This window comes from Microtus oregoni, unplaced genomic scaffold (genome assembly GCF_018167655.1).
Source record: "Microtus oregoni isolate MIOR12 unplaced genomic scaffold, Mior012 000044F_ref0000062, whole genome shotgun sequence".
Lineage (NCBI taxonomy): Eukaryota > Metazoa > Chordata > Mammalia > Rodentia > Cricetidae > Microtus > Microtus oregoni.
In genome coordinates this window covers 15826955-16080441 of record NW_024543218.1, presented here as the reverse complement: position 1 = coordinate 16080441, position 253487 = coordinate 15826955, and the positions used below count along the sequence as shown (strand labels likewise).

Here is a 253487-nt window from a genome sequence, read left to right as displayed (position 1 = left end):
TGTGGCAACTCTTGGGACTCTTTTCCTCCTATTTGGGTGCCATGTACAACTTGGGTATGATAGTTTTTCCTTCATCTTAGTTTATTTTATTTTTCCATGCTAAGTTGTTATCTCTTAGAATTCTGTTCTTTCCTAATAAGAGACAGAAACAAAGTTGATGCAGAAAAGAGGGACTGGGAGGAGCAGAGGGAGCAAGAATAATCTGGGTATACTGTATGTGAAAATTATCTATCTTTAACAAAAGAAAAATTTCAATCACAGAATAAACAATGCATACTTATTTTTGAATGGCAAAAATATCTATTGACATTTTTCTAATTTTTCCATCAAAGATATAATACAGTGAGGCAATCTCAATGTAAGCTATAGGTCTGTTCAATAGCACACATATATACATATATTCATATATAAACACACATCCCCATGTAATTGAGATATGGGTCTGTTCAATAGCACACATATATACATATATTCATACATAAACATACATCCTCATGTGATTGAGGTCTGTTCAATAGCATACACGTATACATATATTCATACATAAACACACATCCCCATGTAATTGAGATATAGGTCTGTTCAATAGCAACACATATACATATATTCAAACATAAACACACATTCCCATATAATTGAGATATAGGTCTGTTCAATGGCACACATGTACACATATATTTACATATACACACCCATTCCGATGTGACTGAGCTATTGGTCTGCTCAATAGCATACATGTACATGTATATTCACACACATTCCGATGTGATTGATCCATGGGTCTGGTCAATAGTACACATGTACACATATATTCACATATTCACACACATGTGACTTTCTCTATAAAATTTACAGAGATTTTTCTGCAAGTTATATAAGCTTGGAATAAATGGAATATCCCTGCATTCTTTGGTACTCATAGTTGGAAGCAAGAGATTCTTAAGAACAAGGCCAGCTTGGACTAACAGTCAGATACTGTCTGTCTCAAAAGATTAAGTAAATAAAAGAAACATTTAAATAGCCATATTGGATAATACATACTTATTGTACTGGAAGGCAGAAGGTTTATGGAACATATTAAATTATTTTTCCTAGTGAAAGTAAGTGATATTCAGAGAAGTTATTTGTATATTGGGGTTTGTTCATACATTACATTTTATTCCACACAACCGTGGTGCTTGTTCATAAATTAATTTGTGCTTTATTCCATACAAAAACAGTATCGTTCATTCAAGAGTCAATTTTAAAACCAAATCTCCATTAAGCTCCTGTCTATAAGTTGTCTAAAATTCAATTCCATCTGCAAATGGGCTTAGAAAATGTAGAGTTTTGAGAATGGTAACTTGTATCTTGCTGCTTACACATACATGGAGGATTAGAATTGCAGACTGTCTCTGGAAAGTCATGGGTACAAATATTGACTGCTCCACGAGGATGAAGACAGCTGTCCTTTGAACCTGTGATCATTGTTTGAGCTTTGTCATGCTCTTTCTGGCTGGAGTTCATTGTAGAGTGTTCCCATCATATCAGTGGTTTGGAATGAAGTCCTGTGTTCTTGAGATACTGAGACCATTTTTCTGTGGCCTGCCTTTCTGGACTGAAATGCTATCCATTGTGCCTTTGTCACTCAGTGAACAAAATCACCTCTGCTCTTTATTGTTGTTGTTATTTATATTTTATGGGATGAACTATGTTAACGACCTAAGAATGAATTACCTTCATCTGCATTAATGAGATACAGTTAGGCTTTGCAGTTTTATTTTGTTTTGCTTTAGGTGGGACTCCAAAGTTACATAAATTTTAAATGCAAAACTTTGCTCTGAACATGATCTTACCTGTTATTATTTTTATGAAATGTTATTGATTCTTTGTATATTTCACATTATACATTTCCAATCACACTCCTCTCCCCATCCCCTCACTTCCACACTCGGCCCTTTTGACCTCCCTCCAGAAATCAAAACAAAATTTAAAAGTATAGTCAAAACCTTAAAAACAAGCAAACAAATCTCGGTGTGGAAGCTGTAGTGTGGCCCAATGAATCACAAAGTTTACCCCTTAGTCCATACATCTGTAGTAATTACGTTCAATTGTGATGAATCATTGGTCTGATCCGAGGCATCTGGCTTCTGCTACAATGCTGACACTGGGCCCTCACTGGGATTTCTTCTGGATATCCTGTTATTCCCCGGTGTCATGGAGATCCTATAGTTTGTATCTGCAAGTCTGGCCTCTCCTGTTATTATTTGTTAAATGCATTGGACTTCCATGCAGTATGAGGTTGATATTTTAATTTAGTATTGTCTATTTGGGTAGTATTTTCATTAAACTTCTTTCCCAACTCTTCTAAGACAATATTTAATACCTTCTGTTCCACAAGCTTATGAAGGAAAACTACAGACTAGTCAGGGAAAGTATAAATATTTTGAACAGTGGTTGAATTGGGTGAATTCTGAGATTCTAGCAGCCTCCAAATTCTCTGGGTACTTGCTAAAAATGCAGATGCCCAGGCTCTTTACCAATCCAAACTATTAGTATGATGTAGTACATGACTGACTCACACATGCCAAAGACTTGAAAAGTAAGGGTTGAAATCAGCTTGAACTGGATTACCTATAAGACTTTTCTTTCCTTGTGGCTGATATTAATTTGATTTATGATAAGAGGGACCTAAGGGATCAAAGCTGGATAAGCATATTGAGCTGAAAGGAAATCCATTAGAATTGAGACTATCTCTATAAATATTTCTCTGTTTGTCATTTGCTCTTTTCAGCTGGTAAAATGATCCTTGCAGGCAGAACTAAGGCTAATCTAGATGACAGAATGAAGGGTAAAATGGTACTAACTTTATATTCCCTGGGTTGGTTAGAATGTGTTATGTGATTTGTTCGACAATATGCATGACAAATAGTCATATTTACTGCCCATGAAATAAAGGGCAGACGAGGAGGAGACTAGAGGCCGTGTTCCATAGAAATTTGCTAAGACAGAAAGGGTGCACTTGGAAAAGAAAGCTGAAAGGATTCAGTATTTCCACACAGACCATACAGAAAATCCTAATAGCTAGCAGAGCTTTAATGTCAGCAAAATTTTAGCTGGATGCATAGTCACGGTGTGCCTACACTAGCTAGAATGGTGAGCAGGAAGAACAGAGAAACAAGGAGAAAAAAAATAACATGTTCAGTGATGTGACCTTGAATTTACACAGCAGAGTTCATATGTATCATGACTCTAGGTGCTTAGTTAAAGCTGCAGTTCTGTCCTAATCTTTCCTTCATTCTAAACAGCTGATGACTAACACATTTGTGGAGAACTAGGTCTGCAAACCTGGGGGATGAAAGAGGTATAGAAGGCAGTCAGTTCTACATATTCTCTCTTCTACTAAGTAAAGACGATAATTTAGTTTTTGGTGATTTCTCTGGAAGTCACAGAGTGGAATGAAAAACAGAGAGTCTTATAAATATTTTAGTATAGAGTAGGAAACACAATTCTGAAAACTTTCTTTTTGCTGGAATCTATTTGAAATTAATACATATTTCCTCCTAGATATCTCTGAAACACCTGAATAATTTTACAGTTTATAAGGTTGTGCAACTGTGTCTATATGAGCTAGCAATTTCATAATTTTCTTGCCTTCCCATGCTAGCTATTAACCTAGTCTAGGAAAGCACAAGGGGATTTGAGGCAAAACTAAATGATGTTAGAAATTTCTCATGTGGAAAACCTCTTATCAGAATACAAGAATACAAATCCTTGGGTCTGTTACCTAGCTTTTATGTTTCATTTAAAACATTAGGTGTATTAATAAGGAGAAGGGACAATAGTAGATGAAGATGTGGAAGGAAATAATTAGATTAAATATAAATGCAAATTTCTATCCTGTCCAGTCCCACGGCCATTCATTCTCAACAAAACACACATAGGCTTATTAGAATTATAAACTGTTTGGCCTGTTAGCTCATGCTTATTACTAACTAGCTCTTACAACTTAAATTAACCCATAATTCTTGGCTATGTTAGCCAAGTGGCTTGGTACCTTTTATCAGTGAGGCATTCTCATCTTGCTTCTTCTGTGTCTGGGTGATAACTACAGACTGCCTTTCCTCTTCCCAAAATTCTCCTTGTCTGGTCACCCCATCTATACTTACTGCCTGGCTACTGGCTAGTAAGTGTTTTATTAAATCAATAAAAGGGACAAATCTTTACAGGGCACAAGAACGTTATTCCACAGCACTTTCTTTTTTTTTTCTTTTCAAAATAAAAACTCTGAATCTAATATCCTTTGTTTATCTTTTTTCCTGACCATTATCCATAACAACTTGTAACCAACACTCTAAACAAAGACAAACATCCATAATTCATTTGGGGGGGGGGAATGTGGGTATAGTTTTCTAGATTACTTCCTTCTGAATGGGGGAACATTGATTTTAAAAAAAATCATAGGCATTTATTATCTTAATCTGCCTTAATAGTATGTCTTTATATTTTATTGACTATATGAGTCTTTAATTCCCTAAGAGATATGGCTAGGATTAAAGCAGCAGTTTTGGCAATTGGATCCACCACTCCTTAGCTTCCTGAGAACCTAGATTCATGGCAGAGATACTGGTGGGAGCCACATTTTTTACCACCACTCAGGGCAGTTTCTAGTTCCATGCTATCACCAAGAAGCATACCAGAGGCTGCTCATAAACATAAGTGTTTGGTGGCAGAGCCTCTTAAAAGAGCTGTGAGGTGTTAGGTACTAACACTGAGTCAGGAAGCCTCTCTCTCTCTCTCTCTTTATTTTTTTATCTGTAAATTCTTTTTTATTTATTTTATTGATTTTTGTTGAGCTCTACATTTTTCTCTCTGGAAGCCTCTCTTAAAGGAGATGTGCTTGCCTCTAGCAACCAGAACCCATCCAAGAAAATTTTACTACCAAGAAGCTGTGTTTCACTCTGTTCTTTTGCCTGTTAATTTGAGTTGTAAGAGCTAGCTAATAATAACATGTGAGATTTCAAATTCAAATTTTGTTGTAAATAGCCAGGAATATAACTAGCAAATGCACATGAGACCTAAAATATGCAGGATGTCTGTATGCCCGTGTGCTATAAAATAATCCTTTTGTACACTGTAAAGATGTGTCACTTGAATTGGTTTAGTAAACAATGATTGACCGGTCGCCAGACAGGAAGTATAGGCAGGGTGACAAAACTAAGAATAATGGGAAGGAGAAGGACAGAGTCAAAAGGAAGGAGTTGCCAGTCCAATGGAGGGGGAGCAGGAGATGAATATGCCATGTTAACAATGGTACTGCCATGTGGAGGAGCATAAATAAGGAATATGGGTTAACGTAAAATGTAAGAGCTAGTTAGTAATAAGTCGGAGCTATCGGCTGAGCATTTGTAATTCATAGAACATCAGTGTGTTTATTTGGGAGCTGGTGGTGGGACAGAAATTTCTCCTTACACACAGGTGTCATAGAAGTGCTACTACTGCCTCCTGCTGGAAGCATGCACATTACAAACAACACCAACTATATTTGGCCCTGGATTCTCTCCAGATATGGCTAGACCCAAGTTCTCTTTACTTCCACAGTAAATTTTGCCATACATTTTTTTAATATTTTATAATTACTTTCTCAAACCCAAATTCTAATTATATTATTTTAATTGTATTCTTTAATCAGAAGACAAATCCAATGGGATACACATGTGCGCACAGAGAAAGAGAGAGAGAGAGATTCAGTGAAAAGGAGAGCAGGGGGTGCCTATGCTCCTCCTCACATTTATAAACTGCTTCTCTCCACCCTACCAACTCATTGAATCTTTTATTTTGATTAATACATTGTTTTTATATTTCATTGGAGATAATCTTTTCTGAAACCTCTGACACTATACCTAATGGTATATCAGTAAGGTACCATTGGATCAAATTAATTTTCTACTCAATATTATGGCACATGCTGATATTTAAAGTAAATTTCTCTTTACTTAGAATAATAACCATGCAGAATTTTAAAAAAAAATTCAATAGTTTGAGCAAATTGTAAGTGTCACTTACAGGCAAAGATTTGAATGTTAAGTAAGATTTTGGAAAGGACTTTAGTTAGGTAAGAAAGATAATCAGAAGATGCTGAAATGTGTGCAGAGAGAAGGGAGTCACAGATACAGCAAGGTATGTACAGAAAATGAGAGAAAATCTTGGAGTCCTAAGATAGTGGCAATGTTTCGAAGGATTGTTGCAGGGTGCACAGAATGGTGTGCAGTTTGAACCATTAGCACCAGAAAGTGGAGCAAATATTTATAATCATTCATTTCACCCACTGGGACACCAAAGAAATAGTTATAAGCAAAATTTAATGTTCAGTGTATATTATGGGAGGTATGACTTTTATTTATTAAAAATACATTTGACTTAGTTTTGTATGCATGGTGAATGATATTTATCACCATTGAAAATCAGGGATGTCTTTCTTACAAAGAACCAGCCTGAACGTGTACATGATTTTATGTTGCCTAGGATGTAAAGGGGTCGCTAAGAAGTGTTAATATTTAAAATGTCAGTTGGTTTGTTCCTTTTTCTCAAGATTCCACTTGCACATCACTCATCCAAATCCAGTAGTTACTTTACAGTTTTCATTCACACTAGCTAGATGCCACATTTCTTGTCTCCAGAGCTACCACTTGGAAGATCACCACCAAATGCTCCTTAAAGTTCTTGCCATTCTTTGTGAAATTCTTTCTCTACTTCCTTTTCTACAATGAACTTCTCTATCATATCTTTTTCCTCATAACAGATGGAAACCACTGAAACAATGAATCCAAATAAATTTTTCCTCTTTTGAGTTTTCTATGTCTTATGGTTTGGCCAATAGCTAGAGAAGTAACTAGTATACAGGTATTATAACAGAGAGATTATCCAAGACTATTTAGGATGGCTAAGCAGAAGTTCCTAGTGTTCTTGCGCGCGCGCGCGCACACACACACACACACACATGCACACACACCAAACATAAATACATATGTGCATACATACATAAATACATAGAAAAGATGAACCAGAATTACATGAAACCGGAGATCAAACAGACTTAGGGAACATCCACATAGTATCCCATTCAGCTGTGTCAGACAATATGTTCCAAGCCCACAGAATGCTCTACAAAACATAAGGAATTTTACATATAACATTAGAATAATTTCTATATTTTATCTGGATACAAAGTAATAAACTAGAAACCAGTCACCACAGAACTACAGAATATAGCCAGACCAGTGGAGACTGATCAGTGAACCACTGAATGATCAGTGAGCCAATAGATCAGTCAACATGGGAATTAACTAAAACAAAAGTAAAAGCTTCCAACAGCAGCAAAGACAACCCTCCAGTTGAATGGAAGTAAAAGCATAGCTCATTAGTTAATGAAATGTAACAAAAGATGTTCAAAAAAGGACATCTATAGTTGTAAATCCCTACATTAAAAATCAGAAAGTTAAAACAAATGACCAGATGAAACAACTCACAGTTTTAGAAAAGCGAGAACAAGAAAAATCCTAAGTTAGCAGACATAGAAACAATATGAAACATAAAAGGGCAGAAAAAATATCAATAAAACAATCTTACTTTTAAAAGACTGGATAAGGGTAGTAGTGGTACATGCCTTTAATGCCAGCACTTGGGAGGCAGAGGGAGGTAGATCTCAGTGAATTTGAGACTACCATGATCTACACAGTGAGTTCCAATACAGGCAGGGCTACACAGAGAAACCCTTTCTGAAGAAAACAAGATGAAAAATGAGGAGGTGATGGAGGAAGAGGAGTAAGAGAAAGAAGTAGGAGGATGAAAGGGAAGAAGAAGAAGAAGAAGAAGGAGGAGGAGGAGGAGGAGGAGGAGGAGGAGGAGGAGAAGAAGAAGAAGAAGAAGAAGAAGAAGAAGAAGAAGAGAGAAGAAGAAGAAGAAGAAGAAGAAGAAGAAGAAGAAGAAGAAGAAGAAGAAGAAAAGATTAGGTAAGGTTGACAAGCAAGCAAACTAAGGAGAGTAAAGGAAGGGGGAAGGGGAGGAGGAATTGGTAGGGAGTAGAGACGTAAACAAAGGTTACATACCATTTTAAATATATATTTATATATTTAATATTTATATATTTAAATATTATCTAAATGGTGTAACAAATTTGAAATATAATATACTGGGTAGACATATGGGTTTGAAACTCAAACACAGGAATTTTAATTTTTGGATGTGAGTTGTCAATGTTCCACTAGGTGGCAGACAAAATCTAAAGTTAACTAGATGAGAAAGGCAATTGAGGAAAACAAGTTATTTTATCTTAAGAACAGGCCTCTGGTTTTGAGAAGTTATTTGCTTTATCTACATATAATCTATCATGAACAGAATATATGTATATGAACTTCATATAGAGGATTTTGTAAATACCTTTAAATTGATGTCATGGCATGCCTACATATGTAAACAGGAAGTTACTTGGTATACTGGATAAGGAATAAAATAAAACTTGGGTTTTTGTATAGTTCCCCCACACACACACTTCTATGTTTTTCTTTTCCTTTTTTTCTTTGACACAGAATCTTACTATATTACCCTGATTGACTTGGAACTCACTATGTTGACGAGTATGACCTCTCTAAGTTATAGCCATTTTTCTGCCTCTAGCTACCAAATGCTATGATTACAGACATGTAATCTTCCACCTTACATTAAATTTGATTTGTAATCCCTAAAAGTCTTTATCCAGCTAAGTTCCCCTGGTATCTTTTAATCATCTGGGAGAATACACAAGATTTTTGTCTTTTCTTAATAAATGGAGACAAATTGATGGATGATTTTCAGAAAGGTTTGCCTTGAGACAGGCAACCGAGTGTAGAAAATGGACTTTGCTGACTCCAGCAGCACAGCATACATTTATAAGAAGCTCCTTCCAGAGCAAGAACATCTGGAGTTCAAATGAAGATCACCTAGGCACCTTCATCCTATACACATGCGGGCGCTTCATCAGGAAAACCAAGCAACTAATGATGGTTGATTTTGGCTCGATTGGAAGCATCTAAGTGATTACGTAAGAACTTCTCTGGGTATGTCTGTGATCGTATTACCTAAGAGGATGAGATAAGGTGGGGCGTATTTACTTAGTGTAAATGGCATCATCCCATAAGCTCTGGGAGAAAGTCTAGTTTCTGCATCCAGTCCACCCACTGCCCTGGCCACTCTGCCGGAGCATCTACAGACTAAATATTTGAAACTGTGTTGTTTCTGTCGTGCATTTGGTCACAGCCTAAGAAAGCTGAACAACCTAGTGTTTTTATGTGAGACGTCCCAAAATTGAGAGTGATAATGACAGGTCCTGCAAAACACAGTGGTCATGTTTTGATAGACAGCTTTTTGCCTACACAGTTCTAGACAAGTGGCTGAAGATTGGCTCCATAGATGGAACAACATGAAGGTCAGAGGATATATACATCAGGAACCCTGCTCCCTGGGGAATGGGACCAGAACTCCTCAGAAGTTCAGAGAAGATGGGAGTGTTGTCTGCTTTGTGCACCAACGAAAGCTTCCGCTTCTGCAATGCATTACACAGAAGCAAACACATAACCAGGGAGAGAGAGGATAAAATGCCAGCCTAAAAAGAGACTCTTCCTGATACTTGGGCACAATGGGAATCAAGCAGAAGATGGAGTGGGTGACACACGGAACACAGCACCCATGCTCTCTGTAATTCGGTGATTCTGCCATCCTCGCTCTGTTTCTTATTAGATGAGCTTCCTTGAACCTCGTCCCCAATAAGCCCCATGCAAACATATGCAGATGGTTTCCCACAGGATACATGCAGTGACTAAAAGATGTACATATTTCCTCCTATGTCCATCGGGAAGGGATCCTTGCTCTCCTTTCTGTATGACTTGGCTTCTATGACTAATTTCTAACTAATGACATGTGATGGAAATGATGATGTTTATCCCCAGCCAGATACTGTACTGTGGTTTTGTCTTTCTGTTGTAACACGCCATTCTGGTCTATGAAAACCTCATGAGATCAGCTCGGCTACACTGTGTAAAAGACAACAGAGAGAGGGAAATAAGTGTAGATTCCTGCCTCTGCCATTCTTCAGCTAAGTGGTGAGCTCTTCATCTTCCTCAACATGCAAGTGAAAGGGGCCTTTTCTGAAGGCTCTGGTCTCGACCAGCATCCAGAGACACGAAGTTGTGAGCACACCTGGATGAACATAATCAAATGTCACAGACAGTCATGCTTGAACCACTGCATTTATTCACTGTTCTGAAGGCTGGAAGTCTGAGATCAAGGCATCAGCATAGTCACAGTCTGCTGAGGACTAATTCCTGAATCATAAGAATCGACCTACTCGTGATAGCTTTACATGACAGAGAGTAAGCTAGGAACCCCTGGCATTTCTTCTCATCAACAGAACTAAATCCACCAGGCCAGCTTCCCATCCTTACAATTTCTTATTATCCTAATTCCCTCCCCAAGGCCCCATCTCTTTGCGCCATCATATATGTAAGGTTTCAACTCAAGAACTAGGAACACAGTAGGATAGCTGACCAACCTGTGCACAGCTACTTTATGTCACTAGACACAAGGGTTGTGATAAATAAGAAATGGCTGTTCAGCTTTCTGTTAACTTCTGCAGAAATGAATTTTCCTACTTCCCTACCTCATTTCTTCCAGACAGATGAAAGGCAGACATTACTTCTGTATTATACTTTTCAAGCTTTAATTTTTGCTTTGATTAAACATTTATCACATAAAAATAATGGTTTATCAAAGAATGGATAAGGAAAATGTGGTACATCTACACAATGGAGTATAACTCAGTAGGGGGTGGGTGGGCAAGGACACCATGAAATTTGCAGGCAAACTAGAAAAATATTCATCCTGAGTGAGGTAACCCAGACCCAGAAGGACAAGATAAGTGGCTATTAGACGCAACGCAAAGGATAACCAGGCTTCAATCCTAAGACCCAGAAATGTTAGGTAACAAGGAGGACCCTAAGAGGAGTGCATGGATATCCCTTGAAAGAGGAAATGGATGAGAACTCCTGGGTTACCTGTTAAAGACAAGGGGATGGGGGAGGGGAACATGAAGAATCAGGATGGTTGAGTTGGAGGCAGGATGGAGGGGGAGAGCAATGAAAGATATATCTTGATAGAGGGCATCATTAAGGGATTAGGGAGAAACCTGGTACCAGGAAAACTCCCAGGAACCCACAAGGATGACCTCAGCTAAGACTCCTAGCAATATTGGAGAGGGTGCCTGAACTGGCCTTCCCCTATAATCAGACTGATGACCACCCTAACTGTCATTTCAGAGTATTTATCCAGTAACTGATGGAAGCAGATGCAGAGATCCACAGCCAAGACTGCACTGAGCTCCGGAAGACCAGTTGAAGACAAGGAGGAGGGGTCATATGAGCAGGAGGGGAGGGTCAAGATCATGATGGGAAAACCCGCTGAAACAGCTGACCTGAGATACTGGGAGCTCACTGATTCTGGGCTGACAGTGGGGGAAATTGCATAGGACCAAACTAGGCCCACTGAATATGGGTGATAGTTGTGTAGCTTGGTCTTTTGTGGGACTCCTGGCAGTGGGACCAGGACCTGTCCCTGACTCATGAGCTGGCTCTTTGGAGCCTATTCCCTGTGGTGGAATGCTTTGCCCAACCTTGATACAAGTGGAAGGAGCTTGGTCCTGCCTCAACTGGATATGTCATGTTTTGTTGATCTCCTTGGCAGGTCTTATCCCTTTAAAGATGGAGGACTAGTGATTGGAGTGAGTAAAAGGGAGGTGGTAAGAAGAAACTGGAAGAGAGGAGAGAAGGGAAACTGGTTGTTATGTGAAATAAATCAATAAAAAATTACAAGATCAATAAAAGAAATACTGGTTTATGGTCTCAGTATAAAATGATCTCTGAAGCATAACACTCTAGAAGTTAATTTTTAAAATTCTACTGAAACTATAAACATTTATATAGCTTCACATAGCTCATATAGCTTCCCAAAGAGCAGAGTTGTTAGCAAAAGACTTGTAGACATTTGTGGTAAAACTATACATTATACTAAATAAAAGTTTGCCCCTTGAATTTATCACCCCATGATTGTAAGTCAGCAAGAGACAGCACTATGACAGGAGAGAACACAAAGAAAATCTCATCAATGACTCTCCATTAATCTGAATGTTTCACAGACACGCTTGATTTGTATGTAATTATAGAAGAATTCAACAGAGCCACAGATGGTGATTAATACTGTAAATATTAAACAGAAGAAAGACTCCAAATGCACTCGATTAATAAAAGCATATTTATTGAGTATTTGCTGTGTCTGGATTCATCTCATTTGCTATAGAGGAAATAAGAGGCACATAATAATACTTTCTAGGAAGCAGAGTATCTTCACGCTGAACAGTGATGGCTTAGGCCCTTAACCCCAGCACTCAGGACACAGAGGCAAGTGGATCTTTGTGAGTTCAAGGCCAGCTTGATCTACAGTGAATTCCAGGATAGTCGGGGCTACAGGTAGAAATCCTGCCAAATAAATAAATAAATAAATAAATAAATAAATAAATAAATGTAGATAGATAGATAGATGATAGATAAATAGATAAATAGATGATAGATAGATATGATAGATAGATAGATAGATAGATAGATAGATAGATAGATAGATAGATAGATAGATAGATAGAAAATCTCTGGAGAGGCAATAAATAGCTTACCTATGGTAGGCCATAATGAAACAGAAAATAATCCACATAAATAGTTATTAAGGTTATTCTCTAAAACATTTTTTATGTATGATGGCTAAATCTAGATCTTATTATGCAATTTGAAATCTAAAGTGAATGCTATATAAATAATTTTTGCTGGAATTTTAGCTTCTCCTGCCATGAACAAAACGACAGCCATGTGAGATAGTAAGCTGTGGATTCTATGGAATCATATTGCATGCTTTCAACAAGATTCATTAACAAATACTTAAAACTGGACACTTGTGATTTAATAGTAATTATTAACCAAGCCAACCTGAAATGAAAAGATACTATTTTCATATTGTAATATAGCAATTTTATTCAAATAAGTATTCCCTCGTTTGAACAAAAGCATCATGTTATTAAACTTAATGGGAATTAACAGTGAACATTTATTTATTGATTTCCCTTTTTCAACTTTACCTTAAAAGACATTTATATAATATTGCTCCTTGGTGGTTTTAAAGGCTCCAAATTTTAACTTTATCATTGATCTATAGCAAAAATGCTATATTAAATTTGATTCTAGCCATCAAGTGAATTATGAGTGAGAATTATTTTTTTTCATTTTTACCTTGAGGCTGAACTTGGTAATTTTGTTTGATAAAAAATCTAAGTTTTTTTCTCTCAAATAAAAGCAAGTTAATATAACTGCAGAAGTAGAAAAAGACCTAGGAAGTGTGACAGGACAAATAATTAGTTTGGTATGTTTATACAACTGCATACCCTGTGTTTTTCCTTTCTTACCATTAAAAGTGAATGAATCTTTCACTTACCCTGTGGTAAGGATGATCAGTCCAAGTAGTGTTCATTTCTTGGGAGAGCAAACAAAGGAAGAGCACGTAGCAATATATTGTTACCTCCTGTGACAAAGGCAGGATGGAAACCTATGGGACCAAGCAATGGGAAAAGCCAAGAAGTACGAAAAACATAGTTATGGATGAAATCAAATCAGGGTCAGTTCTGGGAGGAATTAAAATCCTAGGAAGTTCACAGAGCACAGAGTGACGAAGTAGCCAAGTCAAGCTCTTATGCTGTAAAAGGCAAACTGGGGACTGAGTAGAGCTGGCTGGGCTGGCAGCAGGAAACGTGGGTTAACAGGGAAGGCTCCAAGCTGGAGGCTAATGGCTGCTGGACTTTCTGAGGGCAATATGGAGAAACAGGATTTTCAAAAAGAAATTGACATCATGGATAAGATTTTAGAAATATTCAACTGTAGATAAATGGATGATGTTTCAGTGAGTAATGTAAAACACCAGCAAGCTATGACAGTGAGATGGGAAACTGAGGAAAATTCGGTTAAAGAAATACCAAAAGAATTGAATTAAGATTTATAGAGATCTTTTTCAAAGTAGAACCTTGGGTAAATGTTTGGATAGACCAATATGCTAATTACTTACATAGCCATTTTGGAAGTAAAATAACTGGAAATGAATAATGTAGCTTGCCTTCGCTTGTCCTTTGAAGAGATGATATTTCTAAGGTGGTGGAGAATTTGTGAGAAGACGGGCGTGGAAAGGAGGGAAGTAGAGGGAAAAACAGCCATGTTCACATGACTCATTGGAGAGAGGTAATTAAAGCCATGGATTGGAATGACATTACCCAAGGCATGAGAATCAGTAAAATTATAATGTAGTCTAAACAGAAATCTGAGGAGCACTGACTTTAACGATGGGCTGGAAGAGGAAGTACTCTGACAGAGACCGAAAGGAATGCTAGATAGAATGGCCACGGAAGCCAAGGAAGAAAACAGTCCTTTAAAAAGGAGGCGTGGTGGTTATCTGCCTCCATCCTATGGGAGATCTTTTTATTTTAGTTTTTTACTTTTTGGTAAATATATATGCACACACTCATACATTATGTTTTCACCACACCTTCCCTCCCTCCTTTCCTCCCAGTCCCTACCCCACCACATCCCCTCTCCCCAAGATCCACTCCTCCTCCTTTCCCTTCAGAAATGGGCAGACCTCCCAGGGATTTCAACTCCGCATGTATATAATGGCTGTATAAGTTGGTGTCCCTGTTGTTCTACTAACAGTGGTAGCAGGGGTGTTTCTTACTATTTTGCCTACTCTGGGGATCCTTCCCTCCTACTGAGTTGCCTTGTCCAGCGTTAATATGCGAGGATGTGCCTAGATTGATTATAACTTGATATGACAAGTTTGGTTGGTAACGGCCTGTGACAATGGTGAGCAGGGGTGCTGGCCAAAAAAATGATTGAAGTACTAAGAGTAGAAGAGAAAATGTGTGTCATTCTTTCCAGAACCTAGATAAGTCTCATTATATAGGCTAGGAAAATGAACAGGCCTGTGGGATGACTCAGTGGGCAAATGTTCTGAGCAATTCAGTTTAATTTCTTGAACCCACACAGTGGAAGAAGGCAACCGAATCCTCCAAGTTGTCCTCCGACCTCCGCATGCCACATGCACTCAAATGCACACAAATAATACAATACGAATTTTCTTTAGCAAGTGCTGGCCCTCAAAAGCTTAAATGCAGGTACCTAGGATTGTGAGATATTGACATTTCCTCTATTGCTACTCTTCCAGCGCTGCCTAAGTGGCACATAGCACCAAAATCTCTTGACACGTTTTTCAGAAAGCGCATACAGTTCAGTTCCACATTAACGCTCATCCACCCTTTGCTTTTCTCCTCTTTCAAGATGAAAGACCAGCATTTTCTACTGTTTAAGGAATGGAAGTAGTAGAAAGAGCTTCACTTTTGGTACCAGACAGGAAAAATATAGGCTTGGAGAATGTCTCCAGTAATCGTTAGAAGCCATTTTCAAAATCTGACCTCATCTAATCCTGTTTACTATGGTATTTTACATTTTAGTACTCCGAAAGCCTCTTCCAGGAAAATAATTTAATTAGTTAGTTACTTTGTTTGTTTGTTAAATGATTTTCAAACTTGTTTTCCAGATAGTTTGACTGCATTTTTTTTTTTATCGTGCTGACATCAATAGGCATAACTGTCTCCATTAAGAGCTGCCCTGGCAGTGTATTCTACCCACATCTTTTCCTCTGCTAGATTTCGTAAAGACACTGCATTACTATAGTAACTTCACATATCACCAAAACTATTACCAAAAGCTATCACCAAAACTAAAACTCTGAAGTAAATCTGATTTGGATGGTATTATTTAGACTCAAATGCCTGCCAATGAAGGTTGTTTGAAATAATGGAAAAGATTACAAACAATAAACTTTATTCAAAACCCTCAGTCTGTTAGGAGATAACAGAATTCTGATACTCCGTAAAAAGGGCCAGGCGGTGGGGAAGGGGGAGATGAATAGAACTGGAGGTTTTTGTAGAATCTCAGTTTGCTCAGTAATCAAGTTTCAACTCGCTTATGGTAGCCAGCCCATGTGATTTTATCTATAACTAAGCTAGGATGAATGCTCCTTACACCACATGAAGTTGTTCTGGCGTGTCTAAGGTACTAAGATTGACGTATATTTATTATCTATTTTGCAAACATCAGAACAATCTGATCCAAAGTACTTGCATTCAAACCTACATCTCTTCCTAGCTTTGTGACACTGGGAAATAGATTAATCGTTTTGTCTTCAGTTTGTTCCTCTCTAACATGTTGATACTCATGGAATCTGATCCACTGGGGTAAGATTTATTGAGTTAACGTTTCAAAACCTTAGACTGGAACATAGCATATAAAACCACATACTCTGCCTCACACATAGTAGTATATTGTAAAATAGAGTGGAAACTCTTGTGGAGCTAGAGTTACTCTGATACCAAAGCCAGACAGACACCACAAGACCAATCGCATTGATGACCTTGAGGCCATGCGTTCCCAATAAAATGCTAAGAGCAAAATCGAACACATGTCGCATATCATATAACATGAACAATTTCATTTTCCTTGGATGCAAAAGCAAATCAGTCAACATGATATGCTACACTACCAGATAAACCTATATAATTGTATTTGACAAAATTTAACATTGTTTTTTAAGTAAAGACTTACAGAAAAAAAAATCTTCAAACACATAAAAGCCAGTTTTGAAAATCCCACAGTTAACATCATAGTCAAATGATGAAAAGCCTGAAAATATTCTTCCAAGACCTAGTAATGGCAAAGATGTCAATCTAACTACTTTGTCAAGATAGTTCTGGTAACCTCTGGAAAAAGAGAGACCATGTAAAAGATAAAAGGTATCCAAATCAGAAAAAAGTAAAATTATCCCAGTTAATATATTATACAGTCTCACATATCAAAAGCCTAAAGACCTCAGCATCTTGTTGGAACTAGTCAATGTATTCAATAAAGTTGAACATATAAATCAACAGAAAAAATCATCTACACTTCTTTCTTCTTAACCAAACTCATATAGGCTATTTATTTTATACACTGGTTTTTTAAAAAGTTAAAATATTTGCATATACTTGTGAATTACAGTGTGATATCTTGATATATATTCATTAAATCAAACTAAAGAATAGATAGATCAAGTTAATTAAAATATTTCTTCTAAGAGGATATTAACATCTGCACTCTCCTGTTCTTTCCCATACTATTATAAAAGATAAGACATACAAACATATAAAAGCTCTATCAACAGATAAACAAATAATATGGTATTCATCCACAATGGAATTTAATTCACCATAAATGAGAAGGTCATTTGCAATATCATAGAAAACCTGAAAGAACCTTGCCTTAAGTGAATAAGCCACCAAGTAATTTAACTCAGAATTGCAATCTTAAAAGTTCAGCACATAAAAGCAAAGAGAAGATTGATTTTTACTGTTGGCAAAGAACTGGGATAAACAGGAAGATTTTATTAAAATGTTTATCAGCATAGGTTGACTCATGTCAGCCAGTGAGGTACAGAATCATAATCATATTCAAGGTTAACATGTGTCAAATGGTCACTGAAGGTTCTTCAACAGACCTTCCTAAGGATAATTCACTTACTGAATAGCAACGTAATGTGTTACCAACCTTAAACATCCCATTTTTAATTAAAATAATTTTTAGATGATCTAAATCACTTTAGCACCTCAGTAAGCATCAGTTGCACACACACACACACACACACACACACACACACACACACACACACTACAGGTTGCTGAGTCGAAATTCTTGTGCCAGAGTTCTCTATGTATTATCACCTATGTTACTGGGCACACAGTAATTTAAAAGTGACATTTTACTGATTTCAGTTTTGTTCCCATGAGTAAAAGCCTACATAGCATTGAAGAATTAGAACCAGGGGACATTCTAACTGTATGCCAAAAAGAAGACAGAGTTCTGGGAAGCATTGTAACAACATGAGTGTACCATATGCACACAGTGGGATTTCTGGTCCGAGTTGTAATATTCGTGCTAACAGCAAACATTTCCAAATGCTGAAAGTGTGATAAATGCTGTTGCCATTCCTGTTATGAACTTATACTTATTATTACCAAGCAGCTCTGGCTCAGAGTTGAATTCTCCCTGACCTAACTGACCTCCTGTCTGTGCACACGTGACTCATCTTGATGCTTCTGGTCCCAAGGGATCGTTTGGCTCTGCTTACTCCAGCTATCCGTGGTGCATTCGGCACAGCACACAACTCATAAGGCACACCCACCTGAATCCTCTCTTCCTTGGCCTGAATGTGATTTGGATCCTGCCAACCTCTTCATCATCCTCTTGAGTCACTATTCCTTAGTGGCCTTGCATCAGGCGGAGTGACTTGGAGAATTACAAGTCCAGTCTAGAATTCCTGCATACTTCTTACTGCCAACAGGGATTAACATCTGTGCTGGACAGAAAACCATTCAGCTCTTCTGTACTAAGGAGTGCAGTAGGCTAGAGTGTCAGGGATGAAAGCCAATCACTTCCCAAATCCCCAAGCATTCTGTACACAGCCAGTGCTTAGGATGCCTCATTCCTGTCTCATTCTGTTGCACAAGGCCACACCCTGATTCTTCTTGACTTTAGCCATTGTTCAGTGATGGTCACACAAAATGAAACTCCAAGAACTAATGGGATTAAGAAGGAAGGTAAAGGTATTTTAAGGTGATAAAGAAGCTTTCTTACTTAGCAAGGCTTATTTTACTTTGGTCATGAGTAGAATTTACCTTGTTAAAGGCAGGCCTTTTCTTTTAGGCCACCAACCAGCTCCCAAATCATTCCATGGAGACTTACTAGTAGTTTTGAATGCTTGGCCCAGCTTAGGCACATTTCTGGCTAGCTCTTTTGACTTAAACCAATCTTTTTTTTTTAATCCACCTTTTGCCTCAGTGCTTATTACCTTTCTTACTTCTGTATATCTTACTTTCACTACTTCTCATGTCTGACAAACTGGTGGTTCCCTGGTGTCTTGCCCCAGGAGTGTTTTTTGCTCCTTCCCTCCTCTTTCTTATCTTGTTCTTCTTCATACTCGAGCCTAGATTCCTCCTCCCATTTATTCTCTCTTCCTGCCACCCCTGCCTGTCCTTTCCCTGCCTAGCTATTGGCCATTCAGCTTTTTATTAGACCAATCAGTTGCCTTAGTCAGGCAAGGTGAAACAAAGGCAACACATCTTTACATAGTTAATCAAATGTAGCGTCAGCAAATGTAACACACGTTTACATAATTAAAGTCATATTCTGCAGCATAAACAATTGTAACACATCTTTGCCCAGTGAAAATAATATTCCACAACAATTCCACTCAGGCTTGACTACTATTTCCAAAGACAACTAATGGTATTTATCAAAGAAAGAAGGAGAAAGGACATCGCATTGGCTTTTGAGGTACACTGGAAGGAGATCATAGAATGTAATGTTACTTTACTGCTAGATTCTTCTGCCATTAGTAAATATCAGTGTAGTATCCAGAAAATATTTCTCTAAGGATATTGCTGCTGACAGGCTCACGCAAGTCACATGCATGTATCAGCTCTGAAATTGCTGAACATTTAACTTTCGTTAGTATACATGTCTGTCAAGGATGATCTCACCCATATTATGTACTGATACCCTCATGGACTTAACTCAGAGGAATTTATGTTTTATTGACTTAATTTGGTTACATGTAAATCAAATGAACACTCCAATATCAGTTTCAACTCAGTTTCTTTATCCAGACTGAAAGCATAGTTAGCCTAGTTTTTCACCAGCCAACTGCTTGATATGATCAAGACCACATATAAATGGAAAAGTTGCAAGATAATTGCCTTATAAAAAGAACATTAAAAGCTGGTCTGATTTCCTAGTGACCAGATTTTCTCTTTATGTTTCTACACTTTGACAAAAACATTAAGGAAGTAAAAAAGTACGAGTTGAGAGGCTGGTGAAATCTCTTCTTCCAGTGACACAGCTGAGAATGACTCATTCTTGGAAGACACAGGAAGGAGAACAGTCTCCACTGTAGTGCTGTGCTCAGAGGGGAAGGGCTGGCCTAGGGAAGCCAGAAAGTGATGTGCCCAGAAGTCTTCAGTGCTGTGCTTGAGAAAATCCTGAGTCCTTTCTTCTGTGCGTGGAAGGGCTGTGAGATCTGAGAGAATCCTGAGTCCTTTCTTCCATGCGTGGAAGGGCTGTGAGACGGCAGAGAATCCTGAGTCCTTTCTTCTGTGCATGGAAGGGCTGTGAGACCTCAGAGAATCCTGAGTCCTTTCTTCTGTGCGTGGAAGGGCTGTGAGATCTCAGAGAATCCTGAGTCCTTTCTTCTGTGCGTGGAAGGGCTGTGAGATCTCAGAAAGGAGGAAGCAGGAGTGTGAGGACTGCAGAGTGTGGCAATACCAATACCGTGTTTAAACTATGTTGGCAAAGATTTTATATAATGCTGCACATTAAAATCCCAGACGTGGATATTAAGTGTTGATTTATAAATATGTATAAGCTAATATGTAATTAGTAAGAGAAAATCTAATTCAACTTTATAGTAAAATATTTGGGGAATAAACTTTACTTAGTTAATGAAGGTAACATGAGCCAATAGTGTTTCAAAGTAAATGCTATCTGATCATGGTTAAGGGATACATATGCATACACACTTAATACATGTACTATATATACATATATATGTATATATAAATAAATAGACAGAATAAGTTGAGAAATATCCATACAACAGTAATATTAAAAGATTAGAAATGGAGTAATACATCCACTCCTACAGCATACAGTGTCTGCTGAGTCTGCTGAGATTGTGATGATTGTTGTAGAACATTGGATATAAATGAAAACTGCTATAATGGATATTTAAATGGGTGTTTTGGAGAGTATACATATTAGATATCAAAAAAGACATTCGTGCAGTGGAGTGTTCTTATGTTATAGGATCATTTTGAACAATTGTGTGATGATTTAAAGGTCTTTGTGTGCATAGCAACTGAACAGAGACTGTTGATATTTTAAAGCAGCTCTGAGTAGTCTTCCTTCACCTCTTCGGTCTTCAAATAATTCCAACTCTCCTCTGACAACCTTGGGAAGCCCCTGCTCTCCTCCCCCCAGCCCTTTCTCCTTTTCCCTCTCTCTCAATAAGCTGGGTTGAAAACAGTAAATTAGGAGATTTTGTATTCCCTTGTTTTGGAAATAACTCAATGTGACAGCAAGTTGTGAGTCACTCTACTGAGATTTGCCTGAAACTGTGGGTGGTGGTTTTAGTGTCAAAATAAAATAAAATAAGAAACTCATTGATGAAGTCAAGGCGTACAGGTCAGATTTCTGAATTTTAAAATCACCACAAACAATTTATACTTCACTTGATAATATGAATTTTTACAAACTATTTCTTTTGAACAACAGGAACAGTTTTGATGGTCCTAGCCAGCAGACTTAACTGCCATGGGGACTAAGGGTGAGGGACCTTGTGGATAATGCTGGTCAAGATTGGGAGACTCAGAACTGTAGCTTTTATGAGAGACGATCTTTGAAAAGCTTGCCATTTGCCAGGTGCCTATCATTTCCCCAGGAGCCAAGATGGCTTCTGCAGTTTGAGGGCCAATGATTTTCCTTCCTTTCCACTTTCTAGAAAACCCGTTCTGCTTCCTCCCACTACCTTTCTTTTCTAGCGCCTCAGCAGGATCTCCTCAAAGAGTTCAGACTTTCTTTCAGAAAGCTAAAGACAGCAACGACTTCTCCAAGGCAATATACCTTTTAATCTAGCATTTCAAATAGCCCAGGTGACAGGGGATACCAAGATGCAGCGTATGCAAATCAAACTGCTCCCTGTTTGAACTAACATTACACCTGAATACTTCTGGAGCTACAAGAAACAAACAGTGTTATCCCATTTGCCAGAGCTGACTGTTCACATCCCATGATCCAGGTTAGTCAGTGGTGATGCTTGCTGATCCTGCTTAGTCTGATCCCCTGTTTTATCTTTCAGCCACTGGACCAGTACGAGCCATTTTCCTTTGTGTTGATGCCTTCTCATGGTGCTCCACAAGATGCTTCCCTCTGAGCTGTCCATCAGGGATCAGGCTTTTTTGCTAGAGAAACTTTCAACTCATACAGCACATTTCCCCTATCTGACATTTACTATTTGTTTTTTGGTTTATGGAAAGTTTGTGTGTGTGTGTGTGTGTGTGTGTGTGTGTGTGTTTGCTTGTTTGTTTCTGTTTTCTCATGAATCGTTTGCTCTCCTGCTTTACTTTTATTTTGAGACTCTATGATACTGAAAGAAGTCTACCATACATGTTAGTAATTTCATCACAGCTTCTTCAACATTGCAGCTACAAATGTTAATATTGAAATTATTTAAAACTAAAGATTAATAAAATATTTTATTTAAATGTGATTATTTCTTTAGTACACATGCATACCAACTGATCTCTCTCTCTCTCACTCACTGTGTGTGTTTGCATGTGTGTATTTGTGTGTGAGTTCTTACCTGTGTATGTCACTGAAGCAAAAACAAATAAACAATTTATATAAACCAAAAGGGAAGGGAAACAAAATAACAAAATCGCCTCATAATTTCCATACATTTTTCATGTCTCGGGAAGCTTCAGTGAAATTCCTGAATTGGCTCACTTAGCCATAAAATAGAACCTTTAAATTCTCTTCCCATTGAGGAAGGTGGTAAGTATGTATTTGAGCAGTATCCTTCTTTTTCTTCTCTTTTCCTGCCTAAACTAGTTAGCAATTAGTTGTCACATCTTCTACTAAAAACCGTTGGTTGTAAAGATGGAGACAGGAAAACAACCTCTATGTATTTTGCCTTGTAATGTCACATTACATCTTACTTATGTCAAAGTCACCTGATGTGACACTCACTTCCCCATAAATAACAAAACAGGTAGCAGGGGCCTCTTAAATGTCCAGAGGTAGTGTTTTTTTTTCCAGATTCATATTCTAGGCACTAAGTATTCTTTTCTGAAACTTAAGAGAAGTCAGAAGTTATACAGAAACTGATTATTCACTAGCCTTTTATTTTTTTTCTTGAAACCATCCTTATATATAAACTTCAGGACTAAAATTGAGAGAAGGCTCTTAAAAATAAGATTGGAAAAAGAGGAGCAAGAGAAAATTCAGAGAAAAGGAAAAGAACAACATAGAGTTAAAAAAGGAGAAGTAGATACAAAAGCAGAGCAGGAAGAGGTCACCAATGCCAAGAGGCGCAGCTGCACCTGCGCTGAGTCCTCTGCACAGTGGGAGGGTGTGGAAGCCCGGCAGACGTCAAATCCACGGGGGCACATCGCTCAATTCATAGACGTCAAATCCACGGGACCACTGTCGCTCAACCCACCTTAGTCTCAATTCTTCTTTTGGTAAAGGATAAAGCCCAGGCCGGTGATCACCAAAATTCCTTTTTACTGGGAACGCCATTAAAGGTCACATTCTAGCCCAGGTGGCAGCTGGGCAACCCCAGCAAATGTTTACATTCCAAACATTCCCCAGAAGCACCCCATGGAGCTTGAACAGACCTCTGAATTCGTCCTTTTAAGAAAAGGGGGGAAAGGAAAAAAATCTTAAATATGAACCGCTCTTTGGAATTTACTGAAGTTTTCTTTCATTCTTTTCTAAGAGGACTCTGTCTGAAGGAGCCAACTGGAAAATACTGGGCTCCCATTTTCCTGTGCCGTGGAGGCAGTACTGCATGCTGACTGTACAGACCAAGCCAGTGAGCCCTCTCTGACACTGAACGCCTAAATCACTCTCAGCGTGGAGGAGACACATGTGTTGGGATAGATCCCATTTAATTAGCCTGTTGTAGCTGAAGTCCAGAGTGAAGCAGGCTTAAGCCAACTCTTAACAAATAACCCAGAATTCAGCATCTGGAAAGAAGGCCATCCAAAACAAATGATATGATCCACACAGCACGCAGCTCTGGTGTGGCCATCTGACTCCCGAGCAGTGGCCTTCCCTGGTTGTGTAGGATGAACTTTTAACTCAGAAAACGACACTCTAGCAAGCAACAGCTGTACAGTCCTCTGCCAATGGAACTATAAAAACTCAAATAAAATGATTTGTGCTTGCAGAGGTATTAGCACTTCAGAAACGGCTATTCTTTCAGGCTGCGAAAATGAGAACGTTTGGAGCTCCTCGTCAGGAAATAAACTATAGCTTAGAAGGACAAGTAAGATTCTTGTTTTTCCTGCCCTGAAGCGACTGGATGTTTTTCACTGCTTGTTGTCTCTTACATCCCCACGTGGACCACCCCCACGAGTCGGAAAGGGATTCTTTCCTGCTGCCTCTCTAAGCTCTAAGCCCTTTCGGGTCTCCACTGATGGAATCGCAGACTCAATCTCATGACATTTTGTTGGCAGTCTCTTAATTACTTAATGTAGTCTCTGCTGATCATGACAATATGGATGCTCAAGGGGTGTTGTAAATAGCGCAGGAATGTGATGTGCTAGGCAATCTCTGTAAAAGCTCCTTCCCCTAAGTGGGAGGCACCGCCAATTCAGTTAGACAAAGAGTTTCAGCGAATGAAATGCATTATCTTAAAAGCTATTTGAATGATGGCATATGTTATGGATAAAGAGACCAAATTAAAAAAAAATAATTCTAGCACCACCCCCCCCCCACACACACACACCTATGTGCTAGGGTTATCTGGAAAGTGCTGTGCTTTTTTTTTTTTTTTTTTTTTTTTTTGGCAGTACATTTACTTTCCCAAACAAGAACAGGGAAGCACCCTTTGTCTACTCAGTCACTAAGCATAGTTGCAAGAGTTCATATCAAGGACTTATACTATGTCCTCAGAATAAATGAAGCTTCTCTAAACAGTAAGTGTGGACCCAGAATACTCTACAGAAGAGGATCAATTAAATTCATTTACATTATCTGGCAACTTTCTACAAGTTGTAAGAGGAAATAAAATAAATTCTCTTGTTATTCTGTATTCTTTGGTAGATTGAAGGTAACTTAGTTATTATTAATATTTTTATTTTCTCCTTATTTCTTTTTTTCTCCCTCTATTTTGCCCTTTTCCTCCTATTTGGTATAAAACCATTTTAAGGAAGCATTTTCTATTTTTTTTAGAAATTTTATTATTGTTAAAAATCCTTGTAGCACCTGAAAGTTATGTATATTTTTATAATGATTAGTCATTACATACATATATTCCCATGAGGGCTTATATGCATTTTCATTAGGAACTTTTTCAATTACAAATGTACCTATTTTTGTAGAACTGTTAAGATTCCAAGTTCTGAATTGAAATGCTATGCTATATGCCATATAAGATCCCACATATGTGCTTGTGAATATAATTTTATACATTTATGTGTATATATGTATACCTACATAATCTATCAATATATAGATATTGATATAACTTCAAAACTTGCAAAATAGGTCAAGGCTTTTATAAACGGAGATAGCTTGTTCATTTCCCAGTCACCGAGACGCGAATAATCACACAGAAACTATCCTTTGGCCTATGGCAGAGCAGAATATAGCCAGGCTGGAACAGATATAGAGCACACAAAGTCAGGAAGATACCATTTAGCTGCCATAGGTGAATAATGCCTTGTAGGAGCCCAAGAACCAAAAGGTAACAAATTAAAATCCTCGTGGTAAAATATAAAATAACATAAATGGGTTAATTTAAGATATAAGAGCTAGCTAGAAAGACACCTAAGCCATCGGCCAAACGGCATTGTAATTAATCTAGTTTCTGTGTGGTTATTGGGATCTGGTTGGTCGGGAAACAAAAGTGTGGTCTCCATTTATAGGTTTTATCATCAAAGGGGTTAGTGTTTTTCTGACTGATAGAGTTACTTTCAAAATCAGTTCAAAAGAATAATATACTCTACAGTAGAACTATTTCATACTGATTTTGTGATACAGGAAGGCCTGTGTCCTTGAGAATACTAAGGTATGTTCTCACCTGGAAACCAATTCAGTTTGTTAACAAGCATGGAGTAAAACTGTCAGAGAAATTAGGCTTTGGCCAGGAACAAACACACACACACACACACACACACACACACACACACACGCACGCACGCACGACATAGACAAATGTACTATGGATATTGATTTTTGAAAAGTTCAATTGTTTTTTAGACTCAAGTAGGTATGCTATTCTTTCTATGTATTCATCAGTTCATGAACTCTGAAATCGAGGGCTGCATCTCTTTAAAATTAAGGGAACTTGAACAATTCTCTTATGACACTTGTAAACCACAAGCCCTGCACCAGTTGAATTACACCGCTGGGTAGTTTCTTCAGTAGTAGTGATGAACAAGTTCCTCTTTGCTGACCCACTGCCATCTGTCATCCTGTATTCCACTTACAGTACCCTGTAAGAGCTACAGAGAACAGGCTTAACCCTGGCAAGGTCACTGCCCAGCCAGTGGGAGCTGACTGGGTCACTGAAAATATCCCAATTACTTCCAAATGGAGGTGCTGACAGACATTGTTAATGATCTTTGGCAACATCTTTCTTCTAGACTGCTAAGGTTAGTCTAAGTCCTTACTCCTTCTGACATCTTGGTGGTATCTGATACTTAAATGGACATTTAAAAGTAATCTGAATACAGTGCCTGAAGATGAAGTTGAAGAAATGATAAAAACCAGTGGCATCGTTAGCCAACCATTACTAGGAAAATGTTTTATTTGCTTATCTCAGGACAGATGTGAGCCTGCATCTCTGGATAACTGTTACTGAGGAAGTAGCTGTGATGGGAGGTACATGAGTTTGTACAGTTGTAAGTATAATCCAAAGGTGACACAGGAAGCAATTCTCTTTCATGGTCCTGAATTTTTCAATTTTGCTTTGCCTCTGCTGTCAAGTAGAGCATAGAAAACAGGATATTGCAGATAAACCTTACACATTTTCATTCTCAGAGAATTACAATTGCCTATGCTGGTCTTGGGCTGTTGACAGAACTGCCAGACATATTTAAAAAAAAAAAAACTTGTAAGAGCAAAGTCTCAAATGAACAGTGTTTGTGGTTCCTAACACCTGAATAATGCCATATATCAACACATACAAATACACACTGACACACACAAACACACACACAGACTCACACAGAACACACACAGACACCAAAACAAGAAATAAAAAATAAGACAGAAGGAAAGAGAAGAGAATGCATATAATTAAATCCACAAAAAAGATGCTGAAATATGCTCTGGAGAAGACAATCTAATTAGCAAGTGGTGCTTTGGAAACTGGATATTCACATACAGAATACTGGTACTCAGTTTCTACCTCTGTACAAAATATAGTCACTGGATGAATCAGTATAAATACTGAAGCTTTGAAATTAGGATAAATAATAATAATATACAGAATATATAATGTACTCAAAAAGTCAACTGCCCTAAACTTAAATTATCCTATCAGTAAATGGGTAAAATAAATGAGTAGGTTAATTTTTGAAAGACAGTGAAAATGGCCAAAAAGCTATTAAAAGATGCACAGCTTCTTTAGGAAACAAGAAAAAAAAATCAAGTTTGCACTGAAAGCCCACATCACTCCAGGTTGATTTGATCACCAATAATAATGATACTGCTAGTAGCAGTAGTAGTAGTAGTAACAATAATAATAATAATAATAATAATAATAATAATAATAATAATAAACTACAACAGCAAATGTTGGCCATGTATCATGAAGAGATTTACCTTTAAACACTGTTGATGTGAACATGGATGAGTTCCACCACTAAGGACACCAATATAGAAATTGTCTCTGTATGTGTCACTTGGGTTTTTGAGACAGAGTTTCTCTGTGTAGCCCTGCCTTTCCTGACCTCTCTCTGTAGACCAGGTTGGCCTTGAACTCACAGAGATCCACCTGCCTCCCAAGTGCTGGAATTCAAGGCACGCGTCACCACTGCCTGGCTTAGAAATTTCTAAAACAATCTACAATTAAGACTACCTTTTTAATCTAGTTGTAATACTTTGGGAATTATCCCTATAAGGATCAAAGTAGCACTACCGAGATGCATGCACATCCATGTTTAATGCTGCAGTAGGCATTGATAATGATTTTTGAAAAGTTCAATTGTTTTAAGGTCTTAGAACTTTTTATGACAATGTGACACATCTGCTTCCTGACAGCACCAATTACTTCAAGAGGATGATGGGCATCAAAGAGGCTCCTTATGGAGTTGGTTAGCCATTTGGGCAAGAAACTGCTCTTGCCTAGACTGCTTGATTATATGCTATATAAACTGTACATGCAGGACTCGGAAAAATGACACCTGAATTTGCCTAAGGTGAGATGATCTTTCAGTATTCCTGCTTCATAAAAGAGTCTGCTAGACATTCTGCAGGACACAGAAAAAAAGGACTGATAAACTGCCAATATAGGTAAAACTGTCTTTGAAATTCTTCCTTCATGAAAAAGTCTACAGGATAATATGGGCCTGTGGGCTAAATATTGGATGCTCCAATGGTACAGAAGAACTTTGGGTGACTGTCCAGGCAGTGAGATGGCTCTGTCAATTCTAGAGTTTTGGAAGTGGCTTACAATGCACTTTCTATTTACTTAGGTAATATTTTATCCTTCTGGAGCCTTTGATGGATTTAAAAAATAGATAGTTACAGTTTTCCTTAGTTATGATAAAAGATAAAGTAGACATAAATACTGTAACTGTAATTCTTGCTTGACACCTGTCTTGTTACATGTAATTCTACTATATTAAAGTTAAAACCTTTCTTATTGTTTAAACAGAAAAGGGGAGATGGTGTGGGAAGTCCTTATGTATTTGTGTTGCTTTTATTGGATCATGAATAAAGAATCTGTCTTGCCCAGTGATAGGATAGAGTATAGCTATAAAGAACCAAAGATTTTTAAAATAGTCCTATGACCTAATGTCTGAGGAAAAAAACCTGGAAGTGACTGAGACAGATAAATATAATAGAAACGTTGCTACAGACCTAAGTGTTGAAGATGATGAGACTATTGCCATTCGGTGTGTTTTGTAGTTTTCCTCAGTTATTTTTTTTTTCTTTCAGAGTGGTCTGACCCTCTGGTCAGCGAAATTAGCATTTCAGAAGTCAGTTGGTCACTGAACATCTCAGAGGATGGTCATCGGCCTGACAATCTCAGAGGATGGTGTTAGATGGGGAGAACCTTCTTCAGAGTTTCAGAACTTTTGCATGAAAATCTACCTTTCAACAAAACTCAGAGGTGATTTGCAGTTACACCCAACTTTCAGTAGCAAATCAGTTAAGATGAATGGGAGGGGAGGTGGTAGAGGAAGGGACAGGAAAGTGTAAAGGGATGTCAGGTAATGTCATCAGGTGTTTGGGACGCTGTCATCTCTGCAAAGATGAGAGACACTAGGACTCACATGGCTCTTTAAATGACTACTTTCAAATGACTTTTATCTACCAAGCAACTGTGATTGCTCATCTCCCTCTCGGCAGCAGAGTTAAAACTGCTGACGATGTTGACATGACTTAACTACTGTTGAGTAGTCTAGGGAAAGTTACTAATCTGACCTGAAGGCTAAGGCTCTTCACTTCTGCCCTAAGAAGATGTGCATCTGTGAAAGACATTCTTCTCCTGCCATTCTGGCTTGTTTCACACTAAAGTCCACAACTAGCTGAGCAAAGCCAAAGGAGACTGACAAAAAAAAAAAAAAAAAAAGAAAAGAAAACTCTGGCCTAGTTATTCAGGGCAACCAAACAGCTGCCAGGCCAGGAACCGGAATTCCAGGAATCCGAGCACTTTCTTAATTTGATGGTGACAGCCCAGAAGAATAACTGCTTGGTCGTGTGTGTATTTTTCTGCTACATAATGATGTCTCTGGGTCACTCGTGTATATGGAAAAGCACTACATGGAGACATTGATGCCCGGGCTTTGTAGCAGACTGTTTGGCCTCTTTCTACACCACTGCCTTACCATCTGCACATGGCTTACTCTTGAAAGGTCTGGGGACCACCTTGGTTTTCCCGCCTGCTCTCACACTTTCCACTGCAACGTATTCTGTTCCATGAGAACGACTTAACTAAAATCAAATTGTTCCCTGGCCCCGGATGTTTTATCCCATCTTGATAATGTATTTGCTTTGATTTTATGTTGTTTTTCAAAGAACTCTAAAGCCTTACATTATGTTTGCCTCAAAGCATTTCTCAAGTAAAATGTGTACAGATTTACGGATTTTCCAAATAAATGTATGAGTGTAAACTTCGTCTTATTTAATGGCTTCCTTGTGATAAAGTCATGTTCTGAAAAGTTTTAAGTTATTTTCTATATTAGCAGTACACATTCAAAGGTCAAACAATAAAATTATTATATACCACGGTTAACTTCTATAGATAGAAAAACCCAGAAGTCCTCATTTATACAAATCACACTGATACTTCCTGTCTTATCTCCAGCATTAAAGATTGGCAGAGTCTCAGGTAATGCATATAACAGTTCTGTATAATGAAATAGATCACCAATATTTAGCATATTCTCTTGTTAATACAGCTTCTTAATATCCTTAGGCTCCTTCACTTTTGAAAGCCAAATAGTAGCTCCATGCTAGGTTTGAGCTTGAGAACTAAACACGACCATGGGATAAACCACAACCTCAGTAATCAATCAGCTTTCTTATCTTTTCTTTCTTTTAAAACCCATTCTTCTAAAAATATTGTCAAAATTCTGCATATTTCAAGTGCATACAACAATTTCTCACTTAATCAAAATCTAACATTTGTCTTTTGTGATGATAGATAGATGATAGATAGATAGATAGATAGATAGATAGATAGATAGATAGGTATTTGAAGAATAGTTTCAGTGTGCCTGATGAATTGTTGAAAAAGTTAACTAGTTGTTATTAGCATCATTCCCACCATTGTGATTTCTGTATAATTTGGTCTTTTGGTCTTAAGGTCATTAAACCCCAGACAGCTTTTTTTGTGAGAGCCCAGGTCAGAGAAAGGTAGGATTTCTGCACAGAGGAGTTGCTGATGTGAGACCCAATGAGATAGCAAAGCTCAACATTCTGGAACATAGAAAAACCATTGACAGGCTTCCCAGGAATGTGGACAGAAGTCCATGTGTACTCTTGCTATGGTGTGTAGTTTAGTCAGCTGGGAAGGGATAGAGCACCCGGGCAATGCTGGTTTTATTTCCATGAAGTGTGTGCAAATGGGAGGCATTATTTACATGACTCTGGCTTGGACAATCAGGTGGTATTGTTGCCTGAGGCTGTGGAATATGGGGATTTTCACAGCGAAATAAGGTACAAATAGACCATAAGGCACCAACCACAGAGAAAGCATTTATCAAGCCATGAGGGATAGTGCATGAGGGGTTTTCAGACAAATTATCAAATAAAAAGTGGATGCCGTAGTAACTTTATTAAACGAATGTATTATGTGATGCCTAATCTTCATTGACTTGGCCTCGTTGATTCTGGATTCTCCAAATCTATAGTCTAGCCTGTGCAGCAATTTTTATTTGCCTCTCATCTATTTTTCTAAATAAGAGTCAAGGATTTCCTACACTTATGAACCTTTCTAAGAAAAAAATTCGCAAATACATATACTATAATATCATTCATGATGCCAGCTGATTTTTGGATTGGTGACAATGGAGGCTAACACCAAAAGACAGGCAGCAACATAATTGTGCTCTTTGTTCTTTCTCACACTTAGATTAATCTTCCTTGGGTTTTTTCATCTCAAAACCTCATAATTATTCTGATACAAAAAAGGAAACTAGATTTTTCTCCAGTTTTCCATCCTCAATGCCAACTTCTGGGGCGGTGCAAACATAGCAGGAGAGTCTCGAGACCATTTTTTCTAGAAATTGTTCTTTTTCATTAATGTGGCAAAGGTGAGTAGCATTCTGTGGAAGAGGTGAACTGAGAAATGGAAATCCAGGTTCCAAGCTTCAGTGCCAGCCTCTGATTCTTAATTAAAGGTTGTTGAAGTCCCAAACAAAGCACATTGCTCTTCCATAAAGAGATATGTTACACAGACTCTGTTGTATTAATGTCTTTTCACTTAGCTTGTTTTCAAATCCTGGAGTAAAATGCATCTTTTCCCTGTAAATAATATAAGGATTAAGGACTAGGGTATTGAGGCACAAGGCCTTACAGGGAGCTGATGCATTGGTCCTCCCTATGGTATCTTCAGCGAGTGTTTATTGTGGCTTCACCAGACCTGGGACTGCAATCCTTGAGGTTTAGGGCTGGTGTGCATGGGACACAGCTGGTCTTAGACGTTAACATCCATACAGCACTGTTGCTGCTTTAGTTCTCCACAGTGAAACCTAAGCTGTTTATTCCTCTGGAGACTATGCATAATAAATCTCCTGACAGTTCCTGCATATCGTATCCCAGTCCCACGATCATGGCTAGAACTCCCTTGACCCTTTTCTCATGGTGGTGTTTTCCCCAGAGCAACGTCCTAACTCTCATGGGATGCAGATTTCACCCCTGATCTCTGTTTCAAAGGCACATCACCGAAGGGATGTGAGAATCTTTTGTCTTTGTGTGGATGGAAGACAGCACTTGAATGCACCAGCTGTCTTAGTTCCTAGTTGGATGTCCTATTTTCTTTCCTTTTTTTTCCATATCAGAGGACCTCTAAACAGAGCCAGTTTTATATCCCATAGAGTAAAAACCCTGACTGTCACTTTCTTGACTTTTGAAATGTTAAGCATAAAAATAAGCAGCTTGATTTTGGTCACCTGATCCTGACGACTTGGCTGACTGACCTGTGGGATGTGTCTTAGCTATACTTTTTGTTTGTTTGTTTAAATTAGATCTCCTTGAATGGTCTCTAACCTAGAGCCTTACTAGTTTGTTCCTCTGTCTGGAATGCCCATTGATGTAGACAGGATCCCCACACCTTCCTTTAATTTCTTTCATGCACTTAGACCAACTTACGGAATACTTGCTTGAGTGTGAGCGTACTTTCTCCTGTGGACAGTTTCACACCAACAGTGCTATCCCTGCATTCTCTTCTATGACCTCCGTGTCTGATCACATGCTTTCTACCTAATGAGTGCTCCATAAACATTTGGTGAGAAAATTAACAAACAGTATTTTCAATAGCAGAGTCGGGAGAAAAAAGGCCAATATTTATATGATATTCTTTTCACATTAGGTATTGATTCCAGGAGACAGGATCTCCATTTCAGACTGAAGTTGAGGTAAAAGCCAGTGACTGGCTGTTTTGCTTTTTGGACCTCCAGGTTGAATCCCAATTTCTGACCCTGAGCTTTTATTAATTGTGCTTCATTTAGTGCCCAGGTCAGAGCTGGGATTGGAATTGCAGCTCTAGTACCCAAACCTAGACACCTGGGTTCCTGAGAAAAACTAGCGTTCCCAGTTTCCATATGCCCTAGCTTAGCTTCCATGTAATGGTGAAAAATACACAGAGAATCTGGATACTATATGCTGTTGTGTTGTCTTTGAATTATTTGACTGCTGAGGAAGGAACAACAGCTGCTAAGAGACATTTGATTATGAATGCTGCTGGGGTTAATCCAATTTATATATTTTGAAAATGCCTTGACTACAAAATTTAAATAAAAAGATATGTTACTTTGGAGAAGGTCTCATTGTTTTTGTTTCCACAGCAAATGAGAGTCCATGAATACATTCTGGGCTAAGAAAAGTAAAGTTTAATGGAGGAAAAACCCTTGAAAAAAATCTCCAGTGGGAACAGATTACCCAGATGATCCAAAGTTTCAGAGTACATTTGTTGCAGTTTCTTCTGAGTTCTACAACCAGGACAGCTTCAAGACTGCTGGCTGAAATAATCCAGCATTACAGAATACTCCAGTAAAGACTGGAACCATAATCCTAAATTTTCTTTGGGTCCCCATAAGATTATCAGTGCCCTCAATCAGCAGGAAGTAGCCTAGAAAACTACACCCACATCCCTCCCCCCAAATGCATTATGGATGTTTGTCTTTGTTTAATGTATTAGTTGCAAGTTGTTATGGATAATGATCAGGAAAAAAAGTTAAACAAAGGAAATTAAATTCAAGGTTCTTGTTTTGGAAAAATAAAATAAAACAAAAAGGCCAGGAGCTAGTGGCCAATCTCAGCACTCGGGAGGCAAAAGCAGGTAGATCTCTGTGAGTTCAAGGTCAGCCTGGTTTACAGAGTGAGTTGCAGGATGAGCTCCATAGCTACTGAGAAACCCTGCCTCGGAAAAAAAAAATAAAGGAAAAGAAAAGAGGGGATATAAATATAAGACAGAAAGGTAGATTATTGAATCTACTCTGAAATGAAAAAGAGAGGATGTAAGTATGATAAGATAAAAAGGTAGATTGTTGAATCTACTTTTTAAAGCAACTATTAGTTTTAAATGTTTTACATTGGTTTTACTTTTGTATATTGTATGCAAATTTGTATATTGATATAAGTTTGAGATTATTTTGTTAAAACATATTATACATATGTTTTTAATCTTGTTCAAAGTCTTGTACCTATACAACTCATTTAACAATGTAATGCAAATTTCCAGTCCTTGAAAAGTATTATTATTAACTGCTTAGGATAAGAAAGAAAAATAGGTTTGGAGTCAATCACCTAGTATAATCAACTTGTAGTCATATTAGGTATGTTTTCAAGGTCAAACAAAGATATAATTTAAATGGATAGGTCATCTTCAAACACTTTAGAGATCTACAGCATATGGCATTTAAGATGTGTTAATAACTTAGGTTATTCTTTTTTTTTTTTTAATGACAATGAGACATGTCTGCTCCTGGTAGCACCAATATACTTCAGGGAAGATAATGGGTATTGAAGAAACTCCACATGAAGTTTACTTTCTTTGTGGCAAAAGTAAGCCACTGGGAAAGAAAATGCCCCTGCCTCAACTGCTGACATTATGCTGTCCTAACTTGACAAGCAGGACACAAAATATCCTGCTTCACAGAAAAGTATGTTGAATATGTTAGGCCTGTAGGCTGAAGATAGTTGCTCCAACGTTTCAGAAAAACTTTAGATGACTGTTCGGCTGCCAGCTGTTTCTGTCATTATTCACATTTTTTTTAGAAGTTGCTTGCTTCCACTTCCTGCTTATTCAGTTAATATTATTTCCTTGTTGGGTCTCTGAGGGAGTTGAAAATTAGATAGCTATAATTATAGTTAGCACACATAAAAAAAAACAAGTTATGATAGAAAGTAAATTAGGTATAAAACTTTGTACCCAACAAGATAGGATAGATTGATGGAGGAAGGTTATTGGCTAATAAAGGAACTGCCTTGGCCCATTTTATTGGTTAGAATATAGGTGGGAGGAGTAAACAGAACAGAACACTGGGAGGAAGAGGAAGTGAGCTCAGACTCCACAGCTCTCCTCTCGGGAGCAGACGCCTGAGAGAGAGAGACGCCATGCCCCACTCCTGGGCAGACACAGGCCATGAAGCTCCGACCCAGGATGGACGTGGGCTAGAATCTTCCCGGTAAGACCAGTTCTCACAGATTATTAGAGATGGGTTGATCGGGATATCAGAATTAGCCAGTAAGGGCTAGAGCTTAAAGGGCCAAGCAGTGTTTAATGAATACAGTTTGTGTGTTGTTATTTCGGGGCATAAGCTAGCCGAGCAGGCGGCTGGGGTGCTGGGAACACAGCTCCGCTGCCCCTATTACTACAATAGATATGAAATATTTTCTCTGAATTTGTCAAATGCAAATGGACTATACCTTGTTGATGTATTTATTGCCTGTATATACTGTATATAGTCATTGAACTTATCATTTATAGTTCTTATATTAGCCTTCGTTTTTATTTAATTTTTAGACAAGGAGGGGAAATGTAGTGGCATTTCAAATGTATTTTAATAAATAAATATTACCTGAAGATCTGAGAGTAAAACAGTCCCACTGATCAGCCTTACAGACCAGATTATGGTAACACATCTTTAATCCCAGTAGCCATAATGACACATATGTTTAATCTCAGTAGCCACACTAGTTGCTGTAGAAACTGGGTTGTGCATGCCTTAAATGATGGTGGTATACACATTTAATCACAGCCCTAGATAAAATTATAAAATGGGAGGAATAGATCTCAGGCACACTGTCTTCTTCTGAGATTCCAAGAGGCAGGATCTCCGTTTCAGACTGAGGTCGAGGTAAGAGCCAGTGACTGACTGTTTTGCTTTTCGGATCTTCGGGTTGAACCCCAATTTCTGACCCTGAGCTTTTATTAATTGTGCTCCAAGTAATTACTACCTATTTTATGTGAATCATCTCAGTTAACCTTCACCACAGGGCCATGTGATTTGAGTTATAACTAAAGATTTGCATAGTCAGGAGTAGTGAGTTAGGAAGTCCAAATCTATGCATTTTTAGTTCCTCAAGCGTCTTGCTAATCAAATTACAAAGCCTTCCATATACAAAATCTTAGCAAATGAGCTTGCTTTCTAATGAATATTGTTAAAGATGGAAGATGCTTAAGGTTTATAACCACACATTTTGATTTCCACATTTTTAAAAGTCATTTAACTAGGGGCAAACTTCTAAACTCATTAGACACAACTAAACACATCAAATAGAAATCTGACATTTATAGAACAGACTAGTCATTGCTATTTCAGAACATCTTGAGAAGGAGATAGGCACTTATGCACAGCATGAACTCCACAAGGAAAATGTCATAGAAAATGCTCCCTAAAAGGACATTAGTAAGAAGACTTGAAATTCTTATGCGGCTGTAGTAAGATCTACATCATGGGATTTAGATTCATTACCTGGGTGAAGTCAGAGTGATTCTGCAGGAGACCCGGATGATCACAAGGACAAAAACTTCATGAGGCTATACAAGGGTAGACAGAACTGTGTGAAAGTCAAAATCCTTAATTGCTGGAGTTTGATTCCCGGAACCCACAGGTTGGCTAACAATCGTCTGCATGTAATTCCCATTCCATGGGATCCAATACCCTCTACCACACTGCTTGTTTGCCAGGGATTCACACGTTACACATATGCACATTCAGGAGAATCACCCATCCAAATACAATAATAACAAAATTAGATTTCAAAAACTCACTAATTTATTTAGAGGGGTGTGAAACTTTTCTAAGTGTAGAGGATGGAATAAAAAATTGAAACAGAGATGGAAATGTATTCTAGAATAGCTAATAAATTAAATCTGGCTTGACTGTGAATAGAAGTGTGTTATACATAGATCCATATATACATATAAGTCTATAAAGAAATCTCTAAGATTGTCTGAGGTTTGTGGGTCTTTCTGAAATTGTGTTTTCTGTGGTCATTTTTCCCTGTCCATGAAGCAAACGTTGGCATCACACCATGCCTATAACTGCCAGTTCCTATTGCTTCAGAACAAGTTACCTCATCAGTGGGCATTCTGTGGCCCAGTATCTGAGATGAGACTGGTTAATAAATGAGATTATAATTTATCTACAAAATAAATACAAAGAAAATTAGAAGATATTACTTGTCCGTCTCATTTCAAATTGTAGGGGTGAAGTTATGACAAGACCCCAGAAAGCAGAAGTCTTTTCATGTCATGAGCCATGGGGTCCCATGGACATTGAAAGCATCCCAAGAGGCAATGGTAATGACTTATTTTCATAACAATTCATCTAATGGCTGTGGCGCCTTGCAAAAGTAACTCATTTTGATCTCATAAACTCTTCAGAAGGCATTTTTGCATGGATAACTCAAAAGGGAGAAAAACACATGAAGAATAAAAACTTACCCTCTTTTTGTTCTTTGGGTGGAGAGGTAACCTTACATAGAATAAACAGTTTTAATGTGTTTATTATAATGTCATTCTTTAATAGCGCTTTATGAAAGGAACACTCAGGCATGGCAACATAATAGCCCTGAGAAAACCACAATTTTAACTCTTTGGAAAGTCAAATTTTATGAGGTGAATCGATAGATACATTAGAGTCACTAGAACGAAGACGACATTTGTTACATCATGAAGCTTGCTTGTCTGTCTCTCACTGTCCACATACTGAAGATAATATCGTTTGGAGCCATGAAAATAGGAAAGCACATCAGAGGTCACCTACGGGAACAACGTATTGGTGGTGAAATTCACCAGCTGGCATTCAGTGGGGATTGGTTTCGTTGTTACAGAGGTGTTTAGATTCTTGTGCAGAATTCTTGTCAGTTGAAAGAACGGTGGATAAACTCTTATAAAAAAATAATAAAATGTTTTTACAGTGATCTTCTACACTTTATTGTCAAGCATAGAGTTCAGCCTAACTCTGAATATCCAGTTAAATAAACACTACGGTTTACTTGGTCTGGTTATATCTTTGTCTAAACTTCAACTTTTTCACAGTCTTAAATACTTCGGACAACAAAGCTGGCTGCCTCTCCTGACATTAGCTATCTGAATGCGTCAAAACTGTTACCTGTTTCTCTGAATTTTTCACATAGATAAGAAGAATAAAAGATCAGAAGTATACTCAAGTTTTTAAAAGCACATTAAATTGTTTTTTTTTAAAAAAAAAAAAAAACAACCTATAATTTAAATGTGAGGAAGGTCCCAAGAAGTAATGAGGCCATCAAGGTAAAAAGCAAAATTATCTTTCTGAATGAGCTGTTGCAGCAAGTCTCTGTTTCTTGGCACTCAGGTTGATGCAGATAGATTCCCCAGGAGCAGACAGGACAAAGCTGCAGGGGTCCTGTCACTCTCTTGTGTCACAGAAGCCCATCTGTGGATTCTCCCTCTCATGTTTATAAAGGCCTCTCTGCTTGGCCTGGTACCAGCTCATCCTTTGATTGCAGACTTTCTACCTAGATGACTGACACTGAACTTGACCAAGAGTTCAAATGAAAGACTCCTTCCTATTCTAGAAAAACTAGGCATTGCCATAGCTTTTTGAACATGTGCACATATGATGTGTTTTGTCCTATGCAGAATATTGAGAGGCCTTATAGGGAATATTGAGGTAGAGAAAAATATAAAGACTTTCCCCAAACAAAATCACGAGCTTGAACTTAAACGTAGGTAGAGTGGATTTAAACCTTTACATTTCTAAACTATAACTGCTTAAAATATATCTTGTAGACATGATATATTATGAATAACTTACAGAGGCATGAATAAATGCAAAAAAAACTGAGGTTAAATGTATTAATTTGCATATGTTAATATATTTGTAGAAGGTGGATGTTAGTGGATGGATTCAAGGTCGGACTTAAAGGAAGGCTACCAGTATATATATATATATATATATATATATATATATATATATATATATATATATCTGGAATTCGTAAATTTGGAAATATTTAATGGTTTGTTTTTACAAAACCAGATAACTAAATCTTTAAATGATAATAGCAATTCAGTAGTTTCTATCACATTAACACATACAATGCTACAAAGAAAAGTGAAAGACATCCTCCAGGAAATTCAATGTTTTATTTTGCCAGACAAATGATTTCTTCGACATCTAATTCAATTTTCATGTGGTAACTACATCTAGTTTGCTTTCTCTACACATGGTGAACATTCACTGTAGTGACAGCTTCATCATGCTAAGTCTATTCACAAACCTACACTTTGGGGGAGAAAGTGCATTTCTAGGTCATTTTATATACAATACAAATGAAAAACATGCTAAATCAACAAATTGCCCAAGTACACAAAAAACCTACTAGTCACCCATATTCAACATGTATTAATTATGTTTTTGAGAAATACATTTATTTTACATTTGGCAGGGTTAGGTTGAATAGTAATTTCTATATCTTTAAAAGAAAAGAAACGGGTATTTAAAATGTAATTATGGTTTAAAAAACAGGAGGTATTAAATAGAACAAATAAGAGCATAGAATTAAACATCACCATCTAACCATGTGAAGCTACACGGCGCCAGGGCGCTGTGCTTTGGAAGTCATGTTACTTTAATTTTGTTCATACAATAGATTAATTGCAAACACAGAGGATGGTGTTAGTATTGCATGTAAACACAGTGCTATTTTTTGCATGTATAAGAAAAGAAAAAGTAAAATGTGAACATTTTAGGCACGCAAACCATTTACGTATAGGAACACTATAGATTATTGTAGCACAGTTTGGAACAACAGTTTAAAAACAGAATTGGATGACATTTATGCTCTCTAAACTGTTGTTTTTCACCACATTGAGGTGCCTCTTAGAACACCAAAATTTACCATGTCTTAACTAAACACATCTTTATCTTCTGATAATGAGTGCAATCCCTCCATCTCTCCCTTCCTTTTTCTTCCTCTCTGATCTTCCTTCTTTGTGTCTGTCTTTCCTTCTTGCTGGCCGGATTTTCCTCTTCCCTACCTTTCTTCCTTTCCTTGTGTTAGAGCCCAGGTTCTTGTGCATGCTAAACATGTAACCTACAACCTACCATCAACTTACACCCCTCCCTACACATGATTTCCTCCCCTGTGTTTTGTTCACAATACTCAAAAAAAAAAAAAAAAGCTGATCCCCTTTCATTACCTTCTTTATGAACTGTTAAAAAGAAATGTGTTTCAATAGTGTTTGGTATCATTTCTCTTTGTTTCTGGAAATTCAAACATGTATTTAAACCCGTATTAAAATTGATTTATCTTTGAAAAATCTAAGTTCTAGCATTAAAAGAAGTATGAGGAAATTTCCCATAATTTATCCATTTACTTTTTAAAGTGGAGAAAATAACTTTAGTGCAGTTTTCCCATAAAACAATCCAAACATTCTGATAGCTTCACTCTGCGTGGAGAAGTCGGGTGTTTTCACAATGTTGTCTTTCCTTGTTTTGCTTAATTTGCCAAGAAGACTAGGAAATTAAAATCAAGCAGTAAATCAGTTAAATAATGTAAGAGCATATACAAGTCTATAATAACTTAAATAACTTCCAAGAAACAAAGTGCTTTTGTTTGGAAGATGGTAACACAAGAGTAGAAATGGCGATGCCGCATTGATACTCCTCCCATCAAAGGCCTGGATGGCACAGGGTATTCATTTCATCTTCCTGAACCAAGAGAACAAAGACTGAGGGCAGATCTCAGCAGCTGGCACATATTACAATCTTAAACACAGGAACAAGCAAGAGTAGAACCCACTGGAAGGATATGAACTCATTGTGTTCTCTTTATGAGTCACTCTTGTTTTTAAGTAACATCTGGATGCTCTCTTCTCCGTCATTTGTCTAACCTACATGACTTTTGGGGATGGTTATTCTGTCGCATGCATTTATATGACATTTACTATGTGAAAATTGTGAACTGGAATTCTTTTTCATGTATAAAAAACACCGACAATTAACAAAGCTGAACCCCCAGGGAGGGGAAGTAACAGCACAGGGTAATTTATGGCCCTCGCTCAACCGAGGGTGTAACAGTTCTGCTTCTGTCGCTGCACTGATGTTGAAGAAAAGACACATAAAGATATAAATAAAAAATCTGGGATAAGTTAAATATTTCTATGCACCATGAGGACCATGACATGTCTAGTGCTAGTCTGTATCATACAAGAAGATGCATGCTCATTTCAGTTCACAGAGAACGCACTCGAGAGCGAGTCTCCTGCTTTTGTCGGTAATTTCTCATGGGGAAAGCTCGAGACTTTGCTCAGTAGTTGACCAGTGAAGACAGAGCATTTGTTTAGGAAAGCACAGCTCCACCGATGAATGTTTATGACTCCGGAAGCTGATTCCTTCTGTTCCTGCTTTTCCTGCTGTTGATGAGAGCCTTCAGCTTGCCATAGTCCCCCCTCATCTTCTGGGGTTCCTCTCCCAGATGCTGATGTTGCTGCCGGGTGTCTTTACAGTACTGGTTGATGAGCTGCATCTCCGAGTGGCTGAATGCCCCCAGGATGTCCTTTGGATGAAAGGGTAGAGCCCTCACAGAGCCCGCCCATGTCCATGGGGACCACTTGTCTGTCACCACGGCCACCATTTCTGAATCTAAAACTTTGAAGTTAATCTTGGCTATGGTCTGCTTGAAACCGTTCTCTGTGGCGATGCAGTGATACAGCCCTTGGTCTGAGTCCTGAACAGAGCGAATCAGCAGGCCTTGGGAAGTGGCTATGATGCGCTCATTGAGTTTAACCTAAGAGAGAAACACCATGAATGTCCCAAAGAGAAGACTACAATTTCTAAAACAGTATGCTTAGGAGATATAAAAAAGAGTTGACTTTCACAGCTAGGCAAAAGCATTGAGGCTCTTCAGTCTCAGAGTGCACACCATTTATGGTTAGTTCCACTGCCCACACCCACCCTTCTGTCTACAGTGTGCAGTATTGTCTCCTGAACTAACTAAAAAAGATAGTGAAAGTACCATCCATATAAGAAAATATGAAGTGGGTTCCTGTGCTGGCTAGCTTTATATCAACTTGACACACACTAGCGATATCTGAAAGGAGAATTTGAGAAGATATCTCAGAAGGTGCCTCATGTCTCAACTGAGAAGATGCCTCCAGAAGATCCTGCTACAGGTAATTCTCTTAATTGGCAGGGGGGAGCCCTCCCCACTGTGGGTGGAACCATTCTTGAGCTGGTGGTCTAGAATTCTGTAAGAAAGTAGGCCTAGGCAATCACAGAGCCTACATGGGTCCTCTTCATCTATGTTGTCATTGTCTCTCTCAGGGATTTGGTGAGACTCCTAACAGTGTGAGCATGGGTATATCTGACACTGTTGCCTGCGTTTGGAACCCTTTTCTTCCTACTGAGTTGTTTTCTCCAGCCTTGATATAAGGATTCATGCCTATTCTTATTGCATCTTTTTATGCCATTTTCCGTTGACAGCCCTAGGAAGTCTGGTCTTTTCTGAATAGAAATGCAGGAGCAGTGTGGATTTGGGAGAGACAGGAGGGGGGTGACTTGGAGGAGTGGAAGGAGGAGAAAGTGCAGTCAGAATGTATCATATGAGAGAAGAATAAATGAACAGGAAAAAATGCATCAAACGAATGTGCTCACTTTTGGCTATATCATTTTTATGAGATTTAAAAATAAAATAATTATCCCAATATGGGATGGCTAAAACTAAGTTGTAAGAACATTACCTTATAAGACTTTCAAGAAAATTTATTTCAGCAAGGTAATAAAAAATGCGGTAATATTATAATCCACTGTAGGGATTATAATAGAAAAGGACCATTTGCTGTGTATTGGCTACACATAGGAGATCCATTTTCATTACAACTAATTGCTTTAAAATCGTAGCTATTGTATTAGCAATGAAGAGATTGAGAATCCAAGAGTGGGAAGTCTCCTGACATTTACAGTCTGGATGGTCTCTCTTTGAATCAAAACAAAAATAGGACCAAAATCAATAAAGATGATACATGTGGATATTTTTACATTATCAAAGTTCTGTCCAAAAGTGCATTTCATTGTGAATGAAATCCAAACCTAAGATTGTATGTAGATTTAAAATGTGTAATCTTGTGTAAGTTAATATGTGTCCGTGTTGTGTGCACTTGTGTAGCTGGATTAACACTACAGAAACAAAATCACCTACAACAGAACCCACGCACAGGCAGGGGTGCAGCCAATTTCTGGTCGGCTCCATTGAAATTGATGGTATAGTAGAACATGACATTTTAGAATTAGGAGCTGCATTTACATGCATGTAATTTTATTCATCTCAAGAGTCAGGACAGTGTGACGTCAATATCATGGAATTCGGAATTTACAGTATGTACAGATTTACAATCTTGACAATGCCAATCTGCAATGCCATTCTTTTCAAATAGTTCTTGATAATCAATAAAAATTTAGAGTAAGAGTATATGTATACATATTTGCTAGTCTAGGGGTCCTTTTCCTTAATAATAAACAAACCAGTGGTCTCATAAACAATGACTGCATAAATTACCTGAGTGACATATAAGGGTCATGAATGCTAATGCAGTGGAAACATGACCACACCGCAGAAAAATGTTCCTTGCTCCAAAGGGTCATAGTTCAGCATAATTTCTTGCTGAGGGAAACGGAACATTTTCAAGCTCCTTTTATCTCGGGAGTCGCACAAAGGTGCTGTTGTATGCTGTCTTAGCTTCCGGATTCGCACACATTCCCTCCTTACATATTCCTCTGTCCTACCTCTTGAGTTCATGTTACAAACTCTGCGACTACAGAGGTGGCTGGGAGAGGGGATTTCTAACTAAACCTTCAAATCTAAGGACAAAGACTCGAAAGAAGATGGCAATGGCCTGCCCCTGACATAAAAGGATGTTTCTTTGTCTTCACTTCACAGTATCTCTGTGCCTCCCTGAGGAATGCTGAATTAGCCCTACTCCCAGAGTTCTGATGGATGGCCGGGAGGTGGGGGCGGGCCACTCACCTCCTTCCTCCTGTCTTTATCTTTCTGCAGCAGCCACTTGACAGATGCCTGGGGAGACTTCGGGGCACACTCAAGGAAAGTGCTGTTATTTCGTACTCCGTACTGAACAATTTCGGCGGCGTTTCTGTATGCTGGAAAGCAGGAATCGGAGGAATGAGAGAACAGACGTTAGAGGTTACTCCTCCATGTGAACTTCTCCTTCTTCTCCTTCTGTAAAACTGTGCTCAGGACGGTTGTCACCATATAGGAGTCAGGAAAGTTTACAGGTCTAGACATTTTATTTAAATGCAAAGTGAAAGAGACCCTAAAAGTCACCTAAAGTCGTGTTGGCACACATTTATTAGTCTGCACTGAGGATTGTCACAGCTTTAATTGTCTAATAATTAAAACAGCTTTTGAAAATTAGATTTTCTCAATTGCACAACATGAGAACATGAGTCATGACGAAATATACCATAGTATGTATAATATCTGTACATATATAGTATGCGTAATATATGAAGGAACACACTAGAAGTAAGGTGTGATGAACCAGACAAAATGGGTGCTCAGTTTATGGCACACATGAAATCATATCCAGTGTGGGATGGAGAAGCCCACACTGAAAGCTCAGGATGTCTACTCTATATAATACCATGATTGAAAAGCCAGGCTTTGCAGAAAAAGGACCATGGGCTAAATTAATGTGCACTCACACTATCTGCGGCGTAACATGAGACAACTTACTTAAACCATCTCTGTGTTCCTCTATTCATCTCCAAAGCACCAATTACAAACGTTTAAACTTTTAATAAAAGTTTTACGGCAAATGAAACATTGGTGAAATCAGGCAGAGGTTAAACACAGAAACAGAAAGCTTTATTCCGAAATCAGTGAGAGAAATCGATGTTGTTACAGACTTTGAAAAATGGATGAGGTCATCACAAGAAAGAACTGGAGCTGAAGCTGAGACCTAAATCCCGCACAGATATTTGATGTTAGCTCAGGTCACTGCTCTCAGCACTGCGACGAGGAGCATGTTAAACAGGAGCTGACATGATGTTTATGAAAATGCTCCATGAATAGCAAATGGCAAAGTGGATGAATTCCCTAATTTAGATGACCTAACTTGTTGTTGCATCTTGGAGTTACCATAACAAGGAACAGGAATGCCCTGCTGTACTAAATGAAGGCCCAGGCCCTGGTGGCTGGTCAGTGTAAGGTTAGTCTCCAGCCTAGGTATATAGAACTCGGGGTCTGCTGCCTCGTAGACCTGGATGCTGGGGTTACTCTTCGTTTCAGTCTGTTTTATCTTTAAAATAATAAGCCTGAAGCACCAGGTGAGTCAGAGAAAGCTGTTTGAAGTGGATGGAAGGGAAGGGTTCCATAAAGTTTAACAACATGGCATCTCTTTGTCAGGACAGAGAGAAAGGGCTTGGGTAAACTGTAAAAGGGGCAGACCCGCAGCTGAGTCTCAACCTAGATCTCTGAAGGATTATTCTCTGCATCTTTAATACTGGGAGCTGTACATGTCTCCACAAAAGGATGAGCAAATACACAAAATGTGATATATATATATATATATATATAATGAATATATGAATTATGATATATATAATAAATTTTATAAATAGGAAAAAACATATGTTAAAGAGTAAAGGGACTCTGAAAACATGAAAAGAACTAGGCATAGATAGCATCACAGATCCTATGTGATTCCATCACACCGAATGTCTAAAATAGACAAACTCTGAAGAAAGTAGGATGGCTACTGGCAGGCACTAGGGGAAAGGGATGCTTAGCAAATATTTAATAAATGCATTGATTATGTTTGGGAAGACAGTAAGCATCCTGAGACACCTGGCAGATGGTCCCACAGTGCGAATGTTCTAAACAGTATGGAGGTCTATGATTCAAATTAATTAAAATCATAAATATTTTCTTATGATATTTTCTTCAGTAAAATAGTCTTTAATGTGTAACTTGTTAGACAATTTTAAAAGTAAAATCTTTGCTTCAGAAAGAAGTCTCAACTTGAGTCGAGGGCCTTACTCAACGGGAGGCAGAATGATGCCGTGCTCTCAAGTAAATGACCTGAGTGGAGGGCCTTACTTAATGAGAGGAGAATGATGCTACTCTTCACCATGGTTACCACCTGCCCCCTTTTAATACCTTTTAGATTGAACCCTCGGCATTGTGTCAGTGGATTCCCGTGTCTCACGTCTTGTCTTCGGCTCCTCCTAGAAGTGCAGGAAAATGTTAAAAGGATGGGCATTATCGACAATTACGCTACATTAAAAGCACCCAGTTTTAATCTTTGTGGCCTCTTGATTGCCAGAGCTTTAATTTAGAAAGCAGAGAGGAAGTCTCATTATCTCACACAGCACCCAGACTATTCACCGTGCATGAGTGACAGGTGGAACCATTCTCCCTCTAGATGTAGTAGGGCCTCCTCTATCTATCATCTGTGATGGGACAGTCACAAAGATGCCAGGATACATCATCACTCCCAGGTGGATGCTGGATTGTCTTAATAACTGTATCACATTTTATTTCATAGATGGTAACCCAAAATGCACTAAATCAAAAACTGCTGAATGGTAAACACAACACCTTTTTTCTTCTTTTAAAAGTTTCGTTTAAATAAACACACTTTTGTTTAAAAGAAAGTGCTCTGTGGATGTTTTAAGTTTTTTTGAAACATAAATAGGAATGCTGAATACAAAGGAAATAATCTTTTACTTAAAAGAGTTTCAGGTTTTCAATGTATATGTGTACAGTGAATTCTAAGATGTTTATATGTACTTTTTTCTATATTTACTACATTTTCTCTCATGCATGTGTATCTATATTATATATGTATAATAGTATACTTATTGCTATGTAGTCACATATGAAAACTTTTAGAAAATGAGATGCAGATATAATGCCTTACCCTATAGACAACAATATTAATATGTTAATGATGCTGATATTTGTTTAATAGCAACATTGAGTTTAGGGGATATAACAGTTTCTCATTCCCCCACAATACTTATTAGGAGATTTTTTTTAAGGCATCATCTCCAAGTAAATAGATTATTAATTGGAATATCCTAATGTAAAAAGCATTTTAAAAAATGTGTAACTTTTGTAAACTGAAAATTAGTTACATAAAACTTTATAGTATTTGCTCATTAATGATTTCACTTCTTGAGTCCCAGGTTCACGAAGGTTCAGTTCTCTTAATGTTGACTTCGTAATGGAGATGAGTGACCCCAAAGAGACTAGTTGCATAGGTGCAGTCACCACTAAAACTCACGTGGACACTGACTTTAAATATTGGAAGCACACAGCTAAATGATTTATGAATGAGAATACTATTTCACTGAAATAAGTGTCAGGTCCTGTTCTTAGGGTGAAGCTGGTCATTTTCAGCCTTCTAGACACTCAATGTCTTCACAATGTCTAAATTTATTTGTTCTGTAGTCAGCACTATAGAACCTCCCAAGCTAGGCAAAGTGAACTTGCCACATCAAATTCCAGACATTCAAATAGAAAACCTTGCTCTAGCTTTTTTTTTTTTTTAAATGATGAGATCAGCGAGAGCCTTTGGTACGTGTCAGTTTCCTTGAATGCATTCCTGGGGCATAACAGAACTATGCTGGTAGGCAGCGCGATATTACATTACATGTAGGATTTGGCTTTGGCTGGCTTCACTGACATTTCATCGTTATTCGCAGTTCTTTTGGATAAACAATGAAATCACTTTCTACTTTCACAGAAAAGGGGTTTAGAAAGCTTGAACTGATTATCCCATCTTCCATTTTCCAACTATCCGCCTTAATTCAGGATGAATAATATCAGGAGCTGTCTTGCAGTATTGATACACGTAAGCATTTCAGATACTTCAAAGTGGTGAGAAAAAGCGCATATTGCTTACTTTATATCAAGTTATCAAAAAATAAAGGAACCATTGAGTCGGAGTTTAATGTTATGTAAATGTATGGATTCAACTGTTTTCTGGCTGTGATTCTACCTCTCTGCTTCCATACAAAGGGTATATTTTTGCTTTAATTACAATGAATTCATCTAATGCGCTATTTGCTACAAATAGGTAATTAAAGGAAAATAAAAAAGTGAATGCTGAAAATACTACAAATGGTCTTTTCCATTTTTATCTTTCAGTCCCTACAGAAAACAAATAGAAAAACTATATCAATTCATTCTGCAAACACATTTTACATTCTTCACAGCGTATCTTGAGTTGGAAATAATTTGAATATCTAAACAGTATAGATATTTATAGTGAATCTTCTATTGCCCTAGCCCAAAAAAGAACATGGGAAAGCTCATCCAGTGTGTGTGTGTGTGGGGGGGGGGGGGTAGGAGAAGAAGAGGATGTATGTGTGTGGTAAAATTAAGACACTGGTATAGTAGTCAAAACAGTTATTTAAATAACCGATACTTTGCTTTTCCGACTTGCACGCACGTTTTAATACTAGACATGATATTGGAAGAGTGAACAAATGCAAGGTAGTGTCAATACTTTGTGTATAAAGAACATGACTAAATTCATGGTTTCTGGTGGTAATGATGGCACTGTGTAACCCGTGTTTCAGTATAAATCTTAAAAATGTCACAGGATGTATAACAGGCGAGGCGGTATATGAACATACTCAGAGACCTCTGAAATGTATACTGAATCTCAAACATGCAAAGGTACTCCACTTTACTGGAAAAGCATTGCTTCTGTGAAATTAAAAATTCCCATCAGCCTCAGATAAAACCTTTGCAAGGAAGGGGTTCTGCTCCTCCGTTCTTTCCCATTACAAACAAGGACCGATTTATCTTTAGGATGTTGTGTTGTTCAATTTCTAATCCCTACTTCACTTTGCTCCTGAGAAAGTGACATGAGCCAGCTTTGTTCATCATCAGATCTGATTAAAAGACCAAAGACTCTAACCCTGATGTTGGCGATGCCATACTTAGCTCTAGAGCGTCTACGGGGGAAAAATGTATTGTCTGGCAAATATTTAGCTGTGGGAACACTTTCAAAACACTATTTTTAATATATTTACACATATGTGACAAATACTTCTGAAAAATCCAATAGTAGCTGCAAAAAATAAAATTTATTTGAGATCATGGTTGAAATTTGTATCCCTCACCTTCTGTGTCCAGGTTCTTAACTCTTCAGTCAGTGCAAATACAAACAATTGCAATGTAAACGTGAAGGGAAATTGAAGCTCCTACCCAACTCCTCTGCCAAATGTGGGAAATTATTGAGCCTTTGTACATAGACCTAAAACTCCTGGTTCAAAGCCTGAAAGTCCTCCTCATACCTACTGTCTGTAAAGAAGGGGGATCCAGCCTAGGCTGTTCCACTTTACTCCAAGTACACATTTCTTTCTCTACTCAACACCCTGGCCGGAGTGTCTCACAGACATGCTTGGTTTAATGTCTTCTCTCTCCCTCACACAGGCTCCTTCCACTGGGTTCACTTTCAGACAATGATGCTCACGTGTTTCCAAGTGCTCTTGTTTTAAGAACTTGGGAATTGTTTTCCTGCTCTAGTTCTCCATGCTTCCACACCGAATACTTCACAGAGTATTTGACCACTCCTCTCTATGACTTAGATTAGAACCCCATTCTGTATCCTTTGTCCTCCTATTTGTTCCAACTACTTCCAATGCCAATGTGCCAATAAAAACAACATCCAGCTAGTGACCTTTTAGAACTAAGAGTCAGATAACTTCCCGTCTAAACAAACACAGGGATTGAGTGATGATAAATTACTGATAAAGTCCTACCTCACCTGGCATTGGAAACTTCCTTCTTTCTAACCTTCTTTCTCCTTTCAGAGGCTTCTAAGTGGCAGCATGAGCTTTGTGTTGTCTCTTCAGTGTTCCCCTGCATACTTCTAGACTGTTGTTCCCCACAGAGGATGTTTCGGTTCACTCTCTGTCTCCACCATGGCCCTCTATGGTCATCCGTTCAACCTTTCACATGCTGCTTCCCATTTATGTAACGCCCTTTCCACTCTCACACCCAGAGACCATATGATTATTTCACACGTTCATGGGCTTCATTGGGTTGTCTGTCTTTTCAGAACATTTTATACCTGAACACAGATTTTTGTCTTTTATTGTTGTTGTTCATGTTTTTTACCTATTTTCTACAACGCCTGAAAAGTTTTTGTCTCAGGATAAATATTTCTTGAATTAACAGACAAAAAGGGTCATGACTGACTTATAAAAATGCAATGGCTTGGGTCTTGTAAATCTTAAAAACCATCTATAATGAACCCCAAAAATTTCTGTGTTTGCTTTTATTTGGTTGCAATGTTGTGTTTGTTTGTATGTTGGTTTTTTTGGGGGGAGTGTTTTTTTTCTCTTGGTTTTATTGTTGTATTAAAGTTTTGTGTTTTTAGAAAGAACTTAAAGTTGGGTGGGTAGGAAGGAGAAGAAGATCTGGAAGGTCTTGAAAAAGAAGAAGACTATGATCAAAATATATTAAATTTACAAATATAATATAATACAAATTTATTTATAAGATACAAATATAATATAATAAAAAAACCTTAGAAACCACCCAATGCTTTCCTGGACAGTTCATTGGTTCCTAAGACTGGAGTCATTTGCTTCCTCTACTGATTATAATTTTAAACAGGTTTTGGAGCTCTCATCCATCATAACCTATGTCTCAACATTTATTGAAATATCTAGAAGTTCATCCGATTCAAGTTCTGCATATTCTCCGCTATCTCACCAGGTTTCCCACTGGAAATCCCTTCCAACTCACTTTGAACTTTTCTGGGATTAACGCATCCTTACTTAGACTGCTCATCCTATCCAGCGACCATGCTTTCACTGCCCAAACAGGAAGAAGCATGTTCGAGAGGTTTTCAAAGCAAGCCGGGTTGATATCTTTCTTAGAACAATGTGCTTGTGGCAAGAATGATGCAGGTAGTTCTATTCAAAATTTTAACTTTTGAAATTCATCTCTTTTTTGGTACTCACATGAACAACAAAACCTCTCTGTTATAAGGAAGCAATGCAGCTACACCTACCAGTGTGGGGTTCAAGGCTATCGTGACACAGCAGACACACACATCAGCTAGCGTGAAAACAGAGTTAAACATTGCTAGTACATTGATGGGTCCTAGAGCATAAGTTCTCCACAAAGAGGAAGAGTGTGAAACCTGAAGTCATGAAGTACGATGTCTTCTTTCCCAAAAGACTGTTTGTAGTGCTCCACATGGCCGTATTTTGCACTGTCTTTTCAAATAAAAACAGCCACAGAACTGATCCACATCTGCACTGCCCTGTGAGGTTTCTTTGGATTTTCACGTGGACATTTGGTACTCACCGCTTCCCAGTCGGGTAGAACCTGGAGCAGGAGTGGCCATCCCACGCACAGTAGGGGTCCCTAGCTAGGCAGCAGTCCGCACAGGCTGTGCCATAGACGTGACAGCGGTGCAGAGACAACTGGGAAATCCCCTCATTGGAGCTCACATACAACTGTTGCTGTAAGGAGAATCACGATGATCTAGTTCAGATGTGGAAATCTGAAGACTTTCAGCAGGAACACATTATAATATATGACCACAAACCCATGGATTTATTTAGAAACACTCAAAACAAGAAGCAAAGAGGGTATGAAGCCAAAATAAGTAGAATTTTCCTTCCCTTAGTAAGCCTATAACATCACCACTTTCTACTAACAATAACAGTGCTCCCAGTGCACCATAGAGATGTTAATCTGTTTTAAACATTGGGATTCCTTGTTCTCTCAGATTTGAGCTAATATATTGCTTACTTAAATTATGATGTTTTCTTTTTCCTTTGACTTCTGTCTCTTAGCAAATCGCAAGCTTTCATGTTTTTCAAGTACAGCAGCACACTTTAATTTTGAAATAGAAGACATTTTGTTTAGAAGAAAACAGACGAGATAATCAGTCACACTAAAAGTGAAAACAGTTGAATACGTGGCTTTGAAAGTTACGTATTACTTATTAAAGCTACTTTAAGGTTATATGAAAAACGAATAATCCAATGTTTATTTTTTTATGTAAATATGAATCTGGGCTTGTATGTGTGTGCTGGTGACATATGCACCTCTGTGTGTACCTGTGTGCTCGTGAACGTGGAAAGAAGGACACTGATCGTTTGGTTCTATTGCACTCTGCCATATTCCTTTGAGATGTGCTGTCATCTAGCAAGCCCCAGTGTTCCTCCCCGTCCCCCTATGCTACAGCCATGCTCATGCCCCCCTCATGCTATTTAATGTGGTTGCTGTGACGCAAACTCAAGTCCACGTTTGACTGGCAAGAATTCTTAGTCACTAGGCCATTTCACCAGCCCAAATACAAGAGTTTACATGTAAGCATGCCTTCAAAACATTTCTTCTTTGTCTACCCATCTTCATTATCCTTACAAAGTAAAAAATAGAGTTCACCCTCTGTATCACTTGTAAGGCATTAAGATGCTTTTAAAAACTGATTACTTTTTATTTTATTTTATTTTCGATTTTCGAGACAGAGTTTCTCCATAGTTTTTTTTTTTGTTTGTTTGTTTGTTTTTTTTTTTTTTTTTTGGTTCCTGTACTGGAACTAGCTCTTGTAGACCAGGCTGGCCTTGAACTCACAGAGATCTGCCTGCCTCTGCCTCCTGAGTGCTGGGATTAAAGGCGTGCACCACCACCGCCCGGCCCACTTTTTAATTATTTGAGAATTTTATATAATGTGGTTGTATTTGTGCTGTCGTATTCTTCTAAGACTCAAATGCCACAAAGCTATAAAATTCCCAGAATACATCCTGGGAAAAGAACTGACAATGAATATGAATTAATTACAACAGTAGATTAAATTATTAATAAAAGCTACTAATTTGTAGTTTCAGTTTCAATGACATAAATCATATCTCAGACTATCATGTCTCATATAGCTACTTTATTCATGCCAATCGAATTTAAAGAAATTATCTGAAATTGATTGATTACCATATAGACATTTAAATACTTTTCAAACAATGCTGTGGCCTATGTTTTGTCAGTGTCATTCCCTCAAGAGCACTGGATGTAAATGCTTGCCACCAGGCCCTGTGCACAGATCTGTAAATCCAGTTTCTTGGAAGGCTAAAGCAGGAGAGTGACAAAGCTCAAGGCTTGTCTGGGCTAGAGTGACTACCCCGGCCCACACTGTTCACTTGCTAAAGTGTTGTTGTCACGAAATCAAACTTGGGAAAGGAGACTGGGGTGAAAGTCAGTGGAAGAACATGGCTGCTGTGCAGGAGGCCCTGAGGTTCAGGTCCCAGGACGCATTTCTTAAATAACTAAATATCTATCTAAAGGGAGCAGGCAAGGGACAGTGTTCATTTAATTGAAAGTATTTTAAGAATGCTAGTTTATTTGAGAAAAAGGTAAAAGGCGGTTCTACTCTATATAACTTAATTATTAGTAATATCAACATATTTTTGAAATTGGGTACAAGAGTAAATTAAAGATGGATGAGCAATCTGAGGACTAGGAAAGGTATCAAATTTGTGATATTTAAACACCTTCACTAACTGCAATCTTCCCACCACAAAGTGTACTGCAGTTTTTCATGAAGCCAGAGTTCCAGAAAATCAAGTCACTACCCCAGCTGTGAGGCTAACTGTCCACTGAAACACATTAGCCTATCTGCAGCATAAGATGTTGAACATAAATATGCCAAGGCATACATTTTATATACGACTACCATGACACAAAAATGACTATGAAGATTTTGAATCTTGCTTCTATATTGTCTCTTTCCACCAAGCCATCATAAACAAAAGGCCTCCCTGCTGGCTTCAAAGACAATTCAGACTTGAGATCAGCTCCATAGGACATTAGCCAAATGACGAATGACTTCTTGCTACTTGGGAAAATGTTTGCTATGCTCCATGCAAACATTTTTACAGATGAGATCGTTAACTCCATTATGTCATATTTATTTGTTCTCATAAAATTTGGTCAAGTGCAAAGAGCACCAGACTGACTATGAATACCACATCATGTCTCTCTAGGAGCTTGGCTATGGCAAAGAGCACAGCAATTAGAAAATCAGTTGCTCAAGCATCTGAAGTCTTTGGTATCTACTCCAAGAAAAATAGAATCCAAGGTTCTTACAGACAGCACTAACTCGTGTCATTTTATCCTAGGCAGCTAACGTCCACCACTTGTGAGAAAGACATTGCTCTCTAGATGTAGAAGCTTAGGTCAGGGAAGTTAAAGAACTTGCCAGTAATTTATAGTCAAGTGAAAATTCAAATGCATGCAAAGCTGTCTCAATCTGACTCTAGGGAGGTCGCTCTTAGGCTTTGCTTTAAGATACTACCTATGGGAATTGGAACAGAATACATCAAAGACATAGAAAAACTAGAATTGTCGTCAACTGTTCATGATCGTTGAGTATTTTCATGTTCAGGAAGAACATAGATTAGCTAGCTCTTGTCAATTGCCAGCACTCAGTCCTTCCTCAAATGCACAGATAGCGTTATATTAAGGGTTTTGTAGATATATGTATAAATCTTAGGATATAGCATTGCATGATTACTTCAAAGATATGATGATATCAGGAAAGCAGAAGTGGGTAGATCACTCCTCGCTGGTAGGAAAGCCTTGATTTACAAAAGCCAAGCATTATGTTAAGTTCTATTTTCAGAATGCTAATTTTTATCATAGTGAATGAATCTCACATGCCCTAATAGTTGAAGGTATGGCAAATACAATACTCTGGAATGCCTTTCAGCATATATGATCTTCTTTCATTAAATTTATGCAAAACAAATGGGCTAGTTCTTACCTTCTTAGATGAAATTTTCATTGTTGTTATGGGAACATGATTCTAAAAGATTAGAAAATGTATATTAGTTGCTCATATGATCTGAAAAGCAATTTTGAATGTAAAAATTCAAATTTTGTAAAAAAAATTCAAAATGCCCTATTTTTCCCTTAGTTCATGATCTCTCTGTAAACTTCCTTTCTTCTTTGGGGCTAAGACTGGACTTGCTGTGTAACATAACAGGTGCCTGAACCCGAAATAAGGAATGGCTTTACAGACACTTAACACAAAAGGCCTTAAGATGCACTGCCAAGTGAGATAACTGAAAGATGTATTTGGGACATCGAGTTGAGGGTTGGATCTGGGTGTGTAGGTGGGTGATAGTGATGATAGGGAGAACTTCACAACACAGTCTTCAGGAATCATTATTCTGCTCCCAACAAGGGTTGTTTACAATGTATAAGACTGAACCATGCTATTGAGTTCTCACTGGTGAAACAAAAACATACATAGATAGAAAGGCCTCTTTTTTGTAAAATTATAAAATCAGTTATAATAATTATAATATCTGTAATTTTAAAATCAGTTGTTCAAGAATCTAAAATCTTTGGTCTTTGCAAAGGCATTTTTTCTGCATGGCAAAGGTAATTTTTTGTACACTGAAAAGATAATTTTTCTGAAAGCCACTTGATAACTTTACTTCCTAACTATTATAATTAGTTTTAAACTTAAATTTCTGGTAACCTGATAGTGATCCACGAAGACTTAGATGATTTAAGCAGAGGCAATCTCTGAAATTAAATTATTCCCAACACTATAGCTTTTTTTTTTTTTTGGATTGTATAGGTTTTTAACCATTTAAGATGAAATAAAAGCAGACATCACTAATTCTCAGTGGCAACAATTTTTGTTATCCTTTTTTAACATACACACGTACAGAGGTGACAGATGTGACTGTTTACAGTCACCAGATCCACTAGCGGAGTTGTATCTGAGTTCAATGTAAGCCTTTTGTAAATAGACACTCAGCAAACATGATTGTAGGATTAAAGAAAGACATTATGCTTCTGTTCTGTGTAGTAAGTCTGCCTATTCTTTCAAAAGTTACACTAATATCTCTACAGCATTTCCATATGATATGTAATTAAGGAATCTTTTCCTACATAAATCCATTATTTCCTTTCATGACCATTGCAATATATCATGCACACTCAATCACTTTTACCTCACCTCAGAAATGAGACACAAACACATGCCAAAGACAGTGACTGCATCTGCCAAGAGCGTCTTTTGGCTCTGTTCTATCAGAAAACCACACAGGCATCAGTAAGGAAGTTCCAACACCTTTTAGAACGACATCTCCTGCATGCATCATGACTGTCTGTGTATTTTCACCGAGAGTTTCTTCCCCTTGATGATAACCACAGAGCACGTCATGTAACAGCCCATACATAGTTCTTACTTGATCAGAATAATGTGCATGCCTTTACGGCTCTTCCATAACATACATGTTTAGACGTGTGTCAAACTCACTTCATTAAACATTGCCCGATAACCAGAAAGATACTGCAGTATTAAAAATGAGGTGTTTGCACTATGTAACTTTTTGTCATCTTCAGGAATCACCAACTTGTTCCTAGTTGGTTGCATGAGGAAAAAAAAAAGCATAATGTGTACTCCAATTTTAGTTAATACAGTGAAGCCCTCAACTTCTTTACAAAGCCAAGGATGTAAAACATTTACCCGATGGGCATAATTTTAATGTGCTAGTCACAAAGAACCTAGTGCAAGTTAGCATCAAATATTTAAAGTGATAAATTTAATAACACACTGGAAAGTAGCTGGTGTGCCTCTGACTTATATTACATTCCATTCTTTGGTACATTTTTTAATTTAAAGTTTTAATGATGCAATCTAATGGACTTGTATCTTAAGCAATTAAATGCTTATAAAACCAATAGTTTTAGTAACCACAATAATGATATTAATTAATGAGTCAATACATTCCAAGTCAGATCAGCTAAGCAAGACAGCTAACTGGACCAGAGCTGTTCTGTCTGCTGCTGGGAGGTCTGAGGTACCACTGAGTAAAATCAGGGAGTGGCCAGTTCTGTGCTCCAGGAGCCATGGTGTCTTAATTGACTTAGGTGTAAATACTGTCTAGGAAAGGATTGAATCCAGGCCAAGGTTTCCATGCAGTTCTTTAGCTGCCTATCTCTTCAGTTTCCAAATGCAGGTAAGAAGGACACGTGTAACAGTAGTAGCCACCCTAGGAAACCAGCAAGGCAGGAAACCAGTTCTGCTGGTTCCCAGATAACTAGAGGAAAGAGTGGCTGGACTTAGTGGCCTCCTCTGTAATCACAGCACTGGGAAACTGAGGTAGCAAGGTCCCAAGCTGGAGACCGGATTGCAGTGACAGTGACAAGCTCTAGTTAAAAGGAGGAAGAAGGAAAGGGCCTCTGGGCATGTGTCCTGACTGGCAGAGACCTTAGAGAGAGATTCTGTGTATACTTTTGCTTTTCTTTTCTTTTCTTTCTTTCCTTTCTTTCTTTCTTTCTTTCTTTCCTTCCTTCCTTCCTTTCTTTCTTTCTCTCTTTTTCTTTCTTTACCCCAATTCAAGGAGAACAATATAGTGAAATCTCAAGTAAGGACAGAGGCTTCAAGTGCCAACCAAGAAGGAACATTGGTTTGATTCAACCAGAGTGGCCTTTGAATGGAAAGCAATCAAACAACAGCAGGTTTTTTATTTATGACTGGTTTGCAAAAATATGAGGAAGCTTATCTGCAATCAGTAATCTGAAGGCATTCAAGTTACAGTAGTTTGTGAGGGAAATGATAAAAACCCGGGCATGACAAACTATTCAAGACCTTGGCCATAGCGGCTCATTTATTAAAAATAATGACGACCAAATTTCTTTGAATTGTGATGACAGTTGGAAAAAAATGTTAGCCTTTTATGTTAAGACAACTTGAAGTATGAGAAAATACTTCACAAAAATATTTGTTCTCTATTTCTCCTTTTATCTGATGCTTTTCTGCTCGTAAAAATTATTGCATTTGTTTATTTAATCTTTCATTGGATATTTTTACTGGCTAGAGGAGTGAAGGAATGATGTCATCATGCATGTGTTGAGATGAATAGGAAGAAGTAATGGACAAACCTTAAAGACTTGCAGCTCCTCCAGAATGAGCTCCCCGCTGACAGAGCTGTTGCTTGGAAGGACTACCACCTTCTGCACAGTGCCCCGATCTAGAAGGGAGAGGGACAGGAGGTGCTGTCAGAATACTGCCTGAAGGATTCTTAACACAAGCACCTAGTCTTCAAATAGATTACATGTTAAGCAATAACAGATTGAATTTATGTCTAATCCCATATGTTTAAATTGAGAAGATATACAACTAAAGGAAAATATAGCAATCTCTCATTTTGTCTAGTGTAAAATCAAAGCTGCTCAGGAAGGGTATACATTCGTGTAAATTCAAAAGTATGAGTCAGGCACCCATCCTCACATATGTGCACAATTATAAATGAATCTGTAAAAGGATTTGTGAGTCAAGTATATACTCTTGAAATACAATAGAAATTATTAAGTTCAGTCATTAAAAACATTCCTTATTTCTCCAAGCTAGCATTACAAAATGATACTCCTACTACCATTTTGCTAACATTTAACCTGTATTGATTTCATTATCTGAGGAAGTCTTAGTAGAAATGATCGGCTATCATTATAGCATAAAGTCACTAGTCCTGAACAATAAACATTGATCTACGATTTTGAGGTAAGATAGGGTAAAATATCTCACTCCCATTACAATGGACAGTTTAATAGGAAACATTACTGAGAAACATAAACTGTTTTATTTCAGGCATGGGTACCATTTATAGAATAATCATACTGATATGATTTTAATTATAATTTGACATGTTCTTAAAATATAGGGAAAAAAATGAAATTATGTGGTCCAAAGTAATATAAAGTGAAAATGTTCTTGTATCCTGCAGCCATGCTGAATAATAACAGTATGCAGTTCATAACAGTGCAGAAAATGGTCCTTAGGGTAAGATAATTCAGATTGTTCCATAGTTATGTAAACACTTTTATGCATATGATTTTTTGCTTTACCCAATTACATGAATGTTAGATTTGAAAAAACTAGTTAAGATTTAACAATAAGATAATGAAAAGAGTTGCTCTTAAAATAATTCATAAGCTGCATGATAATATCAAGTTAAAAATACTCTTAGTTGTGACAATAAACTTTTAATTATCTACCATCAGCAAATAAGATGGCTGGGTTTTTTTAAATTGTTTTGAGAAATGTCCGTGAGAAAAGTTAAGTAGAAGTCAACTGTGCAGAATTTTTTAGCTAGCAATCATTTAGGTATTGATACTACAAATCTTAAACCTTAACACTGGTTGCCAGTCTACAAATAAGAGTGAATTTGACATAAAATATCCTATTTGTGTTTCCAATTCCCATTTTATAAACCTTATCGAAAGATTCTCAAAAGTTCTTACTTAAAAAATCATGGCTTACAAAATGGTACAATGATTTTAAAAAAGAAAGACAACTCCTGAAAGATGTCAGGAACAGTGGGACTTGGTGCTTTCTGAACAGTTGCTAGACTATGAGGATGCAACATATGAGAGGTTGATGGTAGAATTTTTTTTTTTTTTTTTGGTTTTTCGAGACAGGGTTTCTCTGTGGTTTTGGAGCCTCTCCTGGAACTAGCTCTTGTAGACCAGGCTGGTCTCGAACTCACAGAGATCCGCCTGCCTCTGCCTCCCGAGTGCTGGGATTAAAGGCGTGCGCCACCACCGCCCGGCTGATGGTAGAAATTTTTAAGTTCATTCTGTGACTACAATTCACTGCTGAAACAAGCTAAAACTTAATGAGGGTCCCAGAGCACCGAATACTCCAGGTGGAATTCACAAACTAATTCTGCTTCTCTCAGGAGCTTCATTAACTCAACCCATGTGATGATTTGGGGTATTTTGTTCTAGAGGTAATATAAATAGAAAATTGTACTAAGAAACCTCTTAGAGATGCTACACAAAGATGTCATAATGGAAAATGGATGATTGTGGTTACAAATGTTCCTCAATTTCAAATGACAACACATTAAAATGATCAGTGTAGACAGCTAGAAGAATATCATAGAACCAAAATCCCTAATCGGAGAACCTTGAGATTATGACAGTTTAAAGAAAAATGTGTAGTTTTCCTCCCCTACTGCTGCTCTCATGGGTGTCTGAGTGTATGTGTCTATGTTTGTGGGTGTGCATGTATATGTACGCAGATGCTACTTTTTGAGTATGTGAGTCACTGATCCTAAGGGTTTAAAGAAGTCAGGACAGGAATGAGCGTATCCAATCAGATAGATTATGTAATGCTCGAGGTTATAGTCTTTTCTAGTGTGTAAGGACTGTTAGCATCCTTGCCTTTATTGGCAGCATCCTCCAAGAGCAGAGGACGAGGAGAGGCTTTGGAGACCAAGCCACAAGAATTACTTTAAAGTGTAGTGTATCTTGATCACAGTGTCTCTCAAAGACATAACGGCTCTGAAAAGTTGCTTGCTTTAGCAGTTCCATAATGCATAACCCTATCAAATTGCCATGCAGTTTAGAAAATATGTGCACAGTATCTGCTTTGCAATATCAAAGAAAAATGGTTGAATATTCTCAGATGAGTTATATGCCTCTTAATTTCTTCTTATAATGTGTTAGTATTCTAGGAGAGCAAAGGTTTTAACGAATTATCAATCTCTTCAAAAAGGTTTCTGGTAAAGGTACTTCATTTACCCACTGATAAAATAGAAAAAGAACTGTAATATTAGCTGACAAATTATGGCAAAGAACATGTATTTGACTCACTCATAATAAAAAGTAGGATATAATTTGCCTTTTGCTTTTTTATTTTAGATTTTAGAAAATTTATCTGGTACTGATGAACATGGAAAATATTTTTGCAGTATCTTAGGCTGTATAATTCACCATAAAATATATTTGGTTTATCTGCCATTCATTTGACCTCATTAACTTGGTAAAAAAAAAAAATTATTGAGGGTCTCCACTCAGTCAGACAGAGGAGATAAAAGAAAAAATAGAGATAATACTCAAGTGTTCGGTCTAGAGTTTATGGGTCTTTAAGTCCTGTGCTCACATAAAATGTTAGTCATTATGAGATGTACATTCCAGAATTGTCATGAAGCTCCCAGTGTTGACATCCACATAAAGCCATCTCTGTCCCTTTTCTTTTGAAGAAAATGTAGTTATCAGATATCTTCCTTTTTGGGGTGCTCAGAATAGTTTTCTTTGGCAGGATGCACTAGTATAAATCCTCTCTTCGTGGTTCTTTTATCTTAGGAGATGTCGCGCGCCCACAAGAGAGTTACAGTGAAGCTGCCTTCCACTCCTTTTCCTCAGCTTCAGTTGACTTCCATGTCAACAGAGTCAATAACGACACTTTTGCAGTAGTTGCCGGTCACTACAACTATGCCGAATCATTTTCCCTTCTCGTATTAATATCAACAGGCAGCTTTTGGGAACATCTCTTCCATTCTCAGTCTTCATAGTAAAAAACGCCTCTGTTCGTTACCCACTACATGCAAGATATCCCATAAGAGCATCCAAGGAGTGGGCAAATACAGAAGTCCCAGCATGAGTCTCTTTCATGGGGTAATAAATTCTTGCACACAGCTCTGCTAGAATCATTCCATTTGCTATACAAGAAACTCCCTTGGAGAGGTAGTAGCAACATAAAAAGCAGAGCCGAAAGATGCTACAATGAACTTCTGCCTCCTAAATTCCCAAATGAAAGTCTTCTGTTGCTTTAATTAGCCGGGGGGAAGGTGTATGGCCATTTTTTAGTTGAGTTCTGACTGAGAAATAGGAATATAGAAACCATTTAAAACCATGTGTGGTCCGGTACATAGGCTACCCTCAGCAGGTGAAACCTCTTTGCCTCTCTGTAGCTCACCCACTAAACTTGGCCGTCATCGAAGTAGCTTTTGTTTTCATGTAGATGAAGATCCCTGAATCAATTAAATCACTGAGGATATGTGGGAGTAACCAAGACAAATCTTAAAAGTGATTTCCATGATGTCAATCTTCACACAAAGATAACAGCAGAATGATCAACACACAGTGCTGATTTAATTTCCTTTTGTTTATTAAGTATCTAAAGAAGCCTCCCTAAATAAGCATCCTTTCTAACTGTTTATTTTATGCTATCTAGATTTCTTTGAGAATGTAATGTAAGGGAGCACAGCAATAATGGTTCAACAGCTCTTCTGTCTGTCCCTACGCTGGAGGCCAGCCTGCAGGTGTCACACAGTAGGTGCTGGCTGTCTAAAGCAAGTCCTGAAGCAGAGGTCATTACTCAGCAGGTCACTGGAGTCAGCACTGGTATTTAGCCCCTGGTTACACATTAACTGAAGTCCTCAGGTTTCCCGGGAAACAAGCTGTGCTTGCCTTTGGAATGGAGGAACAAGGCCATGTTAATCAGATCTAGACCCTCCCCCTCCCAGAGGTTGTTAACTCCTGAAAGAATTCTAGCCAAGCTGGCTACCTCCCTGTGTCACTGACACAATCACATAGGCACCTGTGGTTAGGGAGGCAAGAAGCTTGATTTAATGCCCTTTTACAGCCTCTTTAAAAGTCTTATTTACTTATATTTTTTTTTAGACAGGGACACTGGGTTTTATTTTTCACCCTACCCTACAAATTGCTCACACAGTTGTGATTCTGAGAGCGAGGTAATCAATAATCATTCACATCAAGGAAGAAGGTGCCATACTCACTTGAGAAAAGACATACAATCCCAAATTGAATGCTGATCTCTTCCTGCTTTTTCTCTTTTCAGCTCAGTGACCCAGGGTGTCAAACACTGCAGCATTGTATGTGACTTTAGGTAATTGTCATGTAAGTTCTAGCATTTATTTTTAAAATCAAACATTATTAAACAATAAGCAGATGTGTTCAAACATGCCCTCATATTTTTGACATTCAATTCATCTTTGGACAGAACAGAAGGGTAAAGCCAAGCAAAAACTGAAAAGTTCAGGCAAGTGGAAGCTTTGTAGACTGGAAGGGAGTGCGCCAACCCCCGCAGCTTCAAAAACTGGGTCTAATCAAGTGGCTGCCTCATTTGCAGCCTGGTTAAACATCCAGTCCAAGTGGGAGCCACTTTCCCGCTTGATTACCAAATCACTGCTGCTGTATTCTTTTCTTCCTACTTTTATAATTGGAAAATAATACAGAAAAACAGATATTATTCTCCCCCACTCCTGGCAGATGATTGAAGCCCCAGCACCAGCCACACAGGTCCTGACTGACACATCCTTGGCCGTAAATAGCATCTTAAGCGTCTCCATTTAAGGGGACACACTTGGGGCGGCAGTACCCATCCAAGCTAACTTCACAGTATATTTTTTTTTTTTTGTTTGATGATGCAAGAGTGTATAGGGTCACACAGCTGTGAATGTATCTGGTGTACCTAAATTAAAAAGGATTTTATTGGCACAAAGAACTTTTCAGAAAGTTATAGTATTTCTCTGCCTTATAAGAAAAATAAGTAGAAAAGGATTCCTTGATTTTAAGTTTCATTTGCTAATAGCATTTCATTTTACTTGGCCTTTTAGCATCCCTAGCCATGCTCAATTACGTACTTTCAAATATCTGGCCTTCAGATTACCTCAGCCAAAGTCACCTACAGAGTTTACCAAAAATACACATGTTGTTTCCCATGTTAAATCACAGCAGGAATTTTTAGAAGCACTACATATGTATAAGCTTAGAGAAAAATATATGCCTGCTCAAATGCATGAGACTCCCAAGTGACAAACAGTATAAAAATGTATTTAACTTCTTTGTAGTTGATCTATATCCATCATAAGTGGAACCACCAAATCAATTTTGATAAAGATTCATGAAATCTTCTTTCCAGTTGTATAAATTAAGCTGAAATAACACATTTGTAATTAATGTATGAAATAACTTATGTACTCTATAATACAAACATTGTGTAAACTTCTATGTAACATTACAATCAATAAATTTTAGATACATAAAAAAAATCAGGCAAACATATGACTTATGAAGTTCTACAAGAATACCCAGTCTGCAAAATTACTGTTTTGATGAAAGTTAAAGTGGATATGGCAATAAGGAAAAAGGTACCGCAAACACTTTTGGAAGAAATAAGAGGAAAACCTTTCTGGAGGGCGCTTATGACCATTGGCCAATGGAATCAAGGCTGTTGGAGAAATTTCCCAGAGTGAACAATGTAAGAATGGTAGGCTATTTGAGGACCTCTTCCTGTTTTAGTTAATTACATATGAGCACTCAGAATGCACACTCGCCACATGTAAGTGAGGTGGTCAGAGGACACCTTGCAGAACTCCATTTCCTCTGATTACCATATGCTTTGTAAGAATCCAACGTGGACCCTCTGGCTTGGACACACCTGTCCTTTCCCGCTGACCCATCCTGCCAGCCCAGAGATGACTCTTTTGTAGATCATGTGGCCCAGGATCCTCACGTGCTAACTTTCGGGATCTCCGCACTTCCTGCCTTGGGTCAATTTCCCACAAGAGGTTCTGGGAGTGCAAGGGCAGCATGGAGATCACACATACAGGAATTGGAGCAGCAGAGCAGGGGTGGGCTGTCTTTTAGCTGGTTGAGGTCTGTGTGGGCTGAGATGACTGGGAAGGAGACAGTGGAGGTTCTGCACTTGTTGGTAGGGAAGAAGGGAAGCAGTGTTATTGGAAACCAAAATGCTAGCCTCACTCTGATTTTATTAACACCTTGATGTTAATAAAGACTGAGATTTATGTAGGTCATATTTGAAAGTTAAGACCTTGTTTAGATCGAACTTAAAGAAAAATCAGTAACCTCGTTTATCAAGGATCAGGAAATAGCGTGCAGCTGTTTTTCTGCAAAACTAGATTGGTTTACATACAGAGTCTAAGCCCAGCAACCAGAGAGAAAGACCTATCATAGTCAACGTCAAAGCAATAGTATGGTCCCTACAATAATAATGAGTTCGATTTAGGAGAAGGTAACAGATCCAAGGGCAACAAAGTCATTTCCAGTAAGTCCAGGGATACTGGTACTGAAGGTGCACAACATATAACTGCCACAGTAGATCAGGAATACAGCCAGTACTAACAGGAGAGTGCAGCCCCCACAGCCCCTTCCTAAGGAGAACAGTCACAAAAATACCTACGAAAGATTCAGGAGACCTCTTCAAACCATATCGAAGACCTGCCATACTATCTTCCCTTCCTGTTTTAGGAATCGTTAAACCCTGATAACTAAACAAACACACAAGCAATATACTCAGGATCCAGGTGACAGTAAAACATGATATTCACACACACACAGACACACACAAAGAAATGTCAAATTATCTATTTGCAATATCTGACCCTGTAAGATAAGTTTGCATTCATAACATAATAACTTGCTTGTGAGTTGAGGATCACACTCCATACGAGATAGTTTGCTAACTCTAAACACAGCCCTAGATTACGAACATTGTAGTGCTTTTGTCTATTTAAGATATGTATCTTATGGTGACAAAATAGGTCCTTTAACTAATTTATTATAAAGTCTGACCTGTACGGATGTGAAGTCATTTGGTTTGTTTGGGTTAAAGATTTCTATGTAGAAGATAGTACTGTGTGCTATCGTGAGGTATGGTCAAGAACTCGCAAGGCATCTGATACATGTATACATTGATGCTTCCTCTTCAAAATTTTCTGAATTTTAAAGTACATTCTGAGGGGGTAGGGATTTTGAAAGATCATTAGTAGGTAGACAGATCAAGAGAGACACTATAGATAGGTAGTAAAGATATTACACTTCCAGCTCCCTCTTCACACTTCCGGCTGCTAAGTTCAAGATGGGCTCAGGGTATGTTTTCCTCTGAATTATGACCCTATCGTCTTCCTGTTTTTCTTCAAAGTGAACAACCCTAAGTTAGGGAAAAAAGACCCAAGTAAAGAACCTTCAGATCCCCATCCCTTGAGAAGAGTTCAGATTTCAGGCTTTGCAGTGTTCCACATGTTTGAAAGGGCCTTTCTGTGTGGCTTGCTGTTTTTTTTTTTTTTTTCTGTGTCTCTCTGTTTATCCTGCTACTCTCTCTGTGCCTTTGCCTGTCTATCTATCAGTCTCTCTCTGACTCTCTCTTTTTCTCTCTGTATCTCTCTGTTTCTGTTTCTCTCTGTCTTTGTCTTTCTCTCTCTCTCTTTTTTTTGTGTGTGTGTGTCTCCATATCCCTCAGAAAAGCATTTCTTTAGTAGTTAATTTTTGTGTGCTGTGTCTGATACTTCCCCTGAGATTTTCCCAGCCTTATAATTCTTCAACTTGCAGAATACAAAAGCCAGATTGAAATGCCTAGATATTAACAACATGGTTTGAAAGAAGGAATGGTAAACTACAATTTATTTTTCTTCTTTTATAAACATGTTTTTACAATAAACACTTGCAACTTAAACAAAACAAACAAAAACATTCAAGAGGCTGATTCAAGTAAAACTATAGAGTGAAACCATGTCATGTTTTAAAATAAGCAGTTTGTAAATCCCCAGAAGAAGAGGGGCTTAAAGGACCCTGCTAATTAAGGACACCACAGTTGTGTTTCCCCAACAGCAGTTGTTAGAAGGGATGCTTCCCACAACTGCATCCTGGGATGAGCGCAGTTATGTCCTGTATCTGCTATTTGCAGTGAGCATTTGGTGGTGAGAGAGCCCCTTGCCCAGGTGCACACCGGGAGCAGCTGCTTGGGAGATCATGTCCCTACACAGGCGATTCAAAATTGGGGCCTGTAAAATTTCCTTTGTCTATAAAATATGGATATTGCGTTTTCCCTTCACACCTGACAGGCTGCTCAAGATCAAAGGAGACAAGCTGTGTGAACCTTTGCAGTAAAGTTTAGAGACACTGTATATAACTGAGCGTATTGTCTTTGGCCACTTCTTATTGGTCTCCGCGTGTTCCAGCAGCACCCAAACCTGTTATAAACCAGTGCTTTGCTCTGTAATTTCCAAAAGGCCACCAGCAGCTCCAGCTGGGATCTCTCACTAAAGTTATTTTCCCTTTTATCTTCCTCTCCTCTCTTCTCCTTCTTTTCTCTCCTCTCCTCTCCTCTCCTCTCCTCTCCTCTCCTCTCCTCTCCTCTCCTCTCCTCTCTTCTCTTCTCTTCTCTTCTCTTGACCTTCCTTTTATTTTCGTGTCTCTGCCCTTGCTATCCCCTCCTTTTGCCTAGTGGTGATGATCTATAACTCTAGCTTGGGGGTGAGGTAGAATAGAAGGATCCTCAAAGTTCCTGGGCGCGGCATTCTAGTTATTTAGGGACTTTTGAGTTCAGTGAGAGACTCTGTCTCAAATAAAATGATAGAAGTGTGATAAAGTACAATACCTGATATCTATATCTTCTGCACACACAAACACACACATCTACTTTACACACATATGTACACATTTAAAATGAAAGAAAAAGCAGCTTCAAATTTCAAACAAATATACTTTACAAGGAGAATGCAGGTAAGTGATGTAAGGCTCATTAGCTCCTATTTAGGATGCAACAACAAATTTCAAACAGAGAACTATGTTCAGCCTTTCTAAGTCTACATTACTCCTACATCACTCCTGTATTAATCCCAGATCAAATACTCCTATACTACTCCTATATCACTCCTGTATTAATCCGAGGTCACTACAGTATTAATCCTCCAATACTCTGATATCACTCTTGTATTAATCCTAGAGCACTACAGTGTTAATCATACAATACTCCTATATCCTATATTACTGCTGTATCAATCCTAGAGTACTCCTATATTAATCCTGTATTAATTCTAGATTACTCCTATATTGATTCTCTAATACCCCTAGATTACTCAGGGAAGAACTACACCTCCAAGATTAATAAATTGTACCATCACCAATGAACCTCTTCTCCAGCACCGTTTTGACCTTATGGTGCTCATCTACGTTAGCTTTGAAGTTCAAATCATTTCTACAAAGTGGCTTGGGATGTCCTTGTTTCTGCATTTTCAGATAAGGAAGCTCATTCCCTTATAGTCATATCCAGATCCACTATTAACTCGCCCTTATTGGCCGTTCCCTTTCTTCTGATTACATCTATACAAATGGAATAGTTATTCTTTCCTCGATGTGACTAGTACACAGGAAAGTAGCATAATGTGGAAAACAGCAAGTAACGAGGGAATCCAAATAAAATGATCTTGTCCACTGCTTCTTCCTGACTGCTCCATCTTTCTCAAGGTCACCATAAGGTCACTTCTGCGCTATTTTCAAGATCATTCCTCACTCATTAGAAAACGCTTCTTAATTTTCTTCCTCATTCCAGGAACTCTAGGAGTTAAGTCCTTATCATTATAATTCCCTAGATTGGCCTCAGCACTGTCAGGGATACATCTAACACACACTCGGCTAATGAGGCTCCTCTCTCTATCTCTAGCACAGCACTCTAGGCTGAAGTACATCTGTAGTGACACCCTCTTTGACTTATCCGTCTGGAGAGGCCACCAAAACTTCAGTCCATTATGAGACAGACTTTGGCTTTATTTCAATGCTGAAAGAACACTGCAATTCTAAATAAGCCATTCGGTTAATCAAATTCTTAGTTTATACACTTTTAAAAGAGAAGGAGACTTTCATTTTGTTGTTTCTGTGTTATTATAATGAGATACTGAAATTTATTTAACTAAATATAATAAAAATTAAGTATATGTTATAGTGTAAATTAAATTACATATTTGTATTTTTGAGGAAAACTGCTACTGCTTTTCATAACAGATGCCTGATAGATGAAAAGAAAAGGCAATTTTTCCAACATTCAGGCTAATATATATATAAATCACATAGTCAATAATATGTGATTATGACAACAATAAATTTCTTATCATCTCATCTTTTCGTCTGCATAATTCTTGATCTAAGTAAGCCCTTTGAATCTCCACCTTCCATCTCCTGTTTTATATGGGTGTCACTTCCTACCTTTGAAACACAAGAGCTATCTTTCCTTTCGGCAATTTTAGAGTCCTTTCTCCATCAGTATAATAGGGTAGATGAAAAGGCTGAGTGGGCACTGGCCACTGCCCACCTGAGTTGATGTTCACAAGGGGAAAGAGACAAACAAGCTCCCAAATCGCTCCTCTGGCCTCCACACACATGACATGTCATGAAAGCACATGCATGCGTGCCTTCAAAATGAACATGAACAAAAATACTTTGCAATGAAGATGAATGTGGCGGCCATATTCTAAGTTGTCTCTCTAGAAGGCACGTGCCTGTTCCCTTCATCAAGGAGCATGCGACTTGCTTTTAGGCAATAGCACCATGCGAGCTGATAGGATCTCAGTGTCATTGCTGTGCTGTATCATATGATACCCAGGCTTAAGAGATTGAGAAACTGACTCCGCCGACCTTAAAATAGTAAACTATGTGTTGTGATTACAAGACATTGTCATGGTTTCTTACTGTACCTCACCTTGGCAACTAATAAAGAAGCTTAGTCTGATGTGTAATATTATCTTTACGCATTAGTCAGTGTTGACTTTCCCTTCAGAGTCTAAAAACAGAAAATTTGATTAATAACTGTTTTTACGTTCTTTAAATTTATCAATTAAGCTAGAATTCAAAAGCTTCTTAAATGTGTTTTAAATTGCTACATAAATAATTATCGGCAATTTTAGTGTTTTTGAATAACACACGCTGTTCCTCTTAGCTTTATGGGGACTAGAAATTAAACATAGGTCTCAGGATGCCAAAATCAGTATTTTGAGCTTCCCAATCTGTATGTTCTAAAGAAAACTGCTTTTCTGTGGCTTAAAACTTTAGTGACTTATCTTCCTCCACATATAATTGTTTTCTTCCATCTCCAGGGTCACCAGGGTCATTCTCACATTGCTTCCACAGTCTCTCATCTTCCTGACTAGAGCAAGGACAAACTGTCTTTTGGCTTATTAAAGAGCCACATATTTGTGTTGAGCACATCCACACAGTTTAGAAAAATGCCCCCTTCTCAAGGTCACAAGCATTAAACACACCTGGGAGAGCCTTTCGCTAATCTAGTACCACATCTCTAGGTTCCGGAACTGCGAGAAAGTTATTTGGATGCTCAATATATTCCTACTACATCAGTGGAAAATACACCAAGCAGACATACACTTGGAGTTTTAACCCCACGTCTTGCCTCACAGGCTCTGCCCTTAACTCTTCTATCCTAATTTCTAATTCATTTGCCACTCTGAATAAAACACTTTCTCTCATTTTCTAATTTTTTTTTTTGGTTTTTTTTTTTTTTTTTTGGTTTTTCGAGACAGGGTTTCTCTGTGGTTTTGGAGCCTGTCCTGGAACTAGCTCTGTAGACCAGGCTGGTCTCGAACTCACAGAGATCCGCCTGCCTCTGCCTCCCGAGTGCTGGGATTAAAGGCATGTGCCACCACCTTCCCTGTGCAGCCACTTTCTTTTTCAGAGCCAGTTTCCAGGCAAACAATCACCACAACTGACAGCTACAGGCCTATGGAGGGTTACAGGGGGCCCAGCCTGGTGAGCAGGAGGCTGTGTGTTCTTCTTCTAGAACAAGGGTCGCAAGGACTAGCCCTGGGAAGCTGGCAGAACAAAACTGCAAGAACAAAACGCTAGCGTGGAGACTTAGGCTCCACAATTAGACAGCAGACTTCATAATTCAACATGCGAGGCATTGAAACATCCTTATTATCCTATGAGAAGCGAGCTCAGCAACACCGTGATGAGGTTTTACTTTAGCCGTCCGCAAACAAACAAGAAAAATGCCAGTGACTAAGTAGAAAATGAGCCAATCTTATGGAGCAATCACTCTGTCTCTTGTGCTGTGGAATAATGCTCTTGTACACTGTAAAGACAGAGAAAGTTCTTTAAAAAGAATCAGAGTACCCAGGTGTGGTGGTGCATACCTTTAATCCCTGCACTTGAGAGGCAGAGGCAGGCAGGTATCTGTGAATTTGAGGCCAACCTGGTCAACAGAGTGAGATACAGGATTGCCAAAGATACAGACAGAAACCTTGTCTAAAAAATTCAAATATCAAAAATAAAAATAAAAAAAAACAGCATAAGAAAAAGTCACCTAAAGATCGAAAATTCACAGAGAATCTGGAAACTCTGCTCTTGCATTGTCTTTGATTGTTTGACTGCTGAGGAAGGAGAAACGGCTGCTAAAAGACATTTGAGTATAAGTGCTGCTGGATTAATTCAACCTATGATGTTTGAAAATGCCTTGACTTCAAAATTTAAGTCAAAAATATGTTATGTTGGAGAAGAGTTTCTACTTTTGTTTCTACAGGAAATGGGAGGATATAGATTCATTTTTGATCAAGCAAGATCCCCTGAAAAAAATCTCCCATAGGAGTGGATGGCCCAGATAATCTAACATTTTAGAGCACCCCGTAGCAGTTTTCTCTGAATTCCATATTCAGAACAGCTCGAGGCTGCTGGCTGAGATGATCCGGTCTCACAGAATACTCCAGTCAGGACTTGACCATAATCCTAAATTTTCTTTGGGTTCCTATAGTCTTACCAGTGCCCCAGTCAGCAGGAAGCAACCTAGAAAACTACAGCCACATTCCCCAAAAATAAATTATGGATGTTTTTCTTTGTTTAGAGTGTTGGTTACAACTTGTTATGGATAATGGTCAGGCAAAAAGCTAAACAAAGGAGATGTGATTCAGAGTCTTGTTTTGAAAAGAAAAAAAAGAGAAATGCTTGAGAATGATACTCTGGTACACTGTAAAGATTTGTCACTCTTATTAGTTGAACAAAACACTGATTGGCCAGTAGCCAGGTAGGAAGTGTAGGCAGGGCAACCAGACTAGGAGAATTCTGGAAAGAGGAGAGGTAGAATCAGTCACAAACCAGATGCAGAGGAAGTAGGATGAGAATGCCTTACTGAGAAAAGGTACCAAGCTATGTGGCTAAATATAGGCAAGAATTATGGGGCTGAGGAGATGGCTCAGAGGTTAAGAGCACTGATTGCTCTTCCAGAGGTCCTGAGTTCAATTCCCAGCAACCACATGGTGGCTCACAACCATCTGCAATGAGATCTGATGCCCTCTTCTGGCTTGCAGGCATACATGTAGGCTGAACACTGTGTACATAATAAATAAATAAATCTTTGAGAAAAAAAGAATTATGGGTAAATTTAAATCATAAGAGCTAGTTAGTAATAAAGTTTAGTAATAGACCAAACAGTTTATAATTAATATAAGTCTCCATGTGTTGATTAGGAGTGAATGGCTGTGGGACTAGGTGGAACAGGAACTTCTGTCCACACTCTTACTGGGATCACTATACACTTGCATATCCAGAAGCCCTTCAATATACCAATCCATTGTACAGAATCTATTTGAATTAAACAAGGAGAAGCATATCAGGTTTCCTATGTGATTTGTTAAACGTGTCAGACATTTTGGATATAGGTATAATATATCCTTAAAATTCTTAAAAAATAGTAAAACCTGTAAAAGTGGGATGATCTTAAAAGTCAGGTTAAATCATTCCAAAAACTCAGGTTAAGCCCTACTTTCTTGTGTAACAATCCCCTGTCACAAAAAGTGTGTACTTCCATGTCAAAATGGAAGATAACTGGCAAGATTGTACCAGACTTGCAGGTTAAATTTTTAGAACAATTGAAGTTCACACAAAAATTCAGGCCACTTCATCGGAAAGTTTATCTCTGTCTTCTCTGTCACCTTGTTAGGGATGTCTGGCTCACATTTAGGACTTGGTGACAATGTTTAGATGAGGTTAAGTGTGTGATAATGCCAAAGCCAGTGTCCTGTCAACTCATCAGCAACACCGGTTTGAAATGTGTGGATAAAACATGTTGTTCAACGTCTAATGAGAAAATGAAAATGAAATTAACTTCAGGAAAAGAAAAATATAAGTAGACTATGCTAAGTAAAGTAGGGACTTGAATATAAATGTTTAAACTGTAAAATTAGCAGGTTTTTCCATTGTGAATTTGTCATAGTCAATATGGGAATGACTTTACATGATCTACAAGTACATCTGAACCAATGCTGGATAACAAATGAAACTCATTCTCTCACTGACACAAATAATGTCTATAGAGCAGCTACTCCAAGTGATATATTAGTCCAGGAACTGGGTTTTCAATATTAAATACACCAGATCAAATCTCCTAAACTCATCAGGCCCAATCTTCCTGATGCTTTGGTGATGAGATGAGCCTTTAGTAGCTGAGCCATCTCCCCAGCCCTATGGAGCCATCTCCACAGCCCTATGGAGACATCTCTCTAGCCATATAGAGCCTGCCTACATTCTTTGTCTGTCTGTTTGTTTTATTTTTCTCTTGTATATTACATCCTGACCTGAGTTTCCTCTCCCTCCACTCTTCCTAGTTCCTCACCCTTCCCTCCTCCCCTCTCTCCCAGATCCACTCTTCCTCTGTTTCCCTTCAGAAAATAGCAGTCCTCCCAGGGATATTAACGAAACACAATACAAGTTACAATAAGACTTGACACATACCCTAAAATCAAGGTTGGAAGAGGCCACCCAGTTGGAGGAAAAGATTCCCAAGAGCAGGCAAATGAGACAGAAACAGTGCCACTCCCAAGGTTAGAAATTTCACAAGAAAACCAAGCTAAACAACCACAACGTATATACAGAGGACATAGTGCAGACCCATACAGGCTCCCTGATTGTGGCTTCAGTCTCTATGAGCTTCCAGCTTAGTTAATTCTGGTAGCTGTGCACTTGTGGTGTCCTTAACCCCTTCAGTTCCTACAGTCTTTTTCCCCCTTCTCCTCTGGATTCTCCAGCCCTGCCTAACGCTTGGGTACGGGCTTTCTGCATCTGTTTCCATCAGTTGCTGAATGAAGCCTCCCTAATAAAGATTATTCTAGGCTCTGGTCTATGAGCACAGTAGAATTATCATTGGGAATCATTTCACTGACTTTTTCCATCAGTTGCTAGGTGAAGCCTCCCTAATGATGATTATGCCAGGCTCTGGTCTATGAGTGTAGTAGAATTATCATTAGGAACCATTTCATTGACTTTTTATTTCTGTTTTATTTTTAGCCAGTCATGTTCTACCCTAAATATCCAGTCTCCAGTTCTTGGCCATCTAGGCAGTGTCAGGGACAGGCTCCCTCTCATGGTATAGGCCTCAAATTGGACCAGTCATTGATTGTCTACCCCCAGAGCCCCACACGTTTTGTGCCACCACTACCCCAGCACGTCTTGCTGCCAAGATGAATTGAAGATCAAAGGTTCTGTGCTGGGTTGGTGTCCCAGTCCCACCTCTAGAAGCCTTGCCTACTTATAGAAGATGGCCCATTCATGAAGCCTACATTCTTAGAATTACTCATGGAATTACTCCGATAATATTTATGAAGGATAGATGAAATTGTTCATGTGCCCAGCAAAAGCAAACATCACTGTAATAAGAAAATATTTCAGAAATGTTATTTATCTACTTACTGGAATACAATGATAAGCAATGATATTTTAAGAAGTCCAAATAATAATTATAGGAGACTCCGGCCTTTCAAAGAACACATTTCCAAGGAATGGCTTATAAGTAGATATTCTGCTGTTTGAAATATTTATTTTCAGGGATTAAAACAATATTTTGACTTTAGTAAATGCTACGGCATAATTTACTTTATAATTTTTAAATAGTTTGTATGTGTGTGTGTGTATGGGTGTGTGTGCATGTATGTGGGCCTGCATGTGTATGACTCAGTGCTTTGCATGTATGCCCTGGTTCCTATGTGGAGGTAGATCAATAAATGAAACCACCTTCCTTTAGACATTCTCTCTTGTGCTAGGTATGCTGGGCTAGCTAACCTACAGACTTCTAAGGAGTGTCCCATTTCCATTTCCCACCTCCCCATGGAGGTGCTGGGATGATAAGTGGGTTCTACAGATTTACACTCATGTTGTCGAGTTTACATAGCAAGGGCTATGTCCAGTGAATCAGTGCCTCGTCTTACTAGGCACAGTTCATGTGGAAGCATGTGTCCTTGAACAGAACGTCACTGAGACTATCCTCTCCCTTCCTTATTTCTTTCTACCACTTCCTTCTTTGCTGCCGTTTACATGGTAAAGCCTCCATGACAACATGAATTTTCATTTTCCTCCCCTCGATTCAGCCATGGTTCCACTGTGTCCCATCAGCATTGACTGCTGTGTAAAGCCCCACGGAACTGGAACTCATGAGAAACTCTCAGAATTTTTCAGATTCTGGCCTGGCAGGAAGTGACCTACAGTGCCATAAAACCCCAGTGATCTTAGAGAGATTCATTCTCCATTGCTAAATGAGAGAGAAATGTGTACATCATTCCTAGAGGATTTTCACGCGTAGTTCTCAAATGAGGGTAGTCTTTCCCCAAATCAAACACATTTCTGCAGCTATCAAATTTTATATGAGTATTTTAGAGAGTTCTTTAAAAACTCGGAATTCCTGGCACAGCGGCTCATTCAGGGTGCCATTCCAAGAGCAGCAACTGCCAACACCTCTCGTTAGGAAGAATGTGGTTATTCTCCAGTATTGCCAGACAGGCCTTCTCAGGCTCTCCTCACACATGTGGCCCATACTTCAAAATTCTGGAGACTGGGAAGACTTCCTGGAGTCAATATCCCGACTCAGTACTCGTCCAGTTAAATGGGAGCTAATAACAAGCATGAAATGGTATATTCCATATTAGAGTTGCGGTGGGGGACCACTCACAACGATCCTGCCTTCAGAAACCACAACGCTGGTAAATCATCCTAAATCTTTAACACCCATTCACAAGAACACTTACTCTTTCGTCAAAAGTCACATCATTCTGATTCATGTGTAGTGCTAAAAGGGGGAACTTGACAGAATGTGTCTGAACCTTCCCCAGACACTAAAATATTTTCATAGCTCCAGAAGCAAAAGGAAAACAGGGTAAAATCTCCTGACCGTGTAATAGAGTCTGCTCTGGGCCTGTGGCCTGGATAACAGCAGTAGGTGGCAACTTAAAAGAGAAACGCTAATCCCATGATAGCTTCCGCTTCCATGTTAAAGCCTTCTCAAAGAATAAGAAAAAAGTGAATATTAATGATTAAAACAGATAGTTGATTTTATACACACATACAAAATGAGATTTTAAAGGGGTAATAGCAGTGATTATATGAAAATAATTAAGTAGACTCAGCTTAATTTTTAACAAAAAAGCATGTAATATATAAAAGAACTTTTATTTGTAGAAACATGAATACCTTTACAGCCTCCATGGACTGTAAAATAGTTTCCTTAACTTAATTAAAATTCTATATTTATCAACCCAAATAAGCAGAGAAATCTTTTTCTGTAAAAAAAAAAAAAAGATCAAGGAATCTATGTAGGCTTTGCTGGCTGAAGCTCTGTCTTCTCCTTGTCCGACCTTCTTTATTCTTTTCTCCTAACCTTGTGTCTTTTCTTATCTCTGCCTTTTACTTACTTATTTTGCTTGGGACTTCATTGTACATAAAGGAAACTTAATCTTAGCTTTTGTAATTTGAGCTGTGGGTTTTAGCCTTTAACTATTGAGCCTCCTCTTTGGCCTGATAATTTACTTGGTTGTCTGGTGATAAAGTTGGAAGGTTAGATCATCAGCATCTAAGACGCAATAAATTCTGTAATGATAATGAGTTGTTGTAATAGGTGTCAGGCTTTGAGCCCACATAGCCAATTAGAGGTTGTGTGAGCTACACTTTCATTTGCAAGGCTCACACTGGCAACACATCTGTAATTCCATATCATTCTATTGAATTCTGCCACATCCATTGTCTCTACAGAAACATTCTTGACAACTGGTGCTTTCATTGAATTCCCTTGAAGGTCTGAAGATAGCAGAGAAGAAGGGACACCATGAAAACAGCTTTCTTTATTGTCTCCATAAGTGGTGTGTCAAGATTCATCCATGAAAATGGAAATACTCACCTGCACTATATATATATATATATATATATATGTGTGTGTGTGTGTATATGTATATATATACATATATATATGTATATGTATATAGTATCTTTTTCAAAGAAATTTCACTTTATATCACTGTCCTACTCTTCTCAGTTTCATGAATGTTGGAACATTTGTTCAATAAAGATAGTGCAGTCTGGTGAGACAGTATGGGCATGGATCAGTGGTTAAGTTGGTGACAGTCTTTCCAGAAAGACGCTGTGGAGAGGCCTTGCCACAACGTGTACTCTCCTGCTTGGACAGAATCCTCAAGACACTCACGAGGTTTCGCAAGCGATCATTAGTGAAACCTCCACTACAATTAAAAGCCCATGCCCAAAGACAGCTTGTAAAAAGACACATGTGTTTAAGTACACATATAAAAATCCATGTCAAGGTGCCAGAGCTTATGTGGGAAGAAAACCCAAAGCATCTTTGCCGCACTATACTTCTTGCTGTCTTCTATTTAAGTAAAAATTGCTGAACATTTCTAAAAGGCTTGAAAATTCCACCCATGAAATCTACAAATGTTATAAAGATTTTCAAAAGAAAGTAAGTCTGCGGTGACATCACAATCCATCCTCTAAACAGGCTTCAAAGGAAGCAAACAGAAAATAATCATCTATCTAGGAGACATTGAGAGAGGTGGGACTCTAAACTGCCACTTTCTGTCAAGAAATACAGGACTTTATTTTTCTTTTCAACGAAACTCTAAATTGAAGTCTGTTGGTCTAAATACAGCTCTATGTAGTAATTTAGGAGTCATCTATGAAAACATATGTACATGCAAATGAAGATTGTCTTCTGGGCTTGCATGAATTCATTTTATTGCCTGGGTAACAGTGGATATATTCACGCTTTCAAGTTCAGCCTGACAAATATTTATTGGACTAGCAAAACCCTGTGATATGCCTATAGAGAAATTATAGACTTCAAAGAGATGAAAGGGTGAGAAGAATGTACCATGGTGAATAAAATATGGGAAAGTGTAGTAAGTATTAGTTAGAAAGTCTTGGAAGAGTATAAATGGAGTTTTCACAACATTGTTTGAAATGCTAATTTAACTACTGAATTGCCAAGGACTTTTAATGACACATTCTTTTAAAATGTGTTTGCACATGAAACAATTTAAAGCAAAGTGAATAAACAGGGTGATCAAAAGAATAGGAGAACATGGAAAAAAATGCAGATACACCAATAAACAAGAAGAATGAGGACAAGAACTGTATACCACATGGCTGACCCAACAGAAAAAGAGAGGTTCTGAAACGCTGTATGATACAAGAGCTGGGAGGTATTTTAGTGACTATAGGATGATAACATTGAAAGCCCTGGTGAAATAGAATTGGCAATAGGGTGAATACGCACTCACGCTCTGTGTGTGGGGAGAAGCGTTCTAAGTCAACGTTGGTATAGGATAAAATGAAAGAATCTAGGGATTGAGATTATAATTGAGAGCAAAGATCCTGGAGAGGGCAGGGTAGGAGAGCCATGATAAGGAATGATTAGATCAGGAAGGAGGGGTTTTGTTTCTCACAAGTCAGGGAGCAGCAAGAAGCCAGATTCCGCCAAGCCCGCCAAGGAACACATTTTAGAAGATTCCCTGTCTCAGGATTTCAAACAAAAATTATGTGTGAACGAAAGCTCCAGACCTGGGGTTGGAGTTACACGGAGGGATAAAATAAGAACTTCATGAGAAGAGCAGGCTGGAAGCTTTGTTTAGCCAAGAAAGAGTAACCACATTTTGTAGCTGGTTGAAATCTGAGTGCAGCGCCTCCCATTCAGAGGACAGACTTCACAACCGCCACATTTTTTACAATGGCTTTCACAGGCCTGCTTTGTATCTGTTTCTTTAATTAGAAGACACACTGCAAACTTCCTGGAGTTGTTCCTACATCTAAAAGGAGAGCTGATGAGATCTGTGTCACCGCCTACAAGGCAGTAAGTGTGTGGAATTCTGCTGCTTGGGCAATATGGAGGAACCTAGCCGACATTGTGTAAATGGAACCAAGCAGGAATGGAATTTATAATCCTGTCTGCTCAGCAGGCCAAGGCTCCTTGCTCCCTTCTAGTAATTTGCAACAGTGTGCACTGGAGTCGCCAGAACAGCTTGCTAAAGCACAGACGGCTGGGTTTCCTAGCTGGCTTTCCGGGAGGCGTGCCTACAAATGTTTTTCTAACAAGGTCCCGGTGATATTGACCTTGCTGGTCTGAGGACCACATGGTGAGAGCCAATGCTCTAAAACACTTAGAACTCATTGTCCCCAGTAAGGCAAGTCTTTGTAAATAAGACTATTTTTATTTAATTTCTGGTAAAAGAAATAGAAAATTTAGGGATTGCTGGTTTGATTAACATAGCAACTATAATATTTCCCAAACAGCTTCCTATATATAAGTCTACTTTCAAATTTACAAAGAATGTCTTATCTATCACCATCACTCTGGAAAATGACTCCAAATATTAGTTAGTGAGTCACAGATTCTGCTTCTCTTCAGAACATCGTTCATATAGAAAACTTCCACCCAGCCCTTAATTTGGCTGATTATTTGTATTTTTCACTTTAATATGGATGAGGAACTCAACTACTTTGAGTACTTTGAATATATGAATTTCAGTTGTTCACCACAACTACATCGGTGATTTATTTTGTTAACTTTGTTTACAACTGTGGAAAATGAAGTGGGAGAGATCCAACTAAAGGCTAAACCAAAGGCAACACGGATGACCTTTTCGGCTCAATGATTTGGTCTTTCCTTTCTCCCCAAATTGCTGAACATTCCTCGATCATACACCATGACTTCAAACACCTACCTGTCCCCAGGAAGAGGACGTGGTATCGTCCGTCAGCAGCATTCACACGGTCCACGGCTATCTTCGTGTACTTGTAGTCAGTGCCTGTGCGGACAATCAGAGGCCTTCTGTGGATGGGGTAGATGGAATTGTACATGAGAGGGTGGTTGCGAATAAAGGTGACGACATCATCTGGGAAGTCCTTGGTGGTTCTCATGGTAGGTGTAAATGCCCCGCCTGGGCACTGAAAAAAAATGGAAGAAAATAAGTTAATAAAATGGTTTCCTTGTCTTAATAATAATCATATTCAAAACACTTAAAAAGTCGAACTTTCTTTAAGTACATTGGAGATCCAGAGAGAAGAAGATGAGTCATTTGATCTTAGACAGAGAGGTCTCTATAGAAAGCTTTGAGGTGCATTTCCTTAGATATCTGAATGGCTTAGATAATTGAGTAGAATGCTTCCTTATTCTACAGAGTCTCCACAGAGGGGCTGACACACATCTGAATATGTTCTAACTTTTCCCTCTTTTCATCCATCATCCTTCTATCTCCAATTTTGTAACAGGAAGTATATTGCTGGCAACAACACGCATGGACACATTCTAATGCTGCTATGACTTTAAAACAAATTAGGTGGCCATTATCACATCCAATTAGAATTCTAATGTAAAAATCTTTTTCCGTATAATCTCCCTTCCCTAGACAAATCTTGAAGTTGGAGCTCAGTGTGGGGATGAGCTCTGATACTGTCCATCTGGGAGAGAGTTCCATCAAGTACAATAGCTACAGAGAGCAAAACACCACCAGCTTAGGATGTCCTGCCAACTCTCCTATATGCAGGGAGTCAAGCTTGCCACTGGAGCTAGTGCCTGCCACCCCTGAGTCTCAGGAACAATGGTCTTTAAGTCTTGGTACATGCAGTTGCCCATCTGGCTTTCCCATTTGCTCACTCAGTTCTCATTTCCCTTTACCAAATGGTGCTTTCCATATTTATTGCTTTCATATCTACTGCATGTTTGTTGCCTAGATGGTAAACTGAATTGGATCTGCCTGGTTTGCCTATCATTTCATCATACAATGAAACTAGCAACAGTCAATGTCTGGTGACTGTAGCTGAGGGAGTGATTACATTCTTCATTAGATGATCTGGCCTGAAACTTTGGTATGAGGGCCAGATGAAAAAGAAGGTGCCCTTCTGTCTGGAAGAGGAATGGATAGAGCCACATGTTGTCAGGGCAGATAGAAAAAGGCAATGGCATTGGGAAAATAGGCAACTAGAAAGCTTCCACGGTGGAAGCGGACTGACAGAGAAGGATGGTTACCCTGATAGCCAGGATCAAAGTTTAGGTAAAATGGAAATGCTGAAGGTTGGAGCTCACACTCACTCACTGGTAGACCGTGTGTGCTAAGTCCTGTGAGCCAAATTGGTGAAGTAAATATGTCAGCACGAACAGTGTGTGTCTAAATCTATTAAATACTCCATAACATTACTTTCATGACAAAAATGGATTTCACATTTTACTTCAAATACAATACCCCAGTTTTAGTTTTATTTAGTCTTTAAGGGAATACTGCATAAAGCAAACAAAGCAAAATTGCTGTTCTTAACATCTTGGGAATTACGGTACGTTATCAGGACTGTGGCCTACTAGAGAGCTTGGCTTTTCTCAAGGCCGACAGCGAAGCAACTCTTTACTCCCGTCAGGAACAGAATGTGAACACTATCAGACTTTAACAGAGGACAGAGATGGGGAGGTTTGTGTGAAATCTGTCTAATCTTTACTGCTGCCTTTGTTAAGAAAGACCAACACATTGGAAACCAAGCAAGACATGTCATCTCCCGTGCTGGAGCCTTGCTATATCTAGCCAATGACATCAGCTCTTTGTGTCAGCACGGACAGGCAAACATTTGCTCAAACCTCTCGGCAGAATCCACACGCAAACCCATTATCATCATGAATGCATGCGTTAGGCCAAGAACAATTTAGCCAAGAACTTTTTATAGGACACACATACATTAACCACACACATTCTCTTTTTAGAAAAAAAAAAACAGCTAAAGAAATAAATAATAAAGACAGTCTGTCATTGGATATTCCCATGACCTTGGAATATTTTTCATTATAAGAAAAACATTGTATGTAAATATTCCTGTTCATAAATTTCCCAAAATGAAGACCAAACGGGGACACAGAATTGAATTTGAGGTTGTTCAAAGCTGACAATTGTGTTCCATACTTCTTCAAAGTAGGGGTTATGGGTGTTTCCAGCCTTCGTCTTTCACACAAAGTGGAAAAAGGGCAGCATTGCTGCTCACTGAATGAAATGTGGAAAGAACAATGTGAGGGCATCATCTGGAACATCAGTTCCAGACTCTGAAGACACCACTAATTGTGGCTTGCTGTGTTGATCCATCTCCTCAAGTGTTTGTAAGCATTTTTGCTGCTACTAAAAAAGTGCATAGTTAGCTTACATTACGAGGCGTGCTGCATAATGTCCAGTCAGTTTAGTACTCTGATGTGTGATTACCTATAAAAATAATTTCTTTTATTTTTGAGATTAATATAGTTACATAATTCACTGCTTCTTTCCTTCTTCTGAACTCTCCCATTTATCTCTTCTTGCTTTCTTTCGAATGGCTTTTCTTTAAAATTAAACATTGTTGTATACATATATGTGACAGCCTATTAAATTATCTGAGTCTTATTTAGAACTTTTCCTTAAAGTTAAGAAAATCTTAATGAAAGTTTTGTTAAAGTTGCTCAAAATTTGTTAAAGTTGCTGGTTAAATAGGTAGCACAAACTTGTAGTTTTTAAAAAATTCATTTTTATTATTTTTACAATTTTTATTTTTGTTGTTAGTGATGATATATGCATATGTGTGTGTCTCTGTGTGTGTGTGTGTGTCTCTGTGTGTGTGTGGTTTAAAGACAGCTTTGTGGAGTCAATTCTGTTTCCCCACTTTTACATAGGTTCCAGGAACTGAATTCAGGTCATAATGCTTGCAGAGCAAGTTTCTTTATCTGCTAAGCCTTCTTGGCAGCCCCAGTCTAGAGTTCTGTACATTTTTACCCTCAATAATTGCTTTAGTCATGCTTTTATTATCTATGCACAATGTTCTCCTACCTGAAAAATAAGAGTCTCCTCCTGTGACATCATTTTCAAATTTAGAAAAGGATTATTCTAATTAAGAATCACACTGCTGATTCACGACACAGGATTAGCAGTCAAGACAAAATGAGTTGTAAAAATGGTGACAAGATAAAAAAGTGACCCCCCCACCCCCTCAATATGCACTGTTGAGTTTCCTCATTGTAAACCAGGCAAGGACATTTAGTGGGCCACGGCTCTTTCATGGTCATCTGGAACAGGGAAGCATGCATATTGGGACCTTGGGGTAACATAAACCATATTTTAGTCTAGAAATTTCAGCAGTTCAAATTTCACGCTAAGGTCTTTTATCTTGTTTAGGCGAAAAGATATGTGTCCAATTTTGCCTATGTAATTGAACATAAGGTCTGGAGGAGCCATCGAGCTTAAGGGTAAGCTGCTATGGTGATATTTTCCTACAGGCATAGAATTTCTAGCTGTATTGCAAATATGTATCTTTATACCTACAGATAAGTGTTGCTTTTTCTCCTCATCAATAAAACTGCTTTGTGCAGCAGATGGAGACAGTTATAGAGAATCATACTCCAAATGCTTAAAATGCAGATAAGTGACCGTGGGGTGCCCAGTCCCAGTAAGCACATCTACAGTATAATCCATACACCCATGGATCAAAGAAACCCAAATAAGAAGGGGTAAAAGTTTGAAAGGGTAAGAGAATGAGAACTCGTGTCACTAGCTAGTGTCATGTAGACATGACCAGGTAGCTGCTCTGTGGATACCCCAAGCTGTGAGACTATTCCACCTTATCTGAAGGTCAGAGAGTTTGACCTTAATTTTTGCTCTTTCAAAGTTTTTGCTAACAGGCGTGGCTACAAAACAAGATATCCTGACCTAGGAGCTGGTTACTTGGTGTTTTGGACTTAAGATGGCCATAGATCTGGATCTGCTCCACCCTGACCAAAGGTCAGAGAATGCAAGCATACTTCTGCTCCTTCTTTTGAAATAGGAGGTTTGACCTGAGAAGAGGCTGCCTGCAGGATCCTTAGTCTAGGATGGGTTCACTGCCCCCAAACATCAAATACTCTCCTTAGGAATTCATGGCTTGATGTCTCAAGCACTGGAGCAGATAACTGTTCTAGTTGTCCTTTGTATCATGCTAAAGCAGTCTTTGGCCTGCCCCCTTACCCCCCATTTTGTATCGGGGTATAATAGTGTATGGAAAATTAAACACGGGCCAACTCAGGACTTAGAACTTGTAATTCAGCATTCAGTATTCGCTGAGTGGCTCTCCTGTTACTATCCTGTGTCTCTGTGTTTCTTCCTTTTCTCTATTCCTCCTAGCTCACATCTCTAATCCTCATGCCCCTGCCCTGGATATTACAAAGCCACCAGGGCTGGGGTTTGTGACAGAAGTAACCACAAAAAGCTGACTCATGACATTGCTCCTATGGAATCTCCACATAAAAAAGACTTGCTTAGGAGGGGAGAGATGGCTCAAAGGATTAGAGCACTGACTGTTCTTTCCTAAGTCTTGAGTTCAATTCCTAACAACCACATGGAGGCTCACAACCATCTGTAATAATATCTAGTGCAGGCAAAACATTGCAGCGTAATAAATCTTAGAAAAAAGACCTGCCTAATGAATACCAGTTCACACGCCAATGTGAATGTTGGAAACGTCACAAGGTCTCGTCACTAGAAGAGCTCCTGAGAGAGTGAGAATCAGTTTTATCGAGAGACCAAGTCCCTAATAGCTTAGCAAATGCAGTGAGGCAAACCCTAGTCTTATGTATATAGGAACAGCATTAAATGAATTCAGAAGGTCATGCATATGTGTTTGTATTGTAATGAGCCGGGCGGTGGTGGCGCACGCCTTTAATCCCAGCACTTGGGAGGCAGAGGCGGGCAGATCTCTGTGAGTTCGAGACCAGCCTGATCTACAAGAGCTAGTTCCAGGACAGGCTCCAAAACCACAGAGAAACCCTGTCTCGAAAAACCAAAAAAAAAAAAAAAAAAAAAAAATTTAGAAAAAAAGAATAATTACAGAAAATGTCATAAATGTGAATGTGCTGGGGTATATGAGAATTTGGAGGGGTAACAGAAGGATGGAACTGATGTAAATACAAAAAGAAGATGGTATAATCACTAAGTCCCATCAGAAACATTGGCATTCTGTAGGTTAATTTATTATACAGGTCATCACTGAATCATTTTAGTTAAACTTCTTAATTATTTGTTTTTCCCAGTTGTTTTTTCCCACTCTTATAAAGTTGTGGTAAATACTTCTTTCTGAGACATCTTCACTGAAGTGCCAACAGAAAAGCTGAAAACAATGACCCTTCTGCAGAAGAGAGAAGAACAGTTGTGTCTGTGTCTAACTCCTGAGCTACTCTCAAGTGTTTTTAACCATTGATGCCTCTAGTCTTCTTATATTGTCCTTAGATCTGTGAGGAAAGTACCTTCTTTGAATAATTATTTTATCCAAATATTATTTGATGAGTCCTGTGGTAAGCATTAGAATAAAGAAATTACTGTGACTTTCTAGATACAAGCATACTAATAAAATAGACAAACATCATTTTTTGACAATAAAGTAATAATCGGAGACACATAAAATCTAAATGGCAGAGCATGATTCAAGACCAAATGTCATGCACATGAAAGAGTCAGTATTATAAAAGTGAATTTATCGGGCTGGTGAGGGCTCCCCAGATAAAGGTATTTGCTGCCAAAGTCCATAATTCATACATAGTAGAGGCTGCAAAATGATCTGTACCTATACACACACACACACACACACACACACACACACACACCTAACTGGAATAAATATACAAATAACATTAAAGGACTGAATAGGTAATATTTATGAATAGATATAAATGAAGCAACTATTAGTGAAATAATAAGCTGTGAATTTGAAGAATAGTAGGGAGTGGTATATGGGCCCTGAAGGGAGTAAAGGGAAGGGAGAAATGCAATTAAACTATAATCTCAAAAATGAAGAAAAGAAAACAAAGTTAGGAGAGTGAGCAAATATGACTGCTAGTATCAGTATGGAAGAGAAACAGAGGCTGTGTTCTTTGGGGAACTGTTCTCCTTAGGATGCTGGTGGATATGGTTCCGAGACACCCCGAAATGGGAGTTAAAAATGATCGCGTTATTAGGTTCTGCTTCAGTGGGGTGTGCAGGCTATGAAGAAGTCTACAGAAGCCTCGCCCTCACTGTGACAGGATAAGGTAATTTATTAGCTCAGCCACAGAGCCTGCAGTCTCGCTTGCCCTTTGCGACACACCAATGGTGTCTTCTTTCTTCCACAAACTAAGAGTACTTAGGGGAAAACATTATGACACACTTGGCAGCCCTCCCAGCACTTACGTGTGCTTGCTGGTTGGGCTGTTCGCTAGAACAGCAACGTACCCTGCTTTGAAGGAACACCTACAGGGAAGCTGAGAAAGAGGGTATAGGATTTCTGCCAGTGTCATTTATGTAAAAACACAGTTATATATTTATGAGGTTGACCCAGCAACTAGACTACTGTGGAGAAATGAAAAAGGACAATCACAGTTGATCCCTCATTGGGAAGACTTCTGAGACAGAGATGACATTCTTGACCTAGAGGAAGAGGACTGTGGAGTTTACTTGGCTGAATATCCTCTGGCTACAGAAGTAGGAAGCATAGGGTTGAGGCAGCCACTGGCAACTGAGTAAGAAAGCTGACTTCACGCTGTTTTGCTGGGCTCAGGGTGGAGCGACCAGTTCTTTGGGGAAGCATACTTCTCTAGGAGGAGTTCCAGGGTCATTTCTCCACCCTGCCCTGTTGATTCCCCAAGGATCACTCATCTGACAATTTCTGGATTTAAAGGAGCTCTTGTGGTCTCAATACCAGATGTAAGAAACCACATTATAGAAAAATGTCTTAAGTACTGATTACTCCCATTTTGCAAGGATTCTGTTCCAGATGTGTGTGTCACTAATCCCTGGCTTATTCCACACTGTTTTAGGACTTCGGAAAATGCTTATTCTGAAGGGCTTTAAAAAAAATGGGACTGTTAGCAGAATTTTCTAATTTAGCGTTGGTTTATTTGTGGAAAAGGGTTGGTCTCTTACCACAGTGTACACAATTATTGCTTTTCGACAGAGTGGTTTTCTATGTGATACTCAAAGCCCTGTGTACATGTCAAAGTGGCTTTTAAGATGTCACATGGGGGGAGAGCCATAGGTAGAATGAGGCGGATTTCAGTTGCACAAATATCCTGACCATGCCTAATTTCAAGTAACTGCTTGAATGTCCTTGGTTGAGAAAAGGAACAAATAATATACTCAGGAGACAGGAGCAATCTGGTTTCCGAACAGCCTTCATGAGATTCTGAGGCCTCAATTCAATGAATGCAACCATAAGCTACAGGAGGGAGGGGGTGAGTTTTTCTGAGTTTGCAAGTCAGTTGCTTCTGTACTATCTGCTCACACACTGGAGAAAGTACACCAAACTGCAACTACCTGTTACTGTTCTGTATGAAAGTGTAGGTTTAATTAGCCCAAGTTCTAGTCATTTAAAAAGCATAATTTACCTTTGAATCAGTTAGCAGTTAGTCTTCTGGGAATGCATGAAATAATTTGAACAAAGCAAAGAGAGACTTTTACTCACATGCAATTTTCTCTGCCTTTCCCTCCATTTTATCCTCCTAAGTCATCTTTGCTCCATGCCTGCTATCAGTTGAAGGGCCCTGAGATGATTACATCTGTTGATTGTTTTCTTTGGTTGTAAAAGCAATTAGTCAGTGTTCTGCCTAATCAAGTTACTTGTTAGACAATTTAAACTGTACCATTTTAAACAGAGTGTTTTTAGAAATAAATAACAAGAGTATCTGACTCTTTTGCCTACTCTTGAGACCCTTTTTCTCCCTCTGAGTTGACCCCTTTAATATTGTATGGAGGTGTGTGCCTAATCATATTGTACTTTGTTGAGTTCAGTACCTATCCATTGGGAGGACTGCTCTTTCCTGAAGGGAAACAGAGAAGGAAGAGGGGAGGGGAGGTCTGGGAGTAATTGAATGAGCAGATGCTGCAGCCAGGTTGTATTATATGAGAGAAAAATAAATAAAAATTAAAAGGAAAAAAGAATATCTGTATCTGTGTTTGTCAGAGGGAGCAGCGCACAGTTTTGTTTTATTCCATTGTGTTTTTATCTGGTTTAGCTTCAAGAGAATACTTTAGTGGAATTATTTTGGTAGTGTGCCTTCTTTTTTATTTTTATTAACAAATTGATCAATACTCTTGTCAGCTCTTCCAGAAAAGTTTGGTGGAAAGGAGCAGTGAATATATCCATTTGGTCCTTCTCTTCTTGGGAGTTTTATTTTGTTTTGTTTTGTTTTGATTTTTTTCCTATTGCTGCTTCAGTCTCCTTGTGTGTTATGGCTTGTTTAATCTGTTTGTGTTCTCATTATTTAACTCTTTCAGATCATATGTGACTAATGATTTATCAAATTATAGATTTATCAAGATTTCTGGGATGGAACCGTTTTCTCTAATAAGTATATTAAGTTCATTAGAATACTCCCTAATTTAATTATATTGTCTTCCTTTTATTTTTGTCAGTTCAGCTAGGGATTAGTCAGTCTTAGGTATCTATTGACTGCATTGTGGTTGATTGGTTGTATGTTCTGATCTTTATATGTATTTCATCAATATCTGCCAAGATACTAGTTGGTGGGGGTGCACACCATTAATTCTAGCAGTTGTGGGGCTGAGGCAGGTGGATCTGGGAGTTCATGGTCAGCTTGGTCTACAGAGTTCCAGAACAGTCAGCACTGTGCAGGGAAACCCTGTCTTGAAAAACAAAGCCAAACCACATCACACACCCTGACTTCTTTACCTCACTGCCTACTGTTTCTGAACTTGCCTTTGTACTGTTTTTCCAAGACTTTTAAGCACATGGTAGGTTATTTGAGGTATTTTGATATTGTATTAGATTAAGCTATTTTATTTGATCTGTCAGTGTTTTTCCTGGGTGTATATATGTGTATCATGTGCGTTCTTAGTCCCTGTAAGGCCAAGAAAGAACATTGGTACACTTGGAACTGGAAGAATGGATAGTTGTGAACCTCCATATGGGTGCTGCGAATCAAACCAGAGTCGTCTGCAAGAGCAACAAATGATACTAACTGCTGAGCCATTAATTCCAGTCCATTTTTAAAACTTAGATTTATTAATTTCATTTTATGTGTGAGAGTTTTGACTAAAAATATATGTATGTCTGTGCGTCATGTGAAAACCTGGGTCCTCTGCAAGAATAACAGGTAATCATGACAACCAAGCCATCTCTCCATGTCTGTTTTGACTTTTTAATGTAAACATTCATCGTCATAAATTTCACTTTTAGTAATATCTTAGCCACAGCCCCAAAGGTTCTGGAAAGTTATACTTTCACTTTCATTTGGTTCAAGGATTTGAAAATTTTCCTGATTGATTTTTTTCAATTAACAGCTGCTCCAAGCAGACACATATGTCAAAGGGGCAGGTAACATTAGTTATCTCTAGGTTAATATTCACAAGAGTATCATTATCTACAACAAAATTTCTTAATGTAAAAATGTAAAAAAATATTATTAAACAAACAAACAGCTAGCAGGTACTGTATGCTGGAGCTTGCCTTTGGTCCTAGATCTTGGGAATCAGAAGCAGGTGGATCTCTATGAGTTCAAGACCAGCCTGGTCTACTTAGTGATTAAACTGGACAAGGCTTATATAAAGGCTTATATATGTTGCCATAGTAAAGACTGTGTCAACAAAAGAAAGGAAAGGTGTGAAGCACTGTTGGTATTAGTGTTAGCATATTAAGTCTCCCTCTGAAAATTTCAAAGTGAGAGCTTTAAAATTAGAAAAAAAAATTATATCTACCATATTTTACTCAGGCGACTTAGAATTTTGGTGAAATTTTGCTATTAATTATAGCACTTGTAAAATCTCACTTTTATAACATACATGACGTATTAGCACATCTCAATCCAGGCAAAAATTAAGCTAGAACTATGAAGCTGAAAATCATAATGAGCAAACCCAGAGGACCATAGTTATATTTAATAATCGTAAATGAAGTTTCTGCTTAAATAAGATAAAAGTAAATGTCACGAGTACTTACAGTGCCAGGGCGAGGATAAGGAATTCTGCCTTGATAGGATATCAGCTGGTGATTGGGGCCTTCTTTGTGAGCAAAAGGCCCATTGAACACAGTCTGAATATCAGATAAATGGTACACACACACTGCCGATCCTTTAAAAACAGAGCTGAAAACGAAAGCAAAGAATCTGTTTTATTTTTTTCTAAAATCTATTTTATTTGTGCCGGTGAATTTGGGCACTTTGGTTAGGGGAGCAGATCAATGGTTTGCTCAGCAGCAGAGAAGCTTCCTTCTGTAGCAGAGGGGAATCAGTCCCAAAATCTGAAGCCACAGGAGCACAGTGAGTGACCTTGAAACATTCTGTCCTAATCCAGACATCTCCAGTAATCCCTCAGCGGGAGGTAGACACACACTGACATCCCTAGCCAAGAGTAAATCTCCAACTGATAACTACTTGCCAATGAAGTCATATTTTTTTACTTAATAGTGACTCCAAACAAGAAGCCTAATTAAAAATGTTTTAGATGGAAATAAAGCTTTAATCATTACCATTAACATCAGTAGGTAAAAATGAAACTTTCTAATATTTAATGGTCAAGCTAATTTTTGACAAATATAAATTAGAAAAATTTTATTAAAATCAGTATTTGACCGAAACCAATATTTTATTGGAATTTTTGTTATCTTGCCATTAATTTTTTTAATAAACTAAAGTGATGCTACTCATTTGCTTGATTTATTCATTAGCTCAGCATACCATCCAGGACATCCTGGGCACCTTGGGGTGTAGACCTAAATGACTAATAATGAGTATTCCTGCCAATTCTTTGATTTTGAAAAGCTCATAGCAGTAATTGCACCACACTTTATGTTTTTTTTCTTTTCTGTATGTTGCATGTGAGTGTGGGTGTGTGTATACACATTACATGCAGGCATGTGTACCTGTATTTGTGCACGCAAAAGTCAAAGGAAGACTCCAGGTGTTGTCCTCTGTCAGTGCTGGCCTGATTCCCTTCATACAGGGTCTCACTGTGAATCTGATGATGGCCATTTTGGTGAGATTAGCCTGCCAGCGAGCTCCCTAGAACATGTCTCTCCTTCTCTCTCTATCCCTAACCCATGAGGGGCTATATGGATGCCACCACACTTGGCATTTACATAGGTGTCAGGAATCTAACTCGGGGCCTCATGTATGAACAACAAGATCTCTTTCTTACTGAAGAATCACCCCCAGGCACTTATATACATTTAAAACTCACTTAGGAAATAATATTTCAAATCACCGTTTTGCAGTTTTCTAATAAATGAAAAGGAACTGATGTATCCTTCTCTTGAGTTCAAAAGACTTGGCTGGAGTACCAGGCTGAATTGAGAATAATATCTAGTACAAAATTAATAGACTGATATGTGCACAGAAAGTATCAACTATGTTGAAAACGCACTGCAAAACACCATAAACTTGCCATTGGACTCCAGGAAAAGCTAGAAAATATTAAGCCTATTTTAAAATGCAAAAATATTGTCATATTACAGAATAACAGAACCGGTCCAGCTTTTGTCACCTTCTCAAAGGCATCACTTTAGTGATGAAGTGAAGTTATTTTAATTCAAATCAAAAATATTTTTTTTAGTTTTAATAATGCATGTCTGCTATAAAAATGTAAACAATTAAATATATACTCTTCCATGACTTCTACATATATACTTATGCTGCCACTGCTAAAATACAGGGAAGAAACATATTCTTCACCACCAATACCATGGATTCTGATTTTATTAAAACCATTTGTCTTTAACTTTGTTATGTCAACAAATACTTCAAGCATTTTACTTCTACTATTCAATTCACACTTTATTTCTTCCATAGAGCAACATGTGATTGTTCAAAATGCATTTGTAAACATTAGTTGAGATCAAATGTGTCTTAGTGATCTGGAAAAAGCAAGCAAAGTGAAAACATTCGTTGTTTACTGAAAGAGCTGCTGCTGTTTCATAATTAATTACCTGGACGTGGTGAAGATGCCGTACACAAGGGTGGTTCTCGGATTGTCGGTTTCTAGCAGAAACACATCCTCTATCAAAAGGAAAACATATTCTTTTAAAAGTTTCTCAAATGCTAGTTGCTGATTTTGAATTATCCTAATACAACAATTTCAACTGTGAGAAATAATCCTCAAGAAGGTATTACTGGAAAATTCCTTCAATTTGTTATAATGTGGTGATAAGCACTTGGTGGCATAAATAAAATGCTAGCCTGGCACTGAGAGCATTCAGAAAGACTGTGTCTCTATGGAAATGATGCTATGTGTATAAACACTAAAGGGAAAACCCCAAATGGAAACTATAGACTAGAACTTTGAAATCCTTGATACCTTAAATCTGTAGAGTAGGCAAAGCCCGACCATGCTGTCCATGGTAGGAATGCCACAGATATTTTCCTGTTGCTTGATTCTGCATTTCCTCAAAATCCTCTATTGATGATACAATAATTTTAATTGAAAAATGACTCAACTCGCAGTTTTCTTTCAGTCTATGATTTGAAGTTGTAATGCTGAAGAAAATCTTTTGCATGGGAAGTAAAAGATATAAAACCTCGTTTGTAGGAATAAAACTTTATTTAGACTTCTGTTCAAGACTATTTTATCTAACAATTCCTCTAACAATAAGACTTTAATGTATGTCATAGGCAGAGACAGATGCTTTTATAATACAGTAAAAATAAAACATGAATCTTGAGTCTTGAAGAACCAATGACCATATAACAGATAATGTTTCTCAAGGTGAGAAACAGCCTCCTTCAGATTTATTTATAATTCTTAGAAGCAGTGCATTTTGCAGTTTGTAATAGATATGTATTGTTTACCTCAACATATGTCTCAAAATCTAAGAATGACTAAGCTATACATTTCAATGGATAGTATTTGAAAAGAGATATGTCTAAATAGCTATCACAGAGTTATGATGTATTAACAAGGTACTTCAACTACAGAAAACCATTTTTTGATAAACTATTAGTCCTTATTTGATCTGCAGATCATAAGATTCTTCTCATAGAAGGAATACTTAGTGAGAATCATCAAGAACAACTAAGCTGGAAACATAATTCTTGTCATTTATAGTGACACATTTTTAAAACTTTATGAAATTTTCTATTTAATGTAGAACTTACATATATATGTGTGTATGTATGTTTGTGTATACACTTATTTAGTTGAAAAATATAAGAACTTAAATAAATAGTGTATAATATTTTGATTTAGAGTTTCCTAAACTTAAATTGCTTTAGATCAGAATATTATAAATATATATTATAAATTCATTTATAAACTATCAAACATGCCATTATCTGTATATAAATTTTAGAAGTCCTTCCACCACCCCCACATTAATGTCTTAGCATTGTAGCAGTGCATTCAATGGTGGAAGAAATTACTAACATATTTAAGGACACCGCTGAGCAGTTGACAATTCCCTCCCATGGTGGAACACCATTTACATTGTTAACATCCAGAGCAAATGCTCCTATTGAGACTTTAGTAAGACACATGATGCTCATAAAGTCCTTCTCAGAAACAGTGCTCATCGTCACATGCACGCACCTAATTCATCAAAATGTGTTTCAGGGCCATCTTCGTCTGTGACGGAGCACACAAGTCTTGCCTTTAAGAATGTGGTCCACTTGTTGACAAGACTACGTTGTCCACCAGTGTCATTCTGGAATCATTTTACAAACACAATTCAGATGATTGGAGAAACAATTGTGTATTACAAATTCAGCTAGAACGCTGGTTTTTAATTTATGGTTATCTAAAGATTAGAAAGTGTTACCCTCAATTTAAAAAAAGCAACTAGCATCTTTAGTATTTTTTGATTGATCTTTTATACTACGGTATCAGCAAGAAATGGACTATATGGAAATATAAGTATATGACTCAAGTTTTACAATATACAACATAAACAGTTATATCAGGTGAATAAATAACTGCCACTTGCCAAGGCAAATGTTTGTTCTCTTTGATGTATATGAAATTTACTGGATACAGTTGTAGCTTTCAGAGCTTACTATGTTCAGGAGAGTGGGCATATCCCACATCTGAAACCTCCAGATCATTCTATTTTATCCCCCACTGCTCAGCATGTTCACTTATACTTTGTATTTCTTAGTGGCTGATTTATTACATACATTTTTTCCAGGCAAATGCACAGGGCATGGACTTTTGCTCTTTCATATTATCTATCGGCAACTATTGTCTTCCTCTATGTCCAACAACCTGCTAACTTTGCTATATTGACTCAAATAATTGAGAAACAGATGAGTTCTAGTCAACAGAATATCCCAATATTTAAAGATAAACAAACACTGGCTACTTCAATAAATACATCTGACAAACGAAATTATCACAAATAAGCCAAAAAAGTCTAAAAAAAGTATACAATAGATTGGATCAGAAATTTTTTCAGTGTTTTTTTTTTGGTAGGGCTTATATACTGATACTTATTAAAATGTTAAAATATTTTCTTAATTTACACTGTTGCATGCTGCCTTTATGTTTTATAATTATGTTTTACTGAGATTCTGATGTATCTTATTTACAAGAATTATTTTGTTTTCTTTGGTAATTTACAGTATTCCATTTGTTTGACTGCAACACTGCAAATGGAATTGCAAAATTATCCAAAACTACTTCTATGTTTAAAAAAATAATCAAAATATTTCCTTAAATATTTTTACTGAAATGTGGAATAATTGTCTCACAAAAACTGTGAAATGCATGCTCTATAATATTCTTCTTTCTACTTTATTTGTTGGTAAAGGGTAAAAAAAACACTGAAATATTGGAAAACATATTACATAATTTGAATTATTTCATTAATTAAAATTTTCAGTGCACTTACAGGACATATTCTTGCAATCATGGAATGAATCTGTTTGGTGCTCCTATTGTTGTCTGTCAGTTTTTCTTTGAAGAAGAAATACACCTTAGCATCGTTTGGATCAGTACCATCCGGGATAACGTGTGCATCCACAAACATAGGTTCTTGCAAAAGAAGTATGAAGATTGTGTGAATGATAACAATCCACCTACTGCTCTTTTTTTTTTCTTTTTTAGTCTTTCAAGACAGGGTTTCTCTGTAGCTTTGGAGCCTGTCCTGGAACTAGCCCTTGTAGACCAGGCTGTCCTCGAACTCACAGAGATCCGTCTGCCTCTGCCTTCCGAGTGCTGGGATTAAAGGCGTGTGCCACCACTGCCCGGCAAAACCCTACTGCTCTTTGAAACAGACAGCAAGTGCATTCCTTTCCCAACAGCGATTAATTCACTCTTCACAGGCGAAATTTCAAAAAGCAGTCATTGTATATCAACATATCAAGGAGAGTGCCAAACATAACAAACCATAACTCTAGTGTGACAGACAAAAGCTTATCTCTGTCTGAAGGACACATAAGAAATATAATAATATTGAGCTGAGCAGTGGTGGCTCATGCCTTTAATCCCAACACTCGGGGGCAGAGGCAGGTGGATTTCTGTGCATTTGAGGCCAGGCTAGTCTATAAGATCTAGTTCCAGGACAGGACAGGCCCCAAACCTACAAGGAAACCCTGTCTCAAGAGAGAGAGAGAGAGAGAGAGAGAGAGAGAGAGAGAGAGAGAGAGAGAAATATATATATAGCAATATAAAAAATTCATTGCAACTTGAATATTATTTTAGCAGTTATTTCTATGGAATTTAATGTTTGTTTTACTTTTATGTTGGTTTTTAAATTTGGTGTTTATGTTTGAGTATATATAAGCTTGATTAAAACAGAATATGAATATGAAGGTCCAATCCGAACCAGATAGTTTTCTTCACTGGATAGTCACTTGCAATTGAAAAATTAGTTTTAGTCAAGATAGTCTCACTGGAGAAGCAAATCACTAAGGGCAGGCCATGTGCCTAGCAGTCAATGATCAACACAAAACTAACTTAGCTGCATCTTTGGAGGGTCTTTGTCCCCTAATATTAAGTCAATGAGGGAGCTGTTTGCTTTTACTTTTGTTTGATCTTACAGGTAGGTCGTTTGAATATATATCATGGCTTCTGGCTTTATATTTTTATAGAACTGCTCTGTGTGTCTCACATCTATATAAATTTCTTGTGATTTTTCTTTGATTCTTTTTCATTCGTTGTTTTGTGCTATCCCAATTTATTTTCCTTTTACAATATTCTATTTTATTTTACTAATATTCCTTATATGTCTGTTTGTCTTCTTATAAGAGACAGAAATGGGGTGGAGCTAGATGAGAGAGGAGGTGTAAAAGAACTGGGAGGAGTTGGGGGGAGGGCAAACTGCAAACAATATATTGTATGAAAAAAATCTATTTTCAATTAAAGGAAAAAGAAGAAATAACTTTAAGCGGTAAGGGTGGAGGAGGGAAAAAGGAGAAGGAGGAGAAAAGGAGGAGAGGAAGAAGAGGAAGAGAGGAAGGTGAGGAGGGAGAGAAGGAGAAGAATAAGAAGGAGGAACAAGAAGATGAAGAAGATGGAGAACGAGGATAAGGAGAATAAATAAGAAAGAGGAGAAGAAGAAGGAGGAGGAGGAGGAGGAGGAGGAGGAGGAGGAGGAGGAGGAGGAGGAGGAGGAAGAGGAGGAGGAGAAGAAGAAGAAGAAGAAGAAGAAGAAGAAGAAGAAGAAGAAGTTGATACAGTATCAAAAATTTGACTCTGTTTTTCCTTATAAGCAAATGAAAGGAAGAGGAAATGTTTCAAAGAAAAAAATGTAGTCAGTGTAGACATAGAGGGTCTCCTTATTTCAGAAACAACACAACTTTTTAGAATATTCTATTTTCAGAAGTACTGGGGGAATAACTGGAAGAAGCAAGACAATCAATGCTTTCATCGCTGACCAATCAGCGAGATACAATGCTTAATTGTGGGGACTCATGCTAAACTGCATCATTAACTAAACAGGCAATTTAAGGTGAGTTTGCAAGTTTCCTGAGGCTGGAATGGCAAACGCTCAGTGACTTCCTCCTCCTCTGCATGGCAGAAACAGACTGGAATCACACAGTAAAATTAACCTAGCCTCTTTTCAGGGTGTGGATACCTAATGACCTTGAGAGTCTGAAACAACTAAACAAGGGTTATCATAAAGTTATCATACCATCACAATTTAAAATTAGTCACGTTTTGAAGCAGTAATATGCCACTTTCTGTAATTTTAGCTTATTAACATAAGCAAACACAAAAAGTTTCTTTGTATAATCCATCAAAAATATCTAAAGATGTGAGTTTGGTAGAATTCTTCAATTTAGAATTATGGAAATATAAAAGTGATTACAAGAACTCAAACCACATTTAACTGAATATATTACCATTTAACAAATGGAGGTAGGCACAATGGGTGCCACTGACATTTGTATTTACCTAGTTTATGACAATTATATCATTATTAATAAATTAAACAATTGGAATAAAAATGATGGCTATTTATTTGGCACATAGAATATAGAATTAGGACTATTTACATCAAAGCCCGATACTTTAGTTTTTAACTACTTTCCGAATTATCAGTGTAGTATTTAATGTTAGTTGAAGACAAGTTATCAAAGGGGAAAATGCAGTAAATGTTTTCTTACCACTCAGCCATTTTGAATTGTGCTGATCAGTTCGGACCGCATTCCTTTTAGTTAAACTCCGAAAAATAGCAGCGTCTGTTCCCATGAAATCTATGTACATTCCCGAGAATAGTTCCTCATCTATGAAAAAGGAGCCATTGTCAGAGATACTCTGATGCCTCTTGAACTTATCTTAAAGTTCAAGGAGGTTTAACTTAATACATCATTCCAATTGTTGGAATAGGTTTGCCATTATAAATTAGTTAGTTATGAATTAGTTTCTGTTGCTCACCAAATTTAGAAAGGACTAGTTTTAATAGGCTGTTAATGTGATAACTTTGTAGTTATCAAATCCAAGGACTACTTGTTCTAAATTTTGATGTGGTATATCTTTCTGTATATTTGTGGCTTTAATTGGTTAATGAATAAAGCTGTTTTGGCCAATGGCTTATCAGAGTAAAGGTAATAGAGACATAGAAGGAGAGTAGGTGGAGTCAAGGAGACTCTATGTAGCTGCTGAAGGAGAAGACATGCCGGAAATTTACAGTCTTGTGACAATACACAGATTAATAGACGTGGGTTAATTTAAGATGTAAGAATTAGTTAACAAGAAACTTGAGCTAATAGGCCAAAGAGTCTTGCAAATAATACAGTTTCTGTGTGATTTTTCAAGTCTCAGCAGCTGGGAAAGAACAAGCAGTCTCTGTTTACAAATTTAGCAAGCAAGCAAAAAACTTGAATTTAGGATGATGTCACTCAACACACTGAATCTTCACATTTTCTTTTATAAGGCATAAGAAATGAGTTATAAGCTATGGTCCTAAAAGTACTCATTACATATTAAACATCTCATAATTTACTTAATAGGATGGACATAATACTTATACCATATTTATTTCTTGATTATACAGAAAGTAAATTAATATTATAAAAATATTTATAAGCAAACTAATCATTAAAACTCCACAATTTGATCTTTTAGTCTACAAGGTTCATAATAACATAAACATAGCCCACTTTTTCATCAGTAATTGTGCTGTAAAAAATAGTGATAGGGGAAAAAAAACTATGTCTAAAATTAAATGAGCTGTCCAATTTGTCATAAGTGACCTATTTAGCTGTTTAACTTATATGTATGCATCTGTTCTCATTAAATCTACCCACATTTCCTAAAATACCTGTTGGATAGGGCAGACTCCAGAATGAAATGTTTCTAAAATGAGCTCATCAGGTTTTGAACTAGACCTCACCAGTTAAGGAGTTGGTATGATAGGCATTTTGTCATCAATTTCTCCTTCCCAGAAAGGATACAAAGCCCATGGCAACATTTTAGAGGGTGATAGCAAAGATAAGAATGAGACATTTTAAACAGTCCAGCTGTTTAAATATTTGCTTAAATATCTATCATGTGTATACATGCATCAATTTTACAATTAAATCAATATAACACATGATTGTTCCCCATGTTGCTGTAGTTCATTAGTCATAAATTCATAGATTGCAAATCCCCACTGAGCACAGCTTTCTACTATATATACATATAATATGAGGGGCAGCAGGTAAGATACTCAGGTTGGCTTAGAGCTTTCTATTATTGCACACCACACAATCGATTCTAGCTTAAACCTTACGAGAGCCTGCATGTCAAACTAATTTCATTTCTTGCTCCATATCCTCAGGGCTTCTAATAGCAGATAACGAAATCCCTGCTTTACCGTGTAACAATGAATTCTTAAATAAGATTCTTCTCTTTGGGAAGAATCTTAAGAGAGAAAAGTTTTCAAGATTTCTTTGTAGAGTTTTATGCAAATATAAACTTGTGCCCTTTTACTTACTCAAAAAATACTTTGCTATCTAATTGTTTATCACTCATTCACAAAGCTTCAGGAATTCTGTGAGAAGTTCTTTAAAGAATAACACCTGTCTTCTTTGTAGTACTACATTAAGTACTCTAAATAGTAGATAAGATACAGCAACTGTGTTGTAAAATCCTGAATTCTAATTCAAAATGCTTCTTGGCAATTAATGGAAAGAAGTATTTCAAATATCTGTAGGATTTAATGATCAAATAGAAACAGCAAACCCTTACAACACAGTGGCCCACACAAACTATTAGAGGTAATTTTAGGGTTATAACCCACTGGAAAGGAAAGTAAATACACACTTGTTTAGGTTCATTATCTTCTCATAGTTATCTTTACGATTTGTAATTACATTAACTAATTTTTAAGCTGTGTGGGTTCTTTATTATTTAACCCACCCTCCCTCTTTCTCTTTCTACTTACTGATCATAACAGAAACAGTGTTCACATTGGGGTTGAAGGAGCATCGCCCTTTTCCAGATTCACACTTAGAGTCGATCATGAAAACTTGGTCCTTTGTAAACAGAAAAAGGGTATCAGATGATAATGATACAGTATCATAAGTACAATGAAATATAATTATAACTAAAGTATATAAAAAAAGAATTATTTAATAAATCAAGATATTTTTATAAATACTTCCTACTCCTGTGTCTCCAATTTGTATATTAAGACTCAGCTGTCCTGTCAGAAGAATCCATCTGTAAATTAGGCTCTAACCTAACTTAGAGTTAGCAAGACTAACTCTCATCGCATTTTAAAGCCCCAAGAGCTGTAAACCATGCATATGAGTTAGATATAAGCATGCGTTACCCTTAGATCAACATCATTAAAAGCCACTTGGAAATCTAAAATCATTATACATATAATAGATGTATTTTTATACAAAGGAAGAAAAGTAACAACCGTGGTATAATGTATGCAATGATTATAATGTTTCTAAAATGAGATTTTTAAAAACTAAAATTCCACGTTACTACTTAATTTTTGTGTAACACATTGTACAAGATTTAAAATGGTAATGTATATTAAAATATAATCTGTTCAATTATCTGTTTTTTAAAAAAAATGGTCATCTGCTGTTTCCCTGAATATTACCCAAACACTACAGATACAATAAACAAGATTACAGAAGTCTTGGGTGTTGAGTAACTTAGATTCTGAATGAGAAAGATGGAAACTAAAGAGAACAAAATACAGACATCAGTTATGTAAGATTCTGCTCAATGCTTAGTAGAAGAAGTATGCAGAGAGACAGAATAGGACCGACATGATTATCAGGCAGTAAACTCAGTCTCACCAATTAATTGGTGCATGGTAAGCAGCACTGAGAGAGTGATTTTATAAATAAAGATGCTGACATTTTCCATCTATCAACTTAGTACAAACTATGACTGAAATACAAGGGCAAAAAAGTGGAAACTTTGTGGATTATGTCAGATGATGGAGAACTGTAATTATCAAGTTAAGTTTTTTAAAACTATCCTGAATAAATATAGTCTCATAATATTTTCTGAATGCAGAGATAAAATGACCAGAACTCTGCTTAAGAAATGACTGATTATACTTCTTCCTTAGGGTGATTTGGGAAAGAAAATAAAAAATAAGGTGCTTGAATCAAGAAAATGGACTGTGCTTCCGCCCTAGAAGCAGATACACAGTGCAACACTGAAGAGACCCAGCAAGTTGTGTGTGTATAGACACACACACACACACACACACATATGCTTTTTCATTTTTATGTATCTGTGATAACAATGGTTAAAGAAGAGGAGTCCATAAATCAATCATAGGCAATCATAGCTAAGTGGAGCCAAAACAATCCAGATTCAGCCTCCTGACACCTGGCACATCTGCTTTCCAAAGAAAATAATTACAAAGAATAAAGAAAATAAGAAAATTTAATAATCTTGGTTGAGATCCTAGAGGCTGAAACAGATTTCCCTAGATAAGCCGGTGTTGGCACCGGAGTAATTGATGAAACAGGTACCAGGTGTTCTCTGATGGCCCATTTCTCCATTACTCAGTCCCCCTCTTCTCTATGTGATTATAATTACAGTCTAGTTAAAGTCAACATTGGGAAATGTGGTGAAATATTAGTCATCTATTTCAAGCGGAAATAAGGCTCTTCACCTAATTTCCTAAGAACTCAGCCCTATTCCTCCCAGATCATTAAGCCTTTCTTCTTCCATTTCCCTTTTGATTTACAATATTAAATTCAATACTTTCAACTTTCCTAAGTTTTGAATTGGTTTTACTATGGCATTTCTGTACCTACCGTGTTAATCCTCTCCTAGCTCCATTCACCTGTTCCCACACCCCTCTGCCATGGGGTACTCTTCCCTTACAGATTTCTTTCCTCAGGTATTCCATTACCATCCATGTCTCTTTCCCCGTCATAATCCACTTTCATTTTAAAGACCCACTGCCCCTACACGTATAAAGTTTAAATTCTATGATCTGCTTGGGAGTTGAACATGCAGTATTTATCTTTCTTCCTTTGATTTCAAAGTTAATATGACTAGCTGTTTCCACGTCCTGCTGGGATGATTTCCCTATCACAACGGCATGGAGCTAACTAAACCTTTTCTCTGGTATCTTGTTGTTTGCAAAGTATTTTTCACAGCAACAGAAAAGAAACCAAGATAGAAACCTCTGGATATCTATCCAGAAGTAGAAAAGTTGGGTCATAGGTAGCTCCACTTTTAGCTTTTTAGAGAAACCTCCATGCTGGCCTCTCTAAGTGACCTTGTGAATTTATGCTCCCATCAACAGTGACTATGAAGTTCATGTTCATTGGGTCCTCACCAGTTTTTTTCCATATACAAATAGCAAACTTGCCAGAAAGAAATTAAGAGAAATACTTTATTCACAAAGCTCGAGGCAAACAACCTCTACAGTGAAGTCTAGGATACTGAGGAGAGAATTTGACAAAGACACTAGGAATGGAAAGACCACATGTGCTTATCAACTAGCAGAATTGACGTTGATCACATGCATGTGGCCCCAATGCTCAGCTCAGTGCATCTGGCAGCATTCTTCCAAAATGCCTACTTTCCCTTTAAGATTGTGAATATTTCGGTAGAATTTTGAGTCCCATTTAGAAAAAAAAATTGAGATCCAATGATAATTATTCAATTAGTCTTTAATGACTATGTTCATTTAATTATATATGTATCTATAAAGTATTTGTACAAAATGTAATTCAATAAAATGGAGTACAGCAAAATCTTTATTCAACATTAGAAGCAAAGTAAATTGGTTTTTACTGAAGAAAAGTTTATAAAGGATATTAATGGTGATATTTGTGGGTTTTCCCATAATTCTTATCTTTAACAGTCAAATAAGACATGACTTAAGAACTGGACTTTCTAAATTTAAGTTAAATAACAAACTAAACTGAAGGGGGAGAGTCTTCTGTTTTGTGTTAATTTCATTGGTTAAATAAAGAGACTGCCTTGGCCCTTTGATAGGACATAAAATTAGGTAGGTGGAGTAAATAGAACAGAATGCTGGGAAAAAGAAGCTGAGTCAAGGAGTCACCATGATTCTCCCACTCCAGACAGACGCAGGTTAAGATCTTCTCTGGTAAGCCACCTCATGGGCTACACAGATTATTAGAAATGGGTTAGATTAATATGTAAGAGCTAGCCAATAAGAGTCTGGAACTAATGGGCCAAGCAGTGTTTAAAAGAATACAGTTTCCGTGTAATTATTTCGGGGCATAAGCTAGCCATGTGGGCGGCTGGGTGCCGGGGACACAGCCCCGCCGCTTCTATTACAACACTAAATGTAGTTTTCAATAATTTAGCTTCTAAAATAATGTTTTCAGGGAAATAATGCAGCTAATTGAAGGAATGGAGAATGGGGATGGCTCCTTATTTCTGCACAGTGCTAGTCCCAGCCACCGTCCTAAGATAACAGGGCAGCCTTTGACACCACAGATCCCCAGATGACCTTACAGTTGACAGAATACGAGTTGACTGCCTAACTAGTATTTAGCAAATACCATACTGTAACAACTCATATCACCATATGGAATAAAAGAGTAAGGTGAGAATGAACTAGCATTGGGTAATGTTAGTTTTAAACAAAAGCACGATTTATCAACTTACAAAGCTTTCTTCAACAAAACATTTCATATCCTGCTTTAAACACCTCTTAAATTACATACACATAACGTGTACCGAAGTTAAAACATAAGAATGAATATATATATAATTATGAAAGCAAGTACAAACACATTATTTCTGTACTTTAGTGCTTTATATTTAATACAACTATAAATTTATCATTTTCCTTTATTTTACAACCTGTATATTCAGAAACAAGTAAACATGTTTAATTTGAAAGACAAAAGAGTGTAATTTAGCTTGCGTTGGCAGACAAAATCAAAATGATATATATACATGTGTTTGTAAAAACATGATAATATTTTACTGTCATTGAATTCCCATGTTTTTAACTCTGAAATGGCATCAAGCATCAGACATAAACACCCAAGTGAACAAAGTGAGCCTGTCAGGCTTACCTCGGATCTCCTTCCCCTGTTTAGGTAAGTGCACACCGGGCTGAAAGCGCCACTCCCGCACACATAAAGGTGAGTACGGTTGAAGGTCTGGATGACACGGACGAAATTCCCACAGCCATGCTGGCAAAAGGAAAGCAGCTAGTGAGACCGTGCCCTGTTTTCACCCACGGCAGCTCTGTTTCCACCCACGGCAGCTCTGCTTCCACCCACGGCAGCTCCGTTAGCCTGAGATGTGACGTAGGCGGTAGACATGACGTGATACCTGCTCTCGTCTGTATCATAGAGAAGTTTCCTAAACTTGTAAATGCCCTCAGGAAACACTCATTTAACTTACGGAAATAAGAAATCAAAAGTTGAGACTTGGCATCCTGAAATATTCAGCTACTCAGCAGTAGTTCCAACACTATTGCAGAAAGAGGACCTTACACCTCAACTGAGATTTGAAAAACGTAAGCCAGGTGATTTCAGAACTCCGGGCATTTTCAGTGAACGGAATAGACCAAACCTTCTATTCTTATAGAGTTCGGGTGAACAAACATTGCTGTTCCTATTTAATTCAAAGACTTGTATGAAAATGCTCTCAACACACCCATCTATCTGATTTAGATATCATTTGCATATTCACTTTCTAACTACTCAATGCTTTTGTTAAGAGAACTCTTCAAAGATAACAATAACAGAACAGCTTGGTTTATTCCATTCATCTGTTTTGGGAACAAGCAGCCAACTTCATGTACTGATAAAAATGATCTTTTTTTATGTTGAAATGTTTCATACTCCGTTTCAGGTTTTTGTTGATAATTTTCTTGTGTATGTGTGGGTGTGTGTTTATGTTTATGTGTGTTAAACATGTGTGCTTCTGCATGGAGACATGATTTAAATGTTAGGTATCTTCCTCTATCTCTATTCATGTTATCACCACGGCAGAGCCTCCCAATTGAACCCAGAATTGACAGACATGGATAACATGGTTGGATTACCTCAGAGAATCACATCCACCCTCTGAGCACTAAAATGACAGGTGGCCAGGCTTAAGGCCCACCCAGAACAGCATTCACACGGCCTCTCTGGATTTGAACTCTGGTCCTTACACTTGCCGTTTGCATTGTAAGTGCTGTAACTGCTCAGTTATCATCCAAGCCGATCCTGTATAAATGTGTATGCTCTAAACTTCAGAGTTTGTTCTACAAGCTTAATCCTTTTATGTGATCGAGTCCAGCCAGCAAGGTGGATTGATGATTAAGGTTGCGTTCCACGAAGCCTGAAGTCTCAAGTTTCATCCCCAGAACCCACAGTGTTAGAAAAACACCTCTGAAAACTTATTCTCAGCCCTCTACTTGTGTTTGCACTTGCTCCCACAAATACATTCACACACAAAAACAAGTAAATGAAAAAAACATAGTACAAACATACCACTACTTGTCTGCTTAGTTTTCCTTAAATTACCACACACACACACACACACACACACACACACACACTACAGACATATTTGAAGTGATGTTGTGTTCATTCACATTCCATACCATCATGAGTTCCCAATGGTGAACATGGCTACCCTGTCCAACTGAGAGAGGAAAGCCACCTTACAATCTCTGAAGAGCTGCTGCTTCTATGAAGAATGGTGGAATCATTCTCTCTACCCAGGGTCCCCACCAAGTACCTTTTTTATTTTTTTTAAGACTGTTTTTCACCAGACTCCAGTTAAACTAAATTGGCAAGGATGTTATTGCTCTGCTTCTAAATTTCCTGCTACCTTGCAGCAGTTTGTGAGCTCTCTGTGGTCAAATTAATCATCCCAAACTTTGCCACTGAAATGCTCATTACTTTTGCCGATTATAAATTAATCAAGCCTGAGACAGAAGGATATACCTGTACAAAGTTATTTTCTCTCAAAGAATTTTATAGAAAAAATTTCCTCTGAAGTATAATTTGTTTAATAAAGGCTATAAAATATTTCAAGCAGTAGTGTCTCCCTGGATAGTCTACAATATATGTTCCTTTTTCATATCTAGGTGTGTTGCATATCCAGTATTTATGTTACTACAAAGTAGAACAAAGTACAATGCAAAAATAGGAGATAAACTTGATTTAAACATTTATATTATTTTATATATTCCATCAGTTTTGTTTAATATTCATTTCTACTTGTCAAACAGTATAAATTTCTTTTTGTGATGAGAATTTTAAGATGTTTCTACTATGTACTATTAATCATACTATTAACCAGTCTTTAATTCTAATGTCAAAGAAATTAATCCTTAAATTCTAGGCTACACACTTTATTTTAATGTGAAGACAGTAACGATCTTTGTTAAATATACAGTGTTGTGCTTGACACCTATTTTTAGATTTACCTGGAGATGAATTATATAGCTAGAATTGATAACATAATACCCCGAAGAAACAATAAAACCGAAGGGTGGTGTGTATATAACATGCCTTATGTCAAGATTTGTGAGCAAAGAGACCCACACTTATATTTTTCACATTCATGATCAGTCACTCTGGAATTTTGTCCTGATGACCTCATGATAAAACATGAATTTAGTGCAAATTTAGAGAGGAAAGGTTACATCTGCCTTATCTTAGGATGTGTAGACAATTTTCTCTGGTAAATTGTTGCTATACTAAAAGGAAAATGTCAACAACATAGTTTTATATTTGAGATAAAACTATATCACTTCAAATTTCTACATGTGTCTATTATGGATATACTTTTGTTATCACATATGTCTAAGTGTCTTATAATATATAACTATGTTATATATTTTATCATTAGTACCTCCCAGGATGCTCAGTATTTAGCTTTGTAACTGGCATGTGCTCTAAGTGTATATTTCTTAATGGCTTTACATGAATTCTTTTTTTGTCTTTCTAAAACTCAGTTCCCTTCAGAAAAATAAACCACAGAGGCTCTTGTTGTTTTTAATTTTCCAAATTCACACAAGGAGCTACTATAAGGAAGATTTTGAAGCACACGAATAATATTTAATCCATACTTTCCTGTACATTGTCGTACATGCATGCATTAAGAACTCACTTTTCTTTTCAGTATTTAGTACTTACACAAACCTAGTATCTTCGTGTCTTTAAGATTTTCATCCACATACATAGACTGCCTTAACTCTTACAGCAATATTTCAATTAAGTAGCCGACTTTCAATGTATTAATAAGAAAGTTGATTTCCAAAAGCGACTAAATAGAGTTTCTTAACCTCAGATGGAGACTGTGGCCACTACCAGTGTCCGGATTTCTGTAGCATTTTTGCTAACAGTAGACAATCTCTTACCCCGTCATACCCAGTCAGCCTCCCACCTCTTCCTCCCCAGAACAACGTGATGCTGAACAGTTGAGCTGATCATTTGCCAGCCCCATCTCTCAGCTCTGCTTTTCCATTGCCGAGCATCAGTTCCTGACCTTATTTCTAACCTAAACTGTGGTATAAATTCTCTTCAACAAATATTTGTTAAGGCACTGTATCTAGGTTTAGCAACACTTGAATGCCAGGCCAACTTTCTCCATTCAAATATATATTATGCTGTGGTAGAATCCATGGAGCCGTCATGGGATTGCATACGAAAACATACATGAACCCATTCATATATGAACTCGGTATAAAGTTTTAGCAGAAGTATAATTTCATCTGGGTCTTGCAGAATAGTCTTTGCACTAAAGATGAATAAAAAAAGAATTTTCCTAATGAAAATCACATAATCAGTAAACAAGGCACGGGGCTGGAGAGATAGCACCCTAGATTTTTCATGAGACTTGAGTCACATTAGGTGGCTCACAACCGTGCATAGCTCTCGTTCCAGGGTATTGGACATCTTTTCTTTTTCTTTTTTTTTTTTGGCCTCAGCAGGGAGTTACACTCACATACACAATCACACACTGATAAACACAAACACACACACACACATACACATACACACACACATGTAAAAAATGCAAAAGAAAACCAATTCCATGAGTTGGTGAGAACTTTCTTCTTTTTGTCTCTTTCTTTGTCGAGTGACTGTCCTAGAGAGGTAAGTGTGATGCAGAGCCGTGTCATGAAAAAGGAAACAATTGGAGTGGTTCTCTCATCATGCCATTGTCTTCACACGGGCAGGAGAGATTCTGATAGGAATGTGTAATAATCAAATGAGCAGGCCACAGAGCCAGGGACCTGGATTTAAACCTTGGCTTAAGCTTTTTCTATGTGTTGATAAGTCAGTTATATAGGTTTTCTGTGATTCAAATTTTGCATCAGTAAAATAGCAGTAATAACATTTGCTTTGAGCAATATATTAATAAGGCTGTGGGAACACTTTTATTTGGGCAGGCCATCTGTCCTTCCCAATTAGTGCTGGCTCTCTTCACAATACTAATGTGTAAAAGTTTTGCTATTGGGCACTTTAGTGGAAATAAATACCAAAGATGCCTTCTTCATTTTCTTTGGGATTATGATTACATTACTTCCTCCTTCTTTCTTCACTCCAATCTTTGCTATGTACCCCTGCCTTTGCTCTCTTTCAAATTCATGAACTTTTTTTTCTTTAATTGATGTTGTGAATATGTGAGTGTTTACACACACACACACACACACACATATATATATATATATATATATATATATTTGAAAGCTGATCCTTTGGTATTTGATAATCATTTGGTGTGTTCTTTGGCTAGAGTTGTGATCTCAAGATCATTCCCTATCTTGGTCAGGGTTGTCCAAGAGACTCCTAAAACATACATGTGCATGCATATGTATATATACATACACACATATATATTTTGGTATATTACATGTATATGGGGATTTCACTTCAATAATAAGCAAAATAAAAACCCTATAATGGCTCCATGGATCATACTATTATATATATATGTGTGTATATACATACACACATATATATTTTGGTATATTACATGTATATGGGGATTTCACTTCAATAATAAGCAAAATAAAAACCCTATAATGGCTCCATGGATCATACTATTATATATATATATATATGTGTGTGTGTATATATATATACACATACATGTGTATGTATATGTATGTATACATATATATAATACCCAAGCATATTATGTATAAATGAATATTTCAGTCCATCACATTGTAGAAAGCATAGCAGGGTGGCAATGTAGTCGTGGGAGATTGTGGTAGCAAGCATTCACACAGCAAGGACCAAAAAGGAAATAAAGAAGTCGAGAATCAAAGATAGGCACAATTTTCAAAGGGAAGTCTCTAGTGACCTATTATGTCAAGTCTTCTAAAAACACTATAACCTTCAAAATAGTGGCCCAAAATGAAGAGTGAGCCATTCAAAAACAACCTTTTGAGGGGTATTTTAGAGCCAGACCACAATACCCGGTATGTTTATCCTGGTTTTTGTCAGGTAATGGAAAGCATCCCTTCCATCCTTGTCCAATGAGAAGACCATCATCTATGCTGAACCAATTCAAGAACTATGCCTACAGTCTCTAAATTGTATGTTTAAACAGACCTATGTCATTACTTTATAAAGTTAACTTCTGTCGGTTAAAAGATTAAAATAAAATAGCCTATGTCCTCTTTAATTGAACAGAAAATTTGCTGTATTTCCACTATGATAAATTACCCTCAATATAAATAATTATTGTAGAATATTTATTATCTGGTATAATGTTTAAAATGCTGCTGGATTTGACTCTCTTGCCCCTTATCTTGGGAAAGTATCTCCTGTAGCACTGACTACCCTTTAGCTAACTCTTTTTCTACTGACAACTCAGCCTCTGATCCAAGGGCGGGGATTAAGGGAGGGTGCCACCATGCTTGGCTTCCATAATATTGGGATAGGACACAAAGGATGGCTTATATGCTAGGCATACACTCGCAAACTAAACTATGTTCCTATCATCTCCTTTAAAAATAAGTTTATTTACAATTTGATATGGATTTCATTTACAAATGAAATTTCTGTAATATGAATTCTGGTTTCTTTCTGTTGTTTTTCTGGACTTTTACTCCCACTTTCTATTTTACTTAAGAGACGATAAATATATTTAAAAGAAAAACATAGCAAACTGTTTTTCTGAAATACATACATTTTCTCTAGGGATTGCTAGTCTAAGAGCCTTAGCAAACTCCTCATCTACCATGTCACATCTCCAGTACCTAATAAACTCTTTGAACAGAATCCCTTGCTTAATTGCCTTCCTTGCTATTCCGAACTTGTTTAGATTTGATGAAGTTTTCTAGATGCAAATCTGGGCATAGTGGATAATGACATTTGCCACACAGCATTTCCAATTAGTGCAGAGAGACATATTATTAAGAGTCGGTGCAGTAAGTGGTAGGGCATTTCAGGAGCACACACAGGAGGAGCTCCAAGTCCAGCAGTGGTAAGAGAGGATTTTCTAGAGAACAGCCAGTGTACCGTGACCAGAAGGTCTCAGAAGATGGTTTGAAATTCAAAAATCCCGAGCAATTGGAGTTAATACTCAGATACAGCATAAATCAAAAGGATGGGGGAAAAAAAGAGGATTTAACTTAAGTGAAGCTTCCTATTGTTGATATGAAACACAGGGTAATGTTAAAAGATATAGTTAGCATGGTTTCTCTCAAACCTATCAAAGCAAGCTTTGCAAAATATCCCAGCTCCACTGTTGTTTGCCTTGTGTCTTTGTAGCCCTTCTTTTCTCTCCCAGCAAGACATGCAATTTCGCTGTGAAGATCAGGGTCTAGGGTTGCTGTTCTCCACCAGACGAGGGCCATGGCACTCACACTCGGAACTAGGTTCTCATTCTCTTTACTCTCTCAGATTTTTAATCTTTAAATCACGATCATTTCAATTTCTATTTTGCATAACTGAATAGCTTGCAAGATTCGAATGGAACACATAGAACAGCACCTGGTTTGTTCCATTAAATTTGAGTATGTTGTCTCATAATTGTTACATATATGTCTAATCATTCTTGTGTAGTGAAAAGCCATGTATGCATACTGCCTTCAACTCATTAACACAAAAGCTGTTCATAATCACTGGTTTTCACAGCTTTTAAAAAGTCAATCAGGGTGAATTGGGAAAAGCTGTGGGAGGTGGATGACTACAGCCAAAACATGTGTGAAACTCCACTAATAAAAAATACTCGAGTACAATGTTTTAAAAGGTGAAATGCTATGTTATTGGGTAGCAACTATTTCAACAGTGTGAAGATATTTGCAAACACTTGGTGTCAATGAAAATTAAAATAAAATACATTGTCTATAGAATGTTCAAATAGCTGTTTCTCATTGGTGAGTTCCCACTGGCCTTGTCTCCTTGACATCAGATTAACATGAGGTCTCTGTAAGGTCTGCACACATAGGTCACAAGACATATTTATTACAAAGTCTCTCCTACACAGATAAAGTAGGTAGTTGAAAAAATCTCATAGATTTTATTTCCCAGAACTCAACATTTTTATCTGGAAAAGCAAAACCTCTCCTGTTTAATCATAAAAATGCATAGGACAGATCTCGTCATGGATGGCTTCTCAATTGTGTAGCTATTGGACATAGAGAAGAATTCACTATACCAATGCTTGATATTACAGCATAATAGAATTGTGGGGAATTGTTAAGCCCATACTGAAGACTTTATCAGATAAGTTTTAATTATCACATAATAGATTTCTATTTTTCCAAAGGGAGAAAGAGGTCAAATGACTTGGCTAGACGCTTGAGATGAATAAAGATCACTTTTTCGAAAAGGAGTATACAAAGGTATCTACAGTCTACATACTTGCCCTGCAGCAACTGCAGTCAATTGGAAATGCAAACCTTCCTGAACAAAACATCTGGAAACTCAGTAACATCGCCATGGGATATGATTGTGGTCAAAGGAAGACATGATCAGACATGCTTCAGTGGGAAATGTCTTCACTAGCAGAGAAAGGAGAATGGTTCAGCTCGTGCCCAGTTATTAGAAGAATAGCTTAAGGAAATCGCCATTCTCCACAGCACAGCACCCTGCTTTGTTTTGCTTTGTTTTGTATTTCCCTGAAAGGCTAACAAAATGTACATTCTCCCCTCGCCTGGATTTCCACCCTCTAAACTTCCTTTAGATTGTAACTATATGTTCTCATGTTTCTTCTTCCTCTTTTAAGTTCTGTTAACTTAATGAAATATAAAATTGAAAATGTAAGTATTAGAGCTGAGTCACTCCTAGTCATGGTTCCCAAGAACGCTTGTGGAATAATACACAGATGGTTAAGGACCCATCTCGAGTAGGGGTCCTTAACCTTCCTACTGCGGCGACCCTTTAACACGGTTCCTCATGTTGTGTTGACCCCAACTATTACTACTTTATAATCCTAATTTTGCTGCTCTTATGAATCTCAATGTGAATACCTGTGTTTTCCAGTGGTCTTAAGTGATCCTTGTGAAAGGGTTGTTGATTCCCCAAAGGGGTGATGACCTATAGGTCGAAAAGAGCTGCTTAAGGCTCTTGCCTTGACTTTTCCCAGCCTTTATGGAAGTTTAGATCAGACACTGCCTTGAGAGTCAGCCATACTAAAAAAATTATTTCATTATGAATTAGTCTCCCCCCCCGCCCATGACTAACTTGTCTCAGTGCCTCTCCATAGCACTTACACTTAATCCTTTCAGAATCTCTTGTGTGGTCAGCCAAACATTTCTGAACACAAAGTTGAGGCTACTACTTCATATGATCCTCTCAAACCTGGATGTGTGTGTATAAACACACTAGATTTTCTATATAATAGCCATATTTCTATTGCATTCCTTAATTTAAATCTATTTTCCTGCTCACTAAAGGCAAGTTAATTTTTTTCAATTAGATAGGGTTAAAAAAACAAAATTAAGTCTGTGTTTATAAAAATTATATATTTAGTAACTAGAATTATGCTATATAAGCAACTGGTTTATAATATTCTTTATCAAATGAATAACTGAGCAAAAAAATTGAATAGAAGTCTCTTACAAAATTATTTATGACAGTGTATATTTTTGATACTTAGGTCCATTATGATATTTTTCATGATTTGTGGGAAAAATGTGAATGATATATATACAGGATTGTGTTGATGAAAAATCAGTTCAATGCATTTCTTATGGAATATTCAAGAATAATTTGACATCAGTGACAGAAAGTCATTCATAGAAATCAATATAGGTCCCTTGCTTGACTCTTTCCACTGAAGCTGGTGTAAGGGACTCCAATTTGTTCAAACCTTGCACTTCACATTTGTCTATGTGTATACCTGTTTTCATTGTGGTTGGTAATTATTTCACTTGACAAATGTACTGTTCATCACTGTGGACTTATTTATCTGGAGTGTGCAGGCTCACGACTGTTTTTTCACTGAGAATCCTAGGAATAGTTCCCATAGTATCTAGAAGCTACTCCAGACGCTCACATTAACATTCTTCCAGCAGCCCGCTGAGAATTTTGCAGGTTGCAGTCACTCAGAAAAAGGTTTATTGGTGAAATCAATCATGAAAAGTGTCTGCATTAAATAATGAAAGCAAGGCAGGAAAGTTTAACCAGTCGGGAATTCTAAAGTTACAGATGGCCCAAGAATTCCAGGCTTGTTGCATTACATTTTTAATATCTGTCCAGCCAAGGATCACCAACATCATTAATCCCAGTCTGCTCTCACACCATATACATCTGAAGACTAAGTAGTTGGCGCATGCGTGTGTGTGTGTGTGTGTGTGGTGATATTTGTGTGTGTGTGGTATATGTAATGACTATATGTATGATGTAGGTAGTGTTGTGTGATGTGCATGTGTATGTATGAATGTGTGTGTCTGTGTGTGTGTATGTAGTATGACTGTGTGTGGAAGTAGGTATGTTTGTAGGTGCATGATGTATGTAAGTAGGGCGCTGTACATATATGTATTGTGTGTCTTTTTATGTGGTGTGTGTCTGTGTGTGCTCTTCAACTACTTACTGTAGGATCTTTGCCAGCCATTTTGCATTCTTCAACTTTGATTGCTGATGCTGGCCAGAAAACCTGCTCAGGAAGAAACATAAAGTTTGTATAATCTCAGTCAGGCACACAGCAGCCCACCATTCTTCATGTGCTTTTGACTATGTAGTTTCTGTAAGGTGTTACTATTTTTGTTTTTCCTAATTCTTCATTTAGCTTCAGAATTCAAGCTATTTGACTATTATCCTGTTAGACCATTCCATTTTTGCTCATCCAGTTTTCTTTAACAAAACCTGTTCCGGAACACATGGACATCTATAATTATGTATTTAAATAAAATCGTTACAAACATAAGTGTGCTAAATACAATGCACATTTTGCCTGTTGGACTCACACTTTTGTCCCATTTATATCATTATGAATAATGTTTGTTGTCTATATTAGCTGAGTATTACCTTTGGTAAAAAACACAGCCAGACTGACAGATTTAATAAAGTGAGTCTTCATGTGCCTCAACAATGTAACACATGCAATGAAACCACAGCCCCTGTGAAGCACTGTGCTGACATTCTAAATTGCTGTTGGTCCAGAAAAGAATACATTTTGAGTTGTCATCCTTTAAAATAATAAATGCAAAGTGTCTTATTTATGATAAACATCATTAACACAGTTTTGCTTTTTTTTTACTTCATTGATGCTTGATTTTGCTTTCTTACTGCAAAAGAATGATAAATGTAGGTTATTCAAATATTGATGCAGCTAGCAGCTGTATTCCTCACCCTCTGTCGATTACATACAGAAGACATGCTTCTTCTTCCTTTTCTATCCAGGGTTTTCCTGGTAAACTTCCCCCACTCACTCATTTTTCTTTTGAATAGATAAATATACAAGGAGTGTTTTTACAATCATTTGAGGAGTTCAAATCAATTTTTAAAACTTCTGAGACTTAATAGACTAAATATATTTATCAGCAGCTAAGTAAAAAGTAACTTTGGTGTGTGTGTGTCCATCCATGTGTCTAGTAGTTTCTCTTCTTCTAATCTAACATATATTATTTTTAATGTATTTGAATTCTTTTAAATACCTATAATGTCAAGACATCCCTCATGAAAATGAAAAACTTACACTCAAAGGTTCTTGACTGATATTGTTGATATTCAAGGACAGGATGTGGTCTTTGCTCCCTACATATATCCGGTCTTGATCTTCATCCATCAGTAATATCCTGTAGTCTAACTGGTGGTGGGACAGGCTGAAATATTCAGAGGTCTTGGTTTCTCGGAGCTCTGAAATAGTGAATAAGAAAGAAATGATAAACAGATTGCTTGGTTCTATAATTCTATGTTTTTACTCAAAGCTTTACCAAAAATGCAAAAACAGCTTGCAAATCTTTCTTCTTTGATAAAGATGTTTCCACAATGCTACTTGTATCTTTACTATAACCAATAGCTTATACGTCAAACTAACTAAAGGGGAACTCATACCTGGTACTGTAAGCTTTGCCACCTACTTGTGGCTTAAGAAGACATAGATTCTAGACGTGAAGCTATTAATGCCGTTTCCTGAAACTAATATTATTTCTAACAGTATTGCAAGCACTTAGTGTATTTCTCTCTTCTTTTAAAATAAGCTTTTTGCAACAGATGGAGACTACTACAGTGATCCACAACTGGACCAAAATGCAGATACTAAGTGTCCATGGGATGCCTAACCCTGATTAATACATCAGCGGTGCAACTTCTATACCTAAGGCACAGAAAACATTATAGGAGAGGCAGAGGAAAGATTCTAATACCCAGCAGCTCGGGATGCTTGTGGCTAGATAAGGGAAAATACACCTATGAGCTCTCAACAATATAGTTGCCTGAAAAGGAATGGAATGGCATAATGACAAAACTGATTGACCAATATAAACCAAGGAATCTACACAAAGTCCTGCCGCTAAATGAAGAGCTACTGGTAGGCAATGGCTGCCAAGAAAGGAAAGACCAATCTCCTCTACAAGCAAGCTCCAATATAGGTTGTCCAATGCGAAGTAGTCATCCTTGGACATATGCATACAGACAACATTAAATTGACTCAATAAGTTATGTGTATGTGTGTGCGTATGTATGCGTGCATATGCATATGTGTGTTTGTACATATGTGTGTATATATATTTATATTATAATAATAATTAAAAATGATGAGACTGAATTTGAAAGGGGAAGACATGAAAAAAGTTGGAGAGAGAGAAGGGAGAAAAAGAAGTTATGTAGATGAAATATTCATATATGAAGTTCTTAGAAAATTAGATTTAAAGAATTAATTTAAAAATGTTTGCTAACATATATATTTATTTATTGCTCTATGCTAAAACAAAAGAGCAAGTTAAAGTTTATGCTGAGTTTATATGATTCAAAAATTATTTGCATTTGCAGGAATCTCAGATTTCTCAGTGAAAGTCATCAGCCAGTACAGTAAGTAGGAGAGAAATTAATGGCATGGAGGTGTTTTACTTTTTAGCAATGTTTTATTCTCAGAGTCAGTAATTCACCATTTTAGAATCATCTCCAAATAACTCTTAATAATTGATACATTTCCTCAATGTGATTTCCACTACCTTAGTATGCTTTGCTAAGTCACTTGAAAACAATTATTGTCTTATTTTTCCTTCAGGAGGCAACACCACTTGAATGGCAGCATGCCTATGAATATATCAAAGGGAAAGCATGGATTCAGATATGTAAATCCCCAGAGTTGGAACCTCTCCGTGATCAGTGACTCAAGCTCATTAAGTTTCTTTTAAGTTGAGTATCTGCCTGCAAACTAAACTTTTAGAAGCAGGAAGACACACGACAATAAGCAAAGTCAACACTCACAATGTAAGCAATTTTTTCTGTAGGTAAAAATCTGTACAAAACTTAAGACTTCTATACAGACGTTCCTAAATTCCATTGATCTTGGGACCATGACTTTAAACAGTGACAAGCTTTGAAAGTGGATGTTTTCTAAGGTTTCTGATTTCATGACATATTGATTCTAAATTTGGAGACAGAGAACCCAAGTCATGTTTCGGCAACAATTGTTAATGGCCACAGTTTCCTTACAGCAAAACAGAAACTTCAAAGATTCTTAGAGGGAGTCAAGAATCCCATCTGTGAGCGCCAGACACAACGTGAACACAAGGCACACACAGATTTACTCAGTTCGTTCAGTTCACCACCGTGGAATGTCTGCTATAATATAGCTGAACAGTTTTAGCCAATAGTACACAATGATAGCAGAGCAGCATATTTGTATCTAAAAATAAACAGTCTAAGCATCCTGTGTCTCCAGTTGGTTTTTTCAGTAAATGAGTAAGAGTTTAGTTTTCATAGTGCGCGCACGCGAAAGTGTGTACGTAGAACATGCATTGTTTCATCATACATTTTCGTGTTCATCATCAAGAGAAGCCAACACAGGAGCAGAGACCATGGAGAAGAGCTGCCCCTGGCTCATGCTCCATGGCTTACTTAGCTACCTTCTTCTTCTTATTTTACATTTTAAACAACTATAATTATACAACTTTCTCTTTTCTTCCCTCCTCTTATAGTTCCATTGAAATGTGCTTGGGAGAAGTTCAAAGAAAGCCTACATTTCTTTGATTAAATATATTATAGATGTACGTGTATTTTATATATTATATATAATATGTGTATGTATATAATATACACATATATTGCAACGATAGCTTCTAATGAATGTTCCCATGGAAAACAAATGAATTAATAAATAGAGATATTTAAAATGAGTAAAACCATTAAAGTTCCAATTATTAAGTTAGTAATAGTAATACTAAATATAGATTAATATTTATAGAAAAAAAACCTTAAACTACACAGTTGCAGGGATATCTCACAACCAAAAGATCTACAGGCTTTTAGAAACGTTGACTTTAGGATTTCTTGCTTGCTGTTCCATCTCTTGTATTTAGAGTCCCTAACTGTTACCTTCTCACCCCGCCTCTCACAGTTTGTATACAACCTGATGTAGATGGTTTCTCAAGTACCTCTCCATGTCTCCTTCCTTCCCTCCCACCTGCCCTCTCTCATTAGTTTCTTTCACCATTTGTTCCCCAACTTGCAATAAAATAAAAGCAAGCACATGGTCTTAGCTGGGAAATAAAAACACAAATGCAATTTCCAGTTCTCTGTTACCTGTTTCATAAGAAAACAATCAAAGTCATGAATTAGAGTCAGTGCCAGAGAGGGCAGTAACCACATCAAGTTAAAGGCTTTTCTGGTCCAAGGGTTATCTGTCTTTTCTGACCATAAAGTGTCTTTGAATTTAATTATCTGTATCCCATTGACAACTGACAGCTGTTAACCAGGAAGATTTACTTCACAGCTGCCACTTTGGGGATAGAAGCCCGGGGTATTTTGTTAGAACGCTACTTAAATTACTATGAGTGGTGATAATTGAGCTTTGGAGCTGTCGGGGAGAAAGGAGCGAGAGTTAAAAGCAATGAGAATCTTATTCATAAAAAGAACAACCCAAGACTCTGTCTTTTCCTTCTATGTAGAGTCCGCATGGGTGTCTGTGTTCCAGTGGCTTGGTCACACTTACAGGAAAGGAATGATCTAATGATTTGTCTGCAGTGGAGAGTAGAAGGCACTGTTTTTTAGCAGGAACTGCCTCTAAGCAAGGCAAAGGGGCTTGCCTTGCATTAACTTCAAACACCAATAATGATAGCATCCTTTTTACAGTATAAGAGATACAGCATTGTTTCTCAGGTCTTGCCTGGGGATACAGTACGGAGCATTAGAAAACTCAGTGGCTTCACAAAGGGCAACATGGGTCTCCAAGTTCCTGGGGAAAATCTCCTGGGAAAGAGCATGAACAAGCACATATTTCTGCCCTGATAGCCACATGATAGTAGATGTTCATGATGGAAAAATACTGTCACGCCTTATGCCAAGGTTCTTTCAGGGAAATTCCCAGAATAATTTGCTAACCTAATATTTGAATGCTCAGAAAAACATGCCTACATAATAGAAGCCATGGAGAGCCTTGAGAATGAGAATATAATCATTTGAAAGGACAATAGGGTCTTCTGACATGATAAGCTCCTCAGTCTGCAGGGTTAACGTATCATCACAGCAAGGAGAAGATGCATCAGTATGGAGGGTATTATGTCTGTCAGTCATACACTTTTCCTAAGTACATGATGACTCATTTTGTCCTGCAGTCTTAATAACTGAGTGTTGATGGGGCCTTACAAGTATTGTTGAGAATCTCTTCCACTAAAAATTTCATTCATATATTCAACGATCTTGGTAGACTCTGTGGGGATCTCTTTATGAATGATAACCGTGAGTCATGCTTCCGAATAAGGGAAATCATTTACTCAGAATACTACACTGTCTTTGTCTCTTACAAAGGCCCTGATTAGGTAAAAAATTACTGCACTGAAATCAATTCCCGGGACTCTCAGTTCGAAGCGGATATAATGGTGACTCATTCATTACATTGAGAGCTCAGGCTGTGCTATCAGTTTGTTTACCCGGCATGCATTTATGGCCAGGTTAGCACTGTAGGTGAGATGCTTCACACTAACAGATGATGCAGGGGACAAGATAAGCTCTAGGGGCAGTATAAGATGCTCCTTTGCTCTGCTGTGGTATGGAGCTGGTCTGCAGAAACAGTCTTCGGAGAAGCCTCTACTGTGCCTTAGGCAGAAAGCACAGGGCAAATTTCAAAGCCTTCGTGCCTTTGACCTTAGAGACAGTGATTTTGACAGGATAGCATCCTCTCCTGGATGTCTTATCTTAGAAAGAGTTTTAAGTAGAGAGGGCTTTATGATTTATCTTCTTCTGGAGGCTCGGTGTTTTGAGACTGGGCTAGAAACTGAGTTTTACCTGTCTTTTTAGGAAAACCCAGGAGATAAGGAATTGAAAGGGCAATCCAGTAAAATTAAAATTCTTAATTCCTAACGTAAACAGAGAACAGCGGGAAGGCTGTTAAAACCACATTTGCTCAAAGTTAACAGCCCCAAAGAGCAGCCATCTGTGAGATCCTCAGTAGATCAAGGATCAAACTTTAAAACATTCAGCTCACTCTATTCCTACACAACGCTTTGGTATTCGGTCCCGGTATGTTTCTAGATCCACTGCAGAACCATTAACATTCAGTGAATTTCACCGGTCATCGCAAGCAAGGTCACAAAATCACTCATGAAATATTTGCAAACCAAGGATAGTTTTTAATCTGTGAGCAGACCAGATGTCCCCACTTTCCTAAAGACAGCGGCGCTCTTGGCGTCCTGGCATGTTCTTGCTGTGCACGAAGGTCTGTGCAGAATCTAAAGAAGTACTAGAAATGCCTCGGCGGGTTGGGTTTTCATTGCTGCTTTGGAAAAGGCAGAGACCAGACTGCAGGCAATGGCACCCAAATCTGTCACAGTTTCATGCCGTGGTTCTCCTCACCCTACGCCAGCCCCAGAGGCCTGATGCAGACAGCATGATAGGTATGTTTCGTGTGAAGATAAATGGGTCTATCATCTACGTCTCTTGATGGATGAGTAATTTAGAGTGGGGACACTAAAATGGCACATGGATAAAGAGAGGACAAAGGGACACAGCTCCATTCAGTGAGCCCAGCCAGGAAAAGGCAACTGTGACGCAAAATGGATTTCCCAGGCATTGCATAAGGGAGGAGATTAACAAGCATAAGGAGCCTTTATGAAAAATGAGTCTCACTCCAGTTTGCTGCAGACAGATCCAGTCTGGGCCTGCGTGCCTAGTGTAATTACCAATAATGCCCCTTTGATTCTCGAAACACTTATATCTAAATGGCCAGTTCAATGTCCGCTGTGCTTCCAAACTCCTGCTTCATAACTGTCTCGAATGGCATTCTATTACATCTGGAATCGAGTCCAAGGTTTTAAGCTGGTCTCCAAACTTGCTGCGAGCTGGCTAGATTACCTCCCTGAAAGTCTGAGTCACCACTACCTGTGTGTTTTCTTTGTGTTCCTTTCCTGCTGGCCATTCCTGTCTGCCATCCCCCATTTTCAAACTTGCTTTGCTCCTTTGTTTTTCAAAGCCATGAGACACATTATTCTTCTTAATCACAAGATTCTTCCTGCAATTTTCTAACTAAATGCAGAACTCAAGTAAGAATTTGAAGATAATGTAAGTAGGGCAGAGTGAGTAAAGCTGACTTGACAAAAAGAAACCCTGTCTCTGGGAAGAAAAAAAAAGCTGACTTGAGCTATCAGATCAGGGCTGGTCTTGAGTTACTGATTATTTTCTTATTTTTCTTTTTGGCTTTTCTATCTTGCAGTACATTTGCAAAGTTTTGGAACTCCATGTTTGGAAGTTAGAAGATGAGACTACACACCACCAACTGTTAAAATATACTTCGTCTTAGGAATGTAAGATTCTGAATATGAGACAAAAGTCTTTGTCCATTCGCATACCTGTTTCTGCTAATCAATTTCAGGTATTTTAACGTCTGTAATCTACTACTTTGGTCATGAATCATTAAAATGAAAAAATATCATCAAGTTTTTTTTTTAAATGAAGGTTTTTATTAAGGAAGTTGTGAAGAGGCAAAGTATGTCTTTGAAGGAACAAGGGAGTGTCAAATGTGCAGTCAGCTGCTGGGACTGAATTTCTAAGTCCTGTCTTGTAGGTGCAGGGCTTCCACAGATAGCATCCCTACTCTACCCTCATGCCTGCAAAGCAATGTCTGGAAAATTCAAGAGAAAATTACATCATTTAGCAGGATAGTTGAGATTGCCAGCTTCCCCCAATGTAGAATCATGTAGGAGGCAGGCCTCTCGGAATAGGTTAGGCTATGGGCATGTCCATGTGGGTTTATCTAGATTAGGTTATTGAGCTAACTGTGCTAATTTGCACTGAATATGACAGTGCCATACTAAGGGCTGTGTTTCCCCACTGAATTAAGTGGAGAATGGAAGTTCAGCAGAAGCAGCCATCATTCTGCCTCCCAGTGGTGGGGGAATTGTGACCGGAAGCCGCCTGCTTCTGCTGACATGCTTTTCCCAGAGCCATCACATAGCTCCATTTAAACCATAAGTCAAACTATTCCTTTCTCCTTCAATTTATTCTTTTGCATTAAAAGTAATACAGGTAGCTAAGTTGTTTAGTAACCAGTTCTTATGTTTCCTACAGCAATAAAATAACTGTGTAAACTATTCATTCTACATTGATTGCAAACATCACTTAGTACAAATATTTGTTGATATCACTATGGACTATCTGGGAGTCTAGAGTACATTTTCTTTTTCTATGAGTCTCAAAGGAATGAAAAATACTTCTAAAACCTTCACACACACACACATACACGTATACAGTATATATACAAACACATATATCATCAAAACTGTGTTCTTTCTTCAAAATCAATGAGGCTCCACCAAAGAACGAGACTTTATTTTCTGATTTAGGAGGGTCTTCTATCAATCTATTGCTTTCATTGGATAATTAATAAAGGAAACTGCTTGGCCTGATAGGTCAGAACATAGGTATGTGGGGAAGGCAGAACAGAATTCTGGGAGAAAGAAAGCAGGGTCAGGCAGACGCCATGCTTCTCCTACTCAAGATGGAGGGTGGTTAGACTCATGTGTAAGCCACAGTCAAGTGGCAAAACACATTAATAGAAATGGGTTAAGCAAGATGTGAGAGTTAGCCAGTAAGAAGCTAGAGCTAATGGGCCAGGCAGTGTTTAAATGATTACAGTTTCCGTGTAATTATTTTGGGTAAAGCAAGCTGGTGGCCGGGAGTCCGGTGGCAAGAAGTGGTCGGCTGCCGGCTGCTCCTTTTACAATTTTCCTCCCCAAACAATATTGTGTTTCTCTGTGTGCCTCAATTCAATAAAGATTCTTAACTTCAGATTTTTTTTTATAAACTCACTGAGGAGATTTGAATGATAGTAGGTGGGGATTTTAGGTTCCTCACTGGGGAGACAACAGTCAGGTTTACTTATAAAGAAGATTCAGTTTTCAACATGCCTTCAGAGACCCAGAACTAGCAGGACATCACGTCTGGATAAGAGACTCAAATCGGAACCTATTCCTAAGCTGTGGGAGGAGGGCACAGATATACCGAGGCCAATATTCACCATGCTTCTTAGCCAGAAGACACCTGCTTCTGCATACCTATTTGAGAGATAAGCACAGAAACGAACGTGTGAATGGCTAAGCATACTCCCAACACCTGCTTCCTAGACATCTCTGGGAAAAGGTGCACAAGCTACTCAGCCACAGTGGCCCCAAGGCGGTCAGCAAAGCAGAAGCAGGATGTCAAAGACAAAGAGAAGGTTATACAAACCCAATTAGAAATTGTTTTAAAAGTAGACCACTATTAAATGTAATTGGCTTTTATTTTACTTGCTTATATACAGTCATTCTCTTCCTTTTTGTGTAAAGAATGATTACTAAAATCTCAGACACAGATATCGGGGTTCCACTCAAAGACCAGAAACACAAAGCAGCCAGCCACTGGCTCTTACCTTACCTCGGTCCAAAAATCGTCAACATGCCTCCCGGAAACCTCAGAAAAAAACTAAGATTGAGATCTGTTTCCTCCCATTTTACAATCCTCTCTTGTTCTGGGATTAGGGGCATGCAGCACTAAAGCCTGGTTTCTAGAGAAAGCTAGTGGGTCTACTGGGATTAAAGGTGTGTGTCATTGTGCCCGGTCTGTAAGGCTGGCCAGTGTAGCTGTTTTACTTTTCTAAACTTCAGGCAAGCTTTATTGATTAAAATACAAATGAAACACCAGTAAATTTTTGAGACAGGATTTCTCTGTGTAGCTTTGGAGCCTTCCTGGAACTCTCTCTGTAGACCAGGCTGACCTTGAACTCACAGAGGTCTGCCTGCCTCTCTGCCTCTGACTGCTGGGTAGGATTGAAAGCAGGTGTCACCACTGCCCAGCCAATCTTAAAGATTTGTAACTCATTTCACCATGCTGCTATTTTTAAAAGGAATTAATTAACTACTACTAAGTTCATGAAGAAAATAGTGTCAAATATGAATAGTCTAAGTTTTTGAGTGGTAGATTAACTTAATGAGAAGGGTAAATAGTTTAAGCAGTGTGTGTGTGTGTGTGTGTGTGTGTGTGTTGGGCATGAATGAGGACTGGACCTAGGTTTACTGGTGAACAAATACCTAGAAATGAAACAAGACTAACCCCACCTATGTTCCACTGCAATACCTGTAAAGATTCTTTTGTTTATTTGTTTGTTTGTTTTCAAGACAAGTTTTCTCTGAGTGTTTCTGGTTGTCCTGGAACTCCCTCTGTGGCTCAGGATGGCCTTGACCTCACAGTGATAGGCCTGCCTCTGCATCCCTGAGTGCTGTGATTAAAAGCCTACTTCACTACAACCAGGTCTGCAAAGATTCTTAGAGCAACATTTATCATTTGTCTATTACAAATTTTTAGATATTTGCCATTTTTCATAACTTATGTTGGACCTCCTCGGACACTTAGTAACTTCTGCATGGGAACTTTTAGGAGGAAGACTCCACAGAAACAAAATTAAGAGATCTCACATATGGTGAAGTCTACCCAGTTTACTTTAATCGCAGTCTTTCCCAGGTCTCTGCACAAAGTCTGTATTTGTACATAATTCATTTCTTTCAACAGACTGATCATATCTGAGTCACTAAAAAAAAAAGTCTTGGTATCTGCAAAAAGGACAGTCTAGGAGTGATTCACAGACACTGTGAACGAGATGACTCAGGAATACTGGAGACCAAAAGAACAAAGACTAAGACTTCACGATTAGACAGAAAGAAATTCTTGACTTTTCTTCATTCAACAGATACTGCTGCGTCATTCTCAAGACTATGGCTCATGGCTTCAAATGCATACCATGGAATAAAAGACAAAGAGGGTAAGGTCAAGAGGAGCTACCTTTTATTAGGGCCCAGGAAGTGTCGAGCAAGCCATGACCTGAAGACAAATATGAGTAATAAAGTGAAAAGGATTTCCTAGAGAGCACACGGAGCTTGGGTGGAAACCTGGACTGCATGAGGAAGAATCAAGGATGTTGTTCAGGTGTGCTTGGCATTGGCAAAGACCACTTTGGTTGGATGATCTAGTCAGAAGAATGGGTCTATCAATATGCAAAAGAAAATCTAACAAGTTTCTTGACTGTCCAAAACAGCCTGTAAAGATTCAAACTCTTAAATGTCAAACCCAGGTTGCTGGATTGTTCCCAAGTCACTTACGATAACAACAACAACAACAACAAATGCAAGAAAGTGTAGGACAATCATGTATGAGGTTTTAGAAAGGCAGTTTTAACTAATAAAAAGGTTGTACTTATAAGAGTATAGAGAAGAATAAGAGTATGTGTATGCCAAGATTATTGCATATCTATAGGTAAATAAATACACATAGGAAAAACTGTAAATTTTTGACCTATTAATAACTTTCTTAATGATTTTTCAACTGCAAAAGAGAGGTAACCTAGAGGTCTTCTGGTGCTCTGTTGCAACTACTCTAGGATTAAGGCTCAGGATATGCGAGCTTTCTCTACAAACCACTGTGGTATATATATAATATCAAGTACTCTCTGCTTGTGTGGCACCTAACAAACCATTGAAGGACATGAAGAAGGCAATGTAGATTACTAACTGGAAATCTGCTACATGCTGCCAAAAATTCCTCTAATTCCTTCAGAATGATGGAGGACCACCCAGTTTTTAGTAAGTTAGATTACCCGGGACTCAACAACCCAGCTCCCCCAACCACTGTAAATTCTTGAACTACTGTTTTATTTGATGACTTTTAAAGACCACTTTCAACTTGAGTACCGGAAAAATATAATAAACTGCATATTGCCCCATCTCAAACTTAAAGGGCCAGACATTATGAACAAAGATATGTGGAGATGTTTTCTCTAAAGTGATAGCTATTTTATCTAAATATTATTTCATTCAGTGTGACTCACTGTTTAACCAAATTATTGTACTTGGCTTTAAAACAAGACCCAAGTTTGGAAAGCTGCAGAGAACAAGTTCATTTTGTTTGAAATACATTGGTCAGTCTGCAACGCAGAGCCACATTCTCCTGCTGTCTTCTGTTTGTGTCTCCGACACAGTTTCATACATAAGATCTGTGACCACAGCAGTGTTCGTGGCTCATCCTTGGGAGGATGCTTCATAGTCATGAGACTGTCGTTTGATTCCTTTCAAGAGAATAACAGAGAATCCACGTATGTTTCCTGTGATTTAAAGCCTCGTCATCACATATGTTCCCCCGATACAGCAGTTCTTTAACTTTTTCCCTTCCTTCATGCTACACTGGGAAACCATTTGATTCTTCCTGTCATGGGTTGGCATTTGAGATGGTATCACTCAGTGTCCCACAAGAGGACACTGGTATTGCACTTCTTTGTTTTTGTTCGGGAAACATAATATTTACCAGTTTTGCATGTACGACAAGGAGAAAAGTTGAAAACGGGACTCAAAGTTTATTTTACAAAATGCTGCCTTCTTCACGATATAAACATTAGCCATGACTGTCTTTGTAATTTTCAACATACAAGTGGAAGGAAAACACACTCAGAAGTGGTAGAAATAAAGCAAGCACAAAAGAGGATACGACAAACACCAGAAAATTGAAGTTTAATCTGATTATTAATGAAGTAGTCTCATACTTTCAACATGTGATATTTTATTCTGTTTACTTAACAGCCATTTTTATCCATGAATCCCAAAAGGCAAAATGTACTTTATTAATCAAAATAATGGGCTTAAATAGTTGAGATAAGGTGAGGCACTTTTGTACTGAACCCTTTAGGTGATTTAATGGGATTAATTCAAGCAAACCAACTTCTTGTACAACCAGAAGAATAGGCAGACAGGTTTCCAGTAAGGAACTTGCTTCTGATTTAGTATTATCAGAGACAAAGACTTGGTAGATCCTCCATTTAAAATATACTGCAAGATTGTTACTTCAGAAAAAAAAATAATGTGAACATAATAAAGACTGTCTTTAAAAAAAACCATCATGGAAAACTAAGCTTTAGACATTCAAGTTGAAAATCAACTTATTAAAAAACATACAGATGCATGGATTTTGTTTCTAATCTAATACATTTTCCTGGAACTAAGTCTGGCTCTTGAAGACAGATCTATCTGCAGATCTTGGCTCCGAATTTGGTGAGCTCTGTGCTTTAGGCTACTTATTTAAACTGTAGGTGCTTTAGCATCCCTTCCTGAAAGATGGAAGACAATATTTGTCTTCCAAAGCCATGGAGCTAATTGAGTGAGTGAATCAATGTGATGGATCGCAGCCATGTGGTTGTGGGTCATAGCTGGGGGTCTTCGCATCAAGATGGGGGTTTCTGCTTTGAATAAGATGTTTCTGCACGTTTGGGCTTTCAAGCATTTATTTAGAGTTGCTTAAGTGTTCACTGTGCTAAAGAAAAACTGGCATAATAATGCCTTATTTTTTTTATTAAGGTACAGCCTATTGATACAAATATTTATAACATCTCAAAAGTTTGCAAAAATAGTTCTTAATTCCAACATAAAAGTAAATATGAAAAATAAAAACAATTTTCCTTGATTTTACCCAATTTTCCCCCAGTTGATCTACCATTCATATGACCAAATTTGTATCCGCAATCTACTTACACAAAATAAGTATATTCTCTAAAAACGTGTGACAAACAGTGCCTTGTCTAACCTCCACAGTAATCCTATTAACTTGGTCTTAGTACGTGCAAGGAATCTGTGAAAATATTCCCTTTTTTTGGTGGAAGGTAATAACACGCTAGGCCAACGGCCTTGGCCTTCTTTACTGAGTGCAATTTTTGTTTCCCATATTTCAATACACATGAGATATGCAAATTACTTATAAAAATAAAATAAAATTTCTTAGGGATGAAATTGCATTTTTCACAAGGAGTTACTGGAGTTTCTTCAGAGCTGTTTGTTGACCTTATCAGCCTAGCTTGACTATCAAAGCAACTCCCAAGTCAGCTTAGGTCCTCCCAAGATTATTTTCGATATGGGATTCCGAACTCAAGTCTATCTACTGGAGGATACCTCCTGGATCTCTCATATAAAGGGAATACTCTGATATTCTCTCTATCACTGTTATATTCAACTCTCTTCAGTTGTTTCTGAACTTAGACTCACATTCATTTTACGTAAGCAGTCTGAGGTAGACTTAGTGTCAGTATGTGACTAGCAGAAAGGTCATTGGAGGTATATACATCTGTGAGATGCGGAAACAGTGCTGCGTATTTGGAACCAAGATCCATTAAGATACTGCTTTCCTTCCTAAAAGTTGTGAAGATCAGAAATAATTTGGAGTTGCCAGCTTTCCTCATTGCCTAAGGCTGGCAAGAGTCTCAGCAATGCGCATGCGCAAGATAGAAATTAGCCGGGGTCAGAAGCCTTGTGAACAGCTTAGACTTCTGCATGACAAACTCTTTTCCCAGGGTTGTTCATAAGACCTAGGAAAGTGACTGAAAACTTCATGATGTAAACAATGATTTGAGCTTCAGAACTGTTTTCCTGAAGAACATCCAGTGTCTATATTTTATTTTTAAAAAATAATTTATTTTATTTTATGTGCATGGGTGTTTTTGCCTCCACGTCTGTGTGAGGGTACTGGATCCTCTGGAACTGGAGTTCCCAACAGATGTAAGCGATCATGTGGCTGCTGGGAGCTGAATTTTGATCCTCTGAAAGGGCAGTCAGTGACCTTAACCTCTGAACCATCTCTCCAGCCCCTATGTTTTAAAATCTTAAGTCTCTTAGCTCTTTTTGCAAAGCTTACCTGACAAATTTTCCTGTAAATATTACCAATAACATTAGCGGACAAAATTCTTCCCTATATTGCTTTGGAAAACTCTACATGAAACATCATTTCTACTTACACTCTTCTAAGGTTAGAATAGTATATTGTGCCCCCACAATGAAGGTGCACTCCCTTGTGTAACTAGTGTCTCTTGCTGGGTGTATAATTTCTGTGGCCCTGTGCTCCACAGAGGACTGTCATTTTACAAGAGATGCTTGAACTTATTTGTCAGTGTAGTCTGGGTCTGTTGAATATTCTTGTTGTAGAATGTAGACCAAGAAGTCTGACTTTGTCGGAATCTGAAAGTTCTCCCCGGAAACTGAGAACACTCTTTCACACTGGAGTTGATAAGTTCACTCATAAACCCACTTCAACACCCTTCCCTCATCATGTTTCAAGGCAACACATGCGCCTTAATGCAAGAGCTATTACTGCCTTATAATCCAGTTTTTGAATGTCATTTGAAACATCATTTTGCAGCTAAGCTTCCAAATTTATCCTTGAGTTTGTCTGCCTAATTCTACCTCGAGTGGATAATTGCTCAGTATTCTACACTAATCTTCTTTACCGTTCTTCAGGAAAATAAATGCAAGTTTATTTATTTGACCTTCCTTGTATACCACTTATAATTAGATTTTTTCCACTTAGCGTTTCACACCACAGAAGTCTTATCTCCAACTTATTGTAACTGCAGAAATTAATTAAATTTGATGCTTTTGCTGAGTAGAGACATAAAAATTATCTTTGCTCAAAAATATTTCCTTCATTTTAAAGGCTTGGTATTTCATTTGTAAATCAGTAGACTTATGGTATTTGATCACAAGCTATCTCTCATGAATAATATAATATATTATTGCAATGGCGGGTGCTATTAAATACAGCAGAAATTACTGCAACATTGTGAGAAGGAAACTCAAGTCAAGGAAGATGCACAGGTGTGAGGACACAGGTGAAACCTAAGTTGGTTAAAATACAGATTAGAATGATGCAGACTAAAATGTGAACATTTATATGACAAACTATCTAAAGAGGGATTCGGAAGATCATTTCTGTGGCCTTGAGACAGATGAAAACCTTGCATATAGAGAAAACCCAAGACAGAGGTGAACCTTGTCCACTCTTCATGTGACTTGCTCTCCCCCTCCTCTGAAGCCCTAACTGCTTCTGCTTACCACTCTGTGTAGACCTGCCAGAGCAGCGCAGAAAGCACAGTGGACAGAGATGATGGCAGAAGAGGCGTTTCTTCTTCACTCAGCCACTGATAGGCTCAGACACATTGTTCTGGCGGTAAATGAGCTCTTTCATCAGAGCGCCTGGTTGCGAGGATGCAGGAAGCTCCCATGGTGTCAAGACTGTACCTACTGTGCACTGGTTCTCCATAGCACCGTTCTACAGGACAGCTTCATCCCTGGCCTTGTTCAGTTACTGGCTGGAAATTCTTTATATTCTCCTTTTGCACAGTAACTGGTTCCACTTTCTATTCACACATATATTTGGGGGAGAGTGGGTGTGGACTAGAGAGAAAACTTGTTTCTGATAGCCAGTCTGTAGCAAATACTGTTGTATTACCTATAATAACAACTCGTGTACTTTGAAGAAATGATTTTGCTCTAATTCAAATGGTCTGATAAAAATTGGAAACCTACAAAGATAATCTTGAACAAACATGTTTGTGCTGTTAGAGACTTTTTTGATAAAAATGAAACAGCCCAACAAACTGCTCTGAGCTAAAACAACAAAAAGCCTTTCAAGAGTTTCCATCTGTCTGTCTTTGACTGAAGTGACCAAGGTGACCTCATATGAACTTGAGCAAAAAGGTAGATTATGGGCGCACATAAAGAGAGAACCTCCATCCATGCCCACGACTGTGCTTGAGAGAGCAGTCATTCCCCACATTCATGGGATGATGTACAAGACTGGGATAAGATCTTCCTCGAGAAAACCCAAGACCGTACTGAGCTGGGAATGGAACTCTACGATGTCAGCTCCTGCGTTACTCCAAAGTTCCTGGCTATGACAGGAGCACCGATGGGCGAAAGGGTCACCTAATGTTTGGATATACGGGTCCTGATATCTGGTACTTCAAACACTAGTCTGTATTATAGTGGTGTGAAAGCCAGGAAGAGTCAGTAGAAACTGTGCTTTGTCTTCTGAATTCTGATGTTTTCCTGGGCTGCAGAAAGGTGGCACAGTAGTGCATTTCCTGGTCGGTCACGTGATCGTGACCAACCCTGCATTTCGTTGTAAAGATTCGCACCATATGACTTTCTTAATTGCAGTGTTAGTGTTCGGAGAAAATTTAGCCGGGCTAGACTAAGACCTATATATGATGATCATCAGGCTGTACTTTCAACACATTGTGATTAAGTATAGTCTCAGCTTCCAGAGAGCTTTGTTGTGTATACTCATTTCTTAAGTACACTAGCTTTGCTATTGTAAAGTCCAGTCAGTTGGATGCTTATCAGCTGAGTAATAGGTGGCATTCATTGCAGGGCTGGTTGGCCATTTATTTTTCACTGCTATGGATTAAAGAAAATTGCCCAACAATTAAAACCAGCTAGATAATGACAGATACATAGCATGCTCTTTGTGTTAAATAATCTACTTGGAAGATCAAGACAAGCATGGTGCATATTTTAATATCAATTCCTATTTCCATATTTTATTATTGTAGTACTTTGAAATTTTTGGAATGTCAGGGTCACATATAGTCTTTGAATGTGGATAAATATGAGACAATACCAGATATTCTATAGCTATTTTGAATGCCTTCCGGATATTATTGCTTTCTCATTGTCTGTTATGTCTGCTGCAGGGGCATGCAATTCTGGGAATTCCCATGTAACTTCTATTTCTTTGCACTGGATTTATAATAAATATACCATGTAATTAACACATTTATTAATATTATATTTCTATTTTCCTGTTTCTGAATCACCTCATTTAAACCTTACATTACCATGTAAGTAGGACGATAAACATCATCATTAATAGAAGGAAGCAAATGCAAACTTTTGAAGTGTGTGGTGGCACAGAGTTAGCAGCAATTTCTTCTCAACAGCTAGCATAACTAGGAGTTGACTTTTCTTGGTAAACTTCAACTGGTTAGTCTCAAATAAGGGTTCCTTTCATCCTGATACCAGTTAAGAAGGCTGGAGCACAGAAGTTTCAACAATGAATCCACATTCAGAGAGAGGCAAGCCTGACTCCTAAGAAACCCACCTCCCCTATCCTCGTTTTTCATTATGAGGCCAAAAGACCCAAGCAGAGTCACCACAGGGCATACACAGGGGGAGTCCCACAGTCTATCTTCTAGGAGACACTCAGCTAAGCACTACTTTGCGCCAAGGCTACAGTGCTTTTTCTTGCTTGTGTTAAATTCCACTTCAACATAAAAGTCTTGAAAAACAAAACAAACCCCCAATCAATCATGTTAAATTTTAACTAGACTTGGCACATATTTAGCGGTCTCATTATCATGTATATATGTAAAAGATAAGATTTTTATTAATCTATCCCTTGCTTCTTAAAGATGGGATCATGTAGAGGAATATTTGGATTATACATAATCAGATAATACTGCCTTTATAGCCTTCCATTAGTTAGCATTAGTTGGTTCCCATCGAGTGTAGTTAATTAAATTTGAGTTGTTTTTTTAATTATTTTTATTATTTCTTAATAAGCTCATTTTTTATTATTTCTTAACAAGCTCACCATAAATATTCATGGAAAACTCACTGTTGTAACTTCACATTCACAATCCCAGAGAGAACCTAGACAACAATAATAACCCTAATTTAATCTACATGGGAAGTAGAAAAAGACAAGATCTCCTGAGTAAATTGAGAGCATTGGAACTATGGGAGATGGTTGAAGGGAAGGGGAGCAGAGAAAAATGTATAGCTCAATAAAATCAATTTAAAAAAGACAAAAAATTATATCAGTATTATAATGACTTGGAGAGATCACCAAATATTACACAAGGTTTTTCAAAGCTGCAATTTGAGACATTTGCTGGTTTTTATCCACTGTTTTCTATAAAGAGAAGGTGAAACATTTTTATTTCTGAGATAAGGAAATATACTCACACATGAACAAAAAGGACCAGGAAGATTAGTTAATCATCCACTAACAAAATGATGACCCTGGAGGAACGGGGATCAGTAAAGGCAGAGAGGTTGGCACTCACTGCCGACATGCGCAGAATTGGATAATGGTATCAGCCAAGCAACGGGTTTGCAAAGAGCAAACAACCCCAGAAGTGGGGAAATGCGGTCAAGAGAAGAATGTATGCTGAAAATAGTCTTTGTACTTCAGGCTTAGTGTTAAAGGGATTAATAAACAAAGGGGTATTATGAACGCCATTTTTTTTCTATAAAAATGTTACGACAACCTTCTCTTGCTATCTTCCTGGCACGTTCGTCCCCAGACAAATCTCTTGTGCACCTAACTGTGCTGCCGTCAAGAATTTGTATCTTAATGTTTATCTGACTCAGACCCCGTACGGTGGGAACAAGGAGCGATTCTGCCCCTTATCACCAGCTGTGACTGAACTCTAAAATGTTATCATTCTGAATGGTTACTCCGTTTGCTTCCCTTACGGTCTGGAATGACAATCACTGCCCGTGGGATTGAGCTTCTTGCAAAACTCAACCTCGTCTCCACCCTACCGTTCCTCCCTTTTCCTAGCTCTCACAGCATTCTAGGCACCACGTGCCACGGAGCAGTGGGAGGCACCGTGACCTCAGCGAGCCTCGCCTCACATATTTCACGCTAATCTATGTTAAGCAGACTATTTCTGTGCCTCCCCATCCACCTTTCCACCTGGTGCTCCTATAATGGGAAATATTGTTATTTCATTTTTGTCTCATTCTATATGTGTATTTCTCCCTTTAAGATCAAGTTCTTGTCGAAAACAGCAATTCTTTCAAAAAAGCCTATAATGTTTCAAGCCATGCAGGTGCTACATTTATGACATAGGAGATTAAAATTTTCAGGACAGTCTCATGGGTCAAGTGTTATTAATCCTTTGAGAAAAGAATTTCTGAAGGACTTTTCAGGTAAAAGAGAAGGAAAAAAAAACAAGGTTCTGGTTAGAGAAACAACAACAACAAAAACCAACCAAACAAACAAACAAAAAGCCTTCCTCCACAATTCAAGGTGGATATTGTATGGCTCATGGGTAATTTATCCAGGCTATCTTATAACGATTCATATAAAAAGATTTGCATCAGGCATTGCACCCCACCATGCAATGCTTTTTGGTCTTGGTACTGGGGACCGGATCCAGGGCTTTGTGGATGCTAGATCAGTGCTTTATCTCTAATCCACACCTTAAAATATTAAAGGACAATCACATTTACAGCATTGCCATACTGAAGAAAAATGTGTATTCCATATCTGTTATATAGGTGAGATGTACGTCTTGAAACAACCTTATGTGAGGAGGGCTTCCAGAAGAGTCTAATGTAGGTAGACATCGAGACCCTCTATCAACAAGAGAATCCCACGTTCCTCTATGAAGATCTCAGAGTATATGCTCTAAGCATATTTCCAGAGAATAGCGAGTTTCAAGTAGCCTGGAGAAACAGCGGTATACACAGTGAACATAATAGGGCCATTCATTTGCAAAGCTTCCTGAAGGTTTGAATGATGAGAGCACACCAGACTACACAGGAAAAAAGAGAGGTATGTGAACATATATGTAGACATATTCCAAACTGAGACATCTCCTTGAATAATGTACAGGAAGACAGCGTATTTTTCTTGAAATGGCTTAATCCTGGGGTTTTAGGTGGCAGATTCATAGACCCACAAAATTTTGAGTGGAGGAAACCCCTATTTTTATATATGAGGAATGCATTAAATAATGATGGACATAATCCATCAGCACTTACAAACCGTTCATGTGCAAAGTGGGTCATATGAATCAAAAGCAAATAAAAGAAAGAGACTAAGAAGGTAGAGCTGCACCAGGCTGTATAACGAATGCTGAGGGAGCACAGGGAAGGCCCTCAAAAGGGTCACCTCCTGAAGCCCAGGGCCATTACTTAGGGAAAAAGCATTTCAGCTCTGCCTGTCTACAGCTCTCCACAGTGCCAGCATGAGCAAAGTGTAGCTCTCTCTCTCTCTCTCTCTCTCTCTCTCTCTCTCTCTCTCTCTCCTCCACTTCTATACTTCTATCTATCTTCAGAGTCTTATTCTGGAGAGGAAACAAGTCTTTCCACTCTATCTTTGGTAGACAGGTAAAATAGGATGATAATCTTAAGGAGGATGAAATTTGGGCCCCTCATAGTTGCTTCTTCACTCCCATACTAGACATGGAAAACGTTTTTAGTACTCAGATTTTCAAATTTGCCTTTTGACACTTTTCAGCATTTTAAAATTGCACCCCAAGTTCCTTCTTGATACTAGCATTCATCACCCTTTGTTTTTGATCACAGCTTCCTTTCCCCCAGCTCCTCCCAGAACTTCCCTATCCACCCAACATCATATTCACTCTCTTCTAAAAGCCCACAGAAACAAAATGATAGCAAACAAGAAAAAGACAAATGGGACAAAAAATGCCAAAATGGAACAAAAAATTCACACACACACATACACACACACGAGAGAGAGAGAGAGAGAGAGAGAGAGAGAGAGAGAGAGAGAGAGACGGACGGAGCAAAATAAAAACTAATAGCATACCCTATACCATAGATCAATGCCTCAGTCAACCCTCATCTGAGAAGCTTAACCTCACAATAGACTAAAATTAGCAGAGAGACCCACAATTGAACTTCATGCAGAGAGTCAGAGCCTTTGGGAACCTCAGTCCTAAGTAGAATACACTCATCAACCGCACTCCCCACGACTGAGTCATCTGTGCAGAGGAGGAAGGAGAAACCGAAAGAATCTCAGGTAAGGAGTGACTCTAGGAAACAGTGTCTTTTAGTCATCATAATTTAATTTTTAGATGAATAGTAAAAAGGAAATGGATAAAAGCAAAGGGAAATTTTCATATGCTAAAAAGCATATTGACATTAACTGTGAAATTCGACATGATAATGGGTTATCATATTTTAGCATATACATTCAGGAATGTTTCCGTCTTAATGTATTGAGAGGTAGCAACCATTTCCTCCAATGTCTAACTTGGGTTATACCTGTCCTAGACTTTAGAGGTTTATTAGGAAAACACTTAATGAATTCTGGTGAGAAGAAACCACATCTGTCCTGTCATATCCAAATCCATCCTGGAGATTGTTTCGAAATACAAGGACTTTGGAGTAAATGACCCCACAGATGCTCAGCAGAGCCTGTGTGAGGCAGGGAAACAACTCAACATCTCAGCCAGTGTTGTGTAACAGCAAAACAACCTCAACCTCAAAAGACTGTCTTTTTTAAGGAGAAAATGAAGAAGCCAAAGGGGTTCACATCAGACACGAAGCTCTATGTTGTCGCCGTGAGCATTCATGTCTCTAACTGAGCAGCTGCTGACGGCGCGGTGCTGACAAGCTTCACTTAGCTCTCGCTGGGGTTCCTCATGGAAGGCTCCTCTCTGTCACAGGGCAAGAGCTGAGTCCCTTATTTGGTGCTGAGAGCCGAGTCTCAGCTCCTCAACTGGCACAGAGCATGCTCCTGCGTGAGACTGTGATGGGGACATCTGGAACACCTCTCACGTCTGTTTTGGTTTAAGAGGCCTTTGTACATCTGCCAGACACAAATTATTATTTTTTTGATAATTCGGTTTCAAGAACACTTCATCCATTGGGCTACAAATCCGTTATTTAAACTTGGTAAACAACACTCATATGTATAAAACACAATGACCTATTTATGGGGCACCCACTTAGTTTTTATTTGAATATCTCAATTCTGCTCATTTTTAAATTACTACGTGACTATAAATTATAGTGTTTTTAACCCAAATGCTATTCACTAATCACTCCATTTCTGAGGGTTTATTAACTGCTGCTTAGTGTTTACTTCATAAACCATAGTCATTGTCTGACTGCATAAATTTATTTTTATTAAAGATCATTTTTATTAAGTAGATTGTGAGAATTAGGGATACAGTTCAATAGTGGGGCTCTTGGCTGCCATTCCCAGTTCCTGGATTAAATCCCAGGACCCCTTCCCACCACAGAATTATGAATTTTTCCCTCACAGGCTGTCTCTGACTACTTCATCTTTCTTTTGAGAATGTATAAAACACGTTTACTTCTTGCCCCCATGCATTGCCTTCTGTATTTAACTGCTTTTCAGGGAAGCAAAACACGATATGTTTGACAAGGCACCTGAAGTCCTGGACAGACAATAGGTGTATCCATGACCAGGAAAAATCAGCTACATCCAGGAAAGATACCAGGGAGACACAATGAAATCTGCAGCATTAGCTCTGCTGCAGTAGCCACTGAGACATTATCCTGCATCCATTGGATGGCTCTGAAATAATCTCAGTCAGACAGAGAGGAGGAGGAGGGCTTCAACTTTAACTTGCAGATATCCAAACTAGATGTTTCAGAACCACAGAGGTTAAGGGTCCTTGTTATTTGTTCCTCTGCAGTGGCAGCAACAGAAAGGCCAGTAGGCTCAATTAAAACAGAGGATTAGCAAAGACAAGACCACCTATGTGAACGTTGGTCTGCTTATTTGGATTTTTCATAAACTACAATGAAGACAGGTGTTGTATGGTCTGAAGACTTACATTGAGGAAATCACTGGCCTGGTCACTGCTTTCTTCTGCGGGTGCTGCAGAAGCGTGGTTTTATTTTTTTTTTATTTCTGCTTTAAGAGATATATGCTTTAGATAGATATATGCTTTAGCATCCGTCACTTCGACATGGTTTTACACGTAACTTTTAATCAAAGGCACACTAAATGTAATATAGATTTTCACTTCATTCACAAGGCCTTTATCATGTTGGCTAAGTGACTTCATGTGAACATGAAAACATTCTTTGTCATTTTCTTTCTGGACATCAGCACTACAGAGCAGATTTTAGTACAATTTGCATAAAATCAGAACTTTTCTTTCGCATCTAAGAAAACTTTATTTTAGAAAGCTATTAATACGCCATTACCTCTAAATTATCAGAAGGGCTGTTTTGAAAGGGATCAGTCTGTCTATCTGTCTGTCTGTTTAATTCTTTCAACAGCTAACTGCTTCCACATTATTGGGTTTTGAATGCTTGTTCACCATACAACAGAATGTGATAATGCATGTTTGAGTTACACTTGCCACTCACTATCATGACTTTCTATACTTACATTTAATGAGTTTCGGTGTTCTAGATCATTATTTGAACCCACATTGCAACATGTAAATTGAAAGGTTATTCCATTTTATGTCTGAATCATCTTTACAAGAAGTACATAGAGCAAAACATCAAGTTAAAAATATAACAAGCCAAACTGAAAACCAAACCTTACTCTAGTCTCACATATTAAAGCAATATCTATAAATAAGAATAAACAACCTTAGAAAGCAGCTCTTCAAAGTTATAAAGCAGAGCTATCAATGACACAGCAAAATCGTTATTTAAAAGACTATTCTCGGATGTGCTATTTCTCAGTTACTGTACTTCCCTCTAATAATACTGCATTGAATTAAGCAGTGTGTCCTCTTCCTGGTGAAGTTGTACTCAGATACAAAATCTAACATATTGCTCAGTTAGAGAAGTACACTGAGAGAGATAAGACATCATACAGGGGGGAATAAACATCAAAGAATCTGAACACCTTGGACAGCATCCACCACACAGGCACACGAGACTGTTCACATTCCCATTGGTTGATGTAGAGTCCTTGTGCCACCTCTTCTCCTGAGCTATTTAGTTCTCATTCTCCAAGTGTGTTCTCTACTTTTATAGATGTGACTTCTAGTCAGTGTATGGGTGCCGGATCACACTATCTTACCTTCAATCTTTCACATTCCTCTTATTTTTGGTTGTAAGCCTGGCATTGTACCTAATGTTGGGTTGTACCTAACGTTGAGGTACCTCTCCGGCCCCGCTTATCGACCCTAAAATAAGTGTTAATTTCTTTTATATATCATCAGTCATATCACTAGTGGGAGGCATGCTTACTACGAGGAATATCCCTATGTATTTGCTGACACTGCAGTTTTAGTGGCTACTTCCGGAAGGAAAATTAACAAAGATGTGAGCTTTACACTGAAGCAAGTCCTTGCTCTATACAGCTGATCTTCATACTTAGAGAAACTGCAGGAAGCTGTGTGAGGTTGAAATGCTAGAAAGAATGCACTTCGTAAAGCTAGAAATTTGGGCAGCTTTCAGATAACAGAAAATTCCAGAGAAAAAATGAGAGAAGAGGACAAGGTGTTGTGCTCATTGGGGCAATCTTGTATTTGGAAATATACGACACACAGCTAAATCACAAATTTAACATGCTATTGTAAGATTCATAATAATAGACTTAATGTTCTATAAAATATTTTAGATAAAGCATGTATTTAATAACAATAGAAGACATGCTTTATTGGAATATACATAAGAAATATTTCTGGATTATACTGAGCCCTATCCATTAAACAAAATACCATAAAACATCACAGTGTGGAAGTCACTGATGGTGTTGACATTAACTCTGTCCTTACATCTTTCTGCAGTGTCTAACCCTTGGCCCTTCTACAGTAGCCTGTCTTGTCTCAAGAATTCTATGAATTTAAGAGGGAGATAGTCATACTGCTCAATGCTGGCAGGGAATTGAGGTGCTCAGCAATGATATAATGACAAGAGGAATTTTATCATATCTCTGTATATCATATATAGATGATTGCTAGATAGATGGAAATCACTATGTGCTTACAAATTGATTTGTAACACACATTGTCTGTTTCCAGATGAAAAAGTCAGGAAAATGAAGCTTTCTTTGCTCTCCTTTTTCAGTGATGACAATTTGTATTATTTATTTTTTCCTCCAATATATTTTGATTATAATTTTTCCTCTCCCAACTCTTCCCATAATCTCCTCATCTTCCTATGCATCTAACTTCATGTTATTTTTAAAAATAAAACCAAAATCTGTGGAAATATAAAAGAAATCAAACAAAACAAAGACAAAAGGCACTAAAAAAAAAATAGAGCATTGTTTTGTGTTCGCCAACTATTCCCGGGCGTGCAGCCTGCTCTGTAGTGTGGCTGATGTCATTTTGGAGGAAACTGGTCTCTCCCCCAGATGCCATTGGCAAAAAACTTTCTCAGTGAAGGAGCGGTTTTTGAATCAAAGTTAGCATACACATATTTCTTGCATTTTTGTCTTTAAATGCTCCGTCACTTAGAGATTTCTCAAAAAAAGATACAGAATTACCATAGATGACACACCTTTAAAAGACCTCACTCATTCCTTTTCTCCTCTGCCCTGGTGTGACCTTGGACCAATAGACCAATGGTGCCTTACCGTCTCCGTCTGTAGAACAGTGTGTCTACACCAGGAAATTACGAGAATTAAATTAATGCTATCCTAATATGTAATGCATAGGAAGGCACAATATCTGACACACAAGGACTTGGCTGCGAAGAGTCCTCATTTTGTGTTGCTATAGAAACAACTAGACTGTTACCCAAAGATGGGGGATGTCTGTTATCTGTCCACGGCCGTCCTTTCCAGATCAGTGCCATATTGCTTCAGACCCTGATCAAGTTTACCCAAGGCCAGATGCCATCCAGCCTCCAACCAGAACTGGAGGGAACGGGTGTCTCTCACACAGGTCTTGTCACCCCACCCCTGTATCTGGCACCAGATTCTCTGCCTCCTGGGTGTGGATGACGTGCCTGATGGCCCCTCTGCTCCCATGCCTGTGCCACTGCGCTGGGAAGCCTCTCTCAAATGCCAGCCAGAGTAAACCCCTCCTCCCTATGTTCTTCTTCTCAGGATGTCACAGTTTGCCACCATGATGAGAAAGATAACGTGGCCTCTCTTCTGTCTTCAGAATCAGCAATAGCTGGCCAAGACTATCTTACCACAGCATTCTGAACTTTCTCTTCCACCTTAAGAATCTTGTGATGACTTGGACACACCCAGATAACATAGGGGGGTAACAATTTTATGGACCTGATTAACAATTTGAATTTTACCCCAAACCGTAACCCCCTGCACACCTTGTGATGTAACGTTACATGTTCAGACTCTGGAGAAAACAATGTGATCACCTTTAGGAAATATTATTCTGTCTATCATATTCCTAAGAACCTCTTCCATGTTCCATCCAAAATGTTATTTTTCAGTTTTAATTTTCTCCACTTTTTCTTTTTAAAAACCACTTTTTCCAAAACCCCTCCTCCTTGGCTTCGAAAATAACACCATTCTCTTTCTAATATCTCCAGTTGGTTCCATGTCAACCTTTTGTTTTCATTTTCTCCGGCCCAATCTTCAATGTAATTAGCAATAGGTTCGATCCCCTGTCCATAAATTATTGATCTCAGTCAATAAACTTTTTTGGAAGGAAACAACCTATTTTCTATTTTTTCAAATCTACATCTTTGGCCAGACTTGCCATGTCTTTAGTTTATAATTACCAGCCCATTTACTGCTATTGATTCAATTTCAGCATTTGCCAAATAGACATTGACTGTACTTGCTTTGGCATTGACCTGTACCTTTTCACGTGAGTTGTTTCATTGGCACAGGTTAAGCAACCGATGACAAACAGGGTATGTCTTACTGCTGTGGGACAATGGTCTCATACCCTGTAAAGATTTGTCACTTGTATTGGTTTAATAAACCACTGATTGGCCAATAGCCAGGCAAGAAGCATAGGCAGGTTGACCAGAACAGGAGAATTCTGAGAAGAGGAAAGGTTCAGTCTGAAGTTGTTACCTAGACATAGAGGAAGCAAGATGAGAATGCCTCACTGATATAAGGTACTAAGCCACGTGACTAACACAGACAAGAATTATGGGTTAACATAGAATATAATAGTTAATGAGAAGCCTGAGCTAATAGGCCAACCAGTTTATAGCTAATGTAAGCCTCTGTGGGTTTCTTTGGACTAAATGGCTGTGGGACCTGGCAGGACAGAAACCTTAGTCAACATCCTTAGTGTTTAGAAAATGGTAGAGGATGTCTATGAGAAGACAATAAAACTCAGAAAGTATCTTATTGAAGGTAAGTAATCTCTTCTCAGTTGCTAGATTTTCCAAAGAAAATAGACAGTTTATTTTTTACTATGAAATATTTATCACATAAACCATTGACAATTAAACCATTGGCTTTACACTGAATAGACCATGGTGCACATGTCCAAGGGTCTGACCAACTTGGACTTCCAGGCCAGAAGCTCCTACACACTCTTCTCTCCCACAAACAGCAAGAGAAATGTCAGACTTGGAACAGCAGCACAGCAAATGATATTCTTCCCTATCCTAGCTTCCTGGCTTGTATTACAAAACATAATTTTGATTTATTAATATATCCATTAATCATGTGTTTATAACCAGATGATGACCACATAGCTTCTTTGAAGGCAGAGACTATTCATAAGACTTCAAAAAACCCTGTTGTTTGGAGCATGAGAGAGGGAGGCAGCGTGTCTGAGGAAATCCCCTAAGTAGCAGCCGCAGGAATCCACAGAGAGCTGGAAGCTTTCGGAACCTGCTACTGCCAATACAACTGTGCCATGAGACAGACGGGAGCAAACGGCCAAAGGCATTCTGGGAAACCACTTATCGAAAAACCAGACACTACCCTGATGGAATTCACAGCAAGTTCTTTCATCAAAGCAAAAACCTTAGAGTAATTAAAACGTACTTTTAAAACCAGACTTATTGGAAAAGATGGCTGCCTGTTCCTGAAAGCCAAGATCATTTTATGTTCATGAATGCAGCATATCTTGTACATTCTAATGAAATACATTACAAATAGCTACAATTTTATTTATAATGATGGCAATGGCAATATATATATACTTTAAATATATATAATATATATATAAATTTTATATATATATATATATATATATATATATATATATATATATATACACTTTAAATACAAAAGTCTAGTGTTCCAAATTCTCCCTGGGCTCACTCACAGGCACAAGTAAATTTGAGTAGCTCTTTCGTCTTTTGCCACACATACTAATTTGGCAGAGCTGCAAGTAATCACATACGAATTTAATGTTCACAATTAACTGTAATTAGCTAGCAAATGCTAATGAAAGCACGTCAGCCACAAACACCATCGGCATCTCATTAGGACGGGATCTTGATATCTGCACCTAGAGGTTCACAGCTCAGTTCTTACATGTAAAAAGCTCACATTTGCTATGCCTCTGGACAGATTTACGGCCACGCAAAGCCACACAGAAGAAGAAATCTTGTGGAATTGGAGATATTTTTCTGTATAGCTTTGTTTCCCTTTCGGCATTCTGGGTTGTTACAGAATCCACACACCAGAACCATTGGAATTAAAGGTAAATGAAATCTTGGCTAGAGTTCTTCCCCACAATGGACACTATGGTGGATGGATGAACCAGAGAGGCCAGGGCAATCAGGGATTACTTAACCAAGGGTTTCCTTCCAATGGTATTTAGCATGCCATAAAACTAAAACCACACCAATATATGTGTGGTGTTCTTTCCCAAACACAGCCTTTCCTTTTCCTAACAGCAACTTACCAGTTTCTGGAATTCAGATCTTTGTCTCATCTTCAATACCTCCCCCCCCCCCCCCTTTTTTTAAACCAAACTCTAAAAAAGCTACAGCTCTAATTAACTCTCAGTGGTTAATGTCCTCTGCAGGCACTTGCTTCTGCTGTCTCAGGTAGTGCTTTCTCTTCTTCCTAGGTCTTCCCTTATTTTCTCCTATGACAAAAGATCCAAAACTCTCAGACTTAAAAGTTTCCAGGGTCATAGCGGACAATGAGAATTCAAGAACAATGGCAATGGGTTTTTGATCCTACTGCATGTACTGGCTTTGTGGGAGCCTAGGCAGTTTGGATGCTCACCTTGCTAGACCTGGATGGAGGTGGGTGGTCCTTGGACTTCCCACAGGGCAGGGAACCCTGACTGCTCTTTGGGCTGACGAGGGAGGGGTACTTGATTGGGGGAGGGGGAGGGAAATGGGAGGCGGTGGCGGGGAAGAGATAGAAATCTTTAATAAATAAATAAATAAAAACAACCAAACACACACACACACACACACAAAAAGTTTCCAGTGTCTTCTTCCTTCCCTTGCAGAATAAAAGCCAAACCTGTAATGTGCAGAGTCAGAAGTTCTTCTATTTTCCCCTACGTACATCCCCTCTGTGCCACTTCTTACTATAAGCGCCTGGTGCTTATGCACAAGACTCAGTCATTCTTTGCTGTCCTGTTTGGAATTACCCCCATGAACAAGGGCAGAGAACTTCTTATGCGTCCAAAGTCCGCCTAACATGTGCTTGCTCATGATTTGTCTGATTCCACTGATGGAACTCATTGTTGTTTTTTCCATGACATCTTACCACAGCTCACTGAAGAATTCTCAAGAATGAGTACGCTCTCTTAGGCTGCACTAGCTCCTTCTCTGTAAAAGTAGGAAGTGCCTAAAGCCAAGAACTCTGTGACCTCATGCAAGAAATCTCTCTGATAAACGGATTTTCTCATTTTATGCACAGTAACTACAAATCTCTTCACTGCTCTCATTTTTATATAAAGACACCAGTGCTTAGACACACGAGCTGAGTTATTCAGGGTCCCTTGGCCATTGAGATGTAGAACTAACAACACTTGACACCCAGCCCCTTCTGCTTCCTTATGTCGTGGAGGGAACCACTAACACTGAAGGCCACAGAAGGTTCTTGAATGCCCATGTTATTTATGTTTCACCACTCAGTACGTCCTGTGTTACAAATGCTTAAACTGAAGCACAAAGACCTGCAGACATCACCGAAGATCATGGAGCCAGTTAAATATAGTCTCTTGGCACCAGATTCCAGACTCTTAATGCCCTCTATTATGGGATTTGTATTTTAAAAGCAGAACAGAGAAAGGCATTTTGAAGAACAGCTCACTAATAACATTCTAAACTTTCTAGGGAGTTTAGACACTCCTGTTCCTGGGGGGAAAGGAGAAAGATCTCCTCAGAGCAATTCTCCCCAGGGTCTGGGCACCTCACCTCCTGACTTTACAGTTAGGGCTTGCCTTGGAAGGATGTGTGTAATTTTGCCGTGGTGAGCTCAGACTTTACTATTGGCTGTCTGAACAGGATTGGGCCACCTTGAATTTATGTTCTCCTTGGAAAAGTCACCCAGATTCTCTAGCTATAAATTTGTCATGCTCAACTAATGAGCTAAATTGTGTTTTCTGTCAGTGTTCCATTTAACGTGATGTGACCTCATTCCTCAGCACATAATGTATTTATTGTTACATAAAAAAGCACAGAGATTTCAGTAATGTCTGTCTACCCAGAAAGTCAACAGGGAAGCGGGGTGGTGACTGCCACAGAGCAGAACACAGGTGAACAGGGAAACTTTTGTCACCGTTCATGACAAAGTTTCTTCTATACCATTTGAATGCTGCAACTTGCCTGCTGGGAGGCCTTTAATTTTTCTGCACTGATTCCAATTTCATGCTTGCTGTTGTGAATTCAGAGCTTGCTACTCAGCCGGATGGAAGTTAAGTTGCTTCTTCAAACTCTTCTCCTGATGAATGATTTGCTCACTTGCATATCCTCCCTGCGGCTTTCCAGGTCAGGGGTTCTTCTGGGTACTCATGGTTGCTACAATTACCAATGAACACCACGAGCTCTTCCTTCATAATGCTTATGGTTTAGGGAATAAATGAGTAAGTAAGTAAAAAGATTTTAGTGTTTGATATATTACCATGAAATAATTTTCAAAATTTCTATTCTCAAGTCTGTTTGTAGAGGTAAAAAAAAAAATCGAACAAACACATTTGTTGAATTTTTTTAATCATAAGAAAAATTAGAGTTTAAGTGACTTAACATAACCATATTACATAAAAATAAAATTTTGTGGAAACTCAATTTTAAATACAATTATTGAGAAGGCTGGTAGTGTTTCATGTTTTCAACTATATGTTTAATGTCTGGCCAAATGGAAGACTGAAATACTCATCATGTCTTCAGTCTGTCTCAAGGTCAAGTGTGTATCTTTTCTGGACAATTATGTATTCATAACAGAAGGAAAGGAAAAATAAGAAAGCTATATCTCGCTCCCTCATGAAACTTGTGTTGGTGTTTTCCATCTAAGGATCTAGGGGTCCCCCAAAGCACAATTTGCAAACCACAAGTAGGTGTTAGAGGCTAAAAACAAGAAGTGGGTAGTCATGTTGAGCCAGGTTGAGGGTCCAGGAAGTATCTGAAAAGCTGAAAGACCAGCTGAGATCTGAGGATTGCAAAGGCCCCAAACCTAATTGTAGAAAACAAAGAGGAAGAGGGACCTAAAGCAGCAAGTGGCTTGAGATATTTGAGAACCTGAAAAGAAGACGCTGAACTGAGACGGTGAAGACCAGGGGAAAGATCAGATGGCACTGTGGCCACAGAGCAAGCAGAGGCAGGCTGCTGAGGGCAGAGGCCACAGGCATCAGCCCAGGTTCTCATTCAACATCTGCTGCCCATGCTGGGTGCAGCGCATACACAGTCATTTTGCTACTATGTTTTGTAATGATGATATGAGCCAACTTTCAAACGTGTCTGCACAAAATTCTGGATCCTCTTAAAGAAGTTAGAACACGAAGCAACATTAGCCCCACTTTTATGTGCGGCAAGGGAATTGTTTAGCTCCTACTGCATGGGAGGAAGCCACAGTCTCCACCACGCCTCATTGCCTTAGAGTTTAAGCTATCTCTCTCTCTCTCTCTCTGTGTGTGTGTGTGTGTGTGTTTCTGTCTCTGTCTCTGTCCCTCTCTCTCTCTCTCTCTCTCTCTCTCTCTCTCTCTCTCTCTCTTGGTTTTTCTCCCTGGAAACCCTCCTCACAAGCAGAAAGGCGTGAAGACGGGGTGTGTTGTGGCATCTGGCTTTCCATTAGAAAATCCTTGAATTATGGCATTCCAGGGAATGAACAGCCCTTTGTTGTGTTTTCAAGATTAGCGGTTGTATAAAAAGTGGACAGAATAGACCCATGGGAATGATCAATTATTTGACTGATAAGCAGTGTTTTCCATAGCACAGGCTCTACCTTGTTCTGTGTGTTGGTGAGCTCCTCACACACCTATCTTTCTCTCTCAACGTGTGCAATGGTGTCGCCACAAATATCAATCGTTATGAGATACTGTAAAGAATTTAAGTGAGATAATTCATAGCAACTACAAAGTTCTTGTTGACTGGGTAGATTGTAAGTAATAGTTTCACCAACAGCCTCTTGGGTACTTGTCTCAAATACAACAGTAATAAGAGCCATCCATATTAATCAAAATTGACAAAATAAAATGGACTTTTCATGAATTTCTTCCCCATTAAAAGTCACATGGAGCTATATCTTCCTTTATATTTATTTTTAGTAATAAAATGTTTCTAACAGGCTGTATATACACAAATATATGTAGGAAGTATAAGCTGTTAATTTATATATTATTAATGCATTTTATATAGCAACTTTTCTGGTGGTCAATATGTTAGTAACTTTAGAAATTTGGATTCTGTCCACTGGATCTCAAAGCCTCCATGGTGACAAACAAGTTTTAGAAGGTTACGTAGGACAACCTGGGCAGAAGGGGAAGGAATGGGGATAGAGGCTGGAGACAAATGGGTAATTTTAGGCCCTGAATCATCACCCATTTGTTTTGTGTAAGAACCTTCTCATTATGTCCTTTGGTCAACCTCTCAGTCTCTGTCACTATATCCATCTACATATGGGAAATAGTGAGAACGTCTAAATTATTATTCTTTAAATAATGTCTTCTGGAGAAGCATCCTAAATTATGTTGTAAACTATAAAGTGTATTACTTATCTAGAAAATTATTAAGATATAATCAGTGTTGCTTTCTAATCATTGAAATACATGTTCAAGCTCATTTTGAGTATAAAAAAGCTTCCTTTACAGTATAAATTAAAACCTTTTGATAATAATTTAGTTAGGGTACACAAAGTCACATGCATTTCTCAATTGCCTTGACAATTTGATCCGTCGTTTGGAAAACCCCCATTCTTAAGTGTGAGAACACTTCTCTGTAAAGTGTGCATGTTCTTGTCCTCTGAAGCATGACTTTATTCTCTTAGTGTCTTTGCACTTTGGCCAGCAATTCATGGAATCTCTGGGGTATATGAAACTGGACCCAGTAGACTACAATAATTGTATCCCACTGTTGCTGAGAGTCACCTTCATCCTGGGAGCCCCTGTCAGTTCAGGCAGCACCAGGTAGCTATAAACAGTGTCAAAGCATATGTGACTTCCAGTCACTCACAGTTGGTGTCTGAGTGAGACTGTCTAGAAGAGAATAGGAAAAACTACACACGGAACATTTAATTACATACAAACTTTCTCTACAGTGGCAACCACAAATTTTTAACAAGACTCTCTAAATTTATCATGTTTGCTGGATTATATATGTATGAGTTGTGCTTCCTAAAATCTTTTTCAAATCTGAACTCTTGACTTCACCCTACTCCAATTTCCAAGCTCTTTATAATGTAAGATTCTCAAGTTTGACAGACACTTTACAGGGAAAATGATGCTTGTACCTTGCAATAAAGAATATAGAGTGAAATTTCAATTACCAATGCTCCTCCGCTAACCTGGACTTATATCACCTGCATATTCTCTCTCACATGCAGAAGAAAGCACATATATACATGTATATATGTAAACTAATGTAAACATGGGAATCCTCTAACATGAAGACACGAGAACAAGAAGGGTAAGTATAAGAAGATGAGAAAGGACTGAGGTAATGAGAACAAGTTACAAACAGGAAATAAAATTCATTGCTTTTCTAGTTCTAATTCTGTCTGTGATAGATAAATTCATAAAATGCATCTCATATTAAAAGTGTAAAATTTATGTGAAACTCTGCAGCTTCTTGGCTGAATAGCTATTCTAAATCTATAAAAGATCATTGAGGTGTGTAGACATTGGGACTAACTAATTTGTGTGTATGTGTGTTTATTAATCCACAATAATTATGATAACATGGTGAACAAACAATAGTGAACCTGAGTTTAGGTTTTTGTACTATTTGACTATAGTGAGCATTGATATTTCTTTCACACACTGTTTGAACTCTTACTGAATGCAAGCATTAGTTGAAAGATGCAGAAAAAGATATATTTACACTGTTTTTCTCTGTGCATAAACATTTACACATATTTAATAATTACATGATTATTTTCCAATGTAGATTTTTATGCAATGATATTGTTTACAGCACAGAATTTTAAAGATTTCCTCCATATGTATTCCTGACTTTTAAGGGATAAGTTATATGTGAGACTGGATATAGTATAGTGGAAGCAATCAAACAAGAAAGGAAAATTTACCCTGAAAACATCTCATATCATGAAGTCACATATAAAGGGAAAACATTTTCCTACCTAAATCACACCTTTTGTTTGAAATCTGTAATGATAGTCTTAAAATGCATCTTCTTCATTTAAATTTTAACCTCATTTTATAGTGTGATCCTCTTCTACTGACACAAAAATGAATTTAATGTCAGAATTTATTTTTTCAAAGCATAAAAAATGATATGAATCTATTTACATTGTTCTACATGTTGATATTCATTTATGCCAGGACCATTTGTTGAATAACATTTCTTCTCTCCATTTTACAGTTTTTTTGCTTCTTTGTCAAAAATCAGGAAACTAGTCATGAAAAGAACACATAATCCAATAAAAAATGGGGTACAGACCTAAAAAGAGAACTCTCAACAGATGAGTCTAAAATGGCTGGAAGACACCTAAGGAAATGCTCAACATCCTTAACCATCAGAGAAATGCAATTCAAAACAACTCTGAGATTCCATCTTATACCTGTAAGAATGGCCAAGATCAAAAACACTAATGACAATTTATGCTGGAGAGGTTGTATGGTTGCTGGTGGGAGTGCAAACTGATACAGTGGCTTTGAAAATCAGAATGGCAATTTCTCGGAAAATTAGGAAACAACTTACCTCAAGACCCAGCAATACCACTTTTGGGTATATATCCAAAAGATGCTCAATCATACCACAAAGACATGTGTTCAACTATGTTCATAGCAGCATTGTTTGTCATAGCCAGAACCTGGAAACAACCTAAGTGCCCCTCAAATGCAGAATGGATCAAGAAAATGTGGTACATTAACAAAATGGGTTATTAACACAGCAGAAAACAGTAATGATAACATTAAATTTGCAGGCAAAAGAATGTATCTAGAAAATGTAATCCCCAGACCCAGAAAGAAAAATATAATATGTACTCTTACTCATAAGTGGCTTTTAGACATAAAGCAAAGAAAGAGCAGCCTAGAATTCACAACCCCAGAGAACCTAGACAACAATCAACACCCTAAGAGAGACATACATGGATCTCATCTCCCATGGGAAGCAGAGAAAGGCAAGATCTCCTGAGTAAACTGGAAGTGTGAGGATCATGGGAGAGGATAGAAGTGGGAGGGGAGGAAGATAGAGTAGCTGAAAAATATATACCTCAATAAAAACAATGAAAAACAAAGTACATAAAATGAAAATAAATATAATTTTACAAAAAATGCCACTGAATAATTGGGGTAACTGAGGAAGTTATAACCTTTAAGTTTTAAATTCTAAAGAACCAGGTTATTGATAGTTTGGTGAGGAGAGAGAGGAGTCAAGTAGGCATCCAGATGGCAAGGTTGACAGCATGTCTGCCCATATCCATATTAGTCATTAGCACATGGCTAAATATGAGAATATGCATACAACAAAAACTTGGACTGGAGATAATTCTAGAAAGGATACCGTCATGGTGTCAATAGCCATGTTGCCCAGCAGATACAGTGTGACCCCTAAGGACACCAAACTCAACTAGAAGGAACAAAAATGTTTTTGCAAAGACTTGCATGTCTGTAGTCCCTTCACTTGGGAGGCAGAAACAGGAAAACAGCAAATTGAACACCAGTCTAAGCTTCATAAAGTGACTTTAACACTCATAACCTATAAGAATACTCACAAAGATAAGGAATGATATGAAATAAAACATCATTAAGGCTCTAAAGAAGTTTTTTTTTTCCACAGCATTATATGGTATAGAGAAAAAAATCGGTTGAATGTGTGAATTGTGGGGTGGGCAGTGACCCTTCCCTGAGGTACTCAGAGAAAGACCTTAAGTACCAAGGACTGAAAACCAATCAGCAGGAGAGCGGACCAACAAACACCAACTACCAAAATGTGTACAAAGAATTTGTGTTGGTCAAAATGCAGATCATCTAGAACACTGGGCTTAGGAGGGCTTTGTCTAATAGGTAATATATGAACACATAAAAATGAAAATGGTCCTGCGAGCAGGGTTTCTTGGAGATCCAGGAAAAGATATTAAATGATGGAACATGTTTTGTTTAACAAGGGTTTCTTGTTGCATTTGACTTCATAAGAATATAAAGTCCTCTATGATAGGAATGATAGGAGTACTGTAGTACTCATTCTTGCAGAGTTATTACTGTGGTATTCCTGCAACATAACTTGGGTCCTAGGAAGTACCACGATGTCTCTGAAAAATAATGATCCACTGGTCTAGGAAGATGGCTCAATGGATAATAGGAATGCCATGCAAGCAGGACCTGAGTTTAGATGTCAACAGCATTCTTATGAAGATTAAGGCATGGTGGGAATAGCCTATAATCCCAAGAATGGGGAGGCAGAGACAGGTGAATTTCTGAGCCCATTGGCTAGGCGGGCAAACTGGTTTGATGAGTTCTAACTTTGGTCAGAGACCATACCTCACAAATATAAGGTTGTGCTACTGAGGAAGACAGTCAACATCATTCCCTAGGACACCACACATATGCATGCACGCACACATGCACACACATACATGCACATGCACGCATGCACATACATGCGTGCACGCTTGCAGGCACATGAGCACCTGCCTGCACACAACAGGGTTGGGGGTTATTTCTTATCAAAAACTTCCATACCTACTAGTTTCATTGTCTGAAGAAGAAAACATATACAAATTCTTTCGAGTTTTTTTTCAATTGCTTTAACCAAGAAATTTGCAAGAATGACACAATTACCTTTACAATGAACCTCTAATATAGCTCTACCTATAGTTTCACAGCTAATCTTCTGCCATTACATGTGAAAAAAAGTTGTAAAAAGGAGGAGGTTTGAAACATTAAGTAGGAGTCATTTTTACTACTAGCATTGCACCTCCAACTTCCAAGAAAATCTAACTGACACATCCTCTGAGTGCACTCTGTGATTTATACAATCCCTACAAACAAATAATGGACAGCTTTTGGCACTGCTAAAGGACTTTGCATGTGTAATTGATCAGGAAAGTGAGTGCCAAAATTGCTGCACTCACCCTGAGCTATTCTCTTGTAGTGTGGAAAAGAACCAAGCCGCTTTCTCCTGCATGTGATGTTTATCTTAGCAATGATGAGAACAATTAACTGCATTTGCAACTGGCTGCATAGCAGCAGCCATGAGTTGAAATAAGGTCAGACAGTTATATTCATTCTGTCCTTTGTGCACATAACCGATTAGTGGGGCTCAAAAACTCTAATCAGCCAGTGCAGGAAAATGAAGGCAGTGTGAGGGACAAGATGGTAAGCCATGGATCATTTGTCATGGAAAGAATGGTCTCTAAGGATCGTAACATCCCCAGAATGTCCATTTATGTATGGATCCGCTTCCACATCTGCATACAAATATGATTTAAAGTGAAAGTAATGATGAGCTAACTATTCATGTAATTTTTAATTTAATAACACATATTTCGACCTTACCCAAATGGAGAAATTCTAATACATGAAAAACCTTGTAAAATATAGATTATTAAGGTACAGAAGAAATAGCCACGTTCCATATATGCAATGTAAAATTTCCCCTGATCATTTATGAAAGAAACATAATAAATGCTGATTTTGATCAGTACAACTGATAATAAAATCTACTATACCCATGTCCCAAAATGCTGTTGATGCTAAATGGCTCTCTCCAAACCTTAATTATCTGCATTGGAGAAATGTGCTCAAATAGCCGTGTCTATCAAAACAGTATTCATATCCTTGACGGCAACTTACTGACCTGAGATGCATGTATCATACTGAAGCATTTTTGCATTTATTTGATGCTACACTAAAGCAAAAACTTTGAATTGGTATATAATAGCCCTCCATTGACTGTAGCTTTGCATTTCACGGTTTTAGTTCTAGGAGTCAACCAGAGCTGGAGCTATTAAATTTAAAATTCCACAAGAAATGATTCTTGTTCTAAAATGCATATTCCAAGAAGCATGATGAAATCTCTCATTATACCTCTTTTATCTCTCCCAAGATGTCCATAAGTGTGTGTGTGTATGTGTGTGTGTGTGTGTGTGAGTGTGTGTGTGTGTGTGTGTGTGTGTGTGTGTGTGTGTGTGTTCTTCCTTTCAGTAACTCAATAGCCAACTCAGTTACTGTGCTGGCTGGTTTTGTGGCAACTTGATACAAGTTGGAGTCACTGGAGAGGAGGGAACCTTCACTGAGAAAACAGCCTCCAAAAGATCAGCCTATAAGCATGCCTGTGGGCACTTTCCTAATTAGCAACTGATGTGGGAAAGCCCAGCCCACTATGGGTGGGGCCATTCTTGGGGAGGTGGTGCTTGGTTCAATGAGAGAGCAGGCTGAGCAAGTTATAGGGAGCAAGCCAGTAAGCAGCACACCTCCATGGCCTTTGCGTCAGCTCCTGTCTCCAAGTTCCTGCCCTGTTTGAGTTCCTGGACTGACTTCCTTTAGTGATGAACTATGATGTCGAAGTGTAAGCCAAATAAACCCTTTCCTCCCCAACTTGCTTTTGGTCCTGGTGTTTTATTACAGCCTTCATAACCCTAGCTAAGACAGTTATTCTTCTATTATATCACAATGCTGTGTTCAGGTAACTCTACTTGGTAATCTTGCCAAGGCACCAGTGTCATGAAGCAAATGAGGAAGCTGAGTGCAGAGCAAAGAGCTGGAGGTTTGCGCTACTGCTTTGGGGCAGGAAAGGAAGATGGTCATGTAGTGTTCCTTGAAAAGGGTTCCAGGCATGAGCTGCAGACTTGGAAATAGAAAAGTGGAAGCTAAGTCCCAGAACTTTTAAGGAGTACATTTCCTCATCCTGCACGTGGTAAGCTGTGCCTCAAACAGTTTACATGGTCCTCACAACCATCACAAAATGCTGCTCAGTTCTTGGTGCACAGAAGTGGACATCTGTGATCAGCCAAGCACCAATGCCAGGAGAAAGTTTCGTCTCATGAGCTATGTTGGTGCACATTAGTACTGGCGTTCATCTGAAGGAGTCACAGTTACCTCATGTCTCACTTTAAACAATTTGTTTTACTTGTGTGCGTGGCTAGGTTCAAGAGTTCTTTCCTTGTTTTAATTGGATATATTCTTTATTCTTTTTGTCCAAGTCCTAAGAGAGTGTAAAGACATCCACTAGAACGCTGAGTGTTATCTGGAAAACTTTTATACATCAGTGTTGAATCTGGATGCAATCCACATAAGAAGATATACACTTGAGAAATTTCTTCTACAAAAAGCTGTGAAGGGAAGGCTCATACCAGGAGGTGACATTTACCAAGTCCTTTGGTGCAACAAAGAAGGCTGGAAGACAAATCATCTACAGGGCTGGAATAAGGAAGCACGGCGCAAACAGGGCAGCCCAAGGAACCAGGATCCTCTCTGCCCGGTGTGAATTGTCTGCAACACTTTTTCTGTTATATTTTTACATTTTCTCTGAGTCATTTATGATATCTTGTGTAACTTCATAAGTTTGTTGTTTTATTTAGTAATGAATCCAAAATGCACAATTGAACAAAGGTCATTTCTAATAAATCCGCCTATTTCCAGAAGTTTAAAATTCAAAACAAAACAGGGTCTTATTCTGAGGAGATATAGAAGCCACAGTGGGTAAGAGTGCTTGAGACTCTTCCAGTCCCCTCACTTCAGGCAGCTCACAACCACTTCAACTGCAGTTCCAGGGGATGAGATACCTGTTCCTGGCTTCCTCAGACACCTGCACTCATGCACACACCCCTACACATACACACACACGTAATTAAAAACAAATAAAATCCTAAATTAATAATAAATGAAGTAGTTGGTTCTTAGTATCCAGAACAAAAATGTGGAGTGTAGACTCTGCTTCAGGTCCTAATACAGAAGCACACATATGGAAAAGCCCAGATCAAGGAAGGGCTGTGCTTGGTGTCTGCCAGACTGGAAAGGTTGCAAACTGAATCAGAGGCAAGTCACTTGAACTGTCAAATGAGATTAATTTTATACTCACTCATCATAAGCTTCTAAGAGAAAATTTGGTTCAGTCCTTACTACATACGTGCTCCTTTCTGCCAGTCCTCGGTGCAGCTTTGGTTCCCAGACGTAAGATCATCACCGCCCCATTTGGAACAACATTTGTGTTTTGTCTTTTGACTCACGCACCCTTCTGGTTCTTCCCACAGAGGATGGCCAGAGAGGGTCAGGGGTGCCCTCAGGACTGTTTAGTGGGACCTTTGCTCTGCAATCCTTCTCAACACATCTTTCAATCATGAGGAAATGGTACAAGCTGTCAACCCGCGCTTCATGCCCTCAGCCATCCCTAATTTGAAAGAACTGCCACTCTTTCTTAGGCATCATTATTCCCTTCCAGAAAAGTTTCTGACCTTCTCAATATCAGAGTGTCACTGTGATAAATAAACCCAGGGAGGCCTTTCCCTCACCTCTGGGGCTTCAGCTGCTCCCAGGGACTGTGAGGCTACTAGGGAGGAGAAATTTCATTTCACCAAAAATGGTGTTAGATTTAGTATCTTTGGTTTGAATTTTATTACTTTGAATAATAGATTAGAATTAAAATAATAAAAATCTAAAACTGTTATTTTTGTCACTAAAACACAAGCAGAAGAAACTTATCCCCAATTTTATGTATAAGCAAGTACAAATAGAATTCAAATATTTAATCAAAACGTTCCTCTCAAAGGGCTATGAAGTATTTCAGTTATAACTATATTTGAATTTCTGTGCTTTATGGATAGGATGATTGCGATTAACCTAAAACCCTAAGATCGGGACAAAATATTGATTTCACCTCCTATTTCACTAGTGTTTTTTACCTGAAAAATTAGTCCTTCGTTACTACAAAAATGTTAGACCTTAGATAGGACATAAAAAAGAAAGCATTTTCCATCCATGTAAACTGGACAGCCAGGCAGAGGAAAACCAGCCTGGAGGCGGGGGAAGTATTGAGGCGAGAATATAATCAGGCCACCCCTTACAAACAGCAGCACTGTTTTCCAAATAAACTCGAGGGAGGTATGGCAGATGTAAACCCTGGCCACATGTCCAACAGTCATCGCAAAGTGACTGCCTTTCTGTGTGGAGGAATCCCTTTATGTGTTTACAACTGCTTTGATGTCCACCGTAAATATCTTTGTGAAGGTCACCAGATTGTGATGACACATCAGAAGCCAGATTGGAATAATATGTTGAGGATACAAGAAAATTGTCTGAGGAACTGGAGAGTAATAAGCATAAAGACAGCATACGTACCGGCAAAATACAAAAAGCAAACCTTTAAAAACGTTTGAAGGATATCTGTGCTCCCAGGAAGGGCAAGCCTAATGTTTTGTGTTGAGTTGGCGTTATCCTTTCTATAAGAGCCTTTCCATGGATGGCTTCCATAACTGCGTTCTGTGAAAGCATTAGCTCCACAGCCAGGCTATCATCACTGGAGACAAACCTAGAGACGAGATCTGGAAAGAAGCTTTTATCTTCCTGTTTTGTGTGCTCGGTCTATACTTTACTCCCATTTTCTTTCTCTTTATACCCACTAGGTAAAGAAGAAACAGGGTTACTTTAGCCTTTTTAAAATCCCTACATATTGGTGCTGTCATACAAAAAGCTGCAGTTTAGAGTTAAAAATGAACCCTTGTTCATTCGAGAAGTAAACATATGGCAATTCACAGTGGTCACACCATCCGTGCGAATTTGTTCCACAGAAATCCATTTGAATATTGCTAAGCAGAGGTATCTTTGCACTCTATTCTGCCCTTCTGGCCTAGCTCAATTCACTTACAACCAGGGACTTTCCCTGTTCAGTCTTCTACTCTATCCTGATTTCGCCCAGTGTGCAGTTAGTTTACACAAACCTGCTGAGCAGAGTGTCCAGTCCCACAAACCTGCTGAGAACCAATTGCTTTTTCTGGTCCAGTTGTGTCCCTTGAGACTGAGCAGCTGTGCACTCCAAAAGTTCTACTGAATTGATAACATACTGAGATTATTGGGCTCCTTAAGATAGAAAGGGTTCAATGTAGCTAGCGAATGCGTCTGCTGTCTAAGATTTGAACACCAAAGACCAATCAGAAATGTTACTAAATGGACATCAAGTCTATTTCCATTTCTTTTATGGGTTAATTTCTAATGTTTGATAATATGTTTCTTGTATATTACATGTTTAACAAATATAAACAAAATGTATTTTTTTTAAGTATCCACACAATAATGGGAAATAAAAGGCTTGGCTAGGTGTTTTACATCTCAAAACTAATCTCTTTTTTTAAAAAATATGTCTATTTATTTGCATGCGTGAGTGTCTCTCTCTCTCTCTCTCTCTCTCTCTCTCTCTCTCTGTGTGTGTGTGTGTGTGTGTGTGTGTGTGTGTGTGTGGTGTGTGTGTGTGTGCCACAGGATGCACGTGGAGGTCAGAGGACAACTTGAGTGTTAGTTCCCGCCTCCCACAATTGGGGTACTGGGAATGAAAGTAGCATCACCGGGGTTCCCAACAAGTGCCTTGACCTACTGATTCATCTCAATGTCCCTTGAAATTTGATTAGTTAAAGAGCTCTGGCGCCCACTAGTCTTATTACGGCAAATGACTCAGAAGTTTAGTGAGTAAGGGTTCAGATACTACAGTTCCACCAGTTACAGGTAAAGTTATAAAGTTTATGAAATATACATTGTGCTAAAAATCCAATGATGTGTACCCAGTCCCTAACAATAAACTTTATTATGATATTTATATTGTTATAAACATACCAATATAAAATAATAATCATAGTAATAAAATTTGTATGTGGAACTAAATAAATGGAATTTATTAATTCCATGAAGCAAATACTTTACAATAGCAAAGCCTGTAAGAAAGCCATACATTGTTGAGTAATAAACATTGGGTGGTAGTTTTCTCATTCCAGTGTCGACCGTATGGCTCTTCAGATGTGTGCATAGGGGCAAATTACTCTAATTTAAAAAGGCATGTAGGGTCTGGAGAGATGGCTCAGAAGTTAAGAGCGCTGACTGCTCTTTCAGAGACATGGGTTCAATCCCAGCACCCACAGAGCAGCTCACAACTGTCTGTAACTCCAGGATCCAACACCCTTGCACAGACATACATATAGGCAAAACACCAAGAAAATAAAAAAGAAACAGGACAGGTATTTCTCTAATATATAGGTTCTGGACTTACACATATAGCTCCCGTGAAAGAATTCCTTGACATAATTCTACTTTAATGCGCTGTCATTTTACAGAGAATATCCAAAATTTAAGGTATGATATATCAAGCTAATTTAAAATACCTTATGTTAAACATATATTTAAAAAAAATCCAGTGTTTCTAATTTGTTGTTAAATTTCTACACAAATCATCACCAATTGTAAGCTGTAATTCAAACCATTTTAATATGTTATGCTAGAAACAGAGACTATGAGGCGGTAAGTAACACATGAGAAAATGTGTTTCATCATGACTCATTCAGTTACCTTCAGAAACTAAATTTAAAATACAGTGGAAAGATTAAGGTGATGACTCAATCTCTAAACCAGGATTAAGTGGATGAATCAAATCCCCAAATCAAAACATCGAATGGCGTCTAACAAATTATAGTATTAAGTAATACAGTAACCTGGAGGCAGAAGTGAAAAATTATTCCCTTCAGTCTGTCAAACTACTTAACATGTTAGTCATGGATTTTGCTTGTCCTATGGTAATTAGAACAAAATTGAAAGAGCTAGTTACCTCAAGTACAAAGTTCATTTCACACTAGATACAAGCCAGTACATGTCACAGAAAAAAAAAATCTAACATATCTCTCCACATATATTCAACTCTCCAAGGCAATAGTCTAGTGTTTGACATGATCCAATAGGTAAGATTTTAAGCAATATGTAATTATGGATGTCTGGGATATGCATACACATGTGTGTCTGTGCACATGCTAGACACCAATAAAAAAAAAGAGGTCAAATATTCTTCTCTATCTTTTTGTGTCCTATTCCCTTGAGACAACGTCTCTCTTCTAACCTGGATCTCATGCCTTTCCACCTAGGCTTGCAGTCACGAAGTGACAGTGGTGTTCCTGTTCCTACCATGTACAATGGTAAAGTTACAAGCAGAGAGCGGTGTTCTTCCTGCCCTGCACAATTCTGAGATTACAGGCAGACATTGATCTTGTTCCTACCCTGTACAATACTGAAATTACAAGCAGAGAGTGGTGTTCTTCCTACCCTGCAGAATTCTGAGGTTACAGGCAGACAGTGGTGTTCCTGTTCCTACCCTGCACAATGGTAAAGTTACAAGCAGAGTGTGGTGTTCTTTCTGCCCTGCACAATACTGAGATTACAGACAGACAGTGGTGTTCCTGTTCCTACCCTGCACAATGCTGAGGTTACAGGCAGACAGTGATCTTGTTCCTACCCTGCACAATACTGAGATTACAATCAGTGATCTTGTTCCTACCCTCCACAATACTGAAATTACAGGCAGACAGTGATCTTGTTCCTACCCTGCACAAAGCTGAGGTTATAGGCAGACAGTGGTTTTCCTGTTCCTACCCTGCACAAAGCTGAGGTTACAGGGAGAAATGATCTTGTTCCTACCATCCACAATACTGAAATTACAGGCAGACAATGATCTTGTTCCTACCCTGCACAATGCTGAGGTTACAGGCAGACAGTGATCTTGTTCCTACCTGCACAATGCTAAGTTTACACAGGCAGACAGTGGTTTTCCTGTTCCTACCCTGCACAATGCTGATGTTACAGGCAGACAGTACTGTATCCACTTTGTTACCTGGTTGCTGGAATCTAAACACAGAACTTTATCATGGCATTGCAAGCCCTATGACCACCCAGTCATCTCTTCAGCCCCAATATACACATTCTTAAAGTGTTGAGTTGATATTATCCTAGATACACATATTTATATTCTTAGGTCTTTTTTTCTGTGTCTATGTCTGTCAGGTTGTGTGAGTTCTTGTGTGTTACAAGTGTGCAAGAACTTGTGGAAGACACAACTTGTTCTAGATTCCCTAGAACCGGAGTTACCGAGGTTTGGGAGCAATCACGTGAGTGCTAGGGACCTTTTGCAAGAGCAGGAGGTATTCATAACAGCGGGGCTATATCTCTCCTCTCTTAGGCTGTAAATGTGAAGTCAGTTGATACATAGCACAGAGCCACTATGAAGATTGTTGTTGGAGACCACAAGACTATACAGTAAATGTACAGCTAGCATGTTCATAAAGGCAGTGTAGAACTTATGGGGCAACCTGTTTTGCAGAGCTGAAAAAACACTTGTCTTTTGGGAAAGTCACTGTCATATCTGTAAAAACCGTGTGAAGCCATGATTCTTCCCTTTAAAATGGAATTCATTCCAAGAACACTTCAACAATGTAACTTCTGCATGGCCAATGGAATGACCTTGCTCCATTCCCCCAGACCAAGAGGCCTTAGAGCGATAACATTCATTCTTTGTTCTAACAGTCAAATTCACATAGAGTCAACCCCACAAAATTACCTACTAACAGACCACATGGAAATTTCTATGGAAGACAGGCACTGAGCAGGAAGGCAGCATGTCTCTCCTTTGCTAACAAACAAATCTGGGCGTCCCCAAAGCTGGTTATCACCAAAGAGATTGGATGAGAAGAATGGGTGGATCCAGAATTCAGGGGTGTTTAGTAACTTAATCTAATGGTATGGGATGTCAGGTACTTGACCTTAAATGCTGGCTCTTTCCTGAACAGTGCCACCTGTTCCAGAGTACAGCTTTGTCAGGTTCTACCTGTCCTTTTTTTTTGTGATTTTTATATACATATTATCATTGTCCTTGCCTATGGAATTTTCCAGCTGTGTCTGTAAAAACCAAAACCTCACCCCTTTCTTCTTCTCCTCTGTGGCCCCTTCATTTCACTTCTTTCCCTTGCACAAAAAATAAAGAAAATGCAGAGATAATGTGCTTGAGTTAATTTTTTACCCTCAGATCCTCACTTGCCATAGACATTCAGTTCTGCATCTGAGGGGGGTACTGAGGCTGGTACTCGAGGCCCCCGATAGATTATAGATTAAGGAATGAAGCACACACTAAGCTACTCATCTGAAATGCTCTTTTTACACGTATTTAAAGAATCAATATTATCTTTAAACAATAAAATCATAAGGTTTTCTTGTGTTTTGATATGCTTTAAAGTTAGATATTATTTATAAGTGGGCCTCTAATAAACATAAAAATAAATAATTTTGAGGATGATGTGGGAAAAGCATGAATACTGTGTTCAGAATTAATTATTATAGCAAGCAGACAGTGAGGCAAAAGGGACAGAGAAACCTTGCAAAAAATGTGATTGATAAAGAATGAGCAGGAAGTTTAGCTGTGAGTCTTAGAATAGAAATTTTGTCTGTCACTACTTGTGTTTTATGTTTCAAAGTATAAAAACAGTTTAGGAACATTAATTTCAATGACTACAAAGTTACTAAGTCTAATTCACAAGACAGAGCATGCTGTATTTTCACCTGACAAGTTCATGCTATGGTATACTTTGGCTTATTTTTTTTTATTTTAAATGTATTTTTATTTTATTTTTGCTTTTTTGTTGGTTTGTTTTGTTACTTGAGGTAAGTTCTCACCATGTAGTTCTTGTTGTTCTGAAATCTCTATGTAGACCAGTCTGGTCTCAATCTTACAGAGCTCACCGTGTGTGCCTCTGTCTCCCAAGCAACGGGATTACAGCAATAGGCTACCACACCCAGCGAAGTTTTATCCTACCCAATAGGAATCCTTTTCATCATTTAGGCTCACAGTAGCCCTGCTTAGAAACGACAGCATTTTATGCATCTAGGTATAAAATAAATAAGGATTGCGGTGTTTACAGGAGTAAGAGATGATACAATTCAAGTTATAATTCAGGTGTCTGTTTTGTGATCTTTTTTTTTTTGTTTTATTTTGTTTTGTTTTTCAAGATAGGGTTTCTCTGTGGTTTTGGAGCCTGTCCTGGAACTAGCTCTGTAGACCAGGCTGGTCTCGAACTCACAGAAATCGCTTTGCCTCTGCCTCCCGAGTGCTGGGATTAAAGGCGTGCGCAACCATCGCCCGGCTTGTTTTGTGATCTTATAGAGTTTCTATTATGTACTATCACCTTTTAGTGTTACAAACAAGCTGGAAGTAACTAGTATTTGCACATGCTTATAAACATATCCTCCTTTTTGTATTAGGTTATGTGACAGAATTTTGAAGCCATCCAAAACAGAGGCTTTAAACGATAATTTAATCTTTAAAACATATTTTCTAAAAGACATATGGATACTAATTTGTTGTGGCAGTGTATATTATTTTGTCTGTCCTAAAGTCAAACCACAGTGTACGCACATTTTGCTGAGAAAATGCTGTGTTTTGAAAGCAGAAGTGTAGCTCCTCTAGACATGATTATGATGGTAGGCAAAACAATAGATCACATATTGTAAACACAGAAAAGGATTCATTGGTAGAACTCTAACACGTAAGACTCAATAATAGCAACATTTTTCACTCAGGATAATTTTATTAATAGATTTATAAATAAGTAACCGAGTCAATTATATAGAATTATGCCGGCAATCATTTAAATGGTAACTTTGAAACTTGTAGGCAAATTTTTTTATTAAATTATTCAGTTTTAAAATTCTCATAATTGGAAAAACAAATTATACCATGATGAAGTGAATCAGAGCAGATATAAAGGAATAGAAAACAGTATTTTCATGTATGAGAGAAACTAACCTTTGTGCTAAAAGTCTTTTATCTCTCCAGTTTAAGGTATTACATTTTTCTACATATAAATTTTCAACATTGGTTGTCTTCACTTTTTGCAGAAATATTTTCATTAAGAAATGAAGAGCAGAAAAAATAGGTTTAAAGAATCTCTCTTGAGTTTATGAACTCATATTTGCTAAAAAAAAAAAAAAAAACCAAAAAACAAAAACGGGGCTCTTACAGATTCCACAGAAGTCAGAGCCCTCTCCCTTTACATTCAAATTCTTTTCTTGTTCAGTCTTTTTGACTCTTAACAGAAAAATCTAATGTGAGGGTTAAAAGTACGTGAAAGCAAAGGAAAAGCTGAGAACCTTCTAGAAGAATCTAGCAAATCATCCTCAAGGATACAGTTCTAAAGGTTAGGCCAAATTATTTCATTAGATGTAATTTCTACTTCAAAATCTGCTGGTCTAGCCAGGCAACAGTGGCACACACTGCCTTTATTCCAGCCATCAGGAGGCGGAGTCAAGTATATCTCTGTGAGTTCAAGGCGAGCCTGGTCTACAAAGTGAGTTCTAGGACAGGCTCCAAAGCTACAACGAGAAACCCTGTCTTGAAAAACCTAAATAATGAAAAAAAAATCTGCTGGTTTAAAAGCTGAAATGCTTACGTTTTGTGGAGACTGAACTTGGCCCAACTATAATGGCACATGAGAAGATAAGAAGGTCACAGAGTTCCAGAGAGTCCAAGGCAGAATCCAGACCTTAGAGGATGCTTTGCAGAGAAATCATACCTGGCAAGATCCTAAAACGTTTTGCCCTAGGCCATGTAAAACCAATGGGCACATCAAGTGGCTGTATCATCCAATGAAATATCATTACTTCATGCTTTGCAGCACTGACCTTAGCCCCTTGAGAAAAACTTACACACTTGCCATCTAGACATTGTTGCAGGCCTCCCTGAATTAACGGGATTAAATGTTCACACTCCGATTGCAGAACCCTAGACAAGGACCATCTCAGAATCCCACACAGCAGTTCCTTGTAAGTATTGGGTTTCATCTCTTGGTTCTGAGCTATCTGCTAGAACAAGAGTTGGGACTTAATTTCCTAACCCTATGTTGGTTTTCATGGACAATTCATATGCACTCTGAATTTCACGATGCTTGGTTAAATCCTTGACAGTTCTTGAGAAATTCAACCCGGCAACAAAGTCCTCCTGCAACTTCCTTTTTTGGTCCTAAGATCCTAAGCTGTGTACTTCTTCACCATGAAAAGTCTGTTAAAGAGAGTAAGCCCCATTCCACTACCAGGACCACGTGTTCACAGGCTTTCCTCTGCTTCCTTAATAAGAACAAACCAGAGAAACAGCATATATTCCCCAGCCCCTGTTAAAAACTACAAAATAAATGTTTTTCTATTTTTTTAATCAAAAACTCTTCAACTATTTGGCAGGCTGGACGAGAGATGGAAAGAAAACAATGTAAGCAAGGAAAAGGAAAAATGATGTGCATATCTTTCACTCACACTATTATCTCCTCATTTCATGTGATAAAATCAAGGGAGAGCTTTAATGTGGTGGCCTATGCCAGGAATCCTGGACCTCAGTAGGATGAGGTACAGGCATCACTATTCTGAACTGCCCAACATACTTAGGAACTTCAAGGCAAGCCTGGACTCTATAGTGAGCTCCTATCTGAAAAATACAAAGCAAACAAAACCATGAATAGGGGAAGACGTCAACTGATCAAAAAGCTACTTTAGAAGGTAATTGGGATCTGCTCTGATATGAATAAAAAGCACGTGGTGATTTTGAGCAAAGATGATTTAGACCTGTTTCATTTTTCTGTTTTAGATACTAGCTGCAAATATTGGGCATTTTAAGTAATCAACATGTTTAACTTCAGTTCCAAGTCCTAGGCCACTATGACTGTTTCCTTACAGCCTCCCCATGCCCACTCTTTGGCTCTCTCATCTTGCACACTGTCATTTCTCCATCCCTCCATTTGCTTCTTAAAGGAGCTAAGTAAAACAGAAAGGAGTGATGGAGGATCCTTCAGATGGACAAGTAACCCCTGTAGGCCACTTTTACTCCTCTTGCCCGGAGGCCAAGTTTTGTAGTTTCTTTGATTCTCCATGAGTTGTAATATAAAAAGGCTAGATAGATGACATCCAGTATTTCTCTCAGGAAAAAAAAATGGTTCTAAATATAGGAGTGAGGTGAATATTCTTCCTGGGAACCAGGATATTATCTAGCATCATGCCTCATTTGAACTAATAGAAATAAGGCTACAGCAAAAATCATGTTCCAACTCTGGTGATACCCTCTAGTACCAATTCATTTATTAGACTCAACAGTACACAAACAGACGAGGACTCCATGCATCCATGTTCTCTTTGAAAGCACCATTTATTTAATTAAAAATTGTCCTACCCTATTCTTTACCAATTGAGCTTCACCCCCATGTGGTTTAAAATAACAAACTAAGGAGTGTGTGGTAGACTTGTGGTCATAAATAAAAGAAAATCTAAATTTCAACAGCAGAAATTGATGAAAAGTAGAAATAAACTGGTTTTTTTTTGTGGTTGCACTGACAAAGAAAAGCTAACAAAATGGTTTTGTTTATTGCCTCATTAACTCCCTCTATTTACAGGGACAAGGCATGGCTCTATGAATCGTGTCCCATGTATACTCATGGTGACTTTTCATTAAATGGGAAAATGTCATACACGTGTTAAAATATGCATTAATTCCAACCTCTTATACACAAATCACATTTAGGTTGTTAAATATACAGGCCAGATTATACAATCAACGCATAAAAAAATCACCAAATTTCAGAGATTATGAACTGTAAGCATAACAAGGTCTTAAAAATATGTACATCATGACTAGGTGACCAGAACAGACAAAGAGAACACACAGGAGACAATGCCAAAAAAAAAAAAAAAACCTGCTTTTGCTGAGCTTCCTAACAGTTCCTCAATTACAAATATATCTCCAGAATGTGGAAAAGCCAAATGATGTCTCAATGTAAGGCTCAATAAGGCAAACTATGTTTCATAGAAATTATGTTTATTGCTCTCATTTTTAAAACTTCTACACCCCACCATGGTATTTCATTCATCTCTAGGCATATAAAGACAACTTGAGGAACTTCTAAGATGTCATACTACTTATAAAACAATTGAAATAAAGGAAACTTATGGAGCACAAGAATAGGAGAGTCAGATTCAGGTTCATTTTGTGTTGAGTGTACAGAGTAACATCCCTTTACTACAGTTGGCATCATCCCGGAGTTGTAATTCACTGCAGTGGTTTCAAAGCGTGTGACTTTGCAAGTTCCCCAGTAGAATATATCCTTTTCTTTTAAATACCCCTCCAACTATATTTATACATACATACATATACATAAGGTACACACATTATTCTTTAATAACATGATCAAGTCATTGGAAAGTTAAAAGGCTTTGAATCTCAAAGAGGAGGTCATAGACAAATGACCCTAGATATCTCTTCATATAATCGTTTGTGTCCAATCTAGGCAATAGAAAAAATATTGAAGTCTACCCACATTTATTACTACAGCCATAAAAACTCTCGCTCATTTCATTATCCTCGTTCAGTATCATTTTGCAAGGCCTCTGCCTTAACTCCTCTGTCAAGAATAGACACACCTCAGATTGTCTTTTGTCCAAGTTTATACATACATGCATACATATGTACATACGTATGTGTATTTGTATATAGTAAAGTAGAAATGACAAAAAAAACAGCTAAAATAAGATCTAATAGGCACAGAGAACCTTGGGACCTTGGGCTTCTCTCTCCACCCTACTTGTAAGTCTTCAGAAGTGACCCCTTAACAGATTTTTTTGCTAGACATTAGACCCTGGCATCTTGGAATACACCTTAGCCTGTTTACCAACTTTGCTCATTCTGCTCAAGAGGAACTTTCTCTTGCTTTTAGCATCTAAGACTAGTTTGAAATATCTACTTTTCTCCCAAGGTATGTGGATTTCTTCATCCTTATCTGTGCTACAACTTTCAAAACAGGAAAGCCAGAGAGCCTATGTGAGGTGAGTAGGAAGGATCTGTGGGATATGAGGATACGTGAGGAGGGTGCACTAACCTTCACGAACGGGGTCTGGCAGTGAGGCTAGGCTAAAGCTCACTCTTAAATCAGCGGCATTCACAACTAGGCTACACCCTTGACCCACACTGTGTGAAACTGAAAAGCCTATCTTCTTTTCCCACCTATGAGTTCCCCTGTAACAACTATTAGAAAAATCACAGTTTCACTCTAGTGGTGATGAAATTATTACACACAATGCTGGTTTTAGGTACTATTGGGAAGGAAATGGAGGATTTCTAAAAGAATTTAAAATGTAAGACAACTTAAAATGTAAGCACAGTTTAATAAAATCAATTCTCCGTTCCCTTTTTCTGTGTGAAATTCTTGCCTCTCCAGCCAGGGTGATGTCTCTTTCTGAGGACTTGAACTGAAGGAACAGCATAGTAGTAAGAGGCTACTGCCATAAACTTTAACGTCTGTCTTCAGCCGACACTATGTCTCAGCTAGCTTCAGCCTCCTTCGTGAAGCCCAGAACAGCAAATGATAAATAAAACAAAAGGCAGCATATTAATCAAGGACATAGAGAAGATTGGTTCCCGTGTAAAGAAGAGAAGGAAGTAAGAATTCAGATCAGAGAGACACACCTAGCTAAAGGAAAATGATGCTAAAACCAGGTTGACACTGGGTGGTGAGTTCTCGTTCTCCATACTCCAGGAAGATGGCACACGTACTAGAACTATCAATTATCAATGTCTTTAGATAGTATCTTTCCATTATAGAGCATCACTCCAAAGAAATGTAAACTCTATTCTGCAAGATTTTAGAGAGCTCATAGAAAGGGGGAAAAAAAATCTGGGTTTAGAAACCCGTTTGACCCTCACCAGCACCACGATCCACTGACTTTTGGGAAAAAAAAAATGAGAAACCAAGATTGTCCACTAGCATCTCTAGTCAGTTCAGTTAACTCAATTTTATGTATTATAGGAGCCAAGAACATTAGGCCTTCCCTCTCTAATGTTTCCCAAGACATCTAGGCAAAATACTTGTTATAATTTCCTTACTTTATATCCAATAATCATATTCTGTATTTGCTGTTGTGTATCATTTGTTTTATAAATGCTACCACATTCACTATTCACAGCAACACTATCAGAATACAACTAATGTAATCCTCATTTTGTAGCCTGGTCAAAAGAGCTTAGGGGAGTTACATGCTTTTATGTGGAGGTGGGGAAATCTGAGGGTGGGTAGCCGTCTTGCACTTGCCTTAGCTAGCAAAGGTTGTGCAATGCAGCACCAAATGTTTGTGCTTTGGATTAATTAAAGCGAGTTAATTTTATGAGCAACCATTTCCTACTGCTATATAAACAATGTATTAAATAAAAATAAGAAAGGTTTCTCTATGGAACAAATGAAAACATGAATGCAACCACTTCATTAAATCTTGGCATTGCAGAGTAGATACTTGACTTATTTTGTTTTGTTTAATAAGATTTGTTCCTCATTGCTGAGATGCCATGGAGAAAAAGAATGAAGTATTCATCTATGAGCAGTCTCGGGGTGTGTTGCCTAGCACAGAAGATGATGTATAAACAGTTGACGGAGTGACTTGAAGATAAACTGGGAAATACTGCAGCAACACCTCATTTGTACATGGCACTTAGTTCTGCTGTAATTGGGTGGGGAAAATGAGTCATAGGTTTGCCCTACTTAGAGGGTGGTACAGGGAATTACCACATCTAATTTAGACAGATGAACTCCAGAAACAACAGGAGAACAGGAAGAGGAGAAGAAAGCCAAGCAGTTCTCCAAAGTGCCAAGTTAGAATTAGAGCTGATTTAGGTTGGTCAACAATGTTCCGATCAGCAAATAAGCCAAATATTTTGCGAAATGGTCTAAGTCTTTTTAATTACATAATTGCAATTTATTAATATGGCTATTTTACTATTGTTCAGAGCAACTTCAACCGAGAAAGTTAATTCCCCTGTGCTCCATCAAGGGGGGTATTTAACATTTTCATTGTTAAAGTTTATCAAGCTGGATATTGACATTTTACTCCTGGATATGTCTTAAGCATTTATTTGTCAGTTGCTTCTCTTTGTCTACGGAATGTGTAAAGACTCCTACAAGAGTGTGTTCTTTGAACACAAGGAATACATTGTTTAATTAACTATTTATTCTAGCAAGGAATTCATCGAAGGAATCTTGGAAACAAGATTGTTTGATGTGACTGTAATCTCAAACATATAGTGTCCCTGAATATCACCTGCCGTAAATTTAATAAAATTTAATAAATTTAATAGAAGGATAAGAGTATTAAAAATGGTTTTCTTCTCCCATCTATACTGCACACAACATGCAATAAGCTATTGCCGATTTTCTCCCTCAGAGATATTGGAGACGATTAAGTATTTTGATGGAGGAAGGTCATTGGCTAATAAAGGAACTGCCCTGGCCCATTTTATTGGTTAGAGGATAGGTGGGAGGAGTAAACAGATCAGAACGCTGAGAGGAAGAGGAAGTGAGGTCATAGACTCCACAGCTCTCTCGGGAGCAGACGCCAGAGAGAGACGCCTCAGAGAGAGACGCCATGCTCCTGGCTCCTGGGCAGACACATGCTATGAAGCTCCGACCCAGGATGGACTAGGCTAGAATCTTCCCGGTAAGACCGGTTCTCACAGATTATTAGAGATGGGTTGATCGGGATAACAGGATTAGCCAGTAAGGGCTAGGGCTAAAGGGCCAAGCAGTGATTAAAAGAATACAGTGTCTGTGTAATTATTTTGGGCATAAGCTAGCCGGGCAGGCGGCCGGGGGTGCTGAGAACGCAGCCCTGCCGCCCCTATTACTACAGTATTTAATTTATATCTTTTTATAATTAGAAACATTATATATTTGTTCATTTTTATACTATAATACTCAAGAATGATATAAGCTCTTGAGGAAATATACATAAGCTTGACTTTATTTTCTTCAAACGTGCAGGATGATGTATCTGCCATAGTGAATGCTGGCATTGTCAGAGGCTCAAATACTCAGTCTGCATGGAGCTGTTGGCCAGACTGCTTTAAATGAACCTGAACCTATTACATTATGCCTATTATACTGAGTGAGCAATTCCCACTTCATAACTCCTTTTTCAAAGTATAGAGGTAGGTTTCATAAGCTAATGAAGACACCTGAATTTCTCTATATTGCAATAAATTAATTTCTCATCAAACTGTATGAAACATGCATTTAAAAAGGTCCACATACCAAACAGATCATACGAACAGCTATAAACTCTTTATTCTCAACCATTTCTGCATCCTTCCACACATAGCTTCAACATTGTTGATTCTTCACCAAATACATGCAGTAATGGCATGTTAATAACACAGAAAAATATGTATTATTATAATAGTGAGGTGAATCTTCCTTTTGAATTTTGTTTTGTTTTTAAATAGAATCCCAGACCAAACTCCCACAAATCTATGAACACTTGTTCTTCACACTACAGTAGAGAATCTACTAAAGTAGAAATCTGGACTATTATCCCAGGAATCCCTTCCTGCCTCCATGGCAGTGGTGGTATTAAATAAGTGACCTAAGGCGGTGAAATAATTAATTTTTAAGACTTAAGTCAAGATGGCCTACTAGGAAGACTAAGAGCACATTAGGACAGACTTTGGAATCTCTGTCCCTTTCCGACCCTATAAGGAAAGCCAGGATAAGATGTGATAGGCTACTTTCCTCCTTGCTAACTCTCTGAGCAATTTCATGCTGGCATAGCACAATAACTAAGTTTGAGTGATTATTAAATAACAGAAATATACTTCCTCTTCTCATGGTGCAAAGGGAGCAGGGGAAAAGAGGTTGAGGGAGGAGAGAGAGAAAAAGAGAGCTCACAGTTGCTAGACTTTTTACAATAGGAACAAATCACCAGTTAGTCTGAGGGGAATCCTGACATGAGGATTTGTAACAGCCTCTAAGTGACCACAATCCCTGTCCATGGCTGGAAATCGCTGTTCTAAGTTACAGTTTATACCTGTCATTTTAAAAATTCATAATTACAGATTTTTTTCCGGATCGGATTCTAATTTTCCCCTAAGTCCAAATCTTATGTTCTTACAGCGATGGCGAAGTACTGATGGGAATGAAGCCCACAGAGAGCAGCTGCTAACCTCTGGGCACAGGGTTAGTTATAAAGCATGAAAGATATTTCAATTCCTTTTGATAAATTTATTTTGGGTGCCTGATATTAAAAGTAAGTGCTCCCCAAGTCATTCTCATACTCTGAAGGGTGCTGAGGAAAACTGCATGTTTGTAGAGCATTCTATATTCAAACGGGCAGACAGGGGTTAGCTATTTAGCTGGGTGGTAGAGAGCTTGCCTAGCAAGCACAGGTCCTGAATCAGATTCTCAGTTCTCATGAGGAAAAAAAACAAAACAAGATAAAGCAAAAGGAAAAACAACAGGCAAATGACCAGATGTTCTTTTTGATTCAATCCTCAAGCATGGCGAGTTTAGGAAGGGGAAAAGGGCTGAGCTATGGAAAAGGAAAATGAAAAGGTCACTCAAAGTGGTAGATACCTCCACTGGAGGCAGTTAGATTTTAAACTACCTGGGCATTCAGAATCAACTTTGCAACCAGGGACCAACCTTCTTGTCAAGGAAGAACCTTGCAGCCGTAAGACCTAAAGCTACAGGCAGTGGTTAAAGTTTGGAGGTAAAAACCAATCAAAACAAAGCCCAACGATAACACTTTGACTCAGACTTTTGGAGACCTTGAGTTAAGGGCAAAAGCTTCAGTTTAATAAATTAAACTCAAGTTTAATTTATTCTTAACTCTGTCTAAACTGAGATACAGCTCAGTAACTGCTAGAGAGATGACCAATGCTTACAGTGGACTTAAAGCTAAGACAATAAATTCATTTAAGGGACATTTTGTATAAATAACAACCTTCCTGTAAGGTCTCTGTTCTCTTTTTATAGTACATACCAAGTTTTGGCTGCTATAATAGGTTTTTTTGTGTGGCTGAATTACTCTGTTTACTGTAATGGGAAGCCCCTGAGGATGGGATATGCGCTCTGTTGCTTCTTTGCGTATACAGATGCAGAACAAGGCATTGCATAGGGTATGCTCCAAAATACCTACAGAACTACTTGCATTACTAGACCGTCACCACAAAGAGTACATGGGTCAATGCGTAGGAAAGAAAAGAATAAGACAGATGGGCATACAGTTCCTCATAAAAGATCTCAACTTTTGTTCTCAATATTGATCTTTAATTTTTTGACAATCTATTCTAATTATATTTTCCAGCTTCCAGCTTGAAGTGAATGAGATCTGGATGGCTGTGGCTGAATACTAATACATACCTTGAAAATGTCTATGCAATGAGTTTCAGCAAAGTTACCTTCAGTTATCAAAATTCTAATATCCTTTTCGTTCTTCAGAAGCAGTAATAGAAAGTGTTTTAAATTCTGTTTCAGCTGCCTATATTGACTATGAAATTTGGAAACCAGTCATGGTAGAAGAAATTTCACTGAAATGTCACTTGGCACTGGATTTGAATTCCAAATGTGAGTAAATAGCACATCTTAACACATAGCTTTCTCTAGTTCCATTCCTGCTGAGTATCCCAGAACCTGGGGCCTGTGGGTTTTGCCATTCTGAAGATAATACAATGATCAGCATGATGGTCTTTTTCTTACATTGTGTAAATCTCCATAAAAACATAAACAAAATCCCCTGCAAAGCAAGTGTCAGAAGATGCCCCCCATTACAAGAGTAAGTATATAATGCATTTTAAATTTTACTCTTTTACAATTTTTACAGGTATATGTGCCCAAGTATGTATGGGCACACTCTCAAGTGTATAGGAGCACATGTATGTCCAGTTGCACATGCAAATCAATGTATGAATGGTGTTTGTGTAGGTCGGAGGCTGATGTCCGCTCTTCTCCTCCATCACTCTTCATTTTATATAACGAGTGTGCATCTCCAGCAGAATAGGCTTTCTAGTATGGCCTGCTAGCTACTGGAAGACATCGTTGGTCTTTGTCTCCCGAATGCTGCAATTACAGTCTGGCCCTTTCACCTATATAGTGTTCACATGGGTGTTAGGAAAGCTAACTCTATTCCTAATGCCTGCGTGGTAAGCTCTTTACCCACTGGGCCATCTTCTCAGGACTGACACTGAAGATAAAGAGTGTGTGTGATAGCTGATGTATTTGTAGGTAATGATTCACACAGAAAGCACCAAGCTCATGGTAGAATACTGGGGGGGGGGGGGGAGGAGAAGGGGTAGCTATAAGATGAAGGAAACAAATGTGGGTTGTGAGAAAGTTTGTAGGAAGCAAACGTAGAAGTAAGCAGCTCTAAAGATGACATAGACCTCATAGACATAGTCAGAAGGAAGGAAGAAACCATTCTCATTAGCCTCAAATCTGAGCTAAGCCATGGAGACCAGTTCCATGTGCACAAACAAAGCCACCAAGGGCATGTTTCCTTCTGTAACAGAAAAATCCTTACACCATTGCAATCAAGATAATTAGGCAAATAACAAGGAATACAAAAATGGCAAAAAATAATTATTGGTTTATTCTGTTTCATATATCAACATTTAAAAAGCAGCTATATTATGGACCTTTGAAGACAGCCTTGGAAAAGTCTTTGCATAATTAGGTTTTCCCACGGAGGCTACCACTCTCGTGGCAGCAGGTTTGCTGGACTAATGGAACCTGGAATGGAGGCAATTATGCAGTGGCAGGAAGCACGGCTTTTAAGAGAATCAGCTTAAAGAATAAAAGCCCAGTGGCATGTGCATTAATGCTGTCAAAACTCTAAGCAAGATTGGCTCTCTATGCCAGCTAAGCCCCTGCCTAGCTCTGCAAAGTCAATTTCTGAAGCCATGCCAAGCTCTTTGCTTGAAAATAACATCTTAATTGGTTCCTTCTAATAAAATTCAGAATGCTCTTTTGGTGATGATAATACACTCATTGTTTTATTCCAGCGTAAAGTTCTGGTCTCCTGAAATGGCCCTAGTATTTACTGCTCAGGGTAAGGGAAAAGAGCTCATATGCTTATATTTATAGAGTGACAATCTGGCTGGAAGGATCAACAATGTTGGAAGCGCTCGTGGCCAGAGAGAGCGCTTCTATAAAGAATGGCTATTTTTAAACTCACATTCCTATAAAATGGCAATGAGACTCCAATTTCTCCCCATTATATTCTACAGCTTTTAGATATAGATACATAATGACAGTGCTCAGAGAATACTGAGGTGTGTGGTTGCCCACTGACACAAATTAAAGCATCCAATAATTCTTTTCACATTAAAGACTAAGTTTTGCCATTCCTCCTCCCCCTTGGGCTTAGTGTGACTAGTATCCATGTAAGCACTTGGAAGAGTCATATGCAGACCTTCTCAATGTTCACCACCCCAGATTAAAAAGAATAGGCCCAGGCTTCAACATACGTCTCATCATTAAGAGTTGAAAAAATTTGTTGTGATATTGTCTGTCCTAGAAATGTCAGAAGCTACACCCATGAAGTATTACCAACATGGTTACCTAAACAATACCTGAAGATGGATGACAGAATAGTCATGAGAATCGTGGAATGGAAAATTTTGAGAGGTCAGCCCTAGACAAGGAGCTGCAGGCAACTAAGGAATGATGAGAGAAGGAGAAACAGGATTTCCCAGATCAGAGCACACTGGTTGGTTTTCCAATATCAAATGATCAGCTGTGAAGACATACATACAAGTAACATTATAGAGATTGAGTAGATTACATTTACGTATGTAAGTATACACACACACACACCAATTAAAGAAAAAGAAGTTGAAAAGAGAGCAAGGTGAAGTAGTACATGTGAAGGTTTTGAGGAAGGGAAAGGAAGAGAGAATTCTGTAAGTAATATTATGAGATCATTTTCAAGGTTATTCAGTTTAGGAATGAGCGCAGTGGTGTTTGTCTATAATCTCAGATGAGAGTGTTGGGAACAGGAGGACGAAAAGACAACTGGACAGAGAGTCTGAGGCCATCCTGAAAAGGTTTTCCAGTTCAGTCTCCTGAGTAGTCTACGTGCACATATATAGAAAATACTCTATTATAGATTGAAATTAGCTAAAGATGCCATGCCTTTTGTACAAATATATTTTGTGATTAATTCTCTACAACTAATTTATTCCATTGAAGAGGTCTTTGAAGTACAAATTGCAGTTGGAACTCTGCAATTACCTCCCTACCTTTTGTGAACCATATAAATTTGAGTTTTCAACTGTCTTTAGTTAGAAGTCGGTTTCCAGTTTGGTTTAGATGCTGTTGTGAAATCTTCAGTACCTGGGTAGTACCTGGTTGATGTATTTGCCACTGTCTGTTCCAAGTTACACTGGTTTTAAAAGGAGCAAACATGTTTTTTTTTTTCTGGTATAGGTTTGTAAAATGAAGATGGTGGAAAAACAAAAGCACATCATTATATTTCATCTTCTATATTTGAGGTTCTGTTCACTGTCAAGCTAATCATGGCAACATTACATAATAGAATTATTATTCTGTACACAGAGCACTGGCAACACAGGCTGAGAGATTTCATAAGTTAAATAAGCAAGTAGAGACGCAATGACCAGATCTTTCATCTTACAGAGCCATTCACCCCCTACTGCCCCTGTGACCTGAGAGAGGGTAAGTTTCATCCTTCTTGAAGGTGGTTGTTCAGCAAGCTAACTCATTGTGTCCCTACCCAGTGGTCATGGGAAGGAGATAGAGTTTAAATCTATAAGTCACAGCGTCCTTTCCTCAATCCATTTATACTAAGTTGCTACTACAAAACTGAATGTATTGCATTTTAAGTGTTAAGTTACACGATGAGTTAGTTCTCCACTTAGTCAATAATTATAAGCCAGTGAGAAAAGACAATAGCACCTTTAAAATGATGCCAGGGATGTTGAGAGATTTTTAATTTTCAGGTTTTGTTCTACCACCTATTTTCATCAGTGCATTATTTTTATGTAAAGATTTTTTTATTAAGAGAGAGAGAGAGAGAGAGAGAGAGAGAGAGAGCGCCATGTGCATCACTTGTCGGAGCATAGCTTGTGACAGTCACATCTCTCTTTCCCTCCTGTAGGTTGAAAGTATTGAGTGTCAGCTTTGACAGCAAGTTACTTTTTTACCTTGTAAGCCAGCTCCCATACCAATACTATGTTATTTGGTGTTAAACTGAAATGTGATTTTACTTGAACTCTTCATGTAAAATATACTTATATTCAGATACAGATCAGTTCTCCAGATTCATTTATTTCTTAGAAAGTATACATTTTATGTGGGGAGAGTTGTTTCATTAATGAATCTGGCAAGAGCCTGGTTATCAATACTGAATCTGATATCAAGTCAAATATTCTGATAGGTCAACATTCTGCTCTTCCTCTTAGATAATAAATATTGTCTTCTGTAAAACTATATCCTTTTAAAATCTTTGATCTGTCTATATAAAGAAAGACTAGAGACTTGATCTTGGCTACTGCACACATTATACAAGACTGATTATAAGAGCAACATTCAAAAAAAGAACAGTTTAAGTTACTAGTGAGGTAGCTTCTTTTTAAAACATGTTTATTGTCAAGTACCTCAACTGCCAGTTCATATTAAATTTAAATAAGGCAATAATATTTAGCACTTTTACTAGCATCATTTCAAGTCAGGACAAAAGATGCATTTAATATGTAGAGTAGAATAATCTAGGGACTGGAGATGGGGAAACTGAATTTTGATGGATATAACACATCAAGTTAACTTGATTACAAGAGCAGCAACATGGAAAAGGCAAGAGAAATATGCTAATTAATTTTCATGAATTACAGAATATAAACATAAGTCATTAGCATGTGTAATATTGAGGACTACATAACAATATACAGATTGAACATGTACTTAAGAGCTTACAGATACATACATACATATATACATAGTGTGTGGAGGATGTTAAAACAGTAAATGAAAAGAAAAAGGTCATGAATTTGAAAAAGAGCAAGGAGGAATATTTGGGAGGGTTTGGTAGGAGGAAAGGAAATGGAAAGATGGTATACCATTATTTCAAAAAATTCAAATAATTAAAAAAGATACATCAAATTTAAAGGATGATTGTTCTTTTAAAGTAATGAATGACTATTGATCAGTACCACACCTGAGTACTTTCTATGACAAATATATTTATTTGTTTTGTAAAATTAATCCAAGTCTGTTATTTGCCTAGATATATAGGTATATAGTTTAGTTGTGGAGTGCTTATCCAGTACATTTGAGTCTCTGGATTTGATTTTAGTACTGTAAATAAATAAATTAGATAAATAAGATAAAAATCTGTTGTATAATTGCCTTAAATATTGTTAAAACCCAGACCCAATTAAAAATTTTAAGATAATTAAATCTAATAAAATTTAAGACATATTTAAGCTAAGTATTGTATATACTTTAGAGAAAACATTATGATTTAAGTTTGCTAATATTCGTATTCATAACCTGATGTTTCTCGGATTTAGTGCTCTGATTTGGAGAGTGTTTCTGGTTTGACACCCATCTGCTCATTAGCAATCCTGCTCTTATGCTTCCCTGTCCTGTAGAGCTGTCCCAGCCATCACCAGGCTGTGGGAGGTGGGCGAAGACTCAGTCTCCTAGGGCCTCTGTCCTGAGAAATTCTGTAACAGATGAGATAACACGAAATTCTTCAAAAAGGAAAATGCACTCTGCAAAGCCAAGGTATTAACCTTGAGCTCTCGGGCAGTAAATCCCTACTGGATGAGAAGGGAGACTGAAGGATAGCTGTGGAGATGCCTGGCCCTGGGATGAGCAGAGAGGACTTGCCATTTTTACAGCTCAGCACATTGCTTCCTGGCCTAAAATAGCATGGCTCACCCCTGGGCTCTGCCTGTCCTGGGACTTTCTTGCCAACTCAGCCTGTATGCTAGCAAGAGTCTCACCTTCCTTTTCTTCTCTTTTAAATGTGTTTCCTTCAACAAGCAAAGCAATTATGAATTCAGATATGAAAATACAGAAAGAAAAGGAGTGTTAGAATCGTCTCAGAGATTGAAGCATTCATTCCAATGCTTTTATATTTAATTTTTATTAATAGTAATAGAATTCAAACCAAAAACATAGTTTTGGGGGCTTCATCATATAGAAGAGGCTGAAGAATGGAAAAGCTGAGTGAATTGTGGTTCTGTATTTAGGTAACACTGCAGGGCTTTAAAAAAGAAGATGCGAATCCCCATATCTTTAGAGAAAGCATGGGGTACCTGATCCTATGGAACATACCTTGATCACTGTGCAAGAGAAATGACAAGAGTAAGCGGAATGTTCTCCCACAGTGTACTCTCACCTGAACTCAGCCTCCCGCTACAACCACGGTATCAAATCTCACTACAGAAACCAAACATCTCTGCTCTGGAGAGCTTCTCCTCAGATTCCCTATGGGGGATCGCCATTTCCAGTAATAGTGAAATATCCCCACCACCCCACTCCCTTTTTTATTTTGGCTTTCTTTTTATTTTTAGAATATTTTTTGACCTACACAAATAATTGTACATACTTATGGAATACAGTGTAATAATCTGACGCATGGTTATAACACGCAATGACTAGAAAAGGCAGCATCTACATCTCTTCAAGTGGTTTTTTCTAGATATTTTTGTCATTTTTTTCAAGTGTGGAGTCCTTGGACTTGGTACTGCAGATGAAATAGGAGCATGCTTTTCGCTGACCTCTCCCACTGGCCTGTCACATCTTTGTACTGGAACACTTCAAATACCTCCTCTCGAGTTCTTTATGAGTCACCCAACAGGTTATTGTGATCTATGGCTGCCCACTGTGCTGTGTAGAGCATGGGGGCTTCTGCTCTCATCATGTGACCTTTTGGTCCCACTGTCCCCTCCTACTTATCAGCCTCAGAGTCCACTGTGGTATTCACCGCTGAGACGTGAAAGAATGAGTTTATGAAATGCCTTCTTGAGGAATATGTTCATTAAGATTGTAAGTCCTAAAACTAATTCTACAAGTGTTCATGAAAATGGTTCCAGCTCTGGGGTTTGACATAATAGCTTGTATTTTAATATTCCCACGTAGTATGCTTGGGGCATCAAGCCAGTGAATTTTCTCACCTACACTCTGAGGCAAGAAATAGTGCTTAACCTACAATATTTTTACTTACATGAAGCAGCATGAACTGTTGAGGATAGATAGTCCCTGCCATAGAGTCCATGTTAATGACAGTTGTTATAAAATAAATACAAACTACTAAACATACTTTATAAACATGAGAGACAAAAAAGCACTACATACCTAAGAAGGAGAGACACAAAATTTTACAACTCTCCTTGTGTTTTCTTAGTCAAAATTTAATAAAACTTGTATAAACCACACGTTTGTACAAACATGTGAATAAGAGCAAACAACACTTCCAATCAACAAGAGAAAAAATTTAAAAGAATTTCCCTCCATCATTCATACCATTTTTCACCGAGAAAGAGTCCAAACGAATTAAAATAGATATATAGATATGCATGTCTTTGGTGAATCCATGAACCATGATAAATTTTCTCATGAGAATACTTGAGTGGAACAAATAGGAATCATGGTGATAAGTTCACCCTTTGGACTAGGATATTCCCTTGTTGTCCCCTTTTCCATGCATCTTGTACATTTATATGGAACTAATATCATAACCTCAAATTTTGGTATCAGAACAAAATTTAGTAGAACCCAAGCTAACCCATCAAGAATAATAATTATTTTTTAAAGAATAGCACACAGATTGTCCAATTCTTTCTAAGGAGAATCCAAGCTAACCCATCAAGAATAATTTTAAAGAGCAACACACAGATTGTCAAATTCTTTCTAAGGATTTCTGAGACTATAGAAACAGTCCATAATAGAAATAACATATGCTCTCCTATTTTTCATGTCCTTTTTGCAATATCTGAACTAAAGTTTCTGCTCTCCAATTCAAGTTTACAGATGAGATTGGGCTTTATGTGCGCTTGCCAAGTCCTGCGGTAGTGCACAAGGGAAACCTGCCTTCCCTCTTGTCTCTTCTCATCTGATGTTCTAATTGTTTTCAGCTTGCTATTTTACATTAAACCTTAGCCTTATTCTACTCAATACTCTGTTTTAGCAACATCTGACCACACTTGCATTTATCAATAATGTTGTCGCAAAAGAAAGAGTTAAAGGCTTTTTATTTGCACTGGGCCCCTTGTTGAGTTTGGGTTCATTAAAAAAATGCAGGTGAGCAAATCCTGAAGTGGCCTTTAACGTAGACCACTGTAAGGGGCCTTCAGAGGCACCGCCGTTGCCTGGCTTTCATGAGAATTAAAAGACTTCAAAAGACTGATCTCATCTGCAGCGAGCATTCTTCAGATGAATGGAGAAATCAGGAACAACAGGCTGGACTTTTATCTCTTGGGGTAACCACCAGACGATCTGTTTTCAACAAGGGTGCCTGCTAATGTCAATGTTAGTAGAGTTCATAAAGAACTAATTCATTATTTTCAGGTTATTATCCCATAACAATTCAACGTTTTGCTTGTGGCTTACTAATTCTCTGGGGTTCTTTTAATGTGCTGCTTAATTAATTGAGGTGCTTGTCAAACTAGGCAGACATCACAAGATAAAAGATGCTTTGTCTCTGTTAATCGGAAATGAAATTCTCTCATTTGCATCCTCTTCATGGCCTGAAGACTTTCACAGCTTGTTACTGAATATTCAGCAGTGGAAAAAAAAGGCAAAAGGAAAGACAAAGTAAAGGTGAAACAGACAGGGCTAGGCCAGCTTCGTTCCTATTCTTGATACTCCTGCTTCCCAACTTGGAACTTGCCATTAATCACTTCTATGCATTTAAGACAATCACATTCACACCTAGTGGTTAAACTCAACCATGAGCTGGAAGATTGGTCAGTTTGAGCAAAGACTGCTATGTCAAGCCAGAAATCCTCAGGGAATTGTAACGCCCAAGTGTCATTTTCCTTCTGAGGTCCATGTAACATAACCAGTGGTTAAAGATTGAAAGCAGACTTCCAGTAGGCGGTCTCTCCTATTCTGGTGGGCCCAGGCCAACAATTAATTGCAGACTCTGTAGCTAACTTGTCTACCATGAATTTTCCATTAGAACCTTGATAGCTAGGAATGTGAAGCCAAAATAAAACGTGAACAGAGAGCTAAACTTCAGGGTGTTGAATGAGACGACCATCAGACTGAGTGGCTCCCATGACATAGGGAGATCTCCTTCATTTTATTCTAGTTAATTTAGGATATTGTTTTCTAGACATAAGAATACATGAAACAAAAGTCCTAAGCACTTAGTATTCTTTTCAGGGACCATTTGATAATTTACATGTTTTAGAAGAGATAAAACCACCATATGAATAAGTTACTTCTCTTATCAGTTTTTCAAGACAGGGCATCAACATGTAGGCCTGGCTGGTCTAGGATTTATGTTATAGCTCTGGCCTTGAATACCCACAGATCTGCTGGTCTCTGCCCACAAAGAACTAAAACTAAAGGTGAGGACCACCACGCCAGGCATAATCATCTCTTTAGTCACCGATTGTCTCTGATAAGCTACCCACCTGTCACTCAGTCATAAAACACGGCTACTCAATGCTTGTTATTTTGATAACAATAATACATAGCCTCACAGACTCATATAACATTCTTTATCCTCAATTCAGTGAAAAGCTAAAGCTAGATCCTTTTTTATTTCTATACACTCAAGTTTCTCAAAGGCCAAATGTTTCTGAATTTCAACTTACTCACCTTTGGCATGAAAGAAAACTAGAACTTTAAAACCTGCTTCACAAGATACACAAACATGCACACATATAAATATGCAACTAACAAATGTTTTGCATTTATGCAAATTCACTAATATTTTTCTTTATGAAAAATCTTAATAGATATAATTTAAATCATCATGATGTAAGGGAATGGAAGCAATCCTACATGCTCTTTTTCCTGAGGTTTCATGTCACCATTAACTAGTCCAGAACATTTCAAGCCATACTCTGTGCCATGACAACTATAACAGAAAGCCAAGGACATTGTAGTCTCATTAAATCCAAACGCATCACAAAAAAAAAATAGATTTTTAAGAGAATCTTAAAAAAGAGTAAAGATTTTCGAGGCAGTATGTACATATAATTTTGAAACTTCCAAAGATGCTTATGTAGAATTCAGTCAAGACCCCCAACCAGGATCCTATAGAGGCCCAAGAATATGTAATACTTTTCCATTATTGAAAAAGTCACAGGCCAAAGGTCTATTATGAAAGAAATAGAATAATTAGGATGAATTTGGTGAGTTAATAGGAAATACTCATATAAAAGTTTAATAATTGGAATATATAGGCATTTTAGAGTACGAGAAGAACAGACTTGATAGATTTTTCAAGCATCAGTAACTAGCTGTGTTTCAAGCAATGAGTCCACAGGTGTCTCTACAACGTGATAAAGCTCTCCATGCTACTTATGTCCTGCTAGTGTGACAGATAAATGTGAATCTGTTTGCCTTCTGTGTGGGATTTTTCATTGTTGTAAGGCAACCAAATTCCTGGTAGGACGGCTGTGGTTTAAGGAGTATATTATATCTAAGGAAGTGTAGCGTGGAGAGATATCAAAACTCATTTTTAATTCAAAATTTATGAAATAACCATGAATGTCAGTTTCTAGAGAAGCAGTTCTCATCCTGTGGGTCACAGGGGTTGCCCAAGACCACAGAAAACATAGAAGCTTATATTACAATTCATAACAGTAGCGAAATTACAGTTATGAAGTAACAACAAAAATAACTTTGTGGCTGGTGTCACCACAATGTGAAGTAGCTGTATTAAAGGGTCTCTGCATCAGCAAGGTTGAGAACCACTGCTCTAGAGCCAGTAGAAAATAGGCCATCGTAACATAAATAATATTATGTGATGTTAAATGATATTATAATGGCACATTTCCAAATTAAGAATATTTACAAATGCTAATTATCACACAAGCATTCAAGTATTAAAACATACACATTATAGACCGTACTCAGAAAACATTGTTCATTTAATTTCCAGAGCACTCATAAAGTGTGTACCATCTTTGTGCAACAGGGTATTTATAACATCTGGATTAAGTAATAAAGTATGTGCTATCTTTGTCTGAGAGGGTATTTATAACATCTGGATTAAGGAGAATAAATAGCTTCGCAATATACCACACTTAGAAAAATATCAGACAACCAAAACAGATGGATTTTTAATACCATTTACTTTTTTTCTTCCTCTCAATCCAGCTCCTTTATATAAAATATTCTTGAAAACATTGCCAGATATTATTGACTTCCTCAAACAAACAGAAAACAAAACAAAACAAAAAACCCACTGAACTTCACAATATAAAAACTAAACTTCAATTTCACATCAGAATGTTAAAGAGAATAAGGAGACCATTTGGTCCCAGTTATCTTCAAGTGATTAGGGAAACTAAGGTACTGCAAAAGAATCACAGTTATGGATCAAAAATATAAAACTTGATAGTCTTTATCCCAGGTAAATCTAGTTCTCACTATGACAACCCTTTAGTCATATACACCTATTTACCTATACACCTATTTACCTATACACCTATTTAAATATATGCCCTCATGCTTTTACATTTTTGCTGTGGGACAATGGTATTCTGTCAATTACATTTAAAAAAAAATGCTGATTGGCCAGTAGCCAGGCAGGAAGTATAGGCAGGACAACCAGACAGGAAGTAGAGGCAGGTCAATGAGAACAGGAGAATTCTGGGAAAAGGGAAGTCCTAATCTGCAGACCTGACTGAGCCACAGAAGAAGCAATATGTGACTACCCTGCCGAATAAGGTACCGAGCCACGTAGCTAACATAGACAAGAATAATGGGCTAATATAAGTTATAAGAGTTAATAAGAAGCCTGAGCTACTAGGCATATCAGTTTATAACTAATGTAGACCTCTGTGTGATTTCTTTGGGACTTAATGACTGAGGGAACTGGGCAGGACAAGGACCATGTGGGACAGAAAACCTCAGTCAACACATTTTTAAATCATAGAATTTGTAAATAACATCCCTCAATTGTAATATTTTTGCTACATAAAAAGGCAAATGTCTCATACAACAAAAATGCATGTGATACTTTTACCAGAATCAATCAGAGATGTTTCATAATTCAGGGGTATTCCATAATTGAAAACAGTACTTCAAAATATGTCAGAATATAAATGGAAACTAACACATGAAACAAAACCTGACAGATTATGAAGAGAAACACACAATTATGCTGTTTAAGAGTCTCACCACTTCGCCTAGCAGTTGAAAAAGCAAATAGATAGAAAATAAATAATAATATAAACTGTTATTAACTATCTAGATCTACTTGGCCTTCCTCATATATGCTGTGCAACACAGCAGAATAAACATTATATATATATTTCTGTGTAATAAAATGTTTAAATAAGTTTTACATAATTGTGAGCACACAATATGTGTTCTTTCAGGAATTAAGTCAGAAATCTACAAAAGAGATATTTTAATACAAATATTGATGGATCATCAATATATAGGTAAAGGGAAGAAATAGCTAAGCAAATTGTAAAAAAGATAGGCTGAAAAATAAACTTTAGCAAAGTTTGCATTAGATTATAAAATAGATATTTGAGGAAAATCTATAGCATGAATAATTATATTAAGAAAGAGCTAAAACTCATTAACTAAGCTTTCATTCAAGGAACTTCCCAATGGAAAAATTTATTGAACATCAAGCAAAAATAAATTAGGTAACAGAATTTTAATACATAAATTAATGAATATATAACAGAAAATGGGGGGATAAAAATATGAGTATCTAACAGCTTGCTAAGATTAGATAATTCACTAATAAGAACTACTAAGATATAAAGGGGTAGATACACAATGCTGGTCTCAGAAATGAAATAGAGAAATTACTACAGACCCCACAGAATTAGGAAAAGGAGAAAGAAAGTTTAATGAATAAGTCTATTTCAGTAAGCTGAATATTTAACAGTCACAATCTGAGCTGTCAGCTAAAAAAGCAAAGAAAACCAGCCCATAAATCACAATCTCAGAGAAGCTAGACAACAATGAGACACAAGAGATAAATACATAGATCTAATCTACATGGGAAGAAGAAAAAGACAAGATCTGCATAGATTGGTAGCATCATAATTTGGGAGCATGGGGACCTTGGGAGTGGGAAATATTATTTTTAAGAATTTATTACATTTTAAAAGAGAAGCAATATTTAAAGTGTTTAACACCATAATTGGATTTCATATAGATTCATTATTGCTACCATTTTCTGAAGTGCAGAAACATTTTAATAAACTTGGACAGACCACTGACTTATTTTATCCAATCACAGAGCACTGATTCCTGATCCTGAAAGGTAGTACATGAAATAGTATATGCTACAATATCTGTGGGGAACATGAAACTTTTCAACAAGGCTTTGCCTAGTATACTAGCAGGTAAAACATATCTTTCTCCTTGACCATAGGTACCCATATCTTTCTTTACAACCCTTATAGATTCCAGTTTTTTATGTAGAAAAAATCAAGGTTAATAGTGCAATGACATCTGAGTCTATAGATCTACTGACTTCAGGCAGCAAACACTTAATCCAAATAGCATGGATACAAACTTTCTATTTGTTTGAAAACTGTTTGGAATAAAATAAGAATTGTAAAACTTGCAAAATATCTAATAGCAGTCTCCATTTTAGAATATTAAAAAATTCAGGAATGTGACTCACTAATATCATTTGAGGTACATTCCCAGGGAGAGCTGACAGCCACCTGCTTGACCTTCTACTAGATCAGCGTGGAAAGATAAATCGCTGTTTCCCAAATGTTTTCACTCCATCAGACCACCCCGAGCAGGGGTGGAATGTGGGAGGCAAAGGTTCTTCTTTTTCACACACCTTTGCATTGACAGTAGTGTTTACTTGACCTTCACATAAGACAAGTCTGAACAGTCTTAATAATGTTCTACACATAAAGAGAAAGACGGGAGACCTCAGTTCAGTGAGGGAGATTTCAAGATAAAAGAACAAGCAGGCAAGGTACTAAGAAGAGGCAGGCAGAGGCAGAGACATGAGACATGGGAAGCAACTGACCTCTGATGCAACAAGAATTCCCCCAAATGCCTTCAAATTCCCATTCTAGGCTCAGAAACAGCCCAAATTTGAAAATAAAATAAGGCCTGGATCTTTGTTTAAATAAATATGCAATCATGTTTCCAGAAACCCTGTGCACAACTTTTTGGTTAGAAATTAAGGATAACTCTTTTTAAGTTGGGGTGGTAACTCGAGGCTGAAATCATAATATTCGAAAGGTTACATCAGGAGAACTGTCAGAACTTCAAGGCTAGCCTGGGCTACACTAGACATACAGTACTATAAAAGTCTATACCTTCCACTCTGTATGGCTTAACAACCGCTCTCCTCCATAGAACTGACACTTAGCGCCAAACGACGGACCTTCTTTCGGAAAACATAAATTTCAAGTGTCCTCTCGAAGATATCCTAAGTGACTAACCGCTTGTTGTAAGCATTAATATAGAATATCTGGGTTAGTATTGAGGCAATAGAATGGGCTAGACTTAGATGTCTGGTCTATGGGACCATTTCACAGTACAAAACAAATTTTCCTTAAGGTTTGCTTTTGTTCGTTTTTCTTTCTTGTTCTGATTTGATAATCTCAATTTGTGAGACAGAGTGAGAGCAACCTTAAAACACTCTTGTAATCTAAGAGAAGTAGAAGCATTTCAAAGCGGTCATTGTATCTACCTGCCCCCGAGTTTTTCACATCTAAGCAGAATGGCTATGGTTTTAAGGGGAAGTGTCAGGCCCAAAGGTTAAGGGCGCAATTAGAAGCTCACACTCAATAACCTCTAAATATGGTTTCTTCGGTGTTTATGGTATTCTTGGGGAAAGCACTTTATAACTTAAAGAGAAAGGAAGGGCGGATAAGTGTTAACCAATGTACTATTTTCAATTCCTACGCAAAAACCTTAGAGTACGTTCATTATCAAAAGTACCAAGTACTTGTCGACAGAGTTCATGTAAAAATTTGAAACATAATATACATGCAAATGATCCTGACGCAAGATGATGCTGTTCATCTGTCCTGTATTAAGGGTTGCATGTCTGACCCAGCCACCCACCTAGAACTGATGTGAACAGTATATATTAGCCTAGTGGACACATTTGATAGCCACACCCTCCGAGAACCTTATGGCCCTTTATATAAATCAAAATTTGAAACCGTAATATCTCTACGCTTGAGAAAATCATACTTTATACAATAATAGGCAACACATTGTCCCCAATAGTTTTAGTCATTTGTACCTCATTAGAAAAACATATCAACCATAAGAAATACTTTAGAAATAGGGGGAGAATACCGTTAGAACAACCCCAGTTGTGAAGAAAATACTGGAACTTACTGGAGTTGTTTTAGTGACTAAAGCCATGTAGCTCTTTCGAATCCTGAAGTTTGGCATGAACAAGATGCTCCCCAGCACAGGCAGCTGGCACCGAGCTCTGTATTATCTCCCCGGAATGTACACTCTACCCAGAAGAAACTTAAGGGGAAAATGGTGTCAAAAACGCCAAGCATTTTCATAAACATTTCCTCCAATGCAATCATTAATTGTTCATAAATAATCATGCCATTCAAAAAGTAGTCTATAACACTTTCAGAACTAAATAGTGATATTGCATTTTCTTCAATATGTTAATTTTTCATTCGGATAAGAAAGAAAAAAAAAACAAGACCTCAAAAACATTATTCATAAGTTTTATCAAATTTCTTACCATCAAATGTTAAATAAACTCTTGCTTGGGGCTGGGAAGATCCTCTGACAGAAGCAGAACAAATAAATACTCCAACCAACATACAAATCGCCCGGAATGCCATTTCTTCTGGTTTGAAAATTAATGTCCAAGGGAAAATACCTTTAAAAGAGAGATGAGAGATTTGTGAAATGTCATTTCACTTTCTAGCAAACCAGAAAGACAGCAATGTAGCCGGTGCAGTGAGTTAGGGAAAGACAGCTTGAGGTCTACAGCCAGCAAGCAGTAGGAGGTGCTATGACTTTGCTTCTCAGTGGAAACATTTGGATTTATCTATGTATGATCTTTGCAACAAGAAATTGCTTTATCCTCCCAATAAAATTAATGCTGACATCAAAGCAGAACAAAGTATCAAGGGAAAAACTCAATTGATTTCTCCAAAGAAACCCAATAGCTGAGCTCTCTAAGACCAGTTCCATTTTAATGATTGAGTATTGATGAATAAAAAACTCTCCCTAATAAATACAGCAGTAGAGACAGTCCTCATTCCCATTCATGGGTAGCCACTCATCCCATGCTCATTAACTTTTCTGGATTGATTGTCTCTGAAACAGTGTTCCCATACATAAATCTACCTGTGCACCAACCCAGATTAGTAAATCACTTCCATCAGTTATCTGCCAGTGCATCCGGATGACCAGGCAGCGGTTAAATGATGCAGATGAGGTAACCATGGACTCGTGCCAAATTTAAACCAATGACCTAGTGGTGAGTAATCCACGGGAGTCTCATATCCACCGATGCATATTTTACATAAATCAGCCAGAGAGTGGGCTCTCAAAATCCCAAACAATAAATCAAAGAGACAATATTCTTGCTGGAAATTGTCCCTATAAAATTAATAGAATCTATTAACTAATGTCTAAACACAAAGGGAGACCAGGTACTGCTAGAACAAACCTCTATGTGCCCCCCCCCCCCCCTGCCTCATCATGCCAGTGAGTTTAGGTTCACAAAAGAAACCCCATCACTTTTCATCTAGTGTTATCGTACAGTAAGATGACAAGCACGTTTAATTTGGAGGGCATCTTTACAGATCTCACGTTATGTGGCTTTTAAAATTGAAACCACGTTATTGATTCTATTCAATAAGGAAGTGCAGTTAAAAATCAAAACGGCTCTGGCTCTTTTCATAGACGCACAAGGAAAAGAACAATTCAACCGAGCATGCAGTCTCTCATCTAAGCTGGTCCCATTGGTGGTCCATATGCTGCAAGAGTTAGTCGTGAAACTCTATGCCTCTGCCGCACAGACGGAGGAACCCCGAGAGATGTTTGTGTTGGTAATTTTCAAAAGACACAGCTTCTTCCTGCTTCCACAACCTCTTCACCCTGCCATCCCTAAATTAACTCAGAAGGAAATTGATTTTTCTGGGTGACTTTCCCTTAGCAGTTTTCCCTCGGGACTTGTTGACTTAGTAGGTAAAGCCAGGGGGAGGAGAGTACTATTAATATGTCCAGCCTTAGTCTGTCGATTAGCCAGGTTGAAAACGTGTGTCCCTTTTTACATATTGCTATTACCGGTATATAATTTGATACGCGTCCCCTAGAGAAGACATACTCCATAAACTGTAGAGCGTAAAACTGTCTACATGACTTGGTAGATCAGGGAGAGTGGATCTAACAGAACAGTCTGGTTTCAATTCCACCTACCGATGGGCTGAGAATGCCGAATGTATCTCTCCATCTGCCTACCTAAAACTTGGTTCCTTTAACTCACACAGTTAAATGTGCTTGCTGGTTGCTTGGTCCTCTCCTACCAGCAGATATGAGAACAGAAGAACAATTTTATGCCATTTCCACCGAATTTTTTTCCTTAGAAGGCGTTGGAACACCCAAGTTAAACTCTTGGCAGGTGCCACAACCTCCAGCCAGGCTCAGCTCCAGAGCGCTTTCCTCACAAGCCGCGTGGGCTCCTAAGAAAATGCCCGGACTTGAGCATAGCGATGAAAAAAAAAAAAAAGTCAGTACACAGACCCAGAAAAGTTCGGGTTTCGCTAAACGAACAAGACTGAAAACCTGAGTCCGGCTTACCGAGGTGGGAAGAGATCCACGAGAAGTCAGCCACTTGTTCCAGCCTGCGTCCCAGTCCCCCCAGCTCCTTCCCCGAGAAGACCTTCAGGGACTTAAAGAGTCCCGACGGGCTGGTTTCTTACTGCCTGATGCTGAGTTTCTTTGTAGAAGAATCGCGGGCGGGAGAGCCGCGGCACCCGGAGCCCTTCTCCTCCACGTCGCTCAACTCCGCACCTCGGAGTGAATGGCAAGTGGCCGGGCGCCGGGGGGCGAGCGCTGGGTGTCCGGTTACAGCGACGCGGCGCGCGGCTAAGGCTGCCCGGGCGCACCGCCCAGCCGGCTGCAGCAGCGGCCCCGCGTGGCCCTGTCGCCTCCGCTCGCGCCGCCGCCCCACCCAGGGAGCGCCCGGCCGCCGGTGGCAGGGAGCCGGGAGGGAGGGCGGAGCACAGGCTGGCTCTGCGCGGGAAGGCGTTGCTGCAGGCTAGACTCCGCCAGGCTGGACCCCTGCCTTTCGCTAGGAACGTTCGCGGGGCGCGCTCTGACGCTCGGGTCCACGCGGCTCGTGGCAAGCAAGCAGGCTTAGCTAGGCTGTAAATATCCAAGTGCGAAGCAGTATTTTTTTGCCAGATGAAGGATCCCTGCATCCTTTTAAGGCAAAGAGTTACCGTTTGAAAAGGGCACGGATCTTGTCTTCACCCTGCAGCAACATTCCTAAAGCCAGAGGAGAGAAACCTACTCCCTTCTCCCAGGAGTGTAACCTTTTATGAGTATTGTTTCCTATTGCGTTTCCCTAATGTCCCGAAGACAGTAACTGTGCTGACCTTTCGACTCTGAATTATTTCCAGCACCTTCCTCTCCCGGACACTCCCAAAACATAGTTGTAAGAAAGTTCATGTTTCTGTTTGCTTGTTGGCTGTTGTCTGCCTTTGTTTTGCTTCGTGTTGTTGTTAAGAATCCTGGCTTCTATCGTGCTAGCACTGGGGTTCATAAATCTACGGACCAGCGAGTTATTTCCAGTCTGTTCTCGGGAAAACTCGTTAACCTGCGAAACTGACTTTGATGGGGGCTGGGGAGAGATTACTTCTTCTCCTGAGCACATTGAATTAGGCGATTGAACACCAAGATTTGCTCCGTGTAAAGTGAGCACAGCTTGCTTAGAAGTCGCTGTGAGCCTCAGGCCAGTAGGTGTCACTGTGTGCGGGAACCTCCAGTGCAATTTGTTTGCCGTGTACCTAAAGTGAAGTAGAATCGTTAAATTCATACCAAAACTGTCACGGGAAAACACCTCGAAGATCACAACAGAGAAATGTCTGCTCAGTAGGGCTTAGGAAGGAGACTTTGTCAGGGTGCGTGATGATGGGAATGTCTTTTGGGGGTCTGCCTAGATACCACTTCTAATGTCCAGTAGCTAGGAATGTCTGGTTTCCACTGTATACTGGAGAGATACGGAAATTAAGTAAAAGAAGTTTATCATTTGAGTTAACGTGTCGTTGCAGGATTCGCTTCTCTTTGATGGTCTGTACTTGGAGGTGTGCTATCTCTGTATCCACTGGACCAGGGTCCTGAGTAGATTTCCGCAAAGTAACATATATAAATGGTCAAGAGATGCCGGTGTAGAAGTGTAGAAGGAATAATACAAACCAAGAGACAGAAATTGGGGTTCAACCTCTAAACTAGAAAAGCAAAGCAGTTCGAGTGGCTAGAGAAGTCTTACCTCTACCAAGCCTGGGTGACTGCAAACTAAGCAGCCTAAGACCCTCTCCTCCCATTTAATATTTCCTCTAATGCTGGGATTAAAGACAGGTGACTCCCTACTGCTGGGATTAAAGGTGAGAGCCACCACCACCTGGACTGGTTTCTGCATTGAACTTGTGTAGCCCAGGGTGGCCTTGAACTCACAGAGATCCGCCTGTCTCTGTCTCTCAAATCCTGGGATTAAAGTTGTGTGTCACCATTACCTAACCTCTAGTGGCTCTAGCTTTGCCTCTGCTTTTCAGGCAAGATTTATTTACTAAAATACAAATAATATTCCACTATATACCAGAACAGTCTCTGTATCACCCACAACTTGAGCCCTCCAAACGCAAAGTTTTAGGAGATATCCTTTCCCAGCTGAAGGATAATACCAAGAAGACAGAAGGAAAAACTTTCATGCCAGGGTGCACACTTAGGAGATAGCTAAATTAGTGCAATCATTATGAAAAAAATAGGAAATGCCTTTAAAAACTTAAAGTTGGATTACCATATACGCCAAAAATCCCGCTCTGAATATTGACCTGACATATCTGAGGTCGGGAAGCCTACATGTCTGTCCTCCCGTGCTCAAGCACCAGTGACAGGTGTCAGTCATAGTCACGCTAAACCACCTGGGAAAACGCGTGTGGATTCAGAATACCACATCACAGACTCCACTGTGCACTGTCCCCAGACTTCCTAAAGAGGAAACGTCTTTTACACAAACATTGTTGGAATTGGAGGGTGAGTGAAATAGGCCTAAAGCAAAATGACAAATATCCGATGTTTATTTATCTGAGAAAATGGAAAGGATGTTCTCAGTGGAGGAGAGATGAGAAAGGTGGCTACCAGAGACTGGGAGGTGATGGAAATCCATCAAGTCAGATGAATAGTTTGACTTTTGCTTTCAATTCAATAGCCCAATGCGGTGAACATAGCTAATACCTGAACTCCGTGCACAGGATATTGATAAGAGAATAATTTTCTAATATTTCATTCCAAATATTAAATTACATTTCATAATTGATCCTTACTATATTCAAAAGCCATACCACTACACAGTAAATACAACTATTATTTGACAATATAGCAAAATTATTTAAGTATATCTCTTTACACATTAAAAAAATGAATTCAAGAGGTCAAAGATATTATTATTCCAAGAATTATCTTCAAACTTATATGAGATTGTTTTGAGACAAGCTTCTATTTAATAGATGTATTCCTATTCAAAAATCAATATAGAAAGGATTAAACTATCTTTTGGAACATAAATGTAATAAAAATTTGAGCAGCTCCTTGACCAAGGTTTATAAAACATAGAGACAAACCATCAACATCTACCCATATTAAAAAGCAATCAGAAATAAATACTATGCTTGCTTGATTTACGTCACAAACTATGATCACAGTTACACTTTACCCAGTTGCTCTCATGCAGATAGATACAAACACTGAATCAGTATCTTCACATGTGTGTTAGTGCAAATGAGTGTGTGTTAGTGCAAATGAGTGTTAGCGCAAATGTATGCTAGTGCAAATGTGTGTTGGTGCAAAGGTGTGTTAGTTCGAATTGACTCACTAGAAAAATGATTGAGTTATCAGTTGAGAACTGCAGAGCTTTTGACATCAATTAATATACAAACTCACGTAAAGTAGAATTTTATCTTTAAGATTCAAGGAATCAAGACAAACCACAAGATGAATGAGTGTCAAACAGTGATTGAGCAGGGAGTTTAGTTCAAAACCAGGTTTAGAAAATCCCAGAGAATTAGTTGTGTCTTTCACACCTACTCCTGAGGCTTTCGAGGGTGGAACAATGCTTAGATGTCATGACAGCCCATGAAACTTGCACCAAGAGCCTCTTTATCCGGCCTGGGTAAATGGTTTGCAATGTGCTTCTGAGATTTAATGGTATTTACTCAGCCCTGGGACATTTGCAGTTTGGCCACACCTCTAAGTGAGTCATAAAATGTTGATAGGCATTAGCCAAGAAAAGTTCAAGACCAAGGACATAATTAGTGCCCAGGCTCACCTGAACATGAAACAATAAAATAAAAATGCCTGGAGTCACATCAACTGTCTCAGAAATTTTCCCTAGTCTGCCCAGGAGCCTGAAACACTTTGACAAGGCATGCCCAAGGTGATAACCACCGTTTCAGGCCATTATCTTGACTTTTTCCTTACAGATGGGAAATAACATTAACTAATTTTAGAAACTGTTGGGCAAAAGGAGTCAATGAATGGACATGTAGGAACAACACCCACGTGACTTTAGAGAGTATTAATTCCCTACAATTTTCACGTTAAAACATCTTGGGAAAAAACAGCTCCAATTTCAAGCCCCGAAGAGCATTATCTTTAGGAAGCCTGCACATCCAATCTGGATTTCTTTGTTGGCATCACCCGGTGTTTCCTTGGCTTAGGTTAGCAGTTCTGACGCCAGGCCCACCAAAAAAGTCTGCCCTAGAAATCTGTATGTGGAATTGCTATCTGAGGGGCTTTGTATTCCTATATCAAAATCATTCCTGACTTTTTCAAAGCAGGATGAGAGTAGCCACACCTTTTTCTAAATGCAGACTCTCTCTCTCTCTCTCTCTCTCTCTCTCTCTCTCTCTCTTCCTTTCTTCCTTTCTTCTTCCTCTCTCTCTCCCTCCTTTCCATCCTCCCATCCTCTCTCTCCCTCCTTTCCATCCTCCCATCCTCTCCCTCCCTCCTTCCTTCCTTTCTTCCTTTCTAATTGTTGTGGCTGTTTTGTTTTTCGAGACATGGTTTCTCTGTGTAGTCCTGGCTGTCATGTTTTTTTCTTGTGTTGGAGTCTCTGGTTTCTAATTTCAGGATCTGAGAGAAGAGGAGAAAGAGGAGGAGGAAGAAGAATCAATGGCAGCGGTTTCATATTGGAAAAGACTCACCAGAAAGAAAACATTATTGTTGACATTATAATTTGAAACAAAATACAAGTAAATGTAAAATTTAAAGTTTAGGGGCAGGGGAGAGGGTTCAGTGGTAGAGTGCTTGCCTAAAGGCTCCGGGCTCAGTCTCCAGCACCACAAAGTAAAAACAGTAACTAAAATTATCAAGCCCAGGTTTTCTGTATTTCTCCAACACCACTAAAAGTGTTCAGTGGGTTCAGTGTGTGTATCTGAAGCACAGTGAGTGCCTTCAGCCTACAATGTTTATGTGTTGGAGTATTTCACATGTAAAGTAGAATGAGAAAGAATGACAGTTGTATGACCATTTGCTTTTTTTCTTTATTTTGCAAAACTGTCATGTGTGTGTGACAGCAGCGTTTAAAGAATGTTGCAAGCATTCACACTTTCATCACAGGGTGAAATAAGAACTCTGTCCTTATGGCATCTACCAGGCATAACCCTAGTGAGAATGAAGTTTGGGTGTCATCTGGGATTGAGTAACGCAATTGCAGTTACATGTGTCTCTAAATGACATTTCTTCCTTAAATATGTGCACGCAGACCCAGGGTCTTGGACTTTTGAGGAAAGCAACTACTTTTATGGAACTATTGTAGCGGAAGCTTTTACCTCAGCCTTTCCCATATGGACTTCCCTTGAGTAGCTAAAGGTGTGAGGGGGTGGACAGGGAAGTATGGCTGAGTGTCAGGTGAGAGGAATGAGGCTAACAAATAAGGACAGCTGGGAAGTAAAAGTTGAACCATTAGGTACAGCTAACTGAGTCCCACAGATTGCCCACCAACATGCTCCAAAGGCTTGTCCATGAAATCCTCAGAATTTACTAATTTCCTACTCTTCTTGAACTTTGGACGGTTGACTAGCAAGAAGGATTAAGTTGCATAAACAACCTTTTTACCCTGGCAGGCACATTCTTATAATGAATGGCATATGATTCTCGTGAAGCAATTTCCACTTGTCAGAGTCATGACTTCAGGAGACTTGGAAAGTTGGAAGCATTGCCTGTTTAATTGGTCTACTTTTGTATTAAGTATTGGTCACAATACTTAAGGATCTGGAATTCAGATGACATTCATGTAGACATGTGCAACTATCACTTTTAGTCTCCAGAACAGACATAACAAGATAACATCCACTCTGCAAAAAGAGATCTAGTGTAGAGACTTATACCAGTCCTCCACCTGGTCCTCAGTACAATTTCTGATGTTCTGTATCAAACTTAGCATGCATCCTGCTTTCAACCTTCATGGTGCCTATATTTAATGAAAAATACAGTAAATAGATTGGAGGACTTTATTTACCCTTAGCCTATTAATATTTTGGAGAATGTCTGCTTACTTTACCTACTTATCCTGTTGTTTCTCAGGCTAGACTAACAAATACAGTGTATCTTGCCAGGAAAGAAGACAGCTTGAGAGACAAATCAGTGTCTCACTCCATTTTGGATTTGTTAGGAATCCCTTAAACAGACATGACAAATGCATAGCTAGAAATGCAAGAAACAAATTTAGAGGGGGAGAGGAGATCAGTAAGATGTTCCCCAGGTAAAAGACCACACAAGAATAAAATAATACATATGATTTCATCATCCATTCAGTCTGTTCATAGGTACATAAATACACTATATTCTTTGCAAACATCTAATTTGTTGGTTGAGAAGATACATTGAATTGCAATCCAGAAACAGGCTAGGCTTGCATGGCCTGTTCAGGCCTAAGTTCATTGCTGTCAAGGAAAGACTGATTTAAAACCACAAGTTCCAGTCTACCCAGTCTGCGCAGGTCAACAACCCTTTACACCCTCTGTTCTTCCTTTGCTCTTAGGCCCTGTCGCTCGCTCTTTCCCTGGCACCTTTAAAGTGCAGGTGCATCAAGTGTCTCTCATTTCAGGTTTTGATTACATCATGCCTCGTCACACTTCCATGACTTTCTACATGCTCTTCCCTCTATCCCAGTACCACCGTCATGCAAACCCTGTTGTAGTAGCCGCTTCTTTGTTCCCGGCTGCTCAGCCCCCAAATAATCACACAGAAACCACATTACTTGCAATACTGTTTGGCCAGTAGCTTAAGCGTATTTCTGGGTAACTTATATCTTAAATAAACCCATCTCCATTAATCTGTGTATATCCACATTGCTGTGGCTTACCAGGTGAAGTTCTGGTGTTTGTCTCCTGTGAGGCTACATGACTTCTCCTGGACTCTGCCTTCTTTGTCCTATTATTCAGCTTATTTTCCCCCGCCTAACTCTATTCTATTCTATTCTATTCTATTCTATTCTATTCTATTCTATTACAGTCCAATACAGATTCTTTATTCATTAACCAATAAAAGCAACACATATACTGAAGGACTTTCCACATCAAAACCCCTCAAATATGGATCTCTATGCAATCCTTCCCTATAACCCTAATCAAAATAAATCACGTGACGCTACCTATTCTACAATAACTATATCATTTCTGATGTCAAGTATATTCGATTTTTATTTCTAATTCTTCATCTACTAATTATTATATATTTGAGAAATTGCTAGATATTTTATTTGAAAATATGAATTAAAGCTATCATAAGGTTATTGATTGATTAATAGAAAAATGTGCCAACAGTTTTTGTTTTCTTCTTTATTCCTATAATGTTTGTTCTTTTCCTATGTCCTTTAATGTTACATTTGTGGAAAACTTTTCATTTTTAGTTCTGAATCCTCTAGAATAGAATATAAGTCATGTACATTTTATACCCAGAAAAAAGTGAAGTTTGGTGCACATCATCCCTTGGTAGCTGACAGCTGAATTAAACTAATCATTTGTTTTAAGGACGTTTTGTGGAGTTTTGAAACCTAAATAAAATATAGTAAGGAATTTCAACATATGTGGAGTGGAGAAACACCTTAGGTAATTAGATTTGAGGCTCATAATTTTATCACCGAAGATATTTAGTTTGGATTTGCACCTTTAATAAACACACTTGAATGTTATAGTGATTTTGTAAAATCTTCATAAACTTTGGAATTGTCTTTAATAGCTGGTGGTCATTTACTAAATAAACAAAGGTTTAAGTCAATTTCAGATGCATTTCTTAATCTTTTTCTAAAATTAAAATTCTGAAAATATACTTGATTTCTCTGTATAAACTTTCAAAAAGATTTTATGAAAATTACATAATGTTAAAAATAAAGCAAGATTTCTTTTCAAAACTTGGTAGCAATTCTTGGCATAGATAGGAAAGAAATTATCTGCTCTGAAAATTAAATATATTTTATTTCTTCTCATAGTTGAGTTCTGTTTTGTTTCATTTTAGATTTATTCTACTAAAATCTTAATAAGACACAATCTTTAAGACTTAAAATAATATTAATTTTGTGTTTATATTTAATTGATAAATTATAAATATCATCATCTCTGTCTCTACTTAATTTTAAGATTTGTGTTACTCAAAATAACTCATACAAAATCTGTAACTGTCTACTACATTATTAGTCCATGATTTTAAATCTTCCATTAAGAAAATTCTTCAGGTTGTTCAAAAGACGGCAAGTGAAAACTTGTCTCAATGCATCCAGCTTACACATTTCAACAACTCTCATTAACTGAGATTTAAAAGAGGAAAGAGTTGCAAGACGGTTTCTTGGTGGCTAACGATATGTAGAAAGGATAATGTAAAATATCATTCTTAGTGCACTCCTTCAATATAACGTGTTGTATTTTATGTGTTTGTGTTCTGACAATGTGCATCAAGAGGGAAATGGGAGGCTGGGAGGAGGCGGAAACTTTTTTTTTCTTTTTCTCAATAAAAAATTAAAAAAAGAAAGAAAGAAAGGTATCGTTGGTGCATTGTGGCTGTGGGAAGCGGCCTTTGTCATTTCTCAGGAGAGAATGACTGTTCTTTGGCCTTAGAATCAGACATTTTGTTGGAGTTTCTCTTCCTGTTCCCTTACGGTAAATGCACACACCTATGGCCCTAGGAGTGTCATCTTTTAACTGTGCCATGGGGGTGTTATTTCTGCAGGAGAACTTCCCTTTTCAGAGGTATTTTTTTTTCCTGTCTTTAAAAATCCCAGTCTTCACACCAGTATATATGTGTTTATTTGGGGGGGGAGGGGAGGATAATGTTAATTTCAAGACGTTAAAGAAAATTTTCTCCATCTAATAAAAGAGGTGATGAAGAATATTAAGATCTATTATGCCTTTATTACAACATAGGCACCTCAAAGTCTTGACAATAATTTACAGAATGCACTAGCTATGTGTACCCATTTATTGCTTATTGGTGTTAGTATTTGTCTTTGTGTCCATACAGACCCCACTGGAAAGGATTCTAAAGCATGGAAGATTTGAGCATTGGGAAGTATCTCATTCTCTCATTTAAGCTCATGACACATTCAGTCTCCAAGAAATGTATGTCCTTTATACACTATCTTCACACCGCACACACACACACACAAACACACACACTCACGCACTCCGGGAATATGGAAGTTTATTATCGCGAGGCACAAACAAATGTCCTTTGCCTTGAAATATTAACATATTCATGTTTAGCCTAGAAAAAAAATGAATTATTTTGTTGCTCAGTTTCACCATAGTAAAATTCAGGTAAATTTATATATGAATCTACTTTCTATAGGCATGAAAGCCCTAATCAAGAACCAATACTCTCTCAGTCCCATTGAGCCTGCTAGTTTACAGGGGGTCTAAGAGAAATAAACTTGTTTTTCGCTGTGATAGCAGTCCCAGTGTTCCTGACACGTACTATCAATAGATGCAGTCAGCTACCCAAGCAGTAGTCACCTCTTTCCTCTTTTGCTTCTCTACCTCCACCGTCACCTCTGGCCTACAACCTCCATCCTGATATTGAAGTATGGATGCCTTTCATGGTTTAGTTTCTCTTGAAGCAGATTAGGGGAGAAGTGAAAGGAGATAAGATGCATTTTATCTGAGTTCTTTCCTAGAAGAGAACTAGCTGGATTTGGCCATCTTTGTCCTTGTGACTTAAACCATCACTGAGGAAGGAGCGCTCGGTATTTACAGCTTGAGTCTGCAACTGTTTCCTACCTCCTAAGCCACACAGATTGCTATAAACAGGGGTGAAACATGGGAAAGAAGGGGCTCTGCTGAAGACCCCCCTTTTCCTCTCGCATTCACAGTTACATGTAAGAAATCTAACAGTGGGCATGGGTCAAAGGTCATCACTACATAGCTCTGCTAAAGACCTGGAATCTGCATGTAAGTCAAGGGCCCATTGTCTTGACACAGAATCCAGTGGCCTTGGGATGATGTCTTCATTTCATAAAGGAGCTTATGGGATAACATGTGGACACATGGGGGAAAATGTTGAACTCCTACTCCCTTTGTAACTCTGATATGATCTTATTGGGGAAATAGGGTCTTTGTAGATTAATCGAGTTAAAGTTTTTCAATAGGTAGGTCTCTTAATGCAACATGACTGGTATCTTTAAAAGAAGGTCATGTGAAGAAACAACCAATACATGTAACTGTCAGAACCAAAGGAACTACTGGAGGTACTTAGCTAGTTTAAACAAGCAAGCAGCCTTTGCTCAGTGTGAAGGAATGGAGCCTGCTAATGTGGGAGTGTCATATATCAATCTGTTGATTTCATTGGTTAAGTAATAAACAAACTGCTTGGCCTCATAGCTTAGAACATAGGTGGGTGGAGTAAACAGAACAGAATGCTGGGAGGAAGAGGAAGTGAGCTCAGAGACTGGACAGCTCTCCTCTCGGGGGCAGACGCCTCAGAGAGACGCCAGGCCCAGCTCCCGGGCAGACACACCGGATGAAGCTCCGACCCAGGATGGACGTAGGCTAGAATCTTCCCGGTAAGACCGGTGCTCACAGATTATTAGAGATGGGTTGATCGGTATATCAAAATTAGCCAGTAAGGGCTAGAGCTAAAGGGCCAAGCAGTGTTTAAATGAATACAATTTGTGTGTTGTTATTTCGGGGCATAAGCTAGCAGGCGGCTGGGGTGCTGGGGACACAACCCCGCCGCTCTTATTACTACAGCCTGTCATCACCTTGGACAGACCACTAACCTAAGGCGTGAAGAGGTTATGCTTCTATTGCTGAAGCCATCCATTTGGTGGTTTGTTATTACAGAAACCCGATACATTCACTTAGTGTTAATTCTGTGGCTTAAACTTCTAAAATTTGGCATCTTCTTTCTTCTGGAGCATACTCCTTATAGAAATTAATATTCTGTAAGAGCTTAGACAAGTTCTTCATTATCTCTGAGTCACCGACTCTGGATTCTCAAATGTTGAGTGTGGATACAGGTGTGTGTGTATACAAGTGTATGCATATGTGTGTTCTATTGTTTTTACTTCTTGAAGAACTCTACATCATATTTATGCAGAAGTTCACACACACACATATATAATGTAGTTCCATCAATTACATAGCCATAGAAACCAATACACACAGTAACAATAAGCAGTCCCAAGAAAAGGTTGAATACCAAATGTTCTGTAGTCTGTTGTGGGAAGAACAAGATTAATAAATAAGTCCCTTGTGTTTTGCAGGGAATGAGGTTTGCAACCTTGAACCTCCCTGTAGTTGGCAAGTGCTTGATGACCCCCTCCCAGGGACTGGCTTCTCCGGTTCTCATACCCACATATTTTTCTTCCCGCTGATTTTGTCTTCTGAATATGTTTACTGTAGGGGGGCTCTCAGTTACACAGCAACAAAGTATTTATATCTTCTGTCAACAGTTTGAAAACAAAACCTCTGCCCTCTTCTCACCTGCTGCTTTCTGTGTGAGAGAACAGCTACTTTGTTTTACCATGATGTTTCTGTTTATTTATTTTTTTCACTATGAAGATTTGTCCATGAAGAAACACAGGTGCTCATCCATGTGTTCTCAACAGACCTTGCTTAAACCCTGGCTTTTCTAAAAGTCTACTATACTACACCCAAGAAACTTAAACATGTATAAACATTAACAGTGTTGCTTGTTGTATAGAGAAGCCTATCACCCCTCACTAAACTCTGGGTCGTCATTCCTTATCTTCAGAATGAAAAAATAAAACTGTAATTCTCCCTCTCATTTTTGTTTTTTAAAATGATTTTTTTTTGAGGGATGGTCTTTCAATATAACCCCGGATGGCTTTGAAAACTCGATCCCCAAGCAGTATAGATCACTAAATCCAACTTGAAGATCATGTATAAATAGATGGATTTAGTTTTATACATCACCCTCTGCTAGTATTTAGAACTGACAATATAACACAATAAAGAAACATTAATAAACATGTTTAGATATACTGTAAAATACTCTCTAAGTGATTTTGTAAAGTCTATTGAAAGAATGTCTCAGAATTTGTTTTCACAATTCTCTGTATTTAATATCCCTCATAATCTCATTTTACATTGTGCTCTTTCATTTAGCAAATTAACAAGAACTTAGGTATTCAGTATTAAAACTTTTCAACCATTCATGACTCTTGAACTTTCAGTCCACCAGCTTCTTTAGGAATATTTTCCTTTATCACCAGACAGTATAATTACCTCTCAAGCGGAGTGGATCAGTGGCTTCAATGACATTTTAATGGGTTTAAGTGGATCCTGACCCTGACCTTATCTTATTTGTATGTGAATTTCTGAAAACCATTAGGTGTACATTCTTCTTTCAGTTCAATTCTGTGCAAAAGGGTTGGTTCATTATTCACCTGCCTTTCATTCTTTTTGCCCTGTGATAAGATAGCATTTGGAAGTCTCTTTAAATCATGCTATAATTTACTGTGAATATTGGATACTTATTTATAATTATGGCATAAAAATGTTGGTGAGTCTGTTTTAGAGTCCTGCATTTAACATTCCATTTTCAGGTCCAGGAGTGGCCTCTGTATAACGTATGCTCATTTTGGTGGGGGGGGGGGTGGGGGGGCCACCTTATCTTTCTCTGCTGTAAGTATTTATAGTCTCTTTACATAGTGGCTGGTGTCTGTAAGTGACTTATTATGACTCCTTGCCCATCTTCATTTCTATAGCTGTAGTAAAAGCTAAATTGAAAGCAAAGAAACTGCAGCAGAGGTTTGCATTCTTTGTTTTGGTTGTGATAACTAATAATTGACAAAATTATAAACATTTCTTCAGAAGGTATTCTTAATTTTATTCTGGGTGGAAAACAGTATTATCTTCTAACTATGTTTTTATTTGATTAAATTGACATCTGCAAATAATTCTTTACTTCAACATTATGCTAATATTTATAATTCTAGAATTGGAAGAGGGCTTTGGGCTCACAAGGTCTGCCTGGCAAATTGTAAGTACAATAAATTTAATGTTCAGCAGAGTCTCAGAGAGAACCTAAATGAGTTAGAGTACTAGTCCATAGCTCTCTCCATTTGACACGTAGGGTCTATCATCATCCAACATCTTAGTGAACATAAGAGGTTGTCTATTTCTATCATACATCCCTTTGTCCCTTTTCTTTTATTCCACTGGATTGTTAATGCCTTGCAAAGAATACATATTTGGCTGTTTCCAGTCATATAAGTATGTAAAGTGGCTTACAAAATGTATGATAGAATGAATAAATTAATTTCCATAATTTTAAAGACTGTCAGATATTCTGTGTAGTTCTAATCTCCTCATACTTGTCAATAAATATTTTAAATACTGTACTTTCAGTTATAATATATATTGTTAGAAGATAAATTATAATTTGTTGCATAATTTTCTGTTTTTTAAAACAATTTTTCCTGGCTTAAATGTTTGGTTGGGTTTTAGTTAAGCTTCTTGGCTGAATGCCACTGACATCTTTTGTGTGGATATTTCTTTGTTGGCTGTCAGACTACTGTTCTGTGCCATGTAAGACTTATAGTGCTCTCCCAAGTCTGGATGTAACAGTATTAGGTAACTCTTCATCTTGAACTGCTCAAACTTTTTTCCCCAATACCTGAACTTGGGAATTGTAGAAGGAGAGAGTTACTTGTTGGTTCCCAGCAGCTTAGCCCCAAAATATTCACACAGAAACTATATTAATTAAATCACTTGCTTGGCCCATTGTCTATAGCTTCTTGTTGGCTAACATTTACACATTATTTTAACCCACTTCTATTAATCTATGTATCTCCATGTGGCTGTGGCTTACTGGCTAAAGTTCCCAGCATCTGTCTCCAGTGGGCTAAATAGCTTCTCTCTACCTCTGCCTTCCTCTGTTGTAATAGAGGTGTGGCGGACTACATTCCTAGCACCCGGCCGCCACGGCTCCCGCATGACTAGCTTATGCCCAGAAATAATTACACGGAATCTGTATTCTTTTAAACGCTGCCTGGCCCATTAGTTCTAGCCTCTTATTGGCTAGCTCTTACATACTGATCTAACCCATTTCTAATAATCTGTGTAGCCCACAAGGTGGCTTACCAGGGAAGATCTAAACCTGCGGCTGTGTCGGGTGGGAGAATCATGGCAACTCATTGACTCAGCTTTTTTCTCCCAGCATTTTGTTCTGTCCATTCTGCCTACCTAATTTTCTGTCCTATCAGAGGCCAAGCAGTTTCTTTATTACTTAACCAATGAAACAACAGATAGAAAGATGACCCTCATCCATCATTTCCCCCTTTTCTGTTTAAACAAAAAAGAAGGCTTTCATTTTAACGTAGTACAATTACATATAGCAAAACAGTTATAAAGCAAGAATTACAGTTACAATATTTATATCTATTTTATCTTTTTCCATAACAATGGAAAACTATAACTATCTATCCATTCTTTAATTCCATCAAAGACTCCAGAAGGATATACTATTACCTAAGCAAATAAGAAATCCAAAACTCTAGAAATGACAGAGACATCTCGCTGCCTGTACAGTCACCCAAAGTTCCTCTGTACCGTTGGGGCATCCATCTTTGGCCTTCAGGCCCATAGTATCCAGCAGACATTTCCATGAAGCAGGAAATTTCAAAGACAGTTCAGTCACTATCTGCTGTGTCTCACGAATTCTTTTATGAAGCAGGAACCCCAAAAGACCATCTCACCTTTAGGTAAGTTCAGCAGTCCTTTCTCTGCAGGTTCTTTGTGTCCAGTTTATGCATCAGTCCAGGCAAAGAGCAGTTTTTTGCCCAAATGGCTATCAAACTCCATAAGGAGCCTCTTTAATGCCCATTCCTCCTCCCATCCTATAGGCCAAGCCAGTTCTTTATTCATTAACGGTAATCACAGCAGGGAATCATATTTCTAAGTCAACCCCACAATAAATAATTTTAGATATAAAATTTATTCATATATATGACAGTGTGTCTAAGGATTAACATTTCTGGCTCATTTATAGATAGAAAAGTAATGTCTATGCATCAAACACTTTAATCTGGACCACAAGAACTATGCCCTTATGAAATTCAAAATTTGGAATTTGTTCCTCAATGAGTTTGAGTTCAAGGCTTGTGCTGCAGCAGTTTCGGGACCCACCTACCTACTGTGGTCCCAGATTGCGCTGTTTTATTTTTTGATCCCTGCTTCCGCTTACTCCCGACCTTTCTTCCCAGGTCACCTTGCTTTCTTCTACCCTGTTTGTCAGTGCTCCACTTTTCCTTCATACTATTGGTTGTGATTATCTCTACCCCTCCCCTGTTTTTATTCACTTTTCCCTTGTCTTGATCAGATTCAGCAAAAGTCAATGGTGTCAGATTTATTAAAGAGGTCATCCAGGGGCCATTGCTCAGGGAGTAGGAGAAAGGTAGGAAGGGGGTCAAGCCATGGTGCAGGCTTAAGGTAGAGAAGTTAGCTGTAGGATGATGTAGTGAGCTTAGAACTGCCAGAACCAGAGGGGAGAGAGAGAGTTTCCAGAGAAACGGACAGCCTTCTGACACTGTTTAGTGGTAGCAGATCAACTTTATTCCAAGTCTTTACAGCTTTCCCTCCATGCCGAGGAATTAGTGTGTATGAAAAGGGGTCTGTAAGAAGTTCCCGCACTGCGTCCTGCAGTGTTTATTGTACTGAATGCAGACTCTGCTCCACCACGTTGTTTCCATTTGCTCTCCTTCCATTGACTATAACCACTTGAATATTAGGCAAGGAACACTTAAGCTTGATATGAATAATGTGGGCACCAGAATGCCAAGACAGCCTCCTGGAAAATGGAAAACTAAATCAGAGCCAGTACCTATGTGTGGAAACACTGATTGATACTTGGATGGCAAATCTTTTGGTCCAAAATGACTTCTAGAACACTGCCCATTTCCAAGCCCAAACTTATGCAGGCTTATGTAGAACTGAATCGTTGGCCTAATGAAAATGACTGTTCCTGGTCTCAGGAGCAGACACATGGCACCCTTGTCGGGATTTCAATTTAGATTTTCCGTTAGCCATGCTTCAGCTTCATGACCACGAACACTGTAGTAAGGAGTTACAAGCCCAGGAGAAGAAATCCAGGAAACACAACTGTAGTCTTGTCTCAGAGCCATGATGAAATTGTCCTATGAGTCTTGACACACGAATCCCCACAACTGAGGACAATGTAGCTATTGCCCAATAAGGTAAATCCAGAGATTGCCCTTGGCCTTAATTACCTAATTTCCACTGTAAAGGAGAGACAAAAATGACGTAGACATACATCATCAAGAAGATTTAGAATCTACTTATATCAGAGACTATGCCCACAAATCACCGATAAAGGTCAAAATTTCAAACCTTCACTGAAACTACATATCTACCAACATTTGCGAGGAAAATTTACCCTCTCAATTAGGTGCTCTCTGGCCTGTTGGCTTGGCTAACTTCTCCTGTCTTCCCCTCTTTTAGCCTGTTGTCCGTGTCCAACTTAGGACTCATTTTTACAGAAACAATTTAATGTGTCTTTTAATTATCCCTGCCACCAGACCTTCCCTCACTTTCACCTCGAAAAATCTCATTATTTTGCTAAGCATTCAATTCAAAGGGGAGTGCTAATGTCCACAGATTTAAATGGTTGTTCTCACAGCACTGTAAATGTGTTGGCAGTGATGGAGAAAGTTGTAAGCAGAGAACAGAGGTTCTCATTTTAATACTGTTATATCAACAAAAATCCAAGAATTTATAATCCTATTGCTCTCTGTGAGTCCCAGTTCTAAATAACAGATTCATATTTTTTTCTTCCACAGTCAGCAAGCACTGGCTGTTCCTCGCAGCCTGCCTGAATTTTCCGAGCAGCCCCAGACGGTCCATTGCAGAAACCGGCTGAGTCATGTCTCTCAGCAGCTACTCAGTAATGAGCTGTCTCTAGGGACATTGTGAAGACATGCCAGAGATGTGTTTTTGATCTCCACCTAGTTTTTAGTCATGCCTCAGGCTGTGCCCACATTACTGAAATTTCCAGGGCATTGCCATGCTTGGTAGGACAAAGGGAAATTCTACAGGATGGTTACTTAATGTGACTCAATAAATCGGTAACAGAAGCAATGAATGAAATGAAATGAGAAATTCTTGGCTCTGAGCCTTAGAAGCACTTCCTTCCTGCAATCAAAGAATGGTTAGTGGGTGCCTTGCAGGGGCTGTGGCTAAAGGACAGTTTTTAGTAATTAATACTACCATGAAAAAAATGTGAGATATACTTAGAATTCTCAAGACAAAGAAACTACAATGTTTCCCTTCCTTTGAGTATCTATATCTACCAGAGCTATCTACCCAGTGGCAAATGCCTGCCTACTTAAAATGTTTAAACAAAACAGTTAGTGAATATATAATAGGAGAAAATGTCTGTCACAATGATTTACATATGAAATACATTAATTAAGATTGATAAATATTATGTTCATTTATTTAAAATATTATTTTTTTTCCTGGGAAAGACTTAAAGGGAAAATTACTGGGACCGATTTAGAAACATTAATAAAGGTCTCCTGGAAACATTAGTAAAAATAATAACGCAATGTTGTAGAATCTTATGAGAAATAAAGAATCAATTCTTTTATCATTTCTTTTGCTTGTAACTCCTTATGAACAAAAACATCAAACTTCAAAGATGGACAATCTCCTTTCATATAAGAAATCTGATCCACATTGTTGTACTGTAGTTATTTTTCAATCAATCAAACCTATGTGATTACATGCAGCTGTTGACTTCTGGAAGTTAATGTCTTATCTTAAGTGATGTGTTTGGCCTCCCAAATCCCCTATTGCCACAGAATCCAGTGCCCCACTATCTCTTTGCCACTGCCACCCATGGTCCTCACATGACCAAGTTCCTGTGTGCACATTTAGCATATTCTCTAACGAATCACCAGTGTTTACTGCAGAGTTTGTGTGTGTGTGTGTGTGTGTGTGTGTGTGTGTGTGTTGCTATAGCCTCCTCTGCTTCTCGGTTATTTAGTTTACTCCACCATAGTTTCTTTGAATAATGGATTCCACTCCCCTATTGAAGCGTTGAATGACTGTTTATGCCCAACAGGAGCAGAGGGAAGCTTCTCAGCACAGCAGTGTGCTTTACGATGCGACCTTCGCTGTGCAGTTCTTCCTGGACTCCAGACTCATGCTTTACTCTCAGTGCCTGATGCCCCCTCACACCTTAGTTGTATTGGTTCACTGAGGTCACTCTTCCATAACAGCACATCTCCCTTTGTTGTATTGGTTCACTGAGGTCACTCTTCCATAACAGCACATCTCCCGAATTTATAATTTGATTTAATTGGAAAAACAGTATAGGTTAATCATTCTTTCCTTTACTTCTTTTTGTATAGTCCTTCCTGAACTCAGATATTTTAAAGTGAAAACTCATTTGAATGTATAACCAGGGAAAATGTCATCAGGCTCTTGAAGAAAATGAGCACCAGAAAGGATCCACAAAGCCTTCTCCTTATCTTTATGACACCAGAGGGCACCCATAAAAGCTTCCAAAGGAGGGAAGCAAACAATACCCTTACCCTGCTATCATCCTTTGAAGCACAACATAGACCAGTGTGGCACAATATCCCTAAAGGTGCAGCAGTCGTACATATATATACCTTGATGGTAACCAATAGCTCTCTAAGAACCTAACATACACTAAACAAGAGAGAAATCATGCCTAGTCCTGAAACATAGCCTACTGCTCAGAATTATTGCAATCATGGATGTTGGAGGAGAACCTAGGACTCCACTTTACTAAAGTAACATAAGCCCTAACTACATTCTAAATATTTATCTTTATTCCTATATATAAGTGTAATCCTCGTAACTCATGAAGAAACTCTTTGAAACAGATAGAGACCATTACAGAAAGACGCATTCAATCAAAACGCATAGTTGTGGGACCCAGTCATAGCTGATACATCAATGACGCAACTCCTATAGCTAAGGTTCAAGGATTGTTGTGGAAAACGGGGCAAAAAGAATGTAGAGTCAGAGGAACAGAAAGTTTGCTGTGAGTTGCTGTCTCCTAGAAATGTCCAAAGCTATGCACAAGAAGTCTCTCGAACATGGCTGCCTAAACATGACCTGCACTTCATAAATAGGTAGAATAAATATACTTATATGGAATGGGAGAAGCTCATCAGATGGCCTTTACCCTGGGCAAAGAGCTACAGTTAACTTTGTAGTACTGGAAATAGAATTAGGGAAATAGTCTGCCTCAGAGAAGAACACACCAAATTCTTATCCAATACCAAATGTACAACCCTGAAATCATACAGAGGCATTGAGCAGATTGTATTTATATATTTAGAAATGTATACACACACATAATACATATATGAGCTAGCAATTTAAAAAAAAGAGGCCATGAATTTGAAACAGAATGGGTCTGAGGGTACATGGGAGGATTTGAAATGAGAAGAGGAGTAGAAGGATCGATGAAATTACATTATAATCTCATTAATATTTTTTTAAAGATACACAGGAAAAAGTCAGAAAGGACATTAGCACTTGGGTCAACAAATTGAACAAAAGGATGGTTAGCCATGCCAGCTGTACATGAACATCACTTAATTTTTTTTTTTTTTTACATTTGTTGTGATGTGTTGACAGCTGCAAACCTGCCTGGGGGTGTCCTGACTACTAATTATACTTACAATAGAGTTATAAGTGAATCAAAAAATACCAGGTGATTAAGGGGTGTTGATCATAGATACGACAATTGGAAAAAAGACATGGGATTAGCATTTCTCTGTAATAAAGACAGGTTTCTTCTAAGGGGTTACATAGGAAGCATGATATGCATATTCAGTATTTATCATCTCCTGAAATATGTCTATTGACGAACTTCTCAGTGAAAATTTTTTGCTAGGAAGAAGTGACAAAATAGATAATTGTACCTATGCATTTTAAGATCAAAAACTAAATAATACACAAAAATTTGAAAACAATAGTTGGTTTGTTGTTCAGTTATAAACTGAGTCTTATGATATACGTAATCTTTGGCTTTAGAAAAGGATTATAATGAGGACCTTACACTGAAGCTGGATATTAGGTGGCAGTTGTTAGGTAAGCGACAACAGAAGACAAAATTCTCTGTTAAGGGAGGAATTTCTCCAAAGTCCTTGTGTTGTGTGGTGCAGAGTAGCAAGAAGCCAGGAGTGTTTGGTTTGATGGTTAGACTAGTCAACTTGACTGAACCTGGTATCAAAGAAGATAAACTGCAAGACACACCTACAAGGGATTTTTCTTAATCAGGTAATTTAAAATGAGAAGATCCATAGTAAATATAGGTGGCCCCTCCTGGTGGCAGCCCAGATAAAAGGAAGTCCAAAGGGAAATCTTAGTTTTTCACTTCATTGTTCTTACACGTAGCTGGGAGATCACCTATCCTTTTTTTCTGTTGCCACTGATGCTACTGCCTTCTCTGCTGCTATCAGAACCCAGCTGCTTTGTGCTTCTAACAGGGACTGAAGAAAAGTGGCTCTCAGGGAATGCTCCAGGACTTCAACACCAGGTTGGAACAGCTCAGAACTATGCTTCATCGACTGTATCAACCCATTAGTTCTCATCCTTTTTAATATGAAGACAGCTGCGGTCAAATTACTCCAACTGTATTGTATAAGCCAGTCTAATTAATCTTTCAATATGTGTTCATTCTGGTAGTTCTGTTTTTCCTGAGAAGCATAGTTCATGAGAATGTTCAAGAAGTAAATTAAGATGACAGTAGGGATTTAAAGATTGGTTAGATTTTTGTAATACTAATATTTTATTTTATTTAAATATTTGTTTATTTAAAAAAATATTTGTTTATTTATTATGTATACAGTATTCTAACAGTGTGTATGCCTGCAGGCCAAAAGAGGGCACCAGATCTCATTACAGATGGTTGTAAGCCACCATGTGGTTGCTGGGAGTTGAACTCAGGACCTTTGGAAAAGCAGGCAATGCCCTTAACCACTGAGCCATCTCTTCAGCCCTCTAATATTTTATATATAATTATGTAACAATGGGTAGAACTGTCCATGAGTTAATAGCTGAAATGGGAAGGAGCTCAACTATAGATGAAGGGTTGATATTCTCTGTACCAGTTGTTCACACAGAGAAAACAAATGAAGCCATTGGAGGAAATCAGCATGACAGGGTAGGGGTATAGAAAGGGAAGAACAGAGGGAGACCCCAAGGAACTGGAAGCTGACATCTAAGACTTGAGGAAGAACCAGCTGAACTAGCAAGTTCTCAGTGTGATATGGTTTACCTGCTGGAGGAGCTTGCATAGCAGCGACCTAAAACAGTCTTTGGGTTGATTAGGTTGAGAATCTCCAGGGGAGGAGTGAAGTTCAAGTCCTGTGTGTCTACGAGGAAGTTCCTAGGAGGGTTAATTAGAGGAGCAGGGTGACCCAGTGGGGACAGTACCATCCAATAGGAGAGAGCCCTGATTGGAAATAGAAGCCAGGGGAATGCAGTCTACTGGTATAGGCTTCCCTGCTCCCTGGCCTCCTTAAGGGGTACTGCCCTGTCTGCTAAACCCTCCCCTCTGTGATGACCTAAGGTCTAGGAAAGGGGGAGCCAAAACAATCTGTTTTCCATGAAAAATAAAATAAAAGAGATAGCACTTTTTAAAAAAGGTCCTGGACTTCATGGAAACATTGACAGTAATTCTTGAAATAGGGAAATGAGAGAATAGAACAGACAAAGGCAAAAATCTTCCACATCAAGAACTAAGAGGGATCTTTGTTTCTGAAACCCCAAGCAACGAGAAAGGATAGCATTTGCCCTTAGACTTAGGGAACTGTAAGACTTTCCATACAGCAGGAGTAGATCGAATTCTAGAGAGGGAGGCCATCCTAGAAATCTGCTTTGCCTCCAGAGGAATTAGCTTCTGAGGTTAAAAGGGGGTGGGGTTAATTGAGCTATCTGAGAAAAAATATGAGGCTGTCTGAAAATTGAAGAAGGTGAAGAATATTAGGGAGAACTCCTTAGTGTCAAATCCATTATAAAAAGTTGTCAGAGGTTGGAGGAAACAATACCATGCTGGACAACCAGAGATTAGTCTGTCTAGCCTAGCTTCCTTCTGGGAAAGGCAATATCTTCTTTGACTATCCACCTTCTCATCTTACTCCAAATATGTGGTTTTATTTGTGGTTCAGTTTTGATATATTTCCTAGCTCCCAATTCTGTTCCAACCACAAAAATGTCCAGGTAACCGTTAAATGCTTCTCCAGAAAGCTTTGAAGTTGAAATGAACTGCTAACAACTTTCTCCTCTCTGTAGTATGCTCCTTGTGAGGCAGAGTATCTTCCTCTGCTAAGAAATCTTGATTATGAACCATGGGGGCTGGGTTCACACTGATAAATCGCTAAGGGAGATTAAGGTTGATAATGAAATTCGAGTTGCCAGTCTGCTGACCTTACAATAGGGAGACTCTTAGATCCTTCATTTGAATCAAGTATCATCACAGACCTTGCTAAAATATGGAAGAGGGAAAAAAGAAGACCAAAGTGATGTGATTCTGAAGTATTCAGTCTGTTTTTATTGACTTTGGAGAAGGAGAAAGAGGGAGGTAGGCAAAAAAAGGTTCATCCTCTCAAGCTTGAACAAGGTAAGAGGACAGAGCCTTGCATCATCACCACCAAGCATCCTGAGAAGGTCACCACACTGTTGGCTTCAAATCAGTGCTGGAGTCAACCAGCCATACTGTCCTGTAGCAGTTTCTTTCTATGCAGCATGCGCACCACCATCTTGGATTGCAGTGGCCGCTATTGCTGCACCTATAACTTCATGAGACCAGGTCAATAAACCAACCATTAAAGAGAGAGACAGGAGGATCCTGAGGCCCCCTAAGCCTTCATCACATCCCCACTAATCCCCTCCTCTCTCCAAGATTAAATAAGCAATTGGTTAGAGAGGTGACAGTTTAGGAATGTAGCTGGGTGCCACAAGTTGCAAAATGGACATAACTTGCAAAAAGTAGTATAACATTTTAATGAGATGTTCATGCTGCTGATGGAAATATTTGACATTGTAGCTGCTTGTAAGATTTCCCTCAGTGCTGTAGCATGCTATGAGTCGTGCATGCTCCTGTAAGTAACCCCAATAAATGCACTGATTTTCCAAATTGGACTTGGGTTGAATACTTTCTTTGGTGTATTTTTGTTATTTCTGCTTGGTTTAAAGACAGGGTTCTTTACATTTCAACAGGAAAATTCAGACAATTACTATCATCGCTAACTTAAGGTACACAATGAGGCTCAAAGTGTAGAAATTTATTTTCTCATTATTCTTGAGGTTTTATGTACCAGATAACCACGCTATTAAAATTAAAATCAGGTGGGATCATTCTCCCTGGCTTATGTCCAGCTGTATTTTTGCAAACCCACACTGTGTCAGTTAGGAAAGATATTGAGTTCAAGACCTAGAGCCTCTTTATTTAAAACAATCAGTTCTACCAGATAAAGATCTGCTCTTGTGTCTGGACTTTCAGTAACTCCTGGTAAGATTTGTCTACAAATACAATGAGGCTTACATTTATAACTATTATGATTTTAAATTGTAAAGATACAAATTTGGATCCTATAGATTAGGTGAGGGTACATAAGTGAACCCTGATGAAAGAGTAATTTTAGTTACAAATTTAACTGGATGCATTTCCTGCATGCATTAATTCACTCTGAAATTTTAGTTCATATCATCATATAAAAAGTATGAGGTTGTCATACTTCTATGTATATAAATCATCTCCATATCATGTATTGATGGCTTGGTCTTCAAGTATCAGTATGATCACATCATGAGATTGCTAACTTCATCAGCAGATTCACCCAAAGATGAATTAATGGTTGAATGGACATTTGGTCCATTGCTGAAGAAGCAGACCACTGGGGCAGTGCCTCAAAATGATATATCTTTATCTGATATCTTCTCCTGTCTTTGCTTTCTAGATGCTGTGAGGTGGACAGCTTTGTTCTACCACCCTTCCACCATGATCTCCCCTACCACAGGCCAAGAAATTATGGAGAAAGCTAACTATTGAAAACCCTAATCAAAAAACACTGTCTCCTTCTTTAAGATTATTTACCTTATATTTTTATCATAATTATGAGAAGGTGCCTATTGAAACTACTATATGAGATGGCTTCTAAATTGTAGGGATAAGTCCCGTCCGTTGCGGGGGGTGTGTTCGCCTCAGGCTAATGTTTGCCTATAAATTTGGCGAGCATGCTCCCAACTGTCCCTTCTGCTTTCCTGGTCTCCGCGGGAGCGGTGGTTCTGGAAGTCTATTTCGCCATTAAAGCTGTATATATATTTTTCAATCTGTCTGCATTCGTTTACGCAGTTACATTTTGGCGTCCAATGTCGGGCTATTTTGCCCCTGACTCAAGCAGGTAGCCCGCTAGCTAACACAGCACCCTCCTGTGTGCTGTTTTTTAGTTCGTGACTTGGGCCCCAGTGCCGAGTCCGAGACACACTCAGCCACATAGGCCCATTCTGCCCCACCTGCTCGCCAGAGCAATTAACCCCTCCCTGCCTGCCTTGGCTAAGTTTGGAGCGGAACCCTACTGCCTGAATTAGCAGAAACTCAAGTACCTGCGGTTTTGCAACAAAAGCTGCCACAGCGGCAGATTTGGTCTGATACAAAGTGACTTGGCCGGGCAGTGGTGGCGCGCGCCTTTGATACCAGCACTTGGGAGGCTGAGGCAGGTAGATCTCTGTGAGTCTGAGGCCATCCAGGCACGGTTTATGCCATAAAAATTATGTCCAAAGATGAGATGTTATCTCTAACGGACAAACTTCATACTTTAGAATCCTCAATGAAGGCTTTGGAACATAATTCTGGACAGGAGATTCAGACATTGCAGAAGGCAATGGTGAATAGAATTGAAAAGATTGAGGAATTTCTAAATTCTGATGAAGAAGAGCAAAGGGTAGAAAAGCATATTTTAACTACATCTGTGGGTAAATCTCTCCGGGACAATTTCCACAAAGCTCTACCTACAGCTCTACCTGCCTTTCCAGTAATAACAACAGAGAAGGTGATTGGTTCCAAAAACCCTAGGGTCATCAAGGAGGATACATGGGAGCCTGTCCGTATGAATGATCTCAAGGAAATAAAACAGGCTGTCATGACTTTTGGGATGCAAGCCTCTTTTGTTAAAGAGATGCTAAGAACTTGGGCCACGACAAGCAGAGCAACCCCCTCGGACTGGCTCCAGCTGAGCTCTGCGGTACTTGAGAGTGGACCACAATTGAAATGGAAATGCTTATTCAGGCAAGAGGCTAGACTCTTAGAACAGCAGGAAAAAGTGAAGGGAATTGACATTTCCCTAGATAAAATTCTAGGTGAAGGGCTCTTTTCCGACCCTCAGGAACAAGCTAATTTGGATGAAAACACACTCTCCATGTGTACTACAGCAGCCTTAAGGGCTTGGGACAGGGTACAAGACCCAGGACAGAGAATGGACTCATTTGTCAGAGTTAAACAGGGTCAGAGAGAACCCTTTAGTGACTTTTTACAAAGATTAACTAAGGCTGTACAAATAGGGATATCTGACCCAGAAGCAAGACGTATAATGATTGAGTCTTTGGCTTATGAAAATGCAAATGTGGAATGCAAAAGGAATTTGGGCCCTTTAAAGCTCAGATCAGTGCCCTTGGAAGAATGGGTCTTGCATACACTCAATGTTGATACATTTGATTATGGCACTGAAGCATGGGTAGAAGCAATTTCCAATGGTAAAAGGAGACACCAGAATACCAAATGTTTTAATTGTGGCAAAATGGGTCATATGAAAAGGAATTGTAGACAACGGATTTTCAGAAATAATAATAATAATGCATCTTTCAGAAATAATAATAATAATAATGCATCTTCTAGAAATAACAGGAATAGGAGGACTCAGCCTTCAGGTTTATGTAAAAGTTGTGGAAAAGGCAGACATTGGACAAATGAATGCAGGTCTACAAGAGATAGACAAGGCAACCTGATACAGTCGGGAAACATGAGGGGGGGGGCTCACAGGCCCCCATGGCAAACATGGTTCAATCATTTCCAGTTTCTGCAGAGAACGTGCCTCATCAGGACAATTAGGAATTTTTATTACTGGCCTGCTGGACACAGGTGCTGATGTAAGTATCATTACCTCAGAATCTTGGCATCCGTATTGGCCTCTTCAGAATATAAATGTTCAGCTCATGGAATTGGAACCCTATCTCTAGTAAGGCAGAGCACAAGATGGGTTGAATGTATAGGGCCAGAGGGACAAATAGGAAAATTAAGGCCATATGTAGCCAATATCGCAATGAATTTATGGGGTCGTGACCTATTACAACAATGGAATACCGAAATTAACATTCATGCTACTTCTAGAGCCTATATTTCTGAGAATAATATTAAAAGATATTACAAACTGAGAAAACCGGCCATTCGGGCTGTACAAGAACAAGCAATTGATGTCCATTCAGAGATACCAACAGCCTTGCCTCTAAAATGGTTGACTGAGAAACCAATATTGACAAAGCAATGGCCTTTAGCTGAGGAAAAGTTACAGGCTTTAGGACAGCTGGTACAAGAACAATTAGATGCTGGACATATAGAAGAATCTACCAGCCCTTGGAATTCTCCTGTATTTGTGGTTAAGAAAAAATCAGGTAAATGGAGAATGGTGACAGATCTCAGGGCCATCAACAAGGTTATTCAACCTATGGGCCCTCTGCAATCTGGAATTCCTTTGCCCTCTTTATTACCAAAAGGATGGCCTCTCATAGTTATTGATTTAAAGGATTGTTTTTTCACTATACTTTTGCAAAAAGAAGATAGAGAAAAATTTGCCTTCACAGTGCCTACTTATAACAATTCTCAACCTTTGAGGAGGTACCACTGGACCGTTCTCCCCCAGGGTATGTTAAATAGCCCCTCCCTGTGCCAAAATTTTATGAACCAACCATTGCAAATAATACGCAAGAAATTTCCCAAATCTATAGTATACCGTTACATGGATGACATTTTGTTATCCGATTCAAACATGGATACCTTGAACAGACTGTTTGAAAAAATAGATACTTTTACCTAAATGGGGATTGCAAACTGCTCCTGAAAAGATTCAGAAGGGAGATTCTGTTAATTATTTAGGTTATAAAATAGGTTTGCAAAAAATTAAGACACAAAAAGCACAAATTAGGAGAGATTGCCTATGGACTCTTAATGACTTTCAAAGACTGTTAGGAGACATTTCCAGTCTATGACCAGCTATTGGAATAACACCTGATCTAATAATTCATTTGAACAAAACCTTGGATGGTGACAATGATTTAAACAGTCCCATAGAATTAACAGCTGAAGCAGAAAAGGAACTGACAATGATTGAGGAAAAATTACAACAGGCACATGTGGACAGGGTGAATCCAGAGCTCAATTGTATTCTCGTCATACTACCATCAAAAATTTCTCCTACAGGAATTTTAATGCAGAGAGATGATATTATTTTGGAATGGATCTTTTTATCACATAAACCAAGTAAGAAACTGAAAACTTATGTGGAAAAAGTCTCTGAGTTAATTATAAAAGGCAAGCTGAGACTTCGTCAACTAGCAGGCACAGACCCAGCAGAAATTATAGTGCCTTTCACTGCTGATGAACTAAAGAAATTATGGGAAGATAATGAACCGTGGCAAAGAGCTTGTGCTAATTTTTTGGGAGACATTAATAACAACTATCCAAAAAGCAAGAGGCTTAACTTCATAAAGAGAACTTCTTGGATTCTTCCTCAAATCGTCCGTGATGCTCCAATAACTGGAGCCCGTACATTCTATACTGATGCCAATAAATCAGGGAAGGCAGGTTACAAATCAGAAGACTTGGGTAAGGTGGAACAAAGTCCTTATAATTCTGTCCAGAAGGCAGAATTATATGCCATTCTTATGGTGCTAAGGGATTTTAAAGAACATATTAATATAGTCACTGATTTATAATACGCACAAAGAGTTATTTTACATATTGAAACTGCTGAATTTATACCTGATGATACAGAACTAACCCCAATGTTTATCCAGGTTCAAGATTTGATCAGGAACAGGCTTTGCCCTATGTACATAACACACATCCTATCCCATACGGGTCTGCCAGGTCCTCTAGCACAAGGTAATGCAGAAATTGATCAATTATTGATTGGTAGTGTGCTACAAGCCTCTGAATTTCATAAAAAACATCATGTTACTAGCAAAGGTTTGAAGAAAGAGTTTTCAATTACATGGCAACAAGCTAAGGAGATTGTAAAGAAATGCCCTACTTGCTCTTTCTATAACCAAACGCCACTGCCTGCAGGGGCTAATCCAAAGGGCACCCAAAGGAATGAAATCTGGCAGATGGATATGTACCACTTTGCAGAATTTGGCAAATTAAAATATGTTCATCACACCATTGACACTTATTCAGGCTTTCAGTGGGCAACTGCTTTAAGTTCAGAAAAAGCTGATTCAGTAATCACTCATTTATTAGAAGTCATAGCTATCATGGGTATTGGGTATACCTACACAAATAAAGATGGATAATGGTCCTGCTTATGTTTCTAGGAAAATGAAACGGTTTTTTGATTATTACAATATCAAGCATGTGACAGGTATACCATACAATCCTACAGGTCAAGCAGTCATAGAAAGATCAAATCGAACTATAAAGTATATGTTGAACAAACAGAAAGGGGTGGAAAACACCCCCAGAAATAGGTTACATAATGCTTTGTTAACCTTGAATTTTCTCAACGCTAATGAGAAGGGAACAACAGCTGCAGAAAGACATTGGATAATGGAAAAGTCTACTGAACTACATCAACCAGTTTATTTCAAGGAAGTGCTGACCTCACAATGGAAGCCAGGAGATATGCTACATTGGGGAAGGGATTTTGCTCTTATCTCCACAGGTGAGGAAAAATTGTGGATACCTTCAAAATTAATAAAGGTTCGGTTTGAAGAAGAGAAGCCACTTGGAAAAGATAAATAACAATTCTTTCATAAGGATGGTGAGCATACTGATGGTAAGAAATACAGATAGGTTGGAGGCAGGGTTCTTTTCTTATCTCCACAGGAAAATACTCATCTTCAAAGAATTTAAGGAACCCTGAATACTTAATTACTGATGGATGGACACATTTTGTAAGTATTAATTTATATATATATATATATATATATATATATATGTCTTATTAAACATTTCTTTATAAATATGTAGAGCTGGTTTTGAAGTTGGACTCTGGCTCAGTCCCTCTCCAATTCCAAGCCTGTTAGTAAGAGAAAAACCCAAAGTTTCTGGAGTTTCTGTCTCATGTCAAGAGCCATGATATGGGACAGAAAGAAATATGAGTTTAGAAAACATCTTTGCTTTTATTCATATCTATCATACTTTTCATTGAATATATCTATCATGTCTTTCATTGAATATATATATGTATGTCTATATATGTCTATATGATTAATGTTTAAGTTTTTCACAATGAACAATGAGTTTTTCCTGAAGTGACATTTGAAGTTTCCAGGAAGAAGATGGGGCCCCACAACAACAACTCTACCTGGTTGATATGACGTCATGATACTGATAGCGCTACTACAAGACCTGTTTTGGACAGCTGCACAAGACGATCCCAACTTGGTTAGCTGAGATGGTGCACATCTTGTACAACATTCTGGCCAGACCTCCACAAAATACTCAGAGACTATTTGCAATTTTAAAAGACAATGATCTTGAAATTTAACCATCATTTTACTTTCACAGGATCCCCCAGAAAGAACGTTGCCCCCATGACAGCTGGAAGTAATTCTAGAGGACGACGTCCCCTCTCCCAGTAAAGTTTACCCCTGGGTTTAGGGACATCATTTAGGGGTTGGGAGGTTGGGGGAGGAATTTTATAAGGTCAGGGATCATTTTGAAAAAAAAAAGAGGGAATGATGAGATAATAGATTTATAATTGTGAGTTACTTCTTTTAGACAAATATATTGGTATCCATTCTTGTATATTGATACAAAGTTAAATTATATTGACTATTGTATGCATGCATGTTTCTATCTCTGTTTAAAACATTTTTTATGTATTGACATATATTGTATTGATAAATATATATTGTATATATTTACCATATTGCAGTGTACATTTCTACCTCTGATTAAGATACTTATATAATGTTTGTGTATTGATATATATTTACCATATTGCAATGTATATTTGTACAGTGTTTATACTTGGAGGTCATTATCCTCATTTGTTACACAGTTGTTTATTGTCTTAGTCTTTAAGTTAGATAGATATTGAGAATTATATAGATAAATAGTCATCTAAGTTTGTCATTTATAATTAGACTAATCAGGTTCTCTAGTTATATAGAGATTATACTCAGTATAGATAGATAATCTTCGACCTCTTCAAAGAGCTGTAGAAAATGGCCTTTAATCTAACTCAGAGTTTCGTGATAGTGGGACACAATTGCTCCTGGCAACACCGCTCTATTCCCGAGAGAATGTTGAGCACCAAAGTCACTCCACCTGGAGCCTTTCTATTTGGCAGAACTGGCCTTTGGGCAAAGAAATGCCCATACCTCAACCACTGACAGAGATACAGAGCGTGCATCAATGGATAAAACAGGACTGTCATATCCTGCCAAGACAGGGTAATATAGTTTTGAAAAGTTCCTTTCCTTTAATAATGGTATGTCAGTTATGTTAGGCCTTAGCCAAAATTGGTTGACTCAACATTGCAAACGCGACTTTGGGTGATTGCCCAGGTAGTCAGTTGTCTCTGTCAATTGTTGCACATTTTGGATATATCTCGTTTGTTGAGTAGTATTTATTCCCTTCTCAGATCTTTGATGGAGTTGAAGATTATATAATTGTAGTTACTCTCTACATTATTTGGACTCCTTGAGATAGAATGTTTAGCAAAGCTTTTGTTCTCAATATTGTTTGTTATATTTATTATTTGTTGTTATTGTACATAGTTGTATTTGGTTTGGTTCTGTCTTATTTAGACAAAAAGGGGAGATGTAGGGATAAGTCCCGCCCCTTGGGGGGCGTGTTGGCCTCGGGCTAATGTTTGCCTATAAATTTGGCGAGCGTGCTCCCAGCTGTCCCTTCTGCTTTCCTGGTCTCCGCGGGAACTGTGGTTCTGTAAGTCTATTTCGCCATTAAAGCTGTATATATATTTTTACAATCTGTCTGCATTCGTTTACTCAGTTACACTAAATTTTAAAAATCAAATGAAATATTTGGGGAGATGGCTCAGTCAGTAAAATATATGCTATTAAACATGGATAACTAAGTCTGGTCCCAAGAATCCAAATAAGAAACTCAAGCATAATTGACAAATACTTGTAGATGAAAGATTTCTTAAAGGGAATCTTACTTGGCAATCTTAAGGGTAGGTCACATGCCCAGGGGAGGATGGCCAACAAAAAATCAACTCAATGACATCTTTAGAGGTTTCTTGTCTAAGGTCTCCCCCTCAATTAGCTTCATCTTTTATTTATTTATTTATTTTAATTTTTATTCTACAGTTTCTTTACACACACACACACACACACACACACACACACACACACTATGGCTTTCAGTTTTGTATTTCTTCAAAATTCCTGAGCATGTGAACCAATGGGTCTCTCTGTATATATCTGCTTCTTGTAAATTTTCTTGGGCTCTTTTTTTTTGTTTGATTTTTCCTATCCAGATGTATAAGTTTTTGTTTTATCTTATTTTATTATTATTTCTTAGATACCTGGTTGTTTTCTAATGAGCCATAAAAAGAAAGTAGATCTAAATGAGTGGGAGGAAGGGCAGAGTAGTAGAGGGAGGAGAAACTATAAAGTATTTTAAAGAACAAAATCTATTTTTGATTGAAAAAGGAAGAAAGAAATATAGGACGTAAGGAAGTAAGGAAAGGAAGAAAGAAACAAACAAACAAAGAAAGGAAGGAAGAAAGAAAGAAAGAAAGAAAGACAAACAAACCAGGCATGTAATCCCAGCACTGGGGAGGTAAATTACTGAGGTACACAGGCCAGATAACCATGTCAAAACAGTAACCTCTAATTTCAATGAGAGGTCCTGCCTCAAAACAAAAAAAAAAAAAAAAAAAAAAAAAAAACCAAGGTGACTTAAAACGGAACAAGGCGCTCACAGTTGATCACTGCCCTTCATACACATGCACACACATTTATACACACACACACTCACACACACACACACAAAGACAATGAAACAGTTGCTTAGACCTATTAGTCTTTTGCTAACCTATTCTTTTAACCTATCTAGCTTCTATAGTCTAGAAGGGATGATGAAGACTCTTCAGATAGTCTTACCAACTAACTTGCTGGTACCATATTATCTTCTTGCTTTTGGCTATTCACAATCCTATTTATATGATCTACAAAGAGATAGAAAGAAAGCTATTGAAACAAAATGTGTGTGTGTGTGCGTGTGTGCTTGTGCAACGGGGAGACAGAGAGACAGAAAGAGAAGAAAGACACACAGAGAGTCATCAAATCATAACTGCTTTCTCTTTTATATAAACAGCATGTAGCACTTCAGGATGGATTGCCTTTGATGTGCACTAGAGAACACGGATCACAAACACCTGCTGCATGGAATGGCCCCTTCTGAGGCTCATCTTGCAGCTCTCAGGGTGTACAACAGGCCCTGAAGTCAGTAACCAGGAGAAGATGTTTATGGTGAATCTCTTCTCAATTTAGATGTCCTCACCTAAGCGCCTGAAAAAAGGAAGAAGTTACTGTTTGGAAGTCATTCATTTTCTGATTAGCTTTAAGCTCATGGATCTATGTAAAGAGAATGGCTCAAGGATAACTTGGAATTCATCTTTTACCCGCTAAAGATCAATGGTGCAGGCTCTCATTTCCAAGCAAAATCATGGACTCGCTAAATGGCAATATCCAAGTCTTCCAACACTTTTCTTGGGAGACTTTGAAAAATTATACTCAATGCCCATAATTTATAATTTCAGGTTCACATTTTTATTACTCTTTGCATTCCCTACTTTAGAAATTTTCGTCTATTTGTTTCCTAGTAGCAAAGGGTTAAAATGTTTTTAAAAAAATTTGAAAGTCAGCTTTTAACAGTATTGATTAGGGATACATAGTACAACCAATATGACTCATACTACAGATTTTCTTTGAATGCTATTTTCAAATCAAGGATGAAACTATACGAGATAATATTTTACAATTGAAAAATATGCTAATTAATGTCTAGTTATGATGATGAGTATTAAATTAGTGCCTTGGAACATTGAGATTATGGCTTGAATTATAAGTGCCACTCAAATGTCAGTTATTACTATAAACACCATCGCTACCTTTGAAAGCTATGGTGCAATCATTTGGGAGTGGAGCTGACACTAGACACACTTAACTACAAATCTTGTCCTGTGATTTATTCCCAGGAGTCTTGGCTACTCATGTAATTTCTCGAAGCTTTGTGTTTCTTGTGTTAAAATGGAGATTTAACGCTTTCAGAAAGCAACAAGATTAAATGATAACATGTGTTTTTATGAGCTTATCACAGATCTGCACTTGGATCAGAGTAAGATTGTTGTAGAGGAGCTGTCACTGCTCTCGCTGGCTGTACTAATTATGAAAGCATCCTGCATTCTCAACTCTGATTTCTTTTCTTAGTACCGTTGTTTGCCAGAGAGGTGTTTTCAGGAAAGCCACACAAGAGAGGGCAAAGCGTATGTGCTGTATCTGTCCTTGGCTGGCCTCCATACCCCTAAATCCGGTATCATTACTCTTAGACTTAAATGTGCTGACATCTCTGGCTCTGAAATGACAGATGGCCACAGATCTGCTGCTGTCTTTTCTAGAAAGGAATATGTAAATGTCATAGGATATCCTGATGGTGACCTTGTGACCTTGAGGACATGTTTTGACAGAAGATTGCAATGACCCTTCCTCATCTTCTATGGAATCTCTCCTTTGGTCTTATGTTTTGTTGCTGCAACACAATGCTGGCAGGGATGTGGGAGACAAGTGAGGTCCAAGAATGAGGAGCAGGATTGTACCAGCATTCTAGAAATGATTTTTTAAATTTTCAGGAAATTTTCTAGTCGATTGTTAAACAGTTATTATTTAAAATTAAATTATATAAATATACAAGTAAATATACTATGTTAAGTATCAGAAGTGAATGATTTTAATGTTGTCTACTACATAGAATTAGTTACGCTTTTGAGACTTGTTCTACTCTCTGTATATGGTGAAATACTACCTGGGGGTGTGCTATTGTGCGTAGCTACTTAACACTGACGATTGATAGAATGTTGATAGCTTTAAATTATCTATAGTGAGTGTGTACAATGCATAACAAGACTCTCTCCTCAGTGATTCTTAAACATTTATAAGCGTTCCCCGTAAACAATTAGAGTTGGATGCATTAGACTGCAGCAGAAATGTTCATAAGAAAACATCACGGACAAAGGCTTTTACTGTATTTCCCTGGATATATTTGATAGGTAGATAATGGAATATTTGGAATTTTGTCCTCGTATGTATGTTTATGTGGGTGTCTGCCTTTGGAAAAAGAACTGGTGCATTAAGAGTGAAGATGGTCTGGGACCAACAGTACAGGAGCATTAAATATTCATAAAGAATGACAACAAAAATGAGGTGATGCACAGACCAGGGACATAGCACATACATTCCCATAAATGGATTGGTGTGCTTTATGTATTCTCCATATTTACTCTAGACCTCCTTCATTGTAAGTCCATTCTGTATGTACAATAAAATTTTACCAGAATCCCTTTTACTTGGGGAAATTTGTATCAAATGGTCAATAATTTTAAAAATAAGTATAAGCCCCTGTCTCAAAACAACAACAACAAAAAAAAAGTATAAGAAGGCATCATGCATGCTTTTGCTCAGTTTTCTGGATACTGCTTCAAAAGCTACATCTAATCGAATTTAACACAGAACTTTTTACATATTTAATGTAAGATACACACATTTAAAAACAGTACTATAAAAACAAGTACTCCAATTGATTGCTAGAGATTTCTGCTTGATTATATCTTTGATTTAACAAATCAGATAATGATTACGCTAATTTTTGGAGTCCTAAATTTTACTTCTTCATTGCTAACATAGGTATAAAAACTCCTTTTATTATTCATTATGGTGGCAAAATTCTAAAATAAGTTGTAGAAATATTGTGAAGCCTGACTCCTTTTAACTATATGATAGCAAACCAGTTAATTAAACTATCATATAACAATTAATGTTTCTTATATTTCATAGAGAATAAAAAATAGTAAAAAATAGAATATATCTTTATGACAAGAGAGGCAGTTTGATGAAACAGAAACTCTTCTGAGCCTTAGCATGTAACTTTTTAGGCACACAATATAACTGGTTCTTTCGTTCCTACTTTGATGGCTGTGAACCAGTGCCAAGATTTGCTAGCGCTTGCCTGAGCCTTTTGAAACTTTATCCGTAAATTCCAGAGAGTCTATGACAAAACCCTTTTTGACTTTGTGTATCTGTTAATCCAGTGCCTGCCCAGCTGATGCTCCCAGGATAGAAGCAGGGAGGCTCATAGTCTGGACCTTGGTTCATATGACCTAGCACAAAGAACTGTAGAAGAGAGTATAGGTATGTATCATTTCATATAAAAAGAAGCTTATTCCCATGGCAAGATGAGTCTGAATTTTACACTGTAGGTGCTTAACATAATCGTAAACTGTTCTCTCTTTATGAGATTAAATTCTATGTAATAGTTAAAAATTACTACCAAGCTTTCTGGATGAGCTAATCTGGAGTGTAAAGCCTATGTAACATTGTGATGTGGATTTATAATTATCCATTTATATTTAATTTAATTGATAATCTACTTCTCTGTGTACCTGAAATGTTCTGGGTATTTCTTAGGCTTTTCTTAGTTCAACAAAGACTAACGTGAAAAAAACCAGCAACATATTTCATGTTCCTGTGGATCATCAGGGTATTGTGGGAATGTTAGGCACTGAAGAACAAATGTATGTTTGTTTATAAATGTTATGGGAAGCACAAATAGAAAAAAATGTATGGGGCTTAGTATACTATATTAATTGATGTTTCTGTTTTTATAAAAAAATTCTAAGGCTGGGTAATTTATGGATTTAAAAAGTTAATGGCACTGGGTTTTGATTCTATTGCGTGGACGGGCTTTGTGGGAGCCTAGTCTGTTTGGATGCTCACCTTCCTGGACCTGGGGGGAGCAGGGAGGACCTTGGATTTCCCATAGGGTAGAGAACCCTGACTGCTCCTTGGACTGGAGAGGGAAGAGGAGGGGGAGGGAGAGGGGGGGAAGTGGAAGGAGGGGAGGAGGTGGAGATTTTCAATAAAAAATTGTTATATATAAATAAATGAAAATACAAATCATCAAAAAAAGTTAATTTATCTCATAATGTAGAAGGTCCAAGATGAAACCATTCCATTTTCTTTCTTTTATGTGCTATATCAGTGAGTCTAATGGTCAGAACTCATAAGAGATGATGTGACAACAGAACAAGGCAGAGGGATTGATGAGATAAACTTCCTATATCTATTTTTAAAAATTTATTTATAATTTTGCATCCCAGCACCAGTTTCCCCTTCCACCTCTCCTCTGCCACCCTCCCCCACTCACTTCTCAGTTTCCTCTTAGAAAACAGCAGGCCTCCAATGAATATCAACAAACCATGGCATAGCAAGTTGTAGGAAGACTAAGCACCTTGTCTTGTATTAAGGCTGTCCGTCCTGTGGGATGTGCTGGGGTAAGGGTGGCTCAGAAACTGTGAGAGTGACCAATCAATGACTACTCCAACGGGAGACACATGCCAGAAGAGTGAGCCCACCCTACCACTACCTGGAGTGCCAGGACCCAGAGGTTAGATAACCCAGAGACGTAGGATACAACCAAACAAGACTGAAGGGTAAAAAAGTCAATGTAATAATACCTACTGATATTCTGCTATACCCATAGTTAATTATCATCAGAGAGGTTCATTCAACAACTGGTCAAACAGATCCAGAGACTTTCAACGAATATTAGGCCAAGCTCAGGGAACCCTAATGAAAAGAGAGAGGAAGGATTGTTATTAGCCAGAGGGGTAAAGGACATCTCAAGAGAAACTATAGAGTCTACTAACCTGGGCTTATAGGAGCTGAAAGATCCTGAACTAGCAACCAGGCAGCTTGTGTAGGACTGACCCAGGCCCTCTGCACATATGTGACAGTTATGTAGCTTGTTCCTCTTTTGGAACAGGGACTGTCTCTGACTCCTTTATTAGATTTTGGGACCCTATTCCTCATACTGGGTTGACTTCTTATTTTTATAACAGCCCCACTTTTATAAGAACCATGAGGGTCCCTGAGGGTAGTCAAGGTTCAAGTGGTACTAAAAATGAGTAACAAAACTTCCACTAGGCCCCATCTCATAAACTTTTTCAATCTTTCGAAACCAGCATACTGGTCATTATATTTCCATCACTAGAACCTCCATAACACAGACTCAAGTCATACCCGAGGCATAGCACATAGCATAATGAAGTGTTCCAGACGTCATGTTTCACTCAAGTCATGACTAAGTAATTACTTAGCCCCAAAAGAGGCAGTGTTGCAACCTCATGGGGAATAGTTTCTCAGGAACATTCCATGAGGTTGTTCTTTTGCCATGTCTCAAATTATTACAGAGAATGACTGTACAGATAGCTTAATCTGGGAAACGAAAGAGAGCCTCCACTTATTCCACAAGCTTTTTTTCTACTATTCGCAAAGTTAGGGAGGATTCAATTGTATTCAAGGATTAGAGGGACAACTAGAAAGAAGATTGATTCCATAAGGAAAGATGAGAGCAATTAAATGTTCCTCACAGATCAACCTGAGTCCTTCACCCCCTCCCTTCATTGTGGACCTGCTGAAATTATATGCCGAATTTTCTGCATATTCATGTATGTGCCTCATTCACGTATCACTCAATGGAACCTCATAGCTATTCATCTATCTACCAGACTAATCTAATTCTAAAATCAAATTTGTCAAAGAAGAGGTTTCTAAGTGGCTGTTTTTCTCCCATCTACTAGTTTCCAAACAACTACTCAGAGGCTAAATATTACATATAAATCTCAGCCAAAAGCTCAGGCTTATAACTCACTAGCTTTTACATTTTAAGTTAACCCATATTCCTTACTTATGCTCTGCCACATGGAGGTGCTTCTATTAGCATGACACATTCGTCTTCTGCTAGCTCGCTCTGCATCTCACTGGCAACTCCTGACTCCTCCATTCCCATTCCATCTCCCTTGCTTTGGTCACCCAACCTATACGTCTTGTCTGGCTACTGGCTGAGCAGTTTATAAGTAATATTCAGCTTCTGAGTGGTTATTTGGAAACTGGTGGGCAGGAGAACAACATCCGTTTATATATGGCATTTCAAAATGGGGCCGAAATCTCCACATGAGGCCCAACGAATCTTAAAAAAGAATTCTAAACACACAGAAATGGAATCAAACTCAGCTTTTTAGTAGCAGCTTTGTCTTGGGTAGGCTCTGCTTGTTGGCAGCAAACAGGTGTGGCTCCTTAAACAGAAGACATTCTGACTCAGACTTAGCAACAAAACCATGTGATGCTTCTTAGAGGCTCTGCAATCAAGCTCTTAATGGGGTTTATGGGCAGCAGGTGGTGCACTACTCGCTGAAAGTATAGACCCAGAAACTTCCCAGAGGTTGGGGCAGTAATGTGACTCCCACTAATACCCCCTCCAGGAAGCTAGACTCTCAGAATGGGGCAGAACACGTCAACAAAACCACCACTTTGGTCCTAGCTATATTGCTAAGCAGTTTAGAAACTCATGTGGTCAGAAAAAGATAGAGATATTCAGTAAACACTAATTCAGAAAAGGGGGAAAAAACTCTAAATGGTTTATAATGTGTTTAAAAATATACATTAGCTTGGAAGAGAAAAGATAAAGTATAGACAGTCATAAAATTGAAATATATAGTCTAAATAATAGTAAAGTCCTTAAAGAGAGTAAAAGCAATATAAAAGAAAAATATAAAATGGGAAATAAACAGGAGGACTGTTTCCTGTATAGCATTGTGTGATTTTAGATAGATAAATGGTGTCCAAACACTTCAAAGACAACTGTTGACAGTATGCTGTCCAAACTGGAAATTCAGGACACAAAAGAAAGTGACTGCTGAAATTTGCCAAGGCAAAGTGGGGAAGTCCTTCAAAAATCCTGCTGCACAGAAAGTCTGTCAGATATTCTCAGCCTGTCGTCCAAAGATAGAAGCCCCAACATCACAGAGAAACCTTGGGTGACTATCCAGACAGTCAACTGTTTCTGTCATTTCTTTTTTTTTTAATTTTAATTTATTTATTTATTAATGATTTCTGCCTCCTCCCCGCAACCGCTTCCCATTTCCCTCCCCCTCCCCCGATCAAGTCTCCCTCCCTCATCTGCTCGAAGAGCAATCAGGGTTCCCTAACCTGTGGGAAGCCCAAGGACCGCCCACCTCTATCCAGGTCTCATAAGGTGAGCATCCAAACTGCCTAGGCTCCCACAAAGCCAGTACGTGTAGTAGAACCAAGAACCCCACTGCAATTGTTCTTGAGTTCTCAGTATTCCTCATTGTCCGCTATGTTCAGCTAGTCCGGATTTGCTTTGTGCACCCTGTTTACTCAGGGACTATTATATCTTTCTCAGGTCCCTGATGGACTTGAAAACTACATAGCTGTAGTTATAGTTTTCCTTGTTGACAAATTCAGAAAACAAACTCACAGAAAGGTGTAAAGTGTATAAGGTTGAGAGACATATAAAGATAGTTCTGGCTTGGCAATGCAAGTTAGGATAGAAAGTGAATTAGGTACTTTGTTAGAACTCACCAAATGGAGTATTTTCTCTGAATTTGTCAAATGAAAATGGACAAGATGTTGTTAATGTAATTATTGCCTGCATCTATTTGTATATAGTTATTGTACTTATGAAATGTAGTTTTTCTATGTTAGTTAAAACCTTCGCTTTTTATTTAGACAAAAAGGGGAAAGTGTGTGATACTTTCTGTTCTGACAATTAAAGCTTGCTTGGAGTCAGAGGAAGGAGCTAGCCACTAGTTATCCATAGAGAACGGGAGGACTGTAGGGGAGGAAACAGGAAGTGGTAAGGTGGGACAGAGAAAAACTTGGCCCTTTTTGTCAGAGGAACTGTAGAGGTAGGAAGTCCCTGATGGCTGCTCTTTGTTTCTCTGATCCTTCCGGCTTTTACCCCTGTAACTGACTCCTGGATTGTATTGTTAAGATTACTTTGATTTATACTTCAACTAATATCACTTAAACATTTCTCTATATCTTCTTTTCATTATATTATGGCTTGACTTAAAATTCATCTATATAAATACATGTAAAATAAAATTGGTGTATAAGATAAGAGTCATTTTTTTCTTTACAAAGTGTTAAAAGGTAAATATGCTCATCAATTGGTAAGGTGTCTTTTACTATATATCATATTCCTTATGGGCTTTGTCTAATTTAGAGCGAATTGTAGAAATCTATTAATCCATATGAGACTTTTATTCTACTCCTTTAGTGTTCTAATTATGGTAATTTTAATGAATTTTCATAGCAAAGCAAATTATCTTTTATTTCTATTTTGTATTAATATACGCTATTTTTTATTTTTATTTTTTTGGATAAAAGCTATTTTATTTTTTAATATACGCTATTTAAAATCACTTTGTCACCTTAATAAAACTCATCTTCTGAGGAAAGATTTGAGATATGCATTTAAGAAAGTCAATAGCTTTGACAAAATCAAGCTTTCCATTCAGTGATGTAGTTCATCTCATTTCATATTTATATGTGTAATATAAGTGTAATTATGTATATAATTTCTTATTAAAGTTTTTCCAAAACAGTGTATATATTTAGCTACTACTACAGAGAGAATGTTTTCCTACTTGCCATCCTAGTGATTAATACTAGGTATATATTTAATGTAATTTTTGTTTTAATCAGCTTATTTAATTATTTTATTTACTCTAACTGAATTACAGTTGGTTTGTAGTCTAGATAATTTACGAATAGTGAGAATATAAATTCTCAGTCTTTAACCTTCTGAGTACTATTTTTGGTTTAGCTTTATTTTTATTCTACACCATTTTCACTTTTTCATGTATTTTACCCTCTAGGTGGCTGGACATTTTTGTCTATGCTATGAATTTAGAGAAAACTTATCTGATGTGTTTGAGTAATGTTGAATAGCCCTTAATTGAGATTAAAGCAAATTATATTCCAGATAACGGAGAGTGGTCCCTTAAGATTTTTTATCATCTAGATAGTTCTTTTAAAAATGAAACTATTCATTTCAGCATTAAATATGAGTCTGTGTTCTTTGTTGTTTTTATCTCACAGACTGCATAATCCCAACATTGAATGTTGATCTATTTTTTCTCATTTAAGGTTTGCTTTTTACGTAGTTCAAAAAATGATGCTTCTTACCAAAAACACTTCAACTCACAGTAACTCTTATAAGGTGTGTGTGTGTGTGTGTGTGTGTGTGTGTGTGTGTGTGTGTGTGAACTACCAAGCACAAATTAGCATCAGCTTAGAAACAGAGTTCAAGTTTATCATGTAACATCTTTCAAATTCGGGGACATAAATAATACTTCTCTATTAAATTTCTGAAGTATTTGTTTCCAACACTCATTTTTTAGTGCCGACAAGCCATTAAATATGGCAGAGACTTAAGAACAGCCCCTCTTTCACTCTTTCCAAGTACAATATATTGACCTCAATCACAGTCAGAGGAAGAATAGGAGATTTAAATCTCAACACCATTTCTTAACTTGGTGTCTTACCATCCATAGTTTTCTAGAAGAACTATGGAGCTATGCCTTCCTTAAGCATAAAAAGACATTGATGGAATTTATTATTTATTCAAATCTTTACTTTTTTAAAATTCAGAAAATTAATAACTTATATTCACATAAGCGGGACTTCCAGATAGAGAGGAATGCTGGGAGTAAGTGTGGCAGGGTCACCAGCCAGACGTGAGGAATTAGGAGGTGCAGAAGGTGAGGATGTAGATGAATAGAAATGGGTCAATTTAAGTTTAAAGAACTAGTTAGGAACAAGCCCAAGCTCTAGGTCGAGCTTTCATTTTTAATAAGTCTCCATGTCATTATTTGAGAATTGTGTGTCAGAGAGACATGTTACCAGGGACTGAATATCATTTTTGTCTAATTTTCCAGACTGATTTAATGTGTTTCCAAGACTGAACCCTAGTTGCTTAACACCACACTGATTCAGGAAAATTAGAATTCCCCTTCGCAGATTCCTGTCTTCTGGGTGGGTCAGAGATGCTTCTGAGAACAAATAACTCTTGACAACATGTGTAGGAAGAAAAGCTCCCCACGATGTTCCTCACAGGAAGAAGAATGAGGTAGGAGATAAGGCAGGAAGGGGTATAAATATCTATAAATAGAATGTTGTACAGAAAGCACAGCAGATGAGAAACCGGCATAGAACATTAAAGCACCTGCCGAAATCCCGCACTCCTGGGCTTCTGCTAAATGTTCTTGTTTGTGCAATGGTGGTTTGGCTCTCCATTGATCTTCTTTGTATTTTACTGTGTGCATGATTTCTGCCATGTCTTACTTCTCAGATGCTCTGGCAAGCCATTGCTTTGCTTCCAAGTCAGTGTGTTGAGTCATTCTCTTATTTTTTGTTTGTTTTGATTGTATTCACTTTTAATATAGAAGTTTATTATAAGGTATCCAGTGGCTGTTGCCTAATTAAAAAATATATTAAAATGTATATCTATAAAGAAGAGCTTCTGCTTTTATATTTCATCTGTGCACCTCAAGTTGCCTTAATATTTAAAAGTCAGAATTTTATTGAAGAAAAAAAAAGGTTACAGATGGGATGACAAGTTGGGAATGACAGGGATTCTTGTGAAACCAATTAGATTTTTTCTTTTGCCTCAAACCATGTGCAAATTACTTCCAGAAAACAATTGGTCGAATGTGATTTGAATTATGACTTGAGATTCCAAAGAAAATAATAAAAACGAATTAAAGTGTCATGCACATCTTCAGGGAAAAGTTGTTTACTACAAATCCAAGATGAACATGTGAGTATGGAGATTGAAGATGCTGTTTCTTCAGTGGGAAATGTCAGTAAAAAGCAACACACTGCAATGTGATTGCTGGGAATCATGATGTTGGCTCTACTGGCAAATTACTCATTTGTTTTCTTTAGGCAATCAAACATAAACGTTATACCATCTTTCAAATTTAACAAGTCAATATGTGTCTAATATGCAATCAAAGCTGCTAATATTAATCGCTTTGTTAGAAAACTAATGTATAAATGAAACTGATAGGTTAGAAAGTTGATTGCTAAGGTTTACTGTGGTTTCTTTATAATCTTGGACAATGACATCAGCATGGCAGAAATCATTATTGACATAACATTTTAGGTAATGAAACAATATTGCAGGTCATCAGGAAATGTATTTGAAATCTTGAAATCAAGTTTTGAGGGAACTATTAGGGACTTTAGAAAGCGCTGGAAAACTACTGAGAAATTCACCACACTTTGATTACCACAGTCTACGAAAACAAGTCAAAACAATCAGTTTTTGTTTTTCTGTTACATGACTTGCAATACACTGAACAATAGGAAAATACAAGCACAATAAACAGTTATCACCAATATAAAAACGGGGAGGATTTACCCCTAATTAACCACTGGCACGTACAAACAACATTCTCTAATTCCAATTTTCTACTCGTTCTAGAACACATCCTGCATAGTTTGGAGAAGTAGTTTCCTAGCAATGCCAAGCTTTAGTGTACTAATTGGTTTTGCCTCACAATCACATAACCTCAGCAAAAAGATTTTTCAACAAAAATATATTTTGTCTGTTCTGAATAGTCACAAATTAGACTAAGTATGAATATTTCTCTTTTTATAGGTTTTACACAGACAGCAAAATGCTAGTTTTATTGTACCCTATATGTGGAGTCTTTAGTGGTATGCATTGTGTCTGGCAATTTAGCAATATATTCATTTGTCCTCCACCAGCCAGGTGGCCACTCCAATGAGGCCCTGGGAACGGGGTCATCAAAGGGGATATAAAATCATTCACCTCTTTGAGACTAAAACAATATTTCTTAAGCCATTCAAGTATGGTTTTGAGAGAGTTGCTTTCAACCATGTAGTTAAAGATACACGGATAAGAGGGTTTGCCGTATGACTCTGTCACGCTATAGTGTCCATGATGAGATTTTTCTTTTTCTTTCCTTCCCTTTTTTCCTTTTCTCCTAAATTTTATTTTATTTTATTTTGGGAGGAGTTGCAAGGGCAGATACACAGGGATGGGGAAATGAATGGAATCGAAATGTATGATATCAAGCCCACAAAGAATAAATAAAAAAGAAAGTTTGAAAAGAGAGAGAATTAGCTCTTGTTAGGTAGGCTTCACATTCAACCAAGAGCGCATTGGTTACTCTTCTAGACAATCCTGCCACTATTGCATCAACGGTCGTATCTTATCTGGTAGATCAGTGTTGGAACACTCGGTGTCAATCCCTGAGTGTACAGATGCCTGTGTTCCTATTTTCATGTTTTTGTCCTATCCTCTGATTTAAAGTCTTGGAGTTTCATTCACACTCTGAAAGATTTTATTGCTCCTGCTTGAGAGAATTGAGTTTCAATGTGATGCCATCTTTGGCTTGGATACTTTCCTCTGGATTTATTTTACTTCGAAAGGTTTGGTAATTTCACCTGATTAGTTACTTTTGTTGATTCAATTTTTCTTCTCTGGGAAATATGTTTTGCAGACTTACTACTTTATTGCACAATACAGTTTCCAATAACTAATTGTGACAAGATGTTAGAAGAATATCATGAGAAACACAAAGATTGTTGAGATGTTTCAACTTTTTTATTGATTTTTATTGAGCTCTACATTTTCAAAATTATTGAACTAGTAGAAACATTCAGTCCTAATGCAACTCTCTTACGCAAAATGGGTGATTTTCATACCAATATTCTGTAACTCACTTTCTGCTGATTATTTTGTTCATCTTTTCCAGAAAAAAATATCTGATACACTATACTTGGTGCTGAAATTATAATAGTGAACTAGACAGCCCCAGATCTCACTTCTGCCAAATCTTAGACTTCAGTTGGGCAGAAAGATAGTAATCAATAATGAATGTGGCAGAGAATAAAGATATAAAATAAGAGCTGCAAGAGGCTACTCACCTTGACAGAGACCTCAGTAGACACTGCACTCCAGCATGGAATATTCAATTCCAGAATTCCTGAACAGGAGGAGAAGTTAAGACATGGAAAGACAGAGGCATGCTCAAGCACAGGAAACAGAATAAGGATCTTGTAACAAAAGGAGACAGAGCAGCCAAGGAGCCTGACAGAGCAATGAGGTTGGATGAACAAAGTTAGAAGTAAATATAGCTGGAGATAAAGCTGGGAATGAATACCCCATAGTAGACCTGGTGCTGAAAATGCCCCATAGTAGACCTGGTACTGATAATGCCCCCATAGTAGACCTGGTATTGATAATACCCCAGAGTAGACCTGGTGCTGATAATGCCCCCATAGTAAACCTGGTGCTGATCATGCCCCATAGTAGACCTGGTGCTGATAATGCCCCATAGTAGACCTGGTATTGATAATACCCCAGAGTAGACCTGGTGCTGATAATGCCCCCATAGTAAACCTGGTACTGATCATGCCCCATAGTAGACCTGGTGCTGGTAATGCCCCATAGTAGACCTGGTGCTGATAATGCCCCCATAGTAGACCTGGTACTGATAATACCCCATAGTAGACCTGGTGCTGATAATGCCCCATAGTAGACATGGTGCTGAAAATGCCCCATAGTAGACCCTGTGCTGATAATGCTCCATAGTAGACATGGTGCTGATAATGCCCCATAGTAGACCTGGTACTGATAATGCCGCCATAGTAGACCTGGTGCTGATAATGCCCCATAGTAGACCTGGTGCTGATAATGCCAGTCAAGGTGGCTTCGTATCAGCTTCTGGGCATGCAGAAGTAAAAGTAAACCTTTTAAAGAGAGGAAGTGGTATATTTAGGAAAGTAAAATGCTAACTGACATCTAAAAGAATAGGATTCTTGCATGTTAAGCATTTATGGATATGTCTTATTAAATACAAAGCTTTGTTTACATAAAGCATTTAAAATTATAATTTAAACATTTTTTTTGCTGTTTTTGTGGAATTCTAACTGATATGCCTGATAATGTGACAGCTCAAATTCTTTTAAAGAAAATGATAGGAACAGAAGTGACAGGAATGTCTATAATGGCATTTTGCTGTCCCCATGGATTCCTATGTGAGGTCGCCCTTGTGCCCCTAATTTGCTTGTAGCTTAGGTTAGAAAGGACTTGGAATTGTTAGCACCTGCCAGCTGCTGACATGTCTAAAGTTAATGGATTTCCAGATGAGCTCCCAGAGCAGGTGACTGCTTGGAAAACCAGTATCCTAGCTGCCTCCCATTGGTTTCTTCTTCAGCAAAGGCTCCCAGAAGGTCAAAGGTCAAGTTGTATAAGCATATTAGTTAGAAATGAAGAAGGCCACTTGGATCACTCCTCCCCCTGGGACCACAGCGCTTCCTCTTCCCCTGGGACCACTTCCTGTCCTCTCTACCTCCGTGGTTTGCCCAGTCTGATTTAGATTAAATTAAACATTATGCATTCTCTGCTTTCTTCATGCAATCTCTAAATAAAAACCCATATTTTCCCCTCTTCAGTCATTACCCACTTCACTTCCTTCTGTGAAGCGTGTTGAAAAAAAAAAAAAACAAAAAAAACAAAAAACCCTGCTCTGATCTGTATTCCCAGGATTCAGCCTGTAATCTGAGATGTTCAGAGAACCCTGGACGAAATAAGTGAAACTAAATGCGTAATTACCTCAGTGGGTGGTCTGTGTGAGAGAATGAATTTTAAAATTTACCACAAGGGTGGGGTTGCAGTTATCATGAGCTTTACCCAGCACTATAACACAGCCCTAATGTGTATTTGATATTGTGATTATATAATAGCCAAAAAAGTTAGGCTGTAAACACAAATAAAATGCACTAGGGATTAAATAGGAAAAATGGAGATGTGTCCTAGAATATTCCATGTTTTACAGCCAAGAAGATTGTGTATGATTAACGAATATATGTTTTTGACAATCATATCTTAAAATGTCTTAATGGCCCAGCAAGGCTGAAAATGGTTATTACAACTTTTTGTCATGCAAAAAGTTTTGTCTGTTCATGAACTTTATTGTAAAAGAATGTAATTTTCAAACGTGCCCATGGTTTTACAATATAACATTGCAAGCTGTCTTGTTTCACTTGGAAACAAACATTCCGTACCATGGTGAGAACCTCATCGAGACCTGGACTCTAGGGGTCTACTTTTTCAAGTCTTCATATTTCACCTTTGCCATCACTTATACTCTTTTAAAGTAAGATTTGGGGGGGTGGGAGAGGCAAGGAAGGGAGCAGAGAAAAATGTAGAGCTCAATAAAAATCAATAATAAAAAAATAAAGTAAGATTTTTTTTCCTTTAAAGTAAATTTTTTCATTTTATTCAGAGAATGAAACAGAAGGCATTAAGCAAAGACAATGAAGTCTTAGAATGTGAAATGTAGCTAGGAAGAAGAGATCTGTGGTGTGTTTTTATAGTTTAGTGTTTTACACATGGAAAAGCTGCTTGGGACTATTCACACCTGCTTCTCAATACACACACACACACACACACACACACACACACACACACACACATATATATATATATATGACTTATATAAACTGCTTTATTTTTCTTTTGATGGAAAGAATTTTCCCGGTAAAAATTTTGCCTACTTATTACCAGTTTGCCTACTATGGAAGTTTAAAAGAAAAGTTATAGAGTTCAATCCCTTACTTCTCTCTTCAAGCCTGTTTTTAGTGCCTTATCAATAATTTCAAAGAGATACTAATGATGAATCTCCCAGAGAGACTTGTAGAAGGAGACTGCTCTTTTGTTTCCCAGCTGCACAGACCAGAATAATGACACCGAAACTATGTTAATTACTAAACCATTAGGCCCATTAGCTCATGCTTCTTATTAACTAACTCTTACATGTTCAGTTAACCCACTTCTTTTCATCTCCGTGTTGCCACTAGGCTGTGGCTTACAGGGTAAGGTTCTGTTCTGGCATCTTTCCCCTTCAGCAGTTACACGGCATCTCTCTGACTCTATTCTCTTTATATTTCTCTTTCAGCCTGGCAATATTCTGCCCTGCTATATTGCCTAACCAATTTCTTTATTAACCAATGGTAATAAAATGTATTCATAGCATACAAAGGGAAATTCCACAACATCTCCCCTTTTCTGTCTACATATAAAGGAAGGTTTTAACTTTAACATAGTACAAAACAAGTTCAAGCAAGAAATACAGTTAAAATATTTAATCTATTTGTACCTGGCAAAATTAAAGAAAATATGCTATCATCTATTTTATCTCCATGAGTCTAAAGTTTCATATTTATCTTTTATCATAACTAAGGAAAACTGTAACTATCTGCTTTTGACTCTCCAATGATCCCAGAAAGATATAATATTACCAAAATAAACAAGAAGTGTACTGTAATCAACTTTCAAAACTCTAGAATTGACAGAGACACCTTGCTGCCTGGACAGTCACCCAAAGTTCTTCTGTCACATTGGGGCATCCATCTTTAGTCTACAGGCCCATAGGATCTGGTAGACTTTTCCATGAAGCAGGAAATATGAAAGGCTCTTTTATTCATCTTGGCAGTTTGTCAGTCACTTTCTTCTGTATCCTGCAGAATGTCTGGCACTTTCTTCTGTGAAGCAAGAACCCTGAAGAGACCATCCTGTCTTTTGGAATGTTCAGCAGTCAATTTTATGTGGGTTTTCCATGTTCAGTTCATACAGAATACCATCAAGTAGTCCAGGCAAGAGCAGTTTCTTGCCCAAATGACTAGCTTGTCACATTGAAGGCAAATTCCATAACAAGTTTCTCCAATGCTCATAAACATCTCTGAAGTAATTGGTACTGCCAGACAAGTCTCACTGTTGAAAAAGTCTAAGTTTTTAAAACATTTTAAATGCCATAGTCCACATGTCTTTGAAATGTTGAAGATTATCTAACTGAAATATATTTCTACATATCTAGAAAACCTAACTAACATGATCACAAGTTTGACTATTATAAATGACTACCTATTAATCTGTAATTTTAAATTATACATTACATTTTAAATGAACTGTCTAAACATAATACCTTAAAGAAAAACAGAAATGCATATAACAAAATTGGCCCTAAATTTTTATCAATAGACCAAGATCCATACCAATACAAAGTATTCATTTTTATATCATATCCCCTTATTTCTTTAAAAAAGAGAAAGACTGTGGCCATTAACATTTATACCTAACCCTTTTTAAATGAAAACAAATATTTATAAACAATCATTTTGAGAATTTGGCCATAGTTTTCTCCAAACTGCTTCCTACTTTTTGTTAGGAGAAACATTGTTAGGGTTCACAGAGAATTTGGGGGGATGTCTTGGTCCATCAAACCACATTAGTCTGGAATGATTCCACAGGTTATCATCCTCTGTGGAAACACAAGCTGAACCTCTTTTCCAATGTAACATATCCTTAGACCCAAATTCTGAAGTCAAAATACCTTTCTGTGTCATTAGCTCATTCACAATCAGTTATTCACAATTTGCAATTATTATTAGGATAATAAAAGAGTTTCCAATAAACACAAAAGAAAAATGGTATGTACCTAGAGAAAAGATGTGGAAGAGCCAATGTTGTGGGGCTGATAAAAGTATCAGTGGACAGTACTTCTTCCCCAGACCCAAGTCTAAACTGGGGGACAAGAAATCACTTTGCCTCTCATAAAGAAGAACTACTGAAAAATTCTACCAATGTAGCTTATAGTAAATTAGTCCATCAGAACTTTCCAGAAAGTAACGTCTTGGTAGCTATGGAATACTGATCATGGATTCCACCAGGTGACAATTAGCATTGAAAAGGTAGCTTGTCATATACCAGGACCTCAAAAGAGTGTACTTTATTGTAGAGAACAGTGGGGGAAGAGAAAGTAAGATGAAATTATTGAAAAAAAAACATGCATTGTCATTCTCAAAGGAAGAATGGCAAGTGGCTGTGTTAGCAGATTTGTGATGAGCTAATATGTAGAAGATAAGTTTTTATTTTGAAGAGGTCAGAATTAGAAAGTATGTAGGTAGGCCCGATGCTTTCAGGGAAAATCCCTATAATCAAGTACATTTTGAATTCTTTTTTTTTGAAAAAGAAAATAAACTCTTTTGTCATGTTGCATACCAGTTCCAGTTTCCACTCCCTTCCCTTCTCCTAGTCCCAACACATATCCCCACAACCCATCATCCACTCCTCAGAGAGCATAAGGCACATTGCTTTGGGGAAGGTTCAAGACCCTCCTTACTATATCCAGACTGAGGAAGGTATCTATCCAAAGAGAATAGGTTCCCCCAAAGCCAATATAAGCCATAGGGATAAATCCTGGTGCCACTGCCTCTGTCCCCATAGTCTGCTCTAGCCATATAAATGTCACCCACATTCAGAGGGACTAGTTTTCACCTATGCTGGTTCCTTGCTTGTCTGGTTGGAGTTGGTGAGCTCCCAATAGCTCAGGTAAATTGTTTCAGTGGGTGTTCAACAATTTTTCTTCCTTCCTTCCCTTCCTTCCTTCCTTCCTTCCTTCCTTTCTTTTTTTTTTTTTTTTTGTAGAGTTTCTGCTTATGCACAGCTAAGCATGCAGCTAAGGACATAAAGTCTTTATGCACAGATTTACAAGCTTCCATCTTTACAGTCATCTTTCAACAACCTAACCCCCCACTCTCCAGTCATCTCTTAACCCCGAACACTGACTTCTGGTGCTACACCTCTACCCAGTAACATGAAAGTCATTTCATTTCCAGAGTTTATTTCTGCCCTAGGGAAAATGCAAGAAAATATATAAACATAGATTTCACAAGAGAGGTTCCTTTCTCCTCGGACTTCCACTTGATGTGTGTTAGTCTCCATTGTTTGGAAAGCTTACACCCTTTCTGGTTGTTATGAAATGCCTTGTTCAGATTTTTTGTTTCTGCAGGACAGGTAGTTTGGTGCCAACTACTATAGCTCTATGGAAACGGGCAGGTGATCTTTTTAAAGTGGGTTTCCTTGAGGATTTGTTAGGCCACAGATACAGTCCATAAAGAGCTACACTGTAATGGAGGAGTCATATTGTAGAGGTGACCCTTCAACATCCTTATTGCTGCCTCAGAAAGAGAATCCTTATGATTTAATTTATTCTTCAATGCTGTTTACTGCAAAACTTCATTTATAAAATAAGCCCTAGTTAGAATAAATTCGAGAAATCACTGCAGTACACCATTTATTTGACAGATTTTTTAGTAATATCTTAACATATGCTATACCAGACTTTGAATTTTAATATTAGTTAATGAATCATGTTGGGGTCAAGGTAAAAGTTTTGGTAATTTAGGAATTTCATATGTATATGCTTCTTAATTTATATTTCCATGGTACTAAAATGAAAAGATAATACATATTTTGTTATATATTTTACTTATATTCATACAATAGCAATAAAATTATTTACACATTGTGTTTTTAATTATATAACTGCTGATTTTCCAGATTTTCAATATCTAGTATAATGTTCAGTTGCTGAGATATAATATGTCAATATATTTTATCAGGGAAACATCCGATGAATCAATTTTATCTTCAACAAAAATGGGATCCAGACTCTCTAGCTATTACAAAAATACTAAAATATATAATGCATAGTTACTTACAGGCTTATGAATCAATTTATTAGTTTTTAGCAAATGTAAGTCCAAATAAGCTAAAAAAAAAATAAAATTGGACATGTGACTTAAAATAGAAATTTTGTATCTATTAAGTTTTGGATAGACGTTATGAAGAAGTAGGAGGTATGGTATGGCAGAAATGAAGATGTAAAGTACACGGAGCTGAAGATGGGCAACGAGTCAGTTCTGTCTTCCCATGACTGATAACTAATACCTAGGTGATGGAGGAAGGTCATTGGCTAATAAAGGAACTGCCTTGGCCCATTTTATTGGTTAGAGGATAGGTGGGAGGAGTAAACAGAACAGAACGCTGGGAGGAAGAGGAAGTGAGCTCAGACTCGACAGCTCTCCTCTCGGGAGCAGATGCCTGAGAGAGACGCCATGCCCCGCTCCTGGGCAGACACACGCCATGAAGCTCCGACCCAGGATGGACATAGGCTAGAATCTTCCCGGTAAGCGCACCTTGGGGTGCTACCTACAGATGATTAGACATGGGCTAAATTAATATGTGAGAATTAGCCTAGAAGAGAATGGGCCAAGCAGTGCTTAAATGAATACAGTTTGTGTGTTGTTATTTCGGGGCATAAGCTAAGCTAGCCGTGCGGGCGGCTGGGGTGCTGGGGACGCAGCCCGGCCGCCCTTATTACTACACCTAGGTCCTCACACATGCCAGGTGTGTTACCACCGCGCTCTACTTTCACACACCCCTTTTTTGTTTTACTTTTTATGATGAGACAGGGTTTTTTTGTTTAAAGTTATTCATGCTGGTTTTGGTCTCACTACATAACCTATTTAGCCTTGAAATTTGGATCCTTTTCTCTTAGCCTACTAAGTGTTAGGGTTGCAAGTCTAAGCCACCTGGTTACTAAGTATTTTCAAAATAACTGTGTTTGTGTTGTGATATCCAATAGGTACTCTCAGGCATAGGCACCCACAGGTGTTTTCAATATTTTAATTCTACTACTGTTCACCTTCAAGGCTTCATGATCATGGTACTACATTACTCAAAGGGCACACCGAGCTGCAAAGATAAACCATAGATCCCTTAGACTCTAGAGAAGAACCTGTCCTAGGTACAACTCTTGAATACTGGGTTAGCTATCTCTGCCGGATCCTAGGTCTGTAACTTGTTACATATACAGGCATAATAAATGGAGGGGGGAGATAAACAACAGAGCTTAGCTTTTAACCAGAGCAAGGAACAAAGACTGCCAAACACTCTCTCCAAATGAATACACTAAAGTCTTCTCTGTCTAACTACTACTTAGAGGAAGGTAGGCAGAGGTGTAGGACAGAATAAATGGGTTTTGGTGTTAGTCTCAAACATGAACTTTTCAGACAGGTTAACTTTGGTGGTGATGTGACCAGGGAAAACAGGGTGGCTCCAAGTTCTGTAAACAGATAGTCCTTTCTTGTAGAACACAGCGCTTATTTTACAGGGACTTCTTGGTTTATCTTTTATTTGAACCAGATTTTATTTTATAAACATCAGTGGGGGAAAGTGATGTTTATATGAGTACTAGAGAAAAACAGAGTGTTAGTATAAGACTTCAAGAAAGGGGCCATCATTCCCAGAATATAATGATCTGCGAGCCTAGTTTAATTAGGGAGAGATAGACTTTAGGCAGCCTACAAGGTTAAAATATAAAAAGACAAAAGAATGATAAGTTTCTCTCCTGGTTAGGCTAAGATGAGTTGAGTCATTCCTTAAGGTGGTTCATAAGGAGAAGGTTCTTAGCTGGGAAATGAAACAGAAGAGACAATGAGGAGCCCACAGAAGTAGGCACAGCTCCACCATAAGCATGTTCTTAGCTGAAGCTTGACAAATCAAATTTACAAAGCAAATACAGACGATGTAACTGCAGTGTTGTCCTCTGTGCACTAGAAAGGAATTGCTTTACTCCACTCTAGGCTTCTTTCTGCCTCTGATCCTGCTGTTTCTTTTTGTAAAAAAAAAAAAAATACATATATACAAATAGAATGATGACATTGTAACAAAATGTCAACAATACTTATTTACATTTAATAATTTGCTAAAGGTTGATCACATGTTGAGCCCTTACCACATATTCAAACATCCTTCTGTAAATATAATTTGATAAAAATATTTTAAAAATATTACTTCATGATTGGCTCCACATAGCATTAGCAAAATAGAAAAAAGTTTCTAAAACTATTTCAGGCAAAGCAAGGTGTGAGGGCAAATCATGGCTAGAAGTATGGTATGAAAAAAGGTGGGGTTGGGGCCACACTATTGGTAGGTGATTCTGACCCCTTCCTTGAAATAAGTGATGGGCAGAGCAGCTTAAAAAATTGAAAGAATTTGTTCATGCTACTTAAAGTATCGTAATTGCTGTCAGAATATTGTTATTATAAACTCCAAATATAACATTGGACTTAATGGCTGGTTCTTAAGAACTCCACAGACTGAAAGCCAAATTTCAATGAATACTGATTGTATTCAACAGATGAAGAATCATGACAACCCTACATGTTTGGACAGTGAAATTCACATGAATACCTTTTTACTTTGAATTATCTTAGGAAGTCAGAATTTAAGATTTCACTTACAGCCTTGTCCCGTATCTAGCAGTAATAATACACTTGTCCATTAAAAAATAGTTGATGCTCACATAAAAGACAACTTTGTCTTTCACCAAGGGAATAACTGATCTCAACATTTAGCAAATATCAGTTTTCAGAGTATATGTGTTATCTCTTAGCTCTTACTGTATAAATGTTACCATATATTTGTACAGTTAAGCTATTTCAATGTGAATACAGCTTTATTCTTTCATTTTTTTTACTCATTTTTTTTTTAGAGAACTGAAAATGACCTTGAATGTCTGATGCCTTTGCCTCTACTTCTCTAGTGCTACTGTTGGACCCAGAGGACTGTGCAAGCTATGCAAGGACTATACAAAGGGAGCCACACCCACACCCATGGATACATATTTTTAAAAGAACAGGTTAAAACACCAGGCTTATTATTTAGTTCTTAGTAAAGAAGAACAAAAAATAAATTTGTCAGTGCAAGACCCCCAAGAAGGGACTCCAAGCACAAATTTATGCAGAGCTAGCCTTTGTTAGTATGTTCTGGGACATCACGTGGCTAATAATACTCTTTATTCTCACTGTCAAAATTAAATTCCAAAGCTTAGGTTGGGTGGTAACACATTTTGTTTTTGTTCTCTCTCTCTCTCTCTCTCTCTCTCTCTCTCTCTCTCTCCATATATATATTTGTATATTTATATATATATTATATATAAAATCTTACAAGAGTATACTGACAAAGTCCCTTTCAATATGTGCTTTATGTATTTGATTTATATCTTTGTTTTCCAATTTGATTTTTCAAATCAAAAATGCCTGAGGACTATACACTATTCATTTAATGAATTCAGAAAATAACAAAGAACTTCAAAGAGTAAACCATCCATATTTTGAGACAACTCATATAAATTACAGTGAAGTTGGTAGTTATTAGTTGCCAAGATCAAACTGGGGTGTTCTTTGAAGTTATTTAGGTAGAAAGTATTTGTCCATCTGTATTCAACTCTCTTTTCTGAGAATGACATGCCTGCACAAAAAAAGAAAATAGAAAAAAGAAAAAGAAAAAAGAAATGGCCAAAATGTCTTATTGTTGTTTGAGGTATATATTTTGGTGAAAGTCTCAATAGCTCATTTGCTATTACTTAGTTAGGAAAAGAATGCCAAAGTAGCGAATTTACTTAAAAATAGATTACACCTTTCTTTAAAAACACCAGCCAATCCTTTAAAGTAGACATTATTATTTTGTTATTGTGCCCCAGTTATATCATATATACTATTTTTGTGCTTGCTTTATGAAACATATGAGGCCTACCTGTCAGACTAATATTTATTACCACTTCAAAAAGATACCATCAAATCAAATTTATTTACAGAAAAAAAAACAGAATTTCTTCAGAAAACTTCATTGTGGTCTAAACATATTTCACATATCCCTGTTTGCTGAATGCATTGATAGTCACAGCTAATCTTGTAGATTTATAATGTTGCTGAATATAACTGAATCAAGAGCTTGGTTTAAGTGTGTGTGTGTGTGTGTGTCTGCGTGTGTGCTTGTGTACAGAACATCTCCAAATTTTGCCAATTATTTAATAGCTTTTCTATTTTAAAAATAAATTCTAAAATTTATTATAGATGAACAAGAAACACATGCAACTAATTTAGTATGAATTACGCATTTAGTTGTTTTCTTATAAGTTATAATTATTACATTACTTGGTAAGATAAATGTCTGTTGCTTGCAATGTAATAGAGTGCCATTGTGAGTCAGACATAGTAGAAATCAAAATTAATCAAAATCCCAGTTTTGAGAAGCTGTTCTTGGGGAGACATGAAGAAAGATCAACTTACCTCAGATAAGGAGAGAGACCAAAGCAAGGACATTACCAAAGTCCAACTTGTGAACCTGAATCAATGAGTTTTATTGGGTTACATGCAGGACTATGACTGAGGGGTTCATTACTGAAGTGGAAATGGCTCAAAGACAGCTGTATCACTGATCGTTAACCCACCATGGGTAAAAGTACTGAAAACTGGAAACCATGATCTCACTGCACAGCTCACAGGCAGCCCTACAGGTCAGAGAGTGTCACTTTCTGGCATTTCAGTTTGCTGGAGACTCCTCAAGGCAGCTAGACTTGTCTGACTGAGCACGCCTTCCAAGAGTTCTTACTGTTCATGGAAACGTGAAGGTTAAAAAGCCTAATGGGTTTATTTAGCTCCTCGTACTCTGGGACCTAATGAGTTGTCTGCTTCCTGAGCTCTAGGGAGCTTCTCTCTAGCTGGGAAGGCTTCATCTGTCTTTCATAAGGAGCTTCCTTCCAATATGAAATCTTTTATTTCAGAAAAATTACTAAACATCAATAAAAAGTAAGTTTTAAAGGAACAATAGTTCTAGTGATAAGTGAAAAAAAAATGAACTGTGTGAACAGGATCCCCTTTTAGACATAGTAGCTAAATATGCCATTTGAGTAATTCAGATATAACCTGATGTCACACCCCACCTCGTCCAGCAAGGAATGACGCCACCACCGGAGCTCTTCTCACTGCAGTTTATTCCAGAACTTTATTCACTTTCTCTCTCTCTTCCTTCCTCTCTCTCTTTTTCCTCTCTGCTTTCCCTCTCTCCTAGGGCAAACCTCTCCCAGCCCTTAAGTAGGCATGGGCTGCCAACCCCGAACTGCCAGGTGGGCACTGCCCATAGGTTCACGCATATGCAGGCAGCTGATAATCATTGCGTGATCATAGCATAGGTCAGGCCTTAGCCATCTCAGGAGTTGATTATACATCTCCATCAGGTGTGACACCATGCAGCTCGCTACAACCTGAGGCAAATTAGAATTTTGAGACATGAGAAGAAGGTACAGGAAAAAGATATATGGAAAAGGTTAAACAGTTCTAAGAAAGGAATGTGCAAATATGGTCAGAATACAATGTTGCTGGAAAACTATTAGAATATGGAAGCAGAGGGATGAACACAATTTGTCAGATTATGAAAGAGGATACTGAGATCTCTGTTGATTGTAATATGGAAGAGGATGGATTGATTGGACGCGGTTTTATGAGGCCTGCATGTTGCTACCAGGAAAGAAAACGCGAGAGACACAAAAAGACATGCCATGAAGAAGGGACAAAACCGAAACCAAGCAGGACTTTACTGAGCTAACCACAAACTGTTGCTCAGTCACGAAGCAGGTTTGCCTTAAACCCACATTGTTGAAAGAAGAGAAGGCCTCTTTCTGATCTCAGTTGATCATATGAAGAGTTTCTCTCTTTTTCCTGCTTTTTGTAGGCCCAGGGACCTCGTGCACAAAGTACAGCTGTGTGACCTGTTGGCAGGGCAGAGGCTGTGCCTTCTCACGATAGTGGATGATAGTGGATTCATAGTCACTGTGTTTGCGGTGCAAAGACTGTGACTTCTCATGATGGTGGATGACAGTGGACTCACAGTCACCGTGTTGGCGGTGCAGAGGCTGTGGTTCTCATGATGGTGGATGATAATGGATTCACAGTCACTGTGTTGACAGTGCACAGGCTGTGGCTCTCATGATGGAGGATGACAGTGGACTCACACTCAATGTGTTGCTTTACAAGTTTCTTATTGATATTCTCAACTCTGCTGTTTGAAAAGGATAGGAAAAGTTATAACTTTCTCAGCAGAAACCATTCATCATTTCTATGTGAGTCATCAAAGTAAAGAGAGCACAGAAGCAGGCTTCAAATGAAGAGGATACACAGGCGAAGACTACAAAGTGAAGGCGAGAAACAGGAGAGACTACTTTACCAACGGGGTCTTGGGTGGTAGATTGCAGTAGGGGGTGGACAGTTATAAAATGTATGCTAGATATTATCTAATTTTGTTCTATAAATTGATGAATTGAGACAAAGTAGGGATAGTCCATGCCAATGAATCCAACAAAGAATGATTTTCCACCTATGACTGAGGATTTATGAGTTGGAATTTTATGTTATTTAGCCACAACTGTGGCCCCAAGTTTTATGGCCTTGGCATCTCCCTGATGAAATTTCTTACTATGGGATTACTATCTATACTTTTATTTACCAAACCTTTGTAGTACTTCTGGGATCTTATCAGATCCTCTCTCTCAGGGGGATCAGGAAAGGCAACAAGACTAGGACATCTCAGAAAGGAGTCTACTTACACTATAAACACTCAGTTGCTCATTCAAGTGATCTTTGGCTTCTAGACTTCATGCAATCAGACCAATAAAAGCAAAAATGCCCAAAGCAAGCAAAAAAAAAAAAATAGACACACAGTCAAGTCTCTTCTAGGCAATGATCTTTGGAATTACCTATTTCCTATTTGAGGTTTTACCTTTATACAGAGTTAATAAAAAAAAAACACAGGGAAGCCATTTGTTTCACAGCTAAAATAGACAAAGATGGAATATTTGCAATATTTCCAGAATTATCTTCTTTTGTTTTATTTAGGGTCTAATTTATCTATGAATAAAGAAGTCAAAGCATTTGAAGAATTTTATTGCATAGATGTTTGAGTTGAGCTTTATTTATAATATATCTCCATTAAGACCATTAAGAACTCATTCCAAATAACCACACTGGATTTCATGTGTATTGTAGAGCTTTGTGCTAGTGAGTTTTTGAAGGAGGAAAGAGTAATTGATTCAGCAGACACAGCGAGTGGATGCTGGACATCCATGTTTATTCATTATCCCTTACGGCTCCTTAAAGTTCTTCAGAAGAATAACATCTCAAGTATTCCATGCCAATAATACAAAGTGATGACAAAGTCAGCCATTAGGCATTTTGAAGCCCTCATATTAAAAATTCCTTTCCTGGGTGAGGTGGAGGTCATGGCCTTGCTTTGTTTTCCAGAGCCTTCATAGCTTCAAGAGCCAATGTAAATGGAAAAATCCAGAAACTGACTTATCTAGGAAAAGAGAAGTTTAAAAACTGCCAAATAACCAAGGATGCATACAGAAACATTCTTAGAGCTGTAAATTATAGTCATGTTTACACTAGCAAATAAATGCAGTAATATAAAAACCCTATGCTACGTTTCCCTCCCTTCCGGTTGGCTTAGGAAATGAGTGAAGATTAGTTTCTTCTATAGATATATGCAAAGATTCTCCACTGATGATCTTTTAAAAACATTTTTAAATGGGCAATATTTTATGTCTTAAAAATAACAAAAAGAAATATCTTACCCAAATCCAATTAGTTCCTAGTCAGTATAGCACCTGCCTTGCACTCCAAGAACCGAAGCTGGTTCTGTACACAAGGATGCGTGTGATCTTACACTCTCAGTTTGTGGGTCAGAAGCAGCCATGTATGGATCCCACTTCAGGTAGTTGTTCTGAATCGGGGGGCTCTAGACTCAATGACAGAACTTGTCTCAACAGAAAAAGGGCCATGATCAAAGGAAACACAAGAGGTTACCTTTGTCCTCCACATACACCCACACATACCTACACAGAGTGTACATGCACACACATGCATACAAACACATAGGCATGGATGCAACACACGCAGACGTAGATAAAATGTCATCAGAGGCTACATGGTCTTATCAACAGCCTTTTTTTTCTTTTAAAGAAATACTACCTTTTGGTCTAAAAATTTATTTAAATTCCAGTATGTGTTTTGACTATATAATGTACAAATACTGATTCGTTGCATTCAGACTAATTTTGAAAGCTAAAATGCATATTTTAGACACCAACATAATTTTTTTTATTAATTAGTTGGGAATTTTGTACAACACATGCTATCACACTTGCCTCCCATTCCTCTCAGGTCCACCACCTTCCCATCCTTCCACCCTCCCTAAAACAGAGCAGTAACGAAAGACCAAGGACAATTTGTACTGTCCATATACTTACTGGAGCATGGTCAAAGCCCCAGTAATCAGGCCCTTAAAGAAAACCCATTCCTCCCCCACGCCACTGCCATTCCCACCCTCCCAGAAGCCATCAGCTGTGAAGACCTACACATCAGCACCGTTATCACAGTTTTAAAAACTCTCTTCAATAGTTTGATTTTGTTATATACAAAGTTACAAGATCGCTTAAGGCTTTTGCAAACATCTTTAGAGTTATAGTTCTTCACCTTTAGCTCTGATCTTTTTTTTCTCACCTCTCTCATTTTTCCAGTTTTTTCCTTAATTTTCTCCATTTTCCCTGTATCTTTATATTCACCTCTCTGTTTGCTCTTGCCCACCATGGTCCTTCCTGGCTTCTGAGGTTGTTCCAGATTATATACTCACATCTGGAGATTTGGAGCTATGAAAGGATGAGGATAAAGAGCATGCATAGTGTTTAATATACCTCTGGGAGTGATGTAGTGATTTACACTTGACAGTGGAGATGTGAGTGACATTGGCAGAGGGAAAACCTTGGAGAAATTTGGAAGATGGATAAAAGAATCAGAAAAACTTTGGGTAAATGACGTCACCCTCATGGAGAAATGTCAACACCATAATGAAAAATGGCATCTAGAGTTAGAATCTACTCATATTAAAAGCATCAGTCAATAGTTAAAGCCTGACATATAGGAAAATATCGAGGAATTAAAGAATCATTTACTGGGAAGTGAAAAAAGTGCTCATTATTTAACTTTCTTATGGTCATTTGAGAAGGTGAGCTTTTTAGAGCTTGAAATATAGTTGACATCTTATGTTGATATCACTTCTGACTCTGGGAAATCTATGTACTAGAAGAAAAGTATGCGAGGTTATCAAATCTGATGACTAACATAAAGTAAAACTATGGGGATTCATCAAATTTAAAAATTCATAAATAATTTTACATTTTCAGAGATGACAGAACTATGTTCTTTGTACTCAAAGATAAGTATTTATAATTTTGATACTATGATACTTTTAGTAAATTTATTTCATAAGACTAGCAAGGTAGCTGAAAAGGGGCACCAAGCAATTCTCTGTTCCTCTAGAAGGAAGATTCAAAAGGTTGTGTGTAAGTTAACAAATGGCCACAGAATAAACCAATAATTCAATCACACTCACACAAAATGGAAAATACAATCCAGACAGCTGACCTGCAATTTAGTAAGCACCTGCTGTTATGAGTCTCCAGTTCAGAGGTGTGTGTGTGTGTGTGTGTGTGTGTGTGTGTGTGTATGTGTGTGTGTGTGTATGTGTGTGTAGCACTAGACTCTAGGATTTAAAGGTGAAAGACAGAATATCTGGTTATTCCAGTCGTGTTGCTTTGGAAAAGGAGTTTATTTCATCACCCAACACTCCCCATGATACAGTAGTCAAGAGAAGGGACTAATTATCTGAATTTGGAATGCTTCAGGATGGTCTACCTTGGGTTCTTCATAGACCTTGTACTGTACTAGGTTCCCCGGGCTTGATTGAGTAGCTTTAATATAAACACACTGGCATTTATATTAATAGGAATACCTACAGCGTTACACTGTAGGTAACAGGAGTGGTCACAAGAAAAGCTACAGAAGAGGTGCTCTCATAATCTCCAGAATCAGCAAGTCTGGCATCTGAGCGTGGGTGTCTGGCCAGTCCCATGATACTTTACAGGTCTTCAGACAGTTGCCCATCCAGCCCCTCCCACCCCCCTTACTCACTCAGTGCTGTTCATAGCATTCACTAATAAAGTGGGAAAGAACCCCATGGCTCCCCTTCACTGGGCTCTACTCAGGCATTCTCTAGCAAGATACCTGTGCCTTCACCTGGAAGGCAAAGCCCAAAGGATGCTGAATATAAATTTTTCCTGGTATCAGTCCCAGGCTTCTCTTGATTCCTTATATAAGTATCTCAGCTGGACGGGATTCTACCTAGCTCCAAATGACATCCTCTCCCACCTGATGACCCCTGGCAAGCATTGTATTGGGAAGATTGGACACCCTCAATCCTTTCCCAACTGCTAAATTTGTCTGAGCCCATGCACTTGTGTCAGCATCTCCAGAGGAACAGAAATCTCCAAAAGTAATAGAAACACTATCAAGACCTCCCTGTTGTGTGATTTGAGGCTGCTGTTTTTATCTAGGAAGAGTTGCACTGGGTGCTCGACAGACATTTTTCTTTAGGTAATACACATGATTGAACTACTAGAGTACACCCACTCCTTGTGATGCGTAGAGAGGGTGGGCTCTATGATTCTGATTTTGCATACACATTATCTAAACACACTATGCACGGTCAAGGTGTTTTTTTCTTGAGAAAGTCACTTATTAAAGCTGACACAAAAAATGATTACTATATCTATGTGACTTAGTGCACAACTTTCAACACTGCAACATGAGAAATAGGAAGAAATAAGGTACACCCTCCCAAACACCCCAAAGTTTGTAATCTCTCTATTCTATGTTATCACATGGATGTAATGCCTGGTACAAAGTTCAAAAGAGGATAGGCTGGATGGCTTAGTAGGTAATGGTATTTGCTGCTAAGTTTGGGGACCTAAGATTAGTGATTCCTTGAACAAAAATGGTAGGAAGGGAAATTTATATCTTACAGGTTATCCTCTGACCACCTTCTGAATGCCATGTGAAGTGCATACACACAAACACAAATGCACATACACACACAGAGAGAGGGAAGTTAAAAAAATACACATATTAAAATTCCAAAAGAATTTATATCTAAAAGTTCAATGAAATGTAACAGAATACAGAAAAAATAGTTTGGTGAAATTGAAATGAATTTAGCAAAAAGTAGAGACTTTGAAAAGAGACTGATCATAAATTCTGGAAGCGAAGCACTGACTAAGTAAGATGTAAAATGCACGGAGTGTCAACAACAGATAGGATACAAAAGAAGCCATCTCAGACATGAAAGCAGATCTCTCAGGAGAGCAGAACATGAGAGGCAGCAATGCATGCACACACCTTCACCCAACTGACTCTTGACAGAGGCACCAAATATACAGATTTGAGAAAGGATACCCTACTGAACATCACCAGGAAAATGATGTCTCCATCGAGAAGACCGAAACTTGACCCTTGTTGCTCACACTCTACAAAAACCAAATCAAAATGGAGCAAAGACCTCAATGAAAACCTAAAATTCTGGAGCTACTGAAATATAACACACTGGAAACTTTT

General features: G+C 38.1%; 1 protein-coding gene across 2 annotated transcripts; it reads right to left on the bottom strand.

Moving 5' to 3' along the window:
• Positions 1-39496: 39496 nt before the first annotated feature.
• LOC121434753 (semaphorin-3C) lies at positions 39497-190708 on the bottom strand. 2 transcript variants are annotated; one of them, XM_041633708.1, is made up of 18 exons: positions 189985-190708; positions 187913-188053; positions 115202-115362; positions 114098-114160; positions 104167-104286; positions 100059-100149; positions 97795-97914; positions 95076-95218; positions 93779-93893; positions 92184-92253; positions 90201-90345; positions 79967-80189; positions 58308-58396; positions 55168-55209; positions 51708-51865; positions 46530-46597; positions 44379-44509; positions 39497-42143 (listed from the first exon to the last, which is right to left on the bottom strand). In XM_041633708.1, the coding sequence occupies exons 2-18, from the start codon at positions 188013-188015 to the stop codon at positions 41727-41729; spliced, it is 2259 nt and encodes a 752-aa protein (XP_041489642.1). In that variant the 5' UTR covers positions 188016-188053; positions 189985-190708; the 3' UTR covers positions 39497-41726. The 2 variants fall into 2 exon arrangements, with proteins under 2 accessions (XP_041489642.1, XP_041489643.1); XM_041633709.1 differs by lacking the exons at positions 187913-188053; positions 189985-190708 and adding an exon at positions 187543-187559.
• Positions 190709-253487: the final 62779 nt, after the last annotated feature.

What these genes read in the sequence shown, in the direction of transcription:
- LOC121434753 (XM_041633708.1), bottom strand. Translation starts at nt 188,015, where the DNA reads ATGGCATTCCGGGCGATTTGTATGTTGGTTGGAGTATTTATTTGTTCT. An exon ending in TGGCTGGCAAAGATCCTACA is followed by an intron (nt 104,287 to 114,097) that starts GTAAGTAGTTGA and finishes TCCTTTTGCCAG; the next exon opens with CATGGCTGTGGGAATTTCGT. An exon ending in CAATTCAAAATGGCTGAGTG is followed by an intron (nt 95,219 to 97,794) that starts GTAAGAAAACAT and finishes TTCTTTTGCAAG; the next exon opens with AACCTATGTTTGTGGATGCA.